Source organism: Amblyomma mixtum, chromosome 9, assembly GCF_055824585.1.
Source record: "Amblyomma mixtum isolate Tamu chromosome 9, ASM5582458v1, whole genome shotgun sequence".
Lineage (NCBI taxonomy): Eukaryota > Metazoa > Arthropoda > Arachnida > Ixodida > Ixodidae > Amblyomma > Amblyomma mixtum.
The window spans coordinates 58779703-59068060 of record NC_143020.1 but is presented as its reverse complement, the minus strand read 5'-3'; the positions used below and the strand labels follow the sequence as shown (position 1 = coordinate 59068060).

General features: G+C 46.7%; 5 protein-coding genes and 1 pseudogene across 5 annotated transcripts; 5 read left to right on the top strand and 1 right to left on the bottom strand.

The window, feature by feature from the left end:
• The first annotated feature begins 36307 nt into the window (after positions 1-36307).
• Positions 36308-52092, top strand: LOC149329206 (uncharacterized). Its single transcript, XM_089559200.1, has 3 exons — positions 36308-36652; positions 46112-47400; positions 51723-52092. The coding sequence occupies exons 1-3, from the start codon at positions 36308-36310 to the stop codon at positions 52090-52092; spliced, it is 2004 nt and encodes a 667-aa protein (XP_089415326.1).
• A 9776-nt stretch (positions 52093-61868) lies between these two features.
• LOC149329205 (uncharacterized) lies at positions 61869-73852 on the top strand. The gene is made up of 3 exons (XM_089559199.1): positions 61869-61880; positions 67929-69217; positions 73483-73852. Exons 1-3 carry the CDS (start codon positions 61869-61871, stop codon positions 73850-73852), a joined length of 1671 nt encoding a protein of 556 aa, XP_089415325.1.
• A 19068-nt stretch (positions 73853-92920) lies between these two features.
• LOC149329204 (uncharacterized) lies at positions 92921-117533 on the top strand. The gene is made up of 3 exons (XM_089559198.1): positions 92921-93265; positions 111611-112899; positions 117164-117533. The coding sequence occupies exons 1-3, from the start codon at positions 92921-92923 to the stop codon at positions 117531-117533; spliced, it is 2004 nt and encodes a 667-aa protein (XP_089415324.1).
• A 30507-nt stretch (positions 117534-148040) lies between these two features.
• LOC149329202 (uncharacterized) lies at positions 148041-284724 on the bottom strand. The gene is made up of 26 exons (XM_089560144.1): positions 284574-284724; positions 219553-219680; positions 218770-218805; positions 205859-205981; positions 203312-203351; positions 200018-200124; positions 199412-199447; positions 195654-195764; positions 194612-194788; positions 193332-193409; positions 191429-191631; positions 188367-188537; positions 186614-186688; positions 173935-174062; positions 171962-172196; positions 166732-166830; positions 166187-166267; positions 164937-165046; positions 163073-163134; positions 158577-158628; positions 157860-157930; positions 157269-157354; positions 156048-156122; positions 153435-153539; positions 151532-151599; positions 148041-149312 (listed from the first exon to the last, which is right to left on the bottom strand). Exons 3-26 carry the CDS (start codon positions 218777-218779, stop codon positions 149162-149164), a joined length of 2454 nt encoding a protein of 817 aa, XP_089416270.1. The 5' UTR covers positions 218780-218805; positions 219553-219680; positions 284574-284724; the 3' UTR covers positions 148041-149161.
• On the top strand, positions 213906-268200 carry LOC149329203 (anoctamin-4-like). Its single transcript, XM_089560143.1, has 31 exons — positions 213906-214275; positions 215326-215402; positions 217143-217685; positions 219590-219691; positions 221559-221621; positions 222723-222806; positions 223674-223874; positions 225481-225579; positions 226103-226180; positions 228758-228912; positions 230576-230682; positions 231305-231360; positions 232789-232845; positions 233727-233791; positions 234987-235121; positions 236494-236599; positions 238564-238624; positions 239509-239591; positions 241043-241105; positions 241576-241650; positions 242780-242935; positions 245983-246019; positions 246705-246816; positions 253928-253982; positions 254349-254443; positions 256754-256899; positions 259094-259246; positions 262430-262482; positions 264093-264277; positions 265710-265815; positions 267947-268200. Exons 1-31 carry the CDS (start codon positions 214029-214031, stop codon positions 268064-268066), a joined length of 3675 nt encoding a protein of 1224 aa, XP_089416269.1. The 5' UTR covers positions 213906-214028; the 3' UTR covers positions 268067-268200.
• A 197-nt stretch (positions 284725-284921) lies between the features above and the next one.
• Positions 284922-287302, top strand: LOC149329201 (hemicentin-2-like; annotated as a pseudogene).
• The last annotated feature ends 1056 nt before the right edge of the window (positions 287303-288358 follow it).

Sequence of the window (288358 nt, the reverse complement as noted above, 5' to 3'; positions counted from 1 at the left end):
ACAAATTAAAACACACGTCGTTGAGCCTCTATACCTTTTCCACGACATATGAGAATTACGGAATAAAAAAATCTTGTTAGCACTCAGCTCTTAGACAATAAAATGCAAAGAGGGTGAACGCAAAGTAGAAAAAAGAATCAATTTTCGTCACCCATCTAGAAAACTTGCTAGAGCTAATGGCATTTTAGACCAATGAACTTTGCCATTTGCTCTTCCAATGATGAAGCCCAAACTGACGCGGTATTTCAAGACAGGCTGAAAAGGATATCTAAGCTGGTCGTACTTCCTCATATTGTACGTCTCTGCATTACTATACTAAGGACATGGAGGCGCTCTCTTTCAGTTTCATCTTATTGAAATTTTATGCGTACTTCCAAGTTACGCGAATTAGTTTATTTAGGATGTTTATTCAGCGAAGAATAAAAGAACTAACTAAAAAAATGAGTAGCTAAACACGAGAAGTGCTTCCTTACAGAGGTTATAGGAGAACCAGCTAGAGGAAAAAATTTAATCGCTGATGTAAAAAAGCGGAACTAGACAGTGGTCTGCAGGCATCAATGAGTGGCCGTTATGTCAAAGATATATGGTGAAGGGGAACCAAGCTTTTATATGTTATTTTCTTTAATCTGATTCCCGGAAAACGGAGGTATGTAAGAACTCATAGTTTCTACTTCCCACAGAGAGTAAACGAAACAAACGACGTTTGAAATCGCGTTCAACTAAACTAGCCTTCGCAAACACAACTGCTGTAGTGTGGAGAATGTTTTCGTGGTTCCGCTTTTTTTTCAATATTCCTTTAGAATTTCGTTTGATTTCCCCCCCCCCCTTGATATCGCTTCGCTAGAGTGGAGACCTGCCGCACTGCTTGACGGCATAACAAAGGTGAAAAAAAATGCGCACACTCTTTTGTTTTTTATTCTCTTTCCATGATTACTAGTTAGTCATTAACCAGTCATGACGAGTTAGTCATTAATTACTCATGGCTAACTAGTCATGACAAGTTAACTACTCATTGACTGGCAAATGACAAACCAGCAAATGACTCATGACTGGTTAGTCATGATTAGTTGGTCATTAACCAGTCATGAATAGTTAACTAACCACTGATTTCTAGTTAGTCACGCCTAGTCATGACTTGTTCGTGTGACTGCTTAGTCATTAAGCAGACATGACTAGTTAGTCACTAACCAATCATGACCACTTTGTCATGAACTGATTAGTCATGACTAACTAGTCGTTAAGCAGTCATGAACTAATTACTCATTACTAGTTAGTCATAAACTAACCATGACTAGTTAGTCATGGGTCATGACAAATTAGTCGTGACTAACCAATCCAAGTCGCCCCATAGCTGTCTCGTGTGTGCCTACGGCCAGCCAAAGTTGCCGCGCGCACTTTAGATCTTCAAAGTGGCCCCTGAATTTTTCCTTCCATCCTTTTGATTCTGTACTATGAGTTGGAGCGCCCGACTACTGAGCCGTAATACCCGTATGTGTATCCAGCCTCTGACATGGAGTGCCCGGGTATTTTTCCAAGATATTTGAGCGTGTTATCAATGATAGGCTCTCGTATTTTTTTCATAAACACGATGTAATTACCAAGTCGCAGTTTGGCTTTCGAAAGGGTAAGTCTGCAGAACAAGCTTTGATAAACATAAAGGACAAAATATTTGAAAAAATCGAAAACAAACTGCTTACTCTGGGAATCTTCTTGGACTTGAAAAAGGCATTCGATACTGTGCAACACGATATCCTTCTTAAGAAGCTTGCTGTGTACGGTGTCCGAAGTGTAGCGAAGGATTTAATTACATCATATCTCTCAAATCGGTATCAGTATGTATGCGTCGACAATCTGGTGTCACAAAAATTGAAAGTCGAATATGTCGTCCCTCAAGGATCAATCTTAGGACCCCTCTTATTTCTTGTATACATAAATGATATAACGTCAATACCAAGCTCCCCTGAAATAATAATGTATGCTGACGACACAAATATCTTCTTCACTGGCACCACAAAAGAGGGCATAGAATCATCAGCTAACAGTTACCTCCTGCATCTTTCCAGATGGCTTAAAAGCAACCGGCTGAGTTTAAACACAGGCAAAACCAAATACATAATTTTTAAGCCAGCAAATAAAAGAGACCCCTACTGTGTTCATCTGAAATTTGAGGACACGCTACTGGAAGCAGTCACAGAGCAAAAGTTCTTGGGCGTATGGTTTACAGAGGACCTTACATGGAATACTCACGTTAACAAATTAAAAAGTGAGCTATCTCGAGTTACTGGTTGCATGTATAAAATACAAAATATACTACCCACCTGGTTGAAGCAAGCATTATACTATTCACTTTTTTATTCAAAACTCAGTTACGGCATTCTAGTATGGGGAACTACGACAGCTTCAAACTACAACAAACTAATCATGATACAAAAGAAAATATTGAGATGTGTGAAAACTATATTGGTGACAAACGAGGACTCCGAACAAAACCGCTCTTCATTAAACACAGCATGCTTAAAGCAGATCAAGTTTATTATTTCAAACTACTTCAGTGGATTTATAAAAATAGGCTGCACACAATACCCGTAGACAGTTGCACTTCATACCCAATACGTAGACCACACCATCTCAAGCCCGCCACAAGAACTAAGTACGGAAGGCAAACATTGAATTATCAAACAATTAACATATTAAACAGTGATCACTTTAATGTACAATACACACAATCCTTCCACAACTTCAAAAAGAACTGTAAAAAGCTATTAGTGGGCAGTGACATTGCATTCTCTTTTTGTTAACTTGCGTTCATCCCTGATAACACATGTAACCTCAGCTACGTTGCATTATGTTTTGTTATTTCTATTATTTATGTTATATTATGTTATGTTATTTCTCTGTTCGGTTGTACAATATATTTGCCATTGTTTCAGCATGTACCCTACACATCAGTCTAAACCTTGTTTTTTTCTGAAATGCTTGTATGTACTGACCTATTTACTGCATATGCGATTTATTTTTAGGACCAATGAATTGTGGTTTTTCTTTTCTTTGATTGGCTTCTGATGCAAGCCAATTTTGTTATTACATAATGCCTATTGCATATGCCTTTTCTTCCTCTTTAAAATATACCATGTTCAAGAAAAACTAATGCTGTGAAGACATGTGATCTAAATAACTGAATTTCTTTTGCTTTCTGTTGTGTGCTAAAAATGTTTAGCAAATGAGTGTGTAAATGACACGTTATGCTGCCTTGAACTCTGGGGGCGCAGAGGCTCTGTCAGGTATTTTGCCTTTACCTCTGCCCCCTACACGGAGACACAATAAAGAAAGAAAAAAAAACCCTACCGCGGTGGCCGTATTTCTATAGAGGCGGAACACAAGAGGCGCCCTTGCGTTTTAAGGCGGAAGCCTTTAATGTCTCATCGTTGTAAGCAGCAGTTGTCGACAGAAAATGTCACGCTTTTCAATTGGTGGAAACGGTCATGACGTCACAGTGCGCGAATTTCAAACGGGGCCAATTGCACTTCGGCTAGCACCATACAACCAATTGAAGGGATCGTATAGTGATGCTCCAAGTAAGTGGGACTGAGCTTAGTTAATTGCTTAGTTAACCCAATTAGCCTAATTAACTTTTCTAGTCAGGCCATATAAATAAATAAAAGCGATTAAGAAATTGGTCGAGCTCAGGAATCGAACCCCGGTCTTCGGCGTGAGAGACGAGCACGCTATCCACTCCGCCATGCCAGCTCGATGGTTTGGAATGAACAAAGGCGCATCTAGTGAATACGGTGTCTTCACTCACTCTCATCCTCCTCCATTCCCCTCCAGCGAGGTTTAGGTGTCCACCGACAAATGAGAGACAGATAAATTTCCTTTCCTCAAAAACCGATTTACCGACGAGCGAGGCGTAGAACCGAATGGGCGATGGCGTTCTATGGACTCCTTGGCAGCGTTGCAAGAGGCTGTCGCTTTCCACTCTTAGGGGCGAAGCTTAACATCTTAACCACACATTAGTGACCACACTTTAGGTCAAAAAAGTGCCCCCCTGAATTTTGACGGGTGTCCACCGAGATATGTGAGACAGTTACTGCGTAACTTCCTTTCCTCAAATACAATTTTCATTTTCTTCATTACGGCTCCTCTTTATCTTCTTTCACTCCCACCTCCCTTCCTCTACGGTGCGGTTCAGGTGTCCACCGAGATGACAGAGAATTACTGCGCCATTTCCTTTCCTCAAAAAGCGTTGCGTGCAAAGGGCAAGGCATCGCGCCGAACGGGTGGTGGCGTTCCGTGGACTCCCTGGCAGCGCTGCAACGCGCTGTCGCGTTCCACTCCTAAAGGCGAAGCTTAAGCGTCATTAATTAGCAGTTAATTAGTATTCAGGCATTAATCAGTAATTAAGAATTAATTAGTGATTTGCCATCACTTAGTAATTAGTACTCAAATATATGTGACGCCACCAGTGCCACAGAAACAGCGAAGGTGGTGCAGAAAACGCTTCCGCCTCTACCCACTTTAGACAGTCAAAGTGCCCCATGAATTTTGCGATGTTGTTGCGGCTTAAAGAAGGATGAAAAGAAAATTGCATGGGCCTGGCTACTGGCTCAAGCCGAGCCACAACCGCTGAAACGTGCAGATAGAGGAGAGTCGAAAGATATAAGAGGAAAGTGAAAGAACAGACGTCCGTCGCAGCAACCGCGTCCACCAAGGCCCAGACGCTGGCTTTAACGTATATGGTCCCGCCAAAAATTTTGCTGTGCTGTGTCAGTGCACGTTAAAGTGCACGTTAAAGATCCCCAGGTGGTCTAAATTTTTCTTAAAACTTTCACTACGGCGCCTCTCTATTCCTTTCTTCTTTCACTCCCTCCTTTCTTCCTTCTCATATGGCGCGGTTCGGGTGTTCACTGATATAGGTGAGACAGGTACTGCTTCCTCTCCTCAATATTAATTTTCATGTTCCCCTTCCCTCAGGGCACGGTTGAGGGGTTCGCCGAGAAGTGAGACACTTACTGCGCCTTTTCCTCCCCTCCCCCTTCCCATTCCTTACAGATGCACTTAATCGCAGGGCTTACATGCAGGATGCAAACTTATCGCAAGTGCCGCCATTTTCAGCGATCACCGTAATGTTTGGACACGTAACAATAGAAGCTTACGCACAGAGTCCAGTGAAGCAGAGCGGTAAAGACAATACTCTCCTTCTAAATAACCCAAGGAATATCTTGCGCAGGGCGCTGCTTAGCACTTCGTTCCTTGTACCCCGTCTGCGGATTTGATCTTCATTGAACTCTGCAGGAGAGTTGTCAACGTTACTCACCTGTTGGATTAGGAGTTGTTTCACGTTTACGCCATCGGCGAGAGTAGTTGCTGTATGCATCTAAACCAGTGGCGAAAGCGCACTTCACAGTGCTCCCACTAAACCATACTGAATGCGGCTGTCTGCACCTTCGTGAGGGACACCTCTGTCCAAGCCACGAGTCGTAGAAGTGGTGTCGATAACATATAGAGAGACTAGAAGTTACCATGATATGATTTTTTCTCTCAGCCCGAATTATTTCCGACACGCGGTTCCGACTAGTACTACGCAGATGCCTTTTCGACCGAAAAAGTTGTACACGCTGTTGCGTAAAAAAAAATGGTGAGAGAGAGAGAGAGAGAAAACTTTATTTACACAGGAATTCGGGGCACGCACCAGGGTCCCCGCACGACCCCACTGCACTCAAGTGTTTATGTTCCTGAGGTCCATAACACTGGCAGCACGGCCGGTGGCGATGGTCTGCACGGCCGGGTCCTCCGAGCGCAGCAGGGTCTCCCAGTCCTCCCAGGTCTTGACGTTCTCTAGGTCCCGCGGGGGAGGGTCCGCCGGGCAGAGGGAAAGGATGTGGAGGGAAGAAGCGAAGGGTTCTGGGCATAGGGCGCAAGCAGGAGTGGGGAAGGAGGGATGATAGTGGGTTAGGGTAAGGGGCGAGGGGAGAGTATGTGTTTGTAATCTGCGCCAGAGTGTTGCGTGTCTGTTATCTAGGGAGGGGTGGGGCGGGGGGTAGAGCTGGCGAGAGGCTCTGTATGCCTGGGTCGGCTCACTGAATGAGTGCATGCGATCCTTCGTGAATCCCCGATCCGAGGCCACCTGAGCCCGGTTTAAAGAACCTCGGGCTAAAAGGTTGGCGGCCTCGTTACCGGGATTCCCGGAGTGCGCAGGCACCCATATCAGCTCCACTTGGCGGGGCGGGGGTGCATCGGGCGAGTCCAGTATGCCAAAAGCAGGGGCATGAACTCGGCCTCGAGCAAAATTTAGAATCGCAGTTTTAGAGTCAGTTAAAATATACCGGGCTTCCGTGCGGGTTATAGCAAGTGCAAAGGCGGCTTCCTCTGCAGCCTCTGGGGACGTATCTGGAGGGAGAGGCAGTGTGAGGAGGGTGGATGAAGAGGAGTCCATCGCAGCTGCTGTCGCTTCATCACCCGTGCAGGCAGCGTCCACCCATACGGCGTCCGGCTGGGGGCCGTACGCTCGATGGAGTGCCTTCGCACGGGCTCTGCGGCGCTGCTCATGGTGGGACGGGTGCATATTCCTCGGGAGCGGCCTGATGAGAAGCTCTCGGTGAAGGGATCGTGGGATGGCGAGAAGGGTTGGGTCGTTGGCCGGTATTTGGATTCCCAGGGAGTCCAGGATATACCGACCTGTGGAAGTTTTTGTGAGCCTGATGTATTGGGCCTGTCGGTGGGCCTCCACCAGTTCCCCGATCGTGTTGTGGAGGCCCAGGCCTTGTAATCTGTCTGTGGGTGTGTTGAGGGGAAGATGAAGTGCTACCTTGAATGCCTTGCGAATCAAAGCATCCAAAGCGTTTATGTCATGTTTGGATAGTTGTAAGTATGGGGTAGTGTAGAGTACACGGCTGAGGACAAAGGCATGAATGAGGCGACATAGGTCGCGCTCCTTCATGCCTCTATGATGTCCCGAAACCCTGCGGATGAGGTGCGATATCGCGCCTGCATCCTGCTTGAGTTTCTTGAGGGTAGTGGTGTTTTTGCCATCGTTCTGGATGTGCAAGCCCAATACACGGAGGGTGCCAACCTCAGGTACCGGGTAACCATTCAATTCAATGGCAATGGGGGAGCGGGGACAGCGGTGGTTCCTAGGCCGGATGAGGAGCAGTTCGGACTTCTCTGGGGAGCAAGACAGTCCGATGGTCCGTGCGTAATTTTGGGTGAGGGTGGCTGCTTCCTGTAAGGTGTTCTCTATGTCGCCGTCACTGCCGTGGGTGGTCCACAGGGTGATATCGTCGGCATAAAGAGTGTGCTTGAGGTGGGGAATAGTTGCCAATTTCCGGGCGAGGGGTATGAGGGTTATGTTAAAGAGAAAGGGGAAAGGACGGACCCTTGAGGGGTGCCGATACTCTGAAGTGTGTAGGAGGGGGAAGACAGAGGGCCGAAGTGTATCTCAGCCGTGCGGTCAGTCAGGAATGCTTGAATGCAGGCATACGTGCGCACACCCACATTCAATGGGGATAGAGCAGTCATGATCGCCTGATGTTCAATGCGATCAAAAGCTTTGGAGAGATTCAAATTCAAATTAAAATATTTATTCCAACATTACACCATACAGATATAATGTCGAGGATGGCAGGCAAAAAGCCTCCTGGAGGCTTGACCGGTCCTGCATCCTGGTGTACACTTGGCAGAGCGGCGGTGGCAGTCAGCTCATCAGAGCACAAGAAGTGAATAAAGAAAGCCCAAAACAAAACAAAGAAACATTGACAAATATGTATGAAGGAGAGACAGAGGTATTAAAGAAATAATAAAGACAAAAATATAATACATTTTATGCAGTATAGGAACGCATGAAGGCATTAAAGTTTGACGGGTTCATGCTTAGAATGTCGATACCCATTTCAATTAGGGAATTTAACAACCTTGGTAAATTATTCTCAAGCATCTGTTAGCTATAATTAGTTCTGTATCTCGAAACATTCCATATTTCCGTGCGGCGTGTAGTGTAGGCAGGTACATTCTGATGCAGGTTCGCGATTTTCACTAACGTAAAATTATGCTTCCTGCTGCTATAGTAAAAATCCCGCAGAAGTCTGTATGTGTAAATGTCGTGAATCTTTCTTATGTTATACTTCTCGAAGAGTGGTTCAGTGTGTTCCGTAAAGGATACATTGGCAATAATACGTAGAGCCCTTTTCTGCATGATTAATATATTATTAAGATTTGATTGTGTCGTTGTACCCCATACTAAGTGACCATAATTAATGTGCGAGGCAAACAAGGCATTATACAAAAGTATTTTAACAAAAGTAGGAAAAATGTGTCGATTGCGACTTAGCATTCCAACCGTACTGCTTAGCTTCTTGAGGACTGAATCTGCATGCTCGTCCGATTGTAGGCTGCTGGAGAAGGTTACACCAAGAATTTTAATTGAGTTAACAACCTCAATTTGCATAGACTCGAACAGTATATTATGGTACTGTGGGATTTCTTTTCCTTGAGTTCGGAAAATTACTGCTTTTGTTTTACTGCAATTAACCTGTAGGCAATTTTTTTTCGACCAAATCGAAAGTCTCCCGAGAAGTTCATTTGCCATTCTTATTAATTCTGTGTAATTGCGGGACGATAAAAAAATACTCGTGTCATCTGCGTACATTATAAATTTTGCTTCTTGATAAATCGATACTATATCATTAATATAAATGTTAAAAAGTAGCGGCCCGAGAATAATTCCCTGTGGTACACCTGAGATTATGCCCTGGGTTTGCGATTTTAATTCGCTTAATGAGACAAATTGGTGCCTGTTTTTGAGGTAGGAAGATAATAAAGCGAGAGGTGTGCCCCTTACGCCGTACCATTCTAGTTTATTGAGGAGAATATTGTGGCTGATATGGTCAAACGCCTGAGTGTAATCAACAAATACACCGAGAGTTAAAAGCTTGTTTTCAAAGTATCTTAGTATGTGCTCTTTCTGATCTAAAAGCGCTAGTTCTGTGGACTTCTCTTTCTGAAATCCATACTGTGCTTCGGTTATAAGCTGGTGTTTACTGCAAAATGAAGACAGCCTATTGAGGATAATTTTCTCAAAACCTTTAGAAAAAATGGAGAGAATCGATATTGGACGGTAGTTTTTTATATTCTGTTTGTCGCCTTTTTTAAAAATAGGAATTACTCGTGCGGTTTTCATTCTGTCGGGAAAAACCCCGCAAGAGATACACATGTTATAAATGTACACCAGTATAGGGGCGAGTTCATGTATGGCATATTTAACAGGCCGTATCTGTAGGTCGTCCATGTCGCAGCTGCGTGAATTTTTAAGGTTGAGATAAATGGAACACACCTCTTCACTGTCAGTTGGCGCAAAAAAAAATGGAATTATTGTTTCTAGGTGCAGTGAGGTCACTGCTAGGACGAGCATTCTGGTCAGTATCTTTTGTTACAAAGTACTGATTAAATGCATCAGCAAGCTCCTGGTCTCTCACTAAGCGTCCATTTAACGAAATCTCTTGTGGTTGTTCCCCCTTCTGTTTCCGTCCTGTAAGAGCATTTACCTTGTTCCACAGTTTAGCCGTTTGTCCGGTACAGGATACAAGTTCCTGAATATAATACGCGTCTCTTGCTATTCTTAACTCTTTAGTTAACTTATTTCTGAAGGTCTTAAACAATTTGAGATGTGAGGGTTCTCGAGTTTTTAGAAATTTCGCATACAACCTGTCTCGTTTTCTAATTTTCCTTAAAAGCTCATTGGTTACCCAAGGCTTCCGAATCTTTTTATTTATTTTTTGCTCTTTAGAGACAAAGTGTTTCCTGTATACTGTCACAAAGTGACTTATGAAGGTATCATAAGCCTCCTGTGCTGTATGTTGTAAAAACACGGTATCCCAGCAAGTACCTTGTATGTCGATGCGGAAAGCCTCTAGAGAGTTTTCAGTGATGCTTTGCAAGTTTATACATGCTTTCTTCGTATTCGGTGCTCTTTCGGGTGCTTTAACGGACATACATATTGGCATATGGTCACCTATACAGCAGCTTAGTACGGCACTGGAGACACATGGCAGATCGTAGTTTGTGATAAAAAGGTCAAGTAAAGTAGCTGACGTGGAAGTTATCCTTGTTTCAGATTTTATAACATTCGAGTATCCATAGGATGCAAGTAGTCTTTCAAAGTCAATTGATTTGCGAGTAGCACCTTTGATATCAATGTTGAGATCGCCGCCAATTATAACTCTCTGCCTATTCTGACTTGCAAAGACAAAAAATTTCTCAAGAAAATTGAAAAATGCACTATGGTCTCCATCAGGGGGCCGATAACATGTAGCAAAAAGTAAACAATTGGCTTCAACACAGAGCATTTCGTAGTCATCGGTCACGGAACAGAAATCAGATAACAAATCAGTTTTCATAGAGTCATCTATCAACATTGCAACACCTCCGCCACGTCTTGATGTCCTGTTCAAATAAAATGTGTTTTTATTGGGCAATCTAAATACCTCAGAATCTTCATTATACCATGTTTCACTAAACATGACAACATCACAGTGTATGTTTATGCCAGCAAAGTAGGCCTCCAACTCTGGAATTTTCTTATTGAGTGACTGGACATTCATATGAACACAGCTCAGTCGTTTTGAACCCAAGTTATGAAGATCCAAAGCTATGACTGCCTTGGTGTGACCTGGAAGAAGCGGGTCAAAAAGGTCGTGTGTGAGTTGCAGCATGGCATCCTGTGCGGATAGATGAGGGCGGAATCCCACCATGCTATGCGGGTAGAGATTGTTGTCCGCCATGTGACTTGTGAGTCTCGCTAACACAACATGCTCGAGGAGCTTCCCGAGGCATGAGGTTAGCGAAATCGGGCGAAGGTTTTGAATGGGGAGTGGTTTGTTGGGTTTTGGTATAAATATTACCTTCGCGTGGCGCCAGGACTGCGGGAGGTTACCCTCCCTCCAGCACTGGTTGAAGTATTTCGTAATGTGGGTGATCGATTGGTCATCCAGATTACGGAGCATGGAGTTTGTGATTTGGTCTGCACCAGGTGCGGAGTTGGCGCGGAGAATCAGGAGGGCCGCTCTGACTTCCGTCTCCGTGATGTCGGTGTCGAGTGTTGGATTTGGTTGTCCTGTGTAGTGCGGTAGAGGTATGGGGCCGCCTGGAGATGTGTACATGGTTTGAAGTGTGTCTAGAAGGGTGTCGGGATCGTCAATGTGTTCATGTGTGAGGCGTGTCACGTGGTGCTGTGCTGCTGATTTGGTGCGTGTGGGGTCAATGAGGTGTCGGAGGAGTTGCCATGCACGTTTGCTGGACAGGTTTCCGGCGATGCCGTCGCATATCTGTCCCCAGTTGGATCGACAGAGCTCCTCATAGTGCTGTTGGATTTGTGTCTGCAGCGCGGCCAGCCGCTTTTTAAGCGTTCTGTTGTGTTTGTTGCCTTTCCAGCGTTCCAGGATGCTGTGATAAGCCTCCCAGAGGTGGGCTAGGCGTGTGTCAGGGGTCGGTGTTTCGGTTGTAGTTTCAATGTGTCGTGTGTTGTGGTGAACGTCATGCTTGAGTGATTGCACCCATGCATCGATGTCTGCGATGGGAGTGTCTGGGAGGGCGGTGCGTGCAGCGCGAAAGGCATCCCAGTTAATGAGTTCGTGTGTCATATTTTCGTGACGGGGTGGTTTGTATGGGACAGTGATTTGTATAATGTAATGATCACTGCCCAGTGTATGTTGTGTTCTGTTCCAAGTAACGCCGCGGATACAACGGCTCAGCGTCAGGTCCGGACTGGTGTCCATGCTGACACTGTTGCCGATCCGCGTAGGCGTCTGAAACGTGTTGTGCACAGTGAGTTGGAGGTTCTGCAGGAGCAGCCAGAGCCTGCAACCTCGATGTGTCGTGGTTGTGTATCCCCAGTCAGTATGCTGACTGTTGAAGTCCCCCCCGATGAGTAGGGGATGTTTCCCTGCTAGATGGTGTAGCTTTCGCAGAAGTGATTCTAGCGGGGCCATCGGCAGGGACATACGACACTCCCCATAACGTCAGTCGCCGTCATGTCACAACTGCTCGTCGTCTTACCTGTACCCATTGTTACACATATCGTAAGACTACACCAGTGCAATCTAAAGCTCTGTAAACTCTCACCTCCCCTTCTTCAAGGCTCCATGTATATGAAATATCTTTGAAGGTGCTCGTCCCGAAACTTCCACCGAACTATACAGCCTCTCGCACAAGAGATGTGCTTAATCCCTGGAAAAGGGATGAAATTCCGAGCGCGGCAGCTATGTTTCCATAAAGGCGAAATCTGACTGAACAAATGAACTCCAAGTCTATACGAACTCAGGAACCTCAGGGTTCAGAATTCATCCAGAGCCATCAGGCTCTAGAGCGAAAGGCTTCGTGGTACTCTCCCCACTTCATCCCTTCGTTCACGACGGCCACCGCGTTGCTTTGAGGCTAGCGCACTGTTGTGATCGGAGGCCCAGCCAGCGGAAACAGGCGGGCCAGGCAGCCGTCATCGAGCTAGTGTGACCGAAAGCGCCACTGTTCGGAGAAGACGGAGGAAACGTCGGCATGGGGGCGGCTTCTGACGAAGGCGTCACCGTGAACAAAGGCGTCTAATCTCCTTCGCCGGTACTGCTGAATGCGGCGCTCTTCCCGCACTGCGCATTGCCGTGGACCGACGGAGGAGACCTGAATGGCGGTGGTGGCGGCGCTAACCCACCGCCTGCTGAACCTTAGCAGCTACACAAAGCGGAAGTGGACGGCTAATTCGTCCTTCCCACCTTCAGTGAAGAGTCCATCGGTGTGAGCTGTCAGCAATCGTGTCTCCCACGATCAGAGTTGCCGCATAAGGAGCCAACGACCTTTCGGCTTGCTCATCCCGCGGCAAATCCCAATTCGAGACTGCAAGGCAAAGAGGTTCTTCCTTGCCTGTGCTTATTTCTGTGCGTGGTCACGTGGGGTGGGCGGGGCCTATAAAGATGCTAAATGCCCATTGGACACATGACCAGGTATCTGATTCGCTAGCTAGGTGCCTGGGAACTATCCATGCTACTTAAACCGCAATCCGGAGTATCACCGAGCGCTTCTTTTCCGGACTATTGGTCTCCCTGTTATTTTGTAAATATGTAAAATAAATATTGTGCCTTTGTGTCTTCACCAGCAGCCGGAAACAGTTGCTGATCGCTGTTAAGCCCAATATTCTAATACGTATCCGTAACTTTTGTCGAACTTATAAACGTGTCCGAACTGAACAGTCGATAATGGGGCCGTACATTAAAGAAGTGAAGCGTGAAAGCTATTTGATGACATGCTTTGTGTGCTGTCTCCTTTGTGTGCTCCCCGAGACCAGGCTTAGACCCTATGGTTTCCACTAATGGGATGACGCCTTCATCGCAGCAGCACCTGACGAGGACCTGACTATTTCCCATTAGCAATCTCAATTTGAAGTTACTCTCGCGTGGTGTAAGTTGCAGCATGGCATGCAAACATGACATAAACGCTTTGGATGCTTTGATTCGCAAGGCATTCAAGGTAGCACTTCATCTTCCCCTCAACACACCCACAGACAGATTACTAGGCCTGGGCCTCCACAACACGATCGGGGAACTGGTGGAGGCCCACCGACAGGCCCAATACATCAGGCTCACAAAAACTTCCACAGGTCGGTATATCCTGGACTCCCTGGGAATCAAAATACCGGCCAACGACCCAACCCTTCTCGCCATCCCACGATCCCTTCACCGAGAGCTCCTCATCAGGCCGCTCCCGAGGAATATGCACTCGTCCCATCATGAGCAGCGCCGCAGAGCCCGTGCGAAGGCACTCCATCGAGCGTACGGCCCCCAGCCAGACGCCGTATGGATGGACGCTGCCTGCACGGGTAATGAAGCGACAGCAGCTGTGGTGGACTCCTCTTTTTCCGCCCTCCTCACACTACCTCTCCCTCCAGATACGTCCCCAGAGGCTGCAGAGGAAGCCGCCATTGCACTTGCTATAACCCGCACGGAAGCCCGGTATATTTTAACTGACTCTAAAACTGCGATTCTAAATTTTGCTCGAGGCCGAGTTCATGTCCCTGCTTTTGGCATACTGGACTCGCCCGATGCACCCCCGCCCCGCCAAGTGGAGCTGATATGGGTGCCTGCGCACTCCGGGAATCCCGGAAACGAGGCCGCCAACCTTTCAGCCCGAGGTTCTTTAAACCGGGCTCAGGAGGCCTCGGATCGGGGATTCACGAAGGATCGCATGCACTCATTCAGTGAGCTGACCCAGGCATACAGAGCCTCTCGCCAGCTCTACCCCCCGCCCCACCCCTCCCTAGATAACAGACACGCAACACTCTGGCGCAGATTACAAACACATACTCTCCCCTCGCCCCTTACCCTAACCCACTATCATCCCTCCTTCCCCACTCCTGCTTGCGCCCTATGCCCAGAACCCTTCGCTTCTTCCCTCCACATCCTTTCCCTCTGCCCGGCGGACCCTCCCCCGCGGGACCTAGAGAACCTCAAGACCTGGGAGGACTGGGAGACCCTGCTGCATTCGGAGGACCCGGCCGTGCAGACCATCGCCACCGGCCGTGCTGCCACTGTTATGGACCTCAGGAACATAAACACTTGAGTGCAGTGGGGTCGTGCGGGGACCCTGGGGCGTGCCCCGAATTCCTTTGTAAATAAAGTTTTCTCTCTCTCTCTCTCTCTCTCTCTCGCGTGGTGGTATGATACAGTAGAGCTAAAATGCGACCGCGCTCACCGCCACCTGCACTGAATACCCATCTTTAATGCATTCGTGAGTAACGAGCTGCTGAAAAGAAAGTGTATTCTATTTTTTCCATGCTTTTTCTTCTCCCCCCTTTTATAGAGCACATATATAGTGGTATTCAAATACTGAGACCACGAGCTTTGACTAAAGCATGCGAGTTCGAATATATTTATTTCCTAGCATATCCTGCGCAAATGGGTATGCATGGTTCCCTAGAGGCTGTGTGAAAAAATGAGCAGTTTTAAAATCTCAATGGCGCGACACTGCTAAGCAGGAGTAAGAAATCAGTCCTGATTTCAATGGGCTATTCAGTTTGCTTCTTTTTCCAAGTTTAATGTCAGCAGAGGTTTTTTCGTTTAAGGCGCAAGCCTTTAATGCCTCACCGTTGTAAGCAAGAGTTGTCGACATAAATGTCACGCTTTTCAATTGGTCGAGACGGTCGTGACGTCACAGTGCGCGAATTTCAAACGGGTCCAGTTGTACTTAGGCTAGGAACCATGCAACTAATTAAAGGGATCGTATAGTGATGCTCCAAGAAAGTGGGACTGAGTTCCGTTAATTGCTTACTTAACCAGTTAGCCTAATTAACCCTTCTACTCAGAGCAGATAAATAAATAAAACCAAGTAGGAAATTGGCTGAGCTGTGGAATCGAACCCCGGTCGCCGGAGTGCGAGACGAACACGCTACCACTCCGCCATGCCAGCTCGGTGGTTTGGAATGAACAAGGCGCGTCTAGTAAATGCGGTGTCTTCGTTCACTCCCATCTTCCTCCCTTCCCGTTACGGCGAAGTTTATGTATCCACCGAGATAAGAGAGACAGATACATTTCCTTTCCTCACAAACCAATTTACCGATGACCAAGGCGCAGAGCCGAACGGGCGATGGCGTTCTATGGACTACCTGGCAGCGTTGCACTCTTAGAAGCGAAGCTTAACATCTTAACCACACATCATTGACACAAGCAGCAACACTGCGCTTAAGGTTTTCTCCTCACCGCACTTTAGGTCAACAAAGTGCCCCCCGGAATTTTTTCTTTCGTTCCGCTCTCTAATAAAAGTGATGCTGTTGGCACTGAAATTTAAAAAAAAAGCGTGTTTTTGTTTTTTGTTTTAGACAGTTGAATCTCCAGTGTCCCGTCTCCAAGCGGAAAATTATTAAGGAAAAGGAAATTAAGAAAATTATTAAGGAATTAAGGAAAATATTGACCACGACGTTGTTCCTTTCGTATTGTAATCACTATGTCGAGAACCATTTCAACTGTTCCCAACAAACCTGTCTTAGAACCCCCAAAGAACTTTTTTTTTCTTTCTTACTAACGACATCACGAAATTGGTCATAAATATAGCTCTAGCACACTTTGCCTGATGAGCAAGGGAGTCCTGTAAGTAAGCGCATGGGAACACTGCACGATAACTAACAAACAAAGGCAACCTAAGTGCTAGGCGGGACGTTTAAAAAGTCGTAATTCAACAATAGAGGCGGCTCCAGAGAAGCGCGATTAACAGCGCGCTAACGCTGGGGGCCTACAACTAATAATCCCTCATTAGCTCCTTCCCAGGCCTTAATCGTCACGCATGGGCAGGCATGCCGCATGTATGTCAGCTTTGACAGGTGGTTAAACATCACGCGCTAACCAGGGCAGTAAATGTGCGTACGCGGGAAGTGCAACGTACATAGAATGGCGCATGCACAGCATGGGAGTAACGGGCCAGTAGCCCGCTGTGCTACGGCGAAAAAAAAACACGACTGATAAGTGAGCAGCTTCCTTCAATCTTCCTACAGTTCGCTTTGAATATAACGCGAAGAAAATGTAATTTAATAATGTAATGCAGGCACCCATAATACGAAGTTACACCCGATGTTCCGCGTGACTCTTTCAAAAATCCACGTTCCGTCTCCGTGTGTCCACGTCTGCACTAAAGTCAAAGGCAGGTCAGCTACCGAGCCATAACTCGGGCCTTCATGGAGAAAACAGCGGCGGAAACAAGTAATTCCAATTTTATTCGTGGAGAGCATACGTTTTTACAGGCAGATGTCTTTAGCCTGTTTGAAACCAGCCACACAAATATACAAATCGGTAAGGATACTTTTAGAAATTCTAAATGCTGATAAATTCAAGATGGCAAAATGCGCATTAAAAGTCTACATGAGCCAAATGTGTATACTCCAAAACTAGAGCCGCATGGCAAAGATATCGTTTTTTTTATCAACGCATGCATTTTTATGTCCGTAATGTTGCCAATACATGCACGACAAAGACTCTATGTCAGTCTGACATAAAACTTCTAATAAAGTGCTCGTTCAATCCAAGGATCGAGTGAGCGCGCCAGTTATTGAGTAATGAGTCAAAGAAATTTTAATTTACTTAGCCACCACCTACCAGGGCTCACGGCAAAGTGACATTCATACCGTCGCCAATATTCGACAGCGTTGCATTTGGTTGATTTTATTTCTTTTAAGCATGAAATACTTTTAGCTCCCGTTGTCCGCAGTGTGGTGACGGGACGCCGAGACCGAGAGCCAACATCCGGGCACTGAATTCCACACATCCGGGCACTGAAACGAGAGCATCCGGGCACCGTACGAGATTGAACGTGACTCTCTAAGCCCTCCTACAGGACCGGCATACAAGCGCCGGTAGCTTCGCGCCGAACGTGTGGTGGCGTTCCTCCCTCCCTGTACGGTGCGGTTCGGGTGTCCACCGAGATGACAGAGAATTACTGCTCCATTTCCTTTCCTCAAAAAGCCTTGCGTTCAAAGGGCAAGGCATCGCGCCGAACGGGTGGTGGCGTTCCTCCTTCCCTGTACGGTGTGGTTCGGGTGTCCACCGAGATGACAGAGAATTACTGCTCCATTTCCTTTCCTCAAAAAGCCTTGCGTTCAAAGGGCAAGGCATCGCGCCGAACGTGTGGTGGCGTTCCTCCCTCCCTGTACGGTGCGGTTCAGGTGTCCACCGAGATGACAGAGAATTACTGCTCCATTTCCTTTCCTCAAAAAGCCTTGCGTTCAAAGGGCAAGGCATCGCGCCGAACGTGTGGTGGCGTTCCTCCCTCCCTGTACGGTGCGGTTCAGGTGTCCACCGAGATGACAGAGAATTACTGCTCCATTTCCTTTCCTCAAAAAGCCTTGCGTTCAAGGGGCAAGGCATCGCGCCGAACGTGTGGTGGCGTTCCTCCCTCCCTGTACGGTGCGGTTCGGGTGTCCACCGAGATGACAGAGAATTACTGCTCCATTTCCTTTCCTCAAAAAGCCTTGCGTTCAAAGGGCAAGGCATCGCGCCGAACGTGTGGTGGCGTTCCTCCCTCCCTGTACGGTGCGGTTCAGGTGTCCACCGAGATGACAGAGAATTACTGCTCCATTTCCTTTCCTCAAAAAGCCTTGCGTTCAAGGGGCAAGGCATCGCGCCGAACGTGTGGTGGCGTTCCTCCCTCCCTGTACGGTGCGGTTCGGGTGTCCACCGAGATGACAGAGAATTACTGCTCCATTTCCTTTCCGCAAAAAGCCTTGCGTTCAAAGGGCAAGGCAACGCGCCGAACGTGTGGTGGCGTTCCTCCCTCCCTGTACGGTGCGGTTCGGGTGTCCACCGAGATGACAGAGAATAACTGCTCCATTTCCTTTCCTCAAAAAGCCTTGCGTTCAAAGGGCAAGGCATCGCGCCGAACGGGTGGTGGCGTTCCGTGGACTGCCTGGCAGCGCTGCAACACGCTTTCGCGTTCCACTCCTAAAGGCGAAGCTTAAGCGTCATTAATTAGCAGTTAGTTAGTATTCAGTCAGTAATGAGTAATTAGCCACTGATTAGTACTTTGTCATTACTTCGTCATCAATTGTGTGTGACGTAATCCAGTGCTGACTTCAACAGTGTCACATAGGCAAAGTGGAACAAATAACCGAGGAATGAAAACAACGATTACAAAGATTAAAGGCAAACAGAAACCGGATACAGCTGACGAGGCAGGGCGGAAGAGATTCCCTAGACACTCGCAGGAAACGATTGCGTCCACATGGACCAGTGCACAGTATGTGTGGTGTGGTGTCTTGAACGCTAGACCCATTTCAAGATTGACTAGTACCATCTACAACCAATGTGTTATGCCCGTAAACATTTCATGCTTACTCTACTCTCGGTTACGGGAGAGGCAGGGATTTTTTTTCAGGCACAGTGCAGATCTGGTTGTTGGCGGTTGCAGGACTGGAAAAAGATAAAGCAGAGCGCACAACAAAAAAGGGCAACAGGTGTCGGACATTACGAATAACTGAAACACGAAAAGAATTCAGTGCAAAAGATACGTACATGGAGTCCGAAATTTAAAACAATTATTAAGTTGAAAGCTCGTAATGCCTCATCATTGTCGACAGAAGGTTTGGTTTGGTTTGGTTTATGGGGTTTAACGTCCCAAAGCAACTAAGGCTATGAGAGACGCCGTAGTGGAGGGCTCCGGAAATTTCGACCACCTGGGGTTCTTTAACGTGCACTGACATCGCACATTACACGGGCCTCTAGAATTTCTCCTCCAAAGAAATTCACCCGCCGCGGCCGGGATCGAACCCGCGTCTTTCGGGTCAGCAGCCGAACAGAAGGTTGTCAGCAGAGGTGTCACGCTTTTCGGTTGGTCGAAGTGGTTATGACGTCAGAGTGCGCGGATTCGAAGTAATGGGATCACCCACGGATACCTGACGCCCCCTTTTGGAGCACCCACCTGATAAAATAATCGTCCGCTCCGACAGGGGGCGTAAGGCGTCCGTGGGTGACCACATTACATACCTCATTACTGCGAACAGAGCCATGGATACAACCGAACTCATCGAAGCGGAGAGAGAGTCGTACTAAAGAAGCTTTCAAAGTCGGCAGTCAAAGTGTGTAGTTGTAATGTGTTGTCGAAGTGTGTAGTCAAATAATGCACTAAATAGTACAGCACAAACAATCTCGCAGTCAATGTCAAACAGTGCGCAAGGAAAGGCAAGGAAAGGCAGCACTTTTGAGAGACAAAGTGCCCCCTGAATTTTTGTTTAGGAAGTGAATTTCAGTCAGTCAATCAGTCATAGCATGGGAACGAAGCTCTACTTTAGAGCAATAGTGTTGCGAAAACCTACTGCATGGATGTTAATGGGGATGGCTTTAAGTACAAAAGTATTCCTATATTGGCCTTGCTGATCAAAAAGCTACGTGACTGCAGTGAATGGGTCAATTTTTGCGGAGTGCTAACTTCAAAATGCAATTTCCCTGTATGAGCTCAGTGGCGAGTCGAGTCAATTAATATATGACAAATATAAATGTGATTGCTTCTCTTCTTACTTTTTCAGACAATTGATATCGTCCTTTTACATGCCAGTTCCACACGACTGGCGTATATATTCTTTCATTGACCGAATAGAAGCATTTTGCGTTAGAAGATTGTTGTTCACAGCATGTAGTTTAACCTGCTTTTCTGAAAGCCTAGGCTCATCAATACCGAAGAGTATATCTCTGAAATGCGTCCTCCCATTGAAAGGTCACTGCTAGGAATAACACCTAGTTAATTATATTTCTCTACATGCATGTGGGTATTTCTCAGACTGATTTTGAAATAAGCTGCCATTCTTTTTAATTAGACCATTACAGACAATTCCATCAATATTTAGATCCATGCTCCTCATATCGCATCATCATTCAGCTCTTATTATAGGGTATTGCAGTTTGTAATTTGTAATAAAGCTCAGTGTTTAATACAATATAATAATTAAAAAGTTTTATTAAAACTACTACTCGTATTTTTTCAGTTAACTCTCAAATTTATTTAGAACAGCAATGGAACTGATAAATCTCTGGGGAACAACAGCTATAACGGCGAGTACGTAAGAAGTCCTGTTAATAGCCTCTACAGGTCTCTTTTTATTGCGTAATTATACTCCATACCACTGGACAATATGGGATGGAAGTCCTATTCGGTATATTTCCTGTGGCAGTTTCTCGTGCGGTACTTTCATCATCGTCATCATCATCAGCATGAGCCTCACTACGCTCACTGCGGGACAAAGGCCTCTCCCAAATGTCTCCAACTAACCCTCTCTTCTGCCAGATGCGGCCACCCTATCTCCGCAAACTTCTTAATCTAATCCACCCACCGAACTTTCTGCCGCCCCCTGCTACGCTTGCCCTCTCTTGGAATCCGGTCCGTTACCCTTAAGGACCATCGGTTACCTTACCTTCGCATTACATGCCCTGCCCAAGACCATGCCTTCCTGCCTCTTAATGCTACAAATATCATTTTCTTTCCCCAACTCACTGCGTTGTCTTTAACTTAAGTTTAGTTCTTTTGAATAGCCACCACGTTTTTGTCTCATAGGTGACTACCGGTGAGACACAGTTTTTATATATGCTTTTCTCTTGAAGGATAAACCGCCATTCCTGATGCGGTACTCTACCTAGCACTTTACAGGAGTCCTAAAAGATGACATCCGCCTGTCAAGATTCGTCAACAGTATGTCATTGTAATTTCTGCAACTTACTTTTAAAAAATGCATATATGAAATTTGACATATATGCATTTTTTAAGAGTGGCGGAAATTACAATGATATATTGTTGACGAATCTTGACAGGCGGATGTCATCTAATAAACCACTAATAAATGTCATAAATAATAAACCAGCTCTTAGACACGGTACAATGCCTAGCTCCTAGTCCCCGCTCGGCAGCTTCTGTGCTTCAGAATTGAGGTCGTTGACACCATAAGCAAAAAGTCTCCTGTAATGGCACGCAATTAATGCCTCTCTGCGTGCAATCACCGTTTCCGTACCACCATTGCGCATTCCATACACAAATTCCATCCCCTCCCCCCACCCGCGATCTTCGCTGTCCCCAGAATTGATCTGCACCGGTTAAGCTTTTCATAATTAAGTTCCTCGATGGCATTACCTCTCAGGTTCTCGGCACCCGTTACATCTCGGGAAGCCACGTCAGCTAAGCGAATCTTCTGCAACCGCACTCAGCCCACTCACCGTGCTGCAGAAATAATGTGAGCTTTATCCTCATTCATACACTCTTTGCTCGAGTGACTACTTTATATTAGCGAAACAATCTCACAGCCACGTTCTTTTTTTTCTTTGAGGAACAATTTATTATTCATCAGCTTCTCTTTCATCCCCTAGCGCGATACAATGTTCGAGAAGCCGCTCAACGTTAGCTTTGATAGGACACGTTCAACGAGATAATTATATGCTTTAGTGACCCTCGGCTCCTTCACAAAGCTCGTGCAGCTGTGGGTGTCTTGAAAGTGAGGAGAAAATAAACAAAGATAAAAAGAATTAGGAGGTAGAGAACGAGAAGAGACAAGATAGAGGGGACTCTTGGGGTATACTGAAACCAACAGGAATGTTGGAGACCAGAGACAAGCATGCAGTTGAAGGTAGATGAACACAATGCGTTACTAACATTAGGCATAGTCTTACGTCGGCGTTCATCTAGCTTTTCTTCTTGTTGGAGATGTAACAAAAAATTCTGCAGTGGGAATAGAGGGTAATTAGTAGAATTAACCAATAAATTCTGACCAACAACCACCTTACTGAGATCTGGGTACTTGCCGCTTTGTACATAAGCTTGTCATATTTGTACGACCCTATCTACCCCATAAGTGAATGACTGATAAACTTAATTGAAAGAAAGGAGAGGTTCGCACATAGTCCACGGCCAGAACGTAATGAAGTCCTGATATCTCTTAATATATTTTTCTTAGTCTGCTCTAAAAGAGAGGGTGTCGCGCATATTATTTTTTTTTTTGGCACGCGGCAAGATGAAATTAGATGAACGTCAATATCCTCACATCTCCAATGTCTAGTGTAGCTTAGGTTCCAGTCCCAGCTGTGGCCCATTCAAGCATGAAATAGAGGATTTCATAGCGTCACCCATAGTCGACGAGATTTGCAAGCCTTATTATACACCGTGTTCAACCTGTATTCTTTATTTTTAGATTTTGCGACTGTTCACACCATAACAGATGTGTTCGAGTTTGATAGCCAATGCCTCAGACAGTCAGTTTTGTTTAAGTTACTGGCAGTCGGATATCTCATAGGACTTTCGAATTAGTGTTTAATAACATCCTGACTAGAAACTGGCATATGACACCTCTTCTCAGGACTGCGTTCCTTATCACATTGTAGTGCCTCTGTCTTTCTTATCCACACCTCCATCGCCTGAGACCTATTTTGGTAAGAAGGGAAACTGAGTGCCTTTTAATGCCTGCCTTTGTCCACATGCTCGCGTATTGCATATTTTCTTTCTAAATGCTCAGCAAATGTTTTCTGTGAGCTGCTGGTATTAATTTTGTTTCACTTCGCCCTCTTGTCCAGCATGCTATTTAAGGCGGAAAGATGAACAAACACTATGAGTAAATTAAAAGATTTGGCATTTAACAAACCATGACATTCATTAAAATGTGTACCAGGCCACAATATGAATATAAGTTAAATTTAATTTCGCAGTGTTATGCACCGGTGGCAACAATTCGGCACGTAAGAAGTACGTAGCAAAAAAGTAATAAGGCATGAGAGAGTCAACGGAACGAAATGAAGGAAAAAGAGCCAGAACACGAGTAATCAAAAGGCTAATAACAAAAAAAAACACCGAATACGCTCTTTCGGATATTGGAAAGTCTGAAAAAAGTTCTGCCCTTAAAGGAACAATATTTCTCAGTTCACTTTGAAGATGTATTTCACACGCATAGTCTCAGCGCTTAACAAAACATATTCACAACGGCATTCATACGGCTGGCTGAGATGGAAAGCCGTACACTGCGTTTGAAAAGAATTACAATTTGCTCACACTCTCGGCCAACTGACGGGAAATTACTGATTCGTCATACATTTTGCGTAGCCTGCTTGCTGCTGAGAGGGATATATTAACATGTCTGCGATATTTCTTCTACCACACTTGCGGTTCGAAAGTAAAGCATTGATGGAGAAACTATTGATCTTTTTTTTTCTTTTCAATAGATAAAACTCATGAAAGCACCAATGCATAAAAATATTTTCCTGCCTTCTCTCCTGGCAACGCATTTTGAGCGTGCAGAGATAGCGTACGTAGCGATCCCAAACCTGCGCAACGCTTTGCGAAAAAAACGACAGGCTTGATAAGAGATACTATAAGCAACGAATGAAATGCGACTAAGAAAACTTCGGCGGAAAGAAAAAACACTAGCACTTTAGCTCCTGGAGTGCAAATTAAAGCCAGTTTGAATAATACTTCTCAGGATGTCTTGGCGTCTGCGAAGAGAAAATAACTGAACTGGTATTGTGCTTCCCCTTGCGAAGAGCTTCGCATTTTCCCGCCAGTGTAGTAAACGTCTCATTTCTTGCTGATAATACATTTTCCTGTTCTCCTCAGCAACCGCGTGCCACCTCTAACCAGCAGCAATCGTAGTTCGGCCCAACGTGCAGGACTGGTTTGTTTTGCAGATAGGGCCGTTATCCTCAACCCCTCCTCGCATTTCACTGTGTTTGCATGCATTTGTTAGCACTCTTCACCTGCGTGGAATGCTTTCCGCTTCCCTTTATCTTATCCCTGTTCTCTCGGTGTACACCAGTCGCATGCATGCTATTACACCTGGTCGGTGTTTTGTACAGCGAGGGAAAATAGTGGTTCGTAGAATCGTTAAAGCTCACAACTGCATGCACTCCAATAATGAGCTTTTCTACTTGTTCGTTCTTTTTTTCGCTCAACTGTTGCCGTTGCAGAGATACGGTTGAAAGTTGTAAATCGAGTAATAAAGTAATTAACGAGTTTTCCGCTCACGGAAGTTTTTCCGCGAGGTTCAAGTATCAATTATGCATGCGTAGATTTAGTAAGCGTGTCTAGTTTAAACAAATAGAAAGACGGTGGGACACTCTAACAAGAAATGATGAAGCGCTAACGAGCTTTCTACCGCTTCCATGGAGCCACGCGAGCGCTTACCAGCAACGTGTACAGGCGCTTCTTTGGTTCATTATCTGTATATCGCTAGTATATCTATTATGTTCTAGCAATTGCACAGTGAAGTCGAACGCTAATATCGTCCCTCCGTAGCTGCAATATAGCGTGTTCAAGCCTATACATGCCTTGGTTAGCATGCAGTAAATATAAATACTTTCAAAGACATGTTCTCTAAACGCCTAAATCAGTTGTAGAGCTCTGGATAGTGTCCATTGCACAATTTCTGGGAATTCAGCTGCGAAACCCTGATACAAACTATATTGTGTATGGAATACATCGGGTTTGAAAATGTCACCAGTTTTGGGAAATGTTGCCTGGGTAAATGGTGACCAAATTATTCGTATTTCGTGCTTGCTGTCCTATTGAATGCTGCTGAAAGTAGCCCTTTGTCCAGGTTGAAAGAAGTGCGTGAAAAAATAGTCACAAAAAAATGGCGTCAGTTCATAGAAAAATGGTAAAAGGGTGCGCCAAGGTAGGTTAAGTTTGGCCTAATGAAGACGGCGTCTAGTTCATTATGTTCCTTCTGATTCCTCTGATTTCAGGCTTTTCAGGAAATCTGGACCGAACGGAGATGTGCAAGGCACACAGTCACATTGATGTCCGAATTAGCAACCGAAAGTTATTACGCCTGAGACTCTAAGGCATGCAGTAACGCTTAATTACAAAAACAAATGCTCGAACAAAAAGCCTCTACCAGATTCCGCGCAATCGGCTCCCACTGCTTTTCACACTGTAGTATAGAAATTGGTGTTTTTGCAGTAACCTTAAAATCACGTGTTTTCCCGTCAGTGCTGTGCGCCATTTTTGGCCATATGATTTTTCTCTCTTGAAAACCGAAACGATCCAGGAACCTCAACGAAGCAAACTAACCAACATTCCAATTTTAATGCGCTCGTATTTTCTTCGTTCCGTGGGTTACCATGAGTACAGGCTACAAGTTGGGTTGAGTTCCACCGCATGAGGCGGATTTAGGGTTGCTTGAGGGCGGAACGTATCTCTGATCCGCAAGGCATCTATGGTCAAAGACCCTTTTCCCAAGCATCTCACCCTAGAAGAGCCGAGCATCTGGCCAGGGGAAACCTTGTACCCATTAATCAAACCGGTGGGTACCTGGCGGCACTGTACCGCAATGTATTCAGTCTATGTAGTGCTCCATAAATAATTAGTAACCGAAATCTCCTTTTTAATTTTGTAAAGTGCTGCAAAAAGCTTTTGGTTGGCGATAGCTTATAAATTTCCAAACCTCAACAGTGTAGACGTAGACATGTTGGTGCTAAGTTCGCCGAGGTCGCAGCGTCATAAGACTCGTCCTCTGACGCATGCGAGGAAGAGAGAGAAACGAAGTCCGCACTGATGGGGAAAGGCGGCTCATTGATGGGCGCAAGGCGCTTGCGAGCGCAAGTCTTCTTGTGCGCCGTTGCGACATGCAGCCGAAGCCACTGCCGAATGGCCGCCGGCACCCAGCTCGAGCTGCCTTTTCTTTCTCTTCTGAGCATGCAGCTGATTCTCAGCACACTCTATGATGTGATAATGTGTCAGAGTAGAACGAATAAACCGCTTGAGCATTACTATACGCCAGTATGTAACGCTTAATGCCTCATGGATATTCCGTAAGGGCCTGATAGTGAAGCTTTGAGACCAGCCGGTATTCACGCGCCAAGCTTTTCGCGAATTCGCCAAGCCGAGGTAGAATTCTAGAGAATACGAAACGTAAATCCAAATTTATTTGCCATAGCACCAATTTAAAACAACGCCTCTGTCTGTCACTCCAACCAGCGTTGCACGTAGGGGCAATCTTGTGAATATGTTTTTTTTTGTTTCGCCCCGTGAAACCTATCGATATTTTGCAGTGAAAACAGGTTGGTCTTAAGGACTGTACGCTTTTCGCTGCTCTTGCCGGAAATTTAGCTGAGCATCGTCTAAAGCAGAATCTGCGCATGAGGGTGAACCTTTTGCCGAGCACAGCTGCTAATTTACTAGTAGGCCGCGTTGTCACTCCCCTTTGGGATCGCCATGAACAAATGTGGCTAAGGCAATGCCTCTAATACTTGCGTCGTCAACGTGTAAGGAATAAGTGGCTAAGTCCAACTTCGGCTTGCATAATTCAGTCCTACAGGGGTCCAGTGTCGGCGTTGCAAGGGATAACTAAACTAAAATTGTCACGTTCAATCTCGTCGGCTGCAGGGCGGAAACCTAAACAAAGGTGATGGCTCCGTGCTGAAAACTCCGTGGCAATCGCAAATGGGGCTGCCTAATCCTAGTCGCCCCAGGTACCACATCAGCCATCCCGAGGCTGTAAAGTAGCCATGCTGGTATGATGCCACATCGATCAATTATAAAGTTCTTGAGGGCGGATGCAACATAAATACGGGCATGCGCAGTGAAAACCCTTCTCAAGCCCAGTTGGAGCTGCTCACATACTTCTGTGCTGTCATGCAGGCTACCGTATGGCTCCTATGCAGCCGAGTACACTTTCTGCCCACATATGTTCCTTGCAAAAGTACAGGATGGCTGACGCAACATAGATAAGTAGTCTGCGCGGAAAAAACGTTGTGAAGCCCATCTGGTGCTGCAGATTGAACATTACTATAGATCCTACACTGGACGGTCCGGATTTTGCAGTTTCCGACACATACTTGAATCACGAGCAGGCCGTTTCAAATTTCCAGTCTGTACTACAATGTATTTGGATATTTAGTAACGAAGGAACGGCCTCGTAGTTGCACTGTAAATAACAACGAAAACTGCTTTGAATACTTTTCACGTGCAATTCATAGATCATGCCCCGAGCTCTTTACCCCAACTGGCGAAAGCGGCGTCACCGCATCATGCTTACGTCACAGCTAGGTGTTTGTAACTAGTGCTCGCGTAGGCCTGAACCCCTAGAGACTATAACGCTGCTGCCGTCGTACTGCAGGTTACCCGGAGGGTGTCTATACGATACAAATTCCCTCTCAAGTCGACTTCTTATTCTCAGTAAAACATGTTTCAGATCTTTCTATCCGGTATGTCTCTAGTTAGCTCTCCGCTTTCCTGACACCATACTACTCAGTAAGCTGTTACCGAACTCCTTCAGTAGTCATTTCGCCGCTACTATCACAAGGATGAGCACAGTATAGTTTTAGTTAAGCGTTATCGCATAACGCTGCTGCCTCCGCCATCTTCAACAGCGCAGGTAGTGCGCATTTGCCGTTCGCGGGTAGTTGTAGCCTCCTGTACGATTTCAATATTGCATCGTGCTAAAACTCCGTAATAATGCCAGGGGGAGCGAGAAAATAAAAATGTTTTCAAAAAGGCCGCATACGGAAAGGATATTCACCAATCCTCCTTTGTACCTTCCCTTACGCCGCCGCTCGGGTGTCCACGGAGACATACGAGACAGTTACTGCGTCATTTCTTTTCCTTGAAACCAATTTTCGTTCGTCACGCCTTCGCCCGGCCGTGCCTAAATGAACAGATTCCTCCTCTAATTCTCGGCTGGCCTAAATTTGCAGCGCGCTCACGCGATAAATGAAAAACACCGGTGCTGCAACCGGCACATCGTCTCCGTGGGCCTCTCAGAGCTACAGCGAAAAGAGAAAACTCAGTAAAGGAGTTGAGTGCTTAAGAATGGAAAACCTGACGTAGTGAGTGAGGCGGGGGGAAAGAAGACCGGAGAGTATTAACGCGATTCCCGCGTCTTCTTCGCTTTTATAAAGCACTCGCTTTGCCATTTGCGCTTTCAGACCCGAGGTGTACACCGACGTCCTATTTCACCATGGCTAGAGAGGGAGTCTTTCCTGCTCTTACCTGTTTCGTGACATTTTGTTTCTATTTAATGTTTGAAAACCAGGACGTTTCGCATGATGAGTAGTTTTTTTTCTCCTCAATTTTCTGCTTTCTGTTCCGAGATGTTCAGAAAATGTTTTTCTAGTTAACCTTCTTTGAAGGAGATCAAAAAATTTATACTAATATCGAGACAAAAAGAGAAACATTCTACTGAATGTGATTGCAGTAAAAGAATGGGAAGAACAAATCCCACCGCTGAAATTTAAGAGGTTAGAGCGGAACACTCTCATAAAGAAGTGGCGTACTCCTAACAAGTTAGTGAAGTAAACTAATTGTTTTCTATTTCTCAATCCTTTAAAGTCGATTTGTAGAAAAGGAAGGACTATTGGAAGTGACCGGTTGCGCTTTTCGTGAGAGGTAGACCGGGCGAGCAGTGCTGGAAAATTGCCTCGGCAGTAAACAAACTTTAGAAAACGACCGGTACAGTCCTTTGAAGCTTTATTTTCATCTTTTTGTTTGAAGCTCTTTGAAATCCTGTTTGATTCCGCACCGGTGAATCTTCGCCTGCAGTTGAAACTGACAGCACTGCAAGGCGGTGCCATAAAGAATTAAGGAATGAAATTCGCTAAACCATTATTTGATGGGCCCAGTCCCATGAGGTTAAAAGGTATTCTTTGGTCAAATACGTTTCTTTCGGTTCTTTACCCACTTAAATCGCGTTGAATTTCAGCTTCCAATGATCTAGACATCCGCCTGGAGACGTTTCTCGTGTGATACATCTGCTTGCTCCTATGGAGCCTATTTCCAGGCAATGTTTGTTCGGGTTCTGTCATTTTATTTTCATCATTGATGTAGCTATCTCTCTTGTTCGTCGTTATTGCTGGGAAGGCAATGTATCCGAGATGCCAATCATGTTGTAATAAGAGTTTTTTTTAAGAGTCTGTATAGACGCCAATTTTTTTTTTTTGAACAAATCAATCATGCCAATAAACCCGGTCGTCTTTGCAGCAGTGTTCTCACCCTGTTTGCTTACCTCTCGAGCTTAAGACACACACCTACAGGTTTAACACATGCTACCTCTACCGCATGCGATGGTGCTTCACAGCAGCCTCTGAGTGAGGAGGAATCCGGTCTTCAACATGGAATTACTGGGAAGAAAGCTTTCGCCTTTAATTTATGGTGGAACTTAAGTTCCTTCTGTGGTTCGCTATTTGTACTTGGCTGAATTCATGAAAAATAACCGCTGGTCCTGAAGAGTGACGGAGTGGATTCGAAGAGACGGCAAGCGTAGCAGGAGGCGGCAGAAAGTTAGGTGGGCGGATGAGATTACGAAGTGCGCGGGGATACGATGACCGCAGCTGAATTCATGAAAAAATGACCATTGGTCTTTAAGAACAACGGAGTGGATTTCAAGAGAAGGCAATCGTAACAGGCGGTGGCCGAAAGTTAGGAGGCCGGATGAGATTAAGAAATTTCCGGGGATACGGTGGCCGCAGCTGTCAAAGGACAGGTTTAATTGAAGAGACATTGAAGAGGCCTTTGCCCTGCCTTGGGCTTAATGAGGCTGATGATGATGACGATGAATTCATGTGGGAAAGGAATAACTGCTTCTGAGATTTTTTGAAACGCTTTTCTTCACAGTGATCAAATGCTGAATATCGCTTCGCAAGCAATATGTTCACTTTTTTTCCTCAATCGTTCTTTTTCCTCGTGTACACCAAAAGAATTGTTTTTGTTGCAACTTCCGATATCTGTCGAAGCAAAGACGGTCTAATTGCTTGATGTGAAGTGTTGGACCCGCGGGTGCAGCTAGTCGCCAATAGCTGTACTGTACGACCTTATGCACCGATCCGAACGGACCCTTTCCGGGTTTGTTGGCAGCCGGTATATCTAAAGAACTCTTAGGTGAAGAAGATGGTGATACAACAGAAAAGCCGGTCTTGCAGCAGTGCAAAAAATTTGAGGGAACTTTGAAAGCGCAGATTAAAACTTTATGTTAAAAATGGGTGCTCTGGAAATTATTCAGGGGAGGCTTTGGAATGCCTGCGGATGGATGATTTTTCGAATTTTTTTTTAAGGAACTGCTAGTATTGAGGGCTCCGCAGTATCTGTAAGAAATGCATAAAAAATGGAACTTTCATTTAAAAACGCTTCGTGTTGCCCTGCTGCAGTGCGAGAGGTTTGGAAGGCCAAAATGATGACGTGTTCGAAAGAGCAAATCTGAGTAGACGCAGTCTTGTTTTATGTCTCTTGCTAAATTTCGTGGCACATGCTTACTCTATTTTTTTTTATGGCGTCATCATCATTCCATTTATCTTATCGATAGCATATCTATTCAAGGAAGCGTCTCTTCGACCAAGTTGAGGTGGTGAGGGCTGTTTGGAAAGTGAAACAGGAACACAAAAGCAGAGGCGAAAATGTGTTCTCTTTATATTTCGCCACTTTTTTCATTTACTGTAGTATATCGGCCACATAATAGCATTAGTAATGTTCACCTAAAGCTGCCCGGTCCTCTCCCCATCTGCTCCACTTTTTCTCGTAGCTGTCAAGCTATCGTAGCTATCGTAACATTTAAAGCACATGGAAAGAGTTTTGTAATTGGTTTTTGATGTTCTCATTGTTATGTACTAAACTCTTTAGGCAAATTTTCTGCATATATTAATTACTTTGTTCAGAAAACACACATTACTACCTGGAATTCTCAGTTTTTACTTCCGTAGAGTCTTCCTGAGCGTATTTAGCTGCTGTGCTATCAATGAAAATGAAAGGGGAAAATACTCAGACTGAAGCGACAGACCGTTTGGTTTTCAATTTTTCTGTTCTTTGCCCGGCAGTTAACTTATGCGGCACATTCAATCTTTACTTAATGCAGTGTTAATGGAACGAAATCATTAAGCAGTTTTCTTCCCACGTTATTTTCTTCGAACAATTTTAGCACGTTAAAAATCTTTTTGTACCGCAAAACTTGCTGATGGACTCCAAATGGGATCGCGCTTTACATGCCTTCCTTATGCCTTTTCCAGTATGACGTAGAGCGCGTGGGCGGCAAATCTTGCAGGGGTCTATTAAGAAACAATTAGGTGACCTCGATTCTCTCTTTAAATTTCAAGCGCTGCGCCGTACTCGGAAGTCATAATTCGCAGATTGAAAATTTATGCTCTCTGGAAACTAGGACGCCCCTTGAAGAAAACTGTACGCCTAGAATTGAGCACGTTGTGGCCATTAATCGCTGTACATATAGTTTTTTGCAGCACTTATTGGAGAGAGTAATCATAAATGCAGGGTGGAAACAAAAAGTAAATACACCATTCAAACACGTGCACTTCACCGCCACAACCGCATGTTATCAGGAAACAATCAAAACGGATTAAGTTCGATCGATCACATCACAGCAATCCTGCTCTTCTCACTAGCGACTCCTTTCATTGTGAAAACGTCAAAGGCTAATGGTTGCCACCACTCGTTAAGCCACGTTGATTTCTTTTAGTACCGACTTTGTAAATATTGGACGAACGACCAACAGCTTAACTTGTTGAGACGCAGCTGGCTCTCGGGCGGGATTATCGCTTTGTAAATTGTTTATCCAAAATTTATTTCCATACTGTTTTAGTCAGAAAATTCTTAACGCTGTGCCAACTATCCAACTACTACATAATCATCACATTTGAAGTGCATTAACTATTTCAGTGCTGATGCGGTCTGTGTATTGTATTTTTTTGTTCCTGCTTTTTCTTCACGAAATAATCCATAAAATCTATTGGACTGAAGAATTCGCTTTCAGTATGGGTGACTGTAGCAATCTTCTATATAGAGGGTAACATAGCCATCTAATAAAGGTAATAAATGATCACAAAGGTGTTTTTTTTCACGTAACGATTTCTGAACTCCAGTTGCTTGCTAATTTTCTCGTGCGCACATATTTAGGCAACCGATAAACTACATAGCTTACGTTAGTCGTTTCCCGAAACAAATTTCTTTCTTCTCTTAGACAAAAAATTGGGCTCATTATTTCATTCAGTTTGTAATTATTTTGAGTGGGTGCAAGAACACTTGCTTGAAAGAGCACAAGGGCACTGTTCTGTAAATAGCCGCTTCCTGTCGGTTCCAATTCGTCGTCTCTTATTGGCCACTGTCCCGATTGCCATGGACCGTTAGAACACACGCCTCGCTGACCCTGACAGAATCGTGCCCATCAGGCAGGATAATCGAATAAATGCGTCTCGAGTATAGATGCGAGCCCTTGCAAGAAATCTGAATCAGTTCCGTAAAAAAAAACTTTTCTTCAGTTCTTTCATTGCTCAAAAGAACGAACACGGCGGAGAAATTTCTTAATGGAATTTCCTGGGAAGTATAGCCTCATTAAGTACTGTAATAGTTGGCTTAGATAACCTGTTTGGTGGTTTTTCAAGCATATGAAGCCGTACACATTGGGGCAAGGTTTTAACGGCGACGACTGCTCGGTATCAGCTGCATGTGAACCACTCTGAATTACCTCATCGTCTGATTCATGTGAAAGAAACTGGGCCGGCTTGCACGAAACAAATAAGACCGGCTTATTTCCAGTCTAATCTTATTCGTGGTCTAAAAGCTCTCTCGGTTTTGAAGAAAGGAAAGGCGCATAGCTGGTTCATTTTGTCAGTGGACACCTCAAATGCACCACGAACTCCGACTGAAAGTTCGGTAACTCAATGTTTTAGTCGGCGTCGTGCGCACTTGAGGCACTCACCGACAAAGTGAACCATCAATGCGCATTTTCTTTTCTCAAAATCGAGAGAGCTTTTAGACTGCGAATAAGATTAGACTGGAAATAAGCCGGTCTTATTTGTTTCGTGCGAGCCGGCCCTGGTCCAAGTTTGTTACTGAGCACACGAAGTTGCGCAACAGCCTGGCGGGAGACCGCGCGTAAAATTCTATCTGCTCGAACGTCAAAGTGGGAAAAAGCACTCAAGCGCTGCTTTTCAATTTCAAGTCAATTTCCTTGACACCACTGTCCATTTAGAAAACAGCAAGCTCAAAACCACACTTTACAGGAAGCCTACTGACCGACAAAAATACTTAGATTTCACTAGCCATCATCCAAGACACTGCAAACAAGGTATATTCGTAGGACAGGCAACGAGACTAAGAAGAATATGTAGCGACGGCAACGACTAACTGAAACACCTCCACTCGCTAAAAAACACACTAATCATCAGAAACCATCCACAGACAACCCTTAATAATGCGTTCCAACGAGCAACCACTTTGAAACGAGATGTAGTTCTTAAAAAACGAACAAAAGCTAACAGTCAACGACCTCCTGCACTTATAACGAAATACTCAAACGCGCTTCCAAACATAAACAATATCCTGCGGAAATACCACCCCATTTTAACTGGTAACGACCGTCTCAAGAAAATATTTCCCGACGCACCAAGGGTAACATACAGCCGCAACACAAACCTGAAGGACATCCTGGTGCATGCTAGGCTCGGTAAGAAACCACCACCGACAGTAACTTCATGCTCTCGACCTAGATGCAAGTTATGCAAACATTTACAAAGGGACACTACGGTTAAAAGTACGGCAAGCGATGTCAGTTTCGATATAAAGACCAGTTTTGACTCCACATCGTCCAATATTATCTACATGCTCCAGTGCTCCTTCTGCCAGAAACAATGTATCGGAGAAACCGGGCAAACAATGAGTGCCAGATTAAACGGGCACCGGGCTGACACAACACGGAATGAACAGAAGGCAGTGTCGACCCATTTTAATCAACGCCATCACAAATTCGACGAACTCAAATTGTTCATTCTTCAGTCAGGCTTCAAATTGACTAGGGACAGAAAATACAGAGAAGCATTCGTAATCCACAAATTGAAAACACTGCAACCAACCGGGATTAACATGCCCAGAGGAAACCTGGAATCTCTCAGGTACATTCCAGGGTTAGCATAATTTGAAATTAACAAATGTCTTGCACCCCATTTCCGGCCTACTCACCCTCTCCTTTTCTTCACCTTTTTTTTTTCTCCTAATCCCCTATTATCAGTTCTCGGAAACCATGACATTCCTGTTACCCCCTCCGCCCCACCTTTCGGCTTTCTCTGAACTCGAGCCATGCCTCCCCCCCCCCCCCCCTGCCTTGTCCTTCCTTGGAAATGCCCCTCGTTCCAATGCCAGCCTATTTTGTTTGCCATGTTCTCATTTCCCTGTACCACGCTGACTAATCCTCTTATCTGAGTTTTTCAGGTCCACCCAGCGCCTCCCCCCCGTCGCAGCCCCTTCAAAGCCTTTGTTCATTACACACCCCCCGGATATAAGTTTTTCCAATATTGCAGCTTAACGAATCAAGATTCACCTCCCTCCCCTTCCTGACACGCATCCCCTCTCACACCACTTTCCTTCCCCCACCCGGGGCCTTCCTCCTCGGAGCGAAGGCCCTATTTAATCCCTGCCAATGATGAACGCTTTGCCCAGACGAAGACAATTCCCCTTGTCGAAACGTTGGCTCAAGCAACCTGAGGTTTTCCCCTCCCTTGTTCATTTTGTGATCGCCAAGGACCATCTACCACACCCTCTCTCTACCACTTTATCAGCAATGTGATTCGAAAGATCGAACGTTATTTATACGCGTTTGAAAGCTCGTTGGTTTGGCATCTCAGCGTTACAAAGTGGGCTCGCTAGCATTTCTAAAGCAGAAAATAAAACATGTATACAAAAATGTATACCACTGTATAATCCGTTGCTCTGGTACTTATCATCAATCGCATGTTTGAGGCCCGAGTGCTTCTAAATCGCTTCAACTATGTGTACAGTACGTGTACGAATGGGCTGTGAGCAACTGTGTTCTGCTAAACAAAGCAAAGGAGTTGGCTCCTCCGAAACGCATGGATGCTTTTCTATCATGTGATAGCATTTAGCCAATAGAGGCACAAACGTTGCATGGAAAATGAACGTGCAGCTCTAGGAACTACACCGTATGTGCTAGGCATAGCAAACACGGCGTGGTTGGTCACAAAAGTCGCTGATTGGTCGTGACAGTCATATCACCGGGCGACACGACAGGATCGAAACCTTATTGGTCTATGGGGCGCGTGACGTAATGTTACCACCTGAGATCTCCGAGTTGGCTGGTGCGCTGGCGTGTTTATTCATAAATTTCCTGGTAGATCAAGACAGGGATGATGTCACAAGTCCGAGTTTAGAGGAGTGCTGGACACGGGACATGGCCGACCACGGGGGTGGCCTCGACTGCAGTTGACAGCTACACTTGGCTGTGTCTAGGCGTGTCTAGGTCATCATATCAGGTTGGAATGAAGCCGGGATCAACAGCGCCTTTGACTACCGTCCTGAAAATCTTCGCTGAAAATGAAAAATGCAAAGAAAGTTTTTGTAGCTGATCAATTACTTTCGCTGCACTCGCTTCAGTACACTGGAATCCAAAAACCCAAAGTAAGGTTGGCAATACTAAGGCGCAGGAAATAGATATTCTATTAGCAGTTGCGTCGTATCCCTTTTTGACAAAGCTAGCACGCCTCGGGTGGAACAGCACCACACCCTCGCACTGTGGAGTGCCGAGCGTTGTCTTCATCAACTTCGATCTGCTCCGTCCGGCGGCACTGTCCGCTGATCGCACTCTTCTACGTAGCACAGATAAATGCTTTGACATTTATTTGAATGCAGTAAACGGAAAAATTGGTGAAATGGGCCCCATGTTCAACTCATCATGCCATTCGCGGGAAATCAGCATTCGAGCTAGCTCGAGCCATGCCGCAGGCATCTTTTGCAAAAGGGGGGCGCTGACGTTGCTTAGGTGCACGTGCTCCTCGAGGCCTGCTTCCAGAAGAAGAGGAAGAAAGCAAGGAGGAAACCTCGGGTCATGGCGGAAGACCTAAATTCGACCCTTGGCAGTGGTCGCCAGGCTTCTCGAATTTCATTCTTGCGCAGCAAGGACCTACGGTCGGCAGGCATCTGCCTCGGCTGCGCCTGTGGTGCCTCCTTGGTCGCGGCCGTCGGAGCTCTGGCCTGGCTGGCCGGTCACTGGGCTGCCAAGCGGGATAACGCAAGCCACACTGTGACTTCGTTCTGCTGTCCCAAAGAGGCAGCCAGGCTGTTCGCCGTCATCGACAGTAGACAGGAGCCCTGCACAGATTTCTTCGCGTACATCTGCAAGAACGCCATCGAGCAAGACTTCGTCCAGCAAGACGTCGTCAGCGACATGGCGGTGAGCATTCCTTTCGCGATCAACATGGAGGCTTCGCAATTAGTAAACCCTACTGGGTTTCTCGGCGGTGCACCAGTGAAAGACGGCAACGCAATAGGTGAAGAGATTGGCGGTTCAAACGCTAGACTGGTTGATGTTTTCTCTTTGTGTTGTCATTTTCTAGCTGTACACTTTTGCAAGGACGTGGCACACCCCCAAAATTTTCCAATTCATTCTATGACGCCAGTGGCAATAAGTGGTACAGTTACATGCGTGGAGCTTCTTTCGTTCCTCAAGCATTTATAAATGACACCTCTGAAGATTTATTTGCATTTGCATGTCTCTCAGAAAGTACCGAAAGCAAAGTTATTAGAAACCATCTGAGTGTTATTTTCTGGCATTTATTTTTTCAATGGCTTCGAATGCTCCCTAAAGCCACTATCTCAACGATAAATGATAACAGTTCACTACCACGGTACTAGCACGAAACAGTCTTCTGGTTAGCCGTCAGGCAATAGAGGTAAGAAAGCGAGAACTTAGTTCGCACCACAGAGCAAGCGTGCAGACTCCGCTAATAAGAGGGGCTCATTTTTGCTTCATCGGGAAGAGCTTGGTGGGGCCCCAGAAAGATCGCGCTCAGATTTCCGTTGGCTCTGGTGCAGCAATCCCACCGCTGCTCCAGCAGTAACGTGATGCTGTCGCTTCCTCCACGTTGTTATTCAAACACACGCATACGCCGTGGCGTAAGCCACAGCTTCTTCGTAGCGCTGCACTGGCATCATTGCCTGCGTCCCCGCGTTTATGGTCTCATAGACCCTGCTTGATACACCTAACCTGCCGTGTCGCGCATGCTTCTACGTGCGCGCTCCCCATGCAGACATGTTTCGCGTCTGTTCTTTCTATTTTGCTTTCTTTGGACGGCGATGTAGTAAGTGTTGGTATTACATCAAGAAAACGGTAATGTATGTCAGGTTTAACATTCAGATTTTACTGCTGGGCAAAGAGAGAAAGAGTAGTGGAGTGCGCTGGATTAGTCTCAGGAACCTTGGATACTTTAATATGTGCTGGCATCGCACAAAGCACATATGCTGTATATAGGAAATTAATGCAACTTAGCTTTGTAGGTGGAACATTGGCGATAGAAAGAACCTTTACTGCTGAGGGAACAAGTTTCGTTTGTGATATCATGGTTTAAGCCAACGACAAAAAAAATGGCTGAGGCTTAACTTGGTTAAGCCTGGAGAATGCGAAGCATCATCGTGTCGCGTAATTTGGAGGCGCACAACCACAGCGACGGCGCGAGGTGGGCCCCCGTTTCTCCACTGTCGTGACGTCATCGTTTCACGTGGTGTGACGTCATGTATCACGTGATTTGGAGGCGCACAACCACAGCGACGCCGCGAGGTGGGCCCCCGTTTCTCCACTGTCGTGACGTCATCGTGTCACGTGGTGTGACGTCATGTATCACGTGATTTGGAGGCGCACAAACACAGCGACGGCGCGAGGTGGGCCCCCGTTTCTCTACTGTCGTGACGTCATCGTGTCACGTGATTTGGAGGCGCACAACCACAGCGACGGCGCAAGGTGGGCCCCCGTTTCTCCACTGTCGTGACGTCATCGTGTCACGTGGTGTGACGTCATGTATCACGTGATTTGGAGGCGCATAACCACGGTGAAGGGCTGAAGTGGTAGCTTAAGTAGTATGCTTCGCATAAAAATGTACATTTCGTACCGTCCACGTGCGCAGCCCGAGCATTCAAATAGCACTGCATAGCATGCCCTTCTTACGTCTCGCATTGCGTTTCCGTACCGGCCGCCTCTTGGCTTGGTTGGTGTACTTCGTTCTCTCCTACTGGCTGCCAACATACCGCCTGACAGAAGCCGACGACGGCCACACGTAACGCAGGAACGGGCGTCTAAGAACTGTGCTCTTAAACATAAATATGTTAGATTCTGGAGGATGAATAAAATCCAGGTTTATAACACTTCGAAACAACAGTCATCAGGCCTTCAAAGTAAAATCACCCTGCGCTAGTAGTGACCTCTCATGACTAAGATCATCTCATTTTGCCGCCCGCGCTTGGGGTCATCACGGACCGGCATTCTCCCGTACTCAAGGTGCTTGAACGACTCACGGCACTGCGCGCGACTCATACCGTCCTCCTTGTAGATTTTTGTAAGCAATTCAGAGGTCAAGTTTGCAAATTTTGCAGCAGATTTCACGCACACACGTTGTTCTTAACGCTCTTGTCTTTTTCGCACTAACCCGACTAACAGCTTCTGCACGCGCTCACCTCAGCGGCTGTAGCTCGCCAGCTAACGGCCTGAGAGAAACGCGGCAAATGACAGTTTGTCGTTCAAACTTGCGCCTGTGCGCGCTCAGTAGGCGCAGTGCCCTCCCTCGCCCGGTATGCGCGCTACTTTATAAGTTCTGCTTCTTTCTGAACCCACCATATATAAATTTTTATAGTTTTCAGATCTCAGAGGCACAGTCTTTACTCGTAGTCTAAGACTTTTCCTATAGCCTGCAGCTACTTAGTGGCAGCATTCTTCACAGCGCTCAGTGTATTCAGTTGCCTCGCGACACAGCTTGAAGGTGCTTGCTTTTACCATCAGCGTACAGATTTCTCGTCTAACGCAAGAGCACAATACGATATTTCTTTGCTTATTTCTCTCGTCTCTCAAACGACTTATAAGGCTATTTCTGAACAGTTGGTCTGGAGTAGGCGTATTTTCTCATGGTGGTCAGCGGGCAGACTCCGGCACACTAATGGTACGGTTACGCCGCCTAGTTAGAGAACTGCTCTCCACTTATTTCAATGCGCGAACCCAAACCTTGCATTATCACACCCTCTTGCGTCACATGACCTCAGTAGACGAATCACTGCAGGCGCCCACTCTCTAATCGGTTTAGGCTACATTTTCATTTACGTAGCATATGAGGGGAGCGGGGGAGAGGGAGGGGGGGGAGCATCATCGTTATACCCGGAATAATTCCTGTAATTATTTGTGACGCTGAGTGTGCCGCGCGGCATAAAACATGGTGTTAGTGACTAACGGTAGACTATGTTACAAAAAGGCATGAAGCCCGGTTGCGTGTAAAAAGTCACATAATTTTCGGGCGTAATTGTTTTTCGTTATCCACACGTTCAAAGTAGAGTCATTGTTGGCAGACAGGCCTGCCTCTTGAAGAACTTGAGCGCGCACCAGTAAAGTTCCTGGACATGTGCACAGAAGGTGGTGGACATTGGTGCCGGAAGCGGGTGCTTCGCAGTGAGGGCATTTTTGCGGCAAAAGAATCTTGGCACTTTGCCACTGGTTGCGAACTGCAGGCGTAAGGGCCACTACGACACGCAGCCGCCTCAGAGAGACCTCCTCCACCCGTCATAGGTTGGGGGGAAGGGGGTAGATACACGGGGGAATAAGAGCACGTGTACGCTGCCTGAGGGGGGCTGAAGATGTTAGATGTGTCAGAAGTGGATCTGGTGGCAAAGAGGCAGGTGGAGTTTGTGGAATGTCAGTGGCACGAGATGTCATGTCAGGTGCGATGCTGTGGACATCAGTGCGAGCTTGTGCCCAGTGAATGAGTATAGGCACCGGGTAAGATTTACAAGCAGCATGTATGGCCTGGGAAACCTGAAGGGTACCGCGGACTTTCTTTAGATGCTTCACGGCTTCTTGTGAATGGGTACATAGGTGCACCTTGTTATAAGGAGGGTCGTCAGGTAAGGCTGCGATGGCATTTAATACCGCTTGCAGCTCCAAAGAAAGAGGTGATGAAGTGTCAGTAGAGTAGGTTTGTCGGCCGTAGAGTTGAGGGTGTGCCGGGCTTATAAAAGTAGTTGATCCTTCTGTTGGGGTTATGGCAACATCTGTGTAAATAATGCAGCTGTCATGTTGCGTAGAAAAAGTTTGTGGTAACGGCGGTGAGAGGAACTCCGACTTCTTATGACGAGCAGGCTTGTTTGATGTAATGTGAGAGTAGTCCCATGGAGGTGGTTGAGGCGCGAACTTCAGACGAAGAGAAACTTTCCGTGCTCTATTGGTTTGTCTCTGGGTAATTAAATCTTGCAGTGTGCTGAGCTGCGCATACTCCTGCAGCAGACAAATAGGAGTTGCTCGGGGTAGGCCAGTAATGACTCGCATGGCTTCGTGGTTGAGTGCTTCAAGTGTGCACCACTGTCGTTTAGTAAGTTGTTTGAACTGAGCCTGGTATAGGAGCCGAGGTTGAAAGACAGTACGAACAAGTCGACGAGCTGTATCAGAACGTGCACCTCCAGAGCGATTGGCTATCCTGCGGATGAGGCCAAGTGTGTTTATACCGCTCTTGCGCATAGCTGACAACCAAGCAGTGCCCTTGCCTGAAGCATGAACGTGCAGGCCTAAAACGTTCGTATGTTCCACCTCAGGAAGTGGGGCATTGTATAGTGAGCACGAACGGTGTGGCTTTGAAAGTACGGCGGCCAGCTTTATTGCCAACATGGACATAGCAGGATTTCGAGAGGTTGAGAGAGAGACCAGTGTCGGCAAGAAAGTTGTGGAGGATATTGAGAGCATTTTGCAGGGAGTCTTGCTGCACCTGAGCTGAGCGATTTGTGGACCAGAGAGTGATATCGTCTGCATATGCTAAAAACTGAACATTAGGCAGGGGGGAGAGACTGTGTATCAGAGGAATGAATGGGATGTTAAATAGAACTGGGGCTGAAACTGAGCCCTGCGGTACACCCCGATTAGAAATGAAGCGGCCTGTGGGTTTAGCATTGACGCGGATAGCAAATGTTCGTTGCGAAAGAAAGGCATGAATTGCTCGACAAAGCAGCAAGGGCATGCCAAGTGATGCCATTGTGTTGAGAATGGCTGCGTGGAGAATGTTGTCGTAGGCTTTCGTGATGTCTGTTGCCAGGACTGTGCGAACGAGACGGCTGTGATGTGAGCGACGTATAATGTCGTTGGCAAAGCGGTCAAGACCATCCTCAGCTCCGTATCCTGGTCAGAAACCAATTTGAGCAGACGAATATTTCTGATGACGGTCGAGCCACCAAGAGACTCGAGTGGCAAGCAGTTTTTCATAGAGTTTACAAATAGTTGGGGTAAGAGAAATTGGTCGTAGGGCTCCAAGAGTTGTGGGTGGTTTTCCGGGCTTTGGTATCGGAACAACCACTAAATGTTTCCAATCGGATGGCATTTCACTGGATGTCCAGATTTGGTTAAAAATTCTGAGAAGTGAAGTCAATGCTTCACCCTCCAGATTCCGGAATAAGGCATAAGGTACACCATCATGACCAGGTGCAGTGTTAGGGCGGATGTCTTCAATGGCAGCTATAAGCTCAGCCATGGTGAACAGGCAGGTGATCTCATCCTCTGCCTCATGTTTAGGACTGACTGGAACAGGCGCCGCTGAGCAATCATAATTTCGAAAGAACTGAAGTGCAGCTTGCGAAGCGAATTCATCTGGAGAAAGACGAAGGGCAAGGCGAATACTCTCGGCATAGTCTTTTACGGACGGCTTGCGTTCCATGGAATGAATTACACGCCACAAGTGGCGGTTGCCGAGAGGGGTGTTGAGTTGAGAACACCACTCTTTCCAGCGGTTGTGCAGAAGGCGTTTAGAATACCGACGGGCTTTAGCTGCGACTCTATGAAGTTCGGTTTGTGCGTGTTGATCTGACGGATGGTGAGTGACGTATACGTCCAGCTGCTTGCGCCTTGCCCAGAGATTAAGCAGGTGAAAGTCAGGATTTGGTTGGTCTTCGTTGATAGTAGAAGAAATTGTGTTTTGAGTTAAGACAAGCTTGGATGCAGAAAGGGCCGAGGCAGGAGTTATTGAGAGAAGGCGACCATCCATACGAAGACTGTCCCAAGAAGTGATATGGACCTTGCGACGAATTTTACGTAGTGTACTTGAGACAAAGTCAATTAGAATGGGGGAGTGATCACTTCCCCAGGTGTCTGCTTCGCAAGACCAGTGAGGTTTGCCGGGACCAAGCCACCATGCAGGTAAGGTCCGGAGTTGATGGAGGAGCACGCGGTCGGGTATAAATAGAGGAGTTGTTCAGAAGTGTAAAGGACTGGTCGAAAAACGTGTCGTAAATCTGATCTCCACGTTTAGAGTTATGAGTGTATCCCCAAGCTGTATGTGGCCCATTAAAATCTCCTCCAACTAGTATGGATACACCTGGGTAGGAGGTGCGTAGATGGGTAAGCCATCCAAAGCTGAGTAGAGAGGTTTGGGGCCGACCATAAAAAGAGACCAATACTACTGGAGTACGCTGCGGCTTAGTGATAATGGCAAGTACTTCTTGACGGGTATTGCACCAACGAGATAGGTCGACGGGAGAATGTGGCGTCGAACAACGAACATATATAGCTGCTTTTCCAGGAGGAAGACCACTTCGGCGGTTGGGTATTGATGGACAGTGATATGCACAATAACCAGACAGAGGAAGGATGGCATTATGTTCCTGTAGAAGGAAAACCCAGGCAGAGAGTTTGCCGTCTTGAATACGCAGCTTCAATTCAGGGCGCTTATTAGTAGGACCCCGACAGTTCCATTGTAGCACATGGGAAGTAGCGTTAGTGGTCATTCGCTTGCAAAACAGATGCAGTCATCTGAGGCAGTTGCTGCAGCAGGATAATCAGGGATGACATTGAGGTTGTAGTTGTAGATTGCTCGGGTTGTTCATATTTTGAGCCTGAAGGTTGAGGCACTAGGCAGACAGGCGTAACTGGGGGTATACGCGGACGTTGTAGTAGGAGAGAGCGACGTCGGCATAGCTGGTCAAGTTGTTGGCGAATGTTGGCGATCGCATCACCGATGGCAGATATCTCATCAGACATAGAGGGGTTTAGCGGAGGAAATTTGTCTTCCTTTTCCACTCGTTTCGGGAACCTGGCTTTAAAACATAGGCATAGGAAGGGCGGATACTAGAAGGTGAGGGCAACGATACTGGCGGTTTTTCAGTATCATCCTCATATGTGTCTGCTGACAGAGCATCAAAAGGGTTGGAGATCTTGACTCCAGGCTGAGTAGGCCCAGCAACCGGACGACGTTTCTTTCGAGGGCATTTAGAATAAGTGATGTCGTGGTCGTTTGTCTTACAAAAAGGACACGTGAATGAGGGAACGCCATCCGCTCGTGGTTTGGGCAGAGTGTCTTGCGATGCAGGGCAGAACTTTTTGATGTGACCTTGTCGCAGGCACCGATAACAGAAAACTGGTGCAGGATGGAAAGGCTTCGGATGAACGATTCGTCCATTATAGAAGAATCGGGTGGGAAGTTCTAATGGCCCCGTAAGCAGGAGAAGAAATGTGCCTCGGTTCCCTAGTCGGCGGGCATTAAGCAGTGAGTGGGTGTCGGAGTACAGATCCGTCATCACTTCCTTCGGAGGCGCATTAGGTTCCGTTTCATAAATGACACATCTTTGCAAGTCGGGTCCAGATGCTAGATAGGCGTGCACAGGTACATACTGTGACTCGCTGGTATATAATTTGTCAATATGACAGATCTTTTCAGCATCGGCAAGTTACGGTACTTGAGCAGTGATGGAGTTGGAGGGACGATAGTAAATAAAACCGCGGTACCCTGAGACCACCATTGCACGGTCAATGAGCTGCTGTACCGATCTTGAAGGAAACTGACGTTATGTCGTATTCCAAGGTAGGCTTAATGTGCACTCGGAAGAAGCGATTAAGTTCAGGGAGTGAATATTTCGATGTTGTCATCTTTGAAGGGGTAGGATCGGTTGGAGTGGCCTTTACCTTTTTCGCAGCCGGTTCAAAGCTGGCATCAGAGACAGTCCGCGCAGGAGTGGGAAGGAGTGGTGTAGGGGTAGGCACAGGAGTAGGCAATGCGGTAGGGGTGAACGATGATTCGTCCCCTGGAGGTGAAGACGGTGACTTGAGTAGTGACGAAATACCGGGTGCAGGAGGAGTTGAGGTGCTGAGGATACATCCTTGAGGTGGAAGGGTAGGCGAAACAGCAGACGCATTAATAGCAGGATGTGTCCTTTCCATGTCAAAATTACAGTTCATGTCCGTTGGCCAGGCTGAGGTAGGCCTGCGCGCCTCACAACACGAACGTAGGCATTGTGAAGGCAGTGTCGGAGGGTCCGTCCCGAGATCTTGTGGCGTTCTTGGGATCTTCAGGCAGCTTGAAGAGGTGACGCTGTGGCCGGGAAGATAAACACAGCACAAAAAAAGCTAAGAAGTAGCCAATCGGTACAGACAGGGCGACCGCCCACTTTGGTCTTCATCGTCATCCTCATCCTGTAAACAGGCAGTGAATAGCCTATAGGCGAGATTGTGTCTCCCTACCGGGCACCTATATTTACTGGAATTTTATTGCTAATTTTATTTGGAACTATGGTCGCTGTGCAATCCCTATAAATATCTTCAAATATTTTCACATAACACTCTTCTATACCCTGATTCTGCTATGCCTGTATGACTGCTGAGGTTCCTACTGAGCCGAACGTTTTCTCGTAATTAATGAACACTATATATATGGGCTGGTTATATTCTGCGCATTTCTCTATGACCCGATTGACAACGTGAATATGGTCTATTGCCGAGTATCTTTTATAAAAGCCTGCCTGATCATTTGGCTGATTGAAGGTTTTCCTGACCCTATTAGCGGTGAACTTAGTAAATACCTTGTAGGCAATAGACAATAAGCTGCTCGGTCTGTAATTCTTCACGTCTTTGACGTCTCCTTTCTTATAAATTAAGGTAATCTTACGTTTTTTCAAGCGTTAGGTACACTCAAGGTCACAAGGCAGTGCGTATACAGGGTTGCTAAATGTTCGAGCACAATCTCTCCTCCATCCGTCAACAAATCTGCTGTTATCTGATCCTCACCAGCTGCATTCCCCTTTTGCATTGCACCTAAGTCTTTCTTTACTTCCTCCTTCGTTACTGACGGCAGGCCCCATTGCTGTGCTCTACTGCCTCCATCAGTAACACTCTGTTTGCAATCGCTACTGTATAGATTTGTGTAAACCTCTTCGGTTACGTCAGGCCCCATTGCTGTGCTCTACTGCCTCCATCAGTAACACTGTTTGCAATCGCTACTGTATAGATTTGTGTAAACCTCTTCGGTTACGTTAACTATCTTATCCATATTGCTAACGACATTGCTTTCTTTGTCTTTTATCGCATGCATCTGGTTTTTACGTAAGCCTAGTTTTCTCTTCATAAACTCTCTAGTTTTCTAGTTCTCTCTTGGGATGCTATTCACAAAAATATCCAGGAACGATAGCTTCGGCATTAAACAGCCAAGTGTCGACGCGCAAATTTTGTCATGCACGGATCAAACCGCTTTTTGTTTCTTTTCGCGCAAGGACCAAATAAAATAGCGCTACTCCCTGTAACGCGAACAGACGCGGGAATGTTCTGCTCGCGCAATAGGCCTTTTTTTTTGTTACTTAGACATCGATAATTTCAAACTTCGCATTGCGCCTGCGGGATTTTCTTTTTTTCTAGTGGGATGTCACCACCAACATCATCAAGGGTACCCAGAACTACAGCAGTGAAGCTGCGGAAGCGCTCCATGCCCTTTACACATCGTGCATCCGGGAGATATGGCAGCACGAGAGGCGCACCAGAGACACCGTGGCTAGCATGCTGGAAATCGCCAACGTCACCGGGCGATTGAGAGGCGCGGACCTGCTTCGTTTGGTGCTTGCGGCCGATCGGCAGTACCACCTGACGTTTATTTTCGATATAGCGACCACGGCCATTGAAGCAAGAACACAGCTCACGTTCATCAGAACAAGATTCCGGACCGTCCACTATAAGGCGTTTTGCGATGCGTTCTGCTATGCCCTCAGTCTATCCATCCTTAATGGGCATTTCCACACTAACTACACCGCTGAGGACATCGCCAAGTTTGAGAATAAATTTCCTCCAGCCAGGTGGAGACACTCATCCATCTCTTTGGCAGAGATTAGCGACGCTTTCGGACATCTGGAAACGTCGCAGTTCAAAGAAATATTCCTCCAGTTCTTCATCGACCTTGAATATTTCGATACAGTTGCGGCGGTGTCCAAAGCTGACCTTCTCAAAGACATTCGTCTCCTAACTGACGCAAGGAACCAGCCGCTGTCAGTATTCTACGTGGTGCTGCTTCTCGCCCTGGAGGCCATGCGCTACATTCAACAGGACGCCCCTCTGAATTCACCCACAATGCGTAGCGAAGACGTCTGCTACAAACACGTCTACGAGAGCGCCCAGCTATGGCGCGTCACATACGTAGCGGCACTCTCGACTCCCGCTAAGGACCGCCAGCTACGCAACATCTTCGAGGCCACACGAAAAGCGCTGTATAACTACGTCCCTCTCCAGCGGCTAGTGGCCGCCGGGAACGACATGCAACACTTCCGGGCCATCGTGAGCAACTTTTCGCTCATGCTTCCTGGTGAACTGATTTTCCAGAAGCCGGCCGTACCCCACATGTCCACGCAACACTTCGCCCGGAACTTGTTCTCGGCGCTCAAGTTTGAGTTCGACTCTAACAAGGAAAAGGCGCGACAAGGAGTGCCCTGGTTTAGAGACGACGCCCAGACCAGAGTCATGGACCGCATGTTCTTTGTGAACGAGACCACCCTGTACGTGTCGTCGCTGGGCTACGGCTGGCTGAGTTCGGGCACCACTGACCCACTGCTCGCCGACGCTGCAGTGGTTGCGAGTCGCATGGCAGCCCTGCTGTGGATTAGCCTGGTTGAGAGGGGCGACTGGTCACCTGAAACGACAACGGCGCTCGAATCGTACAGGTAATGTGCATTACTCCGACGTGAATTGATGAAAGTAAGCGCGGCACAAAAATGTCTTTCGCCAAGGATCTTGCGCATTCTTTTGCATTTGTCCCAGATGCGAGATGAAGCTTTGGTGTTTTCTTGTATGGTGTACTCGTCAAAAAGGTTACAGAGTACTTCGTTTACGAGGTGATTAATTGGGGACGGATGGATTTTCGGAAACCGCTCGTGGAAAGCTTGTTCTCGGTTGCAAAAGTAGTCTAATTCAAGAAAAATGATTAGCGTTCCGGAGTTAGCAGGTAAGACTTAGGTAACCGCTAAGCATAGCCTCTTTCACTCACTCGCCGTGCAGCATAAGTGTGCGCCCTGATAAATTCTGGCAATTACATACGGAAGTTATTGCTTTATTTGTTCTTGTCTTTGCGCATCTTTGTTCTGCAGACTATAATAGATGATGTAGTTACGTACAGTAGACCATGAATAACACATATCCGGTGTTATTCTAACCTAACACCTACGAAAACAGTATCACATGACAGCATCACATCAGGCTCCCCACGAGTTGTGTGCATAGATCAAGTTGAAAAATTACAGGGTACACTCAAGCTCCATCTTACGGATATTACGATGTGGCGTTAGTTATTTAATGCACCTATATACATAATTGGTCATTCGACACTTTTTATTAATATGTCAATGGGAGTTATCTTACCACTCCTTGCGCAATGTTGCCGCGGTTAACGAATACGCCTTTTCCCGGCGATGGCAGGTGCCTCCACCGCTCGGTCTTGTGCGACCGAAGTTTCTCTACCCGTGCAACGTCTCGCCATCAACCACTAATTTAAATGGTACCTCTCAGGGTGGTTCGTTTGTTCGCAGTCCGATGGGTAGGGTAAGACGTCCCCTCTGGGTCACGTGACATACATAGCCCACCTAGGCTGGGTCTCCGGGCTTGGCTCCCTCGGCCACCTTACGCAACCCTATTTATCGCTCACACCGCCGACAACGCCGGGACCTCTGTCGCTGTCACGTTATACATGAGCACACTGCCATTGCACCTTAAAGAGCTCATATTTCGCTCTGCACGGCTGTAATTCATACCGCAACAATAAAGCCGTCCTGGCTTTGTGTTAACCAGCGTGCACAAAACCTAACTGGAAGATACGTGGTTCGGTGTGTTACAAACGTGAAAAGTCTTTCTGATAGTAACGGTGACTCCCTGTGCGGGCCTTGACCCCATGTCTGATTCCAAGTTAGAGAGGGGTAGAACTAGCAATGTGCTCACGTTCCTGGTGGTTTCTCAACGCTACAGCGTTTTCACTGCGTCAGGACCACCGGAAAACTGGAGGTGGTCGCATCAATTCTTGCACGCCTTCGGCCGATCACTTGCGCACAGGAGGTATCTCAAGAAGCGTTTGTTTTACGGCGAGAACCACTGAGCGTACCCTGAGCTCTTCGGCATATCATGCCCACGACACAGCTAGGGAGTTGCCCGAGCTACAGCGCGTTAACAATCAATACTTGCGCCTAAGCAAAACACCTGCGGGGAGCCGCCTTCTGACCCGCTTACACATATCCTACGCAACACATACAGAAGAACGGGTCCGCATCCCTGAAGCCTGGCGCTTTGCACTCCAGGTGCGACCCCTTCCGAAGAACATGACTGCAGACACCCATGATGGTCGCCGTCTCGCGCGGGCGGAGGCTATTTCTCAACAATATGGCCATAAGCCAGGTGTCTTCTATGTGGATGCGGCCGGCCCACACCATGGGGGCTGGTACACGGCGGCCGTCATCCACCAAAACACTACAGTTCAGGGCCTTACTTTCCGTGCCCCAAACATTACATTTGCGGAAGAGATCGCCATTGTACTGGCCGCCGCAGATCCAGAGTCCCGAGTCATTATTACGGACTACAGGGGCGCCTGCCGCAATATTGGGCAAGGGTATATTCCAGACCATGCTTTCAAAATTCTCCACACATGCGAATACACAGGGTTTCCGACCCATCGTACCATCGTGTGGGCTCCGGCTCATGCGGGTCTTGAGGGGAACGAGGCAGCAGACGCTGCCGCCCGCGCGCTTACTCACCGGGCGTCGCATCATCCGCAGCCTGATCCGGAATTCAATTTCAATCCGGCCATCACCTTTAAAGAGATCACCTTTCTTTATCAAAATTTTCATGGTCTCTATCCCCCTCCCTGTAAAGGCCTCACCAGGGTGGAGGAGCGCTGGCTTCTCCGCCTCTATACCAATACTGTACTGTGCCCGGCAGTACTTAAGCACTTTAATTCTTCTTTCTCGGGCGCGTGCCCACACTGTGAGGAGGAGGTTTCGGACACCTACCACATGGTGTGGGCATGCCCTTCCAATCCTGCCTACCCACCCCACCTCCACCCCACTCGAGAGGACTGGGAAGCTGCCCTGCGCGGCTGCTTCGAACTGGCAATGCCCAACAGGCATTGGTAGCTAGAGCCCGGGCCGCTGCGGAAGCTACAGGGATCCCGGACTAGGGATCCCTCCTAGTGTTTGTAAGGGGCGGGCCCTACCGGCTCGCCCCATCGACCTCTCACTGTAAATAGAAATAAAAGTTTTCCTCCTCCTCCTAAGATAGGCTGGAAGAAAGTAAAGTCAGGCAGCCAGGATTCAGCAGGAAAAAGGGAAATCTGACTTGGGGGAGCCGCAGTTGACGAGACAAGAAGCTTTAGCCCGACTTGTCGCAAAAGCTACCGCGCAGCTTAAGATAAGAAAAAAAAATAGTGGCAATGAAAGTATGCTCTACATTAGAGCCATCATGCACCCGATCTAAGAGATATATCGTGCTACGGTGAGGCTGTGATGTTACAGATAAGACAAGCAAGTGGTTTCAGCGTGCATGTGCGCTAGCGCCCCACCTGTATTTTCGTTTCGGCTGTGCCCAAAAAAAGAAGCCCTCAACCGCCGCCATGTACGGCACCGTGAAAGTCGTCGCCTCGCATGGGAGACCCTGTCGTGCGCAGAGTTTGCCAAGCGGGAGGCCGGTCAGCGCTGACGTCGAAATGAGCGTCAGCGTAAGATGAGCAGTGCCCGTATCCGCGAATGCCACAGGAGACGACGAAAGGAATTTTAAACATAGAAGGGACGCATGTGTGTTTTATAGAAAAACACCTCATAAAACGACGCAAAGAAGGAGGTGCATAAGTGATTTAGTCTTTGACATCCCCGCATTGTGCGAGACCTGGAGAGAACTATTGCACCCTTAAGCGTATTAGTCTGCCGTGAAAAGCTATACAGAAATATAGATGTTGAAAAAAATCGCCAGTCTTCCGCACGTACCTACCACAAGATATAGCTCGTCTGTTTTTACGGTAGCTGTTCAGTGCTATGTCAGAAAAAAAGTAAATTAGCACAGCACAACGCTCATTAATCCCGCTCGTTGGTTGCATCACTGAAGCGGTAATGTTTAAAGGCTGTCGACGAACCGTCTCTAGCGTGGGGCGAAATTGCAGAAATCTATAGACGGCAAATTTTCTAGGAAGACCGCAGGACAGGACGCCCTTAGTGCTTGCTGCCATTGTATCGTACGATCCATTGTATCGAACGGAGCCGCCTTGTACGCAGATCGGCCCATGCTGTGGACTCCGGGTTTGACAAAATGATTTCACTTCATCGTATACCACGTCGTGCTTTTTCCGAAGCTTGTCTCAATTAGTCGTGCAATTAACATCATTTCGATAGCACTTTTGGAACTTTGGGCTACCAGAATTGCACCCTCCACTTGTTTAAAACTTGCTGGTCCAGAAAACAGTCCAATTGTTGCAAATTTTACCTGAAAGAGAGTACTCGGAAAGATGAAAGCTGTCCTTTCATTATCTTTAGACGTACTCATTGATTAGCTGCTCGTGAAATACGTCGATCAGAAATGCCTCCCGTTGAAATCTTTACTCTTTACGTTGTTAAACTGATTATTACCAACTGAAAACCGAATTGTTGGTTTGCCCAAGAGAGTTTTTGCCTTTCAGCGCCTCTTCGAGAGGATATGTCTAAACAAACTTACATTAAAAATGAACACATAGTTAGCCGCAAGTGCTCATGATGCTACCTTTGCACATAATGCGAGGCGCGAAATTTTTTCGGCTCAGTGAAGAATCATCCAGACACAGCGCCATATACTAAACGGAAGAATGTTTGGGGGTTTCGGGTGTCAAAACTTTAGTGATAGCTGAAACAATCTTCGGTAATGCATTTTCAGCTACTCAGGAATGTACGAAACATATATCAGCGTAATAGACGGAAATCACCAAAAGAGGCCCACATATTTTTGTTTTCTCTTATCATGGCTGACAAACCTTCCATTGCAGGGAATGCGTCCTAGCTACATCGTCCGCCCAATACCTTGCATTCATGCACGAAGTAGTAGCGCTCAAGGAAGGGCTGCAAATCGCCGCCATTGTCGGGGCAGCAGGCACAGCCCCCGATGAAGCCGTCCGACCTGCGAGAGCTGCGTGGTACACAGTTCAGGCTGCCTGGAGCCTCTTCCGAATCTCCAGGGCTCAATTCTTCTACGCGCGCTTTGCCTACTACCGTTGCAGCAGCGCTTACGCTAGGCCTTTAGTGAATGAACTTATCAGGGGCAACGCTGACTTTGCCACAGCTTTCCAATGCACTCACAGCACGGACACGGCTGAACAAGGTGATGACTGCGTCGAGATTAATGGGCTGAGCAGATAACAGAGACTGATGCATATAGGACATTTTGAAGTGATCACGCGTGTGTTTATAGTCTGAAATCGTGTTCAGTGATCGCCTTCTAGCCTTTTTTTTTTTTTTGGAAAGGATTTGTGAGTTTGTAGATGTGTGTAAACTTTGGATATCAGGCATCTAGAAGCTGAGGAGTATTTAGTATTTAGTATTTAGTTTTTCTTTGCATTTTATGGACGGCTCCTAACTCTTGTTTACTTTCTCGCATCCACTAGTCATTTCTAATTTTTACTTTTATGGATGTTCATTCAAATTATGAGATATCTCTCGTCACAATCTTCTCGGCTACATTAGATACGTGTCATCTTTACCGCTATATTGTAAATATTATAACGTCTACACTGTAGAGATTTATTTGTTATGACACTACAGATATGCAAGTTAAACTTTCTGCGTCTGGAGCATCGCAACTTCTGCTGGACTTACTAACGCTCCAAGAACGCAGGTTGGAGTGTAAATGCGCTTCTCCGCTGAAAAAATTCAGATAGATCCTTCCGAAAATGGCTGCCTGGGTCCACAGTTTGTGCACTCAGCCTTTTTTCTGGGCCCATGTTAGATAATAAATACACAACCTAAAAATAACAGTCACGGAGGGAGTAAAGACTACTTAAGTGCTTTGAATTCGATAATTTGTTCTTTATTTGTATCCCTTCCTAATATTTCTCTTCATTACTAATGACTCCCCTGCCCATTCACTTGCAGTCGAAAGGCAACTCATAATTTTGGTTTTAATTCTCCAACCAGCAGCGCGATTTTGTGCTCTAAGGGTTGCGTGCTCGTTCCAGAAACTGAATGTCCTGGGGTCAATTTCCTCCATTTTCGAGAGTTACTATCAGCAAATAATGAAATACGAACAAGAAAACTAAGGTGGCAACAAAGAAGCACCAGCATACTAGCTCCTCGATCAGATATGAGAGCGAGTTTCAGCAACACTTCTGAAAAGGTATCTTCGTGCGATCGAACTGAAAATGACTTAAGCTTGTATTGAGCTTCGCCTTGCGAAGAGTTTCGTATTTTGCTTCCAGTGAAGTTCCCGTCTCATTTCTTGCTGATAGCCCCGCCACGATGGCTCAGGGGTTACGGCGCTCGGCTGCTGACCCGAAAGACGCGGGTTCGATCCCGGCCGCGGCGGCTGAATTTCGATGAAGGCGAAATTCTAGAGGCCCGTGTGCTGTGCGATGTCAGTGCACGTTAAAGAACCCCAGGTGGTCGAAATTTCCGGAGTCCCTCACTGTGGCGTCCCTCATAGCCTGAGTTCGTTTGGGACGTTAAACCCTAATGAACAAACAAACAAAAATTTCTTGCTGATAATACCATTTTCGGTTCTCTTCAACAGCGTGCCAGCTCTAACCAGCAGCGATCGTAGTTGTATCCTACGTGCAGAACTGGTGTGTTTTGCAAATACCGCCGTTTTCTTCCACCCCACCTCACAGGTCGCTATGTTTGCATGCATTTCTTCAAAGTTTTCATCCACGTGGAATGCTTTACGCTGTCCTTTATCTTATCCCTGTTCCGTCGGTGTACACCAGTCGCATGCATGCTATTATGCCTGGCCGGTGTTTTGCACGACGAGGGAAAATAGTTGTTCGTAGCACAGTTAAAGCTGACAGCTATATGCACTCCGACTAATGAGCTTTTCTACTTGTTCGTTTTGTTTTGCTATCTATTGCAGAGATAGGGTTGAAAGCTGGAAATCGAGTAATAAAAGAATTAAACAGTTTTCAGCTCACGGAAGATTTTGTATTCAGCGATGTTCAGTTGCCAATTATGCATGCGTGGAATTAGTAAGCGTGTCTAGTTTAAACAAATAGAAAGAAGGTGGGACACCCTAGCCAGAATTAACGAAGCGTTAAACAATTCTCTAGCGCTTCCATGGAGCCACGCGAGCAATTATCTGCAACGAGACGAGGCGCTTCTTTCGTTCATTGTCAGTATTGCGGTGGTATCTCTCTTATGTTCTAGCAACTGCACAGTGTAGTAGAATGCAAATGTCGTCCCTCTGTAAATGCAACATAACATGTCTTGATTTGCATGCAGTAAATATGCATACTTTCAAAGACGTGTTCACTAGACGCCTATATCAGTTCTAAAGATCTGGATAGTGTCCGTTGCACGAATTCTGGTAAGCTGCGGCAGCCTGATACATACCACACTGTGTATGCGCTACATCTGAGTTCACAATGTCACCACTTGTGGATAGTGTTGGCCATTGTAAACGATGAATAAAATATTCTTATTTCGTGTTTGCTGTCGTGCTGAATGCTGCTTAAAGTCACTTTTTGTCCAGATTGAAGCAAGTGCGTGAAAAAATAGGCACAAAAAATGGCGTCATTTCATAGCAATACGGTAGAAGGGTGCCCCAAGGTTTGTTAAGTTTGGTGTCATAGAGAAGAGAGCGACTTGTTGATTATGTTCCTTTTGATTCTTCCGACTTCAGGTTTTTTAGGAAATCTGGACCGAAAGAAGATGTGCAACACACAGTCACATTAGTGCGCGAATTAGCAAAGGAAGTTATTACGCCGCAGTCTATAAGGCAAGCAGTAACGCTTAAGTAGAAAAACGAATGCTCGAACAAAAAGTCTCTACTAGATTCCGCATAATGGGCCACGATTTAATGGCTGGAATGCCAATATGTCCCCATCGAGCACGGCGGCTCTGGCTTTGTGTTCTCGAATACCCCTTCAAGCCCAGCACTTGCGGGGCACGTAACGCATGCAGTGCTCTCTGATACCTAGGGCAGTGTTCGAGTGGGAGAGTAAGAGGATGTGTGCATTTGATGCATAGGCGGTGCGTTCTCTTCACGTGGGTCGGCAAAGGGCGTCATACTTTATCGGGAGCGGTGAACCCCAGAAGCAGAAGAGTGCTAGCTGCTGTTGTGACCGTACTTCTGACCACGTGGGCCCGATCAAGCAGCTACAGTGAACAATCAACGAGGCCGACAACTTCGCGACGGCGGTGGGATGTGGGATGCTTGGAATGCCCCTCCGAGCCTCAGCGGATTAGTGTAGCAGGAATGTCAAGGGCCATTGTCAGCAGTAACCCCAGCGAAATTCCTTGAGCGGATTAGTGTAGCAGGAATGTCAAGGGCCATTGTCAGCAGTAACCCCAGCGAAATTCCTTGAGCGGAGGTGACCACTATAGCGGCGAAGTCCGGAGACGCGCCGGAGGTATTGTCCGAGCGACCACGGCGGAGGCGACGTGCCGGCGCCAGTCACGCTGGCGGTTAATTGAAGAATTCTGTGTTCCCGACTCGCGTTCTGGGCAATCGGCGGGGAGGCGGGTTCATTCACCTGCTGGAAGACTTCGGGAGATTCCTTTCCCGCAGGGCTGGATGAGTCGGCATCTCCCCCTCTCATCGACCCAGCTGCGAGAGAGTGGAAAAGCCCTCACCTGCTCAGCCGTGGGTGGTAACAAGAACGTCCCCTTCGGTCCATCCGATTGGACAGTGCTCGTCGACCATTATTCCCCAGCCTGGGATCTGGGGAAACCGAACGATATTTAACTCGGCCGTGAGTGTGGCCGGGAGAAGCCTGCTAGCTCCAGTCGACTACGGTTGACGAAGACGTTCCCCTTCCACTGAGAGCCATTCTCAGTCCCGCTCTATGTAAATAATGTAAATACAGTTTTTCCTTCACTTCCCCTACTCCCCGTCTCCGGCCCACGTTTCCTTCCTCCTTCGGCAATGCGGCGGTGATCCTGTACCCGATGCCTGGTGGGACAGGCTACTAGCATCGAGAAACATATCAACTGGTTGGCAGCGGCGGGATCTTCCACGCTTGGTCCTGGCTTCAGCAGTGGTAAGCGCTTGACTTTCTTTAAGAATCTGCCAGGCTTGATAACTCTGGAAATTTATCACTACCTGTAGATTGTTTTTCTGCACGTGCTCGCTTAAGCATTTCACGTAGCAGCTTATTTTATGAAAGTCCTCGTTCGGAAGTTGCCATGGATTTGAGCAAGCTAAAGAAGCCAGAGTTGATGTTGCTGTGTGAAAAGCTGGGTATTGAGGCCAGGAAAAGTCACAGAAAGCCGCAGCTGATTGAGGCTATTAAGGAATGTGGTGCTAAGGAGGGAGACAAAATTTGGGAGACCTGGGAAGTCATTCAGGAGGGAATCAGGAACGCTAAGGAGGAGGCCGACAGGGTTGAAAAAGAGCGCAAGGAGGAGGCCGACAGGGTTGAAAAGGAACGCAAGGAGAAGGCCGTCAGGGTTGAAAAAGAACGCAAGGAGGAGGCCGACAGGGTTGAAAAAGAACGCCTTTACCACAAGGAAGCCGCTAAAAAGGAGGCTGACAGGTTGGATAAAGAAATTGCTCTAAAGCGTTTGGAGTTGCAACAAATTTTAGAGGCGAAGCGCGCCGAGAGGAATTCGACATTAAATCAGGAGGTTTCGGCGCGAAAAGAAATTAAAGTCGGCAATGAAAACTGCGTGTCTTTGCCCATTGCCCGCGTCACGATCGAGAGCCCACTCGGCAGCGTGTGACCGAAGCAGCCATCTCCCAAAATCTGCCTAAGCAGCATCCCTCGATTTGCTCAAGTCGCTTGGATATGCTGCCCAAAGAAAAAGGCCTTTGTTTTGGAGATAACGCTGCGCAGGTCCTTACCATTTAGAAGGCTCGTGAATTCGCAGCGCCAGCAGAGCACGTAGTTGAAGAGGACAAACCTGAAAGCGACTGTGGAACGCCAAGCCAAAGCGCGGCATTAGCTGAAAAGCGCGATGCCGAGCAGATTGTCCTTGCAACCCAGAAAGGCGTAGGCGCAGAGCAAAAATGTAGTCCTCCAGAAAGCAGTCGCGCGCTGAAAGCGGCAACTGCAAGTTCTGTTGTAAGCGAGGAATGCGTCTCAGCGCTTCCTCAAAAAAATGATCAGTTCAACGATAACGGAACGACAGCCGCTCGCGACCGAACACCCGAAAATGAATTATGCTCCACTGAAACTAGTGTGTCTTTGCCCATTGCCCGCGTCACGATCGAGAGCCCGCTCGAGGTGCGTCTGACCGAGGCAGCCGTCTCCCAAAACCTGCCTAAGCAGCAACCCTCGATTTTCTCAAATCGCTTGGATATGCTGCCCAAAGAAAATGGCCTTTGTTTTGGAGATAATGCTGCGCAGGTCCTTACCATTTCGAAGGCTCGTGAGGTCGCAGCGCCAGCAGAGCACGTGGTTGAAGAGGGCAAACGTCAACCTGTAAGCCCGAAGCCTGTAAATTCTCACGGTGATGAGCTAGAGCACGCTTTGTCACAAACAGACGATGAGACGAACGCCGGCGACTTAAGCCGTGACGGCTCCGCGCTACCTAATGACGAGCCAGCCCAGGACTTACTCAATACTAGCACAGGGGTAAAGAGTACCGATAGTAGTGCAGGCGATAGTGAGTCTTCCGAATCAGGCGCAAGTGATGAGCTGGGGCTAGGTGAGGAATTGAATACCGATCTAGTGTTGCCCCACTCAGATGGCTTTCTCGAACTCCTTCGTGTGGACAGAGAAACGTTCACCGCTGAGGAAGAGAAAGACCAATCTCTACGCAACTTGAGTCACCAAAGTGACATAGGTGTGTCACGGAAGAACATACCTTTCCAGCTCCGTTCTGGCCTGCTGAACCGCCAGTATAAGGATAGGAAAGGTATCCAACACAACCAACTTACTGCCCGCGTCGCGATCGAGAGCCCGCTCGAGCTGCGTCTGACCGAGGCAGCCGTCTCCCAAGACCTGCCTATGCAGCATCCCTCGATTTTCCCAAATTGCTTGGATAGGCTGCCCAAAGAAAAGGGCCTTAGTTTTGGAGATAACGCTGCGCAGGTCCTCACCAGTTCGAAGGCTCCAGAATTCGCAGCGCCAGCAGAGCACGCGGGTGAAGAGGGCAAACATGGCCCTGTAATCCTTATAAACTCTCACGGTAGTGAGCCAGAGCAGGCTGGATCACAAACTGACAATGAGGCGAACGCCGACGACTTAACCTGTGACGGTTCCGCGATGGCTACTGACGCGCCCCGCAAACCAACAGCGAGGGTTTCCACGGAGCGGAAGCATATAGAGGTGGCCAAACGGGAAGAGTTAATTAAGGGGAAAGTGCGGCTCTTATTGACTGCTCGACTGAAATCCGAACCGCGTAGCCGCCCCAATTTCGCACCTCACTGCTCAATAGTTCGCACCCGCCTCGTGGGAACACAAGCCAAGAGAACGCAACGCGCGAACCCAATCCGAGAGAGACGGATACGCTGGCACGGCATTCGCACTCGTTCGTTCCCTTCTCGCATTCTGCTTTCTGAGCGTCAGCCAAACTTCAGAACAGCGAGACTTGGACGAGGAACAGTTAAGGGTCCCAAGCTGAAATTCCTAACCTTGTGTCCTGTTGCACCTGCTAGAGCAGCTATCGGACCGCGGCCGCGCAGGGGGCGGCTGAAGAATAGGAACCAGTAAATTCCTCTGATCGCAACGCTGTTTGCAGACGGATTCGAGGAATAATCCCGTCTTGAGTTGAATGCTTGCTTCTTTTGTTCATTTAACTCTCCTGTACAGAAATGCAAGCTGAAATTCCTAGCATTATGTAATGTCTCATCTGCTAAAGCAGCTGTCGGACCACGGCCGCGCAAGGGGCGGATATGACGCATAATCTCATATTGAGTTTAATGCTTGTTTTTTGTCTTTTGTTCATTACACTCTACTATGCGAAATGAGAGCGAAATTTCGGAGCTTGGCATTGCGGGACTCAGTTCACATGCGTTGCCGAAAGGTGCGAGTAATGGCAACGCTGATGGCCTCAGCCGAAGCTTTCCCGTGTAATGCCCTTTCCTGACTCCCCGGACGTTAATCCGCTATGCAAATTTGTATTTTGTTTTTTGCTTTAGCGGGAATCATTTTTGTCTGTTTTGTATGTGTGTTCAGCAGCTCCACCTTCCCTTTGTGCTCTCACGGGCGGTGGCTTTCTGTGACAAAAACCGTGCTACGGCACCCCCCCCCCCCCAAACATTTTAGGAAATTTTTCCCTTTTGGCTAAACAAGCTCTGTGTATTCTGGTTTGGTCAAACTTGGAAACTTTCGGAGGAGGACGTAAATTTCACGCGACAGCTCATTTTCTCTAAACAGACTTTGTCGACCGAAAACAGCTTGGCAGTTCTTAAAGTCGGTTTGGCGCTTTCTGCTTGTTGGGCTGTGTACCTTGCTGGTTGAGACCGTTACGGTTGTCAACGAAGCAAGAAGAACCTTTGGGCCCACCTGTGACCAAAAGCCGAACGGACACAACTCCAGGTCTCTGCGCGCAGCAGCGTTGGCTGCAACCACTACGAGACCTCTTCGGGCGGCGGACGTGCTGTTGTGACCGTACTTCGGACCACGTGGGCCCGATCAAGCAGCTACCGTGAACAATCAAGAAGGCCGACAACCTCGCGACGACCATGGGAAGTGGGATGCTTGGAATGCCCCTCCGAGCCTCAGCGGATTAGTGTAGCAGGAATGTCTAGGGCCATTGTCAGCAGTAACCCCAGCAAAATTCCTTGAGCGGAGGTGACCACTATAGCGGCGAAGGCCGGAGACGCGCCGGAGGTATTGTCCGAGCGACCACGGCGGAGGCGACGTGCCGGCGCCAGTCACGCTGGCGGTTAATTGAAGAATTCTGTGTTCCCGACTCGCGTTCTGGGAAATCGGCGGGGAGGCGGGTTCATTCACCTGCTGGAAGACTTCGGGAGATTCCTTTCCCGCAGGGCTGGATGAGTCGGCATCTCCCCCTCTCATCGACCCAGCTGCGAGAGAGTGGAAAAGCCCTCACCTGCCCAGCCGTGGGTGGTAACAAGAACGTCCCCTTCGGTCCATCTGATTGGACAGTGCTCGTCGACCATTATTCCCCAGCCAGGGATCTGGGGAAACCGAACGATATTTAACTCGGCCGTGAGTGTGGCCGGGAGAAGCCTGCTAGCTCCAGTCGACTACGGTTGACGAAGACGTTCCCCTTCCACTGAGAGCCATTCTCAGTCCCGCTCTATGTAAATAATGTAAATACAGTTTTTCCTTCACTTCCCCTACTCCCCGTCTCCGGCCCACGTTTCCTTCCTCCTTCGGCAATGCGGCGGTGATCCTGTACCCGATGCCTGGTGGGACACGCTACTAGTACGGCAAAACATAACACCACTAAGCCATCACCACACTTTTTTTTATTGCATGGAAATCAATCCCGTTGGGCTACCGAATGCTTTACGAAGACTCACACTACTCCGCAATGCAGACACACATTCTCACATCTTCGTACACTGCACTCCACCTGCACGTCAAACTTGCGGGAGACATACACATGCGTCCAGAACGCCCTACTATTCGGCAGCCGCTCCTGCGCAACGTAAACTCCCCGCACCAAGGCAGACTGTTAACTGAACCGAGACTTTGACGAACGAGGTAGTCCTGCGTGTCGATCCATCATGCGGGTCTTCAGTTGAAGGTTGCGCGAACACGGGACGAACCACAACGAAGAGACGCAGAGACACACGCAAGACCGATGAAAAAGTATTACCAGCATTAACACATAGCATGGAATCTCGGAGTCTTTCAGGAGAGGCAAGAACCTTAATGTCTCATATTTCAGTGCCCTTTTCGATTGTCCGCTGACGTATGTTCTAGGAAAATACTGCATCAAATCACCAAACAAACCAATGATCAATCGGCTTTGGTTGGCTTCACAGGTAACAGTTTACCGATCATTGCAAAAAAGTCCCCTAGGTGCGAAGCGTTGCTTGACGGATAGAGCCGAAGTGTGAAGTTTAAAGAGAAAGTTTTTGTAGCTGATTAATTACATTCACTGCACTCGCTTCCGTACAACAGAATCCAAAAGCCCAAGGTAAGGTTGCGAATACTAAGGCGCAGCAAATAGATATTCTGTTAGCAATTTCGTCGTATCCCTTCTTGACTGATTGTAAAACATTGTATTCGCCGGCAAGAGCTTGGTAAGAGGTCGCGTTAAGTGGTCGAGAGTACGCAGCCCTAGACGACTTTGTCAGCCCAATCCACCGCCAAAATTTGCGTTCTGGGGTTAGAGCTAGCCAGCACGGTCTCCCACCGCTCATGACGCCAGTGGCAATAAGTGGTACAGTTACATGCGTGGAGCTTCTTTCGTTCCTCAGGCATTTATCAATGACACCTCTGAAGATTTATTTGCGTTTGCATGTCTCTCAGAAAGTACCGAAAGCAAAGTTATTAGAAACCATCTCAGTGTTATTTTCTGGCATTTATTTTTTCAATGGCTTCGAATGCTCCCTAAAGCCACTATCTGAACTATAAATGATAACAGTTCTCCACCACCGCGGTATTAGCACGAAACAGTCTTCTGGTTAGCCGTCTGGCAAGAGTGGTAAGAAAGCGAGAACTTAGTTCGCACCACAGAGCAAGAGTGCAGACTCCGTTAATAAGAGGGGCTCATTTTTGCTTCATCGGGAAGAGCTTGGTGGGGCCCCAGAAAGATCGCGCTCAGATTTCCGTTGGCTCTGGTATTGCACTTCCACCGCTGCTCCGGCTGTAACGTGATGCGGACGCTTCCTCCGCGTTATTCTTCAAACAAACGCATGCGCAGGGGCGGAAGCCACAGCTTCTTCGTAGCGCTGCACTGGCATCATCGCCTGTGTCCCCGCGTGTATCGACTCATTGACCCTGCATCATACACCTAACCTGCCGCGTCGCGCATGCTTCTACGTGTGCGCTCCCCATGCAGACGTGCTTCGCGTCTGTTCTTTGTATTAAGGCGAAAGCCTTTGAGCACTAATACTCGCGGCCATGACTGTGTCCGTCGGTCCGTTACATCTGAAGTGAAAGTCGTAACGAGTCATTACTAGGCAACAAGTCATGACTAAATACTCATTAACCTAGCTGTAATGACTAGTTAGTCATGACTGGTTAGTAATTAACTGGTTAATAACATATCAATAGTCATGGCTGGTTAGTCAGTAGTCATGACTAGTCTATGTCTAGTTAGTCATGACTGCTTGAGACTGCTATTAAGACTTTTTGCTATAGCCTGCAGCTCCTTAGTGGCAGCACTCTTCACAGCGCCCAGTGTATTCAGTAGCCTCGCGACAAAGCTGGAAGGTGCTTGCTTTTACCATCAGTGTGCACACTTCTCGTCTAACGCAAGAACACAATACAATACTGTCACAAACAGAACAGGAAGCAGAAGGGCTAGGCACAGGCCGCAGCAGAGAATTAGAGTCCCAGCTCCGAGAGCACGCGACTCCATCACATCTTCGTCCTTTCGGCGCCGCCTGGGGACACCTGGCGGCAATATTAAGGCGGAAGCCTTTAACGCCTCATCGTTGTAAGCAAGAGCTGTCGACAGAAATGTCACGCTTCTCAATTGGTCGAAACGGTCGTGACGTCACTATGCACGAAATTCAAACGGCGCCAATTGCACTTTGGCTAGTAACTATGCCACGGTAACCATGCCACGGACAGCTGGGAAATAAGAAGACATGTCATCTTCAAAGACACCAGCTTGACCCAGAACAAACACGTCCCGTGCAACAAAGTCAACTGTACAGACTCATACATAAATATGAGGGTACAACTGAAGACCTAATCAAAGAGCTACCAGACGTTATCTAAATACGGATGATGGCACCACACAACCAGACTACCGGGGGACTCCGAATCCAAATTTAGACGCAGACATCACAGACGCAGAGGTCTGGTACGCAATTGGAAAACTGCGGGCAACATCTGCGGCAGGACCAGACAAAGTAACAAATAAGGCGCTCAGGAACTTAGACACAACGTCGATCGCAGCGGTTACAGACCTTATAAACAAATACTGGCATGCAGGCAACATACCACAAGAGTGGAAACACGCGAAAATCACTTTTATTCCTAAAGCGGGTAAGAAACTCAGCACTGAGAATCTACGCCCAATTTCATTAACATCATGCCTAGGCAAACTCATCGAGCATGTCATCCTCAACAGGCTCCAAAACTATGCAGAGGACACGAACCTCCTACCTGAAACAATGTTAGTATTGAGGGCCCAACTATCTGCCCTGGACATACTCTGGCAGCTTAACAAGGACATCATTGAAGCTGACGAGGGAACAGGAACGAAAGCAATATTGGGTTTAGACCTTATTAAAGCTTTCGACAATGTCACCCACAAAGCCATTTTGACAAACTTGTCAGAAATCAACCCTAGAGAAAGGACGTACAACTACATCCGATCCTTCCTTACTAACAGAACAGCAGTGATAACGGTCGGAAAAGTATAGTCTGCTCCAATCACACTAGGAATTAAAGAAACGCCACACGGCTCCGTCCTGTCCCCTTTCTTTTTTAACCTCTCCGTCATCAAAATTCCTCCCAAATACAGACCTACATCACTCGTTCTATGCAGATGACATCACACTTTGGGTAACCAAAGGATCCGAAGGCTACATAGAAGACACACTCCAAGAATCAGTGGACATCATTGAGGCGTGCGCATGGGAATCCGGCCTCACTTGTTCTGAGCAAAAATCTGAACTCTTCGTGATCCGTCACAAACAAAGAGGTTGGCGTACTACGACTTCCCCCCGCACATAAACGTCGATGTTAATGCACGATCTGTCAAAGAGGTACAAACCATGAGAATTATAGGGTTGCATTTACAAACAAAAGGAAAGAATACTGACACACTCACTAAGCTAAAGCGCACGGTAGAAGCGACGGCGCGATTAATCCGCCGCATAGCTAGTCGCAGACAAGGGGTGAGGGAAAGATATTTATGCCGAGTAGTGCAGGCCTTTGCGCTAAGCAGGATGCTCTATGCCATCCCTTATCTCAAATTTGTGAAAGCTGAAAAGGACAAATTGGATAGCATGATACGGCAGGCCTACAAAGCTGCGTTAGGACTCCCACTAAATGCCTCAACCGAAAGGCTTATGAAGTTAGGAATACATAACACCTACAATGAACTGAAGGAAGCCCATTTAATGGCTCAAACAGCGAGATTAGCCAATTCCAGGACTGGCAGGAGTATTCTTACCAGGCTTGGAATTAACTTTCAACCTACGAATAAAGAGTCTAAAGTAGACTTACCCCGCAACTATAGGACGGCCCTACTAATCAAACCACTCCCCAAAAACCTGCACCCCTTACGCCATGAGGGCAGAAGACAAGCACGAGCCAAAGCATTGCATAATAAATATGGATAGTGCGCTGGAACAGTGTATGTAGATGCGGCAAAATACAAACATACCAATGCCTTTGCATTTGTGGCTGTGAACGAGAATAGTGACCACATCGTCTCGGCAACAATCAAAACCAAATCCTCTGAAACGGCAGAAGAGCCTGCTATAGCCCTCGCCCTAGCGCATACCCAAGAGAGCATCATCCTCAGCGATTCCAAAATTGGGATCAATAATTTCGCAAAAGGGGCGAATTACAACCACCTCTCTTAGAATCCTTAACGCAACCAAATTATCACCAAATTATTCCGAACTGATATTGGTCCCAGCCCATTCGGGGAATCTGGGGAACGAGGCAGCCCACACTAAAGCCTGAGGTTTCGTCGACCGGGTAGTGCATGAGTCTGGCTCCCTGAATTTCACGAAGGACTCCGTGATCACATATGATGATCTCACCAATCATTTTAAACTAGAGAGGAGAATTTTCCCACCTCCGGACAAAAGCCTGACTAAAGAACAAGAGGTTACGTGGCGTCGTCTACAGACGAGATCGATACGCACACCATCACTCCTCGCGCACATTTATCTAGATCTTTACAACCCAAACTGTAAACACTGTGGCCAGCGAGCCACCCACGATCACATCCTGCGTGACTGCAAAATAGAGCCACCTCCGGGTGATCTAGTTACCCCTCTTTCTCTCGAGCGGTGGGAGACCGTGCTGGCTAGCTCTAACCCCAGAAAGCAAGTTTTGGCGGTGGATTGGGCTGGCAAAGTCGTCTAGGGCTGCGAACTCTCGACCACTTAACGTGGCCTCGTACCGAGCTCTTTCCGGCGAATGAAATGTTTTACAATCAATCAAAAAAGCTAGTAACCATGCAACCAATTAAAGGGATCGTATAGTGATGCGGGGGATGGTACACGCCCGCAGTCGTACACATATCCAAAACAGTGAACGGCCTTACTTTCCGAGCCCGTGACATAACACACGCGGAGGAGGTCGCCATTGCGTTGGCTGCATCTGATTCCAATTCAAAAACAATATTTCCGACTCGCGGGGGGCATGTTGGAACGTCGAGCAGGGCTGGGTACCATATCTAGCCTACCGCATTCTCCAAAACAGCGTCTACAGTCGTGACCGGTGTAGACCGGTCAGCGTCTACACCGGTGACCCCGCGCACCGGCGTATCGTTTGGGCTCCCGCTAACATGGGCCTTGAGGGAAATGAGGCAGCTGACGCCACCGCCCGCGCGCTCTCTCATCGGACATTCCCCTCTGACCCTGACGATCAGGAACTCGAATTTATTCCAGCTTACACCTTCAAAGACATCGTTTTACTCTATCAATCTGGCCATGGCCTTTATCCCCGCCCGTGTAAAGGTCTCTCAAAGGCGGAGGAGTGGCTTCTGCTCTGCCTGTATACTAATACTTTGCTGTGCCCGGCAGCTCTGAAACGCTCCGACCCTTCTTTCTCGGGCAGCTGTCCGCACTGTGCGCAGAAGCCTTCGGACATCTACCACATGGTGTGGGCCAGCCCCTCCAACCCTGCTATCCCCCCTCACCCCAGCCCAACCCGGGAGGACTGGGAGGCGACCCTGCTCGGCTGCTCTGACCTGAAGGCCCAACGGGCCTTGGTCGCGCGAGCCCGGGCGGCAGCCGATGCCACTGGGGTCCCGAACTAGGGACCTCCACCTAGTATTTGTAAGGGCTGGCCCCTCTAGGTCAGCTTATGCATAACCTCCACTATTATACCTGTAGATAAATGTTTCCCCCACCACCATAGTGAATACGGTGTCTTCGTTCACTCCCATCTTCCTCGCTTCCCTTTACGGCGAGGTTCAGGTGTCCACCGAGATATGCGAGACAGATACATATCCTTTCCTCAAAAACCAATTAACCGACGAGCAAGGCATAGAGCCGAATGGGCGATGGCGTTCTATGGACTCCCTGGCAGAGTTGGAGGACGCTGTCGCGTTTGACTCTTAGAGGCGACGCCTAACACCTTAACAACGCATCAGTGACACAAGCAGTAACACAGCGCTTGAAGTTTTCGCCTCACCGCACTTTAGGTCAACAAAGTGCCCACCTGAATTTTTTCTTTGCTTGTTTATCTCCTGTCGCAAACGACTTATGAGGCGGTTTCTGAACAGTTGGTCGGGAGTAGGCGCATTTTCTCACGGTGATCAGCGGGCAGACCCCGGCACACTAATGGTATGGTTACGCCCCCTTGTTAGAGAACTGCTCTCCGCTTATTTCAATGCGCCGAACCAAGTCTGCATTAGCACGCCCTCTTGCGTCACATGACCTCAGTAGACGCATCACTACAGGCGCCCACTCTCCAATGAGTTGAGGCTACAATTGCAATTAGGCAGCGCATGAGAGGGGCGGGGAGCGGGGGAGGGGTCATCATCATCATCATACCCGGAATACCTCCTGTAAACAGGCAGTGAATAGCCCAGTCGAGACTGTGTCTCCCTGTCGGACACCTATCCTTATTGGAATTGTATTGCTAACTTTATGGAGAACTATGGTAGCTTTGCAATCGTTATAAATATCTACCAATATTTTCACATAACACTCTTCTACACCTTGGTTCCGCAATGCCTGCATGGCTGCTGAGGTTTTCTACTGAATCGAACGCTTTCTCCTAATCAATGAACGTTAAATATAGGGGCTGGTTATGCTCTGCGCATTTTTCTATCACCTGATTGATAGCGTGAATATGGTCTCTGGTTGAGTATCCTTTATGAAAGCCTGCCTGATCGCTTGGCTCATTGCAGTCTAAAGTTGTCCTGGCCCTATTAGCGATTACCTTAGAAAATACCTTGTAGACAACAGACAACAAGCTGATCGGGCTTTATTCTTTCAAGCATTTGACGTCTCCTTTCTTGTGAATTAAGATAATGTTAGCGTTTTTCTAAGCTTTAGGTACACCAGAGGTCAAACGGCACTGCGCATACAGGGTGCCTAGTTTTTCCAGCACAATCTCTCCTCCATCCTTCAACAAATCTGCTGTTATCTGATCCTTACCAGCTGCTTTCCCCTTTGGCATTGCTCCCAAGGCTTTCTTTACTTCCTCCTTCGTTACTGGCGGGATTTCCCATTGTTGTGCTCTGCAGCGTGTCTGTAACATTCTGATTGCAATCCCTACTGTATAGATCTGTGCAAAACTCTTCGGCTACTTTAACTATCTTATCCATATTGCTCATGACATTTCCTCTTTGTCTCTTATCGCATGCATCTGGTTTTTACCTATGCCTAGTTTTCTCTTCAAAAACTCTCTTGTTTTCTAGTTTTCTCTTCCGGTACTACTCATAAAAATATCCAGGCACGATAGCTTCAGCATTGAACAGCCAAGTGTCGACGCGCAAATTGTGTCACTGCATGGATCAATAATCTGAGAGCCCATTCCATTTTAGCGCACCGCTTCGCATAAAATAGACACCTAAGGTAGTTTTGCGGCGTTGCTGTTGACTTCGCTGAGCTTCCTTTAGTTAAATGAATAACAAAATGAAATACCGCTTTTCTTTTTCTTTCAGCGCAAAGACCAAATGAAATAGCGCTACTGTCTGTAACGCGAACCGACGCGGAATGTTCTACTGGCGCAATACACCTTTTTTTTTCCTTACTTAGAATATCAACGATTTAAAACTTCGCATTGCACCTGCGGGATTTTCTTTCTTTCTAGTGGGATGTCACCACCAACATCATCAAGGGTACCCAGAACTACAGCACTGAAGCTGCGGAAGCGCTCCATGCGCTTTACACATCGTGCATCCAAGAGATATGGCAGTACGAGAGGCGCACCAGAGATACCGTGGCTAGCATTCTGGAAATCGTTAACGTCACTGGACGATTGAGCGGCGCGGACCTGCTTCGTTTGGTGCTTGTGGCGGTTCGCCAGTACCACCTGACGTTTATATTCGATATAGCGACCACAGCCATTGAAGCAAGAGCACAGCTCACGTTCATCAGAAGAAGATTCCGGACCGTCCACTATAAGGCGTTTTGCGATGCGTTGTGCTATGCCGTCAGTCTTTCCATCCTTAATGGGCACTTCCACACTAACTACACCGCTGAGGACATCGCCAAGTTTGAGAATAAATTTCCTCCAGCCAGGTGGAGACACGCATCCATCTCTTTGGCAGAGATTAGCGACGCATTCGGACATCTGGGAACGTCGCAGTTCAAAGAAATATTCCTCGAGTTCTTCATCGACCTTGTATATTTCGATACAGTTGCTGCGGTGTCCAAAGCTGACCTTCTCAAAGACATTCGTCTCCTAACTGACGCAAGGAACCAGCCGCTGTCAGTATTCTACGTGGTGCTGCTTCTCGCCCTGAAGGCCATGCGCTACATTCAACAGGACGTCCCTCTGAATTCACCCACAATGCGTAGCAAAGACGTCTGCTACAAACACGTCTACGAGAGCGCCCAGCTATGGCGCGTCACATACGTAGCGGCACTCTCGACTCCCGCTAAGGACCGCCAGCTCCGCAACATCTTCGAGGCCACGCAAAAAGCGCTGTATAACTACGTCCCCCTCCAGCGGCTAGTGGCCGCCGGGAACGACACGCAACACTTCCGGGCCATCGTGAGCAACTTTTCGCTCATGCTTCCTGGTGAACTGATTTTCCAGAAGCCGGCCGTACCCCACATGTCCACGCAACACTTCGCCCGGAACTTGTTCTCGGCGCTGAAGTTTGAGTTCGACTCTAACAAGGAAAAGGCGCGACAAGGGGTGCCCTGGTTTAGAGACGACACCCAGACCAAAGTCATGGACCGCATGTTCTTTGTGAACGAGACCACCCTGTACGTGTCGTCGCTGGGCTACGGCTGGCTGAGTTCGGGCACCACTGACCCACTGCTCGCCGACGCTGCAGTGGTTGCGAGTCGCATGGCAGCCCTGCTGTGGATTAGCCTGGTTGAGAGGGGCGACTGGCCACCTGAAACGATAACGGCGTTCGAATCGTACAGGTAATGTGCATTACTCCGACGTGAATTGATGAAAATAAGCGCGGCACAAAAATGTCTTTCGCCAAGGATCTTGCGAATTCTTTTGCATTTGTCCCAGATGCGAGATGAAGCTTGGGTGTTTTCTTGCATGGTGTACTCGTCAAAAAGGTTACAGAGTACTTCGTTTACGAGGTGATTAATTAGGAACGGATGGATTTTCGGAAACCGCTCGTGGACAGCTTGTTCTCGGTCGCAAAACTTGTCTAATGCAAGGAAAATTATTAGCGTTCCGGAGTTAGCAGCTAAGACTTTTAAGTAACCGCTAAGCATAGCCTCTTTCACTCACTCGTCGTGCAGCATAAGTGTGCGTCCTGATAAATTCTGGCAACAACATGCAAGTTTTTGCTTTATTAGTTCGTGTCTTCGCGCATCTTTATTTACGTTCTGTAGGCAATAGAAGATGGTGTATTTACCTACAGTATTCCATGAGTAACACGTATCTGGTGAGTACCTCAGAAAACTGCAGTATGTACAGAACGACATGAAGCTACACACGAGGTGTGTGCATAGAAGAAACTGAAAAATTAGAGGGCACGCTCAAGCTCCACCTTACTGATATTACAATGTAGCGTTAGTGAGTTAGTGCACATATATACGTCATTGGTTATTCTCATTTTTACATTCATACGTCAATGGAAGTCTTCTTAGCACTCCTTGCGCAATGATGCCGAGGTTAAGGAATTTGCCAGTTTTTTGCATTCATACGTCAATGGAAGTCTTCTTACCACTCCTCGCGCAATGATGCCGAGGTTAAGGAATTTGCCAGTTCCCTGTGATGGGAGGTGCTGACACCGGTGAGTGTCGTGCGACCAAAGTTTGTCTACCCGTGCAAATTATCGCGATCAATCATTAATTTAGCTGGGACCTCTCAGGGCGGTTAGTTTGATCGCAGTCCGATGGGTAGGGTATGATTACCCCTGTGGGTCACGTGGCATACATAGCCCACCTAGGCTGCGTCTACGGGGTTGGCTGCCTCGGCCACCTTACGGAACCCTATTTATCGCTCACAACGCCGACAACGCCGACGCCGGATCTTCTGCGTAACATGACCTTTGTCGCAGTCACGTTACACATGAGCAAACTGCCATTGCACCTTAAAGAGCTCACATTTCACTCTCAATCACTGTAGTTCATACCGCAGCAATAAAGACGCCCTGGCTTTGTTAACCAGCGTGCACCAAACCTAACTGGAATATACGTGTGGTTCGATGTGTTACAAACGTGAAACTTCTTTCTGATAGTAACGGTGACACCCTGTGCGGGCTTTGACTCCATGTCTGATTCCAAGTGAGAGAGGGGTAGAACTAGCTGCTGCTCACGTTTCCGGTGGTTTCTCAACGCTACAGCGCTTTCCCTTCGTCAGTACCACCGGAAAACTGTAGGCGGTCGCATCAATTCTTGCACGCCTTCGGCCCATTACTTGCGCACAGGGGGTATCTCGAGAAGCGTTTGTTTTACGGCGAGAACTATTGAGCGTACCCTGAGCTATTCTGCATGTCATGCCCCCGCCACAGCTAGGGAGTTGTCCGAGCTACAGCGCATCCTAACATAGACTGGAACAAAGTAAAATCAGGCAGCCAGGATTCAACAGCAAAAGAGGAAATCTGACTTGGGGGAGCCGCACTTGACGCGACGCAGAAGCTTTAGCCCGACTTGTCGCGAAAACCACCGCGCAGCTTAAGATAAGAAAAAAAAAACCTCTGCCTCTCCCATAGCCGAGAGTAGAGTAAGCATGAAATGTTTACGGGCATAACACATTGGTTGTAGATGGTACTAGTCAAAATCTTGAAATGGGTCTAGTGTTCAACACACCACACCACACTCTTCTTGTTGCGTCGAAGCGATCGCCTACAATAGTGCGGGCTTAGGTAGGCAGCCGCGACCCGTGGCAGCCTTGTCGCTTTCGGGAGCGGCCGCATAATCATGTCGTCGTCGGCAGGGACGAGCAGTCTTCTGTTTCGCGTATCACTCGCAAAGCGATCGTTTTCCGCAAGACGCTTCCCACCTCACCTTTCATCAGGCTCCATTGCTAGGCTTAAGCAAGCAGCTGCGACGGTGGTGGTATTGGAATGCAGGACGATGCAGAGGCGTACGCGGACACGATGAGACGCAGGCCTGACAAGAATGTATATGCAGCGCGTCTGAATGCCAAGCGGCCGGTCTTTTACATGCGTGAGTGTGGTACCGCAGCGCCATCCTTGGGAATGGCGCGGAAGCAGTTTTTCAGCCAAAAACCCTTCTCGCCGTGGAGCTCCCCTCTTGCTCTTGTCTTCTCTCGTTAAATCTCGTACGGTGCCCGGATGTTCTCGTTTGAGTGCCCAGATGAGTGGAATTCAGTCCCCGGATGTTGGCTCTCGGTCTCAGCGTGACGTCACCACACTGCTCACAACGGGAGCTAAAACCATTTCATGCTTAACATTTCATGCTTAAAAAGATAGTGGGAACGAAATCAGACGCTACATTAGAGCCATCATGCACCCGATCTTAGAGATATGATATTGTGCTACGGTGAGGCTGTGATGTTACAGATAATACAAGCAAGTGGTTTCAGCGTGCATGTGTGCTAGCGCCCCACGTGTATTTTCATTTCGGCTGTGCCCAAAAGAGAAGCCCTCAACTGGCGCCACGTACGGCACCGCGAAAGTCGACGCCTCGCATGGGAGACCCTGTCGTGCGCAGAGTCCGCCAAGCGGGAGGCCGGTCAGCGCTGAGGCCGAAATGAGCGTCAGCATCAGATGAGCAGTGCCCGTATCCGCGAATGCCACAGGATACAACGTAAGGGACTTTAAACATAGAAGGAACGCATGAGTACTTCATCGAAACATACCTCATGCAACGACACAAAAAAGGAGGTGTGTGATTTAGTTTTTCACATCCCCTGCATTGTGCGAGACCTGGAGAGAACTATTGCACCCTTTAACGTACTAGTGCGCGGTGAAAAGCTATACAGGAATATAGATGTTGAAAAAAATCGCCTGTCTGCTGCACGTTCAGTCTTTGTCAAAAGTAACCAGGCTGCATGGTTTGCTTCTAGCTCGTACAGTGGAGATCTTACAGCTTCCCTGAAGCTTAAATGGTCGTTAAAGGTAAGGATTGGGGTTCTTCTTACCTTCCAACACCTTTTTATCTTTAGGAAAACCACAAGGGCTCCACTATACAATCTAGAATTAAACCATGCAGCCTGGTTACTTTTGACAAAGACGGTACATACTACAAGTACAGCTCTCCTGTTTTTACGGTAGCTGTTCAGTATTATGTCAGAAAAAGTAAAATAGCCCAGCACAGCGCTCATTAAATCCGCTCGCGAGGAACATCAATGAAGCGGTAATGCTTAAAGGCTGTCGACGAACCGTCTGTAGCATGGGGCGAAATTGCAGAAATCTATAGACAGCATACTTTGTCGTAAGACCGCAGGACAGGACGCCCTTAGTGTTTGCTGTTATTGTATCGTACGATCCACTGTATCGAACGATGGCGCCTTGTACGCAAACCGGCCCATGCTGTGGACTCAGGGTTTGACGAAATGATTTCACATCTTCGTATACTACGTCGTGCTTTTTCCGAGGCTCGTCTCAATTAGTCGTGCAAATAACTTCATTTCGATAGCACTTTTGCCACTTTGGGCTACCAGAATTGCGCCCTCCACTTGTTTAAAACTTGCTGGCCCAGACAACAGTCCAATAGTTGCAAATTTTCTCTTAAAGAGGGTACTCGTCATGATGAAAGCTGTCCTTTCAATATCTTTAGACGTACTCTGAGTAGCTGCTCGTGAAATACGTCGACCAGAAATACTCCCGTTGAAATCTTTAGTCGTTACGTTGTTAAACTGATTATTACCAACTGAAAACCTACACAAAGCTTTGTTGGTTTGCTCATGAGTTTTTCTTCCGGAGCCTCTTCGAGAGGATATGCCTAAACAAACTTACACTAAAAACAAACACATAATCTGCCGGCAGTGCTCCTGATACTACCTTTGCACATAATGCAGCGCGCGAAATATTTTCGGCACAGTGAAGAATCATCAAGACACAGTGCAATATACTAAACGGAAGAATGGGGGTTTCGGGTGTGAACGCCTTAGTGGTAGCTGGAACAATCTTCACTAATGCATTGTCATGTACTCTGGAATGTACGAAACATATACCAGAGTAATATTTGAAAATCACCAAAAGAGGCGAACATATTTTTGTTTTCTCTTATCATGGCTGACAAATCTTCCATTGCAGGGAATGCGTCCTGGCTACATCGTCCGCCCAATACCTTGCATTCATGCACGAAGTAGTAGCGCTCAAGGAAGGGCTGCAAATCGCCGCCATTGTCGGGGCAGCAGGCACAGCCCCCGATGAAGCCGTCCGACCTGCGAGAGCTGCGTGGTACACAGTTCAGGCTGCCTGGAGCCTCTTCCGAATGTCCAGGGCTCAATTCTTCTACGCGCGCTTTGCCTACTACCGTTGCAGCAGCGCTTACGCTAGGCCTTTAGTGAATGAACTTATCAGGGGCAACGCTGACTTTGCCACAGCTTTCCAATGCACTCACAGCAAGGACACGGCTGAACAAAGTGATGACTGCGCGGAGATTAATGCGCTGAGCAGATAACAGAGACTGATGCATATAGGACATTTTGAAGTGATCACGCGTGTGTTTATAGTCTGAAATCGTGTTCAGTGATCGCCTTCTAGCCTTTTTTTTTTGGAAAGGATTTGTGAGTTTGTAGATGTGTGCAAACTTTGGATATCAGGCATCTAGAAGCTGAGGAGTATTTAGTATTTAGTATTTAGTATTTAGTTTTTCTTTCCATTTTATGGTCGGCTCCTAACTCTTGTTTACTTTCTCGCATCCACTACTCATTTGTAATTTTTATTTTTATGGATGTTCATTCAAATTATGGGATATCTCTCGTCACAATCTTCTCGGCTACATTAGATACGTGTCATCTTTACCGCTATATTGTAAATATTATAACGTCTACACTGTAGAAATTTATTTGTTATGACGCTACAGATATGCAAGTTAAACTTTCTGCGTCTGGAACATCGCAACTTCTGCTGGACTTACTAACGCTCCAAGAACGCAGGTTGGAGTGTAAATGCGCTTCTCTGCTGAAAAATTCAGGTATATCCTTCCGAAAATGGCTGCCTAGGTCCACAGTTTGTGCGTTGCCTATCATTTGGCACGCAGCCTTTTTTCTGGGCCCGTGTTAGATAATAAGTACACAACCTAAAAATAACAATCACGGAGGGCAATAAACACTACTTACGTACTTTGAATTCGAAAGCAATGTGTTCTTTATTTTATCTCTTCTTAATATTTTTCTTCATTTCTAATGACTGCCCTACCAATCAGCGAGGCCCTTTCTAGGATTTTCCGTAAACACGGAGTGCACATTGCACACGTGCTAACCAGCAAGCTGCGAGCCGATGTGGTCAGCGTGAAGGGCCCGCTACCACGTGCCAAGTTCCCTGGCGTTGTTTATCGGATACCTTGCAGCGACTGCCCCTCCGTCTACATTGGGGAAACCGGGAACTTCCAGCGGCGCATGAAGGAGCACCAGGGCGACGTCAGAAACAAGCGCGCCGCAAAAAATGCAGTTGCAAAGCACGTGCTGTCAAATGGCCACGAGATAGGCTGGGATGAGGTGGAAATCTTGGCGACAGAAAGAAACCTATCTGCAAGACTGCATCTAGAATCCCTAATCATCCAGGCAATGGCCAACACGCTAAACAAGAATCAGAGCACACTACATCATATTTACGTGAAAAGATTGCAGAAGATTCTGAAGCGTATATAACCATCCCTTCTTCTGTGACAGCCTTATTGTGAACAAGGGCCCCGTATGGGACCCGAAACGTCATTTTCATCTTTCGACTTGGTCAGTGACCCAATTTTCATTTGTGAATAAATCATGCCCTACCCAGTCACTTGCAGTCGTAAGGGAACGCATAATCTTGGTTTTAATTCTCCAACCAGCAGCGCGATTTTATGCTCTAAGGGTTGCGTGCTCGTCCCAGAAGCTGAATGTCCTGGGGTCAATTTCCTCCATTTTCGAGAGTTACTATCAGCAACTAATGAAACAGGAACAAGAAAACTGAGGTGGCAACAAAGAAGCACCAGCATACTAGCTCCTGGACTACAAGTAAGAGCGGGTTTCAGCAACACTTCTGAAAAGGAATCTTCGTGCGATCGAACTGAAAGTGACTAGAGCTTGTATAGAGCTTCGCCTTGCGAAGAGTTTCGTATTTTGCTTCCAGTGAAGTTCCGGTCTCATTTCTTGCTGATAGCACCGCCGCGATGGCTCAGTGGTTACAGCGCTCGGCTGCTGACCCGAAAGACGCGGGTTCGATACCGGCCGCGGTGGCTGAATTTCGATGAAGGCGAAATTCTAGAGGCCCGTGTGCTGTGCGATGTCAGTGCACGTTAAAGAACCCCAGGTGGTCGAAATTTCCGGAGTCCTTCACTGTGGCGTCCCTCATAGCCTGAGTTCGTTTGGGACGTTAAACCCCAATGAACAAACAAACAAAAATTTCTTGCTGATAATACCATTTTCGGTTCTCTTCAACAGCGTGCCAGCTCTAACCAGCAGCGACCGTAGTTGTACCCTACGTGCAGAACTGGTGTGTTTTGTAGATACAGCCGTTTTCTTACGTCCCTCCTCACACATCGCTGTGTTTGCACGCATTTGTTCAGAGCTTTCATCCACGTGGAATGCTTTACGTTGTCCTTTATCTTACCCTGTTCGTTCCGTGTACACAAGTCGCATGCATGCTATTATGCCTGGCCGTTGTTTTGCACGGCGAGGGAAAATAGTGGTTCATATAGCACCGTTAAAGCTGACAGCTATATGCACTCCGACTAATGAGCTTTTCTACTTGTTCGTTTTGTGTCGCTCAAGTGTTGTCGTTGCAGAGATACGGTTGAAAGTTGGAAATCGAGTAATAAAAGAATTAAGTTTTCCGCTCACGGAAGATTTTGTGTTCGGCGATGTTCAAGTATCAATTATGTATGCGTGGAATTAGTAAGCGTGTCTAGTTTAAACAGACAGAAGGTTGGGCACCCTGGCAAGCATTAACGAAGCGTTAACCAACTCTCTAGCACTTGCATGGAGCCACGCGAGCAATTATCGGCAACGAGACGAGGCGCTTCTTTCGCTCATTGTCAGTATCGCGCTAGTATATCTGTTATGTTCTAGCATCTACACAGTGTAGTAGAATGCAAATATCGTCCCTCCGTAACTGCAACATAACATGCATTGGTTAGCATGCAGTAAATATGCATACTTTCAAAGACGTGTCCACTAAACGCCTATATCAGTTCTAAAGTTCTGGATAGTGTCCGTTGCACGAATTCTGGTAAGCTGCGGCCCCCGGATACATACAGCACTGTGTATGGGCTATATCTCAGTTGAAAATGTCACCAGTTGTGGATAGTGTTGGCCATTGTAAACAATGAATAATATATTCTAATTTCGTGCTTTCTGTCGTTGTGAATGCTGCTCAAAGTAGCTCTTTGTCCAGATTTAAGGAAGAGCGTGAAAAAATAGGCAGAAAAAATGACGTCAGTTCTTAGCAAACCAGTAGAAGGGTGCCCAAGGGTTTGTTAAGTTTGGCGTAAAGAAGACGGCGTCTTGTTCATTATGCTCCTTCTGATTCTTCTGACTTCAGGCTTTTCAGGATATCTGGGCCGAAAGTACATGTGCAAGGCACACAGTCACATTGATGCGCGAATTAACAATGAAAGTTATTACGCCGGAGTCTATAAGGCATACAGTAACGCTTAAGTAGAAAAACAAATGCTCGAACAAATAGCCTCTACTAGATTTCGCGTAATCGGCTCCCACTTATTTTCACACTTAAATGTTGAAATAGGTGTTTCTTTACAGTCACGTGCTTTGCCGTCAATGTTGTGCGCCATTTTTGGCCATACGGTTTTTCTGTCTCTTGAAAACCGAAAAGATGCAAGAACGTCTACGAAGCAAACTAACCAAGATTCCAATTTTAATGCGCTCGTGTTTTCTTCATTACGTAGATTACCACGAGTAGGACGTATTCAGTCGTGGAAGTGCTCCGTAAATGATAGCTGAAATGTTCCTTTTTTTTTTAAGCAATGCGAAAAGCTTTTGTTCTCTCATGGCTTATAAATTCCCAAACCTCAACAGTTAAGACGTAGATATATTGATGCTAAGTTCACCGAGGACACAACGTCATCAGGCTGGTCCCCTGAAGCATGCGAAGAGTAAAACGAAGTCCGGACTAGTGGGGAAAGGCTGCTCACTGATCGGCGCCAGGCGCTTGCGAGCGCCAGTCTTCTTGTGTGCCACTGCGACATGCAGGCGAAGCCTCTGCCGAATAATGATGATGAAGATGGTGTCCTCAGGCTTAATGTTACAATAGCCACCGGCACCCAGCTCGAGCCGCCTTTTCTTTGTCTCCGGAGCATGCAGCTAATTTATGGCACACTCTGTGATGCGGTAATGTGCAGAGCAGACTGAATAAACCGCTTGGGCATTACTAAACTCCAGTATGTAACGCGCAATGCCTCAGAAGTCATGGATATTTCGCAAAGGTCTGATAGTCAAGTTTGGAGCCCAGCCGGTATACACGTGCGGAAGAGCGGAACTATTCGCGAATTCGCCATGCCGAGGTAGAATTCTAGAGAAGACACAAATAAAATCCAGACTTATGTGTCATGGCTTCGATTTAAAACAACGCCTCTGTCTGTTACTCCAACCAGCGTTGCATGAGGTGGGAATCCTGCGAATATTTTTCGTTTTTTTTTCGCCGAATGAAACCTATCGATATTTTGCAGTGAAAACAGGTTGTCTTAAGGATGGTTCGCTTTTCGCTGCTCTTGCCGGGAACTTAGCTGAGCATCGCCTAAAGCAGAAGATGCGCATGAGGGAGAACCTGATGCGAACACAGCTGCTAATTTGTCAGTAGGCCGCGTTGTCACTCCCCTTTGGGTTCGCCATGGGCAAATGAGGCTGGGGCAAGGCTTCTAGTGCATGTGTCGTCACCCTGCAGGAAACAAGCGGCCAAGCCAAATTCGGCTTCCATCATTCAGTCCTACTGGGGTCCTTTGTCGGCGTTTCAAGGGATAATTGAACTCAAATTCTCTCGTTCAACCTCGTCCGCTGCAGGGCGGAAACCTAAACAAAGGTGACGGCTCCATGCGGAAAACTCCGTGGCAATCTCAAATCGGGCTGCCTACTCCTAATCAGCCATTCCGAGGGTGTACAGTGGACACGCCCGTATGGTGCCCACATCGATCTATTAGGTTCTTCAGGGCAGATGCAACATAAATGTACGCATGCGCAGTGAAAAACCTTTTAAAGCCCAGTTTGAGCTGACCACACGCTTCTGTAGCTGTCACGTGGGCTGTGGTGTGACTGCAAGGCGGCCAAGCGCAGTTTTTGCCCACATATGTTGCTTGCAAAAGTACACGATGGCTGACGCAACATAGATAAGTAGTCTGCGCCGGAAAAAACCTTGTGAAGCCCATTTGGTGCTGCAGATTGAACATAACTATAGATCCTACACTGGACGGTCCGGATTTTGCAGTTGCCGACACATACTTGAATCACAAACATGCCGTTTCAGAATTTCCACAGTCTGTACTATCATGCACTTGGATATTTTGCTAACGAAGGAATGGCCTCGTAGTTGCACTGTAAATTAAGAAGGAAACTGGTTTGAATACTTTTCTCATGCCATTCATAGATCAATCCCCAAGCTCTTTTCCCCAACCACCGAAAGCCGCGTTACCGCATCTCGCTTACATCACAGTTCGGTGCTCCTCACTAGAGCTCGCGTGAGCCTGAACCCAAGAAATCCTTAACGCTGCTTCCGTCGTAACGCAGGTTACACCGAGGGTGTCTACGCGAGAGACACCCTCGCACGCCGGCTGCTTATTCTCAGTAAAGCATGTTTCTCATGTTTCTATTCGGTATGTCTCTAGTTAGCTCTCAGCTTTCTTGACCACAGACTACTCAGTAAGCTATTACTCATCGAACTCCTTCAGCAGTCATTTCACCGCTACCATCAAATGCATGAGCACAGTGTTGTTTTAGTTTTGCGTTATAGCACAAAGCTGCTGCCACCTCCAACAGCGCATGCAGTGCGGAGGTCTCTGGGCTTATGCGCATTTGCCGTTCGCGGGTAGTTGTAGCAGCCTGCTATACGATATCAATATAACCTCGTGCTAAAATTCCTTAATAATGCTAGGAGCGAGAAAATAAAATTCTTTTCAGAATTGATTGATTACAAACACCTTTATTTGTTCAATATTCTCAGAACATGTGGGTGCGCCGCCTAGTACGGTAGTCCAGTGGCTGATGCTGCTGCGTTGGCCCTCCCCAGCAGCCAGTGCTGACGGTCAGGATCACCGCTCCGCAGAATAGCCTCCCACTGCTCCTTCGAGGGGTTGGGAATGGGGTCAACTAAGGGATTATATTGGCATGCCCACACCATATGGTAGAGGTTAGCTACCGCTCCACAATGTGGACACTGCGGAGAGTATAGTGTAGGGTACCACTGGTGTAATTTAGCTGGTGTTGGGTATGTGTTGGTTTGTATTCTCCTAAGGGTGTTCTCTTGTATCTTGAAGAGGGATTTGCGTGGTGTTGGGTACTCTTTTCTGGCTGTTCTGTATGGCGCAAGATTGTCAGCATACACTGCTAACCCTATTAGGTCGCGGCACCCTTCATCTGTCATCAGGGGGAGACGCCCGGTATAGAAAAGCTCGGGCATGCCTGTGGGCGGCTTCGTTTCCTCCTGGTAGTTCCAGGTGACCGGGGAATCATATGACTTAGACCTGGTTGGTTGGATGCTTAGTCAGTAATGACAACCCTGACTTGTGAATTAATCCGTTATTGAAGTTGCGACAGGCGTTCTGGGAATCAGTGAGCACAACGGCGTTGGGGTTAGATGCTACAGCTAATGCAATAGCTGCCTCCTCTGCGTGAGTGGGGTTAGATGTTTTCACCGAGGCGCAAATCACCATCGACCCTGAAGGCGTTGAGACCACAATAGTAATGACTCCATTCTTTGGTCCTGCTGCGTCCACGTAAAGGGTGTTAATTTGCTTGTCCCATTTCTTCTGCAGGGTTTCACCTCTTGCTTTCCTCCTCTCGATGTTCAATTCAATTCAATTCAATGTTTATTTTCCAACTCTAGGTTATATGCATGTTATATGCGGGATGCATATTTCGCGGAATGGGGTGCACGTTTATGCGTCTTCTCACATCGCGTGGGACCTCTTCCCTTTGGTCAATTGTATATGGCAGATTAACATGGATTTTATCGAGCAGTTCTCTGCCGGGTTTTTTAAGTGCGAGCCGATTCAGTTGTGAGAGCCATTGTGCTTCCCACTTCTCTTTGAGGGTATTATGTACTCCTAGAGCCATGAGCTTTGCCGTTGGCGTGGAGTTCGGTAGCCCTAGTGCCGTCTTGTAGGCTTTCCTGATGAGTACCTCCAACTTTTCAATTTCCGACCTGGAGAGGTTAAGGAATGCCGTCCCGTACATTATCCGAGAGATTTATTTATTTACACAGAATACCCCTAAAGGCCCTCGAGAGGGTATTACATAGGGGGGGGGGGGGGGGGGGGGGCTCAGGCAATTGAACAGAATAAAACAAAACCACAAATATAAAACAAACAACAAAGCACAAATAAGACACTTTATATGACATAAGTAAGCAAAAGAATCAATCAAAAGCACAAATAAGACACTTTGCATGACATAAGTAAGCAAAAGAATCAAACCAATGGCAGCGCGGCAAAGAACGAAGATTACTGCAGTATTAAAATTATACAAACAGAACACTAATACAATGAATCTTTTTAGTAACAAACCCTGCAAAAAAGGAAGCCATGAACAAATAAAATAACAATGTATGCGAAGAGTTAAGCAGTAGTTATTGAAGATATAAGTTTAAAATATTTATCAGGATCAGTGGTGGTTGCGATATGTGAAGGCAGAGTGTTCCAGTCAGATATTGTGCGTGGTAAGAATGAATGCGCATAGATAAATGTTCCGCACGTGAAACGTCTAACTTTAAAGGGATGATCGCGGCGGCCAAAAATCGAAGGAGGCAAAGAAAAAAAGTCGTTATGAAGTGATGGATGATGATAAAGTTTATGAAAAAGTGATAGTCGTGCTATTTTACAGCGGAGACATAAATCCTGGAGACCTGCGCGTTTCTTTAAGGCTGTGATGCTGGTGTTACGTGAACAATGGGAGTAAATAAAACGAACGGCGCGGTTCTGCACTGATTCTATGTTATTTATTAGGTAAGATTGGTAAGGGTCCCAAATAGACGAGGCATATTCAATTTTAGGTCGAATTAGAGTGGTATAGGCATGAGCACGGAGGTGAGGAGGAGCATGCTTTAGGTTATGTTTTAAGAGACCTAATGACCGATTAGCAGATGCAAGCATAAGGTTAATATGGTGGTTCCATGCTAAGTCCGAATGAAGGTGAAGTCCTAAGTACTTATACGTGGTGACTAGCTCGAGTGAGCTATTATTTAAGCAGTATGCTGTTAGAATTCGAGACGTTCGGTTAGTAAAAGAAATCAATTTAGTTTTTGAATGATTAAGTTGCATAAGCCAGGTTGAGCACCATGCTGTTACTGAATCCAGGTCAGATTGAAGGGATTGGCAATTGGTGTTAGAATAAATTTTGCGATAAATTACACAATCATCAGCAAAAAGTCTGATATGGTAAGAAATGGAATCCGGTAAATCGTTGATAAATATTAGGAAAAGTAAGGGGCCAAGCAAACTTCCTTGTGGGACGCCAGAGTGTACTTGGCTGAAAGACGAATTGTGGTTATTGACAGTTGTAAATTGAGACTTGGAAAAGAGAAAATCTTTAACCCATGCAATGACAAGAGGGTGAATATTAAGCAGTGCTAGTTTCATTAATAACCGGTTGTGAGGTACTCTGTCGAAAGCTTTAGAAAAATCAAGAAATATGGAGTCTACTTGAATGCCAGCATCAATCGATGAATGTATGTCTTGAATGAATCCGGCAAGTTGCGTTTCGCATGAGTAGCCTTTACGGAACCCATGTTGATATTTAAAGATAATGTTATGTTCTTCAAGATAGTTAATTACCTGCAAGTGAATTACGTGTTCAACAAGTTTGCAAATAGTGCTAGTCAATGAAATTGGTCGGTAATTTAGTGGTGAGGAACGATCGCCAGACTTGATCACGAAAGCTTGCACTAAGCGGATGGTGTCCCTTTCCTTCATGCCATGGTGTTTATTTCGGATACGATGTATCATGCGGAGGATTTGCTCGGTGGATGTTGTAAGCTTCTTCATAGTGGTGGTGTTCTTTCGCCCCTGCGGGATATACTGCCCTAGGATCTTGATCTCCGTGGGTTTCTGAACTGGGTGGTTCTTTATATAAACCGAGATGTTCTGCGCTAGGGGTGTCCTCGGGTTCTTCAGGATTAGCAACTCGGACTTTTCCGGCGCACACTGGAGGCCTCTCACCCTGGCGTACCGGACCACCGCGTCGGCTGCTGCTTGAAGACGCTCCTCGATCTCGGCGTCACTCCCCGAGTTACACCAGACAGTGATATCATCCGCATACAATGTGTGTTTGATGCCGAGGATTACGAAAAGAAGGCCTGGTAGATCTTTCATAGACAAATTGAACAAGAGGGGTGACAGTACCGCCCCTTGCGGAGTTCCCCTCGGGCCTAGAGTGATGGGATCTGATTTTATTCCACTAAAGTTTATAGTGGCTTGCCTGGCTGATAAGAAGTTTTTGATGTAGTTGTAGGTTCTTGAGCCACAGTTGGTATCGGCGAGGCTTTGCAGGATGTTTTTATGTAGAAGGTTATCGAACGCTCCTTTCAAATCAAGTGCCAGGATGGCCCTTGTATGTGACTTGGGAGGTGTCTCAAGGAGGTCTTTGTACAGGTACAAGAGGGCGTCCTGTGTCGATAGGTGAGGGCGAAAGCCGAATTGAGTATTAGGTAGGAGGTTGTTTTCTTCTAAGTATCTCAGAAAGACCACATACAAAAAGGACATTCAGCATTCAATCCTCCTTTATCCCTTCCCTTACGGCGTCGTTCGGGTGTCCACGGAGATATATGAGACAGGTACTGCGTCATTTCCTTTCCTGAAAACCGATTTTCATCCGTCACGCCGTCGCCCAGCCGTGTCTGAATGAACAGATTCCTCCTCTAATTCTCGGCTGGCCTAGTTTTGCAGCGCGCTCACGCGACAAAGGAAAGACACCGTTGCTGCAGCTGGCACATCGTCTTCGCGGGCCTTTCAGAACTACAGCGAAAAGAGAAAAGTCAGTAAAGGAGTTGAGTGCTTAAGAATGGAAAACCTGACGTAGTGAGCGAGGCGGGAGGGAAGAACGCCGGAGAGCATTAACGTAATTCCCGCGTCTTTTTCACTTGTGTAAAGCACTCGCTAAGTAGGTGACCTTTTAAACCAATTCGCTTTGCCATTTGAGCTTTCAGACCCGAGGTGTACACCGACGTCCTATTTCACCATTGCTAGAGAGGGAGTCTTTGCTGCTCTTACTTGCTTCGTGACATTTTGTTTCTGTTTTATGTTTGAAAACCAGGACCTTTGGCTTGATGTGTAGTTTCTTTTACACCTTAAGTTTTTGCTTTCTGTTCCGAGATGTTCAGAAAATCTTTTTCTAGTTAACCTTCTTTTAAGGAGATCAAAAAATTTTTAGTAATATAGAGACAAAAATAGAAACATTCTACTGAGTGTGATTGCAAGAAAAGAATGGAAAGAACCAATCCCACAGCTGAAATTGTCAGGTAAGAGTGGGACACTCATATAAAGAAGTGGCGTACTCCTAACAAGTTAGTGAAGTAAACTAATGGCTTTCTATATCTCAATCCTTTAAAGTCAATTCGTAGAAAAGGAAGGACTATTGGCAGTGACCGGTTGCGCTTTTCTTGAGAGGTAAACCGGCCGAGCAGCGCTGGAAAATTGCCTGAGCAGTAAACAAGCTTTAGAAACCGACCGGTACTGTTCTTTGAAGCATTATTTTCATATTTTTGTTTGAACATCTCCGAAATCCTGTTTGATTTCGCACTGGTGATTCTCCACCTGCAGTTGAGACTGACAGCTCTGCGGCGTGGTCCCGTAAAAAATTAGGGAATGAAATTCGCTAAACCATTATTTGATTAGCCCAGTCTCAAGAGTTTATGAAGGTATTCTTTGGTCAAATACGTTTTTTTTTTTCAGTTTTCTGCCCACTTAAATCTTATTGGTTTTTAGCTTCCAGTGATTTATACGTCCGCCTGGAGAAGTTTCTAGCTTCATATCTCTGCTTGTCCCTATGGAGCCTCTTTGCAGGCATTGTTTCTTCAGGTTCTGGTCTATTGAGGTTTAACGTCCCAAGGCGACTCAGGCTATGAGGGACGCCGTAGTGAAGGGCTCCGGAAATTTCGACCACCTGGGGTTTTTTAACGTGCACTGACATCGCACAGCACACGGGCCTCTAGAATTTCGCCTTCATCGAAATTCGGCCGTCGCAGCCAGGATCGAACCCGCGTCTTTCGGGTCAGCAGTTTTCTTCATGTTCTGTCATTTCATTTTCGTCATTTATGTTGCTGTCTTTCTTGTTCGTTGTTATTCCTGGCAACGCAATGTGTTCTAGATGCAAATCTTATTGCAAAAGGTAGATGTTTTCAGCAATCCATATGGACTCCGAGAACGATGCGATCATACCAGTAAACCCTACCGTCTTTGCTGAAGTGTTCTCTCTCTATTTAATATCCTCTCTAGCTTAAGACGCACACCTGCAGGTTTAGCACATGTTAACTATACGGCATGCGAGGGCGCTTCACAGCAGCTCTTGAGTCAGGAGGGATCCCGTCTTCGACGTGGAATTACGGGGAAGAAAGCTTTCGCGTTAAGTTTATGATTTAATATAGGTTACTTTTGTAGTTCGCTGTTTCTACTTGGCTGAATTCATGGAAAAATAACCGCTGGTCCTTAAGGGCACCGGGCTGGATTCCAGGAGAAGGCAAGCGTAGCAGGGGGCGGCAGAAAGGTGGGCGGATGAGATTAAGAAGTTTGCGGGGTTACGGTGGCCGCAGCTGTCAAAGGGCAGGTTTAATTTATGAGACATTAAAGAGACCTTTGCCCTGCCGTGGGTGTAGTGAGCCTGATGATGATGATGATTAAGTCATGTACGAAAATAATGATTGCTTCTGAGATTTGGCGAAACGCTTTTATTCGCGGTGATCAAACGCTGATTTGCGCTTCGCAAGCAATATTTTCACTCTCTTTCTCGATCGTTCTTTTTCCTCGTGTACACTAAAATAATTGCTTTTGTTGCAACTTCCGATGCCGGTAGAAGGCAAGACGGCCTAATAGCTTGAAGTAAAATGCTAGACACGCGTGTGCAGCTACTCATCAATAACTCTACTGTACGACCTTATGCACCGATCCGAAATGACAATTTCCGGAATATTTGGCAGCCTGCATGTCTAAAGAAAACTTAGGGAAAGAAGATTGTGATGCAACAGGTGAGCCCGACTTTAAGCAATAAGAAAAAGCGGAGGGAACTTTGAAAGCGCCAATTAAAACTTTATATTAAAAATGTTCGTTTTGAAACTAATTCAGGGGCGGTTTTGGAATGCCGCCCCTGAATGAATGAATGAATGAATGAATGAATGAATGAATGAATGAATGAATGAATGAATGAATGAATGAATGAATGAATGAATGAATGAATGAATGAATGAATGAATGAATGAATGAATGAATGAATGAATGAATGAATGAATGAATAATTTTTCGAATTTTTTTTCAAGGGCTCCGCAATATCTGTAACGAATGCATAAAGAAATGGAAATTTTCATTTAAAACGCTCCGCCTCACCCTGCTGCAGTGCGAGTGGTTTGGAAGACGAAAGTGATGACGTGTTCAAAAGAACAAGTCTGAACCAACACGGTCTTGTTTTAGGTCCCTTGCAAAATTTCACCCCACATGCTACCTCAATTTATTTTATGGCGTTATCATCATTTCATTCATCTTATCGATAGATTATTTATTCAAGGACGCGTCCCTTTGGCCAAGTTCAGGTGGTGAGGGCTGTTTGGAAAGTGAAACAGGAACACAAAAGCAGAGGCAAAAAGGCGTTCTCTTTATATTTCGCTACTTCTTCATTCACTGTAGTCAAACAGACTCGATATCGGCAGCATAATAGTATTTGTACTGTTCACCTGAAGCTATCCTGTCCTCTCCCCATCTACTCCACTTTTTCTCGCAGCTGTCAAGTGAGGGCGCCCTTAAAACGTTTGAAGCACATGGAAAGCGTTTTGTAGTTTTTTTAGGTGTTTACATTGTTATGAACTAAACCCATTAGGCACATTTTGTGCATTTATTTTTTACTATCATCAGAAAACACACATTACTACCTGGAATTCCCATTTTTTGCTTCCGTAGAGTCTTCCTGAGCGTATTTAGCTGCTGTGCTGTCGATGAAAATGAAAGGGGCAAATACTCAGACTGAAGCTACAAACCGTTTGGTTTTCAATTTTTCTGTTCTTTCCCCTGCAGTTAACTTATGCGGCACATGCAATATTTGCTTGATGCAGCGTTAATGGAACGAAACCATTAAGCAGTTTTCTGTCCACGTTATTTTTTCGAACAATTTTAGCACGTTAAAAATCTATTTGTACCGCAAAACTTGCTGACGGACTCCAAATGGGATCGCGCTTTACTTGCCTTCCTTATGCCTTTTCCAGTATGACGTAGAGCGCGTGGGCGGCAAATCTTGCAGGTGCCTATTTAGAAAGAATTGGGGGACCTTGATTCTCTCTTTAAATTTCAAGCGCTGCGCCATAGTCGGAAGTCATAATTCGCAGATTGAAAATTGATGCTCTCTGGAAACTGGCACGCCCCTTGAAGAAAACTGTACGTCTCAAATTCAGCACATTGTGGCCATTAATCGCTGTACATATTGTTTTTTGCAGCACTTATTGGAGATAATAATCATAAATTCAGGGTGGAAACAAAATGTAAAAACACCATTCAAACACGTGCACTTCACCGCCACAATCGCATGTTATCAGGAAACAACCAAAACGGATTAAGCTTGATCGATCACATATAATTTCACCGTTCAATTTTCGGAACACACTGCTTATAAACAAGTTGAAAAGCTTGGCTAACCTTCGATATTTACAGCGCTGAGTTTCGCAATATGATGCTACTCCACAAGATCAGAAATAGAAACCTTGATTAGGTAATTTTAATGATTAAACGTAATACTTTTGATCAGTGTCACAAACATTATGTTCGCCTTGCTGTACAATCCACTTTACAAACCGCACCCAGTTACCTCTGAGATTTTTAAAACGTTAAAATCTGTGTGCGGTAAAAAATTAACCCTACAAACAACATACCTGATTGTTTCGATGGTCATTCGTCTGCGGCAATAATGTATACCACTGTATAATCCGTTACTGTGACAGTTATCATCAACCGCATGTTTGATACTAGAGTGCTTCTAAATCACTTCAACTATGCGTACACTACGGGTGCGAATGGACTGTGAGCAACTGCGTTGTGCTAAATGATGCTAAGGAGTTGGTTTCTCCGCAATGCCTGGATGCGTTTCTACCTTATCGCTTTTCGCCAATAGAGGCGCAAGCGTCGCGGCGAAGCCGAACGTGCCGCTCTAGGAACTACACACTATCTCCTAGGCATAGGAAACGGGGCGTGGTTGGTCATAATTGTCGCTGATTGGTCATGACACTCATGATACCACAGGGCGACATGACAGGACCGAGAGCGTATTGGTCTATGAGGCACGTGACAATGACACCACGTGAGATCTCCTAGTTGGCGGGTGCGCTGGCCTGTTTGGTCATAAATTTCCTGATAGATCAACACAGTGATGAGGTCACAAGTCTGAGTTTAGAGGAGTGCTGGACACGGGACATGGCCGAGCACGGGAGTGGTCTCGACTGCAGTTGACAGCTACACTTGGTTGTGTCTAGGCGTGTCTGGATCATCATATCAGGTTAGAATAGAGCCGGAATCAACAGCGCGTTTGTCTACCGTCTTCAAAATCTTCGCTGAGGATGAAACAGTTGGCTTGGGCTTAGATAAGGCCAAGCCTGGATATATCGAAGCGAAAAGTTGCGGTGATCCGCGATAAACACGCGCTTCCGGCGAACGCCAAACGATGACGCATAGCGCGCGGCAGCGTGCGCCTGTAATATACGCAAGCGTGCCTTATATACCCCTCCTTTCAAATGCGCACTGCGCACGGCTGCGACGAAAGGTCGAACGGTGGCGAGGAGGAGAAGCAGCGGCGCACATGCGCAGTAGCCTGCACCGTGCGTGACGTCACTCGTGCTCCGACATACGCCGGCTCACGCGAAGTGCGGTGTTGACAAGAGTAGTGAAGCTTTTCGCTTCAAAATGTCGCTGAAGATGGCGTGGCGACAGCTGCACAGGATTAGCGTATGCGACGAGCAGCATTGACAAAGAAATAGAAGCAGCCCGAGCAGACTTCAGATTCTCACGATATCGCATTCTCAACACCTAATGTAAGCAAGTTTTCTCTCATTATTTGCTCCTGTAAGACATGCAGGCACCGGTTAATAAAATTACTTACGCGTTCTCTTATAAAGACTACGTTGGAGCCAAAGCTTGATATTTGACCCGCAGACCAACGGCAGAACAGGATATGGACAATATTGCTCAAGCTGTTGCAATCGTTTTTTCATTGCGCGCTAAATAAAGGACATTTTCACCTTGGACATAACCGAGAAGCTATGCAAGGTTTTTTTGCAGCACGGATTTTTACAGGCAGACACCACCGCCACTAACATGAAAGCGCGGCGGAGGTGTCTACTGAACCAGGGAGCCGTCTGCTCCTTTCCTGTATTCAAGATAAACGGGGCCTAAATCTTCCGCTCGTTTTGAGAAAAGAAAAGGCACGCAATTTCCTCGGTTAGTAGGTGCACGACACCGCCTACTTACAGCGCGACTGAGGTACCCACTGACCCAGTAAGCCAGTTGCACTTTCTACTCACACCCTTCGCACTGAAACACACTGCTGAAACCCGGGGAGGGGAGTGCGGCTGGTTTGGTATTCCTTTTTTAAGAAAGGAAATGACGCAGTAACTGTCTCACATATCTCGGCGGACACCAGAACCACGCCGTGAGGGAACTGATAAAGGAGGGCGAGAAACAAGAAAGGAAGAAAGAGGTGTTGTAGCGGTCGTCTGGCGTAATATTTGCATCACAAATCTCCGTGGACACCTGAGCCGCGCCGTAAGAGAAGAAGGAAGATGGGAGAAAAAGCCGAGAGAGAGAAAAATGTGGCGCAGTGGAGATGTCGAAAATAATTTCTACCACCTGGGGATCTTTAACGTGCACTCACATCGCACACCACATAGGCGCCTTTTGCGTTTCGCCTCCATCAAACACGGCCGCCGCGGTGGGCTTCGAGTATACGCCTGTTTTGTTGCCTTAAGGTCGGGCTTGAGCTTCCGCTCGTACCAGGCGCCGACCGTTATCGTCTTCGTGTGACATGTTGGCCTATAGTGTTTGTAAGGATCTGTCCCTTAAGGGCTGATCCAAACATACCTCGTGTCCCTTTTTAATAAATGTTTTCAACACCACCACCAAGGTACTCCGGCTCAGCATACGAGCGCTTTAACCAGTGAGCCACCCCGGCGTGTAAATTGCTACAAGTGCTTTCACACCGAAATGGTACTTTTTTCCCTTCTTTCGGTGTAAGAGGACAGATAATTAAAATTCTTCTCCGTGCTTCCTCCAGGTTTTTCCTCAACTTGCGCTGAGAGTGTAAAAATGGATTCAGATCAAAACACAGATGCAATTTCTGGTTTTCTTCCTCGGACCCTTGCGACACCCAGGCTATCGAAACATTAATGCATTCTTTTCAGAGGAGAGACTGGTTCACCGCTAACGGAGAAGTTTTAAGCTAGAGAAGAGGAAAAACTGAAGTACATGTTTCTCCACCAACGACCGTTTTCGTGAACAGTACTGCGCACCCCGACCTTTCTTTTTCCAGCGATAGCTCTACTACAGGCACCAACCGCATTCAACAAAAAGTGACCTGTTCGCTGTCTTAATTTGATATTCATCCTAGCCAAAGGGCGAGATAGAAAAAATATGAAGGAAGAGAAATCACATCCACGGCTGGTAGTGGGACCCGCGGCAGCGCTTAAAGGTGCACTGAAGAGGAATCCGAACTTGTCTTTTTGCCGCGGGAACTCAATCTACATGTTCCCAGCATTCTTAGAAACTGCGACTTATTGCCCTGTATGGTCGATTTCCCAAATTAAATCGAATTGACGGCCGGCTCCCGCCCTTTTTTTTTAATTCTGCCTCGTACGGTGGGCGGAGTCGCCCAACGCGTGGAGTGCCTTTCACCCAGTCCCGTGGCGGCTTGCCGCTCTGCCATCGGCGGAGTAATACATAGTAGTCCGTAGTAGCAAATAGTCCGCGCGTATTTTTATTTATGCGGGCTTATTTTGCGGCTATATTATCTGCGAATGAAACTATTTATTCATGGAAACCTAAAAAACAAAATAAAGCGAAAGCAAAGCCTCCACGGAGCTGGCTGAAAGGAACTTCACGCGTTGGTCGACTCCGCCCATCGTACGAGGCAGAATTCAAAAAAGAGGGCGGGAGCCGGAGGTTAATTCGATTTAATTAGGGAAATCGGCCACACAGGGCAATAAGTTGCAGTTTCTAAGAATGCTAGGAACGTGTAGATTGAGTTCCCGCGGCAAAAAGACAAGTTCAGAATCCTCTTCAGTGCACCTTTAACGATCAGCTTCACAGCACGCTGTGCGAGACCACTAGGCTATCGCCACAGTTTTTCTTTATTGCATAGGAATTATCGATTTCTTTACGAAGACGCACACCACTCCGCAATGCAGACACACATTTTCGCACCTTCGTACACTGCACTCCACCTTCACATCAAAATTGCGGGGGGAGATATACACATGCGTCCAGAACCGCCTACCATTCGGCGGCCGGTTCTGCGCAACATAAAGTTCCCGCACCAAGGTACACTGTTCACTGAACCGAGACTTTGACGAACGAGGCGGTCCTGCGTGTCGATCCATCATGCGGCTCTTCAGGTGAAGGTTGCGCAAACACAGGACGAACCACAACGAAGAGACACAGAGACACACACAGGACCGATGAAAAAGTCCAATCAGCATTAACACAAAGCATGGAATCTCGGAGTCTTTGAGGACAGGCAAGAACATTAATGTCTTATATCTCAGTGTCCTTTTCGATTGCCCGATGAAGTATGTTCCAGAAAAACACCGCGTCAAATCACCACACAAAGCAATGATCAATCGGCTTTAGTTGGCTCCGCAGGGTACAGTTCACCGACCATGGCAAAAAAGTCCCCTAGGTGCGAGAGAGACTCGTTCAAAGCGTGACTATAATCTGGACCCCAGCACACGCCGGTCTCGCCGGCAACAAGGCTGCCCACATGCTCGCCCGCTCCTCATTACCTCGGGGTGCTGCGGACCCCTCCACAACATCATTTAAATGCAAAGAGAGTATTGGTACGTTTAGGGATGTAACCGAAAATCTGAAGAAAGACCGGAGGATATATACGCCACCGGATAGATCCCTGAGTAAAAAGGAGTCGTACGACTTGAGAAGACTCCAAGCTCGAAATTTCCTCTCGCCCCTGTGGAGGAGTTGGACGGGTGCCAGAGGGCGGAAGAGGGACGGTGTAGAAACCGAAATTTGTAAATTTTGCGGCCACGTGGCAACGTTAGATCGCATAATTTGGCGATGCGTTCGTGCCCCAGGGCGCAAGACGATTAAAACTACCGATGAATGGGAGACCACGCTGAGAAGCTCCGACGAAAAAACTCAGCGCTTCGCCGTCCGCCTGGCGGCCGAGGCCGAAGACCTCTTCTCCTAGACGGGATCAGATATCCTCCGGCAGCGGTGGAACAGACTGCCTCCCTGGACGCCTGCGTGCGGACCCGCAGGTGGTTGCCTCGCCATATTCGTCGGAAATAAATGTTCTTCCTCCTCCTCCCCTAGGTGCGAAGCCTTGCCTTGACGGGTAGAGTCGAAGTATGGAGTTAAAAAAGAAAGTTTTTGCAGCTGATCGGGATTACATTCGCTGCACTCGCTTCAGTACATTAGATCCATAAACCGAAGGTAAGGTTGCCAATACTAAGGTGCAGCGAATAGATATTTTATTAGCACGCTCGTCAATCCCTTTTGACAAAGCTAGCACGCCTCGGGTTGAAGTGCACTACACCACCCTCGCTGTTCTTGCTCTTGTGTTCCTATAAATATTGGCGCGTACCCACTGCGGGGGATTGGCCAAGACACAGGCAGAGCGTCGTCTTCATCAACTTCTATCTGCTCCGTCCGGCGACACTGCCCGCTCATCGCAGTCTTCGACGTAGCACAAATCCATGCTTTGGCATTGATTCGAATGTAGTAAACGTAAAAATTCATGAAATGAGCCCCATGTTCAACTCTTCATGCAATTCACGGGAAGGCAGCATTCGAGCGAGCTCGAGCCGTGCCGCAGGCATCTGTTGCAAAAAGGGGGCGCTGACCTTGCTTAAGTGCACGTACTCCTCGAGACCTGATTCCAGAAGAGGAAGAGAGCTAGGAGGAAAACCTCGGGTCATGGCGGAAGACCTAAATTCGACCCTTGGCAGTGGTCGCCAGGCTTCTCTAGTTTCATTCTTGCGCAGCAAGGACCTACGATCGGCAGGCATCTGCCTCGGCTGCACCTGTGGTGCCTCCTTGGTCGCGGCCGTCGGAGCTCTGGCCTGGCTCGCCGGTCACTGGGCTGCCAAGCGGGATAACGCAAGCCACACTGTGACTCCGTTCTGCTGTCCCAAAGAGGCAGCCAGACTGTTCGCCGTCATCGACAGTAGACAGGAGCCCTGCACAGATTTCTTCGCGTACATCTGCAAGAACGCCATCGAGCAAGACTTCGTCCAGCAAGACGTCGTCAGCGACATGGTGGTGAGCATTCCTTTCACGATCAACATGGAGGCTTTACGATTAGTAAACCCTCATGGGTTTCTCGGCGGCGCGCCAGTGAAAGACGACAACTCAATAGGAGAAGAGATGGGCGGTTAAAACGCTAGACTGGTTGATGTTTTCTCTTTGTGTTGTCATTTTCTGGCTGTACACTTTTGCAAGGACGTGGCACACCCCAAAATTTTCCCATTTATTCTATGACGCCAGTGGCAATAAGTGGTACAGTTACATGCGTGGAGCTTCTTTCCTTCCTCAGGCATTTATAAATGACACCTCTGAAGATTTATTTGCGATTGCCTGTTTCTCAGAAAATACCGAAAGCAAAGTTAGTAGAAACTATCTCAGTGTTATTCACTGGCATTTATTTTTTCAATGGCTTCGAATGCTCCCTAAAGCCACTATCTGAACTATAAAAGATATTAACAGTTCTCCACCACCACGGTACTAGCACGAAGCAGTCTTCTGGTTAGCCGTCAGGCAGGAGTGGTAAGAAAGCGAGAACTTAGTTCGCACCACAGAGCAAGAGTGCAGACTCCGTTAATAAGAGGGGCTCATCTTTGCTTCATCGGGAAGAGCTTGGTGGGGCCCCTGAAAGATCGCGCTCAGATTTTCGTTGGCTCTGGTACAGCACTTCCACCGCTGCTCCGGCAGTAACGTGATGCGGACGCTTCCTCCGCGTTATTCTTCAAACACACGCATGCGCCGTGGCGGAAGCCACAGCTTCTTCGTAGCGCTGCAGTGGCATCATCGCCTGCGTCCCCGCGTTTGTCCCTGCTTCACACAGCTCACCTGCCGCGTCGCGCATGCTTCTACGTACGCGCTCCCCATGCAGACGTGCTTCGCGTCTGTTCCTTGTATTAAGGCGAAAGCCTTTGAGAGCTCATACTCGCAGCCATGACTGTGTCCGTCCGTCCGTTACATCTGAAGTGAAAGTCGTAAGGAGTCATTACTAGGCACAAGTCATGACTAACTACTCATTAACCTAGCTGTAATGACTAGTTAGCCATGACTGGTTAGTAATTAACTGGTCAATAACATGTCATGAATAGTCATGGCTGGTTATTCAGTAGTCATGACTAGTCAGTCATTAACCACTCATGTCTAGTTAGTCATGACTGCTTGAGACTGTTATTAAGACTTTTTCCTGTAGCCTGCAGCTCCTTAGTGGCAGCACTCTTCACAGCGCCCAGTGTATTCAGTTTCCTCGCGACACAGCTGGAAGGTGCTTGCTTTTACCATCAGTGTGCAGATTTCTCGTCTAACGCAAGAAAACAATACAAAATTGTCACAATAGAACAGGAAACAAGGGCTAGGCACAGGCCGCAGCAGAGAAGCAGAGTCCCAGCTCCGAGAGCGCGCGAGTCCCTCACTTCTTCGTCCTTTCGGCGCCGCCTGGGGACACCTGGCGGCATAATCCCCCCCCCCCCCCCCCAAAAAAAAAAGAAAGCAAAAATGTGGGCGCACTTTGAGCGAACGGGAGGAAGTAAGCAAATGAACAAACGGTCACATGCCGCTCAACGGCTGCAGGTACAAATAAAAAGAAAACGCTGAAGAGCCGACGCCCGTCACTGCGTAAAGTAAGGCTTCATGCGCAGTACGTGCACGACCTCAGGCTGAAGTCGACTGCGCGAACTCGGTAGAGTACCATCGGGGAGGACTTCATACATAACATCCGTGATACGGCGCAGCACTGCGTACGGTCCAAAGTAGCGGCTGGGGAGCTTCTCCGACAGGCCAGGGCGACGTACTGGGGTCCATACCCACACTTTGTCCTCGGGGTGGTACTCTACGTGTCGATGTCGTTGGTTGTAGCGTTGTGCATCCGTGGCCTGCTGCCGTCGGATGGGACTACGGGCCAGTTGCCGGGCTTCCTCTGCGTGCCGGGTAAATACCTCGGCGTCCGACGTGAGCTCTAGGTCGTCAGGGGCGCACGGAAGCACGGCGTCGAGCATTGTCTGTACGTCACGCCCGTAGACGAGGCGAAACGGCGTAAAGCGAGTGGTTTCCTGAAGCACCATGTTATAGGCAAACGTCACGTATGGGAGGATCTCGTCCCAGGTCTTGTGCTGTACGGCGACGTACATAACGAGCATGTCCGCTAAGGTTTTGTTGAGGCGCTCCGTGAGCCCGTTTGACTGCGGGTGGTATGCGGGTGGTCTCGCGGTGGTCTCGCGGTGGGTCGTGTGACTCAGCTGGAACACCTCGTGCATTAGCTGTGCTGTAAACGCAGTGCCTCTGTCGGTTATTACGAAGGACGGGGCACTGTGTCGTAAAACGATGTGCTGTATGAAGAAATGCGCGATTTCCGAGGATGTACTGCGCGGCACCGCCTTGGTTTCCGCATAGCACGTCAAATAATCAATCGCAACTATAATCTACTTATTGACAAATGCTGATACAGGGAATGGGCCCAGAAGATCAATCCCGACTTGGTCAAAAGGTGTGCGAGGTGGTTCAATTGGATGGAGCAAACCTGCAGGCTTTAGCGGTGGCGACTTACGACGCTGGCACTCATGGCAACCTCTGACGTAGCGGTGGATGGTCGCTGCAAGTTTAGGCCAATAATAGGCCTGACTAACTCGAGCGAGCGTGCGTGCAAATCCCAAGTGGCCAGAGGTGGGCTCGTCATTACACGCGGAAAGGATGTCGTCGCAGAAGTCTGATGGCACGACTAGGAGGTAGGTCCGGTCACCGTTACGTGAGTTTTTCTTGTAGAGTACGCCATTGCGAATGCAAAAAGAGGACCGGTGGCAGGAAAAGTGTCGAGGTACGTTAGAAGCATGGCACTCTATGTGGTCCATGAGAGACCGCAGGTCAGCGTCAGCACGCTTCCTTGCCACGAAGTCTGAACTGCTGATCACACCTAGGAAACGATTGTCGTCCTCGTGCTGTCATCAGCTTGCTCGACGGGTGCGCGCGAGAGCATGTCGGCATCTTCGTGTTTACGTCCGGACTTATAGACAATTGTATAATGAAATTCCTAAAGGCGGAGGCTCCAGCGTGCTAGGCGGCCTGATGGGTCCCGGAGATTCGTCAGTCAGCACAAGGAATGGTGGTCTGTGACGACTTTGAAATGGCGACCGTAGATATAAGGCCGAAATTTCATCGTGCCCCAGACGACGGCGAGGCACTCCTTTACTGAGGTGGAACAGTTGATTTCGGTGCGCGAGAGTGTGCGACTCGCATACGCGATCACACGTTCCACACCTTCTTGATGCTGAACGAGGACGGAACCAAGCCCAACATTGCTAGCGTCGGTGTGTCTCTCGGTAGCAGCCTCCTCATCAAAGTGAGCAAGCACAGGGGTAGTGTGCAGCCCTCGTCGCAGCTCTGTGAAAGCAGCCTGTTGCACGCTAGTCCAGACGAACGGTGTATCTTCACGCGTTAAGCGGGTCAAGGGTTCAGCGATCTTGGAGAACTCTGCGATTAAACGGCGGTTGTAGGCGCACAAACCCAAGAAGCGCTTGAGCGCTTTCTGTGTAGTAGGACGGGGAAACTCGGTTACGGCGGCAGTTTTCTCGGGGTCGAGTCTTACACCATCGGCGCTCACAACATGGCCAAGAAACTTGAGCTATTTGTAGCCAAAGTGGCACTTCTCGGGTTTAAGTGTCAAGTCGGCCAACCGCAGGGCATCCAGCACGGTCCGCGGGTGTTCAAGGTTTCGGTCGAAGGTTTCTGAAAACACCACCACGTCGTCTAGATAAACTAAACAGGTTTGCCATTTTAGGCCGGCCAGGACAGTGCCTATCATGCGCTGAAACGTCGCAGGCGCTGCGCAAAGGCCGAAGAGCAACACCTTAAATTCACATAGGCTGTCGGGTGTGATGAAGGCAGTTTTTGCGCGGTCACGTTCATCAACCTCAATCTGCCAATATCCGCTCTAAAGGTCGATCGATGAAAAATACTTGGCGCGGCGAAGTCTGTCGAGTGAGTCGTCGATGCGAGGCAGCGGGTAGACGTCCTTTTTCGTTGTGGAGTTCAGCTTACGGTAATCAACGCAAAAGCGCAAAGTCCCATCCTTCTTCTTTACCAGAAGAACAGGCGACGACTACGGGCTTTTAGAACGCTGAATTATGCCGTCTGTAAGCATCTCCTTCACCTGCGTTTGGATGGCGTCGCGTTCCTTCGGGGAAATGCGGTACGTCTGCTGTCGTATGGGGCGAGCATCATTGGAAGTGATGATTCGGTGCTTTGTGACCGCCATTTGCCGCACTTTCGAGGATGATGCGAAGCAGATTTTGTATTGGAGCAGTAGGGCGCGTAGGTCACACTGTTAAGTCGCGGATAGCCCGGAGCTAATATCGATGCGATCCAGGGACGTGTCCGGTTGTACCATGGCCTCGGACGCAAAGCACTCAGTAACATCTGCCAATTGTTCGGCCCACGCGATGACAGTAGGTCGGGAAAGGCGACGAGGTTCGTTCGTAAAATTGGTAATCACACTCTAAGAAAAAAAGGTGTGATTTTAGTCCTTTAAGGGGGTAAATCCACTGACGCTGTGGCGAGCCCTTTTTGGTGCAAATTTGCACCCTCGTCGGGGGACTAAGTGTGTATGGTGTAAAGTTTAGGCTGCAATAGGACTAATGTTATTCCGTTTGATCAGGTGTAAGTATAAGCCCTTTATGACTAACGTTACCCTTCCTCAGAAAGACTGACGCTTAGGCCGTGAAAGTGCAAACATATGCTCTACTTTCTGGTGCATGTTTGCACCCACTCGGAATAAGCTTATGCGCCATCTCAAAGCGTAAACTTATCCTCCCAAGGGCTACAATTAAGCCTTTTAAATGAGCTTACTACAACGCTCCTGAAGTGCAACTTTACACCTTGTCAATGGGCGTAACGTTGTTCTGCAAGAGGATATGGTTTTGATCTTTTCAGGTGCACCCTTACACCGTGTTAGAAAGGGTAATGTTAAGCGTAAACTTACCCTCACAAGGGCTATAGGTAAACCTACCTAATCAGTTTATAACAGCGCTCCCGAAGTGCAAGTTTGCACCGCATCAGTGGGCGTAACATTGCTCTGCAAGTGTGTATGTTTTGCTCGTTGAGGTGCATCCTTACGCCTCTTTTGGTAGGGTAACGTTACCGTCCAGAGGACTGTAGGCTATCCCGTATTGCAGTGCATTGATACACCTTCTCGAAAGTAAGGCACAGGCGCGTTCGCTGTGATACTTTTTGGGCCTGGAAACTAATTCCCTGTGTAAGTTTGTGGAAACGGTGCATCAGCTGTAATATATAACTCACATTGCAACCAAACGCAGCATTACCATACACCAACAGAACAAAGCTACTCGCTGAAAAGGCATGATAACTACCTCATTTACGTGCAGTTCAGACATTTTTTTCTTCCACAATCCTGGTTATGTTTGTGTTAGTGCGATAAGTTTGTGGCGTGCCGTGCAGCACATCAGAAGGCAGTTTTGCACTCCAGTGACAGTACACCAGTACGCACGACAGGGTTTATTTCGTATTGAGTTTAAAATGGCAGCATAATTCTCAGTAGTCTTCTGTCAACGTCGTGATGGTATCCATTGTCCAAGTGAACCTGTGTGAGAAAAAAAAAAGATCGTTGAAACATGCGGGGAGGTACACACATTTAATGCATAAATTTTAATTGAACATTTGCGGAAACCCGCAAGTCGTCTTCTCCGCAAATTTGTTTTCCAAAAAAAAGGTCTCGAACCCATTGGGTACACTCAGTCTTCGAGCGTATGAAAACTGCGGATTATCGCACTCTGCCTACAGCAGCCTAGCCAGGAGAAGGAGGGAGATCGTCCTTTGTCACAGTGTTTCCGTGTTCTGGCTAAGAGTGTGGGGGTAGGAGGGTTTCGGAAGGGAGGAAGTTGAAGGCACGGTGTTGTTCAGCAGAAAAATTTTTAGAATGCTATATATGAGTTAGCTCACTACTGGGCATAAGAACAAAGGCCCATTTCCTTCCACTTCCTGCCTATAGCCTCTACTGCAGTACTACAGAAGGTTGACTGCAATACCCTTTTCTATACTGTACCATTGTACTATTTTGACTGCCCTCTCGGGGCCATCTTTACAAGCCAGTTTCCTCAGGAGGGGGAACTTGACTCACAATGTATGCGAGAGTGTCGTCTGGGAACGAGACCTTATGGTTGGAAAAGAAACCTTGCGGAGCAGCTGATTTACAGATTACAGGCCAAGAAAATGAATAGAAGAATGAACAACACAAGCTCTGGACACCAAATCATTGAAGAATCGTTCATGCTACTTGACAGAAGAACATGCATGCCCCTACAAGTAGACCAAACTGTAGGCTCCTCATTTGATGCACATATCAAACATGCAGTGGAAGTAGCGCGCAGCTCCAACTTCGAAAATGGCCTAGTTTTTTTAGACACGTACAAGCGCTAAAAAACACGGACAGAGAAGAGACTTGGACAACACGAGCGCTCGTGTTGTCCAAGTCTCTTCTCTGTCCGTGTTTTTTAGCGCTTGTACGTGTCTGCTATGAACCAACTAGCCCAAAGGTCTGTGCTCCTGAGTTTTTTATTCTTTTTTTTATTTGCAGCGTTCTTCCGGCGTTGATTCAAAGGGGCACGATGATGCTGCTGAAATCAGGAAGACATACGAAACCGAAACGCAGTATAATTGACGGTTCTAAAAGAAGAGGCAGGGTATCTTTATTCACCTGTCATGCATGCAGTGGTGCTACCAATTATTCACTAATATTATGAGCCTGGAACACTTTTCGCAAGCAAAAATAAACGGAAGAGAAAGTTGTTGTCCAGTTATGCTTTTGGCGCTAGAAAAATTCCGGCTAAATTCAGAAAGTTTAGCTCCTTATCGCAGCGCCTGCGTGCAACAAAGGCGCATGCGCACTGAGATCATGCGTTTCTTTCTGCAACAACTTGCAAAATTATATACGTCAGATTCTCAAGAAGGATGGTTTCCGATTTACAGTCAACAGTCTCGCATTCTTTCTAGAAAAGGAAGGTGGGAGAAGCCCCTAATCTATTTCGGCATCGACTGACGCATCTCATCTTTTGTGAGCCGAGCAGGATTTCATAACGCAGACTTGGGAAAAAATCTTTTTTTTTTTTGAAAATATCTTCTAAGTCGGCGGCAATTTTGCAAGTTGTTAACTGTTTTGAGGGTTTACTGACGTGAAATAGCGATAGAAAAATGTTTGCGGGTGAAGCTTGTGAACGGCTTGGAGAAAGAACTGAAAATTGGTTTTGAGGAAAGGAAATGATGCAGTAACTGTCACACATATCTCGGTGCACTCCCGAACCACGTGCGTCTGGAACAAAGATTGCCAAATGGCATTGGGCCGCATCATAGAAAGTTTTGGTCTCCAATTCAATTATTTTTTAGATTTCAACCATTCAGAGCAATCATCAAGGTTCGTAAATGAAAGTAGGACTCAACCTCTGAAGCTCAAATGCCCTATTAGCTGCACTCGATCGTGCTGGAGGTTGCATGCAATTTGCAACGTACAGGGTCAATCAAACTTAGAGAGAACACGGCTCCACGTGGCCGCGTGCCTGCGGAGTGCCTTTGCGTCAAACCCGTTCATGAATCAATGCACAGTGGCGCACGAGAAGAGGGACCTCGAAGTGGTGCTTCGTGTCATGTGCCCCGTTGCACGGGTTTGCTACCGGCTTTGGCGCAATGGTGGTTGGTCGCAAGCCACGCGGAGCCTTGTTCCCTCTAAGTGTGATTGACCCTGTACACCCGCCGTCAAGAGCTGATGAAAGGCGACTGCGTCGAAAACATGTAAAAGCTTCGCGCCCAAAACTTATTGCTGGAGATATAAGGGTGTTACGCAATTTGCACCATGACAATTAGTCTGCATATATTTATTCTAAGATGCACGGAAAGACGATGACGAAATTGAATTATTTTAGTGAAAGTGTACATGAGCATAAGTAATTCCTCACCCTTCTACAAAATACAAGCAGATAAACGTTCGACAGTACTTACCAGGATTGATGACGTCGTCGCGAAGTAAGCCTGTTGGCAGGCTATCGAAACGCGTTATTCCCTCGGCGACTGCACACCACAGAGTCGCATAGCAGACAGCGTGAGAAGCACCGTCCAGAGGCGCGAAGTGCAAACTACATCCGGCAGCAGCTCCCAGTGACGGGTCGCGCTCTATTCGCGGAAGGACGAATGAGCGAACCCACGTGTCCTTTGCAGCCTTTCTTCATGCCTTTCACCCTTTTCTCCTTCTGCAGGCAGATTCTTGCTTCTTCTCTTCTTTTCCTTCTCCGAACCGGTTTCCGCTTGTCCCTCGTGTCTGCTTTCTTGGTATTTCACCTCTACCGTCTCCGCTTCCCCCAGAACAGCCGAGGAAAGAGAAATGAATACAAAAAAAAAAACATTTTTTTCCCTTTTTCCCCCCACCTCTTTACAATGAGCAGTGGTACAAACCGCATTCCTTGCTCAGGTAGAAAATGAGGACGCAGCTGGCACAGCTCTGTTTGACATCAGTCTTGTACACCTTACAGAAAATAGCAAACCGATTACAATTAATATGTCTCCATCGGAAATGTAATTGATTACCGTGGAGAATTATACCTGTGCTACGCGGTTGCGTTAGAATGGGATCTGAGTCGAATGGCATTCGAGAGTTCGAATGGCATTCGGACTCGACGGACCCCCACGGTGCTGCAGGACACTTTCCAAACGCATTCGAATAAGCCTCAGCTTGTTTTAAAAGTACAATGAAGACGACAGCGGCAGTCATTGCGGTCACACTAGTCTGACAATAACACTGTCACGGTCAACAGCAGCATGTGATTATAGTGAACTATCTAATGCACTATAATGTGACTGTAGTGGGAAAAGTTTTTTAGGTCAACGACACCGACGAATTCGATCGGCGGACAGTCAGCCTTCGTGTCATCGGCAGGTCGGCGGCTGAGCGTGAATATATTCGCGCTTCTACATTATCCGTGTTAGAAATAAGCGAAATGAACGGCTTCATTTCAAATGTGCACAGGTGAACACTCACCAACGACAAGCGCTTGCGAAATCAATTTTAGTCGACGACTCCTTTCCCTTTCGCGACGACTAGGCCTAGCGAGTCCACAGGCTGAGGTCTGTGATTGCGGCGGTTGTGAATAGCGAATTTACAACCAAATGCCAATGGTCAGCGAGTGTAGTTACGAAAATTGTGAGCTGAAGTCAACTATTGCTTACATCGCAGGGCGCACATATGATGAACGGGAAGCGTCGGTGTGACCCAGACCGCCGAGCAGTGCTTTACGGCCAGGAGCAGTCGCCGCCGACGCTAGTTTGTGGATAACAAGTTAGGCCATTTCATTTAACGCGGACGGTCACCAAACAAACTTCTGGATAAAGTAGTTTAAACTAGAGTACTGCTCACGTCGGAAGAAGCAGGGACAATTAGTGATAAGTGCCGTTCCTACGCGATGGCAACAACCCGGCTGTCATGTGTTTCTCAGGTGAGCGATCACATCGGCGCTTCCCACAGATTGTCGCACTGCCTAAACAAGCACGGGTACAACCGGTACAAAAGAGGAGAGATTGTTGAATATAATTAAAGCGCATATTGCGTTTTATTTCATGAAAACGAGCACTAGATGTTCGTACGCAGCGATGTAAACAACAGTATCAGTGCAGTCGTCCTTATCGGCGCACTCCTGGGGAAATTTAATGGTTTGAAATTTCATAGAACATCTGAAATTCAAATTTCATGAATTTCAAATGTTCATTGGTGTACTTCTTTCAAGAGGATGTCCCAGGTATCAAAACAAAGCAAATGTCAGCTTGTAATTATAGCAGGAGAGCAGATGAAGCCAATGTGTTTTAAACATGTAGGTACTAGTTTATGAAGCCTTAGGTAAGCATACATACATAATCGAAAAAAAAAGGTGCATGAAGGGATGGTACACAGGATGGTCCACAGGATGTGGGACAAACATGGATATGTGCGCTTATCTGAAAGTATTGAATTTTTTCTAAAGAACACACTTAATAAAAAATAAGTTTTACAACATTTATTTATTGCAGCATTTACACATTTATCTAGCATTCACACTCACTTGCGCTTGCAGTGCCAAGTCAGTCGGAAAGCTCGTAATGCGGGATAACTTCAAACCACTGACTGTACTCGTGCGAACAGGGAGTCAGCATTTTGCACAGACAGCAAGGTAATCGCGCAAAGACTGGAGAGCACGGGGTTATTATCTTTCAAGCGGTTATCAGGGCTGCGAATCTAAAAGGCTCTGGTAAGCTGCGCGTCCGCGTCTCTTTCGCTCCTGTATTATTCTCTAGCGAAAGCGTGTTTTGCAATATTCGTTCGTTCCTCATTGGGATCACAGAAAAATTCCAATAAAACTGTACACAGAGAATTTGAAGGTCGGTCTTCAGTTTGGGTGCTCGGCAAGGCATTGGCCTCTGGAGTGGCGCCGCTAAGCCTTCGTTTCCATGTTTTTGGGAAGAGCTCATCCTATGTTTGATAGTTGAGGTCATTAAGATGTCGCAGTTTTCGGCCGGGGCAGCAGAAAGCTACGCCGTCGGCTCAGGGTAGATATTCTTCGTTGCTGGGGTCTTTTTTTTCTTTTCGCTTCCCGCTTCATTTCATGCTTTTTTTTTCTATTCCTGACACATTTCTTTGGAAGCGTGGCGGACGCCATGGTGCCGGCAGCGCTGTTCGACACCTGGTCGCGCCTGACTGATCTTTTGTGCAAGTGCTTCCGCGTCGGGGAACGCAAGAGAACCCTCACGGGAATATCTAGAGGGCTTGGAGAGGGGGAAAGAGTAGGGGGCGGGGGTGGACAGGATGCAGCCCCAGTAGTAGCTCTTTTGATTTCAAACCTCCAGGACATTCCATAAGTAAAAAAAAAACGAGACCAAAGAAGCAAGCAGCCTCTTCGATAGTGGTTTAGGCAATGGGAGATGGACGAAGTGATCTTAAAAGAGCTTGTGATCGAGACTCTTGGTTCGTATTTAATTTGGAGAGAACGCCAACCAAAAAATTACTAAAAAAACACGTTTTGGAACCTACTGGTTCTTTCATCACGTGCGACTACGGGCGAGTGGTGGTGGTAGTGGTTTATTAAAAAAAAAAAAGTGAAGCAAAAGAGTGTTGCCGGCCGCGGCAATTGCTATCTAATATCTTAAGCACCCGAGCTGCAGCCGGCGGAAACGAAAGGGAAAGGGAGAGGATAGTGAGGAGAAGTATAGAGGGGAGCGACAGCAAGAAAGGACAGGGGAGAGCTTTGTACACTATTTACAGAAAACAAAAGTAATCAAGTTCGCGCCGCTCGCGCGCTAATGTCCAAGCATTCGGGCGAGTTACAGCTTGCATTTTTAAGCCTTCTGCTAGTCATCCGCCGGGTCACTGAACGTAAACCATGGACGCAAGATGGGGGAAGTTTCTAGGGAGCGGTTTACACTGCTCCGCGTCTGACTGATGACTCAAGTAAGAGCCTTGGCCGCGGTCGGCATCGTACATCGGCGAGATCACAGTCATGGCGAGACCAAAAACTTCGCTGAACAAAATGGATGTCAAACAAATGAACAGGAAATGAAGCGCGGTGGCGGACACAGGGAGGCTTGTGACCACAAGACAGACTTTGAGGAAACTATTGCAGTGGACAGCGAGCCGCGCCCACGCAGAAGGCTCTTATCATGACATATTCAGCAGACGCGGAAACCAGGTTTAAGTGACGAATGCGCGCCCTTCTGCGAGCTTCAACGGTTTCCAAGCGAAACACTCTTGTCCCCTTTGGTCGTTTATAAATGCGGAGTCATGGACTCGCGACAAAAAAAAAAAAACTACTTGGACTAATTGCTGCAGTCACCGTGGCCGAAGGCGCCTTCCTTTCCCTCTTCCCTGCACAGCCCTTTCTACAGAAATTGTTTTGCGAGTGTGCCATGAGAAATTTTAGATGTGACAAAGTTTGAGCATTCATTTATTGATCACACATTAATTATTTACGACAAGCAGTATTCTGATCACTGTTTTTCTCTTGGCGCATAGTATTCAAAAGTGTTTTTCAAATTTAGTGGAGAAATAAACAAGAAATTGCAGTGCAAGGGAGGAGGGTAAAGTGGCCGAGGACCCAACTTGCTTCCCAAAAATCAGTAGTTTTTCTTCTCTTCCTTTGTAAAAGATTACCCTAGGCTCATCCCCGCCCCCGTCCTGCTAACGGCAAGGTTGTCAAGTGCAAATTGCATTTAGGTTATTTAAGCACTCGTAACGTCAACTGACGCAATACGTAAACCACGAATGTCCTATAAAACAACGTGAGCTTATGCTGTAAGTGCAATTATCACATTAAATCGAGGCCCGCCGATCTTGCTGTTACATGCAGCTGAGCGCGAGGAGGAAATATTACATTTCCTTGAAAATGGACACAGATTAAAATGCGCATAGAACGTGAGCGTTGGAGCTTATCGTCGCATCATGTCAAATTGAAGCATCAACTATTTTTTGTCGTACTAGAAATAGTCTATAAGAAAAAAAGCTCTAAGGATTTGCATTCCGTTTTCAGCACAGACTGCTCAGCGTAATTACTTGATGTGTTTGCCACACAATAGAAATCGACCATTATATACGTTCTTCACCGTCCCTGTATGAAGACGGCGCGCATCAAGGCACTCCTCACAAAATGCTGCACGAGCGCCCCGTCGTGGCACACGAGCAAACTATAGTCTTCCCGCTTTTTTAGGGGCAGGAACGGACGCGCAGTTATCAACACTGGTAGAGAGTGTAAGTAGGGTGCAAGTTTTCTTAAAGGGGATAAGTGATGGAAGCGTGTTTTTAACGGGTGTAAAGTTATTCCTAGGGTCCTCTAAAGGGTGTAAAAGTCCATGCTATGCCCTTTTTACCCCTTTCTCACACCCTTTTTTCTAAGAGTGCAGGAGCTCCGAGCGACCGTTATGGAGGTGGACGAGGCTTCGGGCCGAGCAAATTCTGTGTGTTAGCAGCAAGGAAAAATTGCCATCGGCGACTGCAGGTCCATCACGTAGCCTATCATCGCATTCAACGCTTGCAAAACCACTGGCGCGCGGCGGGATCAAAACACTCTCAGTGGAAATACGAAGGGCGGAGCTGCGTTGACGAACATCGGAGGTGTCGTCGGCTTTCGCTGTAGAAAACGTAACGCTTCTGTTCCGCAGGTCGATAATGGCACCATTCTCACGGAGAAAATTTACGCCCAAAATCAGGTCACGAGAACAGTCGCTGAGCACCAGGCAGCTCACTATGAACGTCGAATCGGTGATCTGGACCCTAGCCGTGCATCCAAGCGGAGTAATGATATGGCCCCCGCCGTCCGGATCTGCATGCCAGAGCAGGGAGTCGTTACTTTCTAGAGAAGCGCTGCCAATTTGCCGCTAATAATTGAATATTCCGCTCCTGTGTCAACCAACGCGCTAATGCTGTGACCGTCGAGAAGCACGGGTGTGTCCAGTGAGAATCGGTCCTTTACTTCACCCACTGTCGTGGGCGTCGTCAGAGCTCTACCATCGGATGTCGGCGGCATCAGGGGGTCTTTACAGCGTCGATATCCAGCGACCACGCCCCCGGAGGTCGCTGTCTTCAGTTTTCCCGGCGAGGGTTGGGCGAGCGGGCAGCCGTCTGTCGCGAGAAGTTCTGCGGATTCCGTGAAAATGATGATCGGCGAAGTGACGGCGATCGGGACTGACGGTGCGCCGTGGACCACAGAATTGCTGGGTCACGTACTCCTCAATCTCAGGGGGCCTTTGGCCAAATCCGGGTCGTGGCGAATCTGAGGAAAAACCCTGCAGGCCAAGCTCTCGATATGGGCACCGGCGGAACAGGTGACCGGGCTCCCCGCAATGGAAACACAAACGCCGCCGGTCAGGGCCACGCCACACGTCTGCTCTGCGCAGGGATCGTCGATCACCACTCGGGATGTGCTGCACTGGCTGCACAGAGGGTAGCAGGATGTCGTATGGGGTTTGAACAAATGCCGCCGGACTTGGGGCAGGACGTCGTAGAGAATCAGCATATGTCCGGCGGCAGTAGTCTGTCTGGACGGGCTGTGGAAATGCGGCTGGATTTGGGGCAGGGCGCCGCAGATCTTCAGCGTACGTCGGGCGGTAGTAGTCGGTCTGGATGGGCTGTGGTTCGCCGCGTAATAACGGAGGCCTGATAGCTTGCTGCACCTCTTCACGGATAACGCCCATAAGGGAGCTGGCCGTTGGCTGCGACGTACCACATATCTTCGCTAGCTCTTCAGGGACGACAGCGCGGATCATGTTACGCGGAAAGTCGGTATTGCTGTTTAACGTCGGTAGCGACTCCGTAACAGAAGCAGCAAGGACTGGGCGGTCGTACGCGGTGGAACGCTGCCGAAGGACCTGCTCCATCGTGACAGCCTCTGCTAGAAACTCGGCAAAAGTGCTTGGGGGCCTGCGCACGAGGCCGGCGAAAAGTTCTTCTTTAACACCACGCATTAGGTGGCGCAGCTTCTTGGCTTCCGACATGGCTGGGTCAGCCCGTCGGAAGAGACGCGTCATGTCTTCGATGTACATCGTAATCGTTTCGTTGGACATTTCCATACGGGACTGCAGGGCGCGCTCAGCTCGCTCCCGACGATCAGCGCTGATGCACGCGGCGAGCAGTTGACGTCCGAACTCATGCAAGATATAGGAGTGTCCTCACGGTTAATAATAATAATAATATTTTTATTTATTCATTCCAATACAAATGCGGGCCTGCCAAAGCCTTAGAAGGCTTGAGTGGCAGCGCCCGGCAGCAGACGGCACACAACTCATGCACCGAACACACAAAGTGCCAAAAAACAGAAAAAAACTGGGGGATAAGAAAAGTAAAATAAACGTTCTCGTACCACGTACGAGCACCGTCCTCCAAGCTGAAGAAAACGTTCCGCAGCTTGGCGGCGTCATCCCATTGGTTGAATGCGGCGACACGTTCAAACTGGAGGAGCCAATTTTCCACGTCCTCCAGCTGAGGCCCGTGAAAGGACTTTGGCAGCCGCGGGTTGTGGATGGTTTAATACGCGCCGCCTTACGCAACTTGTCGAGGGACTGGCGCCGAGGTTGAATCAAATGGCCTGAGCACAGGAGGCAGCTGGCCAGGCGCCGCGGTAGTATCCAATAGCCCATGCTCAGGGGACAGTCCTAGATTTCGGCGACTGACCCGATGCACTGGTGTGTCGACAGGGAGAGGTCTGGGGTCCTCGGTGTTAGGAGGGCTGTCCGACATATTCTAGGGTGATTTACCCAGCGCATTACACCATAAATGTCACAAATAGAACAGGAAACAGAAGGGCTAGGCACAGGCCGCAGCAGAGAATTGGAGTACCAGCTCCGAGTGCACGCGATTCCCTCACTTCTTCGTCCTTTCGGCGCCGCCTGGGGACACCTGGCGGCAATATTAAGGCGGAAGCCTTTAATGCCTCATCGTTGTAAGCAGTTGTTGTCTACAGAAATGTCACGCTTGTCAATTGGTCGAAACGGTCGTGACGTCACAGTCCACGAAATTTAAACGGGGCCAGTTGTACTTTGGCTAGTAACCATGCAACCAATTAAAGGCATGGTATAGTGATGCTTCAAGTAAGTGGCACTGAGTTTAGTTCATTGCTTAATTACCCAATTAGCCTAATTAACTCATCTGGTCAGGCGAGATCAATAAATAAGACCGAGTAGGAAATTGGTCGAGTTGGGGAATCGAAATCCGGTCTCCGGAGTGCGAGACGAGCATGCTAACCACTCTGCCATGCCAGCTGGATGGTTTGGAATGAACAAAGGCGCGTCTAGTGAATACGGTGTCTTCGTTAACTCCCATGTTCCTCGCTTCCCTTTACGGTGAGGCTCAGGTGTCCACCGAGATATGCGAGACAGATACATTTATTTTCCTCAAAAACCAATTTACCGACGTGCAAGGCGTAGAGCCGAATTGGCGATGGCGTTCTATGGACTCCCTGGCAGCGTTTGAAGACGCTGTCGCGTTTAACTCTTAGAGGCGAAGGCTAACATCTTAACAACGCATCAGCGACACAAGCAGCAGGAAGTCGCAATAGCTCTCGCTGCCGCCGATCCAAAATCGAGAACGGTTATCACAGACTCTCGCCGGGCCTGTGAACATTATCTTGCAGGCGAAATATCACCTCTTGCCTCCCAAATTTTAAGACGCGCTCCCGCCGATCCAACTCGCACAAAAGTGATCTGGGCTCCTGGCCACCAGGGTCTACGAGGCAATGAGGCCGCTGATGCGTCCGCCCGAGCGCTCACACACCGGGCTCCTCATCCTAGCTCTCATGGCCCAGAAGCTCATAAACCGCTTCTTCGGTTCCGCGAAATCCTAATTTATTATTGCGACAGCCACCGTCTCCAAACGGCACCTACCAAGGGGCTGAGTAAGGCGGAGGAGCGAACTCTGCGGCGCCTGCAGACAGGAACTCTTCTCTGTCCTGCCGTAGCAAAACACTTCGATCCGAACACAGATGGGCGCTGCCCGCACTGTGGAGAGATCTGCGATATCTTTCACATGGTGTGGGCATGTACTCAGAATCCTCACCTTCCCCCTTCCCCCACCCCCACCCGAGAGGCATGGGAGACTGCCCTCCTCAACTGCTCCACACTGGAGTCTCAAAGGGCTCTAGTAAAGCAGGCGCGAGACGGGGCCTCGTCGTGCGGTGTCCGGGACTAAGGATACCGACCATGCAGCAGGGTTTTTTTTTACCCTCAAAGTCTCTTTGAATATTAAAGTTTCTCACCACCACCCTCAATTTTTTCTTTGCTTATTTATCTCGTGTCGGAAACGACTTATGAGGCTGTTTCTGAACAGTTGGTCGGGAGTAGGCGCATTTTCTCATGGTGATCAGCGGGCAGACTCCGGCAGACTAATGGTATGGTTACGCCCCCTAGTTAGAGAACTGCTCTCCGCTTATTTCAATGCACCGAACCCAAAGTCTGCATAAGCAAGCCGTTTTGCGTCTCATGACCTCAGCAGACGCATCACTACAGGCGCCCACTCTCCAATCAGTTTAGGCTACATTTTCAATTAGGCAGCACATGAGGGGTGCGGGGGGGATGGGGGGGTGTCATCATCATCATCATTATACCCGGAATACCTCCTGTATAGAGGCAGTGAATAGCCTAGGCGAGACCATGCCTCCCTGTCGGACACCTATCCTTATTGGAATTGTATTTCTCACTTTATAGAGAACTATGGTAGCTGTGCAATCATTATAAATATCTTCCAATATTTTCACACAACACTCTTCTACACCATGATTCCGCAATGCCTGCATGGCTGCTGAGGTTTCTACTGAATCGAACGCTTTCTCCTAATCAATGAACGTTAAATATAGGGGCTGGTTATGTTCTGCTCATTTTTCTACCACCTGATTGATAGTGTGAATATGGTCTCTTGTCGAGTATCCTTTATGAAAGCCTGCCTGATCGCTTGGCTCATTGCAGCCTAAGGTTGTCCTGACCCTATTAGCGATTACCTTAGTAAATACCTTGTAGGCAGCAGACAACAAGCTGATCGGTCTTTAATCCTTCAAGTCTTTGACGTCTCCTTTTTTATGAATTAAGATAATGTTAGCGTTTTTCTAAGCTTTAGGTACACCAGAGGTCACACGGCATTGCGCATACAGGGTGCCTAGTTTTTTCAGCACAATCTCTCCTCCATCCTTCAACAAATCTGCTGTTATCTGATCCTCACCAGCTGCTTTCCCCTTTGGCATTGCTCCTAAGGCTTTCTTTACTTCCTCCTTCATTACTGGCGGGATGTCCCATTGCTGTGCTCTACTGCCTGTCTGTAACATTCTGATTCCAATCCCTACTGTATAGATTTGTGCAAAACTCTTTGGCTACTTTAACTATCTTACCATATTGCTCATGACATTTCCCTCTTTGTCTGTTATCGCCTGCATCTAGTTTTTACCTATGCCTAGTTTTCTCTTCAAAAACTCTCTTGTTTTCTAGTTTTCTCTTGCGGTACTACTCATAAAAATATCCAGGCACGATAGGTTCAGCATTGAACAGCCAAGTGTCGACGCGCAAATTGTGTCACTGCATGGATCAATAATCCGAGAGCCCATCCCATTTTAGTGCACCGCTTCGAATAAAATAGACACCTAAGGTAGTTTTGCGGCGTTGCTGTTGACTTCGCTGAGCTTCCTTTAGTTAAATGATTAACAAAATGAAATACCGCTTTTCTTTTGCTTTCGGCGCAAAGTCCAAATGAAACAGCGCTACTGTCTGTAACGCGAACCGACGGGGAATGTTCTGCTGCGCAATACACCTTTTTTTTTTTCCTTACTTAGAATATCAACGATTTCAAACTTCGCATTGCCCCTGCGGGATTTTCTTCTTTTCTAGTGGGATGTCACCACCAACATCATCAAGGGTACCCAGAACTACAGCAGTGAAGCTGCGAAAGCGCTCCATGCCCTTTACACATCGTGCATCCGGGAGATATGGCAGCACGAGAGGCGCACCAGAGACACCGTGGCTAGCATGCTGGAAATCGCCAACGTCACCGGGCGATTGAGCGGCGCGGACCTCCTTCGTTTGGTGCTTGTGGCGGATCGCCAGTACCACCTGACGTTTATTTTCGATATAGCGACCACAGCCATTGAAGTAAGATCACAGCTCACGTTCGTCAGAAGAAGATTCCGGACCGTCCACTATAAGGCGTTTTGCGATGCGTTGTGCTATGCCGTCAGTCTCTCCATCCTTAATGGGCACTTCCACACTAACTACACCGCTGAGGACATCGCCAAGTTTGAGAATAAATTTCCTCCAGCCAGGTGGAGACACTCATCGATCTCTTTGGCAGAGATTAGCGACGCATTCGGACATCTGGAAACGTCGCAGTTCAAAGAAATATTCCTCGAGTTCTTCATCGACCTTGAATATTTCGATACAGTTGCGGCGGTGTCCAAAGCGGACCTTCTCAAAGACATTCGTCTCCTAACTGACGCAAGGAACCAGCCGCTGTCAGTATTCTACGTGGTGCTGCTTCTCGCCCTGGAGGCCATGCGCTACATTCAACAGGACGTCCCTCTGAATTCACCCACAATGCGTAGCGAAGACGTCTGCTACAAACACGTCTACAAGAGCGCCCAGCTATGGCGCGTCACATACGTAGCGGCACTCTCGACTCCCGCTAAGGACCGCCAGCTCCGCAACGTCTTCGAGGCCACGCAAAAAGCGCTGTATAACTACGTCCCCCTCCAGCGGCTAGTGGCCGCCGGGAACGACACGCAACACTTCCGGGCCATCGTGAGCAACTTTTCGCTCATGCTTCCTGGTGAACTGATTTTCCAGAAGCCGGCCGTACCCCACATGTCCACGCGACACTTCGCCCGGAACTTGTTCTCGGCGCTGAAGTTTGAGTTCGACTCTAACAAGGAAAAGGCGCGACAAGGAGTGCCCTGGTTTAGAGACGACGCCCAGACCAAAGTCATGGACCGCATGTTCTTTGTGAACGAGACCACCCTGTACGTGTCGTCGCTGGGCTACGGCTGGCTGAGTTCGGGCACCACTGACCCACTGCTCGCCGACGCTGCAGTGGTGTCGAGTCGCATGGCAGCCCTGCTGTGGATTAGCCTGGTTGAGAGGGGCGACTGGTCACCTGAAACGATAACGGCGCTCGAATCGTACAGGTAATGTGCATTACTCCGACGTGAATTGATGACAATAAGGGCGGCAGAAAAATGTCTTTCGCCAAGGATCTTGCGCATTCTTTTGCATTTGTCCCAGATGCGAGATGAAGCTTTGGTGTTTTCTTGTACGGTGTACTCGCCAAAAAGGTTAGAGTACTTCGTTTACGAGGTGATTAATTAGGAACGGATGGGTTTTCGGAAACCGCTCGTGGACAGCTTGGTCTCGGTTGCAAAACTTATCTAATGGAAGGAAAATTATTAGCGTTCCGGAATTAGCAGCTAAGACTTTTAAGTAACCGCTAAGCATAGCCTCTTTCACTCACTCGTCGTGAAGCATAAGTGTGCGTCCTGATAAATTCTGACAACAACATGCAAGTTTTTGCTTTATTAGTTCGAGTCTTCGCGCATCTTTATTTACGTTCTGTAGACAATAGTAGATGGTGTATTTACCTACAGTATTCCATGAGTAACACATATCTGGTGAGTACCTCAGAAAACTGCAGTATGTACAGAACGACATGAAGCTACACACGAGGTGTGTGCATAGAAGAAACTGAAAAATAAGAGGGCACACTCAAGCTCCACCTTACTGATATTACAATGTAGCTTTAGTGAGTTAGTGCACATATATACGTCATTGGTTATTCTCATTTTTACATTCATACTTCAATGGAAGTCTTCTTACCACTCCTTGCGCAATGATGCCGAGGTTAAGGAATTTGCCAGTTTTTTACATTCATACGTCAATGGAAGTCCTCTTACCACTCCTCGCGCAATGATGCCGAGCTTAAGGAATTTGCCAGTTCCCTGTGATGGGAGGTGCTGACACCGGTGAGTGTCGTGCGACCGAAGTTTGTCTACCCATGCAAATTATCGCGATCAATCATTAATTTAGCTGGGACCTCTCAGGATGGTTAGTTTGATCGCAGTCCGATGAGTAGGGTATGATTACCTCTCTGGGTCACGTGGCATACATAGCCCACCTAGGCTGCGTCTACGGGGTTGGCTGCCTCGGCCACCTTACGCAACCCTATTTATTGCTCACAACGCCGACAACGCCGACGCCGGATCTACTGCGTAACATGACCTTTGTCGCAGTCACGTTACACATGAGCAAACTGCCATTGCACCTTAAAGAGCTCACATTTCACTCTCAATCACTGTAGTTCATACCGCAGCAATAAAGACGCCCTGGCTTTGTTAACCAGCGTGCACCAAACCTAACTGGAATATACGTGTGGTTCGATGTGTTACAAATGTGAAACGTCTTTCTGATAGTAACGGTGACTCCCTGTGCGGGCTTTGACCCCATGTCTGATTCCAAGTGAGAGAGGGGTAGAACTAGCTGCTGCTCACGTTTTCGGTGGTTTCTCAACGCTACAGCGCTTTCACTGCGTCAGTACCACCGGAAAACTGTAGGCGGTAGCATCAAATCTTGCACGCCTTCGGCCCATTACTTGCGAACAGGGGGTATCTCAAGAAGCGTTTGTTTTACGGCGAGAACTATTGAGCGTACCCTGAGCTATTCTGCATGTCATGCCCCCGCCACAGCTGGGGAGTTGTCCGAGCTAGAGGGCATCCTAACATAGTCTGGAACAAAGTAAAGTCGGGCAGCCAGGATTCAACAGCAAAAGAGGAAATCTGACTTGGGGAGCCGCACTTGACGCGACGGAGAAGCTTTAGCCCGACTTGTCGCGAAAACCACCGCGCAGCTTAAGAAAAAAAAAATCTTTGCCTCTCCCATAGCCGAGAGTAGAGTAAGCATAAAATGTTCACGGGCATAACACATTGGTTGTAGATGGTACTAGTCAAAATCTTGAAATGGGTCTAGTGTTCAACACACCACACCACACTCTTCTTGTTGCGTCGAAGCGATCGCCTACAATAGTGCGGGCTTAGGTAGGCAGCCGCGAACCGTGGCAGCCTTGTCGCTTTCGGGAGCGGCCGCATAATCATGTCGTCGTCGGCAGGGACGAGCAGTCTTCTGCTGTCGCGTATCACTCGCAAAGCGATCGTTTTCCGCAAGACGCTTCCCACCTCTCCTTTCATCAGGCTCCATTGCTAGGCTTAAGCAAGCAGCTGCGACGGTGGTGGTATTGGAATACAGGACGATGCAGAAGCGTACGCGGACACGATGAGACGCAGGCCTGACAAGAATGTATATGCAGCGCGTCTGAATGCCAAGCGGCCGGTCTTTTACATGCGTGAGTGTGGTACCGCAGCGCCATCCTTGGGGATGGCGCGGAAGCAGTTCTTCAGCCAAAAACCCTTCTCGCCCTGGAGCTCCCCTCTTGCTCTCGTCTTGTCTCGTTAAATCTCGTACGGTGCCCGGATGTTCTCGTTTGAGTGCCCAGATGAGTGGAATTCAGTCCCCGGATGTTGGCTCTCGGTCTCGGCGTGACGTCACCACACTGCCCACAGCGGGAGCTAAAACCATTTCATGCTTAACATTTCATGCTTAAAAAGATAGTGGGAACGAAATCAGACGCTACATTAGAGCCATCATGCGCCCGATCTTAGAGATATGATATTGTGCTAGGGTGAGGCTGTGATGTTACAGATAAGACAAGCAAGTGGTTTCAGCGTGCATGTGTGCTAGCGCCCCACGTGTATTTTCGTTTCGGCTGTGCCCAAAAGAGAAGCCCTCAACCGGCGCCACGTACGGCACCGCGAAAGTCGACGCCTCGCATGGGAGACCCTGTCGTGCGCAGTGTCCGCCAAGCGGGAGGCCGGTCAGCGCTGAGGCCGAAATGAGCGTCAGCATCAGATGAGCAGTGCTCGTATCCGCGATTGCCACAGGATACAACGAAAGGGACTTTAAACATAGAAGGAACGCATGAGTACTTCATCGAAACATACCTCATCCAACGACACAAAAAAGGAGGTCTGTAAGTGATTTAGTTTTTCACATCCCCCGCATTGTGCGAGACCTGGAGAGAACTATTGCACCCTTAAACGTACTACTGCGCGGTGAAAAGCTATACAGGAATATAGATGTTGAAAAAAATCGCCTGTCTGCTGCACGTTCAGTCTTTGTCAAAAGTAACCAGGCTGCATGGTTTGCTTCTAGCTCGTACAGTGGAGATCCTACAGCTTCCCTGAAGCTTAAATGGTCGTTAAAGGTAAGGACTGGGGTTCTTCTTACCTTCCAACACCTTTTTTATCTTTAGGAAAGCCACAAGGGCTCCACTATAGAATCTAGAATTAAACCATGCAGCCTGGTTACTTTTGTCAAAGACGGTACATACTACAAGTATAGCTCCCCTGTTTTTACGGTAGCTGTTCAGTATTATGTCAGAAAAAGTAAAATAGCCCAGCACAGCGCTCATTAAACCCGCTCGCGAGGAGCATCAATGAAGCGGTAATGCTTAAAGGCTGTCGACGAACCGTCTGTAGCATGGGGCGAAATTGCAGAAATCTATAGACTGCATACTTTCTCGTAAGACCGCAGGACAGGACGCCCTTAATGTTTGCTGTTATTGTATCGTACGATCCACTGTATCGAACGATGGCGCCTTGTACGCAGACCGGCCCATGCTGTGGACTCCGGGTTTGACGAAATGATTTCACTTCTTCGTATACTACGTCGTGCTTTTTCCGAGGCTCGTCTCAATTAGTCGTGCAAATAACTTCATTTCGATAGCACTTTTGCCACTTTGGGCTGCCAGAATTGCGCGCCCTCCACTTGTTTAAACCTTGCTGGTCCAGAAAACAGTCGAATTTTTGCAAATTTTCCCTGAAAGAGGGTACTCGGCATGATCCTTTCATTATCTTTAGACGTACTTTTTGAGTAGCTGCTCGTTAAATACGTCGACCAGAAATACTCCCGTTGAAATCTTTAGTCGTTACGTTGTTAAACTGATTATTACCAACTGAAAACCTACACAAAGCTTTGTTGGTTTGCCCATGACAGTTTTTCTTCCGGAGCCTCTTCGAGAGGATATGTCTAAACAAACTTACATTAAAAACAAACACATAATTAGCCGGCAGTGCTCCTGATGCTATCTTTGCACATAATGCAGCGCGCGAAATTTTTTCGGCACAGTGAAGAATCATCAAGACACAGTGCAATATACTAAACGGAAGAATGTTTGAGGGATTCGGGTGTGAACGCCTTAGTGGTAGCTGGAACAACCTTCGCTAATGTATTGTCATGTATTCTGGAATGTACGAAACATATATCAGAGTAATACTTGAAAATCACCAAAAGAGGCGAACATATTTTTGTTTTCTCTTATCATGGCTGACAAATCTTCCATTGCAGGGAATGCGTCCTGGCTACATCGTCCGCCCAATACCTTGCATTCATGCACGAAGTAGTCGCGCTCAAGGAAGGGCTGCAAATCGCCGCCATTGTCGGGGCAGCAGGCACAGCCCCCGATGAAGCCGTCCGACCTGCGAGAGCTGCGTGGTACACAGTTCAGGCTGCCTGGAGCCTCTTCCGAATGTCCAGGGCTCAATTCTTCTACGCGCGCTTTGCCTACTACCGTTGCAGCAGCGCTTACGCTAGGCCTTTAGTGAACGAACTTATCAGGGGCAACGCTGACTTTGCCACAGCTTTCCAATGCACTCACAGCAAGGACAGGGCTGAACAAGGTGATGCCTGCGTGGAGATTAATGCGCTGAGCAGATAACAGAGACTGATGCATATAGGACATTTTGAAGTGATCACGCGTGTGTTTATAGTCTGAAATCGTGTTCAGTGATCGCCTTCTAGCCTTTTTTTTTGGAAAGGATTTGTGAGTTTCTAGATGTGTGCAAACTTTGGATATCAGGCATCTAGAAGCTGAGGAGTATTTAGTATTTAGTATTTAGTTTTTCTTTTCATTTTATGGTCGGCTCCTAACTCTTGTTTACTTTCTAGCATCCACTAGTCATTTGTAATTGTTATTTTAATGGATGTTAATTCAAAGTATGAGATATCTCTCGTCACCTCTTCTTGGCCACATTAGAAACGTGTCATCATTCAAGCTATATTGGAAATATTATAACGTCTACGCTGTAGAGAGTTAATTTGTTATGACGGTACAGGTATGCAACTTTCTGCGTCTGGAACATCGTAACTTCTGCGGGACTTACTGAGGCTGCAAGAACGCAGGTTGGAGTTTAAATGCCCTTCTTCGCTGGAAAAATTCAGATAGATCCTTCCAAAAATGGCTGCCTGGGTCCATAGTTTGTGCGTAGCCCATCATTTGGCACGCAGACTTTTTTTCTGGGCCTGTGATGGATAATAAATACACAACCTGCACATAAAATTCACGGAGGGAAATTCAGACTACTGATGTCCTTTAAATTCGAAAGCAATGTGTGCTTTATTTTTATCTCTTTTTAATTTTTCTCTTCATTTATAATGAATGCGCTACCCATTCACTTGCAGTCGTAAGGCAACGCATAATCTTGGTTCCCCAATATACTATATCCAGCAGCGCGATTTTCTGCCATAAGGGTTTCGTGCTCGTCCCCGAAGCTGAATATCCTGGGGTCAATTTCCTCCATTTTCTCAAGTAGTGAAAAAGAGAAATAACATTCTTTAGCAGCCATCAAAAGTTTGAAAGGGACCCGAGGGTGGTGGTGGTGAAAACTTTTATTAGACTATAAAAGGACAGGAGGTATGCTTGGATCACCTTGTAAGGGACTGGTCTTTACTAGCACTAAATGGAGGTCCCTAGTTTTAGGCCCACATGGCGGAGGCCGCCGCCCGGGGACAGACGACTAATGTTTGTTGGGCCCGTCGCATCTCAGCTCCAGCCAAGTCCTCCCCCTCAGCCATCGACCGGGATCTCCTGAATCACAGCCGTGGCTAGATCGAGACGGATGACTTCAAGTTGCCTCTTTTATTCGTGTTTGAGAAGCAGTGCTTCCCAGGACTCATTTGCTAACGTTATTTTTTATTGATACCACGGTGACGCCGTCTGGGATTTTCAGGCCCACTCCTGTTAGTCAACGCCGACGCTAAGTTTCGTTGCTGGTGATCTATACAATGTTTCGCAAACGAAATTTCAGAGCGGAAGTTGTCTATGGAAGGTATTCCGGGGAAATAGGCATCAACTCGTCACATGTGCCACTTACATCAGAGTGCTTTCAGTACATTAATGGGAGTGCAATCTTCTATCGAGGTTGTTTTATAGTTTCGTGGAAATGGGGCTCTTGGCAAGAAAAAGTGTGCAAACGAAGCTCATTTTTATTAAAAATTATAAGCGTTTGCTCAAAGCTCAACCACACACCTATTCTTCTCTGTGGTCTCTGCCGTAGTTAAACGATACTTTCTCAGAAACTTCGTAGTTAGAGAAAAATTAGTGCTGGTCCGAGGTTATAACCCAACACCCCCGCTTCACCGGAGCAGTCGCTCTACCAACTGAGATAACCGTGCCGGCAACTGAAGGTAGGGCGAGGGTGAATTGATCAGGAGCTCGACGTGGGAACAGTGTTGGTTAAATGTTTAAAGGAATCGCCCTGGCGATAAGGGAGTGATTACTCACTGACGTTAAACCCAGCGCAGCGATACGGCTACAAAGGAGAGCCGCACACCTTCCACATAAACTTTGTAGTTAACGAAAAACTCGTCCTTGTTTGGGGTTCCGGGGGTCCGGGGTTGTTGGGTTTGTGGTTGACGGTGCGTAACGTCCCAACGCGACTAAGTCTATCAGGAATGCCGTTGTGAAGGGCTGCGGAAAATTTCGACCACCTGGGATTCTTTAACGTGAACTGACATAGGAGAGTACACTTGCCTCTAGAATTTCGCCTCCATCGAAATGCAACCACCGCGGCCAGCATAGAACCCGCGCCTTTCGCGTTTGCAGCCGAGTGACATAACCACTGAGCTACCACGTCCGCGGGTTTGGGTATGAATATTACCTTCGTGTGGCGCCAGGACTGAGGGAGGATAGCCTCCCTTCAGCACTGGTTGAAATGTTGCGTAGTCTGCGTGATCGAATGGTCATTCAGATTACATAGCATGTAGTTTGTGATTTGGCCTGCACCAGGTGTGGAGTTGGTTCGGAGAACAAGGAAGGTCGCTCTGACTTTCCTCTCCGCGATGTCTGTATCAAGTGGGAGATTGGCTGGTCCTGTGCAGGTGGACAGAGGTAGGGGGCACGCGGAGAGCTGCATATGCTTTCAACTGTGTCTAAGGGAGGGCGTCGGGGTCCTTAATCTGTTCGTGTGTAAGGTGTGTCACGTGGTGTTGTTTTGCTGATTTGGTGTGTGTGTGGGGTCAATGGGGTGTTAAAAACTACTGACGAACTGCGGAGTTTTAAGCACGCAGGCTTTCGGGCGTCCGCACGGTCACATTGCACTCAAACGTTCCTGCGGTCCATAACGCTGGACACCAGGTCGTTAGTGATGGTCTACACGACTGTAAAAGCATAGTAAAGGAAAGAAAAAGTACAGAAAGCTAAGAAAGAAAATGCGTTCGGATTCTGCGAGCTACGCAAAAAATTGAATTTTTGCCTCCTGCAACTGGTACGCGCATCATTGATCGCTAGAAGCTTCTTCCAATAATCATATAAAACGCCGAAAAAGAAATTTTCACCTTACTAAAGACTACATGCGTACGTCACTTTGTATCTTATTTAATTTTATCACAAAAGCTCATGTTAAGGCTCATGTTGCGCTAGAGTTTCATAATTCTTCGTGAGTTCTGAGCTGTCCTCTTTTGGTACTGTGCTGCCTCCTTTGAAGTCATTTTGTTGGCTTTGAACTTCTAAAATTAGCAATTTATGAATATTTTAACTTTTCTTTACTGAGCGAATGAGTGCGCGTTAATAATACGCTTTTAAAACAAGTTAATACAATAATTAATCGGAGGTGTACACTGATGCTAACGAGTTAATTGATAAATGATTTCTAAAGTGAAGCCCCGTTCTGGAAATTTCAGTTGGTTAATCAGTTTACCCTTTCTGCAGTTCGGTTGAGTGACATCTCGCGCAAATATTGGCACGGAGACATTCAGTGAGTAATTGGAAAGCCTCTCACGGGCCATTTAGAAGTGTCGCACGTTCTGTGATACTAGGAGCCAGCTTGAGCACCTCATTTATGGCCAAAATGAATAAAAAAATAATATTACTGATGCTTTCAAATGGATCATACATTCGAACCTACAGACAAGCAAGCATTACAACCGCTGCCTATCTCTTGAAACCCTACTGCGAAAAGAAAATACACGAAGGAAAAACATATTCCTCGGCTTTAGAAAGCATCTGGCGCACTTATATACTGTGAGCACTTCTGCGTTGAGTTACTCTTTAAGCACATATCACTTTCCCAAAGGAAATTGTGTTTCACCCTGCTCTCGGAATGCAGAAGGAACCAAGGTATAAACTCCCAACGCCAACACTATAGCCGTTTGTACAAAAAACGGCCCACGAGGTTTGATAGCGGCGGCAACATTACAGAATCTCGGGCGATTTCTGCAGATGTTAGGCAGGACGACAATGTCACGAACCAGAGGACGGCGAGGGCATAAAAGACCCTCAGTGCGCTTGTAACATATAGCGGCAGGAGTTGCAGCAATAAAAAACCTGGGAAGAAAAGCGAAGCGGTTCACGGTCGCCAGGACCACGCTCCCACGGCGCCACTTTCGGGAAAGACTACTACTGCTGGGACCAGTGTGCGTTTTAGGGCGGCAGTCTCGCAAAGCAGCAACTGGCTGCAGAAATGCGTAGCCTATAATAGAGGTCACGGGACAAAACAAGGCCAGGTTCTGTCTGGATCCACTCTTTGACCGTGTCGTTGGGCTCAGAGATATTACGTTGGTATCGATCGAGGTAAATTCGCATGCATTCCGTGCTGGGCTGCGTGATATTCTGATTTTGAAAGAACTCTCATTTTTTCCAGTGCGCTCTCGCGTTTTACCTCAGGTATTAGAGAAAAATGCCCCATTGAGAGCTTTTTATTATCATGAAATATAGCTGATTGCGCTTCAGCTTGTTCCATATGTACTGAGCTGGATTCCCGTCCGGTACAAAATATTTCTTTTATATTTAGTGTTGATGCCATTGAATAATTAAAACGAGGTGATTATTTGAAAATTTTCGTTCTGTTCTACCCCATCCTCCCACACAGTTTTTGTACCTCTAAAGTTTTCATTTTTTAAGAGATATATGTATCCACCACGCTGACAGTAATGTATGCGTGCGTGCATGTGCATGCGTGCGTGCGCGCGCGTGTGTGTGTGTGTGTGTGTGTGCGTGTGTGTGTGTGTGTCTGTGTGTGTGTGTGTCTGTGTGTGTGTGTGTCTGTGTGTGTGTGTGTGTGTGTGTGTGTGTTTGTGTGTGTGTGTGTGTGTGTGTGTGTGTGTGTGTGTGTGTGTGTGTGTGTGTGTGTGTGTGTGTGTGTGTGTGTGTGTGTGTGTGTGTGTGTGTGTGTGTGTGTGTGTGTGTGTGTGTGTGTGTGTGTGTACGTGAGCGTGTGTGCGTGTGTGTGTGTGCGTGTGTGTGTATCGACCGGAAGGTAGCATTCCTCAGGACTGAAGCGCAGACATTGTGCTCAGGTGTCCCAGCTAAACGTAACGAAGCTTTTAAAAAGCACGGAATGCCCTATTGGCGTGGAACCAACTGAGGGTTGCGTATAGTCGCGTGACCTAGTCTGCAGTATTTTTTTCATTCTTCAAGGATAATTATTTCAAGCTAAATAGCCAACCCTATACTTACTCACTTCAGGAATAAAGTTTCAATGGAAAAGTTGTAGCTTTTCCATTGCTGACTGAAAAAAACAACTGACTGAAATGTTGGCACCAATATACCGTTTGCGCAAAGTCGCTTTTTAACTGGCCTTAAACCATAACTCGGGCCATAAGAAAAAGCTTCCACCTAACAACGGTACCACTTAACCTCCCAAGGTGAGTCTCAGAAACAAAATTCAGTTTTTCGTCAAGTGCTCTCCCGATGAGCCTTTGCGTCCGCATTTCGGCGGAGATGTGAGCCAGCTGCTTGTCACATGACAGCTTTCTTTTAACGGAATTAAAAGAAGCTAGGTATAGCGTACCTTATTGAAAACAGCGCCTCTAGCGGTTTTTTGAGACGATCTACAACTTTCCTAGTGACCCTTTGTTCCTCAAATCATGAATTAAAAAGTCAGCTAATTAGACTTAACCAATTAACTTTGACCAAGCAACAAAATACAGCAAACTAGCCCACGCTACTCTGAACAACGCTAGGTTGGTTTCAGTGGGGCTAGGATACTGTATTCTTTTTTAAAACCTGATAACGTTTAGCTGGAACACCTGGTATATTGCTCCGCTTATGCCATTTCTTCAGGCGACAGCTGGCAAAATAGTTGAACTATTTTACTCTCTTCCTGCTCAGCCAAGCCCGGTAGAGTGACAAATAAAGGTGTCAAAACTATAGCGAGCAACCAGCACACTAATTCTACGGAAAGAGACGATTTGGCAAAGTCAGCGCGTTGTCATCGGAGGGATCAAATTTAGCTGCACAAAAAGAGCTAAGAGGAGGAAGCAATTATCAAAGGCACGGATCTTCTTTTGTATATGCGTCATCCCGAACAGGTTTAAAAACGTGTAAATAATTAGAGCGAGCGAGGTACACGAAAAAGGCAAATTCGTTTCCAGTCTGATTTCAAGCAACATGTGAAAGCCAAGGTGACCTGAATACGCGCTTATTTGAATGAATCCCCTCATGTTTTCAGTAAAATTTTTAAAAGAAACCACAAATTTTCGGGGTGTCGCGAAGTTTTGACACTTGTGCCGTATTTTCTAGCCATTAAAATATGCCGCCCAATTTCCCTCCAGTCACGAAGCCTTCAAGCCGAAGTTACACAGCACAGCGAAGCTTCCTGAATATGCATGAGAGGCCAGAGGATATGCGACAGCTGCAGCCATGTCTAATGAGAAGTTGTCATTTTGCGACTAGGATAGCCTGATCGTGCATTGATTTTATTACTGAGATTATTAAAATGGCCTGCGGTCACCCAGAAAAGTTTCGAAAAAACAGCCTATTTGCGGCTTAGACAACTGGAACCTATTTTCCTTTTGATAGTACAGCGACCGGCATTTGTCGAAGGAAGTGTACCGCGACAGACAGAAAGCTACGAAGAAGGGCGCGGATGGGCGTCCATCTTTTGAGCACCGTTCTTCGTTACTTCTTGTCAGCCTTAACTTGAGCCATCATTGCCAAATAGAAATGGTGGCACATAGAGCAGCAGGCTAAAGTATTGAGCTCAGTGGCCTTTTTCATTCAATCCTTTTAAGAGCCACGGTTTTGCATAGTCCCGGCTCGTATGTGTAGTTTGTCATTGAAATCTATTTCCTTTAGAGACATTGATTTAGCCGCCATTGATTATCGTAGAACGCCGCCTGTGAGGCAACGGAGGAAATTTCGCTTTACATGCGTACAACAAAACCATTAGCTTTCCGGATTTTTCTATACCTTACACATTCTTTCAAGAGTGTTTGGCTTTACTTGAACTTGGCGGACCATAGGCAGGCTTTAACATGTCGAGCGTTCCGTTTAAGTAGTTGCGTAATTATTATCATGGGCATGGGGTATCATTGTTATATTTTGGAATGTGGAACAGGTGTTATCTTACCCACCTACAAAGCAGAGGAACTGTCACTTTGGTGTGCACCGTGCGAAACCACAAGCAAGAAGGGTTCGATCAGTGACGGTTTATTCTGGCGAAACAGTCTTCGCAAAGTCATCAGTGTAGTGGCCGGTCGTCGGGAGACTAACGGCGTTGGCCATCAACCGCTCTCTATGATAACATTACTCACAGGAGCTGTGACAACACTCTAAATTGTTGCGGTCGATTACAAAAATACTTCATTCAAAGTTTTAAATGAAACCTCAAAAGTAAAGCAGGAGCAATTACTCAGTAGTATTACCTGAGTACAGCCTTTTGGGACAAAGTACAAAGCCAGGAACTCTCTCAAAGCCTTCTTAGTTAAAAAATAAATGTTCCTGTTTTCTATTCGTGAAGTTTCTTCTAGAGACAAAGTTGACAAAGATTTTCGCGCTTCGAATGCTGTTAGGTTAAACTTAACCCTTCTATCTTCTGGCCGTCCTGGTTAGCTTATTTGGTTGAGCCACTACCCAGACACTCGGTGGTTCTGGGCCCATGCCGCTAGACCGGTACTAATGTCTGAACTGTGAATGTCCTGGGGAAGTTGTGCAGCTTTTCTATTCAGCCATGTGGCAGCGCATTGCTGAATGCTGCGGTGTAATCGCTGGCTTGAATGAGTTTCAAGCATTGGGATTCGTCAGTCGCGTCTAGGAAGGCTAAACAGGAAAAGTTGTTCTGTGGCGCGAGCCTCAAATGAAAAGCCTAAGGATGGCGGTGATCAATACAGCCCAGTCTTTCAAAATAAATAAGAAAAATTTAAAAGATTTTTGCGCGCAATATGCAGCCCGGGTAACTAACTCCGCCGTATAATAAAGGTTTTCTCTCAATCTCGCGACTTTACTGCGTCGCTTGTTGCTTGGTGTAGCTTTCACCAACCATTTCTCTTTCTTCATCGATATGGCTGATAGCCCTGCATGTGCCATCTGCGGGTATGACAAGACTGTATCCCACATTTTTTCTGACTGCCCTGCCTACAGCGTCGAAAGGCAGTCTCTCAGCCGTGCGCTGAAGCGTCTAGATCCACGTCCACTGACGGAAATGAAGATTCGCGGCCGCTGGCCCCGGCGATCGTCGGCGGTGAAGGCCTCAAAGGCACTGCTCCGCTTCTTGCGGACTTCTGGCCTGCATGACAGGCTGTGACTTCACGAATGCTAACTTTCATGTGATTTCAATTTTCTGTTACACTCCCTTCTCTTTAATTTATTTATCCCCTCACCCCTTTCTTCCCGTGTAGGGTAGCGAGCCGACTATTCTTCTGGTTAACCTCGCTGCCTTTCCTCTTATTCCTCTCCTCCTCTCAATCTCGCAAAAGAAAATTAAAAAAAAAAACAATAAATAAACATATCAGTATAGCCATTCATGCTCTTTGAATACCGAAGATTGGTTGGTTTATTGGAGTTTAACGTCCCAAAGCAGCTCAGGCTATGAGAGACGCCGCAATGAAGGGCTCCGGAAATTTCGACCACCTGGGGTTCTTTAACGTGCATTGACATCGCACGGAATACCGAAGAACATTTATGAAACAGTGACGTGGGTGCAACTGAAAAAGAAGAGACATCTGGGCTCTTCGTCCCCGTCATTAGCGCTGTTTATTAATTATGCGAAACTGAAATTTAATACCAACCAGGAGATGTTATCAGGCTGGAAGAAAACAACGTATTTCGAGCAAACCCCTGGTAGTATGTTTCAACAAAATAATGTCTTGATAGGAAATGAAATACTGGGCATTAAAATGAGAGCAGCGTATTGTTCCATACGAGAAATAAAGGAGCTCGCGCTAGAAACAGTGAATTCCAAAATGTGAGGTTTGAGTCGTAGCTTTTAACCTAACCGCTGACTCGGTTTTCCGACAGTTAACCAATGTTCCGCAAAAAAAAAGCATTATTTCTGTCATAAGGTTGCGAAAAAAAGTTACTTTAGCAATATGACTACACTTTCCAATGGGTTTCCAGGTGTGAAAAGTGTCGCACCAGGATTGAAGCACGTAGGCATTAAGAAGGCAAGCAAGACCCTAAAACAAAAGGTCATAACAGGGACGTAGCTAAATGTGTGCAGCAAATCTTAGTCAAAGTTTTGCTCAAGAAAGAAAAGTGCTGAATACCTTCAGCTTTCATCGTGAGGGAAAGAGTTAAAACGCCCAGAATTATTTGGCTTAAAAGATAAATCCCTCTTTCCGTTGGGCCTAACTAGTTTTTTAGGCGGATACATTTAGACAGTGCACCGATAAAAAAAACGACTCAAAAAATCAACACATGTAGACAAGAGAACCAGTAATCAGTACCTTAATCTTAACGTTCCATGTCACAGCAACAAACTTTCCGAGAGAAAGGCGACGCCGTCGGGGTTCCATTTTCTACAAAGGCCCTTCTTGTTGCGACATATTTCCTTGCTCTTTTATTTGTTACATCTTGTTTTCTTTCGCCAATTACTGCTCCCTCTTTGTTGCTGTTCCTTAGAGCAAAAGTTCGTGGATTTTGCTTTCCGTAGTAGCTTCAAAAAAGGCTGAGGCTTAACTTGGTTAACCCTGGTCAGATGCGAACCATATTGATGGCTAGGCTTGGTAATACATGGCTTTCCTTGGTTGAATACTTGGTCATTTTAATACAACCACTAGAAGCCTTCGTCGTGGGGGAAGACAACGGCATGGCTACAGCGGAACGCCGACTAACCCCGAGACGCGCGTTGGGTGAACGCCTGGATTGCCACGGAAGCCGCGTCCGCCTGCCCGGTGGAGCGAGCGTTTCACCTACACCGAGTGTGAACGCGCGTTCGAAATGCGCGGGAATGCCGCTCGAGGACATTCCAGTGTCTGTGCGATGGCATCGTTCTCCCTATCCCAGCGCGCGACGGCGATCTGTCGTGACGTCATGTGTCACGTGGTATGTCACATGGTGTGTCGTCACTGTACCACGTGGTCTGCACGGCGTGTAACCACGGCGAAGGGCTGTAGTGTACCTCCGTCTTCCTCTGTCGTGACGTGATGTGTCACGTGGTATGTCACGTGGTGTGACGTCACTGTACCACGTGGTGTGCACGGCGCGTAACCACGGCGAAGGGCTGTAGTGTACCTTCGTCTTCCTCTGTCGTGACGTCATGTGTCACGTGGTATGTCACGTGGTGTGACGTCACTGTACCACGTGGTGTGCATGGCGCATAACCACGGCGAAGGGCTGTAGTGTACCTCCGTCTTCCTCTGTCGTGACGTCATGTGTCCCGTGGTATGTCACGTGGTGTGACGTCACTGTACCACGTGGTGTGCACGGCGCGTAACCACGGCGAAGGGCTGTCGTGTACCTCTAGTAATATGCTTCGCATAAAAAGAGGAAGGCGACCTTTCAAGACGAAGTCCTCAGTTGTCTGGAATGAGCACAGGTCTCGAAATGCTTACTCTGCAACTTCGCACTGTAAGTCGGTTGATTACTTATCTGACATCCATCATTATACTCGTTTCTTACGCTGGCTGCTTTCATTTCACTAAATTATTTCATAAAATGTGAAAAAGTATACCAATGTGCCTCCATAAACTACCCTATGTGGAGGCAATTGTTTCTGCCTTAGTGAAATGATTGCGAAAGACGACGGACGGTGGAATAAATATCTCTAATGAACCGGCAAAAATACCATGTGTACAAACACTCAAAAATACGATTGTTTTCGGTCTTCTCTTGGTGTACTCTAGAGTCCATTTTATACCAGACGAATAGTCGTCGTTTACTCACCCTTATTTTGAGGCGCAGTCTGGATGATGTGCCTCACAGTGATATACTCGTATACTGACCGCAGTCTTTTCTAAATGTTCCCTCTCCGCCTTCAACAGCACGCCGCAACAGACTGACACTGTTCTCTAGACCCCGCTGCATTTCACATACCTTAAAAAGATAGTATTCAATTTTCTATACGGAATTTTTCGACAAGAAGAATACTAACGTATCGGCTGCGATTGCTGGACTGAGTAAACGCTTCGCGACCACAGAGCGGCTACCCTTCCATAAAGTTTGTTGCGGTACATTGAACTGAACTAGAGCAGAGGGGGTCATTAATCGTTAATTGCATTACATAAAACAGATACTATTAACAATATGGAATTTAACGCTGTTCCATATTCCATATGAAACATGTTCCATATGTTCAATATGCAGTTGTTTTTTCGCTTCCAGCCGCAAAACTAATGGAGTGGCTCACTAACAGCTTATTACTTGACTGCAGTCCTCTCTCTAGGCAAGATTTCACAGCTATGCTTTAAGTTAAGCCTCATGGAGCCAGGAGGGACATCATTGCTTTAATCCTCTGCTTTATTCTTTTGACTGGGTTGGGACAATGCCGCGAAAATAATATAATTATAATATAAAATAAAATAATATCAACGAACTTGAGTTATCACCGAGGCCAGTGGTTATAATACAAAGTTCACCAGATTTCTTTAAAAGCTTGAAAGAAGAACTGGAGCAGCGCAAATCACTTTCCGGCCAAAAGTGCTCGCTCAGAGGCGCTTTTGGCCAAAGAACTGTCATCATTGTTATTACTGATAGCATCCTGTTCACTTCTATCTCGGCCCCTCTGTGCGTTTCAAAAGCTCTACTAGATATCGTTCCTCTCCGAAGACCTGTACACGATAAATGATGATTACGGCCCATGTATGATCGTGATTCTGTTCTACATTTTTCTTTTGTACCTTCGTGAGTGGCAGCAAGATGCCCTGCCCTCACTCTGACTAGGCACGGACAAATAACGAACTATAGCGTGGGAGCGGCCTTAAATAGTGGCTTTAAATAGTGACGAATGCCAGGAAGCACAAAACGAGCGGGATATTGGTTTTATAATCGCAGTGTAATCTCAGCCTAAAATACTGCTCGCTAGAACACAAATTCCCTTCTATATGATTTGACGTGTTATTTACGTTCGAAACTCAGAAATTTTAACAACGTAAGGAGTCAACTTCCGACGATTCTCATTTCCTATGCCACTCATGCCTTACTCGTGAAGAAGCGGCATTCTCCGTTAGCAGCCTCAAAGGGTGCTTTCAGTGAGAAATGAGAGTGGAAATAAGAACATATTTGCTTTCCGCAAACATATACATTAGTATTTACACAATGTGTTCGCAGCAGTCGTCAGAATATTAATATTTATGCTGTGTGTGCCGAGACGTGTCGGCAGGTTTAGTCTTACTTTTCTTAGAATGATTCTTCCTGTGAAAGTTCTTTTCGCCAGTACAATCATCGGAAAATTGCGCTAAACAAACACGAGTGTCGTCTTTTTCCTAGCGCATTTTTTTCATGGCTTCTGGAGATGATTACCTATTAGACCGACTACAACTATTGTTAGAACCAATGGAAACCCATCATAACTACTGGTTTTGGGCTCTCAAAGGTCGCAAGAGTTAAGTTGCACATAGCCGGTTAAAAGGAATGTTTAATGCAGGGGCTTATTTTCTAAACAGTATACTTCAAGTAAAAGATAATTATAACCACCCTACTATTGATAGTTCCTATCCTCAAAATAAAGTAAAACATTTCAATAATGTTCTACCATATAGTTCCAACTGCGCAGATAAATATACCCTGGAGTCGAGCACCGAGTTGTAAGATTAAGTTTTCGCAACTACTCAGGTCGGAATATCACGGACGGGGAAAGTACATATGCATGCACCTCTAAGCTAATACCGCTGGCCATTCCTGTGCGCTTACAAGAAAAACTCGTTAGGCGAATTCCCGAAAATAATTACCTCTAGCTTTTTAGTTTTTTTTATAGGCGTTAAGGATTTCAGCGTTATTTAAACTTGTTTATTGTTACAGCCGTTAACTTTCGCTCCTGCAGTAGACACAGCGAACGTGTTTTTGTTCGACTAAGACACGGGCACAGGCATCATTCTCGTACTGCTTATCCACTGGTTATTTGCTGGTGATTTTTATGGTGAGCTTTTTTCTATACTCTTTCCGGGAGTTTGGTAGTATATATTTCAAGGGGGTACGGACACCAAATTCCGAGCACGAACAAACTGTGTGATTTCTTTCAGGGGCGTCAGGATAACCCCTCTATCAAGTTCATGTCGCAGGCGTTGAGTGCAATATAATTATGATTTTGAATGGTGCCGAGAAGCCGCTCGTTAATTCTACATCGCATTAAGTGACGCCAAAGTGCACTTGCCATAAATATTCTGACGTGACCAAAACCGTGGTAGTCCTGGCACCTTGGTGCTGGCGTCAACCGAGGCTTAAACAGCCTACAGAAACCCATTTTTAATTCATTATTCAAGTGTGGACTGATTTATTGCGTTCATTTTCATGGTTACCAGGCCCGTAAGCCTCTTTCAAGGCAAATAGAAAATGTTATCTGTAGCCCTTTAAGGAACGGCCGTAATGTAAACTGGTTCCGCGTGAATTAGTAATATACTCAGAGCCAGGAGTGGCAAACTTCAGTGTGTACACCATGCATCCTACAACTAAACATTTATTTTGTGCTACCCGACGTGACCGAGCAGCTCGATGTTCTCTCGTCCGCTTTCTCAGGACCAGCTCGTTTAATTCCCGGCATTGTGTTCCCACCACTCGTACTCATAATTGTTGCAGTAACGTTTTTCGCAACGGTTACGGCGTGTGTGTGACGCTTCTATGAGTATGGCCTGGGTTAGTTCACGTTTAAGCATGTTCGCGCATGGAGTTATAAACAATTACAGCCTCACAGCAGGAGTTTACCTTACCGTCAAAGCGGAGTCAAACAGCCTGCTGGCTGATGACACTTGTCGGAAAGTTTCATGGTTGCCTTGCCTTGCCTTGCCTTGCCTTGCCTTGCATGAGTGAAGTAGTGATATAAACAAGTGTTAGGAACATAAAAGGCTCATTTTGTTGGCCGAATCGGAGATCATCAGGGCTTTAGTTGCATATGTCGCTGGCTGCAAGGTGTTTAATGGAGATATAAACCATGAATGACTGCTCTTTCAGATAAGCGCTTATAATTTGAGAAGGAAAAGAGCTGAAATCGAGAGGCAGTGATGATAACCTTCTTATCACAACCGACTATACCTATCAAGAAAAGAAACACATTTCTGAATGGTGATAATATATCAGTCTTTTAGGTTATGGAACGTACTGAAGGCTTCAACAGAAGTCATTGAATGCTGGGATATCTGTACCATTGCAAATTTTAGTGCGAAAGCAAGGTTTTCGATGGGTAAACCCCGACCGACACCTTGTGGTGTTTGTTGGTTTGTGCCAAGTGAAACCGGTCTTTGTGGTTTTGCGACGTTTGGGGCTTTGCGCCAAGTGAACGAAGCAAATGGCAATAAAAAACAATGAAAGCCTGTATCAATAAATAACACTGAGGCGCAAAACATTTTCACTTCGGAATTCCTGATGTCATTTCTCCCACTCTCTAAAGGTTCATGCATGTTTTATACCATGCTCTAGACTTCCTTACGCGCATTCTTTGAAGAAATTCAAGTTATTGTCCCCTATATCAATTGTGCTCTTCAAACGACATGAAAACCGGCCATAGAATGTTCCACTTTTCCAACAATGCGTGTTGCCACCGAGATACTGAGTGAGAAAATGACCAGATTTTGCCGTCACCCCTCGCCCGCACTTGAGTTAACCACAGTCACGTTCGCGAGAAAGGCTGAAACACAGCGCATTCCACGGAAATCAGAAGACTAATTGGGTGCGCTGCTACTATACTACACATGCGGATGAAAACGCCCTGTTGCTTGTTTGCGCCGTAGTTTTAAAAGTTTCTGAACAAATATAGCAGCTGCTAAATGGCCTCAAGATAGCAACGCTCAGCGGCACTTGTTAATCACCTCTATCGTGCAAACTTTTCTAGAAAATGCCCTGCACGCGAACTACAAGGCTTCAGACACTCTATTTGTGAAACAATGAAGCAGCCCCTAGTGCTCGTGAACGCGGAATCCCTGCTCTAGAAACGTAATAAATGCACTCCAAGTTAGACAGGGTGGTTACACCGGCTACGCAGCTTTTGTGGTAGTTTCAGACATTGGTGTTTTTTTTTTATAGTGTTAAGCATGCTCTGGGTTCCCGTGTTTTATGACAGCGAGAACTCCGATTCCGGCTAAACCGAACGATTAGAGTCCTAAAGTGTTTCCTCGCAGCGGGTTGGAGTTATCGTAAAGGTAGGTGAGTAGTTTGCGACAGCTTAGATCTAGTATGGTGTAACTGTTTATTTATTTATATTTATACACAGTACCTACAGCGCCCTCACTGGGGCATTATGGTAGACACGTATACCCAAGAAAAAGAAGCGGGCGGGAGGGTGACGGGGTGAGCCACATCCGGCCAATTTTCCTCCCTACCTTTTGCAACGAACAAACAGCAGATAATAAAATGTAGAGCTTGGAAAATTGCCACTCCTACTGTGAAAATTGTTTGCAACATAAAAAGTTTTACATTTCATAGTTTATTTGCAAGTTCAAGAACTTGCAATGTGAAATAAGCAACGTACCTCTAATGTCCTTCCTCGCAAGGAGCGTTCGAATCTTTGTTTCAAGCTTAGTTTGCCAATTTAGGCAGTGCAATGTGATGCTCTGCTATTGTTTGTGAATTATTATCTTATTCAATGTTTGTACCTCTTTAACCTGTTGGTTTTACTTGATATTACTTCATCCTGCAGGATACATTTAGCTTGAGTTTGGCTCTCTAGCATTGTCACTGGACTTTGTTGTTGCTGGAAATCCTACCGCATAAAGTCTGCCTGCGCTAAATTGATTTCAAAGATTAATATATATGCTACCTTAACGTGCTCGAACCTCCAAAAAATCAGAAATTCTTGTAGCGGTATACAGAAATAAAGTTACTGCGATAGAGGCAAAACAGATCTTGATAGAGCAGTAGTTCGTTCATCCCATGGTAATCTTCGTCATCAACAACACATGGCACGTTAATGATCAATTAACATTCTTATCTTCTGGCCGCATGGTTCTCAGAAGTTCTAGACCTAAATGCTCTAGACAACAAGAAAACTGGAAGAAGCATGGGTGCAGTGGTTAGTGCTTATGAGGCCGTTCTTCTCAAATTTTATAAAGCATCGCGGCAGTTTCGCTGCTTCCTAATAGCTATTGTCTTCCCGGCTTTACTAAAAGTCTTGTTTCCGTGCATGTCCTAGCGGCTCATAAGCACACGAAAAAGACGAAAAAGGACATTGCGCAGGACATTGCCCTCACAAGGACATTGCCCTCACACGAAAAAGGACATTGCGCAGGTAGAAAAAGATCAAAGGCGTGCTGTGCGCTTCATTTACAATAAATATAAAACCTCCGAATCTCCATCTCTCCTTATGCAAACAAACCAGATAAAACCTCTCAGCATCCGAAGAAAGATAGCAAGAATAGAATTTTTGTACTGCTTAATTCAGGGAAAGTTTGGCATCTCGGCAAGTCCTTATGTTACTCCATCATCAGCTCGAAAAACGCGACACACACACACAACTACAGCTTAACTCATCACTTCGCAAAAACAAACTCCCGTAAGTTTTCATTTTTTCCGAAAACAATCAGTGATTGGAACTCACTACCGGAAGAGGTTTTCACTTGTCTTAACTTCAAAGAGGCCATTACAAATATCTTTTAACCCCTGAAAATGCCCTTCTGAAACGTGCATTTGTGACTATTTTATATGTGACGAAGATGTGTATCGGAGTGCTTTTATATCTGCGTGCATGAATTTTAAACATATGTATGTACGTAAGATGTTCTGTAACCATTTCTTGTGCAATATGCTTTTGCCCTTCCTGCTTGGACCAAAAAGGTCTGCAGTATCATGTAAATAAACGAAGAGAGTGACCATTTCAGGGTATATAAATTTTTGTGTTTCTAACAGCCGTCTCGAAGACGTCGCACAATTTTTTTCTACTTTTCCTCTCTTATACTTGTACACCTGGCGCCTCTTCCCTTCTTTTAAAATGCTAAGCATTAAAAGCAGCAGTGAAGCCTGTAAACAGGTATTCATATCTGCTTAAGCAATGATGTTATCTGTGTAACCGCTCACGTCAGAGCGCTTCATGTTTCTAAACTTTCAATTTTCGACACTAAATTTTTTTTGCAAATTCCAGTACCCAATGAGATATTTGTTTTGTCTTCGCTTAAGCAACGGCGCGTAAAAAAAATCGATAGTTTTTAGTTGCCTGCACCCTTCACATGGCGAAAGTTTGTAATGTTTTCAGAGATCTGGGTGAGGTGTTGGAGTTCGCGAGGCACGTATTTCGACAAGTTTGTTTAGTAAATGGGCGTCAGCAATTTGTGATGTGCCATCATGTGTAATGGTAACCTTCCAGGAAGTGTCGGAAGTGTTGAATCGATTACTAAAAGGCCAGGAGCAAACGACCGTAGGCCCTACAGCAAGTTTCAGCAGACTTTAGAATTCCAGAGTGGAACGACAATGCCTTTCACTCCGAGTTAACTCTCTGCTGTAAGACTGGTCTGAGCCTAGCCGGGCCGTTTCTTCTAGAATGCGTGTAAAGCACCGAGTCCGCGACAGCTTGTTTGGTAGCAGCAAAAAATTAGGGAGGGCACTTAAGGCACCTTACGTGCTTTAAAGGCGAAAGAATTTTTTTCCCTTACATTTTTTCCTGCCTTTCTAACGACGCGCCTACTCGTAAGCATACAGTCGCAAGGCAAAATATTGTTCTGTGATTATTCAAGAGGCAGGAATATATTATTTGGAGCGAGATCACAGTATCTTATAACGCAAAGCAATAACTAGAAATTTAACCAAGGAAGTCACATATGGTCATATATGGTAAATCCGTAGGGACATTTGACCGTATCACATAGAATCTGTCAGAGTTCTTCCAGTGTCGATACAGGCACAGCCACTCACTTTAAGCTCCAGTGGTTTAGAGACAGCGAAGTAATGTGAATGAATCTATGGTAGACGTTACCAAACAGTGATTGCAAGATCAGTGGCTCCAAAGCAGGGAAGTGATGTAAGAATGCAAGATTAGGATTAAAATGCGCCAAATTTAAAAGTTAATCCCGTTTGTATTTGAAGAAAAAAGAAAAAGGTATACCTTATACCACTCCGCCCTGCTAAAGTTGGTGCATCTACCCAGGTGCGATGTAAAATCCTAAATGTGAGGCAGAGGATAGGTGCCGTGGAAGGTCTTGGTGCTCAACGCTCGATAGTGCCCGCATAGGCGCCAGTCAAATGCCTCTTTCTTGGCAACGATATTTGGCAGGGAAGTCCGCGCGCTAGATGCCGGAAGTATTATGCCGAGCGGCAGTATGTGGGAGCCATCACGTTTCGCAATAGCCAGGCGGTCACCAAACACGCTGCATGGCAGTGCTCTGGCTGGTGTACCCAGCATGAAAATGTGAGGCATCATCGTATGCTTATGCAGCTGAGGGCCATTGCATGGCTTCGTCAACTCCACAAGTCCTGCACGGTGTTCTCGAAAGGAGACAAAAGTACAGCAGGCGGCTGCCGGTGGGGTCAAGGCCGCACACGACTCCAAGTACTGAGAGACGATACAAACCATATACCAGGCGATGACGTCGTATGTTGATGTGCAAATCGAAATACGAGAGGAAATCTGAGCCGATGATCAGGTGGTCAACGTCAGCGATGACAATACCAATCGAAGATTGTGACGGAGAACCACGTCAAGGGTGAGGGAACGAAATTGATAGGTCAATGCTGAATAGCCGTTTGCAGCGCATAACGACCGAGATAGGGAAGGGCGGCTGGGAAGTGGAGCGAGATCACATGCCGTCGTCAGTGACCTCGACCGGCGTTTTCCGACTAGGAACGAAGAGACGTGTTCTTCGTGGCACGATATTCGAACCACCGGTGGTACCAGCAGTGTGGCCGAGGGCTGCGGCTTCGTCCTTAGAGTGTGGGCGATGGAAAGTATTCACGTCCGTGTAAACACTTGAGGGCGCAAGGCTACATAGAGAAAAGAGCGTTTGACATGTATCGAGGCTACTAGCTAACTGTCATGCCGTGTCACCGTCGCCTACTTTATTTTCGCCATCTTCGTTCGAGTGCTAAAATATCTTGTTCCTTAAGAATCATGACCTTCCTAACTTTTTTATACTTCCCTTAAAAATTGACAAAGGGTGCATAGGAAGTCGAGACTATGTTCTGTGCAAAGTCGAATGGATTTAGATCTGTGACTTAAGGCTTATTTATGATAAATCAATCGCTTCGAAGAGGTATGTTCGGCACACGAAAAGCTCATTTCCCTTCTCATTGGACACTTTTATCAATGATCTAAAGCTCTATCTTGATAAGACCCGTATATAAGAAAATCGTCCTGAACACCTCAGCGATGAACGCCGTCGTCGCCTTCAGCAGTGCGTCTTTCGCGTCTTCTGGCGGGTGCTTTGCACGGCGAGTCAATGACAATGATCATGGCGGCAACTAAGCACTGAGGATTAACCCTTTTCACATTTAAAAATGTAGCGTACGCTACAAACATTCAGTCACAAAACAGCGTGTTCATAGCCTAAACAGATGTAGCTGCAATCCCCGACTAGGTTCACTCCTATGCGACTTATGCCCTGTCTTTCCTGGGATCAAAAATCTGCGCGTTATGACTAGGAGTTTTGCATACATATTGGCTCTCTATGCCTCACTGGCACATCGTAGCAGCCAATCTCAAGAAGTAAGTTCTACCCATCGAGTCTTATTTTTCGTTTAGAAAATGCATCGCTGCCTCACGGAGATATGCCAAAAGGGCATATTTCCGTGGCTTGTCACAACTAGAAGTCACCATGCATCGGAGATGTGCCACCGTCAACGCAACCCCCTTATTTTTACCTATACAGCTGCCAACTCATCTATAGAAAGCGTCCAATCATTCAAGTACCTCGGTGTAACACTCTGCAGCGATCTTTCTTGGCGAACACACATTACCACAATCATATCATCTGCTAACAGATCTCTAGGATTCCTAAACCGTCATCTTCGTTATGCACCGCAGCACGTGAAACTTCTAGCTTAGAAAACCCTTATTAGACCTAAGCTCGAGTACGCCAGTCTAATTTGGAATCCACACCAAATATGCCTAACAAATGCAGTCGAATCAGTTCAAAACCGCGTCATTCGCTTCGTTCATTCTGCATATTCATATACGATCAGCGTTCCATCTCTAAAGAATAATTCCGGTCTCGAAATCCTTGAAACTCGCCGTCGCGTCGCCTCCATGTGTTTGCTGCACAAATTTTTCCATAGGACACTGAATCAAACACCTTACATTTCTCATCCGACCCGCATATCTCACCGCACTGCACACCCCTTTCAGATCGCCCGGCCTCTATCGCGCACTGCAACTTTTTCAGGTTCCTTTTTTCCCCGCACCATTGTTGACTGGAACGCCCTCCCCGCCGATGTTGCCGCCATCACGTGCCCATCTTTATTCTTATCAGCTGTAACCACCTCTATTGTACTGCAATGCAATGACATGTATTTATTATTGTTGAATATATTAACCCACCCCTTATGTAGGGGGCCCTTAAGGTGAATAAAGTGAAGTGAAGAAGTGAAGTGAAGAAATGATGCGCCATCGAGGCAGCCAATAGCTGAAAGCAATGTCACACGGCTATATTTGAAAAGCTCATCGCGCTCTCTCGTAAAGAAAATTGAACCTGGAGAGGATGTGATCTTATTCCTCCTCTTAGTTCTCTTCCTTGAACGAGCTACTGGTTTTTCTCTGCAACACCATCACGAGCCCATCGAAAAAGAAAAAAAAAACTGCGCAAGGATCGTGTTGACTACTTTGAAATGCAGCTTTGTATGTCGGTGAATTCGAAAGATTTTAGAATGCGAGGGTTTTCATTCATGTTGGAATGTTGTTTAACGCAGAAGCAGTCATCTGTGCGCAAATTTACATTTCCAGGCATACATGCAAGACTTCCCGTAGACTTCGTTAATATAGCTTTATTCTTTGAAGAGAAGGACCAACGCGAGAACGATACAAAAATAACCCATTAGTGCGTATGCAAAGTATGCATAGTGAGTGAATGATACATATGAAATTACTGTTCGCTTTCATTCCAACTGAATTTTGTGTATTTACTTCGGTTCAGTCTCCAAGTAACGCCGAAATAAAAAAAAACTATTTTTAAGGCAAAGAGCTCGATTCATGCAGTTTAACGTTGCCTTGACTCGAATGTGACTTGATCCCGAACAGATTTTTCATTGCAGTAGCGAATACGTTGCAATGGATGTTCCGAAATTACACCCGATACATTGTCAAAACCAGAGATAGTCAATGAAATCGCAAATTTCAGCGGAAGCCACATAAACTTGATTTTAGAGAGTGGGTTCGAGCCTGATAAAAAATTTGAATGAAGTTGTTGACAGACATTATCTCTTCGTAATAACTGATAGAAAATGCATCGATCATAATATGATTGTTTTTCAAAATCACTAAAGCATTCTTTTTATTTTCATTTAACGGGCCTTACTCAGCATTGCTTTTTCTTATTGCCATATGTGTTGCACTCGAGGAAGGAATTTTTTAACTCAGGAGCTACGTTACGCAAATGGTATAAATTATTAAATTGTAGAAATGCTTCAAATATAGGCTACGCCTAAGTTAGAGATACAGGCAGAATTTTCTGTGATCTCGGCTTTCTGTTTTTGCCTTGAAAGAGGCTTAGACGCCTAGTGATCATGAAAATGAGCTCTAAAAACAAAAGTGCGCAACATTCCTAATAAACAATTTTGTGCCAGCAGCGTCCGCCTCGTTGGGCTCCAGCTCTGAACTGCAGCTTGACGTCATGGCCGACTGGCCACTCTGAACTGCCACATTCTTGATGACGTCAGCGTCACCGGCAATCACTGGTTGCTCCTGTGAACAATCAATGGGTTCGGTGATGTCAGAATCAGTACAGCCTCTACACCCTAACGTCATGTAATGCAGCTGGAATTTCTGAGTGGCTCCCCTGAAAACGTCCAATTCATATTAAATTAGTTTCAATTCAACGCCTAACAATATTACTTGCTAGAAGGCCCCAAAGAACGAATCATATTGTTTGATTGCTTTCCAGGTTTTTTGCTGTGCCTCTTTGAAAGATTGGGGCGAGAGCGGTTGTTACTCGGAACTCCCATCTCGCAAAGTTTGTTAGTAAGCTTAACCTCCAAGATTTTTTCGAACAAAAAAGATCGTTCACACACAGATCTGCTCTCCAAACACACCTGAAGAGAAGTGTTAGCGCTCGGAGAGATGCAAAGAGAGTATTAACAGGGGTTAATTGGCTAATTGAGCTAACTGGACTAATTGCCCATCATTTTTAGACAAATATTTTCAACATTGGGGAAGTCCAAGGTACTTGTAGAGAAATATTGAAGGTAATGGTCCATTCTTTCGATATGTAGCAAAATACTTCTTTTACAGTGTTTCCATCACTCCCATGGAGAAGTTGAGACTGCCATACAAAAACAACAGGGACCCCTTTCTACGACAGCAAAATCATTAACAGCAAGAAAATGCAATCCTGCGGCAAGAGTGGGTGAGGCAACAAACGCGGATTAATGACATCCTAGTCTAAATAAAGAGGAAGAAATGGGCTTGGGCAGGGCATGTAATTCGAAGGCAAGATAACCGCTGGTCCTTAAGGGTAACGGAGTGGATTCCAAGAGAAGGCAAGCGTAGCAGGGGGCGGCAGAAAGTTAGGTGGGCGGATGAGCTTAAGAAGTTCGCGGGGATATGGTGGCTGCAATTGACGAAGGAGAGGATTAATTAGAGAGACATGGAAGAGGCCTTCGCCCGGCAGTGGGGGTAGTCAGGCTGATGCAAGCCTGCCGACGGAAGACCTGAGGATATATTGGCTGTTATAGTGAAATTTTACAATATATGAAAAAAATTGCGCTCATAAACTGCTTCCCGTTCGAAAATGCCTTTGTGCAAATTTTTTGGGTATGCAACGAATAAAAAGATTTAGGCGTCCGATACAGAAACGCTTCCACTCCGTTACGACGGTTCACTCTTCATTACGGTGTCTCTCATTTGCCCTGGGGCAAGTAAGGCTTACAATCGTGATAGCTATGATGCTGACATATATCATGGGTGTCATTTTTAACCAGGCAAGGTATGGCTTGCTCTGACTGTTCCGCACCACATTGGCATTCTGCTCCAGGACTGCATATATGGACGCTAAGCCCACACACAGCATAAAAAAAATTAGGCACTGAATAGAGTAATTTCAAAATCCCAATTCAAAAGCATTTTGCGAGACGCGCTCAATTCATCAGTCATGCTGTACTGCATTTGGGCATTAGCGAGTGATTTAAATGAGAACAAAACATTCTTCACTCTAGCGCAGTTGTCTTAATTAGAACTGCTGTTGCAGTTGTTGAGAGCACTCGGTCAAGAAAGCTTTCTTCAGCCAGTATGCGGGAATGCTGGGAAGCAAAAAGTTGATCATTGGCTCGGCTAGTATTTTTTTGAAAAGTTGCTCACCAGGAACAATGCGAGTTCCTCGCGAGTGAAGATCGGAAAATGAGCTTTAATTTTTGAACGCGCCCAATGCCAAGCGTTCAGTATAATTAATTATAATGATCAATTGGGAATCGTCTTGTTCCTAATAATGTAATCCACAGCGAGTATTACCTCTGCTTTTCAGAACATTTATAGTCGGCCAACAGGTCATGGATGTGTAGAAAGAGGGTGTAGAAAGAGGGGAAGGTTCCAAGGATTCCATCATAATTCCCGCGAATCTGCTGAATGTGCCATGACTCAAGGGGCAGCCTTTTTTGCGGGACCGGCTAGGTTTCCGCCCCTATGGTTCCCTCAAAGTGAATTTTATGGTTACATCCCTCATCCACCTCGGCTGCCGCGCTCCTCTCACTGTAAATTTCTCTAACGTCAGCTTTGTTCTGCTTCATTCGAGCAGCTTCCGAAATGTCGTGTTTCTCTGCAGGAACTTAGTTCGCTCGATTTCTTACTTGAAATAAAAAAAAAGCATTTTCTGGCGCTTCAAGTACAGACCCATGGCGTAAACCGAATATTCCATTCCTAAAGAAGCTGAGATAGCCGTTTTCTCCCAGCATGCCATAGATGCGATGCTTGCATGGCGACAGTTTTCCGTGAAGAGTGCCTGCACCGATTTAGAAACCAGCTACGTCACGCTATCGCGTTTCGCAATTCACGAACCCGGTCTCGGCAAGCCGCATGTGATGGCAGTCGGAATAAACGTCAGAACTTGGTCCGAAAAAAGTAATAAACGAGTGAAGAAAAAAGAAAACAAAATAAAGTGAAAGGAGAGGCGTTTACTCGAGCCCACCACTCCGACGGTTGCGGCGTGCCCGATACCGTTCTTTGTCACGCAAAAGGGCCACCTACTGACATGCGCTGAATTTAGCCTCACAAAAACCTGGCGACAGGCACTTATCGCCGAACGTCGTAACATATCGATCGGGCAGTCCTTGAAAAAAGAAAGAGGTTTTTTTAGGGATCTATTCTGAGTAGAGTCTGCAATCAGGCGCGGAAAATAAATGCTGAAGTTAAATGCACCTACGAAAATCATCAATAGCTGGAAGAGCTGAGGACCGTACGTTTTTCGCAGACTATATGGAGCTGCAGAAGAAATAGGAGTAAAAAAAAGTTAGACGTCAAGGCTGGTGGTTCGTTGTTCAGTCAGGAGCGCGTTAAAAGTGTGAATGATATTTCAATGTACAAATCAGACCTTCTATATTATTTAATACCGTTTTTTTTCTTTCAATTCGTGTTCTGCTTTGTACAGCGTGGGGAAGATGGAAACTTAGCTGCGGTATATAACGTTGCTTCAGCCCGGACTTGACGACTATTTCATTCAAAGTTTCATCATAGATATATTCCAGGAAGCGCTGAACAAAGATGAACGATTGCACAGAAAGGAGCCGAATATTATTTTTACAGCATAATACTCTACGTTAGAACCACAAAGAGTTTGGTATAGTGATAACGCTGTACAGAACTGTTCATATGAAACATCACCGGAGTTCTCATCGATTAGGAGGAATACGTTGCTTATCTATCGCTCGCAGAAAGTATAAAAACCTTTCGGCTAAAACGTGGGTGCCGCCTTAAGGTTGACAGCACTCGATAAAAGGTTTTGATTAAAATCACTTGATCGCTGCACAAGAATGTTCGGAATGGCTCGTCCAAGAAATAGTGCGGAAGACAGAACCCGTCTTGAAACCGAGCCAAGTCAATCCAAGGTCATATACGAAACCACAAGGCCAAAAACCGCTCTTTTCACTCTCAGGTACATAGGACCAGTCACTGTGTGGATCTATCTTTAGGTAGCAATGCGCTACTAGTTTAAGGGAAGTAGACCGTAAATTCAAGCAGCACGTGTAGTTCAAATTTTCCATCTTACACCTCATAAGCCGCACAGAGGGATATACTCCCTGCCCTGGAAGGGAATTTTATTTATTTGAGCCACGACTTTCGCACATCGATCAGGACGTGTATGCTGTAGTCCTACCGAAATGCTCTCCGCTCACGTATCTATCTTTAGCAGAACTTCTTTTTTTATAGTAAATAACATGTCAAATCTCCCCTCATCTGCCATGGAAACAACTCTGGGGAGAAAAAGGCATGAAATGCAAAAATGCACAAACCAACGAATATTTTCTGCTTTTGTTCGAAAGGCATGGACACCAATTTTCGCCAATTCTGCAGGTGTGCTGCCCCATAATTAACGGGACAGTTCACGTTTTTTGTATGAGACTAATTTCTGGCAATCACTAAATCAGGGGCCTCAATCACGCAGCCAGCATTGTCGTGCCTCGCGCTGGTCCCTAAGGTTCGATATTTTATTACAGAAGCACTGTGACAGAGTCATAATCTTTTCTTCACAGTTTCAAGCGCGTCTTTGATTACCGCTCATGGTTTGAAACGGCGCTAGCCAAGCTTACTGACCATGCGTTAGTTACGCGGTTGCTTGATATTTTCTGTACAAATCAATCAGGAGTGATCTGTCTCATTTTACCACTATTCAAGATTAAAAGTCAGCGCTTGCCTTTCGCTGCATCCGAGCCAACAAAAGGAGGACTGAAATTGCCATAAAGTGTATAAGAAGTGCGCTTCCCTCTCTCTTGCTTTTCTTTTCTTCTTTCCCTTTCGGGATACTGGCCCGACGGCGACAAATGTATTTAGATGAGCCCGCGTGACTAAATGAGTTTGGGACGCCTGCCCTAAATAATACTTGCGGGCTCCTGAAACAAATGCTTTTCGTTACTTTAGTCTCGAATACGTTTCGGCGGCTCTTGGTGGCACCAACGCATCTGATAAGCCAAAGGTTTATTAAGAAGCACTTTTTAAAAGGAAATATTTTATAATGCAATTTTTCTTATTTTGTTAGATTTCTCTGTAACAATCAAAATATCGGAAGATGTCTCCTTGGCAGGCGTACATTTGTTTGCTATTAACGTTTTCGCAATCCTCAAAACGTTTTTCTGGCATGTAAATACCATATGGATTCTCCTAACTATTTCGACAAAGATGATGTTTGCATGTTTCTTAACGAGACGCAAGCCCCGCGGCCCATGTGGTAGGAAACTTGGCAAGGACGTAAATTCTCGGATAACTGAATTTTTCTAAACCTTTTTCATGATAGCGGCATCATCTTTTGCAGTACATTACAGGATGGTTATGTAAAACTAGTCAGTGAAAAGGTTTTCAAAAGTTTAACACAAATTACAAAATCTTATTCAATCGCTCTCTTGAATATTTTCCACGAAGCGGTGATTAACGGCAAAAAAAGGAAAGATTTCTTCTAGAATCTGTCGGCTACGCTTCCTTTCTGACGCTCATCAAAGAGGAACTCTAATGAGCAGAGAGTTCATCATTTGAAAGAAAATTTTGCCTTTCATAGGTATTTTCGTACAAGTTCATACCTCAGAATCCAAAAACAAAAGTCCAGAGATGAGCAATACTTTGTTTACTACGATGTAATACAGGGCGGCCGTACTTGCTGTTATACGTAATAAACGCGCCCTTCCAAAGCACCTTGCGCAAACGAGGCTTAGTAGAACTTTCCCTGAGTTGCTCCAGGAGCTTGTTAGCGAATTCCAGGGAGCCGCTGTTTGAAAATTTGGTTTTTCGGTTCGATTCTCTTGCTTTTCGTTGTCACGCTGCTTTCTTTCGAAGACCTCAAATGCCCCCCCCCCCCCCCCCCCTCCACACACTCGTAGTCTGGCCTCGTCGTCAACTCCCAGACATCTCCAAGCGTTTGCTTTTGAATTCCCCGTTTGCTGGCAACAATACCCAGTATGCGCAACAATATATCCCTCGTCGTTTTGTCAACGCGCTCATTACTATGGTAATCTTTTTATCTCGCAGAGCGGCAATTAAGCGAATAGCAGTGGAAAAGGAATGCATGTCTGTTGCGTCATTTACGTCTTTGTTTTTAGCTAGAAAAAAAAAAGGTTCGGATTAGTAGGGAGCAGGCCCTTATCATTTCATTTTTACCTTCACAGGTGACACACAAGCCGCCGAACTCTGTATTCAACCTATAAAAGTTGGTTTCCAGAAAAGAACACAGAAGGTTTCGCGTTACGGGAGTTTTCTTTCGTCTTACGTATTCACTGTTCCCGCTAAAGTTTGTAATTTTGAACAAAAGTTGCAACAAGCAAACAAACAAAAGCTGACGTCACAGGTTTTGCTTTAAGGCTTAATGTGCAACACTGAGACACCACATCTTTAGAACTTTTCTTCGCTTGACGCATGACAACCTTCGTTGCCTAAGTGTCACTAAATTCACATAACATAACACAACTCCACCTTTCGAAAGTTTTTTTTTAAGTTTTGTGCAGTGCAAATTACGCAAGGTACTCTGCTTTGCAATCACTTGCCCTGAAAACGTAGGACCTTTTCCAATGATGCCTGGTGTAAAAGCTTCGCCCAGTTGCCACATTTTGAAATTCGTCTTTAGACTTTAAACGTTCCTTTCACGCCGTTTATTTCTTTCAACATTTACAGATCCCGCACAGCGAAAGTGAAGAAGTAAAGCTGACTAATTGCGGTTAAATGTATTGTCACTATAATGCTGAAGGCTATGATCTCAGACAAATAATTACGCTATACAGACGAGTCGAATAACGCTGACACGACGTTGTGATAAAAAAAAATACCTATATTTACTCGACATTGATCTTTAGGCTCAATCCGCGTAAAGAGAGCGACACTGTAACGTTTATCGGTGAGAATGGACGCCTATATTTTTATTTATTTATTCAGAACATCGTAAAAGGTTTGAAGGTCATACGTATGAGAGGTGTGGGTTTGTGTGTGCGCGTGGGATGGGAGGGGGGTTCAGTACGTATAAGAAAACTGCAAAAACCAGAATCAATAGGGCAGCTACGACATGAAAATATATTTTTACATCTTTGACTAAGCATACAAGCAAACGAGAATTAGCACATAGTAATACAAATAAATAGCAGAGAAACACCAATAAGGCATAAGGGAAGGTATAACTAACACAAAAATAACGGTGCACGTTTTTGTTACGAAAGCAACACTACGCGAGTCGCTGAGCCATTTCGCGGAGCTGACGAAAGGCCATACTGCGCATGCGCGAGAAGCAGAGACGTCACACGGCGCACAGCTGGCGCGCCTCACCGTCGCTGCGCGGGTGACTCAGAGGAGCCGCCGCCACGCTCGCCAGTTGCGCATGCGCAGTAGCGGCGCATAGCTAGCGTGCCGGGCCGCCGCTGCTGCCGCGCGCTCTCCATGTTTCCTCCAGGTTTAACCAGTGCTAAACCACTGCCAATTTTAGAAGAAAGAAATGCAAAGAAATATGGTAAAAGCACAGGAAACAAGTAGTCTGCAAAAAAATTGAAGGCAAGCGTCGCTGCGTCTTAGATCATGGAATTTCGACTCGATAGGTTCAATGGCTATGTGCGCTAGTAAGTTGTTGCACTCGATGATAGCGGGTCGAACGAATGACTTCGAAAATATAGATGAACAACATGGATGCGCTTAATTTTGTGCGGATGGTCTAGACACGAAAAGAAGGAATCTTTTAACAGGAAAAAAATAACAATGAAGCGATGAGGCGATTTGAAAAAAAAAACAGTTATTTTCAAGGTGAAGTTGAAAGTATGATTACGAATCCCTTGCCAGAGAATTTTGAGGAAACTTAGAGAAAGTTTATTGAATATAATTTCGGAACACGCCTCCTATCACGTTCTTTTATGTCCAGTTAAACAAGCTTTGATTTTGGTGGTGCACGCTCTCAGCAGAGCGGTAACAACAGCATTTAGGCGACAATCGTGCTTGCTGTCCTCGCACTTAGGTATTTACTGTGCAAAGTCTTCCAATATACAAGTTCACAGACGGCTGGGGTCTGTTAAAAAGCAGAAAATGATTTGTTTCAGTGACATTCTGTCACCAGTGCTAGGGCTGCTTTCAGAACAATAACCAGTTCGCAAAATCAGACGGTTATTTACGTATATCAGTTAAGAAAACAGCTCATCATACGGTTTAGCAGATAATTTCTATTGCGCTTCGCGGGGGAAAAAATAAAAAGTATTTCTACTTCTGTGATTTGTACAGAATAAGCTTTATATAGCTGCAAGCTTAGCCATAGTTCTCATCATTGCCTGTTTCGTGTTAATCCAATAATCTTTTTAGCACAAAATATTCTTTATTGCCAAGTTTCTGTGCATTCACGACTCACTTTTTAAAGCATTAAAGCCACTCAGAGCGCATAGAACTGATTAGCCCTGTTTCGATCCGCAGATAACCGGTATTCGAGACTGGAGGCCTAGGCATGATTGACTATTGTATGCTAAATTTGTTTTCTCTCTCATGCTTATTCCTCGTATAAGACAACAAATTACTCTTGAGGCGAATTCTGCAGGGAGTTGTTCAAACCTCACCTTTGCCTCTGATTACGTTGTGATGTTCTTCAAACTGCACCACGACTCAAAGAGCAAAAGTAGCACTGATGTAAACCTCACAAATTTACGCCAGCTGCGTCTGTGTCCCCGCCGCAAGCGAAGTTATTCAAAGTATCCTCACACGTCGACCGCACAGTAGCCTACTTTTAACTCGAATTCAATGTGGCAACATGTTTGGGCCCCGGACTTTGCAACCTCCACAGAGATGCGTGACGTCAACGACTAGCGACACGCAACGTGTCCCCCTCGTTGTTCTGTCTCTGAACTTCACCACCAAAGTTCGCATTTCTATTCTAAGCCCACACCACTGCGTTGCTTGCGAGCTTGCGCAAAGCAATAGGAATGGGAGTCAACGTTTTGGGATTCAGACACGATTGTTTATTTACTTCAGGAGCAAGGCACAAATGGGATGTCGAAACATTTTCCATTCCGCCACCTACTGGAGGGAGTTGTTAGTTTACATGCAAAGCAAACGGTCTTCTTTCATGAATACACAATGAACTCTCCATCCTCGGGCAAATCGCGTTCGTCATCTCGGAGTAAAGAGGGGGAGGCAGTTTAAATGGGCCGCCACAAGGCGCTCGGATGCGTTCCAGTGCATCACTTTTTCCGAATGTATAAATATTGCGAACGTAAACAATTAGCAACATTGATCAAAACTTTTTTGGCACACCCCCCATTCAAACTTCACTACAGGAAATTTGAACACGTGAAAGGCGTTATTATAGGTTTTGAAACATGGAGTGTCGGCGTAAATACGGCGACAGGGAAGCGAAGAAAAGGCATTTCTTTCGATTCTAGGCGCACTTTAAAAGCTGAGATCGTTATCATTGAAGCAGAAGAAGCAATAGAAGTCAGTGAAAATCTCGACAGCTGTTGGAATTGTGTATCCGTGAATCTCCGTTTTATCAATCAAATCGAAAACCTATGAGTGCATGAAATTCTTTATGTAGGCAGGGGAGGAAAGCATAACAAAACACCAGCTTATAGGTCAAGCTCTTAACACTTAAGAAATAATGTTTGCAGTGCTTCTGTGTTTTCGAACGAACAATTTCATTTCAGTATCGTAAAGGCGGCTTGGCCAGAAAGCATCACGACGAGAGGTTTTTGGTTGCAAAGGGGTGGAATCAAAAAAAAAATTATAAGTATGTCAGTGAAGGCGACACCAGGAAAGATGAAATCAGCCAAACACTGGATAACAACTAGCTACCTGGTGGCACAGGGGAGGATACAGCACCTGCCACATCCCCAAATTACAAAAAAAAAAGATTAACAGTCCAAATTTTGTTCTCGTTCACAATTGCCGTAGTATAAGGCGATGTTTGCGCCTGCTGTTATATTTCCCTGAGTATAATCGAATCATAAGAGAAAAGAAGTCACGCAATTCATTTCAGGGTTTTATTTCAGGGTGGTTAAACGCGGCAGGGAGCAAATGATGACCAAGTTAAATGGTGTCTTTTGAACGTAGTATCTTGTTACATGGGGATCTTTTAGTCCGTGCCAAGTATTACAAAAATATTTTGCGTCCTCTACAGCGGTCTGCTTTTTCGTTCTACTAAAGTTGGCAGCCAAGATACCACACTTTAAAAGGGTAGCGAAGACATAGATACAGTACGGCTTTCGATCTGCGAGCTCCACATTTCTACTGAAGAAAAAAAAAGCATGAAATATCAATAGTTTAAAAACGGACTTTTCCAAATTGTCTAATAAATGAATCACGCAATAATAGATTACTAGCTTATATTGCAAGCTCGAGAATGCACGTTTGTTGAAAAACACTTGCTTTAGGTTCTGGTAAGCATCGTTTTTGTTGTCAACACTACGTTGCTAACTTATTGATCTATTCACGATGGTTGAGGTATGGGTGTGTTTCTCGGCCGGAATCCTTCCGGGACCCGACGATAAAGCTCGCAAGACTCCTTCGCCATCGCCGAGCCGTATGGACAGAAGAAGCTGACGGCGAATTGCGCGTACTGGGACAGGGCTCCGTTGACCCTGCGGGGCACAGAAAAGAAGACAGGTGAAAGGTCATGACAGAGAAACCCAGGAGGAGGATTCTGTGGTGTTTAATGACTCTACGCATGACAAGAGCTAAACGAACAAACATGTGCGTACGCGTTGCGCGAAGTATTCACACAGCGCAATAATCACGAATAAAAAAGTTAGGCAACGGTTCAACACTGTCGAATTGAGTTTCACACAGCGAAAGCTACATGGGCATGATTAAACATGGTTTAGTCGCATTTTTTCGCTGTCGAGCCCGCTCACGGCGAGCGATGTCTGCCGGATGGTCACAAGCGGCTTGCCGCAGTGTTCGAAGATGCAGTGCACTATACGTGCGTTCCTCAGCGCGCTTTCCTTCCTCCATAGCGTCTAAGTTAAGCGCACAGCTCCGGTTATATAACCCCACACCTGACATCACAACTGTGAACTGAATCACGTCACTCAACGTGATTACCACCCCGCTTCTTACTGTCTCTGCCGACAACTTGCAAGGTCGAAATTCATTGCCGAAATTCAATATCAAAGTTCAAGGTCAGGGTTCAAGATAAAAGTTCAAGGTCCAAGGTGGTTCACTAAGTGGACCACATATGGTTAGGCACTTGTGCCTAGCAACACTAGCCATGATATCTCAAGGCCGTTTCACGGTTATTCGGAGGCACACCACGAAATGCGTCCCAGCTATGGTAGTGTAGCTTTCGCAACAAAAATCTACAAAGGATTGATGCGATTGATGTGACGGAGTAGGCGTTGGCATTGGTGTCTTCCATAGAGCAGCCGTGGCCGATGACAAGATCAGACCATACGAGTGGGGGGGGGGGGGGGGCGATAATGTTCACTAATCACCGTGTGACTAGCCATAATCGCTTTCCACTCTGGCGATCACATCCACCAGTCACATTAGTGTCTCTCGCCGTACACTCTCTCCGTCTCTTCACTCTGATTTCACGACTGAGGTATCCTTCTCGCCCCGTCAATCCCAACCATGGAGCATTATGGGTCTCTCATCTCCCCTTCTGCCCTGAAAGTGGATACGGGGATTTCTCGTTCTCCACATAGACTCCTCGCAACCGAGGCTATACGCGCCAACGACGAACGACAACACCGGGCACTTTTTTGCGATAACCTGCGTTTTGATTCTAGCGCATAAAAATAACAAGCTTCTCTGTCTTCGCTTCACAAGAGTGGCCTAAAAAGCTGCTTTCCATTCAGCTCTTTCACGCCCAGTACGTTCGTTTCTAGGTACACTTGTATCCCAAAACCAAGATCATGGCCCTTCTAGTGAGCGCGCTCTGAGTACGCCATGTGGAGTACGTCCACAACGCCAATATTTTATTAAACTGGAAACTAACAAAGAGGCTTGCCATTAAAAAGGAAGAAAAGCAGCGCAGTTGGCGCGTTATGGTAAACAAACGGCTCACAAGATGCGGACAGACACAGAAGGGTAAGAGAATGAGGTGCTGATTACAGTATTCATAACAAAGAAGCCACCACTGACTGAAGTTCGGCGATTTTTTATGACGTTCTTAAACTAAGCGTAAATTATTGGAATGTTTACTTTCCCTCTCAATGGGCGGGCTCTGGATATTTGGGTAACGTTAATGCTGTACATGGCTTGCTATACGTGTATACTATCCTCTTTCTCACGGTAAACGACCGGAAGGTTACCAACTCCTACTCTTTCGTCATACACTCCTCCTTCCGGGGCAACCACTCTCCCAGAGTGCTTCACATGGCAATCACCCTTCGGATTACGCACTGCTACTACGACATGAAGTCCATGGAACGGGCGCTTAACAGATCTCGCTGTAAAATGATGCTAGCTGGACATGCGATACGTCATGTACATCGGACAGAAATAGTCTTAGATGGCGAATTCTGTGTTTCGAAGCATCAACACATTTGTCGCATCCCCCAAGGCATTTCTGTAACGGAATGTCTTAAATAAAGAAAGAAAGAAAGAAAGAAAGAAAGAAAGAAAGAAAGAAAGAAAGAAAGGAAGAAGGAAAAAAGAAAGAAAGGAAGAAAGAAAGAAAGAAAGAAAGAAAGAAAGAAAGAAAGAAAGAAAGAAAGAAAGAAAGAAAGAAAGAAAGAAAGAAAGAAAGAAAGAAAGAAAGAAAGAAAGAAAGAAAGAAAGAAAGAAAGAAAGAAAGAAAGAAAAAGAAAGAAAGAAAGACACCAATCACATTGGTGCATTAATTATGATACCGTACCTGGCTTGAGACGGAAGGTATTCAGTTCTTGGTTCCCCAGCGTGGTTTGTATAGGGCTCACAGGAAGACTGCAAGAATAGTTTAGAAGTGCAGCGTGCCTTAAGGAAGCTGAACATGCGATGCGCCACGAACGAGGGACAAGAAAGGACGTTTGACAAGGTAATTTCGTTCGTGCTCTGTCATGGCACGTCAGCGCCAAAATACTCACGGGCAACTTGAGCGAGAATGAAAAACGTCAGAGATCACTGCGACGACCCCCATTGGGAGAATGCGAAAGCATACATGCGTCCTTCACACTCGTCGCCCCTCTTTGCTTCACTTTAGACTGTTTGCCTCTCTTTTTGCCTCTTTTTCTCTCTTTTGACTCTGCCTCTTCCAATTTTTACATGTAAAGTTATTTTCACGTCTTGGCAGTATATGCACGTCCGGGGCTATTTTGACGTTTAAATGACCTTTTGGCCTCTAATTAGTTAACTAATTGCTCCAGATCAATCAAATTCGGCATGCAACGATATTTTATCATCTTCTATCAAGGGGTTGCGCGCTTTTCCCGCAATTTGCACGACTGGTACTGTTTTCACACCCTCGCGCTATATCGACATTTTATCTACTTTAAAATATAAGTGACATTTTTGGCTCTGATTAATTAACTAATTACTCCACATCGACCAAATTAGGACGCGCATCATCCTCTATAGCACACAATTATTCTTTTTCGCTTAACTCTCACACGAACGGAGAATTTTCTGCCGACACGATTTGCGTACACGAAATCGTCGACGTAGGCAAGTGATGCTTTCGAATTAAAATGGATTGTCGTGAAACAAGCACCAACGCAATATGGGTGCCATTGAAGCTGATACCGACGCTGAGAGGCAAATACAGGCATATCAGCGCTGATTCTGGCGTTTTCTGAAGCTTTGGTAAGCCGCTGCAATGAGCAGAAAGCTAGGGGAAACCGATCCTCGGAAGAGCATCCCGGTATATCAGCACAGTTCTAAAACATTCCTGCATGTAGAATTAAGGAACGCACTGGGGTCATAAAGTACACTATAGGAGCAGTTTTTGCTTCGTTACATCAAAGTAAGCAGGCCTGGTATTCAACTGTAAACTGGTGCACGAGACAGAAACGTCAAAAGATGCAACTGCTCTTCAATTATTGTAAACCAACGCAGATATTTCCGGCATAAGCAAGAGAAGTGAAAGTAGAAAATAGGATACATTTTCACGATTGCGAAATCAGAATATTCTCTGCACGATATAAAAAAAACTCTAGCGACATATAAGGAAAATGCTCAAGTTTTAGACGTTATACACTCCATCATAGCTTTGTGGTGCCAACAAAGGACACTTAAATATTAAGGTTGCGACTTGATACTTTTCCGTTGAATTGAGTCAGGAGCACTTACTGGCAGAAAACTGAGAAATTTGAGGAGCTCCAATTTTATCCACGACCCTGTTGAGTCAGTGCAGGTACTTATTAGCGTTTCTTTGAAACAGTGCTAAATGCCTAACATTGGTAGGTGTCATTGCACGATAAACACGGTGCGTTTGTATTTCGATTTTTGACACAGCTCCACTCCAGATATGAGAGCCGCATATTTGTAAACAACACAAGCGTACTAAAGGTGTCATAAAAGACAAGCCGCCTGAGTTGTATGATTTTTTTTTCCAAAACGGTTTCATTCAAAATATCTTTTTCTGTCGGAGACACCCACGTAGCATGTTTTCAAAGAAGAGTGACTAGGGCATGCTGTTATCTCGTGTTGAACAGACTGCCTGTGGATATCATTCATTCACATCAAGCAATGTTTCCGCTAGGCCAGTTAGGCGGTGACACTCATCACAAAATTGCACTGAGAGTTTTCACAGAAAAAAAGCAGAATCAGAAGTTGTAGCGTACCTCCGCAAAAAAGAAGAACGCAACGTGTTCCGCAACGTAGGGACTGAATCCACGTACGACGATGTGCGCGTCACCGGCAACGCTTTGACTCAGGTTCAGGAACAGCTGCGTTAACAGAAATCAGTGTAATCAAGGCAAACCCGTTTGTTGTTATTAATAGCGGTGGCTATATTTAAGACTCCTCGGACATTTACATATAGAGGAAAACAAAACTGCGGCGTCTGTCAAGACCAAGTCGCTGGACTAAAGCTGTTGCCACAGCTTTTAGTCCCGGCTCCTCTTTTGTAAGAAACGAAATGAACTTCAAGTATTAAAACAACAGCTGCATTCGAAATGCAGTTTAGCGACAACGATATAACGATAGATAAGAAAAATATTATTATTGCAAATTAACAGCCTTTCTGAATTTCCAGCCTTCCATTTCAGGGTGAAGTGAAGCCTTGCCCCGCGTTCAGGATATGTTATTTACTGGAGACCTGGGTGTGGCGTCGACTGCGATGAAACGAAGGGCTGGAAATTCAGCAACGAATTTTTTCGAGGATGCATTCGAAATGGATATGCATTTTCAACTTAATTTGGAGTGACTTCAGCGTGACGGCAGCATGATACGAAAGCAGCAAGCGACCAGTCACAGAGATCACAAGGTAGCGGGTCCTCACGTCGACGACACCCTTGACCACCAGTGGTCGCAGGCAGCGGTTAACCATTGACTGCGGTATGCCACCGATGGCGAGGCCCTGTCGCCAATGAGCCATTGTAATGGTCGGTTCCCACAAACTCTTGACAGCCGAATCTATGTCACCGAACAATAGTAGCCAATGCCGGGATCCAAATTGATCCGCAATAGAAAATGTACAAATTCACCCTTGTAGGATGCAGACGCTGGTTTGGGAATTATACCTGCACTGAGTAGCATCCCATTTTCCATGTCCTGTAACTGACTGCAGAACAACATTCATAGGACGCCCTGGACAACAACAAAATCCTTCACGGCATATTCCCCGGAGTCGTGAGAATGAGTCTCAGTATGTGAGACTTATAGTGGCAGTCAATATCAATAAAAATGAAAATGCGGAATCAAAATATGGAAGCAGTTTGAACGTCTTTTTTTTTTCGATACATTCTGCCCACCATATTGTCTCTCAACAGCTTTATGAATGCAGTTAGTTTACTAGGGCAAATACTCCACCTCATTTCTAGCCATTCTTCCCCAGGCATAAGCGTTTGAAGGAAAACATTCGAAGAGCGCCAAAGCCGGTTTATGGATACCGCAAAATTCCGGTAGAGTGTACCAACCTGCTAGGCAAATTCTGTCAGGGTAACCAGAAATTCGAAATAGCAGTCTAGTTCACGAGTTTTGCCACTACGTAACCCATAACAAGAAACTAACGGCTGTATTATTTTTTTTTCGGGGAAAAAATACATATGATAATAGCGAAAATTGCCTCCCTAGCCTCTGTATCCGCGCGGAGTAGAATAGATCACTCGGGTGTGGCCCGCCGTATGCGCGCGTGAGAATGCATTATTGGCTTATAATCGTACGTAGTGAGAAGGGCTGTCCGCGTTTCGCAAACATCAGTGCGGATATATTTTTCCCTTCGTGTCGATGAAGACGGCATAGCCCTTTTATTAAGCATTCATTGTTTAAATTCTTAACACTTTTAAAACGAACGTTCGGCACGCATTTGGACGCCGTTGTTCCGGAGATCACTTAGATCCTAAAGCCAGTGGAAAAAGTAAGTTCATTTTCAGTGCGCGTAATTCAACTAAAACTGAAACTTGTCCTAGTGCAGTGTCATAGGCCGCATGGCTTAGTAGCGCCAGCAAAGATATGTCACAAATTTATGATAATGAAGCCATGCATAAAGTTTGTGCATGGATTCAAGATACCCTAGCAGAACACTTTGACGGAAAAAATTGATTTAGAGTAGCGGGAATTTAACGATTAGGATTACATCAACATACGTAGAGATAGCGAGAAAGCAAAAAACAATAGAAGCGCATTGTGGAGTGCGAGGAGAAATAAATGCACTTTTTCTGCTCCTCTGCTGAAATGTGATAGGCAGTCGTACCCAGAAATTCTGGACAAAAGCATTTTTGAGGGAGAAACTGTTTACGAGCGCAGTATTTTTACATAATATAAGATTTCACTGCAGCAATCAATATATACGCAGATCGGGCGACGGCAGTCATGTAATTTTTTTATTCACATTTTTCCTATCCTCAAAAGTGTTCCCCATTGGTTTTCTATGGCAGTGTTAACTCTTCGATGGGATCGATGGAAACACTTTAAAAGAAAGATTTTGCTACATAACAGAATAATGGACCACAACCTTCAATATTTTCATGGCGTATCTTACAGTTTTCCAATTTTCAAAATTTTTGCCCGAGAAAGCTGGACATCGTTACAACATTGGATGAACTCATGAACGGGTATGAAAGCACTGATAGTCTGAGCCACAGAAATACGTGAATTCCGCTGCGGAAACATGGTCTACTACAGCTTTAAGGCAGAAAAACAGGTACGAGGAGGAATATTGACATCCACCTCATTCTTTAGAAGACTCGTTGCCAATTCACACAATGGTTCTTTAACACTTAGGCAGCACTTACCTCCATGTATGGAGCGAGTGACAAGTGATCAGCCATGATGTCTTCGTACATCCAATGCTCGAATCCTTCCAGCTTCTGCAAGAACACGAGATCACTTTGTATTTCGAGCCGTTAGTAATAACACAAGGAGAAATTCTATCATGCTACTGCTGCTAACCCGAAGACTACTCCGCTTCATATCTTTAACAATAAACTAAATATGTGAAAGCCAATGCCAACTCTGTCATGGTGTGGTTTCAAGGAGTCAAACAAAAATTATCTCTCGAATAACGACAATGTACGGTGGACGTACATCGCATGGACGGCGTAACATTTTACTGTAAATACAGCAGCTATTAACACGAAGACCACATCGGTTTAAATATTTTACAATAATGCAAATCTGTTAAAGGGAGAACCAAATATAGCGATAAGAAGCCCTCCCGAAAACTCCGAAATGAATGAACGAAAACTAAACGATAACCTTCTCTCCTGGAGTAAAGTATATTTCTGTCTAGAATGGCAACGCTTTACGGTACATAAAAATTATACCTATGGCCTTACGTCATTGCTCCTCATCGGAAACCGATATTTTCGCCCCTTTATATACGTTGAAAATATTCAGGAACGTTATTTTCGCGAATTTAAGGAGTTTTGCATACCTTTCCAATTCGGCGGTTTCCCTGATAATGGACTAAGTATCAACTGTGAAAGAAACCACATTTTAACACAAGCTGAAATAACAGGTCGTTCACAGTAGCAGCCATGAAAGAGGCACACAGTAGCAGCCCGTAAAAATGGACACAATGCGGGTGATCTGATGACTGTTAAGTTTTTCGAAAAGTTGTCAAACGACCCACTAAATCACAGTTGAGTGAACATTCCTGAAGTTTCGCCTTAACACCAAGTACAACGGCCCCGCCGCGGTGGCTCAGTGGTTACGGTGCTCGGCTGCTGACCCGAAAGACGCGGGTTCAATTCCGGCCGCGGCGGCCGAATTTCGATGAGGGCGAAATTCTGGAGGCCTGCGTGCTGTGCGATGTCAGTGCACGTTAATGAACCCCAGGTGGTCGAAATTTCCGGAGCCCTCCACTATGGCGTCCCTCATAGCCTGAGTTTCTTCGGGACGTTAAACCCCAATAAACCAACCAAGTACAACTAGTCTGACCTATCACTGAACACGACATCTACGACGAGAAAGAAAAGGCCTTGAATGAAATCAGTGTATGAAGTGAAAATCACCTCGAGCAGTAGTGGAATAGGATGCGCGATGTATGCACCAAGAGCGCAGCGTCGCGCTTCACCGAAGGCGGTCGAGCGTTTAGGATCTGGAAATGAAAGCAATGGAGAAATAAATGGAATGTTGAACAGCTGAACGTAGAATACTACACTGAATGTGCTCGCCTTAGAGACTGCATGTGTTAAGCTTTTTAAGGGGCGAATGTGCACATAGGTAACTCATAGAAAGAAACTGAGCTATAGGTTTTTGAAGGCTTGGTGCCAATAATGCAAGCTCGAAACAATGACTCTAAATTAGAATGTTGTCGCTCGATGGCGTTTATGGCGCTAAAGCAGTAGCATGACACAAAAAGCAAAATAGAAGATTTCATCTTATATCAAGCACTGCATTGCACTTGAATAGATCATGCATGAACATTCGATGTCATAGTTGTCCTGCACGAGCCGCTTTGTACAGGGGTTTTAGGTAAGAGGGAAATTCCGCTGTACGAAAAGGACATTTTACATCTGTCGTCACAACTGGGCCTAAAGATACGGCTTGGTTAGTGACGCGATGTCATTTATGAACTTGAAACATAACAGAGAAATGTTCACCTTGCGCATTAGCCAATATTCTGGCGACAGTCCGAAAGAGATCAGGTAGAATCTTCACCACGTAGAATTTTCTAGAATTTCGAAAAGCGAAACACACATAAAGTGATATAACCTTAGATTGTGGAATAAATGGAAACGAATTAGGCAGTAAATATTACACACTTTTAAAACGTTATCCAGCGACTTCGCTGCTCTTTAGGATTAAGGAGAGGACAGAATAGCGCTTTTCAATGCAATGCAAGCAGGCAATACTTAAAGTAATTTCTTGAAACGTTAAATCCTCATGAAACATCAAATTATAAGTACAATCTTTATCTTATTAGCTCAGTAAACCCTGAGCTGCCATCAGCAGCCACCGCAGCGCTCTTCATAGAAATTCTCTTAATCAATATCAAGAAGACATTGAAGATTAAGGAAAACTGACTCCTGTGCTAGTTATTTCGAGAACATATACGCACACGAGTTTTTCACGTCCACAACGATCAGCACACTTCATAGACACACGCGTTTACTCTTCCCTCCCCGTGTTCCCTTTGAATGGGGAGGAAGCCGGGTGATTCACGACATTACATTTGTACGTCTCCTGTTTTATAATATTAGGTATAACCACAACCATACGCTCCAAAACCTCACGAAATTCCATTGAAAACAATGCCTTCTGGAAAGCTTCGCCTTAATGGCTGCACAACATCTGTTTAACGAAAAAAACTTCCTTACCTTAGTAACGGCGTCGCCTGAAAAGCCAGTCCAAAATAGCTGAGTGGCACGACTGGAAAGAATGTTAATAACGAACAGTTCGTTACTGAAATCAGAGAAAGCTTCGACAGGCAATCATCAAAGTGGTGCAGACCTTCGGCCGTGCAGACCATGGCCACCGGCCGGGCTGCCAGTGTTATGAACCTTAGGCACATAAAGACTTGAGTGGAGTGGGGTCGTGCGGGGAACCTGGGGCGTGCCCCGAATTCAGTTTCTTTCGCAGGGAAATGCTCGATTTTTAGTGGTTTTGTTCTAATACTCTCATTTTCTGAAGGTCGTGTTAGCATGAAACACAAGGTGAACCAGTTCGTGGTTCATTTGGTACACAGATTGTGGACCTTCTCGCTCTCGCAGAATGTTCGCGTTAATATCAAATGATTCAGCTCGTTATGCAGCATAAGATTACAAGTCAAATCAAAGCGTAGCTATTAAATGGATTCGCACCGATGACCTTTGGTTCCTCAAACTACGACTTCTTGAAACTTCAAACGTCTATTACGGCCAAACTAATAGACGAAGGACATTCCAAGTGGTGTCAAGCCATTTCCCTTCTTGCGCTGCATACGCTGGCATAAAAAAATTAGATATCGGGATATAACGGAAAATTTGAAAAGGATACAGCGAAGATTTCTAATGACGCAATATTCGTTCGATATTGCTAACCCTCGATACTCATACGCTGTCTCAGCGTTTTACTCTTTTTTTTTTCTTTCAAGTGAATGCCAACAAGACTGAAAAAAACGGCCGCCACCGTCTGGAAGACGTTGAGGTAACGAGCGTTAGCTTTTGGTTTACTGGAATTGATATCAACCATATTGGACCGTGACGTCATTGCCACGCGGCAGGTAGTTTTTTCTACAATGCTATTCTAGATGGCGCTACAAGTCACAATGCGAGATGTGTTTCCTAGTTTCCGCCAGAAGCCGCAGCGGTGGCTCCGTGGTTATGGAGCTCGTCTGGCGACCCGAAATACGCGGGTTCGCTCCCGGCCGCGGCGCTGTAATTTCAAAGGAGGCGAAATTCTAGAGGCTCGTGTACTGTCCGATGTCAGTGCTTGTTAAAGAACCTCAGGTGGTCGAAATTTCCGGAGCCCTTCACTGCGGCGTCCCTCATAGCATAAGTCGATTTGGGACGGTAAACCACCATAAAACAAGAAAAGTCCCAACAAGTTCTCGCGTGCTCTCGGCAACTGACGGCGATAACTGATAACAAAAGCACGGTCAGCAATGCGCTGCCTGCTTGACACACTGGACGAGAGCGGTATTCGGATGGGGAGAGAGAGAGAAAGACTTAATTGTAACAAGAATTCGGGGCACGCCCCAGGGTCCCCGCACGACCCCGCTGCACTCAAGTGTTTATGTTCCTCAGGTCCAGAACACTGGCAGCCCGGCCGGTGGAGATGGTCTGCACGCGGCCGGGTCCTCCGAGCGCAGCAAGGTCTCCCTGTCCTCCCAGGTCTTGAGGTTCTCTAGGTCCCGCGGAGGAGGATCCGCCGGGCAGAGAGAAAGGATGTGGAGAGAAGAAGCGAAAGGTTCTGGGCATAGGGTGCAAGCAGGAGTGGGGAAGGAGGGATGATAGTGGGCTAGGGTAAGGGGAGAGTGTGTGTCTGTAGTCTTCGCCAGAGTGTTGCGTGTTTGTTATCTAGGGAGCGGTGGGGCGAGGGGTAGAGCTGGCGTGAGGCTCTGTATGCCTACGTCAGCTCGCTGAATGAGTACATGCGCTCCTTCGTGAATCCCTGATCCTAGGCCACCTGAGCCCGCTTTAAAGAACCTTGGGCTAAAACGTTAGCGGCCCCGTTTCTGGGATTCCCGGAGTGCGCAGGCACCCATATCAGCTCCACTTGGCGGGGTGGGGGTGCATCGGGCGAGTCCAGTATGTTAAAAGCAGGGACATGAACTCCGCGTCGAGCAAAATTTAGAATCGCCGAGTCACTTAAAATATACCGGGCTTCCGTGCGAGTGATGGCAAGTGCAATGGCGGCTTCCTCTGCAGCCTCTCGGGAGGTGTCTGGAGAGAGAGGTAGTGTGAGCAGGGCGGATAAAGAGGAGTCCACCACAGCTGCTGTCGCTTCGTCACCCGTGCAGGCAGCGTCCACCCATACGGCGTCCGGCTCAGAGCCGTACGCTCGATGGAGTGCCTTCGCACGGGCTCTGCGGCGCTGCTAATGGTGGTACGGGTGCATATTCCTCGGGAGCGGCTTGATAAGGAGCTCCGGTGAAGGTGTCGTGGGATGGTGAGGTGGGTTGGGTCGTTGGCCGGTATTCTGATTCCGAGGGAGTCCAGGATATACCGGCCTATGGAGGTTTGTGTGAGCCTGATGTATTGGGCCTGTCGGTGCGCTTCTACCAGTTCCCCGATCGTGTTGTGGAGGCCCAGGCCTAGTAGGTCGTGGGTCTGTTGAGGGGAAGATAAAGTGCTACCTCGAATGAAACTCCAGCACTTTTGTTGCGGAAGCAACACTACGCTAGGTGCGAGCGATTTCGCGGAGCCCCGGAGAGCCCCAACACGTATGCGCGAGGAGCGAGTGTGAGACAGTTACTGCGTAATTTCCTTCCCTGAAATAACTTTCTAATTTTCTTCATTACGCCACCTCTTTCTTCTTTCTCTCCCACTTCCTCTCTTCCTCTACAAATAGATGACGGGAGTCCACCGAGATATGTGAGACGGTTACTGCGCAATTTCCTTTCCTCAAATACAATTTTCATTTGCTTCATTACGGCCCCTCTCTCTTTTTCCTCTTTCACTCCCACTTCATCCCTTTCTGTACGGTGCGGTTCTGGTGTTCACCTAGATGACAGAAATTTACTGCGCCATTTCCTTTCCTCAAAAAGCGTTGCGTTCAAAGGGCAAGGCATCGTGCTTAACGGGTGGTGGCGTTCCATGGACTCCCTGGCAGCGCTGCAACAAGCTGTCGCGTTCCACTGCTAAAGGTGAAGCTTAAGCTTCATTGATTAGCAGTTAATTAGTATTTGGTCATCCATCAGTATATAGCCTTTAATTAGTTATTTGTCATTACTTAGCAATTACCATTAATTATCTGTGACGTCATCCAGTGGTGACGTCAGCAGTGTCACAGAGGCAGTCGAAGTGGTGCGGAAAAAGCTTTCGCCTCTACGCACTTTAGACAGTCAAATTGCCCCCTGAGATGCCGTCGTCGCTGCGATTGCCGCGCCGTTGCTTCCGCAATTCTACTCGGGATGGCCATTAGTCAAACCAGAGCCGATTTTATTATATTAAGACAAGCGTGTCCCCCTTAGTTACAGACAGCAGCGAAAAATCAAGTGAGCAAGAAAATGTCATTGCGCGAGAGTTCAGAGCCGGCGACTTTCTTAGCTGACTCTTGATCTTTAGCAGAAAAACAAAGAAGGAAATTTGACAGTTCGGAACTCTATGCTTGTGGTCATACGCGGCTTTAGCGCTTATATGCATTTCCTTCATTTTAGCTGTTATTTTCACAAATTCTAGAAGAAGAGGGCAGCAGACAGCACGGCAAGAGTAGACAACAGACGATGAGGCGACGGGGAGTGCTCCCATTCCCTAAACAGCGGTAGCCGCGGGACATCCATGCGTTTTGTTCCTCACAGCGAAAGGTAGCCTACGTGATATGTACAGAGTGACACGCTATTCTATGTTTATTCTAATAAATCTCAGAGCTCTACATAGATCTAGAATGAGTAGAAAAACGTTTCTTTTTCCTCTTTTATTGCCAATTGCTCTGACAATTCATGTGCTCCCACATGTTACGCCTAGACGTTGTGTACAGGAGAAGCATTTCATCAACAATTTCGCGCGTTCAAAATCTAGAAACAACGGGGTGGTAAACTTCCTGTTGTTTATATAAGCTGCAAATCTATCTTCGTTTGCTGTGTGCGTCTCGTCACAATAAATGGATAGGTTAAGCATCACTACAGGCAACCGCTGGGGCTGCTCTGTTCTTCATTGGGTTCGTGATCACGGCTTTAATACCGGGCTGTGGTAGCCTCATTCGGTGCGGTGCGAAAATAATGCTTCAATTCTGAAGTTTTGCTGCATAGTGGCCGAACGTTCCCGTAGCCGTCCACTGCGACATGCTTCTTCAGCTATGCCTTCTATATCCTACGTGCAAAGAAGAAGCAAGTTAAGGGAGCGACTGAAAACCTAGCGCTCCAAACTAAATGAAATGAAGGCTGTAATGTGACAGGTTGAACATGCTATGCATTTAAGGTAATGGAAGCAAAATTCAAGTCACCGACAGACGAACTAGTTTGTCACAATGTAATCGCAGCTATTGGAATATATGGTTGCTCAGCTTGTGAATGGCGCGTAAAATCAGGGGAGGTAAAACAAGACGCAATGTGGAAAGACGACGAGACGTTCGCATGTTCGCATGTGCCTCTCTTTAGCACCGAAGGCAGCAAAAACATATTTTAATTCGCATGTGGTCTTACTGCAAAGTTTTAAACAAGCTCAATACTCACAGACGGTGTTGGAGTAATCGTCGTAGACCACGCTGTATTCGAAGCTGCTCGCAGGAGGGTACCTGTATTAACGAGGTAACAGTGCAGCGAAATACCATTTAGGCATTGCATCATGCACATTGAATCTATGCTATTTGCTTTTGTATGTTATATACTCCGCGGTTCTAATAAAATGAGGTTTAGATTCCCGCATCTCCAGTGGGCAGCCAGAAATCACGAACAGGAGTGAAAAAACTCAGTGCTCAGACACACCCACACGCATACGCAACGAAGGACATAGTGTGAAGGCGGCCTAGAACAAAGCAAGCAGAAGACACCATAGGAAAGCCGGCAGTAAGATGTCGCGATGCCTGTCGTTGCATAGTTACGAAAACAAGCCTACTGCATGTATCAACAAATATAGGGCAAGTTGTCTTAAAATGATTGAACACTCAGGGGACTTGCCAAATTAAGCTACTCTCCCTCTTTATCCCCGCCAGATTTGGTCTGTGAGACACACTAGTGAGCAAAATTAAATATCAAAGATTCCTCACATAATTATAGATCGAGATCGCGCAGTCATTCTTATATGCAAAAACTTTTCGATTAGTCGCAGCTGAAGCACAATCACAAACACATACGGATTATGATAGCAGAGGAAAACACAATGAAACTGCTGGCAAACGGCGAACCATTGTGAAGTTAGGATGGCTTTTGGGATTCGATCTCTGAATACAGCTGCCACCTTCCGCTTGTTGCCCCATTCGTGCCGCCTACTTTGAGGGAGAAAAGCCGATTGGCCAGCCCAGGAGGTACCGTATTTTTCTCAGTTGTGATCGCTGACTGAGGAGCCAATTCCTATTTCCGTAATCTTGTGTAGCATAATGTGTGGCCTATTGTCTCGCTTGTTGCCGTTTTTAAAATCCTTAATCTCTCATTGGAATTTGAAGCAATCTCTCTATCCCCAACCATTTCGAACTTCACTAAATGTCTTGATGATAACCGCGCTATTTTTCTTTAGAACTGGTTTATACTCCGGAAGTATAACAGCTGTGGCAAAATCTGGTTGAACACCTCCTTTCTTCTCTAGAAAACAGGACGTTCAAGTCCACAGACGCGTCTCACTGTTTTGCTCATGTGTGTGCAGCAATTTTGAAAGGAATAAATTAAGTTTACCTGAGCTGAATCTCATTACACGTAATTTCTTACGCTGATTCCTATACTCTAACTTGGCTCCTAATGGTCTATCTGCAGCAAATCCGGCAAAAAGGTATGACGCGGTATCATGTTTACGAATCGTATATTTGCGATTATATGGCTAAAGGTTGCCCTCATTAGCCCTTCAAACAACACATGGGCACTTAGAGCCGCCATAGCACTTCATAACAAATCGTATATTTAATGCTTCTTTTGATCTATATCTCATGAAATGTTTCCCCGCACGGTTACTGATTTTTCTTTCTTTTCCATTCGCCCACTATGATATACGTCCTCTATAATTGCACCCAGCATACTTCCAAACAAAATTCCTATTCTCTGGGCGGCGGAAGTCCATCAGTCGTTATTACGCGTTTGAGCACCCCCCCCCCCCCCCCAATTAGATTTCTGCTGATGAACAAATGAATAAGCTTACATTTGTGTATTCCAAAAGATCAGTACTCGTGAATTTTATAAGCCAATGCTTCTGAGTAAACTAAGGTCATCCGATTACCTTCTACATTTTTTTTTCTACGTTTGTCAGTGGAAGGAACCCGTGTTTTAAATTTGTTACAAGGTTCCACCTTTGCCGGCCTCAAACAAGCATCGGCGTTTTGAAATAACACTTTTAGCTGTCTATACAAACACGATGAAAATAGCCCCAATAGTCCTAATATGTCGCGCTCACCTTTGAAAGGACCAGTTGGAATTGTGGTTGGCGAAGTACCTATCCAATCGCACTCTATACGCCTCCGTGTATTGGCGCAAAGGGTGGTGTTTATGAAGTGTTTTGTCGTACTGCAGTACAAAGAGAGAAACAAAAAAAAAGAAGCACTAAAAGTTCTTGCTGTGTGCAGGCGCTCACGTGAAAAAACAAATTAAGCAGGCCTTGAACATTCAGCATTTATTGTTGCCTTAGCGCCAATTTTGGCGGTATAGTTCAAGTTTATCTGAAAAGTGTAGAATTTTTTGAAGGAGATATTTCCTTAATCCCAAAGAATTAAAAAATGTATATGATTGTAACGCTCTTAAAAGTAGTCATAAATAAACAACGGCAAAGCAATATTTCGATCAAATTCAGTAAGTAACGGTTCCCGTCGTCTCTCAGTGATGATAGTCATTTAATAAAGTCGCGGCCCTTTCTTCTTCAGATTGTTTAAAGTGATAGTCAAAGGCACACCACATGTTTGTTTAGCGGCCGAAAGCAGCTTTCGACAGCCTCCCTTATGAACTATTCAGTGCCATGACGACAAGCTCAGTGAAGTTAGTCTACATTGACAGCGCCTTGCGCAACACATTGGCTCCCGCATCCATTAAACGCGTTTGGACCAGTCAGTGCGGTGTCGCGTGCAAAGCTTACGCTTGCGATTAACGTCCACAACGTGACGAGCCAGGTAACAGTTTGATGACGTCATTTGATCGTCCTTTACGTGGCCGTCATGAATGGGAAAGCTGGAACTTTAAAAAATTGCAGCCGTAAAACTTTTCAGAGGTTAAGTCTCCTCGGACTACAGCACTCGCTCTAATGTTAAAGGCCGCTACGTCGAAAACAAAATTCAGAGGGCACTCTGGCTCTCTAAAGCGCTGTAAGACGAAAGCATTTCCTGGCGCACTGTTTGGCATTGACTGCAAGACGGTTACCCACGGACGCCTGACGCCCCCTGTCGGAGCGGACGACAACTATTTTACTAATTGTCGTCAGCTCCAAAAGGGGGCGTCAGCGTCCGAGGGTAAACTCATTACTGCGAATCCGCGCGCTGCGACGTCATAACCATTTCAACCAACCAAAAAGCGTGACACCTCTGCTGACAACCTTCTGTCGACAGCAATGAGGCATTAGAGGCTTTCGCCTGAAAAGGACACTGTTGTAATCTCCACCACGTTCCTTCCGGCGTCGTTCGTTGCATATCAATGTACTCAGTGTTTTTCTACACTCACCCCGCATTCCACTCTGCTGAGGTCCTCGCCAAGGCCAAGCGCAGCGTCGGAGAACATCAACTCAACCTTCAGTCCATTGATCTAAAGCAGTAGAAAAATATATATTTATGTAACGTATAAACGAGAAGCAGCACCGATATTCTTGGTTAGTTTCCCGGTCAGACCCACAAGCACACAGGCTAATAAGCAGCAGCCGCCAGCCGATATGAGTGCTGATATGATTTTTTGATGAATGTGATCAAAATACCCACATGTAAAATGCAAATTAAACACAAAAGCGTGTTTGAAACAAATTTAAGAGCTTGTTAAGGTCCGTTCATCTTGTTTGCTGTACTGCAGGGCGTTAAGACAACAAAGGATATCGGAATGTGGCAAAGTATGCCATTCAGAGTACGGCCATTTTTGGAACAAATTGTATTGAATAACTCCTCTGATCCGATTGTTCCGTCTAAAGCCTCCTCTAAATACGCGCGAAGAGATCCTGATCAGCTGAAAGCTTAGCATAAGGAAGTCATTCGCCTTCTTGCAGTTCAGCGCTCACTTACAATGCCTTCCAGTTCAGTGGCCTTGGCCTGTCCCAGCCACACCAGGCGCCTAGCGTACGAGGCCACGGTGTCCTTGAATTGCGGGATCCACCAGGAGAACTGCTCCATAGCAGGACGAAAAAGTGACGTTGCAAACGGTTAAAACCATCGGCCACATATGGTAAAATAACGGGCTAGAGTTTTCTCCGACTGCGATGCGATTTTCAAAATGAATTTTAAAACGAATTTTGGTAATATCAACAGCTCCGTTTATAGATCCTGGACATCTAGCTGAATACGTATTTTCTATTGAAGGTTATGATTACTGTGACTTTTGGCTTCTGAGTGCCAGTTCGCATGAATTTATCCCGGCCATAGCGCTTGCATTTGAGTGGCATGAACATTAAAATTCGCGCTAACGCTCTGCCGTGTTACCTGCCATTAAAAATCCCCGAGTGGTTCGTCGAAATTCACCCGGCGCCTCTCACTACGCCTCTCTAAATACCTCTCTGAGATGTAAGGGAAGTAAAGCCTCACACACATAACTATCCCTTAAAAACTATTTGATAGAAGCGGTGTAGGGTATTAACCACGTCGAAACGGAGGGCTGCGCATTATTTCGATAAACTCAAATCGTTTCAAGCTACCGCATTCAGAGCATGTCGGTTTTCCTGGATCCTCCCGAAATCGAAATCTCGACCGCACTCAAACGCCGGCCCAGTTTCTCGATGTCAGAGCGCCAAAATCGCGTAGCTTCAGCGGCGGCTAACTTTATACTTAAAACAGATTCAAAGAGGATACCACGGACCTGTCGTGTTATTCTGCCGTTTCTTGAAATTGCAATTTTCCTCGGTGTCACTTCGCTAATGCGTTCTTTCTTAGATGTTTGCTTGTACAGAGAGTTTACATTTTTTTGCAGCTGCCTCATACTTGAACCTTAAAAGGTTTACGAACATTGCACATTTCTAGGACTCCGCCTCTTTCCTCGTTTTAAATGCCATTGAAATTTTTTCTCCAAGTGCTGAAAAATCGTCGTGATGCGGTTGTTTGGTCGAAGCCGAGTGCACTTTCAGAAAAACGTCGGCTGCTCAGAACTGAATATTTCATTGCCTAATTCAACCTAATAATGCAGTCCTGTAGATATACAGGGGGTGTTATTTGATCAAGGCCACGTAAAATCTGGCCCTACTGTGCGTATTATGTTAGCCAATTTTGTTAGGACATATCACAAAAAATGGAATAAGTGACAGCATGGAGATGCCTTCAGAAACCTCATAACGCACTAGCACACAAAAATTACGTGCCAGAGGAGTAAGGAAGATTACCGACTTCGATACACGTAACGTTTAACGTACGGCACTTCGCACACACTGAGTAATGCAGTGCCCTACATTCTTCCCAAAGGTGTTGACACTGTGACGGACGTTGTCTGGAGTAAATGCCGTCAGCATGGGGTTTTGAGAATGTGCAACTGAAACCTTCGGCGCTCCCCTGTTCTACTGAGAGAATAATTTGAAGGTAGAACTAAGCCCCCATGATAAAATCAGCTGGCGGGTGCTACTCACACACTTGGAAATCGGTGGAACCCGTGCTTGTACTGTTTAGGTATACATGAAAGTTTATGCGCTCACAATGAGGCGCGTCGGGTGCCCATGAGGTCTCGGTGTCGTTTGTTTTCTCGCACTAGGCACCATGGAAAGTACGCAAACGTTTTCTTTCTTTCTTCACAAGCTGCAGTCACATTATTTTAATCTTTTTACTATTACGGCCGTCCCACATTCACCCATCTAAATTTTCGTTGAGGTAACGAAAAGAATATTCAAAGAAAGCACAAGTGGGGAAAAAAGTAACGAAAACTTTGTAAGAAATACGAACGATACCTGTACACCTTTGTCATGTGTGGTCTCCCCACTCGTTGGGGCAAAATGTTAATTGGAAGGCCTTAGTGGTTATTTCGAAGCATTGAATATAAGAAGCAGCCGCTCTAGACATATATTAAGCGGAAAAGATTAGTGCACAAAGTGAAAACGAAAAGGGGGAACCAAGACGTTTTGCAGCAAATGTTTCCGGCGAGAGCCGTTGTTGGGATCTGATATCACCAATTTCTTTCACACGGCAACCGAGGGAGGTTTTTGCCTTTTATAATATTTTCGACCTCTGATTTTTTTATCTGTGGAGATGCTGGTACCGGAAGTATTACATTATGCATCAGTTGCTTGGTATAGTAATCATGCCAAACGTTGCACTAAACAGTCACTTTCTCAATGCCCATTTTTTTTTTCTTTGTAGAGAGTTCATGTGCAAAAACCTGGCTATCAATTTTAAGGGACTTAATTGGACCGCAGTGAATATTACTCTCATTTCTCGGCACTTGATAATTTTCGCATCGTATTCTTCCTTCAGAACCGAAAGCATTGCTAAGAAGATTTAAGCCCTAGGTTTAAAAGTATACAAGCACCAAGTAAGCTTTTTTAGCATGAGTTTCCTTTCAGAGAGTACACACATAAAATTCAGCTTCTCTTGAAGGGCTTTCTTTCTATTCGGTAAATAAAGGCATTCCAGAAATTCCTTCTTCCAGTCCAAACCCTGAATTCTCTTAGCGTTACATGGCTGACCAAACATGAGCACACTGCACTGACCTATTTCTCGGAAAGGCTTACTGCTGTGGATATTCTACCTGTAGGCACGCTACAGGCAAAATCCTCCCTAACAAACCTACCCTGACAAACGCAGCTACGGTAAGAGGTCCTCTTTCCTGTGTTTACCGTCGGTGCTCTCAAGGCAACTTCATAGGAAACGTCTAAGTGGGATACTGAGCTCGAAGCTGTTTCCTCTTACAATTTTCATGGCTTGTTTATCAGGGGAAGTGCTCGCACAGAGTACAGACCTATACTCAGGCAAATGTTTGCGAACCTCTCAGTTGTGATCTTGCTTCCAGAAGATAAAGAAAAAGCCTGCTTTTAAAACTCAAGTCTCACTTAGTTCGCGAAGATGACATCAGCCTGGCACAGAAACATTTAGAGGCGGTAATGTGAACAGGCCTTTCCCAGGACCCCGCTCAATGTAGATCATTTCGAAAGGCACTGCGCGCACTGCACATAACTGGAGGTCGCTTAAAGGAAGTAAGTACAATAACGTATGCGTGCCCTTATGTGCCGACTACCCCATGCACTCCAGAAGAGACAAGTGCTTTTTACACTTGTTACACGGCGAATAGCTCACCGAATAAGGTGCACATTCAAAATTCCTGGCACAAGAGCCGTGTTTAGATATCATTAAATAATTTAATGACCTGCAATGAGTAACAGAACAGTACAAGAGAGATAGAAGGCAGGTGTCATCAAAGACCAAAGCCAGGCATTGCAAATCATTTCATACAAAAAGTGCGAAATCTTGCCCTTCCTTTATACCTTTCTGGCAGAGTAAACGCAGACATCATTATTTTGGGTTACTTTGAGTCAAACGCCACCTGCACCTGAAAGTCACAGCCGCTCACGTTAATCCCTACCACCTCGGCAAATCATTCGGTTTAGCCGCAAAATCCTGAATGCTTTTACAACACACTGTACTCTGCGGGTCGCACACACCTGCTCCTCGATCACCTATGAGTCTTTACGCAACCGCACACCCCTCAGAAAAACTCCATAAGGTTTTATGGGTTTATGGGGGGTTTAACGTCCGAAAGCCACTCAGGCTATGAGAGACGCCGTAGTGAAGGGCTCCAGAAATTTCGACCACCAGGGGTTCTTTAACGAGCACTGACATTGCATAGTACACGGGCCTATATAATTTGGCCTCCATCAAAATTCGACCGCAGCGGCTGAGATCGAACTCGCGTCTTGCGGGTCAGCAGCCGAGCACCACAACCACTTAGCTACTGCGGCGGATCGGTGAGAAAACCTGGATACATGGATAGAGTAGTATTTCAACTGGCATGTGTTACACTTCAGGTGAACAAAAATCAGAGGACATTAACCTCCGCCTAATGGGCATGACGCGACCGCATAATTGGTTAATGCCCACCTATGCAGAAGGACCTCTACTCTACTTTACATTCGCCCCACCGCGAAGCTCAGTGGTTACGGCGCTCGGCTGCTGACCCGAAAGAAGCGGGTTCGATCCCGGCCACGGCGGCTGAATTTCTTCAAGGCGAAATTCTAGAGGCCCGTGTGCTGTGCGATGTCAGTGCACGTTAACGACCCCAGGTGGTCGAAATTTCCGGAGCCCTTCACTACGGCGTCTGTCATAGCCTCAGTCACTTTGGGACGTTAAACCCCAATAAACCAACCAATCTACTTTACATTCATAGATCCCTGGGAGACATCATACCCCTGCGCCAATGCCGTGCGCCACGGCCCTGCGCCGCGGCCCTGCGATGGCAGGTTATCACACCGGTAGGCCTTGAGCGGCCCAGGTTGCTCTTCTGAGAGTCCGATCATAATTTAACTGCCACCTGCCACAGTTCGCAGTGTTCTCATAATCCGGTGGGCAGGTTGTGATGAGGCCGCAAGGTCACATGACCTACAGGGTCTTGAATATTTGGGGGCCGGGATTTAAAAAATTCCTGTGCAAAATCTACTACCCCATTCGAGATGAAATAACATTCACAAAGAATCAAAATGTTGTCTACGTTATCTGATAAGTGATTCAACATCGGTAGTTGCCTAGATCTTCTGGAATGGATGGAAAACTGCTCTCGGCGGCGTGCACAATTTTCGCAGAAGCGAGTCGGGAAGCTGCGTTGACATGGTGCGCCATCTGTCGAGCAGACGATCTGCACCTTCGAAGCAAGCGCGCCAACGTCCTTGCCGGAGATGGCGGTTGCCTCGCCGTTCGACAGATGGCGCACCATGTCAACGCAGCTTCTCGACTCACTTCTGCGAAAATTCTGCACGCCGCCGAGAGCAGTTTTCTGTCCATTCCGGAAAATCTAGGCAACTACCGTTGTTGAATCACTTATCAGATAACGTAGACCACATTTTGCTACTTTGTGAACATTATTTCAGCTCGAATGGGGCAGTAGATTTTACATAGGAATTTTTAAAACCCGGCCCCCAAATATTCAAGACCCTGTAGATGGCCCACCTGCCTCCTAGGTTGTTCCCTGGGGACCACCTGCCAGAGTCATTCTGGTGATGTTTCGCTCCCAACACCGACACCGGAGTTTCTGCATACTGGGACCTTTGACGCTATCGCGTTAAAACGCAGTAAGATTCTTAGCGTAACTCTTGTCTGAAGCGCGTACACCGACCTCCTTGACGAGGTCCTCCCTGACGCTGGTCCCTGCCACGGCCTGCAGCAGCAACGCCTCCACGCCAAGCGGACAGATGCGCTCGGCAAACCGCAGGCACAGCTGTGGCCTGCTCGGAAGGCTGCGGTCGCGGTAGGGAAGCCGAGCCGCGTGGCTTGCCCGGGAATACTTCTCGGGAAAAAAGGCGCTCAGCTCGTCGGCCACGCATAACGCCAGGAAGTTGAGGATGTGGTGCCTGCGGCAGGACAGGCGGGCTTTCCAGTTGTTTAGAAAGATATCACGCACTGAATCGGCGCTCTAAGTTGAACGCAGGTCGACTCTAAAGAAGTCCTTTCCCGCTGATTAGTGCATGGTCTCGAGTCAGTACAGTCTTGATGAACAGCGACGCTATCGTACTATCGTGGACTAAAGTAACAGATTGCCCCCCCCCCCCCCCCTCAAGTTCTGACCAGCGCCACTCTGGGTGGGCCGCCGCCTGAAAAAGCACATCTTATTTCAAGTAGAGCCTACTGCGCCGGTCTCGACACCATAAGTGCTTTGTCAGGTGGTGGCAGCTACTGGAAATTAGTGGCGGGTGGGAAGGGAGGTTCTGTTTTGTTTTTGTTTTTACCGGCGATAGTACATCAATAAGAGCGCTCCAGATTCATTTGCCGCTCTACGAACTACGACAGGATAGGTAGTAGCCTGTAGTTTGCCGCAGATCAGTCCAACTGCCAGCTTATCGTGGAACCACCGCAGCTTTCTTGCCTATATAGCGTATGAGTCGGTTTTGGGCTGCGACTGTTCTTAAGAACTGTTCGCTATCAGGCTGCATGCAGCAACATTAACTGGGATTGGTGACGCAGTGGCACGCCCTGAATTCTCACACTGGAAAGAATTTCAGCAAGAAAAGTTGAGAATGGAAATTAGAGCATAAACACGGCGTCTCTTGTAGCAATTCAGACTCACAAACGATTCCAACTACTACTACTTTGTGTGCAAAATGTAGACTGACCTTAGGAACATAAACACTTGAATGCAGTGGGGTCGTGCGGGGACCCTGGTGCGTGCCCCGAATTCCTCTTTAAATAAAGTTTTTTCTCTCTCTCTCTTTCTCTCTCTCATGCTTCAAAAAAGGTTATAAAAACATGCATTTCAGCATGCTCCCATGATGTGTATCGTAGCTAAAATTTTCATGCAGCCTATAGTGTGAGAATTATCTGCACGGCCACGTACGCTATTGAACAAACGCAAGAATCAAACTTCACTTTGAAGGGGAGAAACGAGCATTAAACGACTTCAACACGTGTTGTGTTCTCACCCCCAGCCATAAACATCTACAAACTGATGTCTCTGATACCTGATACTGCATGGCCACTGATACTTGCCCACGACGTTAAGATGCTTGTGATCGATATCATAACTTATTTTATGCGGAACTGAATACAAATAATGTTTTCTTTGGAAATCGTGATGCGATAGGAGTAATTGAAATTATTAGCGCGTTTATTTTCACAGTTGCCCGCCAAGGATTACTGCGCTCTTGCTCTACTCGATGCGAACACTTCTACGTATAAATCTAGAGCGAATATTCAACTTCTCCTGTACAGAATATCACGGCAAAATATTCCTGCCCGCGGGAGTAAAACCTGCATTTGCATAAAGCAATACAAGGTGTTCCGGCCTAGCTACTACCAGAAGCAGCGTATAGCTCTTAGAAACGATTTTCAATTTCCAAGGTCGTGATGCAGCCTAAGGTGCCAAATGTTCACCGGTTATTTCCAAAACCCTGCCCCTATATGTCCAGCAGTATTTAACCTCACTCGCGCTCGGCGTATCAGCAACAAGCTTTAGAGAAGACAATGGACTTTTCCGTGGGGCTCCGCTACTTGCCCCTAATAAGGTTTTCCTCGTTCTCCTCCTACCTGAATGTAATACACATGCGGTCAGTACCGCGGAAAATCTCCCCGCGCTAGGAACTCGCCGAGACTCACGGGTCGTACTGGCCCAGGAACACGGCCAGTTGGTGCAAGTAGCCGGCGTTCTCGACCATGAGCGGCGTGGTTTCCTCGAAGCTCCGCACACCTTTGAATACAATGTTCAGGAACCGCTGCCAGCTCCACTGAAATTTTGAAAACAAAACTGTTGTTCTTTCGTGCAGAGCCTACAATGTTGTTATTGGCCCTTAAATATATTGTAGTTCTTGTACCAAACACAGGGTATAAGCATATAATGCTCAGTTTTACAGCGACATCTGCTAAGCGCCCGTTCTTAAGTTTAGCTCTGTTCCAGTAATAGTAACAGTAGTAGTAGTAGAAAGCCGTAGTTTTCGTAGCAGTACGCGTATATGGTAGAAGCGCTGCCTTCGAAGCAGCGCTCAGGGTGGCTGCCCTGGAAGAATGGTTATAGGTCAGGTTGTTTCAAGCGAGGGTATCTGTAACAGCCGGCGTCGTCGCATCGGCGGACGCTGTTGTTGCGACGCGCGTCTCACATCTTTCAGCTCTCTTCTGTCTGCACGTGGCAGCGATTGTGGCTCAGCCAGAGAAAGTGGGCAGGCCCCTACATTTTTCTTTTAATCTTTCTTTCAGTCGCAACAACAACAACCCTGTAAGAAGGATGGTATGACCTGAGCCGAGGAAGGCGTAACCAGTGGGAGGTTACCAATGCGGATGATGGTTGCCGGGAAAAGAGGCGGGTATCGTTAGGGTGTAAGGATTCGCAAGCGGTGGATGGTTCACCCGGGAACGACACAGAAGGCAAGCAAGCAAGGTGTGTATGGCGAGAGCATAGGAAGGCGTGACCGGCAGCACGTTTTGGGCACCCCCGCTATGCACCTCAATCGCTATTGAAGAGCCCGATCGCGGCGGCCGCATTACGATGGAGGCGAAAAGCAAAAGGTGCCCGTGTGCTGTGCGATGTGAGCGCTAGTTAAAAGATTTCCAGGTGGCTCTGTGCCTCTCTCTTGCGACAACGACGGACCGGCTCTTACGACCGAGCGTGCACAACACGATAGACCAGCTGATAGAGGCACACCTCACGGCGCGGGTGCTACGGCTCTCCACTACTCGGACTTGCCGACAAGGCCTCAGTGGTTTAAACATTAATTGCCCCCGACACCTAGACGCTAAAAACGACATTTCAGCCTCATGCAGAGGACAAATCAAGGCAGCTCCTTTACCCAGGAATATGCACCCTGAATTTCAGCAATCAAGACGACAAACACGAGCCAAAGCTATGAAAAGGCACCACGGCGGGCGCGAGGGCATGTTCTATTTCGATGCTGCGGGTCCCGAGCAGGGAATGACACCTGTCGCGGCAGTGCACCAAAATAAAACAATGGACGGACTAGTACTGGCTAGCCAGGACATACTGGCTGCGTAAGAAGTGGCGATTGCTCCAGCTGCAACACACACTATCTCGGAATAGATTCCTACAGATTCATAGACAGCGCATCGGAATTACCTTAGGGTCAAGATCGCACCGCCAGCAGCTAAAATCCTGCAAGAAGCTACACCTGTGGCTGCCAACCCACCCTAAACACTTAATATAGGTACCAGGTCTCCAGGGCATCACAGGGAACGACAGCGCACATGACTCAGCCCGAGCATTTCTCCCCTGGGCACCCGGTATGGATGCCGTGGAACCTCATTACCCCACTACTAACTTACACCGACATACTCCAGCACTTAAGATTATCCTGTCGGGTCTACCCTGAGCCGGCTCAGACACTAGACAAAGCGGAGGAACAACACCTCCGAAAGCTACAGACCAACACTTAAAATAACCCACGAAGACTACGTGCAATAGACCCGGAGTCATGTGACTCGCGATGTAAATTCTTCAGGGTGAAGGCGGACCTGTAACTTATGGTATGGGCTGGCTAACGAAATCAGGCGGTCACTGTTAATAACCGCGCGACGCAGGAGAGGCGGGAGGCAGCTCTGACCAGCTCGGACGAAACGAGTCAAAAAGAAATCGAAAGAGCCTGGACAGCAGCCTATGCAAACGGGTTTCCGGACTGAGGGCTCCAACCGCCGCTACAACCACCTAAACAATTTCATTAAAATATTTTCACCACAACCCCAGGTGGTGGAAATTATTCCGGAGACCTCCACTTTCACATCTTTCTCTCTTTCTTCTTTCACTCCCACATTCCTCCCTTCAACGGCGCGGTTCAGGTGTCCGCCAAGATATGCGAGACAGATATTGCCCCATTTCCTTTCCTCAAAACCAATTTACCAATTTAGGTCTCCACTGACCCAGGGAGCCAGTTATGCGCCTTTCCTTTCCTCAAAAAATTCAGGGGGCACTTTGTTATCTAAAGTGCAGTGTGGCGAAAGCCTTAAGCGCGGTGTTCCTGCTTGTGTCACTGATGTGTTGTTAAGATGTTAAGCTTCGCCTCTAAGAGTGAAACGTGGGTGGTGGTGGTGCAAACATTTATTTCGAATGAACTGGAGGTATGTTTGGATCAGCCCGTAAGGGACCGATCCTTACAAACACTAGGCGGAGGTCCCTAGTATGGGACCCCAGTGGCGGTTGCCGCCGCCCGGGCGCGCCCGACTAAGGCTTGTTGGGCCTGTAAGTCGTGGCAGCCGAGCAGGGTCGCCTCCCAGTCCTCCCGGGTTGGGTTGGGGATGGGGGGAATAGCGGGGTTGGAGGGGCAGGCCCACACCATGTGATAGGCGTCAGAAGACACTGCACTACAGTGTGGGCAGCTGCCGCTAAAGGAGGGGTCAAAATGTTTTAGCGCTGCCGGCCACAGCAAAGTATTGGTGAGAAGGCGGAGAAGGAGCCGCTCATCCGCCTTCTTCAGGCCTTTACATGGGCTAGGGTAAAGGCGATGACAATTTTGATAATATGTTGTAATATCTTTGAATGTATAGACCGGATTAAAATCGGGTTCCTGATCGTATGGGGAGGAGAAAACAGCCCGGTGAGAGAGCGCGCGGGCGGCTGCGTCTGCTGCCTCGTTTCCTGCCAACCCCTGATGAGCAGGGGCCCATATGAGGTAACGGTGTGCGGGGTCCGTATCCCGTATGCAATTTTGATATATTCGATAGGCTAGGAAGGGAGTGCAGCCTTGTTCGACGTTCCGACAGGCCCCTCGCGAGTCGGTGATTATGTATTTTGAATTGGAATGTGAGGCCGCGAGAGCAATCGCGACCTCTTCTGCTTGTGTTGCACTGCGAGCTCTAAAAGTGAGGCCGTTAACTGTGTTGCTGTTGTGAACTACCGCGGCCGTGTACCATCCCCCATGGTGAGGGCCGGAGGCGTCCACGTAGTATACACCTGTTTTGTTGCCATAATATCGGGCTAGCGCTTCCGCTCGTGCCAGGCGCCGACCATTATGGTCTTCATGTGACATGTTTGCTGGAAGAGGCCGCACGTGGAGGGCACGTCTCCACAGTTCCGGGATGCGAAACCTGTCTTCCATTGGAGGGGTGTGTTGGATATGGAGTCGAGCAAGAAGGCGGCGACCCGACTCCGTTAGCGACAAGCGCGTGTACTGGTTTGTAAGGTGCGCCTCCCGGAGCTCCCGGAAAGTATTCACCACCCCAAGAGCCATAAGCCGGCTGTTTGAAGTAGTGATAGGGAGGTCAAGGGCACGTTTAACAATTTTGCGAAGGATGACCTCAAGGGCGTCCTCCTCTTGTTTCCGTAGGTGGAGATAAGGAGTCGAATAGAGAATTCGACTAGTTACGAAGGCGTTTGCCAGCCGCAAGGCATCCTTACTTCATAACCCTCCGCGTTTGTTGGAAACCCGGCGGACCATGCGGCCCACCTGGTCCCCCACCTTACGGAGTTTGGCCAATGTAGTGTCTGGCCGCCTGTGTTTGTGGATGTAGAGTCCGAGTACCCGTATCTCATCACTTTCGCGTATGGGACCACTCTCAAGAGAGAGAGATATTTTAGTTGTGCACTTCTGTGAGGGGCGGAGGTGCACAAATTCCGATTTTTGAGGGGAACATTGAAGACCGCAGCGGCGGGCGTAGTGGTCTACTATCGTCGCCGCTGTTTGCAGGCTGGTTTCAATGTCTCCTGTGCTGCCCTGCGTGGCCCACAGAGTGATGTCATCAGCGTACAGGGCGTGCTGCACGCCGGCGACACCACTCAGCTGGGCCGGCAGGTGCATCATGGCCAGATTGAAGAGCAGCGGGGAAAGTACCGCGCCTTGAGGGGTTCCCCGCGTGCCGAGTAGGTAAGGACCATGGTCTCTATCTTGAATTCGAATGTATGATTGACGATCCATTAAAAATTGGCTTATGTATTGGAATGTGTTGAGGCCACAGTCGGTGTGACTTAGGTTAGTGAGTATGATCTCATGTGTTACATTGTCAAATGCCCCTTTAAGATCCAAGGCGAGTACTACCCGGTCATTATGGGGGCATTCGAGGGGGTCAAGGACTTCCCGATTGAGTTGCAGGAGGACATCCTGTGCGGATCTGTGTGGGCGGAATCCGAACATGGTGCTCGCAAAGACTTGTTTGTGTTCAAGATATGTAGATAACCGATCCCGCACCATCGTCTCCATTAGTTTGCCCACGCATGAGGTGAGAGAGATGGGGCGGAGGTTATCTGTGTCAATTGGTTTGCCAGCTTTAGGAATAAATGTGACCAAAGCCGTTTTCCATTCGATTGGCAGGGGGGTGTCCCCGCGCCAAATCGCATTTACGTATTCCAGGAGGGACTGGTATGCCAAGTCGGGCAGGTTCGTCAAAAGCTTGACGGTGACCTTATCCCGTCCTGGCGCAGTGCCCCGTTTCATTTTGGCGAGAGCCGCCCGCAGATCATGGAGCTGGAAAGGTTGATCCAGCTCCGTGTTCTCTCTGCCTGCATAAGAGTACGCAGATCCACGGGGGTCTTGGGCTGTACACAGATACTGGTCCCGAAGTTTCTGTGCCAGTTGAGTCGTGTTGCCAGGAAAAGCGTGCAGTGCTCGCTGCAAATGTTTTTGTGTTTCGGATCGTGTTTGGGTTGGGTCGATTAGGGCTCGAAAGAGACGCCACGTGTTTCGGCTGGACATTTGTCGCGCGGCCGTGTTGCATCTATCTACCCAGTTGGAGTCGGCGAGTTGGGCCGCGTACTCTGCCGCTTTCTGGGTAAGCTCGGCAATCGAGCTTTAAGCTTTCTATTGTGTTTCTGCCGTCGCCAACGGCGGACGAGGCTGCGACGGGCTTCCCAGAGGTGTAGAAGGTGGTTATCCACGTCCGTGACCGCCTCTGAGAGCTGGATGTGTGTTTCATGCGAGGAAAGGTGTGCCAGCAGCTGTTGGGACCATGCTGTGTAGCCTTGCGCGGAAATGGGTGTATTATCAAGTGAGTTAAAATTTTGCCTGAATTTCGTCCAATCTGGGATATGGGCTTGTGTTCAGCGCCTTGCAACGCTGCCAGGGAGTCCACAGACCGTCATCGCCCGTTCGGTTCTTCGCCTTGTTCGTCGGTAAATTGGTTCTTGAGGAAAGTAAATGTATCTGTCTCGCATTTCTCGGCGGACACCCGAACCTCGCTGTAACGGAACGGGAGGAAGATGGGAGTGAACGAAGACACCGTATTCACTAGACGCGCATTTGTTCATTCCAAACCATCGAGCTGACATGGCGGAGTGGTTAGCTCGTCTCGCACTCCGGAGACCGGGGTTCGATTCCCGAACTCGACGAATTTCGTACTCGATTTTATTTATTAATCTGGCCTGATTAGAAAGGTTAATTAAGCTAATTGGGTGATTAAGCAATTAACTAAACTCATTCCCACTTACTTGGAGCATCACTATACGATCCCTTTAATTGGTTGCATGGTCACTAGCCAAAGTACAATTGGCCTCGTTTCAAATCGCGCGCTGTGACGTCAAGACCGTTTCGACCAATTGAAAAGCGTGACATTTCTGTCGACAACTCCTGCTTACAACGATGAGGCATTAAAGGCTTCCGCCTTAATATCTACGGAATCTACACCTCCCTTTCACCCCACCTTTCCTCCTGATTGTACCACCTGTGGCGTGCCCAGATCCACACTTTTCCACTACCTTTGGTAATCTCCTTCCCCAAAGGCAGTACCCCCCATCCCCAATCGCACTCATTCTTCCTGGGAGGCTGCTTTACGGACCGCTCAGCCCGCCGGCCAAAAATGGCTGGTGGATCGGGCTTTACGTGAAGCGCAAGCCCGTGGGCTCCTGGACCAGTAGGGGACCACCCTGGAAGATTTTTTTGTTGTAATAAAGTTGTTTCCATCCACCCATCCACCTCCCGCATGGTTTTCAGTAGAGGAAAGGCGCAAGGCTGCCTCAATTTGATGTGGAAGCTCGGCCTGCACACAGATTGATTGAGTTGTTTGCTGACCCAGTGATCCAGTTGCACTTGCTACTCAGAGGCTTCACGAACATCGTTGAAACTAGGGGAGAGCGGCTAGATATCCCGCTGTGGTAGTTCAGTGGTTAAAGCGCTCGACTGCTGATCAGGAGTTCCCGGGTTCGAACCCGGCCACGACGGCCGCGTTTCGATGGAGGCGATATGCAAAATGCGCAGGTGCGCAGGTGCGCTGACCTCATTCTCTCTGTCCTCAACAACCAATTTTCAATATTGAATTCAGTTGGGCTGTGCGACGTCAATAAAGGTGAGAAATCCCCAGGTGATCAAAATTAGCCACCTTTAGCATACCATCAACCGTACTACCGGCGCAGCTACCGGAGTACCCCGAGTCCACCCACCACCGATGAGCACGCGCTGATTGGTTCCGATGCTGCAGGCGCTCGCGGCTGCCGGGTACCTGGCGCCATCTGGCGCTGTGAAGACAATTTGCTCATGTGCATTGGTTGCGCTCGTGCTCCCGGTACCGATATTGGTAGCACGGTACTTGGTATCGTAGAGGTGCCTGTTATACCAACGCCTTCCACTGCAGCAAATTGTTTTCCTTCCCTCTTTCACATTGTCCTTTATCCCTTCCCTTACGCCTTGGTTCGGGCGTCCACCGATATGTGAGACGGTTTGGGCGCCGTTTCCTTTCTTCGAAAACCAATTTTAACTTTTCCCGCCTACTCGCAGCGCGATTGAGGCGCCCACTGACCCAATGAGCCAGTTAAACTTGGTAGTCAAAGGCTTCGCAGACACCGCTTATGGAGTGATGTTGTCTTTTGCACCAGAAACGCGCGTAGTGCGCACGTCATTCCAAATTTCCCGCGATTGTGATTAGGGCTTAAGAAACTGCTGTGAAAGCTGGTCGCAAGGCACTGGAGAAAACCATCCCTACTTCCTTGAATGCCATTCTAACTTATTTAGAAACATTTTGTCCTTGCATCTTTGTTGGAGCTGAAGACTTTCATTTCGACTCTGTGACGTGATTTCGGCGAGCCCGCATAAGTGCATAAGACCTACGCATAACCTGCCACCTTAGGTGTTATCACATTTTATCAAGTTAAAATCATTCTCTCACAAAGAGGTGTTCGACTGCAATGCGCACGAGCCCTTTAAGTTATAAAATTCTAACAATGGTGAACTGCAGTGCTGGGCTACGGTATTTGGACTTATCTTGCTATTTCAGCAGTACGTATATCGGTTGCGGTCGGTGACTGTCCACCGTCTCTTTTTGTCTCTTTCTTGACCACTGAAATCCCTATCGCATGAAATAAAATCCGTCACCAGGGCAACTCATTAGAGAGTCGATGACGCGATTACTGTGCAGGTGACTTTTGAAGTGAGCAGCCAGCTTATCAACAAACATAGGTCTCTCCTCAACACCAATTATGAAATTTGGTTTTGAGGAAAGGAAAGGAAATGGTGCAGTAAGTCTCACTTACCTCGGTGGACACCCGAACCACGCCGTAAGGGAAGGAATAAAGGAGGGAGTGAAAGGAGGCTTATGGTTTATGTGGAAGGGGAGGAAAAAAAATTTGGCAGTCGCTTAGCTCAGCTATGCCAGGATTTACGTAGCGAAAGCTCGCGGTGGCATGGCGTTTAGCCAGTCATTCGCCGCGCTGCTCTTTTGTTTCCTGGGCGACTCGTTTCCTGTTCATCTCGTTCCGATGTCGATTTCAGGCCTCCTACTGCTTACCAGACTTGTTGTCGTCCATAAGCCGCCTCAACTGTGGTTGCGGCGCACGCGAGCTCTCCTTTTCCAATCTTCCGATGTGTTATCAGGCATGCGACACAGCTGGCGAAGCGCGCGGCGTCCGCCAGCGGCGGCGGTTGCTAGGCGACGACTCAAGGACAATCTATGTGCCTCCTCGAAGCACCGCCACAGCGAAACCGCAATTTCGTGTCCTCGCTACAAAACTTTATTGAAGTGAAGGGTGGATGGGCCAGCTTATGGGTGGGGTCCTCATTCCAGGGCGCCACTGGCTCAAAAGACATTTTTCCTCTGTAGAATGTTTGGTTTGGCCCCACATCCCCACAAATTGTGGAAGAGTCTAGGGCGCGCATGGCCCCAGGTTCACGTGTCGGAGTATAATGTTGGGGGTATGAGATGTCGTCTCCGGAGGATTGGTAATGTGTTCATCTGTAACTGCCGCCAAGAGAAGGCACCTGGGGTGCCTAGTTTCCGATGAGGTGGGAGGAAGTGTCTCCTCTACAGACGCTGGAAGCTGAAGGATAAAAGCGGGCGCGGTTTTGTAGCCCCGCTCGGTTGATGATGCCTCGAGCTAGAGCATGCGCCCTCTCCTTTCCCTCCAGTCCCTCGTGGCCTGGGGTCCAGGTCGTGTGGTGGTGCTTGGTGAGGGGTGTAGTGCCCATGAGCCGGCTGACGTGCTTGGCATCTCGGCCTCTCGGGAAGTTTCGACACGCGTGTTGTCAGTTAACACATGAGCGCTTTGGCCTCGGGACTCGTAATGCCTAATGACAATGGCCACGGCGGGGGTCTCCGCAGCCGCTGTTGTTTTGGCTCTTACAGAAACAGTCAATAGAGTGGAGAAGCGGTGGTCCATTGCCACCACTGCGTACTTGTCATGGTCTGGGTATGCTGCGGCGTCCACATAAACCATGTTCAGGGAATTGGCTAAGTGTCGGCGTAGGTAGGATACTCGGGTTCGTCGTCTGCTTGTGTGAACGTCTTTAAGCATATGCTTCGGTATCGGGGACACGCTGATGTATTTCTTGCGCTGTTTTTCTGGAGGGGACTGAGCATCCATTGTACGGATATCCGCAACTGTGCCTACTCGACGTAGGGTAGTTCGTCAATCTTGGATGGTCGGAAGTCTGAGTGTTTGAGATGCACGGATGGCTTCTGTTAGTTCCGTAAAGGTGTTGAAGATTCCTCGGGTAGTCAGACGCTCCATCGAGGTGTTTTTAGGAAGGTTGAGGGCCGTGTTGTATACTCCCCTTGTGATGGTGTCAACTTGCTGCTCCTCTCCCTTTATGAGCGTGTGAAAGGGTAGAGCGTATGTTATACGGCTAAGTACCAGTGCTTGCACCAGCCGAAGAGTGTCTGTCTTCTTCTCGCATTCCTTGGCGATGCTTGACAATGCGTCTGACCATGTGAGCTATCTGGTCTACGGTGGTTTTGAGAGTCTGGTTGGTGTGAGTTACAAAAAGGTTGCTCTCTATCCAAAGACCAAGAATGCGGATCAGGTTAACTTCCCTAATGGCTTGACCCCCGATCATGAGGTTGATGTAATCTGGAGAGATGTATCTCGGGCCATGTACTCATATAACCTCCGACTTACCCGGGACGCAGTGAAGGCCGCTTTGAGAGGCCATGTCATTGACGATATGGGCGGCCTATTGAAGGGTGGTTTCTTTTTTTGCGCATATAGTTGTATCATCCGCGTTTATGGTAAAATCTACAACTGGAAGTGCTTGTAGTCTACGCGAAAGAGAATAGCAATGTTGAAAAGCAGTAGAAAAATGATAGCTCCCTGAGGTGCGCCTTTGTGTGACATATCTTTGACGTCAAAGCGAATTTGACCGATGCCTATCGTGGCCGTCGCACGCACGTAAACAAAGGCTTTTTCGCCGTCGTTAAGGTCATTAATAGCTTGAACGATTGCCACGTGGGATACGTTCTTGAAGGTGCCCTTTAAATCTAAGGGCAAGATTAAATGTTCTTAACCTGTGGGTATCTTGGTAAGCACTTCTCGCAGGACCGGGAAGGTGTCTTTAGCCGAAAGCCCTGGCCTGAACTCAACCTTAGCAGGGGGAAGAGATTATTGTCTTCAATATAACTTTGGAGGTGGGTATGGATTACCCGTTCATACAGCTTTCCTTTGTAATTGGCCGGAGGTAATCAAGTGATTGTCCGGGCTTGGGAAGGGTGATAATTCTAGCATGTTGCCAACCTTGAGATACAATGCCCTTCTCCCAGAGTTGATCATTGAAGTAGCCATTGATGGTTTTGATATGCGTATGACTGAGGCTACGAATGTTAGCGTTTGTGATTTTATTCGCTCCAGAAGCGGTGTTGCTCTCCTGAGCGCGATGCACGGGCTGCAGCTGGCACCTCGGCTGTTGTTATTGGGGCACCATGTGTGGGGTTTGGAAGGCCGTTATAGGGGGCCAGACAAGGAGGTATTGAAGTGTCGCCAATATAACGTGTCCACAAAGCGTCTGTGAACGCCTTGTCAGACCAATGGAACTGTTGAGCTTTTGTTTGGAGTGTACGACTCTTGGCCGATTTGGCGTTGTCGGGTTCTGTGAGACTACGGAGGATGAACTAGGTTTGAGCAGTACTTGCCCAACAGAATTCTGTACAGTTCTCTGCCGCCTTGAATGTTCGTGTGGGTTTAATGTCCCAAAGTGACTCAGGCTATGAGGGACGCCGTAGTGATGGGCTCCAGAAATTTCTACCACCTGGGGTTCTTTAACGTGCACTGACATCGCACAGTACACGGGCTTCTAGAGCTTCGGCTTCATCAAAATACGACCGTCGCGGCCGGGAGCGAACCGCGTCTTTCGGTTCAGCAGCCGAGGGCCATAATCACGGTGCTACCACGGCGGAAGAAAGTGGTGCTGCAGTTGAGGGCTCCGAAATAATTTCCACCTGGGGATCTTTAACGTGCATTATCGCACACCACGCAAGCGCCTTCTGCGTTTCGGAAGTGTGGTCGCCGAGGTCAGGTTCGAACCCGGGTACTCCGGCTCAGTATCCGAGCGCCCTAACAACTGAGCCACCGTGGCGGGTAAATTTGGTCACTCCTGTTTGCTTTTTGGCCTGGTGCTTGTCGTTTTGCGATCAATGAAAACAGCAACTGCAACAGCTCTGCGCGTGGGAGCACGACCTCCGGGTGGTTGGAATTATTGTAGCGAAAGCTACACTAAGATGCCCAACTTAACCTTCACGTGACTAGCCACCGACCTTGGATGACCTTGGTTGAGCTATGGCTGGTGTTGCTATTCGCTTATCCCTGGTCCTGGTTCGAGCCTATAGCTGGTGTTGCTTGCCCTTGCCTCAAAGAGAGCCCAACTATTCAACGACGGAGAATGAGTGCCTAGTGATAGCAATAACAGTGTCAAAATTCTTCCCGTATTGTATGGCACACCATCAGAAGTGACTGACAATCTCGCGTTGTGCTCGCCTCAACTGAAGCGACCCGTCTGGCCATGTCACTCAATGGATCTTCGACTCCGCCAGTAAACTGTTGCCATCGTTTAAAAGTCTTGGTGGCAGCACTATAATGCTCACTGCCTGTCACAAGCCGCGGTTACTGTACTTCTGCAGGACGATGATGACGACACCTACCTAGGTTATGTAAGCGCATACGCTTTCAATCAGTGGCACGCTTCCACCCCGACCTCCATTGCTTCGTTAGCTGCTTCGAAAGATAAGTCTTTATGATCTACAGCACCTTTGAAGCATGAATCGGCTTCCCTCTGCGTACAGAGTGATGTCCTCGTTAAGAAGAACTTCTCATCGAACAAAACCACGTAGCTTTTTGTTGCGCCTAAAAGCCTTCGTAAAGGTCTACAGGCTTCACTCGAAGAACAGACATCTTGGTGCCTTGGTTTCAGCGCAGGCTTCAGTGAATTCATGACGAATATTATTGGCGCCGCTTATCCTCCGGTGTCGCCCGTTACATAAAACCTTTAGAGAACGTAAGCGACGATATACGCCACCAACCCTACCAGTAGAACTCTTCAACACTACTGAACCACCGCCAAGGTCCTTCCAACCGAATGGCTTGGCCCTTTTCCGAAGCCAACAATTGGAAACAAGTGGATCGTCGTTTCGGCGACTACCTGACACGCTAGGCAGAGGCAAATGCCCTGCCAAATGAAACAAAGGCGTAAGTCGTGAATGTTCTCGCTGAATGCATCCTTCCAGCGAGCTCATCAGGGACAGGCGAACAGCGTCTGCGGCGGAGCTCACGCAAGCCATCCTTCGCTATATGGATCATGAAGCCATTTTTTGTTTCGAAGAACATCTAATCAAAAATCACGAAAAAATTTTAATTATTACTGGTCACAGAATCTCTCAGCAAGAAAATGGCGGAAGGCGTGCTGCCAAGCTCTCTGTCATAGATAGTTCTTGCTGCGTGCGCTAGTCGGTAGAGAACAGCGCGGTATTTCCAAGATTTAAGGTATCGAATTCAACCCAAATTGTGAAAATCGAGTTAGCTATAACACACTCTGAGAAAATAGTTTAATTGCGCAGTTTATGCAGTTGTCTACACAGCGCCTTAAAGGGATATGGAGAAAAAATGGGAACACTACAAGGTCGCGTACACTTCAGGAGACAAAAGGTGTCAGCTTACATAATGTAGAGCAGGCAGATCTTTAACTTGAACACGCATCTCATGGCTGGAGGCAATGACCGTCGTTTCAGAGGCCTGCAAAGCATCGGGAGTTTCTGCAGCTGAAATATTGCGCTGATGTATACTTCCAGCAAGTCTAGTAACTTCCTGTAACATGATATGCGAAACGCTATGAGAACAAATTCCAGCAACTGGGACGTGACATCAGAATGCCACAGGGAAAAGCAAAAAATGGTTGCCGTCTACATAACGATGAACTCGAAACAAAGCAAGCAAGTCACCCAATTTAGCATTGCACATTTTCAGTGGAAAGAAGTATGGAAGAAGAACAGAAGAATCGACTGGTGGGCGAGTTGGTACATGACTAGATGATACAAAGCGCAAAAGGGACGGGACGAACGAAAAAACCACACAGACAAGGCGCTTACTGCAACTGTAATCTTTTAATGCACGATCTTGCCTTTATAGCATGTTGCCTTTTTTTCCTTGCACCATGCTATAAAAGCAAGATCGTGCATTAAAAGATTACAGTTGCAGTAAGCGCCTTGTCCGTGTGGTTTCTTCGTTCGTCCTGTCCCTTTTGCGCTTTGTATCATCTAGTATGGAAGAACTTGCGCGCTGTTTTAGTTTAAAGACATTAAAAGATAGTAGTGTGCTAAATTAAAAAGTTATCATGAACAGGTTCACTGTCGCAGGTTCCAGGCTGTACCTAATTACCTGGCTTAGTTAAAATCGCACATGACCAATCGCTTAAGCTAGTAGCTGTTCTAATGAGGGAAGTGCAGGACAAAGAACTCACTAGCAATAGTAGACTTGGCCGGTTCATGGATGGCAGTGTCACCATGAACCTCAGATATGCACACACAGTTTGACGAGCAAGCAAAAGGCGCTGAATGGATTCGGAAACTAGGATCTTCATCTGTATATTCTTCGGTGCTAACTGCGCATTGATGGTAACTGCATGACGACCAGATGCTTCTGAACTCCCATGGGCAATTTCCCGGGATTCCACCACTCTTTATAATGTCTCGGCTAAGGCTTTGTGACTAAAGTAGATCTAAGTGTGAGCACTCACAAGCGTTGAGGTGTTGAATGGAACAAAGTTATTGTCATCATTTCTTTTCAAGGAATAAGGGCGAATAGGTAGGGTGTCTTTTTATCCAGTTTCTTGCGTCATTCATCAATGTTATATTTGCTCGATAACTTTCTTTCGAACCGCAGTTTAACAGTCCGCGTACTATATGATAAAGTTTTTTTTAACATATTTGTATTTGTCTACCTTCACAGCTAGCTATACCAAGAGGCGTAGCGCTAAAAACTGAGTACGGAGCCTGCATGGCTTATAATGAGCCCGGTATGAAAACGTCTTCCATTAAAAGTGATTTTTCGTGACGAATATCTACGGTGCAGTGTGAATTACAAGGGATGTATTCGCTTATTAAAGTTAATCTCAAATTTTAACGTATTAAGCGAGAGATTTTGCAAAATGCTGCGCAGCTACTTGCCAAGTAATGCTGTATTCATTCCTATCCTAAGAAAAGCCATAAAGGGTGCGCCACTATTGTGCGGCACTCAGTATGTGCTATAAGTATTTGCAGCTTTCAGTAAAGGCTAATAATTACCCAGGCGGCAGAGGCAATCGGCCTAATATTGGAGAGGGATGGTTTCACTCTGGTCTCTTGTAGGACCAGTTTCGCCAGTGCATTTCCTATATTGGGCCAATTACCGTCGCTTCTTCAGCAGCCCATCTCACCCGGGCAACGTCCTTGAAGATGCTGAGTACGGCCTCGATGTCGGTCATTGTCTGCTGCCTCAGAGCGGGGATGAGCATCCTCAGTGCCCACCAGCTGCTGATTAGACGGTCCAGGTGCTTGTTGGGCTCGAACTGTTCCAGCCGGGGAACGAGTGGACTCTGCCTCGTTAGCTGCGTTGTCCGTGATAAGCTCATCAGTGGAAACTGAGGCAAAATGTAAAAAGTCCGCGAATGGTCTTGGCTCGTTTAGCAATAATATTACTAACAGTAATATAATAATAGTAATGCAATCGCAGGTGAAAAACCTAGATACGAATACAGAGTGAAGTTCTGAAGCTAGTACCTCCTGTTTTTTATGCATTAGAAAAATGTAAATTAATTCCCTGAAAATGGCAACTAAAATCAAACGAACCAATCTTGCCTGCAGAATACGTAACATGGTATGCGCTGTGGGCCTCGTTGAGCAAGGATTTTTCACACGTCATGTATATCAACTGAAGGCCAGTTTATCATAAGTGTTCTATATTTTCATTTCTTTTTACTGTTGTATTCCTTTCGAAAAGCCTATATAGCAGCATAAAATGGGCAAAGAGTGCCCCTAACAAGATACGTAAGATTGGATCCCGTTAAGAATCGTTAGAAAATGCGGAACGTAGCCACAATTAATAGAACAAGAATGACAGAACAGCATTAAGCGGCGTTTAGGCTTGTTGGGTAATTGGCTATATAACAAGAGAAGAGCTAACGCAAAGTTCAATTTCCTTACATCACTCCCATTTTCACCCCTTAATCCTTTCTTCCACGTCACGGTCTTCGTGTACATTCACATTACTGGCACCACGCCTTACATCCGGATTATCTGTACCCTCCACGCAAACGCGGAGTCTACGCGGCTTTGGAAGATTAAGGACGCCCGTTCTACGGGCTACTGACCCCGAGAACACGGGTTCTATCCCGGTCGCAAAAGAACCCCGTGTGCTGTGTGATGTAACTGCTTGTTAAAGGTACCTAAAGGGTCGAAATTATTCTAGAGCCCTGCACCACGGCATTTCACCCTCCATTTCATCTCTCACTGCTTTCTTTGTCCTTTCCCTTACGGCGCAGTTGAGGTGTCCACCAAGATTTGAGGCAGATACTGCGTCACTTCCTACCCTCAAAAACGAACTTACTGTCCAGACCCCGGCGGCTAATTTTCGATGAAGGTGAAGTACAAAAGCCACCCGTGTGTTATGCGATGTCAGGGCAGCCTGAAATCTCCACGCACTCGAAATTTTCCGGAGCCCTCCATGACGCTGCCTCTTTCTGTATTCCTTATTTCGCTCTATGCTTCCTCTCTTCCCGCAAGACGCAGTCGACGTGTCCACCACGAAGTGGGACGATTACTACCGCGTTTTTGCCGTCAGATCTAATTTATTTCAATTTTTCTTTGCCAGTAACCGCCATCCACGGATTCATTTGGATTTTTCTAGATACATCTCTTTCCGTCAAGCGCAGAGAGAGCAACTTCAGAGCTAGAAATCGAAGCCGGCTCTCTACCGGTTTGCTTTGCAACAGGATGAGGCGCTGCCGATTCAGCTACCAACTCTATACCTCCATGGATTCTACTTGGTGTAGGCAGACCACCGCGCTCTAGACGAGCTCTGAAATAACTTCCGAGCAGAGCACATCAACTTGCTCAACCACTGCATTGTGTTATCATGAAAACCTGCGCCAAATAATACACCTCAGCACACGCGGAAAACCAACAATCACGCACGAAACTTCGCAAGCCCTTCCTGGCGACTTTTTCCTGCTCGCACCCTCCTCTGTCGCTGGCACCTGCGTATACAAGTTGAGAGGTAGATATTGGTTAGATTCTTTCAGACGACAGGCAGCTACCGTGGCCGCGGCCAATGAGCCGTGTAGCTCCGGCAGATTTGGAAGCTCCGCCCCCGGAGGTGGAGCGCCTTTTAAGCAATGCACAACTTAGCTCTGTACAAAAGCATGGTTCCGCTTTCCTTTCCCACGTAGCAATCGCAACTATGTTTGCGAAGTGGTAGTGCTTGCTTCCAAGGCATTCATTTTGGTCTCGTGACATGTCTCATACATGTTGGTATCTTCTGAGAACTGAGTGAAGACACAAGGGTAGCAAAAGAAATATGAAAACTAGTGACAAAGCATAATCTCCAAAGTGGTTCATTGGGAAACGAAACGAATCGCATCTGCCATTTACAAGCGCTCAAACCTCATACGAGAGTTGTCAAGGCTTGCAAGCGACAGCGGGCTCATTGGGGAGACAAAAGTACTTGCTTACACAGCACATGGCGAAAGGCTTTGAAGCAAAGTGTGGCGAAGGTGGGAAAGTATGAGAAAATTAAAATAAAACAGCTATCGCCAATGGGTGAACTGATGTACCAGGAAGATGGGCCAATTGTTTTTTATTCCACGCTCTGTGACGATTCGCCAAAGCTAGGCTAGTGGAAAATGATTTTCTCGACTAACTACGGGTAAAAGCGACCTCCTTTATTTGCAGAAGTCCGCCACGGCTTGTCTTGCTCATAAACTTGATAAGAGCTGTGGTAAAAAAAAATAGACATCCAGATCAGGCGAACGATCTGAATAATTTTTCTGGCCACCCGCCGCGGTGGCTCACTGGTTACGGCGCTCCGCTGCTGACCCTAACGACGCGGGTTCGATCCCGGTCGCGGCGGCCGAATTTCGATGGAGGCAAAATTCTAGACGCTCGTGTACTGTGCGATGTCGGTGCACGTTAAAGAACCCCAGGCGGTCGAAATTTCCGGAGCCCTTCACTACGTCGTCCCCCATAGCCTGGGTTGCTTTGAGACGTGAAACAGCAATAAACCATTTTTTTTTTGGCCCGACCGTGGTGGCTCAGTGGCGATGGCATTCAGTCACCGACTTTTAACCCTGCAATGGCGTCCATATGCCGCGGTCGACACTTTTTGCCTGATATGCCCCGAAGGTTTATTTATTTGTCACTGTTAGTTTAGCTTCAGGGGATGTCTTTTGAGAGCTCGGAGGGTAGTGCAAGAGCGGGAAACATTCTAACGTCGGTTTCTCACAAGTACATCGTCGTCTTCGGCGTGGGGATCGGGTAGCTCGACGTGGAAGAAGGGCGCCACATCCAGGTGTCTCAGACAAAGGGCTGCTGCCTCGTCCAGCCGCCACTCCTTTTTGGTGTCCTCCTGCGCGACGAAGGGAAACCCGCCCAGCCCAACGGACTCCAGCACAACCAGGAACGCCTCACGGGTGCGGGAGGCAGTCTCTGGGAACGAAAGAAGACCGGCAGGAATGAAATACCAGCCAGAAAATGCAAGACAGGTCCTTCTACTCATATTTCGTTTTCACTGTAAGACGTATGTCATGCCTAGAAACACAAGGCGGTATCGTAAATTGAGTTTTATAGTACTTTTAGAAACGCGACCTCTACCAGGACAACATATCTTAGGAGTACAACTTTACTGCACTGAAGACTTGGCACAGTGTTTCAGTAATCGCTCTCTACGTCACTTAATCGGCATTTTAGTACCACAAGTTGAAGGATAATGTAAGTTTCATCAATAGTTGGTTCGTTTTCTCGATACTCAGCCATATAAATTTTCGCTTCCTTGTTGCGCCCAAAGCATGTCGAACTAATATATCTGCGTCACCTCATGAATGCCTCTATGAATAAACTCAGTACGAAAATGGGAAATATCTGATATTTCTGCCATTGCTTTTCAACCGAGGACCGTTAATAGCAGCCCAAGGCCAGTCTTCATTTTAACTGAAGCTCGCTGTTGTGTTGATTGCTTTGGTTTGGTTCGCCTTGGCTTGTCGCTCAAGTGGATCGGCGCGAATCCAAGACAGGCCAGAGGAAAGCTGGCCATTCCAAGGCAATCCAAAAGAGGGAAAACCAGAAAGCAGAGAAATTTAAGAAGGATAACTAAAGGGAAAGTATAGTATAACAAGATCAAAGGAGAGAAAGAAGGGGCTAAGGATGCGAGAGAAAAAAAAAACAGGAACGCCAACGTGGAGAGAGAAATAGAAAGAAGAGAATAATTACTTTCCAAACAAGGCTTGAAATTCTCTAAAAGTTCAATCTATTCACTTTTATCCAGGGAAATTAATATATGCGGCTCTCCTCGAACGCCTTAAAATATGCAGCAGATTAGCCAGAGTTCCGAAACCTAGTGGAATAATACGAATAGGATAAATTTTCTATCGAATCATAAAGAAAATTATACGTCGAAAGGGAATTGAATATTGGTATGAGTATTTGTTCCTTGTGATGTGGAAGCGAAAGCATCGAATCACCAGCGCCGGTGCTGTATTACGGAGATCTAATTCATTGAATTATAGCTACAGCTGTCACAAAACGCAAATTCAATGTCCTCCTGAGGGCGAGTATGTCAGTAAATTACCTCTCTGACCGTCATGTCATAAAGAGAAAAAAAATTGCCTCCATGACTGCACGAGGACAACGAATGAAGTAGCTCCACATCTCAGTAGATAAGAGGAGCACGACCGGTCAACAATTATCTCGTCGTCTGTGCATCTCGGCAGGAGTTTCTGGCTGCGGCGAAAGCCTGCCGCGTCAACCAATTTTGCAGGCCTGGTATACAAGCATCATAAGCTCCGCTTGACGAATTCACCACATGCCGACGCTGAAGCCAGCTGCACGCGCAGACCAGTCACGGCAGCCTGAGGTGCGGCGATGGAGTTGGAGCTGTTACTAAACTTCTGAAAAAAAATTACTGCGGCGTCTTCGCTTTTGTTCTTTGAAACCTATGAATTGTGTTGTATCAGAAAGCATTTTCTAAATCTGACCATAAATCTTAATTAAATTATTATCAATCGCTCATCGTTGCACTGTTGTCGCAGGTTAAATTTTTGTGGTAGTTGCACACCTCATCTGTCGAAGTTAGTTAATATTTGCGAAATCATTAATTTTAGGAGAAATATGCGTGCCCGCACAATACTTACGCGAAGAGGAACAGTTGTGGACAAACATCGTCATTTGAGCAAGAGCATTGTCCGGCGTCGCAATACTTTTGGCATTTTCTGCGTGCACAAAGAAAGACAGAAATGCAGAGCTAAACGACACAAATTCCGATTCACGTAGAAGTTCAGTGACGCCAAAGAGCGCTCATCTTTTCTCTTAATTTTGTTAAAAATAGTTGCTGATTCCATTTATCCAGCTGCACAACGAGACAAAGCTAACGCGCTTCCGTGCTCAGTTCAGACTGAATCTGAACGGAAGATCGATCATTCGCTCCTTCATTTCAAGACGCACGGATAAAAGACCCCTCGAAGGGATGCACCTCCTCATGTAAAGAAATATTAGCTCGCATGATCAGTGTGGTAAAAATTCGGCACGAAATCCTCTTATTCCACAAGCATGAAAGTTATGCAGAGAAGTGCGAGCTGAAGTATAATAAAACCAAAGGTACGCGTAAAATGGCAGCAAAACAAAGATGTCCATCAGCAACAAAGCTAAGCTAATATTATAGCGAAAGCTTGGGAGAAATAATCCTCTAAAGCTTAAATATTAATCACAGCTTCTTGAAGGAATGTTCGTTAATATGCGATAAGTTCAAAAAGAGAGCAGAGAATAAAGAGGTGGTAAAACTAGTGGCTGCTGTATTCCAACTTTGCTAGTCTGAACATGCTGCGAGAAAACTTCATCGTCATCATCATCAGCCTAACTACGCCCACTGCAGGGCAAAAGCCTCTCTCATGTCTGCCACATTAACCCTGTCCTTTGCCGGCTGTGGCCATCCTATCCCCGACAACTTCTTGATCTCGTCCCCCCGCCTAACTTTCTGCCACCCCCTGCTATGCTTCTCTGTTCTTGCGGTCCATTCAGTCACCCTTAAAGACCAGCGGTTATCTTGCCTTCGCATTACATGCCCTGGCCAAGATATAAAGGCAATGCAAAAGAACTAAAGAAAGTTGAATTCATCTTCTCCCTGAAACATGAACGCACTCATGGGTTCATGTCTGTTAAGCAAGTTAAAAAAAAAGCAGTTCATTATGTGTTTATATGCCTGCGCACAAACCTGTGGTTCCTGAATATCAAAACAGTGTTTCGAATGCAGTTTGATGCCGAGAAAATTGGAGATGTCACCTTGTCAATATATCATTCCTGATAACCGGTAGGTTTTTTGCGAAAAGTAATAAAATCTGGAAACCATTTTATTGTTTTTTGCCTAACTGAAATTACTTGCGTGCCTTGATCTTCAAGCATACGAAGTGCAATGTACCTAGTACGTAGCGGACAGCAGCGCGGAAGAGGTATCCAACGCTGGCCGGCTTATAGGGCAGCCAATGAGGATGGGTGCGGTTCAGCAGGTCCTCGGTGCACACAAAGCCATAGAAGTCACTGCAGGGCGGTATTTGCCAACTGAACAGGCCCTGGGGCTTGGCCTTGAAGTAGAGGGCTGCAAAACAACCCCGAAAATGTATGAATTCTGCTTTAAACTGCACAAAGCTTCACTGCAGTGTATGTTGGAGGATGATAGTGATGCTAGCAGCAGACAGCTGTCACCGGCCTGCTTCATAGGGAAGCGTTCCGCCCAAGGAATTTTATGCAGACTTTAAACGCAGTTGCTGGTTGCGGATATTTTTTCGAAATTATCGGCTGTTAACGAAGGGGTGGCGAAGCGGACAAAAACGAGTGGTACCCTTAGTCCAGTACTACTGTACGTAAAATACAGGTCTCCCTAGTAGTCTTTTTTTGGAAAGTCCTCCCTGCCCTTCTTAGTTCGATGGCAGCGCCCTGAGCAGGGAGCGACAAAGAGCATCCTCAGAACAGGGCATCCAAAAGACCAACTTCTAGCAGGAGCAACCACGGCAGCCATTGTGAGCGGTTTTTGTGCCCTGCACTAATGAAGGAAGGAAGAAACATAGCAAGGACCATGACGTGGCTGTTGATGAAAGCCGCTCCGAGCTTGTAAGCTGCGGTCGGGCCTCTCCCGTACCTCTCCTTTGCCGCAGCGGAAACGGCCCGTGGGCACAGGCCGTCACGCTGCCCTTCAGCGAAAATGGCGCGCTAACCATTTTTCTGATAAAGCAGGCTTAGGAGTGTCATGCGACTTCCGCAAGACTTCAAGCAATGCGTTCGCGATACATGAGGCCCCTGCTGTCTTTTCTTTCCTCCATGCCTGCAGTGCACTCGTCGAACTCACGGATGACACAGAATATAGTGGGCTGTCAAAAAGAAAACAAAAACTAAAAAACCGAATGCCACTCCCGAGCCACAGAAGAAAGTGAGAAGCCACTGAGGAAGTTATTCCTCCCACTAACCTTCGGGCAAGCAGGGTTTCTCCACGCACTCTGGCGGAATGCTGTTAGTAGTGACGGTTGTGGCGGAGCTCTGCGTCGCGTCACTGAACTCGTCTTCTGCAGTACCTCGTGCTGAGAAATATTATTACCATCAGTCCATCAACCGATCAATCATTTAATCAATCACTTCGTAACAAGAGAAACAATATTTTTGTCTGCAGGTTAAAAAAAAGTGGCCTTTACGCTTTTTGCTTAAAATTTTAAATTTCGCGAGCCCTACCGCAAACGCCACTTTTTTTTTTTACATCTCTGCTCTTTTGTGCCTACCTAAATTCCCTCCATCTCCGAACGGTCCAGGCGTTCACCAGTTGCTAGATCACTACACAGCCTTTCCTTACACAGCCTTTCCTTTTGTATTTTAATGTAAAGTGTTTGTTACTCGTCTATTATTTATGTTGTTCGGCAGAAATTTCGTTGCCTACCTGCAGGCCTTCTTTTTTTTCGTTGTTTGCTGTTCACAAAGCACTGTGCAATTGTATCCCCCACTCCTGCCTTGGCCACCAAAAGGCGGCTGGCAGTATTGAATAAATAAAATTAAAAAAAATAAAAAAGTTCGTGCAACCCCTTTAACGCCGCGCTCTCTAGTTTGCTTGGGAAGAGGGACGACGGCTAAGGTGTTCCGAAGTTATGATGCGAATTAAGAGTGAAGCATCACCAGCACTGACAAGTAAATCTCCTATCATAGAGTTTTTCGAATAACGCATCAGCATGTAAATTTATTAGTTTTTTACTATAAAACGTGTCGGCGCTGACTTGCGAAAATTTTCGGGCAGCCTGTTTGCGGTTACCGTCTCAAACGTGGGGTGCTTGCTTTCAACCTGCCGCATATTTATTTATTTATTAGTACCTCACAGGCCCCGAAGAGCATTGGGTGAGGGGGGCAAATCGAAAAAAAGGTACATACAGATGGAAAAAACCGTAATATCGGTACAAGAACGCGGTACAAGTCAAATACAAGAAAGGAACACGAAATTTATACAAAACGGAGAAAATAACATCAGACACGAAAATAGAGGGGGAAAAAAAGCGAAACACGAACATGAGAAAAAAAAAGCAACCAGGGGTAACAGAAGTGGTAAATGGGAAAACAACGTTAAGAACAAATGAAACTGTTGTACATTTCGAACATCACTATGGCAATAAATGTATACATAGATGTTTTTTAAACTCACCAGGATCAATGAAAGAGATTATGTTGTCAGGAAGATAATTCCAGAGTTTTATTGCTCTAGGTAATGCAGAGGAATTAAACGACAGAGTCTTCCCATATATCCGGTTGAAGCTGAGTTGATTGTGTAAGCGTTGTGAAGAGCGGAAAGGTGATGCCAGAGGTAACAACGAAGGACGGGTGTGAACATATTTATGGAACAAACACAGAAGTGAAATGGAGCGACGAATTTCAAGTATCTGTATGTCATTAAGGTTTTTAAGCTGGGATACACTTGCGAGGGGACTATAATTGCTAAAAATGTACCGGGCAGCTCTGCTTTGAATGGACTCGAGCATATCTGAGATATTTTTGATGGGGAGACCATATAGGTGAGATAAATTCCAGCTGTGGGCGAACAAATGTAAGATATGCCAGTTTTCGAACGGAGCTAGGTGAGTTCCGAAGGTTCCGGCGTATGAAACCTAATGTCCTCGATGCTTTGTTGCAGACTGCAGAAATATGAGAAGACCATGAAAGATTTGGTGTGAACTGAATTCCAAGGTGTTTGTACGACGTAACCCTTGATAGAGAGGTATTATTTATAGAGTATATGAAGTTAGAAATAACATGCTTGCGGCTAAAAGTCATTGATTTACATTTATTAGGGTTAAGAATCATTTGCCAGTCTTTACACCAATCAACAATAGTGTCAAGATCATTTTGAAGGGTCAGGTGATCAGTCTCAGAAGCGATCTTACGGTAAACAACACAGTCGTCTGCGAAAAGGCGTAAGCGGGATGAAATGTTAGTGGGAAGGTCGTTAATGTAGATTAGAAAAAGTAAGGGTCCAAGTACGCTTCCCTGTGGTACGCCTGAGGTTACGTCACATAGGGATGAGGAAGAGCCGTTGACAACTGTGAATTGCTGACGTAATGAGAGAAAGTTTCGAAGCCAAGATAATGTGAGGTTATTTATTTATTATGTGTGGTCTGTGAGCTCCCGGCTGCGTTCAGTGGTCTGAGAGGCATTTCGAAGTGTTTGGGGGCTTGTTTCACGTTTCAGGTCGCACGAAAACTCTAAATTCGGAGTTGCGTACAGGTGGTGGTTACGTCATCACGGTTGATACACAACATTTATTTACAGAAAAGAGGTTGTTTTCTCTGCTAAGCCGGCACTGGTCCACTAGGTGCTCCATATTCTGAGACCATCTCCATAGCCCATTCCACCAGGTCTTGCTGTGCTTCTTTGTATTGGAGTACGCGTTCCCAGGAATCCGGGTCCGGGGCTGGCATGAGATTTGGGAAGGGGGGGGGGGGGGGGGTATGAAGCGCGAGCCCCACCCGAAGACTGCGCGATAGCGCGAGGCCCTCGCATGCGATGGATCCGTAATCGTGTGGCGGGGTCATGTGCCGTGAGGTGGGCCACGTCTGTTATTGGCGACTGTTCTCCCATAAACAGTTCTTGTTGAAAAAAAAAGAAACCTTCGTTGCAGGTTGCATAATAGAATACAGAATAAAATACCCTTTGTTCATACATAACGGCTCGCATTCTTTTCGCTCCTTCGTCTCCCGATTGTCGTACGAGAAAAGTGCTAAGAATGGTGCACACTAATCTCATCAGTCGTCATTTTTTGTAGCGCGGAAGGACGCCTGAGTTCGAATTTCTATTTTGCAGCCTGGTGAAGTTCCTGTGGCAAAGCTATACAATGTTTTAGGCCAATATTGGCAATATGTTTTACTGAAAAGCGGACTGCCATTTCAATTAAATGTTGATATTGGCTTCGCTGCAAAAAGTTATTTTTGGTTGTATTGCTAAGTGAGTATACGCTATAAATATTCTTACCTCTGCTGTATTATTAGCATTTATTTTTAGTTTAATTCTTGCTGTTTATCCGAGTAGAAACCACTACCTTCTGTGCAGACCTGCTTCGGGGCTAAATTGACCATAACGAGGTTTGAGTGTTGGAAAAGGAAGTTGAGAGAAAAGAAAAGCAGATAGGGGATACGCGTCAATTATTCATGGCCAGCGCATCTACAGGTATGTATTTATGCTTCCCATTTTCCTAACCTTTATAACAAAGTACTGGAAGTGACTTACTGAGTGGTTCAGGTATGCATCTCTTCTTCGTATATCAGTGTTGCGGGTTTTCGCGTAGATTACCGTCATTGTCATTCAAGAAGGCGATTTGATGCTTCCAGTTTCAATGCGGCCTTACGCCAAAGCGCTGTACCATCGGGGACAAAAATAGCAGAACCCCCTCCAAGTTCTGACCCTTGCCACTCTGCATGGGGGCGCCACTTGCCGAAACACTTCTGGTGCCGAGACCGGTGGAGTGGGCCCGTTTCGGCACCAGAAGTGCTGTCAAGTGGCGCCCGTGAGCGGAGTGGCGCGGATCGGAACTCGGAGGGTGGGCCTTTTGGCCCCGATGGTACATAGCTTGATTCGACATCTATTGGCTCAGCACGATCACGGATAAGAAGCATGTCCATAGGTCTCGTTTTCTGCCAGTACTAACAGAACGTCGTACGAAAGCACACGCATTAAAAAACTAAACGCAAATTTCACGCACCGGTAAGCCTCCTGGGTCTTACTCGCACTTGGGGATCTAAAACGACACACCGGATATGAATAAAAATTAGGAATCGTTTTCGTAAATAGCACTGATTGGCAGCAATAAGAAAGCAATAGAGGCGTTCAAGTGACAAAGCCCTTCTCGCGAGTTGAGATTAGTGACGACAAAGCTCGTCACGCTTCGAACATGCGCCGTCTTCCTCCCTCATTCGATAGCGTTGTTATCGGTCAGCCACACAGATATAAGCATGCGGCGGGTTTCGGGAAATAAGTGTTATTATGGGTGTCCTTCTGCAACAACCAGCGTGACGTCATGTCCCACATTGTACTTCACCCATCGTAAACATCTATAGGATAGAGGGCAAATGAAATGAATCGTTACAAATTACGGCTCCAGGAGGCAGCCAGTGACATAAGCTCTGACAGTTTCTCGTGAATTGCTTGAGAGCAGACACGACAGAGAACAAGCGTTGTAGAAAAGGCATAGTAGATTGTTGAACGGTGCACGCATGGTGGGGGGTTCACAGATGCTCGCACACATTTCAGTTTTTCTTCCTTCAGACTTCAAATCAATTCATTAATCGCTTTAAGAAGGCGCGCTCACGTGGTGAACTGAGGAGCACGGGAAACAAGATGGCGGACACCAGCAGCAGAGCGAAGGTTGCGAGGAGGATGACAGCAGCGCAGAGACCCACGTGCGAAAGGCGGAACCTGCAATGTCAACGTGAGACACAACTTTGGAGCTGTACTCCTGTCTGCCTTAATTTATTTCCTCAGTTGATATTAGCCAGGAACATGACTCCGAGATATGGTGTAGTTGACTTGTGCTTCTGCCAGGGAACATATTTAACTGCTGAAAAATAGCGCCACGCGTTTATCTTATCCTGTTATCTCCGGTTTCTGTCGCACATGTATTTTCTGTTAAACACTTCAAGAACTTATCGAAACTTACTCACCGAGCTATGGCCAACCGTGCTGATCATTGCCAATAAGCAGTATTTCTATATTTTCTTTGTAAATATTGCCTCATTTCTTTCGTTCTCAACGCGGTGAATGACCGCCAATATTCAGCACTGTCCACTATTGTCATAGCACATTACACATTCTAGGACTGATTTACTTCACGAGCTTCTTACTTTTTTTTATTTGACTTCCAACGAAAACTTTCCCCACGCCAATAGGGGTTTATAATACTAACAAAAATCATAATGTTTAGAAAACCAAAGGCCCGGATTTTATGAAGCGACCAGTGCTAAGATCACTATGGCATGGGCATCGAATGTGCGAGCTTTCATGAACAAAGTAGGGAAATCAGTATCTTATTGATTCCTAAAAAACTGAGTTTCGTATGTAACGCTTATTCTTCACTGAGTTTTCCTACTTGAAGCTTGCAGTCATATGGCCGCACCAATCTACTCTTTACGTATATTATTCAATCCGCTCTCCTAGTGCGAGCTGTCACATGGCTAATGTTGCTGAATGCAGTGCCTTTAACGGTTGAGATATGGACTCTATTGTTAGGATGAACAGCTGTAGATGCACCAGCCTTCTCAATGCAACTTCACTGTTTGTCGCCGCCCACGTGATCACTGGCTGGTTCTGAAGACCACCGGAGTGCCGCTGTCGCATTCTTGCCGCATTGCGTTCGCCATTTCCCAATCCCAATCAACATGGTTTCAGGCGGAAGCTCTCTACTGTTACTCAACTTGTAGAAACACTGCATGATTTTTCAAAAGCTTTAAACAACAGAGATTAAGTGGATGCAGTTTGCCTAGACATGTCTAAAGCATTCGACCGCGTACCCCATGATGAACTTCTTAATAGGCTCATTGACTTAGGCATAAACCGAGATATTGTACGCTGGATTAAAGCTTACCTTACTAATAGAACCCAGTATGTGGAGGTAGACGGTGCGAAATCTGACGTCCTGGGTGTACCCTTAGGTGTCTCTCAGGGGTCTGTGCTGGGGCCTATATTATTTTTATGCTATATTAGTAACATGCCAGTCTCACTTCCTCCTCAAATTACAGTCCGGCTATTTGCGGATGATTGTTTAATATACTCAATCATATCAAAACCAGAAGACCAGCTCACATTAAATTTGGAGTTGAACTCCATTAATCAATGGTGTACAGCTTCCAGGATGAAAATTAATTATACAAAAACATCATATATTATACTGACAAACAAAACCAAAAATATTTTTTCATTTGATTATGACATAGATGGGCGAAATATAGCACGTGTCAACTACTTTAAGTATTCAGGTGTCACTGTATCATCTAATCTAAGTTGGAATTTACATATTGACACCATATGTTCAAAAGCCGAAACTAAATTGTGTTACATTAGAAGAAAACTGAAACTTGCATCCACAAAAGCAAAACTAACTGCCTATCTCGCGCTGGTACGTCCGACACTGGAATATGCAAGCGTCATGCGGGATCCGTATCAGTCAAATCAAACGGATAAGATTGAAAAAGTTCAAAGAAGGGCCGCCAGGTTCATTCTGTCAAAATATAGATATACTGATTCCGTGACTGACATGCTACATGAATTACAACTTCCTTCACTGTCGAAACGAAGGAAGATCGTCAGGCTAAAATTTCTTTATCTTTTGCGCAATAACCACTTCAACTTAAACACAAGCCTCTATTTGCAAAAGTGTTCGTGTCGCCCAGTAAGAAGCTCTCATAGTTACCAGGTTACACCCATGATGGCCCGTATTAACTGTTTTAAATATTCCTTTTTCCCCAGAACAATAACAGAATGGAATTCCCTGCCTCAGGCCTTTCTACAAATAGACAATTCTCCCCAAATTTTAAAACTGCTTGTACCGTCATTTACCTGAATAGACATCCCTGTAATTTTGTTTTTCTTTAGTTACGTTTTGTTTCCCTGCTGCTATTTTATGGTTGTAAATATTTACCCATTAGCGTTTGTACTTAAGGCCTGTATCGGCAGTGCAGGACGGCTGTGTTGCGACGATTGTCGTTTTCGATTTGACTCTTTGAATTGTGTACTGTTTATACTTGTGGCTGTGTGACTTTTGTTACATATGCATCTGTTTACACCCTGTAACGGTCTGACGGCTGAGAGCATCAGTAAATAAATAAATAAATTTACTGGCGGTGCTACGCCTGTAGATGGCGCTTTAAAAACCAAGTTTTCTAAGCCCATTTTTTACAAGTCGCGTCGGAACCCGTAGTTCACATCTGTTAATAATTAGGCTCCCATCAAGATTGCCATTGAGACGACGGCACATTGCGCAAGTATTTCGGGTTAGCAGACGAGTTTCTCAGGGACTGAGCCACCGCGGTCGCCCAAAAATGGAAATTATAAACAGTGGATCGATACAAATTACTCTCGGGGAATCCCGAATAAATGCTCGAGGAGAATTTTTAAACTTTCCCTATGTTTGGTTTCCTGCATTGTTCTTTTTTTTTATCACAGCGCCTGCTATTAGAGGGACGTCTGACGCCTTTCATGGTGTACACAACGTCGTAAAACGACAGTACATGACGGCTGCTTCGCCAGCTGCGCCCTTACCTTCGCACATGTTTGCTGGCACTCTGTTCATGTTCTTTGTTAAGATACACCTGCTACCAGTACGAAAGTGCACCTTTAAAGTGCAATAATTTAATCAATGCCCTTGCTTGAAGAAAGTCTGACATAGTGGTTTTCGTTCAGTATGAGATGCGGGTGCCTCTATGGCCTTGTTATGCCTCTCCTGTCTCCCTGTTTTGTTCACGCTCAGGTTATTTTGTCGCGCTAGGAACCTGGGGACTACTTGCAGAAATCATTTTTTTTCACATAAATTTCTTCCGGTTCTCTTCCACCATGACGATAAGCGAGGCAAAACCACTACACAGGTAGCGACTGACAACGGAAGGCTTACATGTAGAAGTTCGGCGCCACTCCTTGTAAGCTTGCTGCTCCTGCAGAAATATGAAATAGAAAAATATTGAAGGCCAGAAAGTTATCTCCGAAAAACTAATTAGCCATTTAGGCTGCCAATCAAGCTGCCTATAGGGCACTGAGATGCCGCAGGCAGCACTTCGATGTGAACTGAATCAAATCTATAGTCAAGAGCAACCGATGGCAGTTGATTTGTTTTTCTTTTTTTTTTCCAGAGCTTGAGTAAAACAAGACATGCAGTCGGAAAGGTGTCGCGAGTGGTGGATTCAGATTTCAATCCCTGAACGCGTTCAGAGTAAAGGCGAGCCCATGGTTTTATTGTGCGCAAAGCATGACCTGCAGGCGCCTCGCGCAGACGTTACTATGAACGCTGTTTCAGGTAAGACGAACCATAATTTTTAAATATAGGGTTCTTGAGGCAGAGATGACCTTTGCGGTACTGTATTGCTAGTGTTGTATAATCATAAAGCAGATGAATCGGGTTAACTAGTGGTAAACTAAGTCTCAACAGTTTACTTTTTGAAGAAATTCAGGTTAATTTCTTCAAATAAATTCAGGTTAAAGCCGCCACGGTGGCTCAGCGGTTATGACGCTCGACTGCTGATCCGAAAGACGTGGGTTCAATCCCGGCCATGGCGGTCGAATTCCGATGGAGGCGAAATTCTAGGGGCCCGTGTACTGTGCGATGTCAGTGCACGTTAAAGAACCACAGGTGGTCGAAATTTCCGGAGCCCTTCACTACGGCGTCTCTCATAGCCTTAGTCTGTTTGGGACGTTAAACTCCATCAATCCAAATCCAAATCCAAAATTCAGGTTCAAGTTACTGCAGAATGTTAACAAAGGTAACATGGGATTCGGATAAAAACGCGTTTAAACAACTTCATTGTCAGTCCAACGGACGAAACCATACGAAACAAATAAGGTCATACCAAAGTCGCATATATGTATCAGGGTTTTCATTCTTTTCATGAACCATAGAAGAATGGAATTTTCTTCCATATGAGATAGTGTATGCACCCAGTTTTTCCTCTTCCATAGAGAGCATCACATGAATCTTACTTAGTTCATGTTCCAGTGTCCTGCTTTCTGCAGTGTGTAGCAGAATGTGCAATTGCATACTTCCCTTGCTGCTGTCTTCCGATTGTTGCCTTGAATGTGAAAGTATTCCGATTTTAGTTACGATAAGAATTATTTATATTTTCGTATTATAACTGATCTGCTGCTTTTGTATACATTCTTCTTTTTTCCTTTGTGTTTGTAAATAACCCCCAAAGAAAAATTTCTGACGGGCGCTGTAGATATCTGTAATAAATTTTTGAACTGTTACATTTGGGCGCTTCTCTTCAATTGTGAATTTGCAGGCGGCCTTTAGTAAATAGTCGTATCGCTTTTTGGAATTTCTACAACATATTGCCCTCGGCGCAGTGGCTCAAAAGATTTCAAAACGGGAATTGTTCACGGGCGCAGCGCCTTTGTCTATTATCGCCCTCGCTATCGACCCTGGGTTTGGCTCTCTAGTGATGTTATTGTTAACACGCGGGCAGCAACGCGTGTATAGTCCTGGCTGTCTAGCTCCTAGCTTTGCGCCTTAATCTTGTCAAGGCCTAGGCGATGTAAACGAGGCTTCATGTCACACTGACGCCAACTTTCCGTGGGGGCTACACAAGCCGGGCTTTCGTACTAAAGGGATTTCGAATGTCTGCCCCGACGGGAACTACCTACCACGCCGAAAGAACGGGTAAAAAGAGCATAGGTTCGGCTCATCTCCTTGTTGATTTGGATCCGTTACGTCCAGTGTGCCTGAATGTTGTTAACAGTTTTGAAGCTGCAAATTTATTGAATGAAAAGTGCCGCTCAGAAGATGATTGCATTTATGAAGGTAGAGAGGAGTAGCAGTACCACAAGCGGCGACATCGAAGGCGATGATGAGGTTTAAAAGAATATGTTACTGCGCCCAAAATACACAGTCAAACTATAGGATAGAAAAAATTAGTTTCCACAGCGTGCAGTTGAAATTAGAAAGTACAAAATGCCGTCTGCGTGTAAGGATTGTGTGAAATCAACGTCCAAAAGCGACTCAGGCTTTCAGGGACGCCGTAGTGAAGGGGACCGGATTAATTTAGACCACCTGGGGTTCTTTACCACGCACTGGTATCGCTAGGCAGACGGGCGTTTTTTTTTTTATCTCGTTTGCATTGAAATACAGCTGCCGCAGCCGGGATCAAACTCGCGAAGTTGGAATCAGGAGCCGAACGCTAAAGCCACGGTTGACCTCTACAATAAAAAAAAAATTGTACGCGCTGCACGTTTTGTGACCGGTATATCATTTCTTGAGGCGTACTGGAAGCGAGCGCCCCACCTTATGATTACTTCAAAATAAGACCACGCCACCAGCTTTCACACTGGGCACATTATGGAGAGAAGAAATGAGCGGTGCTTCTTATATGTTCGTCCCATATTCTGGAATATTGGGTTCCCGACTTTCCACCAAGCAAACCAGTGTTACAAAACAAAATATAAACCTCACCGATGGGTGGCCGTCCGTGCCGGAAGTAGATGGGGTGGGGCTCGGATGCGTGGCTACTCGCACTGCCTGACCTGGCGTCGGATGATATTGGAATCGCGCCGGCACTCATCCTTTCCTCCTTTCCTGCGGCAACGAAAAGCTGCTGTCAGAATATATTACCTTCACGGTTGTTCTCTGCGATGGTGAGAATCACTTAACTGAATTAGGTTAAATTTAGTGCCGAAATGATCACACACGACTGGTCTCTATTTCCTAGCCTCTTGGGCCCGCAGGTTTAGCGCAATGTGCAGACGTTGATAGGAAAAGAAAATGATAAATCGCCTGCCTGAGCCCTGCTTAGAGCGAGGAATTTTGGACACTTAGTTCTATACACACTATGAGCACAGGAAGGGAAGCACTACTATTGCGAGTTCTTATCCCTAGTTCTTTATATTTGTCTTGCTGCTCCGTCCCTGCCGCCGTTAAATCAGGTCTTCTCAGGCCAGTGCTTTAAAATTTTCTACATCTTTCCTCATTGCTCACCCGGTGGGAACTAGCATTTGGCTTTCGTGACCTTGTCTCAAAAACGTACTATGTCCTCGCATGCAGGCACCTGCAATTCACTTCGCGATGCCGTGAACGTAAGGAGAAAAGCCGAATTAGATAGGCTGTATTTCGCCTTGCATAAGAGAAAAGGATTATCACCTAATAATTTATGCATTAACCTTATTTTAAATCTGATCGGTATCAGAAATTTCTTCCTAAAACCCTTAGAAATTATACAATTCCTGAATACAGGTGTACAAGGATTCGGCTCGCTCTGGCCACTGTTAGGCGTCATGGTGAGCTTGGTTGGCATTGGTCAAGGTGTTGCTCTCTGTCGAAGTTGTGGAAATGGGCACACAACCCTTAAATTACAGGGTTTTGAACTGCAGTAGAGTCTTTCCTCAGCAAAACTTTATCATAAAATATTTCAGAAAGATATTCCTTCCGTGACATCCGCATTCTAAAAACCGTTTTTTTTTTTTTTGCCTACGGTGTTCACATAGCGTACCTCTTTGTATAATATCCTTCCTCCCAGTTGAAAGCAATGGTGCCCTAAATTTGGTGCTGCAAGGAGATATTGACCACAACGACAGCACATTTAACTGTGCCTGGCATAGGACAATGGCTTCTTCGTAACTTGATTTACCGGTGCCAACAAGCGCTAGATTTACGCACCTCTATAATTCCATCGCAATACAAAGATCAAGTTTGGAGATCAACCACGCCCAGAGACCGGTACTATGCTTGATTGTGTAAGTGCTGAAAATTATAAGGAACAGTTCTCACGAAGCGTCCTGGCTGCAAAGCGTAGTCAGCGTCTTCTTCATCAACTTCCCTGATGTGTGCCCGGAGTTTTGGCTGTATTCCGGAATATTTGGCAAATAACAGCTAATTCACCTACCTTTCTAGTTAATAAAGAAATACCAAGCACGCGACTACACAGTTAAAAATGTAAGATGAAGGGGAACGTGTATAGATACAGGCGACTTATGAAAGTAAACTCACAATGAAGAATTAAAACATCAACAGTGAAGGCTGATTAGCGTCTCCTAGTGATTCTTGGCCGATCTCCTAATTGTGGGCATTAGCCAATTCTTGCTTAGGTCATCATCACATCATAAATAGTAATCCTCCCAGATTAGCTTCCAAAGGCCTCAATAAACTTCTTAATATCAGAGTGAACAGACATGTCCACGCTTTTTGTTACCGCTATTAACTCACGGAATGATTTTCGACAAGCGTTAGTATACCACCGCTATTTCGAGAGATTTCAGCGATTCATTAAAGTTATTTTTATTCTAACTTAAGCTATAAACGCATTTGATTCTGATATTGCACGCATTCTGTCATTGAGTTCATTGTTTATTGAAATTGGTTTTTGATTAAAGAAAAAGACGCAGTAACTGGCATCATCATCATCATCATCACATCATCACCAGAACCACGCCGCAATGGAAGGAATAAAGGGGGGAGTGAAAGAAGAAAGAGGTGCTGTAGTGGAAGCCTTCGGAAATTTTGACCACCTGGGGCTCCTTAACGACTGACATCGCACAGCACACGGGCGCCTTTTGCGTTTCGTCTCCATTGAAACGCGGCCGCCGCGTTTGGGTTCGAACCCGGATATTCAAGATTTTTGTTTTCAATATTTGAATTTTTCTTCTCTTAAAGGAACAGTCTTCAGACAGTCGAAGAATGCCTTTTCATCTCTTAAATTAACGCTTATGCACGCTGCCGTACCATATTCTTATTCCCGAAAGCGAGGTCTATTCAACCCTCTCTAAAGCTAACCAGTGCATTTTAGTAACGCTCCTTCTGACGTCAGTCTCATAGTACTGTTTCGAACATGTACGTTGAAATTGGCAACGAATAGATTGAGGAATGTTATTACAAGGAACTGAAATCGTACCGGCGTCAGCATTAAAGCGTTTCTTCAATTCCTTGTTGCCTCCTAATTGTTTTACGCGTCAGTTTTTGTTGAGTTATAGCTGTCTTTAAACGCGCGCGTGTTATCCCTTCTTGAGCCTTCAAACACGTTTCCTTAATTATCACTAACCATTGCCTCCAATTCTTAGCATTGGGTTTAGGTGGCTATAATCACTTGTGATGCCATCTTTGAAAACTTCTTCTAGCTACTTTTCAATGCTGAGACAAATCATTTGCACCAAAAGGTAATGATGGTGGTGGAAAACGTTTATTTGCTCTATTTTACAATGTTTTCTTTGGCGGCTTCAGATGGAGTCTTCCATCTTATCATCAGGGTCGGTTCCCCTAGTCCAGGGCTCCGCTGAGGGTAGCTGCCCTGCGTGCACGCCTTACTAGTCCTTGTTTGACTTTCATGATGTCGCTGGATAGCATCCTCTCCCACTGTTTCGCACTCGGCTGTTCTATTATGGGTAGCTTGTCTATTTTCTGGCAAGCCCATGTGGTATGGTATAGGGTTGGTTTGTCTCCACACCACGGGCACTCGCTCTTGTACTGTGTGGGGTAGATTTTACTTAGGATGTTTAGGCACGGGAATGTTCCCGTTTGTAACTGTCGCCATGCTACGGCGTCTTCTCTATTGAGTTGTTTGTGTGGAGGCGGGTATTTTCGTCTGATACCTCTGTAGTAGTTAAGAATGTCTGTATAGCTTTGGGCTACCGGCTCGGGTTCCTCAGCAAGGTCGGGATTGTTGGATGCTCGGTTTGTTGCCTACCCTCGAGCTATCCTATCCGCCTCCTGATTTCCCGTAATGTCGCTATGTCCCGGCACCAAAACTATCGTGTGTTTCGCCTGGTTGTTTTCGGCTTTGCCACTTGAGCGGAAAATTCGGAGCGCGCTGTGGCTGACTCTGCCGCTTAGGTAGTTGCGGCATGCAGCTTGTGAGTCGGTGAGTATGGTTAAGGACCTGTTGGATCGGTAGCCCTCCGCTGCCGCTAGAGCCACGGCTGCCTCTTCGGCCTCGACTACCGTACAGTTCCGGATTGACACGCTGGTGATTTCTTTTAGGTCCGAATTGATCACCGTTGCGAGGTGTCCCCATTTCTGACACACTTTTGTGTCTCTTCTACTGCATACGCAGCTAGAAAGAAACTTTGCTGCTTGCTGTCTTCGGCATTCCGCTAGGATTAGCATCATGCAGATTTTCAACCTTCCCTCGAATATACGTGTTCCTCCTGACGTAAAATACTGTGCAATTCTGACGTCCAACGTTCGCGTGTGCCTTCTCAAGTACGCATGACAGCTCTGTTCATCAGTCACCCCCTCTCGGAAGATTTAAGCGGCCGAGGAAAAAGAAGACAGCCTACATTTTTGCGCGCCACAGAAAAAGAAGTGTCATCGAGGGGACGCGACAGCGTTGGATGCGGAAAAGGCCATTTTATCGGCTCTAAAAGAACTGAGCGGCCTGACAGCTACGTAGTTCGACCTTCGGTGCAAGTTAGCGACCGCAACGTGTTTGTCATAAGCCGTACTGGTCAGTGGATTGGCGGAGAACCACAGGGAAGTGAGCTCAGCTGTGCGCTTCTGACGTCACGAGAACAGGCAGACTGTCGATATGTGTCCGGGACGCACTTTGAGACGTCGATGAACCAGGACAATCGGGTCTGACACTCCGCGGCAGGCTGGTGACCACGGAGCATTCTATCATTGAAGATCAAGGGGGGTATACTGGAAAAAGTCAAGCATGCCTGCAAGTAAGTGAAAGTTTTTGTTTATCTTTGGGGCATTTAAGCTTTCTCCCGTGGAAATCAGTCTTCAGTTCCTTGGGCTGGTCTTCTGATCGCAAACAAGTGTGATGCGCGTAAGCATGTCAATCGAGGAACGCATTCAAGAAAAACAATTTCGTGCAGCAACTGCAATGCAGGTATGCGCCATATAGAACCCTGTCACTTCATTTGCACCGCATTTCTGAATACTCATGACATTCAACACAATTCTGGCGTATTTAGCGGCTGGAAGCTTGGGGTCCATGAGTGTCTTTCGCTGATACAGCTATGGCCAGCTGTGTGGGTACTTCTATGAGCAGGCACAATGAGATAGCAGGGTACGCAATATTAAGATGTTCATCAGATTCAGGCATAACAGCAAAACTATAAAATGTTACCATTCTCGCTATGCGTTAAATAGTCTTATCTTGATCACAATGCACGATGCATATTAGCCTTTTTGATGGGCCGTTATTGGCTAGCCCTCATTATTGTTAAGAAACGCGAGATGCGGTGCTGTCGAAAGGTTATTTCTGTCCAGGTGAACCGGTACTTCAAAGGTGGAACCTTTTTAGTGTAGATTTTGAAGCTAAATTGGGGCTGAAACGCTGTTTTCGCAGGTGCGATACTGAGAGTTTCCTGTTTGCACGATGCGTAATTAAGACGACTGAAATTTTTACGTGGTTACTATCCGTGTGTGATGCAATTAAGGAAACTGTACTGAAGGCCTGTTTTTTAACATCAAGCTAGTTTGATTATAGCTCCCATAAGTTATTTCAGACTCCGAATATCCCAACATTAATTAACCGGCCTTCACTAAAGTTAGTTTTTGGCATACGTTTTCATGGCCCAGAACGCAGTCGATGAGCACTTGAAGATTGTATTTCTTTTGCGAGTGTTGCCGGGGTACTGAAGATATACCGCGAAATAAGCTTATTTCTTACGTAGTCCTCTGTACGTCTTCGTTGATAGTTCTTATGAGGACGTGGTTATATAGGCGTAAGAGTAATCTCAGCATTTGTATAAAACAGTTTATATGGAAGTAGAGATTTATGCCATGATAATTTTGCCGTTGTACGCATGTGAGGATTACCTCCGGTCATCTAAATGTGTCTGCAAGCAATGAATACTAAAATGCCCTGCAATATTGCCTTTATTGAACAATAGTGAAGACTCATTGTAAACATGACTATTCGAAGATAAAATTTCACCTAGTTTTCATTTTGCTCTTCAGTAGCCGCTATTGCTCCGCAAACGCTGAAGTTAACAAAACAAAGCTACAAGCACGTTCAGATTTTGCTGAACCGTGTGGTATCCAGCAGTTCTGTTTATATAACCTAGGTGGCGCTAGGCACGCGCCCTATCATGTCAGCTGACACATACATTTGTATATAGATTCATCATGAACTGCAAATAAAGGAGTTGATCGAAGTACGTGGCGAGTGCTTGACGTGGCGGTTCCACGGCTACTCCGGCGTAGTCGGGCCGGCCATTTCCCCAACGGCAAGGGATACAACAAAGCGGACGCTTCTGCAGTGAGCGGCGGTGTTTTGAAGCCACAGCAAATGCGAAGAGGCGCTCAAAGTCATGTGCGGAAAGCTTATTCGGTCACGCACCTTTGTGTTTGGTGAACGCGCCGCCAGATCCTCGCTGCGCTACCGGAGCCTTCAGCGTATGCGGATTATAAGGATGACTATGTTGGTGCTGAGACCTTTTCAGCAGCACGAAGTTCAGCCTGCAAGGCGTAAAGTGTTGCAGTGAATTAGTACGCTTTATATAGCAGCATGTTTCCGGTGCCCGAGATGTTTTTCGTTATCATAACCTCCGCACGGCGTGCTAATGACCCTTGAAGATCGCGCGTATGGAGTTGAGCACATGCGGTAGACGAGGAAAGTGAAGGACACAGACAGCCTCATGCAGTGTAAACGGTCGTGGAGGCCAGTGTGTGGAGGGTTTTCCTTTTAGAGGGCAGCTCACTTTTGCATTCAGTCAATGACTTAAATTCCCTTGTCGCTTTTAACCCGATAGAGTTAAAGGCCTCGGTCTCCAGGAAACCCGGTGTCGGCGCTCTCGGTGTCGGCGTTCTCTGCGTCGGTGTTCTCGGCGTCGGTGTTGTGAGTGAAATATCACGAACATGGCCCCCACAAGTGGCCCCCAGAGTGGCCTAGGTCACGTCTCCTTGCGGCATCCTCAAAACCCGCCCACCGCGGCAGCGGGCACTTAAATTAAGGATTGCTCACTCGGGAAGAGCAACCAGGACCGCACAAAGCCCACCGATGAAACCCCCTGCCATGGCAGGGAAGTGGCGCATTGCTTAAACGCTGCACCACTGCACCCGGAGGGGTCTGAGGGCTCCCAAGTGTCTATAAATGCAGAGTAGAGAATGACCTTTTCCCTATATGGGAAATAAGCCACCACGCTTTCGCGACATACCCTTAAAGACGATCACCAAGTGTAACTGGTAACTCATGTCTTAGTAATATGCGAGGTGTATATGCACGGTGTTGGAAGTAACCGATGCAGTTGGTAGTGTCCCGTCACTTCCAATGGCCTTTGATGTGATACTTTTCCGAAAAGGGTAATCACAACATGCAAGGTCGCAAAATGTGGCACGCTATCGTGTTTGCTGTACTGTCGTCGCCTTCTTATTGCACATAAATACACTGAAGAAAAATGCATAGCTGGGCGAGTTGGTAATAATAGTTAATTTTTGGTTCGTTGACGACATGGACTAGTGTTGTCCTTGTTGTCTTCTACTTTTGTCTTTCGTCTCTTTCGCGCTGTACCATCCGCATTGAACTGTTGCGCATAACCGTCCTTTCGTGAAACTAATTTTTTTTATGTATTTGTGCCACGTACCATACTATTCTCTTGACGTCCGTCCTTTTTTCATCTGCTGGCAAGTCCATTCAAGCTTCTTTTGCTTTTCTTAATGCAGCATTTATGAGGATGTGGCCCTGCATAATGTGCTAGCCAATATGTGCTGCGCTTGAAACGTTCACTTACTTACCCACGGAAATTTTAAAGGGGAGCTAAACTGCGGATCGTCATTCGCGGGGCACATGGCTCATTCGTCATTCGGGGTACATGGCTCATTCGCGGGATACATGGCATTCGCGGGGTAAATGGGTTGGGGTGTACTCCATTAGCCGAGTCCTCTTACGCCTTCGTCTTTGAGGAGGATTGGCGCACGGCAGCTTGGAATTCCCGCCTTTGCACGTGCAAGATGTCGATGACCTTTATGTTAGGAACGCTTCAAACTTTGGATCCGCTTTAATTGGATGAGCGATGCGTATTCATGCGTTAAACTGGAGGAAGCCTGCTTTCAAAGCAAATGTTTTGTACTGAAAGCGATGTTCTGAATTTTACATTGTTCCAGTAGCTGGAGTAGGCGACTGGCGTTCGGTGCCCAGAGTATAAAGGGGTAATTCATTTCAGCCGCTGGTTTTCGGGAGTGATTTTTCCGCACGTGAGCTCCCCAAAATTGTTCTGTCTCGTCTACTTGCTGGCGACATCACTCTTTTTTCTCTGCCTTCTCTCGTCCTCATATGTGATTCGTTCTGTTATAACCGCGTCGGTGGTTATGGATTTATAAAAGTTTTGCAACTCCGGCTAGTCCTCTATTGACCGTTCTATGGGGCAAACTATTCTGTAGTGCACAAGAGCCTTTGTCGCTATCCACGTCAACATTTTGGTTTGCTGAGGCTATCTCGCATCAGCAGCTGCCGAAGAAGAGGAAGGATGCACGACCTCCACGAGACCTTGAAGAAGAAGAATCCCGTGGTTGGAGCGCTTGCCTCGCATCTCAACGTTCACCGTTCTGCAAAGATTTCCCAGCGGATTCAGGGAACTTTCGCATCAGGCCCCCAATCCTAGACTCCTTCGGTTCTTGGCGGCGTTGATCGAGTCTGACGTTGCCAATAGTCTCGAGGTGGCCTCTCTACCGACTTGTGGACAAGATGACGACCCCGCCACATCTCAGCCTTCGTCCTCGGCCGATGTCAAGTTCTCAACCCACCCTGGAGTTCTGGCTGCGGCCCGCCACAGCGAAGATAGTACCGTGTGCCTGCGTTAGAGCCAAAGAATTTCTTCGCACTCGGATCTTGAAGAAGACTTTCATCGCCGCCCGATGCATCGTAAAGCGAGACTTGAGGATGGCGCGAGTCCAGCCAGGATTCGCAACAGTGAGCTCGAAGGTTATTCGCGGTAGGTGCCCTTTTTCGCGTGCGAATGGCCTTGGCGTAGGTGGCTCCCAGGCGTCTGAATCTGATTATCCGATTGCTAAAGTATGAGCGTATGCTAAAGTATGAGCGACAATTAATGGCGCTTGTCAGAGCCAGGAGGGAAGAGATGGTCAAACTCTACAAAGTCAAACTGCTTTTGGTCGCTGGAATAGCTAAAAAATGAACTGCAGCACGAGAGGCTCGAGAACTTCCCGAAATGCATCGTCCGTCCTTCGTTCTCATGCTTCTCTTGTAGCCATCAAACTCACACACTTAGTTGTATTCGTGCTCTAGAAGCGTTTCGCCAATCTCCTGAAAATACCAATGGCGCACCATTGCAGTATCCCAGTATATATATATAAAATATTTTTTTTATTGCAAGGTGAGCATACTGGGTGTATCGAGGCCGACGCCTAAATGGGATTGCGCTCGATTGCGCACTACCTTCTAGCTGCTATGTTGCATTTCTGCGCTTTCTTTTGTGGACACCAGGGTTGTTTTACTGTCATCATCTTCATGATTCGCTTATCAGTGTTCCGTCAACCTATATCAAGACTACAGCCACAGTAGCAGCTTAGACGCGATGTTGAAGGCTATCACCTGTTGGATTCATACAATGTTGCGTACCCGCAGTACTGGCGCTTGCTTCGTACTTTCATCTGTTGTATTACGCACTATGCTTTCCCAACAGGCATATTCTACTGCCAGAGCAAATGAAGTCGTTGTGCTCGACATATACCTAGTTTAATTTACACTCATATGTGCAACTACCATCTCCTCGGTTGCTTAGCTATTCAGCGTATAAGTTCGCCGTAAACACGAATACACCCATATGGGAGTAAAAAGTGAGTAAAGTACCTTATAAGAGAGTGCGCTAGAGGGCAGTTTACTCGCTTTATACTCCTTTCTGTTAATAGTGTTGGTGGAAGCGATGGTGCAACCTCGCAAACGTTATTCACCCTCCAACGAATAGACTCACATTTTTGTTGAAAGTTTCGGCAAGCGATAAAAGCTTTACACACTTTGCTTACAGAGAAACCTGCTGAAGACGCGCAGGCTGACATTGGTGATGATGCCACTGCCGACGAGCCCGATGCAGAAAGCAAGAAGGTAAAAATGTTTTCGTGCACCTTTGTTATTTGCACACGAGAACTGCGAGAACATATTCAGTTGTCCGGCATAAAACACGGCGTTTCTGCCTATCAGAGATCCTTGTAGCGTATGCAGTTCAAACTCTCGCACTATAAAAAATTGACAGGCTATTACGAGAGTAGGTAATGCAAAATTTGAGCGCAGCTCTTCACGCACTGGCATGGGGTGTATCACGCTGCTAGCCACCCTCTAAGATATTTCCGTAGTAGCCAAGTTCCGGTTGTCCATTTTGCGGTTGTCCGGTTGTCTTGCTCTCACTCTGGCAGGTGACGTTTCGCTCTGCAACTACCCGCCAACTTGCCACCTCACACAGGCCGTAACGTGCTATAGCCTATAGAGATTCTATAGACTTCTATAGGCTTCTTTGCCTTCCTTTAGATAATTATTTTTGTGTATTCATAGTCTATAGACTGACTATAGACAAAAGTTACTACAAATGTATGGCCGCAAATCTATCGGTTGCCTAAAGATAGTTCTCTAGGATTTTTCCATAGAAAGTCTATAGACTATAGACAGAAGTCTACGGATAGTCTATAGACTGTCTGAAGAAAGTGTGAGGATGCGCCGAAGACGCCGACGACAACGCGGAAAGCACGAACCGGCGCCTAAAAGCTCCACTCTAAAATATTCTTCTGCGTTACAGACAATTACTTGTGTCGTGAAAGAAATTCAGTGCAAGAGAACCGCCCTTTTTATCTCTCGTTGGCCGAGTAGTGTTGGTCGGATTCCGCCTCGTCTATATTGATTTTTATTTCCGCGCACAGCAGTAAATGATAAGAGATAGGCACAATAGCCACGAGACGGAGACCGCCATAGCGACTGGCCACTTATTTTCGAAAAGAATTATACGCGGCATAATAAATACCTCGCTTTCATCTCAGCGAAAGAAGAAAGGAAGTAAATGTAGTGAGAATTGAAGAGAGAGTATTGGCGTGCTTTTACTGCTAATGGTTTTAAAATCGCCTTTGCTTGTATCACTCAAATGTGTGGTCCTGTGGTTCTTAATTCCTGCCACGTCTTGCGTGTCAAGATTGCGCCAGGTATTCACGGGTCAGTTTCAGCCAAACTTTCGCATACCTATCAGCTTGTGCATAAGTTTCCATGCGAATTTGCCCGCGTGACGCCAGTCGCACGCCCATGCATATGAATGGTTTTATATTCACCCAAGCCCGTGAGCGACAGGTGAAAGCTCGCGGCAAATGTTTAATAGCGTAGTTAAGTAATGCCAGTTCTAACCACGTCGTCGTACGGCCAAGCGCTCACCGCGCGGGGGCACCCGTCGGCAGGGTTACGTTGCTATCAGACGGTAAATATTACTCCACAAGTAAAGTTAACACTGTGAAGGACTCTCATATAGAATTAAGCTGGCAGGCTGTTTTGCGGTCCGCATTTCTAGGCTTACATCCTAGGGCCCCTAGTCATACATTTCTTCACCGCCTGCCAGTCAGTCAGCCGTGCTGAGCTTACTTTCGAGGTGGCTCATGCATATGCTAGCATCCTTGTTGCATAGAGCTCGCCGGAAATCCCAGTGCAACGGAGTGTAACATCTTACAAGGGGCACCCTTTGCTTCAAAATAAAAGCGCTAAACATAATCTGTATCCAGCGTCTCATCTGTCGTTGCACGGTGAGTTAATGCAGCTTTATTTGCATGGATAATATCATGCAACAGATGTAGTTAGACTAAGAATTCATCCCAGGTGCGGCCAACTGTCCACAAAAAGACTGACAAGGCTTCTACCTCAAGCAAGAAAAAAGCACCGGAAAAAGCGGCGAATAAAGGCCAAGACAAGTCCGCCAAGAAAAAAGCAGAGAAAGACAAGAGCGAGCTTCCCAAGACCAGCAAGGACAAGCCAGACGCCAGCAAACCGGAAAAGGACAAAGCGGATAAAAGCACGGTTAAGAAAGGAAAGCCGGTAAAGGGACCAGGGAGCAAGGGCAAACAAGGCAAAGAAAAACCGGTTCACGATAAGCTGGACGAGAATGAACCGGAGCCTGTTGAACCTGAGGAAGCGGCCGATGCGGATGATCAAGACCAACTCCTGCCTATGGAGGATATTCCGGAAGGTGACCACGAGACTAAGTCAGAGAAGGCCAAGGCAAAAGGGACATCAAAAGCGAAGAAAGGCACGGCGGCTTCTGCAAAGAAAGGACAAAAGGGCGGCAAATCCGACACCAAACAACCCTCGAAAACAACGGCGCTTGAGGACGAGGGACACGAAGAGGAGGACACCCAACGCAAGGTAGGATCCATTGTACTTCATTCTCATCCATTGTAGATCCGCGATCATTGCATTCTTCACATGAACCACGTCTTACCGGTGGTCTACGGGGTCTGAGGGTAGATTAGCTGAACAGTTCGTAGTTAGGTTGACTTCATGTTTTTATGCGTGTTCTCAATGACCAATCATAATAGCTCTATATACGACAGTGCAGGTAGTGTCAGAAACTTGCATGAACAGCTCAAGCTGCAGCTTTCCATAAATAGGTCTAACAGTTCATATAAGTTCTTTTATATCCTGATACGCTATCTGTGTGACGACGTGCTGGCGTTTATCTAAACTACAGACTGTGAAGAAACACACACAATCTTAATCAGCTACAACAGCCGAATATGACACCCAGCAAATCAGGGTCTTTGGCAAATGCAGAACTTTAATTAGGCCGATATCATCGGCTAGGAAAATAGCTGTCACTTTTAAAGAACAATCCGGAAAAGTAAACACCGTAACGCCTTCAGGAATCTGGTACATGCATTCTAATCACATAAGTGAAGCCAACGGATGCTCATCGTTGACAGTATGACAGCTTTACTATTTCGGGCCATGAAGTGAATTGTTAAGTACCCAACACGTGAAGTATTTTCTGATGTTCTTCACGCCACTAATCTTTAAGAATCTTATATTGTCTCGCCATGGGCACCCTTCATTATCCGTCACCATCATCATCCCGCGTTTGTTCCAGGACCACTCCGCACTCCTCTTGTCTCTAAACTTTACATATATCGTTTTCCTTTCCATAGCTCCCTGCGCTTTCCACAATTTAGATTGAACCTTTTTCGTTATCCCCCATGTGCTGCCATCTACTTTCTTCTCGAGGGACAGTGGTAAACTGCCATTATTGATCTCAGAAACCTGCAAAGGCACTTCACCCCATTCTTAAGTCTCTCAGTTATTTCACTCTCGTGGTATGGGTGCGCGTTCCCTGCCTACCATAAGTAGATGCATTCCCTTACCGTTCCCAACGCCTGACTTCTTATCTTAAAGTGCTTTTTCCTTCCGAGGCGGTTCAACATTAGATGTTATGCATATTAAATTTTAAACGCACCGTTCTGCATTCCCTCTCTAGGTCCATGGTCATCCTCTGAAACACAGAACCCTTAGTTAAAGCAAGGCGATGACATCCGATGTACAAGAGTCCGAATGTAATAGAGAACACGTCTTTGTATAAGTTCCTTCCAAAACGTCAAACATGCATCACTGGTCAGGTGGATGTCTCTCGTGTGCCCACACGGAACTCGTGAGCACGCTTTGCTTGAGAGCGTCGCGATACACGTTTTTCCTACTCGCGTGCACCGTCCATATTACTGCTACTACTACAACTAATATTAGTACAACCACTACCGCAGTCATTAGTAATAATAGTACTCCTATTACTACTAATGCTACCAAACCTACTGCTAAAACACCCACTACCGCTACTACCATTATAAATACTCCTACCACAATCATTACAGCTACTGCTGCTAGTACGACTACTATTACTACCATTGCTTCTACTACTAGCACTGCCACATAAAATCCTAGCACTACTACCATCACTACCACTACTACTGCTGCTACCACTGCTGCTGCTCCTACAGCCGCAGGGACTACTGTCCCCGTGAGCACAACGGCGATTGTAAAAAAGAAGAGTGCGACATTTTACAGTGGCGAAAGGAAGGTCACACGAGAACAGGCGCTGCCCTGATGTGTCTTTCCTTTCGTCCCTCTCTAATGTCGCGCTGTTCCTTTTTTAAATGACATATCAACTCACCAAAGAAAGTGTTCTAACACAATGGCCATCACTTCAAATTTCCAAAATTCAGTCGATAGACGTGTGTGTGCTTACATCCTCCCCGGCACGTGTCTTTGTTGTCACCATTCAGAAACCGGCCAAAAAGCGTCCATCGCAGTCCAAAAAGTCTGAAGGAGGGAAGGCACGCGACAAGGCTTCCAAGGCTGCCTCAGGCAAGAAATCTGCAAGCAAAGTGAGTTGCTGCACACTTTTCGTGTACGCACGTGTGGCCACCAAAAACTGTTTCAGGACCACGTTCTTGCCTTGCCGTTTTGGAGCGTAAACGATGTATCATGGTCGTAATGGACACTATTTCGTTCTACGGCGTTAAGCAGATGCTGAGAATCGGAGTGACACGCAGTTTGACCCCGCATAACGGTGGTTAAGAAACCCTTGATTGCACTTTTTCCCAGCCTCTCCTCTGGTTTTCATTAATCCATTAAAGCGTGTAAACGTTCTAGATTTTGCTTGCGCGTTTTTCATTTTTTGGAATGGTGCGCAACACGTTACTCTTCATTAATTTTGTAATCCCTTTAGATAACTGACAACTGAATTCTCTATCCTCTTTTGATGTTTCGGTTTCGACATTTAGCAGTGCCTAGGATCTCCAATTTCAATGCAGGCCATGGAACGCTTAAAAAAGCAGCAATATACGGCTCCTGTTGATTCATTTCTTTTCCGGCACATGGGGAAGCCTAAGATATATGCTGGGAATTAAATTGAGTGGAGCGTATATGGTGTTTTCATTTTCCGCTCTCGTTACCTGTACTGAACTTCCTCGTCCTGTTCATCGTTTGGTGTTTCAAAACAACTTGGAAACAAAAGGGAACGAGAAATACCGCTATCAGTTATTTACCCGGCTGAGGCCAGTTTTATGTGGCGAATTTCTCTACTAATCATCGGCGCATCATTTCAAAGACAGAACATACAGTGCACCCCGATTATAGCGAACTTTATTAGGATGGCAAAATGGCTGAATATATTGATAATTCTATATATCAAAAATGTGAGTACATAAGCTTATCTGGGACCCAGAAGAAACGATGATTTGCATCCGCGCTAGTGACGCGCTTCTTGCAGCGACATCCCGCCCACCGACATGCTGGTAGCACACTCCTAGTTAATCGCTACTGACCTTAAACCGGCTTGGTATCGATTCCACAGCAGATGTTTTTTGTATCTAGCCACTACCTATCACAGGATCTCTGATCACGTTACCAGTAAACTATAAAAGAATAACCACTCATTAAAATTTAGGTAAACTTCGTTTCGCAACGCTTCGACAGCGAACCGACAGAAATGCGTCATATAAGGACCGCAGCTAGATTTTAGTTAGGCTGGCTTTACCGCACTACAGCGATGTGGCGTGGAAAATGAGCAGAAGAAATTGAAGGCCACACTCCAGCTTCTCCCCAAAGCCACCTGTTCACTGGGTTTCACACCGCCAGCACTCCCAGCGGGGGCCCAAGGCCACGAGGGTGACCCGTCTCCGCGCGCGAAAAGTTTTCGAAGAGCGCCGTTAAAGGAAGAGCGACTGGCAGAGCTGCGGTGGGCAGTTCGATATATCGAACGAGCTCTGGAAACTGATTTCGATATAGGGCGCAGGTTTCCTATAGCTTCACACAGGATTTTCAATGGGAGAGAGAGAGACTTTAATCAGGAGAGGTCTGCCGGGTTTGATATATCCGCGCTTAAATATATACGCTTTTCGTGCCTGCTCTCCCAAAAGCGAAGGGCCAGTTTGCTGCTTGTAACGCTGCGCCACATAGTACGAGCGCTAAGGAGAAGTACTAAGTCACGAAACGCGGACAGTGTTCGTTGTAGGCTGACGTATATCCAACGTGCCTGAAGTAAAGGCTACTAGCCGAAAAATGAGGTAACTTTGTTTTTCAAAAAATAAGGGGAAGCGTTTCTTGCTGCCTGAGGAAAAGGGCCAGTTGTTCGTTTTTTTTCTCTGTTTTTATTCTTTTCCGTACGAAACGTACTCTACGTCGTCAGCTTTAAGGATTGAATGCCGACTTAAATGACACGCTATGCGCCTTCTCTTCAACGTGTCGCAGGAGACCCTCAAGAAGGCACCGAAGAAGCCAGCTGTGAAGCCACCCAAAAAACCGGACAAGAAGGTGAGTGTCCCAGAATTTTTGCGTGCCAGCACTGGGAATATAATTCTTCCATATTTAGCAAAGAGCGCAATCGAGTCGGCTTAAACATAGCTCAGGTAAGATGACTCGAGGAGTTATAGGGGCCGGTATAACCATCACCATCATCATCAACCTGACTACGCCCACTGTAGGGCAAAGGCCTCTCCCATATATCTCTCCAAATAACCCTGTCCTTGGCCAGTTGCGGCCACCGTATCCTCGCAAACTTCTTAATCTCATCCGTCCACCTAACTTTCTTCCGCCCCCTGCTGCACTTGCCTTCTCTTGGAATCCACTCCGTTACCCTTAACGACCAGCGATTATCTTGCCTTCTTACTCCATGCCCTGCCCAAGCCCATTTCTTCCTCCTGATTTCGACTAGAATGTCATTAACCCGCGTTTGTTCCCTCACCCACTTATCCCATTTCCGATCTCTTAACATTACACTTATCATTTTTCTTTCCATAGCTCGCAGCCTTCTATGAACAAACCCCCGGTGTAACCGTTGCGTCGTAATTTACTTCGTACATTGTCTCCCCTGCAGACACTGCTGACGTCACCACTGGATGACGTTACACATAATGTATTACTAATTACTAATAATGACATTACTAGTTAAAGGCTAATTACTGATTAATGACTAAACACTAAAAAATGCTAATTAATTGCGCTTGCTAAGAGCTAAGAGTGGAACGCGACAGCGTGTTGTAGCCGTGCCAGGGAGTCCACGGAACGCCACCATTCGTTCCGCGCGATGCCTTGCCCTTTGAACGCAACGCTTTTTGAAGAAATGAAATGTCGCAGTAATTCTCTGTCATCTCGGTGGACACCTGAACCGCCCTCTACAGGGAGGGGGGAAGTCGGAGTGAAAGTTGCGATGTATTGCATTTTTAACTGTCATGAAGTACCAACTAGCCCGATCAGCCACACCTGCATGTTATAATGACTCAACAAACCAGCGTGTTTGAAATACGCCAGTGGTATTTTTGTCATGCGTAGATATTCCATTAATGACACTCTTACAATGTACGTAGCGACAAACTTCAGGTTTGATTCTGGCGTTACCCATCTGTGCATTTTCAGATCCTGCGCAGACCGTCAACAAGGTTCGCTGAGGAGACGAGCGTCAAGGAAATGAGCGCCATCTCGGGAGGCGATGCTGGACAGGTGAGGCCCGCCGTTTAACCCCCCCCCCCCCCCCCGTCCTCCCCAGTACACACACACACTCGTAAAACTTGGAACCTAAGAAGCTTCCCATACTTTTTCTCCTGTGCAGTGCGCGGTTGTGGCTGTGGCGGCTGTGCTCTTTGTCGATTTTTACCAGAACGTGTTCAGCTCTTGCGGTAAATTACAAGGACCAATATAAATACCAAGCCCAAGAATGACACGCTCTTACTACATTACATCCACCTGAAAGCAGCGTATTTTCGTCATGTTTTTTAGTGTGCTAGTAGATAAAAGTAACGCCACAATGACGGCATCTTTAACTCTTCGAAAGTGTCCTTGAGAGAGAGCAATCACTGCAAAATTACTTGCCCATGAGCAAAACAGGTTTCAGTTCACTTCTGTCGTGATCTCAAAGCTTCGAACTGCGAGCTTCTTTCATTAGTCAGTATCTTCTTTTGCTGGAAAAAGCCGGATGAGTACGTGGACAGAAAGAACTGTAAAGAACCAAGCGTACCGGGGCCGCGCCGGTTTCCGAAGGTTTCACCTTGGAAACTTGTCTTCAAGGGTGTCTGACAAGGACATGTGTCCTTGTTCGAACGAGGTACCTGACTTGCGCCCACGGCCACTTTACCTGTGCGTTTGGTTTTAACTACGGCCATTAACTTTCTGCATACAAAGACGTTGTAAGTGCGGCACAGACTAGAAATATCGCGTAGATATTCTCGAGATATTTTGAGTGTTACAGTTCAAAATTACAAGACACAGTGTTTCCGCGGCATAGCCTACAGATGAATGAACAGTAAGTGTTCTTCACCATGGACACCACTTTTCGGGTCATCGCCATCCCTGCGGACATTGCGCATGCAGCATGGCGTCGAAGGGCAGCCGGAGGACGTCCCGCAGCTGCCCGATGATCAGCGCACGCTGTTCTTCGAAGACGGTCTGCGGCGCATCGACGTCGTGCTCGCATACGAGGACCACGGCAACCCGACCCACGAACGCTACCGGCGCATCTTCCAGGACAACCTCGAGGAAGAGGGCCTCGACATCGAAATCGTCAACGGAGAGGTGAGCCATGGAACAGCTGATCCAAGGCATTCCACGCTAATACGTGCCACATTCCTGCATCTGGCATCGACTTGTTTCCGCACAGTTCCTAGCAGGCCATCAAGCTCATTACCACCTTCCGCGTACAAAACGGTCCTCTAATGTTTGTCTCGTACTGACGCAAGCGAAACCACGAACCGCACTGTCCACGCAGGACATTGGCCTTCCGAGAGTTCTTCTGGATCTAATATACGGTCTGAACGATAAGCCCTTCAGAGCAAGCAATGCTCTCAGAGGACGTCAAACGGCTGAGAAAGTGAGCGGTGGATGTCGAACGATGGGGGACCAAATGCTCGCAGTTTGCAACGTGAAAGGCTCCGTTGCTCTCGGTAAGCCTGCACTTAATAACCACGATGGTTGGCGACTCCCACACTAAAAATATTTCAGTAATAAATTTTACCTGTTGGTACGTAATGCCTATAATTTTTACAACTATGACGGCACATTCCAAACTAGTTCTGATTAGTTCCAATTTATGGTGTGGTGAGGTGCCTCGCACAACGGGGCGGCTAGGATGTCAGGTGGGCACTCGACCAGTCAAGTTCCTTCATCGTGTGCCTGGCGCGGTCTGTGCTGTGGCGCCAGCGTAAGCGAGAGGAGGCGTTCACAACAGTAGAGCGCGCGAAGACGCGCATTCATCTTTTGCGAGCACGGTCATTCGTCCAAACAAAAGAAAGCATGTCACGAGTGGAGGTCATTTATTTAGGATGATGTCCTGGCACTGAGTTACATGGTTGTGCCTTGACGCAAGCATTGCCTATCATCACAAGCAAAACTCACGTTGGTAGTGGGCTGTAGTTAAGAGCACAGTAGCTTCTGCAGTGCAAATCAGATCGGGTTCGTGTCCTTTAAACGTCTGGTAAGCTCGCCAGAAAAGGAAGTGCGAATGCTAGAACATGACCTCAGGCGCCAATTAAGGATCCTTAATTAAGCTCGTTTGTGAAGAAGCAATGGTCACTTGTCCACGTGGTTTCAATGTGATAGCGTTAAATTTAATGACGTAGCATTAAACGCCTCTTCTGGGAAAAAAGCCCAGCGGCGTCCGGGCCGTCTATTGTAAAATTGGCTGATTGGTCGACGAGCGTTTGTCACGTAATGAGACAACATAACATGACCGAGTTGGCCGGTGCTCTGGTCATGTGATATGGCGTAGTGTGGCTGCCGGCTAAGCGTCACTTTGCAAGTGCGCTTTTTTCTGTGCGGATGTGTCTAGACAGTTCCACGTGTCAGGTTAGAATGCAACCAGAATCAATGCCGCGTTGTGTCTACCGTAGCTGAAGATCCCCACAAGCGGAGAGGGTGACCACGGAATTATGTCGCCGAAGAGGGTGTACCGGCTGCTAAGCGCATGTGGCGAGCAGCAGTGATAGAGTAGGAGAAGCAAGCCAAGGTGACTTCAGGCTTTAATGGTGTCGCATTCTGAGCACGAAATGTAATTGTTTCCTGAAGTTTTTGAAAAGCAGGACACTATTTTGGTTAAGCAGGGCAATATCCTAGCGCAGGCGATGCCACTGCTTGCATTGTGTGTAGTTCAAAAGCACCACTGCAGAACCTATCTTGTTCGCAGGACTCGTGGGACGGGTATACGTACTTCGTGAAAGTGCACGCCCCCTGGTCCGTGCTCTCCAAATTCGCCGAGCAGCTGCACATGCGGATGCCTGTGAAGGTACGCGACCACGGGAAAAGAATGAGAACCATCGGAAGCGCTGCGTCTTTCGGTCCAAGCATTATTCACTAATAAGAGTAATCGAAGAATTCCCCCTTATTTCGGTGTATGCGCACTCATGTGAAAAAGCGCCATGTTTTGCCAGTTACTATGCTTGTATTGAGACAGAGTGGTCTACGTCTAAGGCATTCTAGACGTCGTGTTTATTCAGAAGCCGTGCAGTGCGGTACACGTTTCGCAGCTCACCATGCTTCCTTGGTGTACAAAGTGCATTTAATTATCACATGCTTAAGCAATAAGTTGTTGCACCGACTGACTTTGCCAGGATTTGAACCAAAATACATTAACCCTCATCTCTAACGCCCTTTTATTTCAAACATCTCCAACATATATCCCTAAAATTTAATAGGTTTCAATTCGTAATAGTCCACCAGAAAAAAAAGCAACAAGCAGAAGATCCTCGTGGTTACATAGCCAAGATACTGACACCAACCATTCTTTTTTTTTTCGTCTTCTCACACAGAAAAAGGGTCCTGCCATGGCTTTCCCCAAGATCAAGATCAAGCCTGGCGAGAAGCCTGTCTTCCCAGACATGAGAGTCGTGAGTCTTGAGACTCTTTCTTTTATTTTCTGCAAAGATGCTGCTGTTACTTCATTTGGGGTAACGTGTATTGTTTTCTTATGAAGTAATGGGCTTCATGCACCCATGCACATTCAAGCTGTTCATTGTTGCCCGTGAGGGGTTTAGTAGGCTATAAGAGAATACATGGGGCTCATCATCGATTGAAGTGATGAATTGGTTTCAACGGCCCAATGGTCTTCTGACGGATGACTGTTGTTCATGCGACCTTTTATTTTGCAATGACGTAATTAAATGAGGGCGATGACCTCGAGATATCGTTGCTGAGAACAGGAACTGGAGGAGGGCATTAATCGATAACGCTTTAGAAACTGGCCGCCTGCACACCTTGTATCCACATTGTGCTCTCTTAAGTTACAACAGCACTCTAGCTTCGTTGGTTATACGGGTTTCTGAATTCCCCTTAGACTTGCACCGTAACGCTTCGAGCTAATTAATTTCTTGATACTGTCACGAACTAGAAGACGACAAAGTTGGCAGAGTCGCTGCACGGATGGCTTGCGCGAGGCTCGCTGCCATTAAATCATTTACTCATCATCCGTCACGTCATCCTGTTTTCATCTGTTTGCCGTCTCGTAACAATATTAATGATTTTCATAGCTTTCATCTGTTCAGAAAACATCTGCGTGTTGCACTATCTGAGGCAATAAAATGAGACCCTTTTCAGCGGCGATCGCAAACTATTCCAGGCTCTCGCAAGAGGCTAAATGCAGAGCTCCTGATTTTCGCGTTGTTCTGCAAAACTTCGAAGGATGCCGCACGTATGTTGGCATTTTGAAGAGCATTTGAATGACTGGTGTGCCCCATCATGATGCTTCAACGCCTATGGCGCGTGGATGTCACTGTTAACCTAGCAAAGGCAGCTGCATTTCAAATTTTTCAATAAGGGCGCAACTCATATGCACCTCTGTAAGGACATTTCGGCACACCTTACAAAACCACTACACGGACAGAAATGATTAACACTCTACTACAGTGTGTTTCACAAGCAATACAGCTGCTTGTTTGGATAAATATCAATCAATTCATATTTCGTGCTAAAAAAGAACTAGCGTGAATGTTATTTTTTTTTACATTAATTCAAGTGATCAGTGATCCTGACAGTTATTCCGTTTCTCTAGTCACTCATGCCGGTGATACGCTGTAATTTTTTTCTTTTCATTAAAATTTTTCCTGTTACCTGTTTATTGTATGCATTGCGAACAAAGGGTCAGGGAGAAGTTCATTAGTTTTTTGTTAGCAGGAGCACCTGAAGCAGTAATTCTTTTAGTGGCTTTTCAAACGCTTCAGTAGTTTTCTAACGCTGCACAACAAACTCATTTCTCGGGAAGCCGTCCGTGAAATGGCAACATTAGGTGAATATAAACATAGTTGTTTTTTAGCAGAATTAGTGATTTTGGAACATACACCAGGCGTTAAAAGTATCAGAAGTGTTACGTTACCGATACACCTAATTTAATCACTGTTTGTGTTCATTGCCTCGAATACATGCGTGCTGATTGATTCTGAATGAGCCAATTACACAGTGCGCTATTAAATTTCAGCGAGTGCATCCTGATTTGACAGAAATAACGTTTTTACAATGTTTTGCTCTGTATTCATAAAAATGATTTCGTATTTGATCGTCCGGAAAGTTTAGATACTGTTGCGTATCAAGAAAGACTCCTCTTGAGGAATCTCTTTCTCAGCTCCCTCTACGACCTCCATCGCAGTGTCTCCGGCGCACCTCAATGACTCATATGTTATGCGCCCACTCGTATAGTGATTCAATTCTTTAGGTCTCCGCAGCTGGATGTAGCCCCTTTCGGGAAAAACCACTGGTATCATGATGTTCGCAGGCACTGTCTTGCATAGAAAGTACCTCACAAATCATGCCACGCTTGTTTTTTGTACAGTACATCGTTATGAGATGCACTAATTTGTTTTTCTTCGTTTTTTTTCAATCAGCCAAATGTGCTGATAGTACTTATTAGCTTAATGGGTGCTTTATTATCGATTGATTGATTGATTGATTTTTATTTTCAGGCAGTCTTTATGAAAAAGGCATGATTGCACTAACATCTGCGTGCTAGCTAGTAGCTTGTTAGGATCCATGCAAATAAGTTGAATTAGTAGTAAATCGCAGGCATAACAACAATTATTTACATGCATATAGATGCGCAAGGCTTATTCATTACAATAGAAAAATATATTTTTCATTGTCACTCTTATGTAGAAAGTAAAAATCTGCAATTAAAAGCGATCAACAAGGACCACAAAAACATATCATTCGGAAAACAACAGTCTCAACACAGAAAACAAAAAGTACTTAAAAATACTCTGATTTATAGCATTTTTTCACCAACCTGGGAAAAGAATTGCTCTGATTTGTAGCATCAGGAAGGTCATACCGCAGCTTTGCCCCGATATGACCTATGGTCCTTTCTCCGTCGATGTTTTTTGTGCTCTGATTTTTGCCGGTAATATTCTGAAAAGTTACTTTAGTTTCAGTGAAGGAGCGTTCCTGATGCAGAGCATGGCCTCTCTCCCGTCGCGCAGTTCGAGAGCGACTCCGTGGAGATCGAGGTGGTGGGAAAGGCTCCGAGCAAGAAGAAGCTCTCCCGCCTCAAGTCGCCCTTCCCGTACGACAAGAAGCTCATCCCGGACGAGAACGAGTTCTACAACGCCGAATTCGTGCGACAGAGGGAGGCCATGTGAGCGGGCTCCCTTTGGAGGCGTCCACTGCGCCTTGTTTATAGCCCCTCTTCGAAACACATTGTACAAGCACGTTCACGGACATAATAGCGATGTATATGGAAATTATTGCCTGAATTCGTTATATCATGTTATCGAAATATTGCATAAACGAGTTTTGTATGCTTCATTTGAGTGCTTTCTTTGTAGTCCATATAAATGGTTATATACTCAATATATTCCTCATGTAGTATAGTAGTATAATCACGAAGAGACTGCATATTAGGCCTATGACCTGGGAAAATTGGTATATCGTAAAATTATAAATGAAAGCGCAGGACATGGAACGGCACTAATTAAAAAGACAAGACAAGGTGGGCCATCAACTCTTGACGCATCTTTTGAGCTGCTTTTTGAGGAAAGCTGCAGAAGTAACCTGTACATCAGAAGGTCTTTTTCAAGACGGAGCGAGCCTGGGTACTACAACTGCAGCAAGGAAAAGTTGCGAGTCCCAGTTGTTCAAGGAAATGCAAGGGTTCATCACAAGGGTTGTCACTAAAGGGCTGTCATTATTGAGTTATTCGGCTCATGGCTGCAATGATTGCTATATTGGTTAATGCTCTGACTTCATTGGTCTAGGCTGTTCGGGCATTTAGATAGCCTTGAGTCGTTTCATGTCCAAAGTCGATAACCGTTTATTCAATCGCGAATGGCAGCAGACTCATCTATTCATGTGTGCGATATCGTTCCGTTGTGTTACTGCACTGATATATTCTGGGAAAAAAGAAACATGTCAAGCCGCCTATGAAACTATTGTTTCGGCCTGAATTTCTCCATGTAGGGGCTTGACACCATTGACCCAGGACAGGAGACCAGTATTTAATAAAGAAGCTTACGTCATAACGTTCTCTCAAATCTTGTGTGCGTGACTGTCATAAGAGGAGACTGATGGTCGAAGTTATTGTTTTTCAGCCTCACATATTTTTGTAAAAGCCTGAGTAATATTCCGCAAAACGTTCCCGCCCCTCGGCGAACAACTTCGTACTCCAGGCCATCTTGCTAAGGTGTCCAGTGTTAGGGGTTGGCCGGAAGGCACCTCGAAATGGCGGCAATCTGCGCGTACACGTTTATTTACGCAATATTAGTATGCGCACAAAGATGTTTCCAGCATCCTATCGATGTGACGTTCAAGCCGACCCCTTAGTTTCGGAAAAGTAAAAAAAAAAAAGTTTGAATGTCGCATAGTGTGTCAACGGAAGCTGCGAGCCGCCAACTCGCAATTAAGGAGACCGATGCAACACATGCCTCAAACCAAAACAGCAGCGGTGCCGTCATACATGTCACAAGATAGGCGCTTACTCTGCTTTCCCCAGTATCTGACGCATATTTCCGCGACCTAAAACTGAGGTGTGATATCCCACAATTTTTGACAGCTCTGGGCGCAAGATAGCGGCTCCTTTAAAATCGTCCATGAATGGCCGGTCTCGTCAGGTCTAGCATGGGTTGTCACACGGATAAGCCAACTGAGAAAACTTTAATTCCACGACGACTCATCTAAAATACGCTGTCTATGCGTGCTTAGAGAGCAGCTTGCCGTCAGACATTGTTACAGCACCATAAAGTAGTAAAATAAAAATGTACAACCAAGAGGGCGAGCCTTCGTCCATTTCCCTCACCGCGCAGGTACCTCATCGGGAACAAGGACACCTTCTTCTCCCAGGCGGCGCGCAGTCGCATGGCGTGGGAGGTGCTCACCCGCGCCAAGTACGACGAGGCCGAGCACCAGAGAGGCGAGTCGTCCCATCACTTTCCCCTTACGCTACGCCTAGCGACGAGTTGCACACCCCGCCAAAATATGGCGTGTTCCGCTAACACAGTATATCATGCTCGTAGCGCTAACCAAACACAATATTCGAAGCGGAAGCACATCGCACCAAAATATAATCCCCCTTGCCATAGTGCTAACATGTGGCCTACAGATCTGGTAGCCTTCTGCACGAAAGATATTTGGGAGACATGAAGCAAGATATTAAGGATGATTTCTTTTTTTATGTGTGTTGCATAGTCTAAGATGAGAACATTATTAGACACCAGGAGTTTTGCAATCAAAAAGTTCAGAGAGCTACTCCGAGGAAATCTGATGTCCTCGCCTTCTTTGTCTTTTACACGTGCGCACTCGCAAGCGAAATTTTACGGAACGATATAGCTCAATTTCATCTAGTCTTTGCAGCTGCCTGGAATACGAATAAGGAGCCGTATATGGAGTGCGAAAATTACAGAATGTCTCAGCAAGCATCAAGTAATGCTGCCCTGGACGCGAAGAAATTGAGCTTCTTCACTGAATCGTGTTCTATAAACATTCATTGTAGGTGTACAAAATACAGCCCAGCATACAATTTATTGCGTTTGCAGGTATACACAACCTCCTCAGCCTGGGAGTGTACTCGGCAGCGTACCCTCTGCATGATGTGAGTAATCCCACCTTTCATTCAACAGACTTCTAGTCTCCAGCTCGACCCCGTTCTACCCGGCACTCTTTCCTGACAATAACGTCGTGTATAAAGTTGGCAGTGGCTTAGCTCTGCTATGCCAGTATGTACGTAGCGTGAGCAGTGACGTCACATGTCTGTGCGCCGGTGGCAGCAACGGAAGCGGCGAGCGCGCGCGGCGAGGGGACGGTGAATGCGCGCGGTGAGATCTCGGAGAGGCGCGCAGTGACGCCACTCACTCCTCACGCATGCGCAGTATGGTCGACGGAGGGAGCACGCGAAACTGCGAGACTGTGGCCAATGTGGCTCACGCTAAAAAATCTTTTTCTTATATGTCCTGCACAGTAAGAGTTGTCTCGTGAATTGCACCATGGTCAACACGCCTCCTGCCATATGTAGGACACAGGCTGTTAGCAGTCCCGGCGTCTCTGCTGCGCCATTTGAGGCCACTTTCTCTTGAATCGCACAGACCTGGCAAGTAGACGGTGCAAGGGTTAAATATTTCTCCTCCGTGCGCTGTTGTTATTCCCTGAGATTTGTAATATTGCTACCTTATCCGGAGGCCGCCTAAATGCCATAAATTGTTTAGGCCTTTGGGAGAAGCCGAATATTTAGTATTGTTTAGTTACTGCGGTCTGCGACGATTCATTGGCTGCTTAATACAGAAGTGGGAAGAACGAAATTTAAGCGCACATGGAATACAGCTGCAGAAGGAACGCACATACAAAAATACTTTGGGCCACCATTTCTTTCGAGCATGAGCCCAGCTCCCTCATTTTAGGTAAAAGCCTGCTAAATTGCACAAGCGCAGTCATTTTTACGGGTTTGCTTACTGATTCAAGGCGATGAATCCATTATGTCAGCAAGGAATTTTGCAGAGAAAATGACTTGCGGCTGAAATTTTTGTCTTTGGCTTCCCTGAGGACAAAGAAACGAGCGACGGGTGTGTTTACAACGTTCGCACCAAGCATGGACTATTTTCTGGCTCAGTGGCATGAGGTACTTCCTGTTGGCGTATGGTTGTGCTTGAGAATTAAAAAACACATGGCTGGGAAAGGGCTAACATGGACGAGACGGTAGACTTCCTGCCCAAGTGCCCAGTCTTCTCCGCATGAATGTCTTCACTATTTCTGCGTGCTTTGTAGTCCATAAATGCAAGCAGTTTCCAACAGCATCCCCCATAACCCGACTATGTCCTTCTACATTGCATTCTCTATGGCCACGGAGCGACAAAGAGTATTTCCCGTTACGGAAGGCTACTCCACCAGTGGTCAATATTGAGATGATTTCATGTACAACAGTCGTTGCAAAATGATATATTTATGCGTGTGGATGCGTTCATGTTTGAAAAAATAAATTACTCATCTTTGTGCGTGCCTTTCTAACTACTCGCGTTTCGTTTCCTAGGGTCCTTTCGGGAAAGGCCGCTTCAACAAGGCGACGGAGACCTACGCCGAACGCCGAGTACGTTTCTTCTTTATTGGAGTAAATAGCGTGCTCAAGGGAAAAGACTGGATGATATTAAACGACAGACACACATTACATCCTTGTTGAGTAGTCATGCCTAGTTACGCCCGAGGGCCCCGCTTCTAGTAGATACGAACAAACAAGAAATTCAGATATCAGGGCACACAATTTAGTACAAAACAACACGAAAATACAAAATAAACATGCCATTTATTTGTGTTTTAGCATGAAATACTTAATAAATGACGGCACGAAACATCAGTTACTGTCTGTAGGTGCTCGCTCTAGAAATTCTTCCAGTGAACATGAAGCGACTGAGTCAATACTGATTTCAGCCATCAGCGTAATTCTTGGCTGATAGGAGCTAGTCGCAGTGTCATAGCCCATAATGCATGTAGAAAGGGCGAAAGGTCAGGATCAGTCTTGACGTATTAAAAGGAAGCAGTCGCAGCGGCGAATTTTATTTCTAATGCCTTCTCCAGTGCATAGTAGCCCTGGTAACTTGTAACAGTGAATTTCTTGCTAACTACTACCATTGGCTTCCAGGCATGCTGTGATATATGTATACGCCGTACGAAGTAATGTGTTTGGAAATACGAATCTACGCTGTGATGATAATTTCCATATCGCATCCCTCTGATATTTTTCGTTTCGTGCTGAGGCGGTTTCGTCCTCACATACGTGCGTAAATGTCCTAAATCTGTAGTTTGTTGACCGTAAGTAGTGTGGACATCACAGCAGTAAAAAAAAAAAAAACAAGCTTGCAAACGGCTCCATTCATCTTTTTTTGAAGACTGCGATTCCCATCCCCAAATTGCTGTGTCAACCTTCTGCCTCGTCGGGAACTGACGCGACACACAACTGCCTCTCTTCTGCAGGTCCTCTACGCCGAGTGGGGAAGAGTGCGTTGTTGGTACAAGGAGCAGCCTCTGGTTCTCATCAGGTGAGCTGCCGTCCACGTCCCGCGTGTTTTATGAAAGCCGACCTGCGTAAAAGGGCTTTTCGGCTCTCAGCTACAGATGTATATCCATATCAGCAGCTCGGCCGATCCATTGCATTCATTGCTAAGCCATGGCACACCTCCTTGTGTTTTCGGACGCCCACATAGTCAGGGTTGTGCAAAAGGTGCGGCTGCTAAGCTCTGTGCTTATAATTTAACACAGAGTGAAAGGACATAAGAAGAGGGAAAGAGGCGATTGGATAACGTGAAGGCAGGAGCCATTCTTCTGTTTTACTTAGCGGTTAGGCGATGCATAGGTGGAAACCTCGCTGGCGTGACGGGTGGAGCATAGTATGGTTAGTAGACCCGCATGCCAGCGAAGTAGCTTATTGTTGCAGGACAAAGTGACTTTTCTTATTCGCCAATCCTTGCAGCTTTGAGTGATTCGTTCATACTGCCTTTAATAATACCTACCTTCAAGAGAGGGATAAGCCGGGCTAGTTAATACATACCTTGCATAAAAACGGCGCACCAGACGGGACCTCTTATACGAGTTATACGAGGCGACTCATACTGTTTGTAAGTGTTCTGTCCGCAATTCGCGTTTTAGGATGGGTGCTTAAGGTGTATTTAGCCATGTGTTTCTTTTCGTTTATCGTAGGGCTATTAATCTGTACTTACGGGAAAAACTGCATTCAGTGGCTTTTTGTGTGTGTGCGTGCACCGACAACATTGTAGACACATGTATAGAAATATTTTCCGCCTTCGGGTTCTAAATAATCGGCGCTTTCAGTTCTGATCCCAAAACACTTAACCGTTAATAAGCATTTTCTAGTCCCACTACGATCAAAAAAGAAATAACGGTCGGTTAAATAATGAGGCACGTCTATGGTACTCGATTCCTAAAAGCTTAAAATTAATATGCAGAGGGGAGCTTTTCTAGAATATTCTTTTGTATAAAAGTTTCTCGAACAACTTTTACTATGTATATAATTTACGTGGATTTATTTCTTCTTTCATTAACGTCGTAGCCCGTCCCATCGGCAATGTTGGTGCCCAAAATGAGCAGCGTATCGTTACATGCTGTGCTTTGCTCTGCAGGCAAAAAATATTTAGGGCAAATATCGCCGAGACCGGTTCGGGTCAATCTTTAGCGGGGTGACCACTGCGTGACCACTGGTAACCATTCATAACGCAGGCGCTACTTCGGCGAAAAGGTGGGCCTGTACTTCGCCTGGATCGGCTTCTACACCACCATGCTCATCCTGCCGGCCTTCGTCGGGATCTTCACGTCGCTCTACGGACTCGCCTACATGCTCACCAACAAGCCCACGTGAGTGCAATGGCTCGCAGACGGAACCGGAATCGGTCGGTGGCTGCTTTTTTTAGAGGCGTACTACTGAACTGTAAAACAATGGATCTCGATCGACGTGCCGTCCACGTATTATAGTTTCGAAGAGCACATCTCTTCATGCTCAGCGCGTTCTTCCAAAGAGCGTCCTTGACTTGCTGCGTTTCGAAATTACCCATACGGTGGTCCAGAATTATTTTCCTCCACATTACAGCTTTTTTACCCTATTTATGCCCGTATGGTGTCATTGTTTTGAACCGCAAACTCCACTCCACCCTATCGTAGACGCATTCCCTCTTCAGCTGCTTCATCCTTATATGTTCCTTCACATCGTCTCGCCATCTTCCTTGGAAAGTCCGGAGGATGTACTTCTGAATTACTCTGAAAAAATAAAGTGACTCAAGACTCGAGGCACACTCCACAAATTCCCGGTGCTGCACGCTGAGCAGAGGCACAGTTTGGGGTCAAGCAGCAACGACGGTGATCCGGCGGTCCTTAGAAACGAAGATCCGCGACTGAATTTGTTCACTCTTCTTCATCGTGCGTTGTCTACATTTCGTTTCTCCCGCCACTTGTTGGTCATGCTGGAACTCTAAAAAAAATAAAAAGACGCGTTCTCAGTAAGTGATATGCTTTTACGCGTCAAAATGTTACTTCTTTTCTCCTGTCCTATGTTGAGGTGTGGAAGCTCTAGAATCTCATACCACGTATCGAACCAAGTACGCACTATTCACGCATACGATGCGTACAAAAAAATTCTCATCACCGCTCTGCAGTTCATTACGCATAAGTGTGTGTGTGGGGGGGGGGGGGGGGGGGGAGGCGGGAGGGGCGTGCGTGCGTGCGCGCACCCGATACTCTCGAAGCGATACTCTCGAAGCCAAAATGAGCTGGAAAAAATTCTAAAAATTGATTACCAAAATTCAGTGCGATCCTGCTCGCTGGGATGAATGGTAGAAGCCACAGTGCACCATGAAGGTCAGTAGCTTCGGCGTTACAGGTGAATTACGTTATACTTCTTGTAATGTACGATCTGTGCTACGCAACAAAACGCATGCGGCCGAAGGACTGCATGAGTCAACGATTACTGAGGCTTGCACTGATCGACCCGCTTTCGATACCAAATCAGGCATCAGCATTTCAGGCTTGTGACAAACATTCCGTGTTGTGTACCTGCTCGCTAGCATTGAGGTCTAGGTGTGGAGAAGGTACTAGAGCCATGCCAACTTCCGAAAGCACCTATAGCTTGATGAGAAGACAGCCACAGTTTTGCATTATATTTTTTTACTTTTGCGAAACTTGCATTCTACCCTGGTTGCAATCGCCAACTTCTGTGCTTATACCACCAATGCAGGGAGGAGGCCTGCGACCCCAACACCTTCGGGAACTTCACGCTGTGCCCGAGCTGCATGAAGCTCTGCCCTTACGATCGGCTCGGAAACAAGTGCACCATCACCAAGGTATAAGCATGAGCTACGTTACACAGCACATCATGAGTTCAGACCGTGCCTCCATTGGTCTAAGCAGATGCTTCGAACGCACCTTCAGTTTCCCTTTTTTTTTTACTGCGGTAGCACTATAGCCCACGTTTCCGTAGAAAGCGCACTCTTGTGGACGTTGGGACCTCAGCAAGGAAAAGGCCAGAGGGAAGGGAGGAAAGAAAAGAGAAGGCACGCAGCAATAGAAGCCCAAGCGGGAGCATGAGGAACTATTTGGTCCAGTGCCGTCATGTTCTACAGGGTTACCGATGGAGGCTGCCGGTCCCTAGACCAGCGGTGCCGCAGATAGCAGGCGTGCTAACTGGCTTCTGCGATAGTTTAATCATACGAAAATTAAAATCCTACTGCTCACGCCGAAATGCCGCATCACATTGCATAATCACCTGTCAGATTTTATTTTGTTTAGTGCATCTATAGGGGAGCATGTACTATGATAGGTTGGTCATGACACGTTAGAGCTTTGTGTGATTGGCACTTGAAGCCTCTGGAAAAGGTTTAGACCCCCGTGGGGTTATTGCTTCTAAGCTGCGTAGTGGAGCCCTTCTAGCGTCGTTGGAAGTCCTAACCTTCGAAAAGTGAACGATTACAGGTACTCTAGACTTAAAGGAATTTGGACTACTTGGGATGCATAATCAGCCACACGGCAGGGCCGAAAAGCTAACCTGCTCGGAGTGGAAAAATTTGACGTAGAGTGCACACTCTTTGAAGAAATGCTCAGACTACGAAATTTGCTGCTATGCGATGTTGCGGGCCTCTTGTGCCACCCTTAGAAGCCCTAAGTCACTCAAGGATGATGGCATCGAGCAACCTGTCCAAGAGGTCATTAAGTGAAAATACTGCGCCGCTACGACGACAACACAAGAAAGAAAAAGAGCACGCTCAACTCGTTTCACAAGCCGTCATTCTAACGAGGTCCATAATGCTTATGGCTTAATGTGGACTACAGATAAAGAAGAGAAACCGGTGTGCTGTATAGTATTTAATACAAAGGCTTTACTGAACTGCTACCCAGTTCGCTTAACCAAGGAGCTGGCACCGCGGAAAGCATAGCTAACTCTTCGAGAAACTTACCGGACAACCACATACCACTATCCGGAGTACAAAATGAGAGATGCTTCGCGTGTTTCCCCGTGTTTCGCGTCGCTCTGAGCAAACAGTCCTAAGTGAGATTGGCGTGTGGTTTGACGGCTCCTTTCTTCTCATTTGAGACTACTTTTCCTACAGCAAACATGAACCAGTCCCTGATCTTAGCTCACAGGAAAGATGGGGGATAATCACTGGTGATTTCGCTCAGCACTTATTGGATAACTCGGCGAAATTTTTTTCTTAATACATACGGGAAAGCCGAAGCGTGTTAGAACGCCTGACCATAGTTTACCGTCGCACCGCTTGGCTTCGTCAGCGACGCCCTGACATGCCTCTAAATCATCGGGGAGGGAACACAGGAAAACTGCCCCTCCCAGCACGAATTCAATACATTTGCTTGCGAATCTGCAGAGGGCAGCCAAAGGTGCCCGACTTTATCGGAGTGAGGAAATCCTGACACTGTAGTAGAGTCGTTGTGGCTCAACTACTCAGCTCAAGTTATAAGAGTGCGCTTTTGAATACCATGGCCTCATTTCAGTCGAGTTGGTATGATGAAAATCTCATCCGCTGATATTTCATATTAACTTAACAACGGTCGCACTTCGAGAAACAAAGGAAAACCGACACATCTATCGCACATTTCGTGCAACTTAGAATCTGCCATTCGTTTATGTTTATTGACAAACTGGCCGTATTATGGAACTGTCCTGAACGGGGCTCTGTTGCAATGTCCCACTTCTCATGGACCAGAGGAAGGAGTGAAATACGAGGTCTAGGCCCCTATGCAACGGTGGCACATGCAGAAAATAACTATTATGCCGTATTTCGCTGCATCGCAGATTGTTTCCATCTTCGACAACTCGGGCACAGTCGGATTTTCGGTATTCATGTCGCTATGGGGTAAGTATACCCTCCTCATCTGATGCAGTTTTTTTTTTATAAAGCGCCCAAACATAAGGAAAAAGGCGAAAAGAATAGCTCGTTCGCTTTAAAGGCGGGTGTAGGGCGTATCCGTCTTCACCCAGCAACAAATTTATGCGGACCGTAGTAAAGTACGGGGTGTAATAATGTAAATGCAAAATTGAATATACATAAAGGTCGACACATTAAATCAAATACGTCATGGATTGCGAACTTCGTTGACTCTAAAATGGCGAGTATTTCAGATGACGACTGCGATCCTCACTGCGCATTCATAGTATGTCATGTGGTACGTTATACTGCATCCAGGCTTTGTGCAACCCATCAAAATTCTTTGACGTAACGCTATGAAAATCTTTTAACCGGTAGTTTTTCATTGCCTTCTCAATGCCCCCATTGCTCTTTTTGGAGCATTTTGGTCAGTGTATTCCACAGCAGAAAAGTTTGAAGACCCGAAAGTTAAACTGGTTGCATTTTTTTGTGTGTGTGCTATATCCAAATCATACATGAATTCAGAGCTTAGAGACAAGGAGGAGGTTCTGAGGAAAGGAAAAGTGCTGTAAAGGTCCCGCTCAGGATAAGACGTGATCTGCCTCGTCAGGGCAGCAAAAAAATTAGGCGAAAAACGTAGCGAGCAGAGGAGGAAATACCCGCCAAGTAATGATCAGTTAAACGCCTAGAAGGTGCCATTCATTCCAATAATGGGTGAGGTACGGCATTCTCACATGATTTCCATGCGACGCCATCTTTCTCCCGCCATCCCCGCTTGAAGGAGGAACTATTTTCTTGCGTTCACTCGTTGCATATCCAGGCAACATCGACTGCCTAACTAGAAAGTAACGCTCCTACCACTTCATTTGCAGCCACCATATTCATCGAGTTCTGGAAGCGGCAGCAGGTGGTCCTCGCCTGGGAGTGGAACCTGAGTAACGTGGACACCCTCACGGTCAGTGTGGTACCTTGTTATACCTTGAATCTCCTTTCTCTGCTGTGCACTGCGTCAGCCAAACATGGGTATTCGTTGTAGTCTTATTGGCTTAGTGCAATTTCCTTGCTTTGAGCGGTGTTCAGACAAGCGAATGATTAGAGTTAACAGTCGCCTTAGCTCAGCAAAGCTTCGATAAAATTTTGCATTCTCCTTCACGAAACCTTTGTTGAAAATAAGTGCTTGGATATCGCCTGAATTATTGAGCCCAAGTGTCCTCTGTGGTTCTGGAATTCAGGCCTACACCAACATCAGCATACTAGGCAGATGCCCTATAACGAGGCAACAGCACAGGATGAGAAAGTTGTTTAACTTTTTTTCAGTTTCACCGTTTCACTGATGACGATGCGATTATAGTGACTGATATCAGAAAACACATAATAAGCGGGGCAGCCAAATCATTTTTTTTTTCATTTGTAAAAGTTCGCTGGCACTGGCTTGTAAAGGAGTTTGGGTATTTACGGTGGAGCTGCCCCTACACAGGCCGCATTGGGGAGTAAATATAGCGTCCTGTAATAAATTACGTTTGGCCCCAGATTTCGGCATTCACGTCATTCCTAGGGATCTTTGCGGCACATAGAAGTCTTATAACCTCGTAGCTTTGAAGCCCCAACTCCGAAATCCTATTATTTCTTTTTTTGCATTTCTGTGTGTAGGTTTTATATTCGGCTGCCGGAAAGAACAAACGATCTTTTTACTCGCCTTTACTGGCTGATTACATCTCATAATTTTGGCGTAACCATGAAAAGCAGTACCGAACACGGGTGGTACGTCCAAAAAAGAAGGGAATCAAATAGACGCAACTGGGCCGTCCTATTTCGAATTAGCTTGAAAAGCGTTCGTTATTTTTAAATCGTAATGTGGTAACCTTTTGCTAATTATTGATGTCAAAAAAATTTCACACCAAGAGTATTCCTTGGGGACACCGAAGTAATTCGCTGCTTCAAAAATTTCGCTCTTGTTACTGGTTATGCGTTACTCTACACGTCGTGCTCTCCACATAGCCTTTCACCTCTAGCTGCAAGTATATGTGAAGGCTAAACCACTAAAATGCACTTCTAGACCTCGTAAATGCGGGCGTCGGAAGATATAATTATCTACTCTTCAGCCTTGCCCATGCCAAATTTCTGAGGAGAGCACCCAGGCTTCGACTACCAAGAAACTTCATTTAGAGGTTATTACAATGAGTCAGTTTCTCGTTAGAATTGTTGCCTTCGCCGTCGTGAATCAGAAAGCTTCGACCAGTGGTAGGCAGTAAACAACAAAGTTCGCTAAGTCGAGGAGGTAGCCTTCAAAGGGCCGCTCATCTGAAACCTCCCGTGGAGTCGCTTTCGTCGCCAGTTTGCTCTTAAGAGGTTGTGCGTTAATATCCTAGCATAGATTGTTGTTATTTTTCGCTTCATTCGACGCAGGAAGTCGTGAACCCGGATTACGAAGCCAAGGCGCGGGTCTACAAGCTCAACCCAGTCACCCTGGTAAGTGAAGCAGATTGGTTGGGTTTCGAAGATATATTCAAAGAACACCGTTAGATATTTCACACACTTGCGGAAAGGAGAAAACCTTTAGCAGTAATTTGCCCTAAACAGCAAGCATTTGAGCTCGTACTTGTCTGCGAGTACATATATCAGCATGTTTAAAGCGGCAGCACAAGATCACCATGGCATATATGGTGTAAATGAAAGTACATACTACTAATTCCTTAGAAAAATTGCTCACTTTATTGACGCCATGTAACCTTTATTTTCCTCACTTATTTGTTCCCTTACAGGCCCTCATTTAATTGTTTTTAATTGGAAGCAAATGGAAGCATTACTGCTCAGAAACGTGGAGCGCATATGTTTCCGTCCCAGAAAAGCAACGCCGCTCATTAAACAGCATCTGTTCATGCAGACGCATTACTAAACCTTTTCCTTTTCGCTTTTTTTGTCGCGTTTTTTCCTTTCAGCGGTACGAGCCTCACGTTCCGTTCTGGGAGAGAATCGGAAGAGTCGCTGCTGCCAATGTCATCCTTCTCTTCATGGTATGTTAGCATTGATAGCTTTTCCGCATTTTCAACCCGCGGCTTGTGTAGTGAAATGGGTGTACATTCCACACATTCCACACATTCCACAAAGTTCTCCGCCATACAAACTTTTCTAATGGTTGGTTCGGGTGGTATAGAAAAGGTGTCAGGATTTCCACACGCCAGCACTGTTTTCATCAAAGCGAAGCATATCGGTCGATGAGGACTGAGGAGACAACAGCGGAAATGAAGCTGGCGAGGCAACTGGACGGCATGCGATGGATCTTCACAAGTCAACCTCTCTTTCAGCCGTTCCCTTTCTCTCACCGAGATCGCCAAAGTGTTTACTTGGGCATCGCCAATAAATTCCATCAGTGGATTTCCCTTGTAGCTTGACTATGCATCAAAATCGGGGCAAGGCTCTCTCTGTATAGTTTTTTTATTAAGTATTTGAGGACGATCTGCATGCTGGAAAAAATGTGTAACAACTCACAGTAGCCGACCTCTCCAACGTAATCGTTTTGGAAGCCATCTGGATAATGAAGTCAAAGAATAGACACATAATGCTAGCAGTTTGTTTTATTCGCGTCCAAACCCGCTGGACCAGTGACAACTGGCAAGGGCTATGCTGAAAAATGCTTTGGCAGCAAAAATTCTCGAGTTTCCGCTAAGCCTACCAGGAGGAAGGAAACATGCAGATAATGGCTGCTAATCTTACAACACTGCAGTTTCCGGTGTGTCAGCAGCCTAGGAGTCTGGCGTCAGCAGCTTAAGATGAGGCGGTTCAAGAAAAAAAATTGTTCACGAGGAAAGTTTTCAGGTTAATTCAACGCGTACAGAATACAATTTTTTTTTTTTCATATCCAACAAAACGTTTCCTGTTTCGCTCAAGTCTCAGAGATGTTCGTTTCTTGGCTGCTTAAATAAAAAACGTACATAAATCGTAGGTGTGCGCATAAGCTATGATACCTTTTAAAGTTGCACGAATCTCAATAGTGTAAGAAATATTTATTCTTGTTCGGAGCTATGAAAAAGGGCACAAAAGCTGAGCCGGGACAGCTGCTCCACTTGCTAGGGAATACCACAGATAGCTAAAGGCTGGCAGAGCCAAAATGGAACGCATGCATTCACTGCCGTCTCCGCGCAGCTGTGCGTGGTCATCTGCACCGTGCTGGGCATGATCGGCTACCGCATCGTCATGGTCACCTTCCTGTCGAGCAAGTTCTCTCGGCCTGTGGCACACATAGGCACCAGCGCCAGCGCCTCCATGTTCAACCTGGCCATCATTCTGGGCATGAACAAGGTGCGTAGGCATCATGCGCCAACACTTACTTGGCTGATCCTCCTTAAGGTCCGAAACTGCGAGGCACTTAAGTCAGTAACCGGCTAATGCAAAAGACTGGGGAGCTCTTTTTCCTGTCAGACTTCGTTACTGACACATACGTAATACTTGCTGCTTATTGAGAAGTGTTATCACTATCGCATGACAATAGACGTCAAGAGAAAGCCGATGTTACCGTTTTTCCTGCTAAGCTGTTTATAGTGATCTAGGTAATCCGAGCTACACCTGGATAACACACTGTGGAAAAGTATGCATTCTGTCATGTTTTGCTGGCATGCATACACAGCAAGCGTCGCCACCAAACAAATTTTTTCACGCATTTTATTGCTTCAGTATCAAGTATGAACATTGCAAGAACTGTGACGTAGCACCTACATCGTGTCTACGTAGTCTCCGCCTGTTCTAGACTTCTTGGTGCTAGCATTTGTCTTTTTAACTTTATTTCACTTTTTCCAATGGTTTCCCGCGTACAGGTGCGGCCTGTGAAGCCTATAGGTGAAGCCCTGAATCAGATCAATCTCCAGAGCACGAGCATGGGCGTCGCCTTCCTCATGTCATTCGATATCACACGTCCTCCGTCACGTCATGTTTTTATGTCCGCTCTTTATTTTTCTCCTTCTTTCACATAGTTCCCTTGTTTTTCACCTTATCACGTTCTACGATGTTCGTTTTTTCTTCATTTCTCGTCTTTTCCTTTTGTGTCTTCCCAACTTAGTACAAGACACCATCCAACCGCTGCGTTGGCTGAGTGGTTCTGTATAACAATGGCGGCCAGATCTGTGAACAGCCACTGTTATTTATTGTTAGCTGCCCACTGACAGGCATAAGCCTTTTGCAGGGGTGCAATCAGTTCAGTGAAAAGAAAACAACCGTAAAAATAATAAGAAAACAATACCAAAGAGTCAAGAACAGGTTGGATACGATGACAATGACAGTAAATGATAGAAACAGTTAACAATGAAAAGGTGTTACAGTACCAATGAACATAGTTGACTGCGCCCGAAACGGTTAGATCCTGATGAAATATATCAGGGCAACATTGTTCTATGGCGTTACGTACACGCCATTTGCAGAATGAACGGCCACCAGTCAAACACATGATTATCTCACGGACCGTCATGGCACCCGAAGCTTGACCAAGATGCTAGGCGGATACAGTAAATGTCACCATATAAACACTTCAAGAGGAAGACAAGTTCCTGCGGCTGCCGTCCAGTCTCGAAGTCGGCTAGCCCCAGGGCGCGCAGGACAGCCCTGTAATTTTCTCGGGCAGCACATAAGCACATTGCACGACCCATGGCATTCCTCCTATTATGCAGAAGCTGTGTATCCGCTGCCCCTCAGGAGATACAGGATGTCGTTTTGAAAGTGATTCTGTAATTCCAAAGTTCCTCAGTCACACTACACCCTATGGACTCAACACTGAAAAAAAAGACATGTCGACGACTGCGCTAATGAAGCTAAAAATTTGCTGACGAAACCATAAGGAGAATGTAGACCCGGCAGATTTCGTCGATGATCGTGCTAAGTATGACATGTGAGTGAACAGAAAGCCACTGGTGTCGATCTTAGGTGATTAGGTCATGTGGGTCCCTTCTTTTGCACGCGCCATAAACTAAGCGAAATGTCGCAGCTGAGACACGCTGGTAAATGGTTTGTTTATAAAAGAACAGCGTAACTCACGAAGTATTTCTCAAATTACTTGGACTTTGATCTGTTTTGTCGCGGACGCTTAGTTTTGTTTAGCTATACGCGTCGCAAATAGCAAAGGCGAGTCATTGACGGTTCGATCAAACCACAAGGCTTCCTTCTTTTAAATATTTTGCCAAACGTTTTGAAATGTTGGGGTAAAATCGAGGTTTGAGATAATTGGTACATCACAACTTCACCAGCGCTGCGACGAGGAACAAAGACAGAGAAGCAAGGACAGGAAATGTTGGCGTCGGTCGAACGTTTCCTTCATTTAGAATCTCCATTTAGAAGCTTCTATTATAACGCCCCTGATTCCGTAATATCTTGAAAACACGAGGAAATAGAGACAGTTTTTAAAACCGCTACCAACTAAAAGGATATACGCTTAAAGGGAAACTGCATAGGTTTTAGAACTCAACGAGCTTAAAAGGGTCGAATGAGTGAAACTTGCAGGTAAAGCATCCGAAGTCTTTTTGGGCTAGCACTTGAAATGCTGAAGTAATCGCCGATTACAAACCGGACGCCCTTCAAGCTTCTCCGCAGCGCACAACGCCAAGTGGGGGCGCATGGTGACGTCATCGAAGGTATCGGTGCATTTCCAACGCTCAAACGCCTACTTTGAAAGAAAAAACCAATGCCACCGAAGGCAAACCCTGCCCAGAGTTTTTTGGCAGCGTCTAACCAGTCAAGGCAGGGTGTGGCTGACGACAGCCGTAATTTGAAATCACACTTTCCGTGACGTCACGCTGAATTGCCCTGCACTCCTCCGGTGCATTGAGGAGAAGCGCAAAATTGGATCACTATTGAGTCACTATTTCAAGTGCTAGTGCAAAAACACTTGACATGCTTTACCTGGAACCTATATAGATTTGAATCCTTGAATATCGCGAAATTCTCAGGAAACTGCTGCAGTTGCCCTTTAAACGCGCACAAGCGCCGACCTCCGATATTGAAGTCCTTGAACCCGACAATATAAACTTGCGGAGCAGAGCAAGAATTATACTTTTATTGATTTTTTTATTAAATGCTTTTAACTTGATGAAAATATTAAGGGCGCATTTGCAACTAAATCTATGACGCATAAAATTTTATTGACTTCCAGGAAAGAGTATTTCATTTTGAACTCTACTTCGCAAAGCCGCTAGGTCTGTATGTATAGTGCTGTATGTAGTCATATTTCTGTGTGTAGTCATTCCACTTGCTACTGCGATAACGTTAAACGACAGTGGCAGAAATATTCTAATATAGCGTTTAGATTTAAGCCTTTTTCGCAGTTTACAAAGCAGTCGTACTAGTGTGTGTCTTTTCCTCCTCAGGTGTATGGATGGGTAGCTGCCCGCTTAACTGACCTCGGTAAGTAATAGACGATGTTTGACTTTTTACACAAATATATTCTTCACCTGTGGCACCAGTTATGAATTAGCCACTTTATTCACGGCATACACATACGTGTCCGCAACTTTTTTTATGTCGACTACTTAGATTATTGCAGGAATACAATGTGCCGTGAATGCCAAAAGCTTATACATCTTGAACCCTATATGCAACAGACTGTGTAGAACCATTTTAAGCTAGGTTTGAGGGATGAACGCAGAAGATTGCCTTTATGATGGACGCCTGTGTGTTTCATGCCTGCGCGTGTATGCCTCCGGAACAAAGGGTACATGCTCGCTTGTTTTGCAAGCATCAACATTTGAGTGACCTACAACAAGCTTATTTATGTACCTAATTACGTCTCTAAAAATGATTCAAATGAAGTTTAAAAGACCGTAGAATAAAATAGAATGACGCCATGGCGATACCAGGACCCAAAACAAATTGCATTATCAGTCATCGGGGAGGGTAAAATTCTTTCTCGTGCTTTTTTGCATTTTATTCTTTTCTTTCCTTTTTTTTGCTTCTGTCGTCTTTCTTGGCTTTCTTCCTTTCCTTCCTTCAATGCAGTTTTATTTGTTGGCTTTTTTATTTATTTCATTCCTTCTTTTCTACCTTCCTTCATTCATACAATTCTTCACTCCACTTTTCCTTTGTTCACCAGAACGGCCTCGTACTCAGCGCGACTACGAGTACAGCTTCGCCTTCAAGATGTTCCTCTTCACCTTCCTCAACAACTACTCCACCCTCATCTACATCGCCTTCTTCAAAGGAAGGTGAGGACTACCTGCCTAAAGCTGCCACTTGGCAACGCTGGGCACGCAACGCAATCCACTGTCACGACGCCGCACTGGCAGACACAACTGGCATATCGGGACCGTGATCATACCTCGTGCTTTCGAGAGTAAATGAGGCTGTTCTACTTCCGACGCACAATACATGGCTGGCTTTGGCACGGCATCCGCTAATTTCGCGCCCATTATTTTCCGCTTGCCATTTCCAACCACGATGCTGAGTAAGAAATTTTCAATGGAAGTACTGCGCAGACATCCGATGCTGAAGCCCTTGAAGTCGCCAATATGAACTTGTGGCGCAGAGCGAAAATTAATTTTTTTTGTTAAATGCTTTTAACTGTGCAGTCTCCTTCACGTAATATCCGCCTCGCATTACGGTCCATATTCACTATCGTACCTTATGGCTCACTTCTTTTAAAAGTAAATAAAAGATGATTGAAAAATGGCGTCGAGTGTTATCAATAATTCCAACATTTCTATACTTCTTCTTTACCGAAGCATGAGTAGAACGACGGAGCGGCTTTTCAAAATCAAAGGTTGTTTTTGCAAATAATTTGTAATTTCATCCGCATGAATAATTTTGTCGAAATACTAGAACATTAGACTACTAGTTTCAAGTTAAACAGTAATAATACAGTTCTTCAGTGCTGTACTACACAAAGTGTTGTACTGGTGTTTCTGGTGTTAGTGATTTGTTTTCATGTGGCGGTTCCTTTCATTTAATGCGACTTTTTTATGTTGTCCTGCACTACTGTTGTGTGGGTTTGCAGTCTTATCAAGCTGTCCTGATCCCAGCTTTACTCACCTCTAGCATGTTTACTATGAAATGAGTGCATATGGAAGGCTACTTTTCTACTGTTATTATTACTTATCTCTGACGTTTAAGAAGTGTAAACATTTGCGTGAAGGAATTTTTGCGCAGCCTAGTGCAGGAACAAATAAAGCTAGACAATGTGCCAGAAGGCAGCCTCCCCCTCTACAAACACGCTTGCAAGTTGTAAGCCTCAGCAAGACCACACGACAAACACTCACAGTGGTAGCGACAAGAACAAAGTTCTGAAAGAAACAGCAGACCTTCCAAATAAGTGTCGTGAAAATCTGCATGAAAGAAAAATATCCTCTGGGGAAGTGGTGACACGACATACGACGATTTGAATGGGCCTCGATGCCTTTCGACTAAGGGAACTCTTTCTGAGCAGGGAGGTCTGTACGGAGCGCCGAGTTGAGGTTGCAGTGACCATGTGTTGTACGGGCGCTCAATCCCTACAGCGAATCTGCGCTGCCGGTATGGATGCGTAACACACCGCGATAATAACTTGTGACCGAGCTGGATTCTGGAGACATTCGGCACCCTTTCTTCTAAGCACTTAAATGGGCTGATTTCTAGCTGCACCTCAAGCCTTTGTCTTATAACTCGCTGTAAGGGTTCGGTAGCGTTCGCGGGGGTCATCGGAACGCGGCTGGGGGCACTCAAAGCGGAGCGTCTCCTTTCTTGGAACGCGGCCGCTCGCGAACGCGCCGGGAAGTACGGGTGTCCACCCGACACGCGGTACCGAGCACGAATGTATATTTGTGTTTATTTTCATTTGACACGACCGTGCGTTTCGGTTTGTGGAAAGGGCGTTTTGCCCTACGGAAGCTGGAGGGCTGGCCATACCCTGGATGAACCAATGATGTTAAGGCCGCAACATGATTGGAAGTTACCGAATGTGGGCTGGGCCTTTAGGGCTTTAAAACCGGGCCCCGGAGCTGGAAGCGGGGTTCTGCGCTAAGGTGAGATGCTACGCATCTTCGGCAACGCCGAGTAGGGGCCTCCCCTAGTATTAGCCAGATCCACCTTTTTGTCGTTTGTCCTTTTGCCGTTGTATCCAACTTGTACATCCTGTAAATATCTGTATATAAATCTTCAGTTATTGCCTTTCTTTATCCCTGCGTGTCAACACATCTTGAGACCGTCTCTGACGGGGCACCGCTGGTGCGAAAAAATAAGCTTCAGTCTTCGAGTTATCAACCGTCTCTGGCGGGGCACCTATGGTGCAAAGAAGAAGAAGAAGAACCTGATCTTTACTGCCGCAGTCGACAGGATCCTGTGGCCATCGGAAAACGGCGCAGGAAGAAGACAAGGCAGGGAGAAAGGTGACGACAAGGCGACAGGTCAGCGTTCGTGAACGGACCTGCGGAGACACGGCGGCAAGGACGCAAGGACCACGGCAGTAGTCCAGCGACGCGGGACTGCGTCCGGTCAAGGAAGCAGCGCGTCGGGAACTCGACGATCACCGGCGGCGGACCAGCGGCGTGCGACAGCTCATCGCAGCGTCCGGGGAAAGTGGCGGTGGACCCCGACGCCAAGGAGCTGGCAATGCGGATCGACGCATCGAAACCGTGAGTTTCCTTGGTCGCATTGTTCACGTCCCTGTGTTCGAGCCGATAGGACAGCTGGGGGGTATGGAAGGCGGTATGGAGAGTTATCCAAGCCGGCCCTCACTTGATGTGAAGTACCAGGTTGAACTGGCGAAGGCGCGGTTAGCGTATTATCAGGCAGAGCTTGCGAAAGTGAATAGAGGAAAGGCGCCGCTGTGCGTGGAGAAACCTCAGGATGTCAAGTGCGTCTTGGATGAATTAGAAGCAAAGCGTCAGCAGCTAGCGCTGGAGCTCGCTGAGCTCAAGGCGTCTAGGAAAGCTAGTGAACTAACCAGGGAGAACTGCTCCGAGTCCCGAGAGGTGAGGCAGCCTGTGCTGGAAGACAAAGGATTATGCTTGTCATGCACAGGTCAGGGAAAAAGCAGTGAGGACGCTGAAAGCAATCAGCCGGTATGCGGGAACGCATCTTTCTTAGGAAACGCCGCGAAAGGTTCAGGAAGTGAAAACAGGATTCCTGAAGGACGCGGAAATACCACAACTTTTCCGCCACCGCGGGCGGCTAGCAAAGAACAGGAGCAGCCCAATTCTAGTGATCTAGGGCCAATCGTGACCAAGGTGTCCGATAACAAACAGGACAGCGGTGGAATTCCTGTAGGCTCTAAGATTGTGACCTCTGACGCGGAACTAGTAACAGCCAGTGAAAATCTGGCGTTGCCGCAACCGCACACTGTGTCGGGTATGGAGCATGAAGTGCCCCGTAGCGTTTCTTGTGGCAAGAGCCCTTCATCCGAGGCAAAGAGCGGAGGTGGGCCTGTTGGGCCGACCGGGCAGAACGCCGCGCAGTTGTTGAACGCACCCGGTGTGTGCCCGACCAGGTCAGTTGAGGACCCGGAAATGAGTGGCGACTTGCCGCAAGGCAAGCCCGGGTCAAGTGACTGTCAGGGAGCTCATGGAGCCTCGGAGTCAGACTATGCCACGGGGCCAGCGGGCGCTGATCAAGCACGGAGCGGCGGTTTCAAAGTTTGCTCGTGCAGTAAAGGTGCAGATGGCCCCGGGCGAGGTGGAGTGGCAGGAGGCAGGTGCGTGGCTTTCACGCTGAAAGTCGACGCGAGGAACAGTATGTTCCGTGCTAGAGGTCGGCATATCAAGTGTAGCGAGACTGACTGTACTGCTATATTTGGACGGGCCAGGGGCTATGCTCTTTACGCACCACGCGTGTCGTACTGGTGCGCCGGAGAGAGAGTGCTCTCAAGTGCGTCGCATGGTCAGAGATTTTCACTTATCGAGGATCAGGACGTTGTTTTCGATCCTGGAGGGCACCAGCTGTTGAGTTCTTGCCCCGCTGTGGCACCAGCCTAATGAGCCGAGTGGCAGTTAGGCGTTAATTGTGTTGAGACGCGTAGTGGCTCGAACGCACACAGGGACGCTCGGTGCGACTAAGGAGGCTCACGTGGCCACTTACGGACGTCGTGCGAGTGCTACTGAACGCTCCACTTGCGAGCGTCTGTGTGTGTGTGTGTGCTCGTTCGCGAGCAGGACGCGGGTGTGCATGCAAGTGAACTGAGTAGCCTGTCAACTTGGACTCCGTTTTACGGCGCACAGCAAGCGTGTCACCGCTTGTATTTGAGTGTGCAATTTGCTTGTGTTGTGTTGGTGCCCGTGTGCATTTTTTTTGTTTTTGGTTTTGTTCGTGCCAGTGTTTGTGTAGCTGCGGTATGTCACCCACAGGGTGGTTTTGTGACCCGTACCGATCCCTTTGTTATAATTCTAAAAGTGGCATTTGAGCCCTTTGTAGAATCTTGGGAAGGGCGTGTAAGGGTTCGGTAGCGTTCGCGGGGGTCATCGGAACGCGGCTGGGGGTGCTCAAAGCGAAGCCTCTCCTTTCTTGGAACGCGGCCGCTCGCGAACGCGCCGGCAAGTATACGGGTGTCCCCCCACCCGCGGTACCGATTCGCACACGTGCTGGCACGGATGTGTATTTGTGTTTGTTTTTATTTTACTTTGTGGTAGAGAGGGTGGTCTACCTTGTAGAAGCCGGAGGGCTGGCCATGCCCTTGAAGAGCCAATCATGTTAAGAGCACAACATGATTGGAAGCTGCAAATGTGGGCCGGGCCTTGATGTCTTTAAAACCGGGCTCCGGTGCCAGAAAAAGGGTTCTGAGCTAAGGTGAGATGCGACGCATCTTCGGCAACGCCGAGTAGGGGCCTCCCCTAGTATTAGCCAGATCCACTATTTTTGTTGTTTGTCCTTTTGCTGCTTAATGTCTCGAGTACCTAAACTTGTATATGCAATGTAAATATCTGTACATAAACCTCAGTTATTGCCTATTTTTATCCCTGTGTCTTGAAGTCTTCAAGTTGGAACAAACCGTCTCTGGCGGTGCACCTCTGGTGCAAAGAAGAAGAAGAAGAAGAACCTGATCTTTACTCTCGCTTTCACCGAAAGAAGGTGCAAGCCGCAGTAGAAGGCAGACAGCTAGAATTTGAAATGAAACTACTACGCAGGCGTCTTATGTTGCCGCTCTTAAACACGGCAATATGAAGGGAACGAGCGGAAAAGCAAAAAATAAAAAAAGGTTCTTTTGAATCAATTTTTAAATTATGGCGAACATGCATCGTCAAGCCAGATTATGCCGTACAACAATTTTTTTCTCTTTGCAGATGTTAGTTGTCGGAAGAGGTACACTGTTAGTAACACACAGCGAAAGAGGGGTATTTCACCTCTTGAGAGTTAGGCTTTGAAGCAGCATTCTTAACGCAGGAAGCATGTGGTAAGGCCCGTTACAGGAGTTGACGCTTTCCTAACGGTCTCCTTGAAAGTGTTTAGAGGCCTAAAGGCGCGGGATTCTTAACATGTTAGAAGGGCTGAAATAATAATTTCAAATGTTTCTTCGAGCTATTCCATTCCTGGAAAAAGTTTCGGGTACAAGTTTCCACTGGACTAATAGAAAAGGGTCTGTCGATTTTGCGCTAATGAAGTTAATGCAGAAAATTTAAGTAATCTGCAATTCGCTGATGACACTGCCTTGCTAAGTCACTCAAGAGATGAACTGCAAAGCATAATAAATGAGTTAGACAGGCAGAGCAGAACGGTCGGCCTAAAAATGAACATGCAGAAAGCCATAGTAATGTTCAACAGTCTCGCAAAAAAAAGATCACAATTGGTAGCGAGTTGCTAGAAGTGGCAAGGAAATGCGTCTACTCAGTATAGGTAATGACCGCTGGTCCGTAATACGAAAGGGAAATAATTAGAACAATAAGAATAGGGTGGAGCGCATTGGGCGAGTTCTCTCAGATCATGATTTGCAGTTTCCCAATATCCCTCAAAAGAAAGGCGTTTATAAAAGCTGTATCTTACCGCTACTCACCTATGGTGCAGAAACATGAAGGCCAACGAAAAGTGTTCAGCTTAAGTTAAGGACACAGCAGTGAGCTATTGAAAAAAAATACAGGTGTAACGTTAAGAGATTGGAAGCGGGCAGAATGGGTGAGTGAACAAACGCGGGTTAATGGCATCCTAGTCGAAATCAGAGGAAGAAATGGGCTTGGGAAAGGCATGTAATGCGAAGGCAAGATAAGCACTGGTCCTTAAGGTTAACGGAGTGGATTCCAAGAGTAGGCAAACGTAGCGGGGGGCGGCAGAAAGTTCGGTGGGAGGATGAGATTAAGAAGTTTGCGGGGATGCGGTGGCCGCAACTGGCAAATCATAGGGTTAATTGGAGAGACATGGGAGAGGCCTTTACTCTGCATTGGGTGTAGTCAGGCTGATGATGTTGGTGATGATGATGATGATGATGATGATGTTGGTGGTGGTGATGATGATGATGATGATGATTATGGCAATTTCGCGCACCCAAGTCAGTCAGTGAGCTTATCGGTAACCATGTCTTCGTCCTTGTTAGCAAGGCAAGCGGCTCAGAGTGTATCGAACAGGAGGCCAATATTCTGTGGCCCTCTTATCAATTTCCTTTCAGTGCTAGACGAGTTGAACACGCATTGCAGAACAGAAATGCCTCGAGTTCCTTGAATGTGCCCAGGTAGCCTAGCAAATGACATATGGGCACCGCAAATGTCACCTGGCTCCTAATGTAGACAAAACAGGGCAGAACAGAAGCCAGCACAGGTAACGAGCACTGAGGCCCTCACATTGCTTTCTGGCTGCGGCTTGATCGTCGAAGCACCGAAAAGAATGCTAAGAGGAAGACAGCCTCTTCAGGAACACACAGCAAACTCCGAATCGATCCTTCGCGCGAGTAGGTTAATTTCCTGACAAAAACATCTGGATTGGAAACAAATTTACCAGAGAAGGCGAGCTGCAAATAGTTTCTAAGAGTGTCACCATGCGAGTGTCACTACGAGGTTGCCAGAATGGTGCAGAGGAAGCGACTCCGCTTAGATTGGTCACAGGTGTCAGGTGCGGGAATTTTCCCACGAAACTTACTCAGCCACTTCAAGCCAGACCTGTTAACCGGCAAGATGTTCGCCTGCACATGAAGGGTGGCGACAAAGAGGGAAGATAAAGAGGGAAGCCACAAATGTTAGTCGTGAAAATTAAGCAGAATCCCAACCTTTTTGAACGAGAAAAGTTGCAGAAGCTTTGTCAAAATAATTACTAAAAATAATGATTAAATTCTTACATTTTACTGGTTCCGTGCTTAATAGCGTTATGGTATAAACAGTGCATTTCTACCTACGTCAGCCGTAATATACCTCTCTCTTTTCACTTCTCTAGGTTTTCGGGTGATCCGGGCCGCGAGACCCATTGGAGAGGCTACACTCTTGACAAGGTTTGTTCAGTACGCGCCAAAACAAACTTTAACGCCTTTTTTCTTCATTTCCTCATTATTTCAGGCGAACAACTTTCGCCAAACTTGAACACAAGAACAGACGAGGAAGGGCGTTCGTAAGCCCTACTGCCATTTGTTTACTCATATCGACATGAACCCATATATTCCTTGTTGTGAGCAGTTCCTTTACATGCCTAGGTAGTTATTACTTCCTTCACAACGGCATCATTTCAGGTAGCTTGGAATCTGAGCGAAATGCAATGAGATGTGGAGGCAATGTGTGATTGTGATTGCGAGGCAGTATTAGCAATAGTCACAGAGAGGGATTGGTTGCGGAGTCCAAATCAGAACTTTGACACTCCGCAGTGCGAAGGTGGCTGCCTGTACGAAGTATTCGTCCAGCTGGCAACGGTCATGGTGGGCCAGCAACTCATCAAGACCGGAAACAAGGTTGTGATTCCGTAAGTATCATACGACACATTGGAGGCGTGCTTATATATCAAAACATAAGTAAAGTTCGAGAAGTCGGTTACTCAGAAGATTGCCGTTTTTTTTATCCAACTATACGCTTAATATATCTGGTCTCAACGGGAGCAGTAGGCCTTGAACCTAGCCCTCATCTTCAGAATTACAGTGAGGAATTTGGCTTCCTTACGTGCTTAACTAAGGCACGCGCTTTGCTGTCATCGGAAATAAGAACCTCCAACTATTGATAAAATTATTTCCATTTGTAATGTATTTGCAATAACATAATCTCCAACAGCTCCAATTGTAAGCTTCACTGGAGCGTAAATTTTAGCGCAATAATTCAAGACTCTCCTGAAATAATATATTTATGTTTAAGGTAAATTGCGGTTCGGTTTCTCCACAGCATTTCTAACAACGACGCTGCTTTTCTGGGTCGTCTTTTTGAAGGGTGCAACTGAGTGTATAATACCGATGTTTACACTATTTCGAGTACGAGAGAATTTCAGGCAAACAAACAATAAAACAGCAGCGTGGTCCGAGGCAGGGAATTACGTCAAGACGGTGACGCCACAGCTCTTTTCCTGGCTTTGGCGACCTCGAACCCATAATGGCATCTTCATACTGAAAACTGCGCATAAAACGAAGACACAGAACGAGAAGGCACGACACGGGCGCAGACAATCAACTGAATTTTTATTCACGTGAAGAGGCCTATATAAGTATCTTCTGCCCACAGTGAGACAAGCAATCTCTGGCCCTGCTTGATATGGAGATAACCTTTTTGGCCGGTTTTCTTAAGGCGAGCAGACGATATGAGTCTTTGGCGTGATATCAGCGTGACCGTTAAGGTTGTCGTGGTTTTGTTTGTGCGCAGTTTTTTGGAAGTGTAATTGACGGTTGTATCACGGTGCACGCGAAGGGATAGTGGGTGATTGTGTTTTGAGTTCATTTTCGCGGTGGTTGTGTTTTTGTGCTTCTCTCACTGTGGGCAGAAGATGCTTACATAGGCCTCTTCATGTGAATAAGAATTCAGTTGATAGTCTGCGCCCGTGTCGTGCCTTCTCGTTCTGTGTCTTCGTTTTTTTGCGCAGTTTTCAGTATGAATTCCTACCAACTAGCCCAGTTTACCGTTATTATTAATGGCATCTTAATCGCAATATTGCGTCCAGACAAGTTGGGTCATGACCTGACACCAGGCAGAAGTCGTGCAGCCCTAAGCGCCTAACACATCTTACTTTCGTTCTCCTCAAAGTCTCGCAGTGTAAAATCTTGCGAACTGCGATACGCCTTCCTGCTTCCTGTGTGTACAGAATGCTATGAAATCGTGCGCATTATTTGTAGCAGAAGATCTTAAAAGAGTATAGGCACCTAACTTTTGGGTGCGTTTGTTCTTCTTTGTAATGAGGTGTAAGGCACTATCATGCACGGATAACGATGTGGTATCCTCCTACAACCGCTAAATAATTTATATTCGAATTTCTTTCTCGAGCTCTTTGGATTTCGATTTCCACAGCCGAACGATGGTTGTGTGTCATGAGAACTGCAGTATAATTTGTGCTTCTACATACGTTGTCGTTCCGGCTCTTGAGGAAGACTGGCTTCAGCCCTGTGGAGAATTAAAACTATGGAGTAGCGATTGTGTGGCAGCTTTTTCATGCCTCCCGCGACCTATAACTGCTCATCAACGTCACAGCCATTGTTCGGCTGTTGAAACCGAAACAGCATGACAGGAAATTTCGAATACAAATTATTCAGCATTCGCAGGCGAGTACCCCATGGTTATTCATGCATACTAGTGTCTTCCGCATCACTGTAGCGAATAAAACATGTCACCAAAATTCAGTGTCGTTACTCCTTTAAGCTACTGCTTTGAAGCCAGGAGCGTGCTTTGCTGCGAAAAAAACTGTTAATGATGTTGAAATGATGTTGAAGTCGTTACCTCTTTATTCACCCGCAAACTCTTGATTTATAGGCGAATCAGCAGACCTCAGCGGTCTCTTCACACGTGGACAAAACAGGACAGTCGACCTATTGGCAGTCGACGCTTAGACATTTTTTTTTATCGCTAAGCTATGCTTTCCACCTTGAGCAGATATGCTTTTACCTTGAGTTTGTGTTGCAATTGGCGGTGACACTGTTGATAATCACTGGGCTATTGAAATAAATGAGAATTCTAAATACTCCAAAAAAATACTCTAAAATTAGCCTCTTGAAACAGTCATTACAGCCGCGGTGTCTTGAAGAATCTGTAAGTGGTTGCAATATTGGCCATACGTGGCCTAAAACCTTGTAACCCCTTGCAGAATCTTCCAGGGCTGGTGGCGTCAGCGCCGCCGGCGGCAGGGCAAGGAACTGCCTGAGCAGCGCTCCGCACTGGCGCGCTGGGAGGAAGACTACCTGCTCGAGGAGTGCCCCAAGCTGGCCCCCTTCGACGAGTACCTCGAGATGAGTGAGCGAACCACCGGCATAATATACACTTATATATCAAGATGTCGTTCAGAGATTAAAAAACAATGAAAATGCTATAATCACCAGCCTGACTACATCCATTGCAGGGCAATGGCCGCTCCCACGTCTCTCCACTTAGCATTGTCCTTTGCCAGCAGTAGCCATCGTATCCCCGCAAACTCCTTAATCTCATCCGCCTGCCTAATTTTCTCCCGCCCCCTGCTACGCTTGCCTTCTCTTGGAATCCACTCCGTTACCCCTAAGGACGAGCGGTTATCTTTTCTTCGCATTACATGGCCTGCCCAAGCCCATTTCTTCCTCTTGATTTCAACTAAGATATCATTAACCCGCGTTTGTTCCCTCACCCACTCTACCCCCGCTTCCGATCTCTTAAAGGGACACTGAGGAGAAATTGAAGTTGGCTTGTATCGACAGAATACCAGCTCCTGATTACAAAAACGCCACTCACACTGACAACAAAGCTCTTGTAACGTAGAAAAGAGCAAGAACCAAAATACAGGTATCGCCGCCACAGGCCAAACTCGCAAGTACAAGCGTGATGACGTCATATAACAAAACAGTGTTGCTAGAACCAATGGTTCTAGGAACGCTAGGACACGAGAAGCACAAATCACTGAGGTGCGGCCAATGCATGCGCAAATCTCCTTGACGTCGCCAGATGGCGCCACGTGCCGGGCAGCTACGCGATCGCCTGAAGCATCGGGACCAATCAGCGCCTGCTCGCCGGCGTTAGGCGGGCTCCCGGTATTCTGCTAGCGGTATCAAGGTACACGGTATGCTAAAGGTGTCTATTTGCGAGAACTTCGTTGACGACTTCGAGAACGAGATGCATCGTAACGCTCGCAAAACGCCGGTGCAAACGTAAGCGAAGCGACTGTAGCGACGGCCGCAATAGCCGATAGACGCCTTCAACGTGCGGCCGGCGGTAGCTTTCTTTTCGGCTGCTGCTAGGCCGCACTGCTGGCTGCCAGAAATCACGGAGTCTGCGTCACGTCATGTCACGTCATGTTTCACGTCACTTAATCCTCTGTCGTCATAGCCGAATCCCAAGTTTGAATCAGAGCGGCGGGAAAAACCTTTTCAACTTCGAATCCAAATTTCTTAGAAATAAATGCATTTTTCGCTGCCGGCCAAGTGGCAACAAAGCCATGACATGCCGAACTACCGGATTTTGCTATAAAAAATATATTAATAGTGCTCTCCTCAGTGTCCCTTTAACGTTACACCTATCATTTTCTTTCCATAGCTCGCTTCGTTGTGCTTAACTTAAGCTGAACCCTATTCGCTAGCCTCCCCATTTCTGCACCGTAGGGGAGTACCGGAAAGATACTGCTGTTATATAATAGTAGAGGGAATGACTAATCCTTCTCAGACAGCGAAACATGAAAGCTTTGCTTCACGTATCCTACGTAATTAGGCTAACATGTTCAGAACATCTATAAGTTAGTGATGCATGCTTATATAATTTTTGCTGTTATTTTTTTGCTCATATTTTTTTATTAACTCAGAGCATTCCATTCTCTTAAATATGCCCCTGATGCAGGACTCCTGCAGCAGGCAGTTTAACTGTTGGCTAAAATATCTGCTTTTTAGGTGGGCAAGAACAGCGTGCATTATGTGGATAGAGAATGACGACAGGTGATCACATTGCATAAGGGTTTGCAGGTGACGAGGTTTAGGGCTTTCTCAAATGGGGAGACGGTATGCATAGATCTGGGATGGCTTTTCCATCTCATCGAAAATGAAAACCGCATTTTGTACCACCCGGCTTAATGCCAACAGCTGTGCGTATTTATCGTTTGTTTTTCAGTCATCACAACGCACTCTGTATGAATTTCTATCGCAATCTTCTAGCCTTATCGTTTGTATGTCAGCTTGCATTCATTTCTGCAAATGTTAGGTAGGTAATGCAAAAACTTCGAGATCACTGCGGCGAACGGCAGTGCAACAATGCGAAAGCAAAACGTCCACATACAATACACAAGCATACTTTTGCACCTTCGTCTTTACTGGACGACAAAATCGTGCTTACAACTTTTGACGACGTGAGATAGCCATTTCATGATTTCGCGCTAAAAAACTGGTGGTTTCGCATGGCAAGCCTGATATAAGGTAACGCTTCGTTTGAGCCAACACCTAACACGCTGCTTATGCTCATTCCCCCCTCCCTGCAGCCATCCAGTTCGGCTTCGTCACCCTGTTCGTGGCCGCCTTTCCCCTGGCCCCGCTGTTCGCGCTCATCAACAACATCAGCCAGATCCGACTGGACGCGTACCGATACAGCAAGCGGCTGCGCCGACCCGTCGCCGAGAGGGCGCCAAACATCGGTGCGGAGACGCCTCCATCCTATATACGTCTTTTTCACCGACGTCATAGCCGCCGCCATCTCTGGGTCCTGAAAACGCACCGAGAGCCTCGGCGTTTTGTTAACCTGCCCATCACCAACCGGTTCCCGAGTACACTGTGGGAGCTAGCCACAGTACCCAAAGATGGCGCCCGTGGCGCCACGTGAAAACTTTCTATAGGCAGTGCTGTCTCGTCCTGTACATAATACGCAATACGTCGGTCGCATGTGTACCCAATGATTACCGGCACGAGCACAGACTATACCTAATTGCTTTCGGTATGCGCTACCCTCGGGCCGTGTTTTGTAACGTTTCAATTTGTTTTCGTTTGATTTGGTCGTGAAGTCGCACGTGACGAAAGCAACAGCATTTGGGGAAGAAAACGACCAGTCGCAGGCTCTTATAGTCTGGACATGGCGCCGCTGCTAACCATCAACCGTGCCACCGTATCGACACCAACTCTGTCACAGGGGCGATGCATCACTGATTGGTCGCACAACAACCGCTCACTTTCTTTCCCGGGACAGAATTAACGTCGATAAAGCTCGTCGGGCATGTAAAACACGCCATCGTGTTCTTTAATTCAGTGCTCGTAATTTGCGGTGTTCTCTGCCTGTGAGTCAGAGGCGGCGGGTTGGTTTATCCAGATAGACGGTATCATGGGCGTCCTTCTGCCGTGAGCACCGTGATGTCATACTCCATGGATATCAGAGCTTTTAGATCATACCAGTTAGGAAACTATGCTTCACAAACAGACTACTCCCAAAAACAACTTTTCTGTGCTTACAGATAACGGCGCCATCTGGAAGCGCCCCATAGAGGCTGTCGCTGTAGTCCCCATTGTCTTCCGAAAACAATTTTTAAGGCGGAAGCCTTTAATGTCTCATCGTTGTAAGCAGCAGCTGTCGACAGAAAATGTCACGCTTTTCAATTGGTGGAAACGGTCGTGACGTCACAGCGCGCGAATTTCAAACGGGGCCAATTGTACTTTGGCTAGTAACCATGCAACCAATTGAAGGGATCGTATAGTGATGCTCCAAGTAAGTAGGACTGAGCTTAGTTAATTGCTTAATTAGCCAACTAGCCTAATTAGCTTTACTAGTCAGGCCATATAAATAAATAAAACCGATTAAGAAATTGGTCGAGCTCAGGAATCGAACCCCGGTCTTCGGCGTGAGAGACGAGCATGCTATCCACTCCGCCATGCCAGCTCGATGGTTTGGAATGAACAAAGGCGCGTCTAGTGAATACGGTGTCTTCACTCACTCTCATCCTCCTCCATTCCCTTCCGGCGAGGTTTAGGTGTCCACCGACAAATGAGAGACAGATACATTTCCTTTCCTCAAAAACCAATTTACCGACGAGCGAGGCGTAGAACCGAATGGGCGATGGCGTTCTATGGACTCCTTGGCAGCGTTGCAAGACGCTGTCGCGTTCCACTCTTAGGGGCGAAGCTTAACATCTTAACCACACATCAGTGACCACATTTTAGGTCAAAAAAGTGCCCCCCCTTGAATTTTGTGACACAGTTACTGCGTAATTTCCTTTCCTCAAATACAATTTTCATTTTCTTTATTACGGCTTGTAAGGTATCGGTAGCGTTCGCGGGGGTCATCGGAACGCGGCTGGGGGCACTCAAAGCGGAGCGTCTCCTTATTTGGAACGCGGCCGCTGGCGAACGCGCCAAGAAGTACGGGTGTCCACCCCGCCCCGCGGTACCGACTCGCGCACGTGCTGGCACGAATGTATATTTGTGTTCGTTTTTATTTTATTTTGTGGTAGAGAGGGTCGTCTACCTTGTAAAAGCCGGAGTGCTGGCCATGCCCTTGAAGAGCCAATCATGTTAATAGTGCAACATGATTGGAAGTTACCGAATGTGGGCTGGGCCTTTAGGGCTTTAAAACCGGGCCCCGGAGCTGGAAGCGGGGTTCTGCGCTAAGGTGAGATGCAACGCATCTTCGGCCACACCGAGTAGGGGCCTCCCCTAGTATTAGCCAGTTCCACCCTTTTGCTGTTTTGTATATTTTTGCCGTTTAACATGTCTCTAGTGCCTGAACTTGGATGCAATGTAAATATCTGTATATAAATCTTCAGTCATTGCCTTTTTCATCCCTGCGTGTCAACTCTTCGGAAGACCGTCTCTGACGGGGCACCCCTGGTGCGAAGAACTTCAGTCTTCAGTTAACAGACCGTCTCTGGCGGGGCACCGCTGGTGCAAAGAAGAAGATAAAGAACCTGTGAAATTTACTCGGCTCCTCTTTATCTATCTTCTTTCACTCCCACTTCCTCCGTTCCTCTACGGTGCGGTTCAGGTGTCCACCGAGATGACAGAGAATTACTGCGCCATTTACTTTCCTCAAAAAGCGTTGCGTTCAAAGGGCAAGGCATCGCGCCCAACGGGTGGTGGCGTTCCGTGGACTCCCTGGCAGCGCTACAACGCGCTGTCGCGTTCCACTCCTAAAGGCGAAGCTTAAACGTCATTAATTAGCAGTTAATTAGTATTCAGGCATTAATCAGTAATTAACCATTAATTAGTGATTTGTCATCACTTAGTAATTAGTACTCAATTACATGTGGCGCTACCAGTGCCACAGAAACAGCGAAGGTGGTGCGGAAAACGCTTCCGCCTCTACCCCCTTTAGACAGTCAAAGTGCCCCCTAAATTTTTAATGCTTAATTTATCTTTTGGACACTTATACCTGATTCATCTGTAAATTCATCTGCTTCACAGAATTTGTTGTCAGGATGTTGGGCGTTGATCAACATTCTCGAAGTTCGCAAATTGAAAAATGTTCACGTTTTCGACTGGAGGCATTGCGGTAATCGGTAAATAGCGGATATTGTGGCACACTCCGAGCGCCGTTTTTGTTCCATACACCCTATGGAATGTTTCGCAGCTGGTAACATCAAAAGGCTTCGAGGGCTATATCATCTGCAGCAGCTAACAATTAGATTAAATTAGATGCGCCAATACTACCGGAAAACGGAATCGCTTGATTTCGACGTTCGACTGCGAACATAATTTTGAGCAGCTATGCAGCATGATTACGCTTCTCCTGAGCATCACTCCAATTTTAACCTCTTCTCTTTGTGTACAAGTGCGTAGCAGCTTTTTCCATCGCGGAAAGGCTTCTTTACAAAAAATCTCGCCATTTCTTCCTGCAGGCGCTTGGCAAGCCATCCTGAGGATCCTTGCGCGCTGTGCCGTAATCTGCAATGTGAGTACACGCTCAGCGCTTGTCGACGAACATTTCCGGGCTGTGTTATGTAGACCTGGCTGATATTTGTGAGCATAACATAATTATAGCTCTTGAGTATAAAGTCGCCTTTTTAGAATAAAGGAATTATAGCTCCATGGAGCAGTTTGAAAATGCCGGTTCGCGAGCTTAAGTGGGCTCAAGAGAGTAACCAATTACTCAATCTTTCGAACCTGAAAAAACATTGGGTCCCGGAGTAACTAGATCATTGGCAGACAGGGGCTTGAGACATGATGAAAGAGATGCACAGTAGCACGATAAGTTCAAACTAGGGTCCTATAGGCAGGTCTTCCATCGGCTATCTCCCGAAAGTTAGGCGCAGTGTGTGTATTGAATTCAGCCAAATTTCTTCCCTAGTTCGGAAGAGTTCTGACAGCATCATTCCCTTCATTTCGCTTACACCCACAGTGCGCTGAAGACAACTATTTCCAGATGGCAGTCATCTTTTAAAATGCACCCGTAATTTCCGGTATACAGTGCGCTCTAGCTGTATAATCCAAAGGGCTTCATTCTTGTTAATCAACAATATTTTTCCTGAATTGTCTACACGCGGTACATATTGTACACAGGGACTTAGTATAGACTCAGCGAATTCGCATGTGCGCCTAAACGACGACTTTCATCTTGGTTTATTAAGGCAAGTTGACTTGTTTTTTTTTTTTTTTCAAGAAGCTGCAAAAGATTATGCAGTATATAAACCAGCCATAATCAGAGTTATCCAGCTTGTTACACCAAAGAAGGTCTCTGGTTTCTATATCGCCGAAAACCGCGTTTTCTCTGTCGTCGCTCCGTCTTTTTTATAGCGGACAGCTGTAGCACTGGCTTCACAAGCTTCTTTCTTGCGAGGCAAAGCCCAAACCAGTACATCCCATTGGCCGCCGGTGATGTCAGCCAGGGTACGCGCATGCCTTATGAAGGCAGATGCCGATAGCCAGCCACGTAAGAAACAGTACGTGCAATATTCTTCAAATAATTCCAGCAGTCAACAATGAAATAGCAGGAAACATGGATACAGAGCAAGTATTACCGAAGAAAAGCATCTGATTGTGACAGGATTACATTCGATAGGATAGCGGTAGGATAAAACGTCGCGAAAGTGGTAAAGTTTCTGCGCCAAAGTGCACAAACGTTGATTTCCTTTTAAGCCAAAGAAATCCTCTCTCCTTGACTCGGCTCTGCTGACTTAACTCATAACTAAAGCTGAAACGAGACAAAAAGACTACCGCATCGAACTGTCGGCAGTAGAAAGTTGCAGGAATTGGCGCAATAAGAAAAGTGCAACTTCGAAAAAGCTTGACACATTACACGTCTCATTCAAGCCCAATAAAACGAAGCAATTTTTTTTTCCTTTAGGAAAATTCTTCACTTACTCGCATGTAGCTTATTACGTTCAAGTGAAGGAATTAAATTTACTGTTAATTTTTCAGATGTCGTTAAAAACGACATTTGACAAATTAATGTCAGATGTCGATGTCAGATGTCGTTAAAAACGACATCTGACATCGGACAAAGCTGAAATGACACCCTAAGCCAGCGCCACCTCGGGGTCCCTGCATGTACTGCGTCTGCAGGCGTTCCTGATCGCCTTCACGAGCGAGTTCATCCCTCGGCTGGTGTACCAGGTGCGGCACAGCAAGGGTCTCAGCCTCAGCGGCTACGTCAACTTCACGATGGCCCTGTTCGACACGAGCGACTACGACGACGTCCACCGGCCAAACAACGGCACGCTCGACGGATCCATCGTGAGAGAGTGCAGGTGCCGTAAAGGGAATGCCGCACCCTCCTTTCACTCATGAAACTTTCTTTTTTGCTTCATGGCTGCGCATGCAATGCGTGTTCGCCATTCAGATGGCTTTTCACTGTGGCGCAGGAGCTATATCTGTTGCTCTTGTTGAAAACCTTTATTGACAAAGCAAGAAAAGGGAGTAAATAGCACAGATGCGGGAGGAATCTTCAGTTAGGATCCAAAGGGCCACCGCTGTTGTTCTATCCTGGGACACCCCTGTTCGCTGTTGTCGCCAGTTCTGAGCTGAGGGTGGCGGTCTCCAACTGATCCTCAGACTGCTGTAAGTCCAAGTCTGGGGTTTGGTCGCCTGAATGTCTCCTTGTTTCATGGTATGTGGTGGGAGTCTATAGTCGGATACAACTTAAGAAGGCAGCGGCTTCTTAAGTTAAGAACTTAAGAAGGCAATGGCGTCAACCGATTCTCATGGCCATGCTAGTGTCACAAAGCAGGGAGTGGTAGATAAAAGGCGATACTCCCCTCCCTCCATAGTCGGGGATAGACCACTCTCTCCATTGTGGCACCGCACCCTGCATTGTCACCCTAGGAGGGTCGTGAGAACCGGCCGACGCCATTGGCTGGAAGGGGGGTCCTTTGACAGGGAAAAGCCGCTGCCTTCTTAAGTTGTATCCTACTATAGCTACACCAAGAGCACATGCCCATATCATTTTACGAGCGGGGTTAGCGGCCTTCATTACTCAGGTCAGGGAAGGGGCTTTGTTCCACCCTCCGACATCTCCGACAAGGCGGCGGGTCGGCGCTCCTTGTGAAGCTAACAAAAGGGGTGATCCCCTCGCTGGCTTCGCTGTGTCCCTTGGTGGGATAGACATGAATGGGTGGCTGCCTTTCGGCCCGTCGAGGTTGCTGGTGCAGGTAAATGGCGCCGCCGCCGCCATCGTCACCAAGGCAAGACAACGGGGAAGGCGAGGGGGGGGGCACGGCAGCACCATGATACTTCGATAATCACTGCCAATTCTACTCGTGTAACTACCAACCTGTAGAATGTAGAATTGTGTGAAGTAAGACCGCAGCTAACACGGTGAGCGTACAAATCAGAGGACTGATTTACGCATCACAGACGAAAAACCTTTCAAGTTCTACGTCAAAAATCGCATCTCGCCCAGTGAGAGCCCGAAAACGCAGGTTTGGGGAGCGGGGTGTGTTACGTGTTAGGTAATAATTACTTTATGGTGGCTGTAAGTTAATTATCTTGATCATCAGAGAAGTGGTCGTTCTTTTTGTTTTCTTTCAAGACATTTATTTAGCAATGGTCATTAGCCGGTATTACTTTCAATAATGTGAAAATAGAATATATTATTTCCCATGTAGTATTTTCCTGATTTTTGTCGAACATAAAACGCTGTATAAAACGATGGCCGCATTTTATTTTTCCTCGCGCATGCAGGTACGTGGGGTTTCGGGAACCACCGGGCACCGAGAACGAGTACCAGCTATCCGGTACCTTCTGGGTCATTACTACCGCCCAGCTGTGCTTCGTCGTCATCTTCGAGGTGAGGGATTAGGGGTATCTGTTGTTTCAGCCGGCGTCTTCGCTTCGGCCGACGCGGTTGTTGTGACGCGCGTCTCTTCTTTCACTCTTTCTTCTCACTTTTAACTCTCCTCTGTCTGCAAGTAGCAGCGGTGGTGGCTCGGCTTGAGCCAGTCGGCAGGCCCGTGCACTTTCGTTTTCATCTTTCTCTCAGTCGCAATAACAACAACATCATCTTCGAGGTAGAGTGTGGTATATTCAGTGCGACTGAGAAGGCAGCGTCTTTTCAGTATGCGATTCTTCAGTGCTCATCAGCAAAGCCAAAACCAAAATTTGACAAGATTGCGCTGAATGCTTGCCGCTCACCTAGAGCCACTAACTGGAGAGTACGGTTTATGACGCCATTTGCATGGCGCTGGTGTTTATCCTCCTCTTGTCTCGTTTTCCGTTGCGCTGTTTTATCCACTTCTTCAAAAATGTACCAACCTGCTCGTTCTCTCTCAACCTGCTCGTATTTGACCTCTTCTGGAATTTTCATTCCACGCTTCCTTTCACATTCACTCTCAGTTTTCATTTGGGCAACTTCTGGGAAGCCACAGACATTTCTGTGCGTCCTATCGAAGACCGCCTGTTAGGCCATTGGGAACACGTAATCAAATTGCGTCTATAGTCGCGAAGCAGCCGAATACGAACAGCGTGGTCGACATCTGTTTTAAGAGATGACCGTCTAGTTGTAATCGATGTTGTGAAGGCCGTTATCGTCTTTGGCCAAACGCCACCTAGATACTCAGATAAGGAGGCAAGGAAAAACGCAATTCAAAATTAGTTTTTAGGGCATCAGCGCCTTGAATGGGGTCTTCACTCCGGCACTTCACCGGGACGTCCACTGATCTAAGCTGGACGACTAAGCTCCTGCTGTCCAGCGAGCAAAGATTGAGTCTATACCACACCTCCCTGTGTGCCTCAGGAGAGGGCGATGGGTTCGGGACACTCCGGATTCGGGCATTCCCAAATTTAGAGGTGGTTAAGTTGGCTTCGCAGGGTGGACACAGCGGGTCGTAGTGTTCTGCCAGGACAGGATTTGGATGCAGTATACAAATTAAAGAAGGAGAGCCTGTTTAACATCAGCCACTCCGTCGTGGAACTCCTATCATGATGAAGATGGTGGTGGTCGGTAACGCTGCCAACTGCTTCGGTAAAATGGTAGCGTGCTCATGAAGGTCATATATGATATTCAGTTCTCCTCCAGCCACGCCTGGGTTGGTCCTCTCCTTCACTGGCAACAAGTTTGTGACTTATTGGCCCTCGGCATGAATGCACTAATATTTTCGCGAAATAGACAGCCAGAGAGTCAAAATCTGGGCTAGGTGGCGCATATTTATGAGCAAACCAGTCAAAAACTGGTCGTCGTTGTGTGCAATCCTTGGGCATTCCTTTCTTCATCTTTCCTCTTTCGGCTGGTTTCTTCTGAAGTAAGACGGCATGCCTTTAAAAGCAGAAAAAGTTCACAGAAAACAATGCAGTAGGATACTTTAGTGCAAATAATGAGCCTAAAAGAAAACCTATTGTTGGTCCCTTTCATGGTCGCTGTAAATGTTACATTCTTCGCAAAAACTCCGTTGTCAGGGAATTGCAGGGCGTTGCAACTGAAAGTTGCTGCTTTGCTTAGCAGTCATACGAATACGCCAAAATTATCGACCCTTTTAAGAGTGCTCTTGAAATAACCGGCCGTGTGACCCAGTAATGCAGAGTGGGCGCTTGAATGGGAGGATGCATTATTGCTGCCATTTCATGACCTCGGATGATGTGAAAAAGTCTTAAAAGCTATGCTCTGCTTTTTAATTACGACTGCTCTGCCCACCTTTCCGCTGCTGCGTCACAGTTTTCAATAGTATTCTAAGAGATCAAGCTGAGGGCTGTCTTCCTACTGGGCAGTCTGTAGACAATCAAACGTAAATTGGACGACATGTGTTGAGCATCATATGACTTCCCCTAGTGCCACGTTAACCTCTTTAGTTGTACCGGCTGTTTTTTTATGTGTAAGAGGAAATGTCGAAGCGTCATACGCAATGACCCTCGCGACTATATATAGTCTCTACACGCTTGCGGCAACGTTTGTAGCTTTGCTCGTACTTCTCTCTCTCCCTGTGCAGCACGTGGTGTTCTTCATCACGGGCGTGGTGGCCGGCATGATCCCCGCCATGCCCAAGTCGGTCGCCCAACGGATGAAGCGAGAGCAGATCGTCGTCCAGAACCTCATCGCCAAGTTCTAGGACGCCGACGACACTGCCTCATTTTGCTGCCACACCCAGAGCTTCCTGTGCCCCAGTCCACTTCTCTAATCTTCTGTCTTCTTCTTTACTGAATCTTTCTATTTAGCTTCTACTTCCAGACAATCACTTCGCTTTACGTTTATGCAGAAACCGCTGTTCCTTTTTCACTCTCTTTTTGAACGAACCCCATATGTAGAGATAATTTCAATGCGCTGACAGGTGCTTCAAGCATTAGCTATCGCTTTTTTTGTAAATGTTTTCTTCCAATTTCCTTTAACGGCAGTTCTTGAGCGTACAATACTATGTGTTAATCTCCTGGCCAATGGGATCGTCCTGCTTCTGGCCATGAACGTTGCGGCCCTATAATAGGACTGATATTGTGTATAATTACCGAAACACAGGGAAGAAACCTTCTGCTGCACATCGAAATATGAAGGCAAGAAGAACCACCCTTCGCACTAACATAAAATATCTGTCTGCAGTGGCATTTTCTGACGCGTGATTCGCGTTATGGGCTCTAAGAACAGCCGGACTCTCAACTATATAGAAGACTGCTTTGATTCTGTCAAGAAAGAAGACCCACCAGAATGCACTTCCTAAAGTGACGAGCACGCAGCAGGGAGTTGTACTCAAGGAATGTTTATTGAAGTCAACAGCGGAAGAAGTCTTCGCTTCTGTGGACCTGTGACTGTGGTTCATAAACAACACGTTAATGATTGAAGACGATGCTTCAAAAAAATAATTGGAAGATGCCTGTGAAGCTCGTGCCATTGGACCTCGTGACTGTTATGTGCCTGCGTTTGTGAAGTGTTCTTACAAAGTGCATGGCGGGATAATTATGTGTGGACACACAACACGAGAGGCGCTGTGAGGAGCAATGCGCGTATTTTGAACATTAATAGTGACAAAATTACCGGTGCACCTATGAATAGGTGTGTTCATAACGTCGTGTTGAGAGTTGTGTTTTCACTTATCGCGTTCAGTAACCTCCGAATTTTTTCATTTGGTTCGAAGTGCGCATCTGTCGCTTATTGTCCTCACACATTTAGTATTTCCGGCACTGAACACTAATTATGTGGATACATTATGCCGCGTTTTCATTACTACCAAAGGAAGAAAACAATTTAGCTCTTTCTTTTCCTCTCCTCAGAGGCAATGCAGATTTTCTTCCAGGACAAAGCAAGATTGTGGCTCAAATTGACATCCATTGAACGTACAACTAATAGAGAGCCTCGCGTGGTATAATATGCTTTATTTTCATACTGTAGGGTAATTCCAGTCACGTTTTGCAATTGCAGTTTTTTAAGCATCTTTTGCTCTGCGTGCGCCATGGGGTGCTTATTACTCTACTACTAAGTTCATAAAAAAAATTCTGAAAACTGCGAAACAAGCCGCATGCGTTGGCTGCATTTGAAAAATTCTTTGAATGGGTGATGCGGAAATGCACTACTCGAGCGCTTATTCTCTCCAAAGACTTACAAGCGTTGATGTGCGTCGGGCTGGCCCGACTTCATTACAACACCGACGCCACCCGTTTGAAAAGGCTTAACGTTTCCTGAAAGTATGCAAATCAATGAGTTCGGTCATTCGAAGTCGCGATCAACACTAGTAATAGTCACATGCGGCCAATATTATGTGTTTCTCGATAGAGCTACCACCTACTAAGCCTGGTTTTACACTCCGCTTCGCGGGTGGCCATCTTGTACAGGGAAAATTAAGGAGGCGTTACCTGGCACGTGACTGGACAGCAGCCAATAGCTGTGATGCGACCTTCCGGTCGTGCGTCCGAAAAATTGACGTTGCCCCAGCTCAGGTGCTTCCCGCAGCGATGGCAGATGCCGGGGTTAGCAAAAATATTTACCTTCCATTTACCATGATTTTAAAAAATCACTACTACTACTACTTGCAGCACCGGGAGTAATGGCTCTGTCATACTCCGGCGTTCGGTTGTGGTCGGATACGTCACGTTGATGGCGCTGCGGCGGGCTGAAATTCGCCCCCCCCCCCCCCCCCATACTCCAGCGCTGGTCGACAAGCGACAGAAATCCATTCGTCCGGCCATACATGCCTTGCTCGCATTCTTTGCCTCAATCTATCGAAAAGCTTGAGCAGCTGGTGAGCTGCGCTCCAATTTCGCATTAGGAAATAACGTAATTGTCGGCAATTTTTCGTTGAACTGTTATAAAAAACTCAAAGATGGCTTGGGCGATGAGAAGGAACTTTTTTTTTTTACTGAGAAGCCTTGCGGACGCTCTATGATTGCCCTATGAAGTGGCCACATCCACCAAGAAGGGCTGCCTGCTGCCATGTGCGGATAGCAGCCAGCAACCCCCCTCCCTTCCCGCTCTTCAACCATCACGTGTCCACCCCTTTGCTTTTCATGGAATCAGTCACTCCAAAGCACAACCCTTGGAGGTCCTTGCCCTTTCCCTGCCGAAACGATGGCGCTGGAGGGGGCTGGATACAATTTTTGCCCTTTGTCGGCAGGAGTGTTTGAAGGCGCGCTTGTAGTGCCGCCTACCAGGCAGTCAGCGCATGTCGAAATGTCTCTGGCGCTACAGCATCCAGAGTAGCGAAAGTGGGTGCAGCAATTGGGCGCAAGCGCGTGTTGGTGGCTGCATTGCTGGAAACCGAGGATGACGAATATGTGGGCGTTTACATGAGCCCGACAAAAGTTGGGTCGAGTAGGCTCTCGAGCTAAAAGCTGACTGTTGGGCCCATGCATACGCTAGAAGGTCTAGCTAAGCGACCGTCAAGTCGGCCTGGGCCTGCCCGACTAAGAGTGGGTTGACTAGCAGCCTCCTCCGCAAATTACACTTAATCTTCTTTCACCCTGAGGGAAAGCATTTCCTGCAGGTGAGAACAGAAGCGGGCGCCGGTTTACTACTCGTGCAGGGCGCGCCGCGAGAGTCTACTCGCTGGTATCGAGTTCATGTAAACTGATAGTCGCTGAGTTGAGTTGACGTTGCTCAGATCGACCCCCGACTCGACCCGCAACGTCGGGCTCATGTATACGAGGCTATACATTCGAGAAAAGCCGACGTTTTTGAATGAAGCTATGGATGCAAGAGAAGTCTCTTGGTGTTCACCACAGTCTCTATAACACGCTTTCGAAATATGACCCAAATGAACACCGCAAACTGCTTCGGATGCCGCATCATGTTTTCTTCTGCATACTGTATCGCATCCGACACCGGACTGAAAAGCATACTACAAACATGCGCACGCCCGTCCGCGCAAAAACACGTCTTCAAGTGGCGCTACGTGTTCTGGCATCTGATGAGTGCCACTCTTTGGAAGGGTCAAAAAGAGGTTGTAATTGTGATATTATTGCTTTTTTTTTCAGGAGAAAGTCAATTTTCGCTACGGCGGCAGTTTCGGTAGGGCCACAGCACTGTTAAGAGCATCATTGCAGCAACATGCCAAGTAATATATGATAGCAATCAGCAAAATCTTTCTGGTCGCTGGTTGCTAAGACTTTAGCGACCGTTGGCAGTTCTCGAATTGTGTGGGAGCTATGTCTGATAAGCACGGGTTCATTGTGAAACCGCCGAAATCACGCTTATTGTATTTTAATTGAGAGGAGACCTTTTGTACCATCTTGTTCGTCCTTGTTGATGCCGACTGCTAGTTTGTTTTTTGGTGTTGGGTCGCCTTGATCAAAAGGAGATAGGGCAACATGGCAAAGTACACTACTCCAGAATGCCACTCCATGCAAGAAGGCAAATATGTCCGATGTTGTACCCATGGGGGTCCCACAAACCTCCAGCTTTTGCCTCTCCTGGTGGATGACGATGCTTTTCCCTTGTAACAAAACCTCATGAAGCCCTTTAGTGGAACTCGGCTTTCTTCAGGATAAAAGGCCGTCAACTATCAGCAATTCACTTTTTCTTGCTATTCTTCTCGTATACCAAGATTAAAAATTATATTAGCTAATAACAATGACACAAAATGGATATAGAGACAATACAAATAAATAGAAATACGAACATTCGGGATTGATGTGGAACTTCGGCGCGAATGATTCTTAAATTCGCTTTTTGTATTTAGTTTAGGCTGTCAAGAGGCCAACAAGTCTGAAAACGCTCTCGGGATTTTAGCCTACAGACCGATTCCTTCAAACTACGATTCATACCAAAGCCGGAGAAGGTGACAATTATGATCAAACCAGCTTGTTTGATCTCCAATATCCTCAATGGACATCGTTTTGATCGGTCATAAAACACAAATACAGGTGCAAACACGTCAATTTTTTTTTATTTGCATCCGTGCCGGCACGGCCCAAGTTTTCCCGCTGAAGTTGTGCACGAACGACAGTGAGACTGCTTCAACAGAGATGGCGCTGTGAGCTGTCAAAGCACCCATGCGGGCGTTGACATCAGCAGCGTTAGGAGGAATGTTTAGGTCAATATCGCCGGCATTCAGTGTTGAAACGGCCAGTTTAAGGTAGCCAGTGCATGCCAATCAGTGAGCACACTTTCTAACTGCATAATAGAAATGAAAATGTCCGTTTTTTTTTATTTTGATTCGGTACACATCTGTACGCTCAATCAACTTGAATAAGATCCCAGCGATAACGATTCTCGACTCACTGCTGGGCCTCTAAATGAGATGTTATTAAAGTCAGGACTGTTGCATGGCGTTTCGCACTTTTAGCAAGCGGCGATTCCGTGAAGTATTAGCTAGCACAGACACGAAGGCGCCGCTCTCGTCCTGACCAGGATTGTCTGCAGACTCTTGGCCATCTCGGACAGCTGGTCAGTCCACCTCTGCGGAAGAGCAAACTGGTACTCAGCTCCTTCTGTTTCTTCTTTCCCTTTTTTTCTTTTTTGAGGCGCTTGGTTTTTGGCAGCCAGAGGGCGCCGAGGCTTGTGCCACCTAGAGTTTACCAAAGGTAGCAGAGTTGCGCGTCTGTTTTCCCTCGCCGCTCCGAACGCCATTCGCCGAGAGGCGATCACATGATTTCCGTGACGTCGTGTGTTCAACACTCCGCGGAGAAGCTGACTTCACAGGTGCAGCGCCGAGCGAACCCTTGTCTGCTCGACGCGTCATGTGAGCCCGCGCTGTCGGCTACATTCATTTGTTTTCCGTGCACACCTGTGGCGTCAGGTTTGGTGTTCTGCAGTGGCAGTGACGGGCGCAGTCGTCAGCTATGACTGGGTGCAGTGCGTCAAACTGCAGCAACCGCACGGGAAACGGCAAAGCGTTTTACGCAGTGCCATGTGGAAGGTCGGCGGCCGAAGTGCGTCGGCGCCTCAAGTGGCTCTTGAGGATGAACCTCTCCTGTTTGCGGCTGTGAAAGGCTTACAGTATTGATAAATAAATAAACATTTCTAACATGTTCCAAGATCTACCAGTGCCATCACAACCAACATTTGCCTGTTTCGACAGCGAAATCAGAATTGCATTGGTAAAAACATTTTTTATGTGTCGACATTTGTTTACCTTGAACAAATCACTAGTTTTTTTTTTTCTAACTTACACACATTATCAAATAAGGAACAGGCAACGAAAATCTTGTTTGTATATCTTTCACTTAGTGTCCTTTTATGGATACTAGTTTGAGCCTATACCTGTCCCTCGAAGCAGTATTTGTAGCATATCACTGCATTAAAATTGTACAGAATTTACAGTCTGCATCTGCAACTTTTTGGCCCTTCACTAGGGCAGGCTCTGCTTACTCTGCTGCTGCTTCGAGCCTGCTGTAGTGATTGTTCGAGGTGAAATATCAGGGACAATGAATGTTCAAGAAGCAAATTCCATGCAAAGTTTTGCTACATTTCGATGCCAGTCTCACCTGCATAAACATTTAATTTGCCTATGCAGCCGCTGCGTGGCTTAGTGGTTACAGCTCTCGGCTGCTGACACGAATGACGCGGGTTCGATCCCGGCCGCGGCGGTCGAATTTCGATGGAGCCGAAATTCTAGAGGCCGTGTACTGCTCCCTGTCATAGCCTGAGTCGCTTTGGGCAGTTAAACCCCCCTAAACCATTTGTCTGCGTATGCTATAAAGTATTGCTCTTAGTAAAAATGCCCTTAAGAAACATCTGACAAGGATTAAGTGAGAGATGTGAGGATAGGATAGGCAAAAATCGCATGTAAACAAGTGTCGCAAATCTTGATGCCGCGAATAATTTCAGCTAGAAGACAGCAAATCAGCCTATAACCTCTGCTTTAAAAAAATCCAGGAGTCGCGAAATGTTTTCATACTGCGACGTAAGCCGAATCTACGGAGAGGGAGTTCAAAAACGCAAAGCGGAACATTAAATTAGCTTTTCCGAGCAATAAGGATGAAGTAGGCAGGAAAGCCTACCACAGTAATCAACAACTATTCTAATTTAATAACTAAGGCGAAACGATAGTGCTTTTTGATAAAAAATTAGGAAAGTTAAATAATATCTACGTGTAAGAGTACTTTCAAGGTCCTTTCAAGATCCGGCCTATGACTGCATTTAGCAACGGGGTACATTTTGTGAAATGTGTTGGCCAAGCAATTGAGTGTTAATTTTTTCGTTATGTCAGACTCGCCTCGTTCAATGCATTGGCGTTGCTTTACTCTGCTTGCCTATAACAAGCTGCACAATTATTTTACTGAGGTTCTAGAGAGATGCAGTTTCGTATTTTCCGCGCATAACTCGTACAGAACACGCGGCGGTGCTTGTTGTGAAAAAAGCAATTCATCGCTATACTCTTTTCCTTCTTAAGACGTGCACGCAGGAAGACAGGATGGGACAGACGCTGTCTCATCTGGAACGGAACTGCTTGTTCTTCTGAAATTGCTGGTTCCAGAAAGAAAAAAAAATTCGCAGGCTGTTTCAAGTCTTTTTTCGTCAGTTTGTCATGATTACGATTTGCTGTTAACCTTTGGCGGTTTTTCCATGCTGTATGCACGCCCTCGGAAAATCACAGATTAGTTTTCAGCGTTACGTTTAGAAACTTGCCATCAAGTCAATCTATTTAAAGGAGAAAGAAAAAGCCCAAGCGCCCTACACAGCGAGCTACGCAGCCCCTGTACGTATGAGAAGTGGCTTTCCTGCACAGCTTGGAACATGATGGCGGACCTTCGCGCAACTCTGCTCCCTGCGGGAGCATATACAGGAACTCTAGTGAAACCGGTAGTAGTGTCTGGATCCAACGCATCGCCCTTCCTGACACAACGGTAAAGAATGTGGTGGTTTGCGGAAGACGCTTCGCTCCGGACGACTACATCCACGACCCAAGCAACTGGGGCAAGGAAGCACGAAGAAGAGACGCGACGAAACATCGCGAGGAGATACAAAGAGCAAAATAGAGAGGGTTTTGGGTGACCCGCCGCTTCCCCTCCCCTAAAAAATAACCGGGTAGCAAAAACCAAGAAAATAATTCTTTTCTAGGCGGGGCCATGACGTGGACATGCGACGAACTCAACCAGACACCACGCCTCCGGCTAACATCGGAAGAGGAAGGGCGATTCTCTTGCGGAGCCTACTCGACGATGCGCGAGAGAAAAATCTCCAGGAGGTAAAGGAAGGAGATGAGGAAGGCGAAGTAGCTTGATTGCGATGGCTTAACTAAGCTATTAAAGAGTCTTTTCAAAAAATATACGCGGCCGCGACTTCCAGGGATGACGCCTCGCTACCAGAGATGTAGAAAATATTTTCGACCAGAGAGTAGTCAGTTGCCATTTTAGGGAAACGGAGTGGATGCCGAGAGCAGGCAACCGTTGCAGGGGGCGGCAGAAAGTTAGGTGGGCGGATGAGATTAAGTAGCAGGCATACGGGGGCCGCAGCTGGCACAGGACAGGGTTAATTGGAGAGACATGGGAGAGGCCTTTGCCCTGCAGTGGGCCTGGTCAGGATGATGATGACTCACACTGGACGCGAACGCGAAAATTCACTCAAATGTTTTATTTTCATTTTCAAGATTCATAAATAGAATTACAGAAGATTTGAAAACAGCAAAACAGCATTACAAACACACTAATCCTTGCGCACATAGCAGCAGGCAGTAATTTATATAGGACCAAAGTGATAGCTGGCCATAAAAATATTGAGACATTACCACCAATAAAGCAATAGCATAGCATTCGAAAGACCTATGAACATTTAGTTGCAGAGTTTTTTTTCCCGGTACAGTGATCGGCGATATTCAGTCTGCATTCTAAATGGTATAAATGGACGACAGCGATAATAACTGTAAAGTATTGAGTGTATGCCGTGAACAGTACACTGCTGTTCTATGAAAAGCATACCTCATAACGGCACAATGATTTCTTTGCCAAACTGCAATTATGGCGCATGTAGTTTGTTTTCTCGCCTCAACTATTACACTCAGTTCTAGCACTATGGTCTCAGGAACCTCAGCAAGATTTACCACAATGTATAACAGAACAAGGTACCACAAATATTTGAAAATTAGCACATTTTCTCACACAATTTGAACACAAACACACGCTACCTTAAGTGTTCAAATAATCTAAAAAGCAGCTCCACATTATACGTCAAGCACCATTCAGCATATAAAAGAATAAAACTGATGCCTCGCACTCACTCTAAGCAAACGTTTGGCCCTATCTTCATATGCATCTACAGCTGCTAAGCAGAAGATTGCAACCATCACATGAGAACGAAATTCTGACAGCCATTCTTAATAAACGTCATCATTGTAATTTCTTTACTAGACCTTGTAAAACTAGGCCTATGTGCCAAAATGTCATAGAGGTCATGTCCTTACGACACAGATGCATTAGGTACTTATTTTTTGTTTTGTATGCTCTCGAGTATGTATGTGCCTCCATGATACATTTAAAAAAATCATTTGAAAGTTAGCACTGTGTACTTTCGATAATTTTCGACAATTTGCTGTACTGCGTTCTAGGTGTTTGTAGTCCTAGATTAATAAGAAAATAAAGTGAACCAAAGTCATACCTGTCACATGAGGCAATGTGATTGCCAACTGAGCCAAAGGCAATCGGAATTTTAAACGGCCATCCAGATGCGATTTTTGCGCATCGTCGGCCCACGCCGACTGTCTGGGTTTTGCCGATCGGTGAAGCATTTTAACAGCTTTTTCCGAGCAAACTAAAAATGAAATACAGCAATAACCCTGACGTCACTAACGGCATCGGGGTTGGGGACGCGCCACGCTGAGGAGTTGCCCTAGTCTGTTGAGAGATATTGCGAGCAGCAATTTCAAAAATTATTTCTGAATTATAGGTTCCACGCACAGCTTTCAAAGAGCGAAAACTCGCCAAGACCAAATCTACAGATCTGTTGAACTAGATCATACCCATTGAAATAGTTTCAGTGTCCAATTAAGTAAAAGTACACACGCTAACTTGAGTCACGAAAGCTTGTCTGATGGATTTAAGTGTGAGGTTACGAAGACCAATAACCGATTTCTGTCGGCCTGGTCGTGTAATCAATGTGCTTTTAAATGTCGTGTGTGTGAGTGCAGGGTTCTTCGTTCGTTTTTAACAAGTCCTATGAAAGCCTAATTTCAAGGAAAGTGCACAGTGTTTATTTTTTCGCACGTTTCTTTTGCGCAGGTCAAGTGCTGGAACGCTAGATATGGTTGCAAGGCTGCGGTGACTACAAAGGAGATAATCCGGCATTTCGATGAGGAATGCAGACACCACTCAGTTCTCTGCCCCAGGTGCTCGGCTTCTGTCCTCTGCCACCGACGCGTGCGAGCATCTGAGATAGGACTGCGCCATGTCACATTTTTGTGCAGAATGTGAAGACGAGACTAGCTGCAGAGACGACACAAAGTCTTCCGTATTGTCCGGCTAAGCCTCGCAAGGACAGACGAGGGGATCGATGGCGTATGCTATTATAAGTATTTTTTTTGCTTATTTTTCTTATTCGAGTTGTGTGCCGTGTTCTCAAGTAAAGCATGAAGTTGGGACCTCCTCGCTTCCGCCCGAAGGGCTGGCACCCAACCTCACCCGGCCACTACGCCCAGCGCCACCGTGAGAACCACAAGTAGGCGACACGTCCAGGGGAGTGGGAAGTGTGTCTGAAACAGAACACCTTGCATAATAGGATGAAACAGACTTCGAAAGATCTTAAGAAGCACAAAAACACCGCCTACATATCTATCACTGGCATATTATGCACCTGTAGGTAATTATCCTGCAGGCGTTGGTGGCTGGAATCTGATTACAAGGAATGCATTTGACTGCGGAAGGGGGCTAAAGCAGGCTTATTTCCCCAGGCCTCTGAAGAGGAAGCGAAGGGCCCCTAACCGACTCCCTACCGCGAGTACGGCTTTAAACCGGAGAGGTCCTGATGGCCTCACCTGCAGGAGAGACGCCTACAGCTGGCGGACAAGTAGTGAGCGAGGAGGGAATGGACGAGTCGCTGTGACCTGAACTGGCTTTTGAAACGGGACACTCTGGGGGCCAATCCGGCTGCCTCACTTGAACAATGTGTAGCGTATCGCCTGGCGCACTGAACGTAATGTGGGGCCAGGCTCGACGCCTGTGGATGGTTTTTGAGACAGTATTGGCACTTCCGTACCATGATCAAGTCATCGTCCGAGCGGTAGTGCGTTGACAAGGAATAGGAGGTTGAGCCCTCAAAGTCGCAGGAGGTCAAGAACAAGAAGGAAGCCGCATATATGGCAAACGTGGTGCTTGTTAGGATAAGTTATTTGTAGAAGGATGCTAGCCATTGGACAAAGAAAGGAGATCCCGTCTCAGAGCCCCCGATGAGCCACCACCACCGGTAGCAAGAAGTGAAAATGTAAGCAACCTATAATACTAGGAATATAATGGACTATGGAATGTCAGGCAGATAGTAGGCTCCGCGCACTGCCGTGGGGATAACAAATAACAGCACCTCACCTCTAGTCTGCCTCGCGACTATCGAACGGGCTGCAGAGTGACGTGGTGCGCAAGAGGTCATAAAGGTCCTTGCAGGGACTCCTGTGTGCAAAAAAAAAGGGCCGTGCGAAGAGTCGAACCCACACCTCCGGGTACGAGCAAGCGCGAAGGATAGCCTAGCAGGCAAACGCATCAGGCCTGTAGACTTTTAGAGGAGGGATAACTGTTCTTATGCACTGAAATGAGAAGAGCGCGAGGTAAATAATGTGCGCGATGCGAGCATTGATCGCGACTACCAGGAAGCCATATGGGCAAGTAAAATTGTGCAAAGAGGAGAACAAGCCGACTGTAGCCTGTGATCCATGTTACCACAGGCACCATCGAAGCCAAGTGCATCTGGAGCTTGGCTGCAGTGCTCAAGCTTTACAAGAACTGAAGGAAAAAGAAACAGCAGTGCCTTGAAGCCATACGGTCAAGCGAAAGTGTGCAAGAAAGGGAATAAACTGAATCAATCCTGTGACCCGTTTGGCCACAAGGATCAACAAGTAACGACAATGACAGAATTTGAGCAAGAAGACATGATACGTATACTCTAAGGAGATACTGATGTACGAAACCTGAAATATGTTGAATTGCAAGAAAAGAAAAATTACCTCCAACCCCTATAAGAGCCTTCGGGAGGGGGGTTATAAGGAAGGCTGCTAAATGATGCGTGGCAGTCTAGTAATACGCAATGATGTACTCGCGAAGCTAAATAACAAATATCCTACCCGTTCACACGCGCAGCTAAATGCGGTAAACACCATAACTGTTCATATACGGAGGTAAATACAACCAGACATCCTAAGGAACTATGTGCAATGCTAAATATTGATAAAAGAAGAGCTAAATAGATGCACTTACACGACGCAGCAGGCACTGGCCAACCAAGCCCTTCTGGTGTAATTTGAAAGGAAGGAGAGAAAGGAAGGAAGAGGAAAAAAGAAAATTGGAGAAAGAAATCAAGGAAGGAAAAAATAAAGAATGGCAGTGGCAAAGAAAGGTACTGTATCAAGAATGTCATCGGAACGCGTAGTTCACAAACAGTTCAGAAGTCCGGCATCACATAAGAGGTGCAGAAGACTCCTTGGAGAAGTACCATGGCGGCCGAGGGCAGATGACAGTGAAGGAGCTTGATGACGGAGGCTGGTGGACTGCGCATCACGGTCGAGTAGCACAGCTGCAGGCGACCAAGCACGCTCCAGAAGGGGTGAAGCTGCTGATGAGGTAGACCACACCAGGTATTGAAGACGAGGGTTCCCCGAATGGAGCCACCAGGAGGGCCACGGCCAAGCATGAAGACCAGTGGAGGAACCAGGAAAGGAGAGTCACGACGACCGGCCATAAGCGCAGGGGTGGCCGCGAAACTCGCGGTCTGGCCGCGGAAACTCAGCCGAGGCAGCGGCAGCATCGCAGACCGACGGCGCCAAAAAGTGTGAGAACGCGTTCAGACGACGCTTTTTGAAGGCCTGCAAGGAATGACAGGGCAAGGGTTCGCAAATGATATGTATATGAGAGTATATCGAACCATGACGGTATAAAGTGTTTCTTCATGGTTCACCTTCCTTTCATCATAGACGCACGGGCAGCGCCCAGGCCCGTTATTGACTGTTGCTGCCAGAGAGAAATTTTAAAATGCAGCGGCTGCAGAGAACTTCCACCGTAAAGGTATTAATTGTGCAAACACTAGAGCACACGCTCCCGCGTGTGTCTGCCACGCAGGCAAACACAGGGCGAGGCATGGAGCAGCTGACCCATAATGCCCCACGATCCGCGCGACGACAGGCTAAAACCCTCTCAGCGCGCGGACCGTGGTTGATGCCCCAAACAGGGCAGACCAGCTGCATGTGTATGACAATTATTTGGAGCAGTGGAAAACAAAACATAAGGAACCCTGCGATCAAAAGAGCGCAGAAGACAGCCGAATCAAATGGCTGAGACAGGCCCACAGAGAGGGGGAGGGGGAACTGAGCAGAAGCAGAAATGCGACGAAAAAGCTCCATCTATGCTATTTGAATAGAAGTAACCCGTAGCGCCATCTATTGGCACAACACAGAAGTACAAAAACATCAAGTTGCAAAGGACAAGCCTACCATACCCATTTTTCAGATCTAGAGCGCGCGTGTGTGGTAAACAAACAAAATGGGTTTAAAAGTGGCAGGAGGGAATGTATTCCTCACTAATGAACAAAAAGAGCGCTATTGCCCCACCAAAAAGCAAGAAAAAACAAGATATAGGAAATGCGCAGAAAATGGATGAATGGATGGATGGATAAGAGCGATCCCTTTGAAACGAGGTGGTGGCAATTGCCAGCATGCTCAGCTTTTTTTGTTTTTGTTCAACTGTGTTATCAAATCTCATTAAGATTCGCCATCGTCTTTCACTACGGTTACCTACACTTCTAACCCGATGTCACCTCTGCTTTTCAGCCACCAATCCTCCAATCACTTGTTGCAAACTTCCACTGCAGAGTTATTTGCATGACCATTGTTATCTTGAAACCCCAGGGCCTCGGGGAGAGTGACTGCCTGCATCGAGATCCGGATGGATACCATCACATTTGGGTATGAGGTGTTCAATTGTTTCCACAGATCTACCACACACACTGCACATGTGTCATCTTCGCTAAATTTCTTTTTGTAGCTGCGCGTTCTAAGACACCCTGACCCAGATCCAAAAAGTAGGGCACTGCCTCTTGAGTTATCATAGAAAACTTATTTCCTGATCTGCCTTTTCCAGTATCGGTATAGTTCTACACTATTATTTCTTTTCCATTAAATTCATCGAATTTTTAACTTCCGCGTTTTCTACCCGTCGTTTAATGCTCTTTCTCCGTCCACATGACCGGCTTACTTACTGGTTAGTTTTCTCGTTATTTTCCGCCACTTTGAGTGAAAGCTCTTTCTGTACAAGTATCTAAATACCCTCCTTAGCTGCCCAGCACTTATCGCTCAGTTTCCTCAGGCGGTCTGCATATAGTATTTTGCTTTTAGCTTCCCGAGCATCGAACGATGCCCAGCCCATATCCCCATGTACTGCCTCGTTTGTGGTTTTGCCTTGGGCATCTGGTGCTAATCTTCCAACAGCTCTGATTTAATTAAGTCTAACCTCGACCGAATTGCTGCCCTTAAGCACAGCACCGCATTCCCGAAAGTAAGCCCCGGGAACATCATTCCTTTCCGAGTACCTATCAGTACTTCATATTTATTACCCCCATAATGCCCTATATTTTATTATCCCGGCGTCTCTTCGCCCTTTTGGCCTAAGAGGTTGTTCATGCTCTTCCGTATATATCTGCCCTTCGTTTAGGCATATCCTGAGGTATTTGTATTCGGCCGCTTTAGGTATATCGCGGCCTTCTATTGTAAGCACATGTTCAGTTGTACCGTTGAAAATCACCACATCTGACTTAGTTGCGCTAAAACTGAAATCTAGAGAATCCTCTGTCTCCACAACAATTAATCAAAGTTTGCTATTATTCCTGGCTATCTGCTAACAGTACAATATCGTCCGCATACATTGAATCCGGGAGCCGCTGCTCAACTACATTGCCGCCAAATCTGTACGACAGATTACAGCCTAGATTACTTTCTTGTAGCCTGCTTTTCCATATTTATCACATAAAGCATGAACAGCAGAGGTGATAGAGGACAACCTTGTCTTAATCCTTTGTGCACCCCCACAGTTGTACTTTTTATCCCTGCCCATGTAATTTCCACTTTATTATCTCGGTAGATTTCCTGTAGAAATTCAGTTACCTCATAACCGATGCTTACATATTTTAATATGTTTCACACGAGTGCCTTGTTCACGTTGTCGTATGCACCGCTTATGTCCAGAAAAGCTAAATATAGAGGTCTGTTCTCGCCTTAGCTATTTCTATGCATTGGTTAAGCACCAACAGGCTATCATCTAATCGCCTATCCCTTCTGAATCCGTTCTAAAGTTCTCCGAGTATCCTATTACCTTCTACCCATGACTGCATTCTTGATTTCACCGCCTGCACTGCCAGCCTGTACATAACAGATGTTATCGTAATCGGACGGAAGGATTTTATGTTCATCTTGTCTCGTTTAGCTTTATAAATCAAATTCATTTTGCTCTGTCTCCAGCTGTGTGGAATCTCCTTATTTGTTATGACTGTCTCTAGTGCTTTTACCGCCAAGTTCATTAATGAGCTTAATTGGAATTTCGTCACTCCCTGCGGATGTGGCTCTAGGAATATTTGCTACCGCCTTTTCCCAGTTAAGACTAGTCAGTACTAAGCAGTTCCTTATTGTGCTGACCTGTGTTGCTCCATAACTTTGGGAGGTTACCCTATTGTAGTTGCTAAATCACCCAGCGAAAACTGACGTAATGTAGTTCACAGCATCGTCTCCCTCTAAACATTCTCCCTATTCTGTTCCTGCTTTCTGAAAGACGTTTAGCGCTACCTATCGTGAAGCGGATGAAGTAGAAACGTTCTGGCGCTAAATTCAAATGCCTAATGGCAATCTTGCTATTTTGCATAGTTGGGGCGCTCCGCAAAGGGGAAAAATACATTAAAGAATGTTAGGGGCATGGCAATCGTACATTGTACACAGAGCAAAGCTAAAGAGCAAAGCTCCCCAGGACCCGGCGGGCTGTTTGAGCTAAGACAAGGCGAAAACCGCGAACTGCCATGGACTAGATGGAAATCCAGGTAGCCTGGAGTTTGATACACAGTTCTGTATAATGCCATCAGATGTTCCAAACGACACCAGCATCGAAAGCAGAAGGCGCTTCTTAAGCCCAAATTTTTAGGCGTAAAATTTTTTGCAACCTGCACCAATGAAGCCAATGCTAATGAATCTTCAGTGAGACATTGTGCACTGCAAAACCAGGGCGCAATTCAACAAAAAAGCATGGCGCCCAAAAAACCAAAACCACCCACTGGGCCTATGGTACCAGGTGCAGAACAGCCTTAGAAAAGCAACAAGCCCCAAAACTGCATCAGGAGCACCCGATAGCATACTCGCACAAAACAAAAAAAAAACATACCAGTAAAGCCTGGTACAACAGCCAACCTACTATTGCAGTGTGTATTGTATTGTAGCACCGGACGGCCTTGACATTTGGTACACAATGAACAGGTAGCTTCGAGCTGCACCGAATTAGCATTTGCTGCAAGATCAACCACTGGCGTAGCAGCCAGCAAAGAAGCCACTCATCCAGGAACCGAGACTACACATTGAAGGAGAGGCATTAAGCAAAGGCCGCCCAGTGCTTAGCAACGAATAATTAAGGGTAGTACGGAAACAAAACGTTAAAAACATAATCCAAAATTATTGCATTTGAAAGAAGCAAGTTGTGTGCAGTGAAGGACTGCACAGTACACACCAGCGAGCGAGACGGCAAGGCCCCCCCAAAAAATTTGATATCACATCCAAGCATGGGAGCATCTAGCGCACTCTTAATTAATGCACCAAATCGCCCAAAGAGCGCAAAGTCATCAGTGCATTCCACAAAACCTGGAGCAGGGAATTTCAGCCAACTCTGCGCCTGCTTAGCAAGAGGGGGGGGGGGGGGGGGGGGGGGGGGGGGGTGCGTGCAGCGTCGGGCGCTGGTTAAGGGGGAGATTACCATAAAAATACGTGTACGTGCTAGGGATCAGTGCTACAGACATTATAAATCTGTTTTACTCACATCGCGGCGGCTTGTAGTAGAAGCGGTGGACCAGCGGGGGATCCGGGGGGGAGGGAATCCAAAAGGCCTAGGCGTCCATTAGCGTAAGGGTGGTCGCGAAACTCCCAGTGTGGCCGCAGAAACGCAGCCGAGGCAGTTGCAGCATCACAGACTGACGGCACCAAGAAGAATGAGCGGGAGGTCGTTCAGACTCCGCTTTTTAAGGCCTGCAAGGACTGATAGGGCAAGGGTTCCCATCTCCCCCTCCCCCCCCCCCCCGCCCCCCCCCCCCCCACACACACACCGCCAGCAGCACCACGCCCCCGGCATGTGCGCATGACGCAGCAATGAAATGTATTTGATGAGAGGATGGCGAACCATGACGGTATGCAGCGTTTATGATGATAGGAAGGTGAACCATGAATAGAGGCCTGTTATTGGCTGTTGCTGCAAAGAGTGTAAATTTGAACTGCATTAACGGTAGAGAACTTCCACCGTAAAGGTATTGATTGTACTATCGGGGACAAAAGTGGTATACTCCACGCGACCGGAGCAACGGAAAACTGCGTTTCAACGCCATCTGCAGGCGGCATCTCGGACCCAGACAGCCAATCTGTGACCTTTATTATCAGCAGGCATGTTGCGTGACTCGTTTCAATGTTTCATTCTTTTGCTCTCCAAAGTGCTGAGCGGCGCCGCAGCAGTAGCGATCTGGTTGCCCTCTTTTCATTTTGTGTCTTCTTTTTTTTTCAACGCCGTTCGAGATAGGGCTTCAGAGCCGGCGCGCGCACCGTCATGTTGCGATCAAATGCGAGCGCGCGCGTGGTTAACTTCTCGTGGAAGCAGCGCATTTTTGAAACATTAAAACGAGCCAAGCGGGAGGCCTGCTGATAATAAAGGTCACAAATTGGCTATCTGGGTCCGAGATGGCGCCTGTAGATGGCGTTGCAACGCAGTTTTTCGTTGCTCCGGCTCCCGCCGCGTGGAGTATACCACTTTTGTCCCCGATAGTACAAACACTAGAGCACACGTTCCCGCGTGTGCCTGCCACGCAGGGCGAGGCAAGGAGCAGCTGACTCTCAATCCCCCGGCCCGTACTTAGGCGGTTCGTCCTTACTTAGTACACCAGGGCCGGCGTCAAATCCAAGACACTTAATAAAACTTGGTAGAATCGGGCTCTCGCTTTCAGCGCAGCACGAAGAGACTACCCGGAGTCTAGGGCGCCTTGGCGTCTGGCAGGGGGTCAAATCACGGAAGTGCGCCACGGAGAGTAGCGACCCCGCCTGTCCGAAGCTCGTGGGTTGGACCCACACGCGACCAACGGGTGGAAGTAGTTGACCGGTCCGCCGCACTCGATGGGAGGGATTTCGAGTCCGAGGGTGACAAAACCTAAATTGGTACAAGAGCAGTCTCTATAGTGGGGGGGGGGGGGGGGGTCCACCATGCACTTTGTGCAAGAGACTTGCACTTCAGAAGTGGTCTGGCCCTTGCCTGGTCCGTATGTGGCTTGAGGGAAACTCTTTTGGCAGACCGAAAACTTCTTGAACCAGTTCTTCTGGACGGCCAAGTGATCGGCGTTGAGTGCCAAGCGCGCGGGGCCCAGTCCAGAGCTACAATCCAGTGTTTCCTTGACGTCGTTCCCCTCAATGAACGGCAAGAGGCTAATATGCCGCGGATCAACCCGCACCTCCCCGACAGTGAGCTCATCGACTACTGGGTCCTGGACGGGCACTTCAAGCCGGTGCTGCACCTGAACTTGGTCTCCCTGGACGCGCGCAAGCAGACCAGCGAGGCAGCAGCGCGTATTTCTGCTGCAGCGTGCAGGCCAACCGCCCCCCCCCCCCCCCTCCGTCAAGCATGTCTGCTGGCTGCACGAGGGAGCCCAGCTAAAGCCCAGCCCGGGCATCCGCATTGAGAACGTGCCCCTCGTCACTGACCGGCTGCAGAGACACCAGGTCGGACACTACCAATGCACCGCCACTAACGAGCTGGGACACGGCGTCTCCCAGGTCTTCCTCGTGGTCTACAACCCTCCCAATTGCTTGAGAAGCACAAGGCGGTGTACCACGTGGCTCGACACAGGGCCAGTAAGGTCACGTGTGACGAGGAGGCGGACCCTCCAAACGTGCGCCTCACGTCGCGCTTCAACAGCAGCCTGGGAGAGCCTCGACATCGTCGCTTTCAACCAATCGGGCCCCCGCAGCAGCTCAGCTTTCTATACTCCCCGAAGTAAAGTCGACTATGGCGCCCTTCTCTGCACTGCCACCAACTCGCTGGGCCAAGGTACGGCGCCGTGCGATTTCAGCACGATGCCTGCAGGGCCCATGAACCCGAGAGTGAACTGCAGCATTCCGTTGGTAACGCCCATCAGTCTCGGCGTGCGCTTTGAGAGGGTGCTGCAGCCGTGGCCTTTGCCCGTACACTTTTGGGCGGACGTGTTTGTCAGGAGCCGGCTGCGGGAGCGCATCGTTGCCGACGAACCCAAATTAGAAGCGACGGGACTCGAGCCAGGCTCTAGCATCGGCGGCTATGTCTACGGGCTGAACGAGAAGGGGAGCAGCACTGCCGTGCCGCTCGCCCTCTCCACACTAGTGTCGGCCAGGACCGAGCTACTAGGGCTACTTCCGGGAGAGGCGGCGATAGTGTCGGCTTCCAGCCCCCTGCTGGGCATCCTGCTCGGCGTTCTCACATTGCTCGTCCTAATTGCCATTGTGATCATTGTCATGACAATGATGACAACCGTCGGGTAACATGGGATATATACATATCACCGGATAAGTAGATTGATGCATTTATGCAGCACAAGCGGTCTCAAGCTTGTCACTAGCGTCGTGCAAAGGCAATGAATCAGCACAGTCCTACACGATGACGCTAGACCTTTCCGCCAGCATTCAAGGCAGAGTTCGAGCTTCAAGATTCAAGATTCGAGTTTTACTCCTGGCTACTTACTTTCTCACAAGAATGTGCATCACTTGGCTCGTGGAAGTCCACTGTGTACAGCAAAAGACAATATGGGATGACTGGCAAAGGTCTAATATGACGGTTTCAGAGCATAGTAAAACAGCTGTAAAGACAAAGACATGTAGAAAGCCAGACATACAGAACTTTGGTTTGTCCACTTTTCAGCGCCTTCATGTGGCTCAAACACTGCCGCTCTTGACGATGCGAAGGCTGGAAATGGAGACGGCACTTACCTCTGCGCGAAGGAGAAAGGTAGGTTTAAAAAGGAACCTTCACTTTTGCAAGATAGGAAACTAAATTCTTTCTTCTCTCCAGTACGCTCATGTTCGTAAATTGTTGCAGCATCTGCTTGCCGTATTTGGGCCAGAGTTATCGTGCAACATTATGTGGCTAAAAACAGCGGCATAGTGACCACACAGCCACTAATAAAAGTTCTCCTTGCACAAAACAAAAAAAAAATAGAGATCACTGCGGCGACCCGCATTGGGAGAATGCGACAGCATCGACGCCTCCTCGGCACTCGTCGCCTCTGTTTGCCTCTCTTTGTCATTTTCTTTTTATTTGTTAATTAATTTAACTTCGGAATTAACGTAATTATGTTATGCTTGAATTAAACATCGACTTATTTGCTATGATTATAGCTGATTTTATCTCAATGAACCCTTCTGGTTTTTCGAATTTGGCGCCGTGGTTGCTTTTCCGTCCACTTACAATATCCCCGTCCAGCCTGTTCAACCGTTTTTGCTGATAATTTGCGTTTTTGCTGATACATAGCGCATCTCACTAATAACCAAACAATAAAATCTTAGTTTAAAATTGCATCAACGCTTCATTCTTGCTCATGA

What these genes read in the sequence shown, in the direction of transcription:
- LOC149329206 (XM_089559200.1), top strand. Translation starts at nt 36,308, where the DNA reads ATGGCGGAAGACCTAAATTCGACCCTTGGCAGTGGTCGCCAGGCTTCT. An exon ending in ACGTCGTCAGCGACATGGCG is followed by an intron (nt 36,653 to 46,111) that starts GTGAGCATTCCT and finishes CTTTTTTTCTAG; the next exon opens with TGGGATGTCACCACCAACAT. An exon ending in ACGGCGCTCGAATCGTACAG is followed by an intron (nt 47,401 to 51,722) that starts GTAATGTGCATT and finishes CTTCCATTGCAG; the next exon opens with GGAATGCGTCCTAGCTACAT.
- LOC149329205 (XM_089559199.1), top strand. An exon ending in ACGGCGTTCGAATCGTACAG is followed by an intron (nt 69,218 to 73,482) that starts GTAATGTGCATT and finishes CTTCCATTGCAG; the next exon opens with GGAATGCGTCCTGGCTACAT.
- LOC149329204 (XM_089559198.1), top strand. Translation starts at nt 92,921, where the DNA reads ATGGCGGAAGACCTAAATTCGACCCTTGGCAGTGGTCGCCAGGCTTCT. An exon ending in ACGTCGTCAGCGACATGGTG is followed by an intron (nt 93,266 to 111,610) that starts GTGAGCATTCCT and finishes CTTCTTTTCTAG; the next exon opens with TGGGATGTCACCACCAACAT. An exon ending in ACGGCGCTCGAATCGTACAG is followed by an intron (nt 112,900 to 117,163) that starts GTAATGTGCATT and finishes CTTCCATTGCAG; the next exon opens with GGAATGCGTCCTGGCTACAT.
- LOC149329203 (XM_089560143.1), top strand. Translation starts at nt 214,029, where the DNA reads ATGACGACCCCGCCACATCTCAGCCTTCGTCCTCGGCCGATGTCAAGT. An exon ending in AGACCTACGCCGAACGCCGA is followed by an intron (nt 232,846 to 233,726) that starts GTACGTTTCTTC and finishes TCTCTTCTGCAG; the next exon opens with GTCCTCTACGCCGAGTGGGG. An exon ending in ATGCTCACCAACAAGCCCAC is followed by an intron (nt 235,122 to 236,493) that starts GTGAGTGCAATG and finishes CCACCAATGCAG; the next exon opens with GGAGGAGGCCTGCGACCCCA.
- LOC149329202 (XM_089560144.1), bottom strand. An exon ending in CCACTGAACTGGAAGGCATT is followed by an intron (nt 166,268 to 166,731) that starts GTAAGTGAGCGC and finishes CTACTGCTTTAG; the next exon opens with ATCAATGGACTGAAGGTTGA. An exon ending in CACTCGCTCCATACATGGAG is followed by an intron (nt 153,540 to 156,047) that starts GTAAGTGCTGCC and finishes CTGTTAACGCAG; the next exon opens with CTGTTCCTGAACCTGAGTCA.